The sequence below is a fragment of the Mesoplodon bidens genome (assembly GCF_964165515.1).
Source record: "Mesoplodon bidens genome assembly, chromosome: 8".
NCBI classification, from domain to species: Eukaryota; Metazoa; Chordata; class Mammalia; order Artiodactyla; family Ziphiidae; genus Mesoplodon; species Mesoplodon bidens.
In genome coordinates this window covers 24,684,518-24,949,772 of record NC_138165.1, presented here as the reverse complement: position 1 = coordinate 24,949,772, position 265,255 = coordinate 24,684,518, and the positions used below count along the sequence as shown (strand labels likewise).

At 41.3% G+C, this 265,255-nt stretch overlaps 2 protein-coding genes, 1 long non-coding RNA gene and 1 pseudogene across 9 annotated transcripts; 1 reads left to right on the top strand and 3 right to left on the bottom strand.

Moving 5' to 3' along the window:
* Positions 1 to 7,529: 7,529 nt before the first annotated feature.
* On the bottom strand, positions 7,530 to 50,501 carry GPR155 (G protein-coupled receptor 155). The gene is made up of 16 exons (XM_081242979.1): positions 50,294 to 50,501; positions 45,172 to 45,668; positions 36,963 to 37,362; positions 34,982 to 35,147; positions 33,931 to 34,086; positions 32,491 to 32,574; positions 31,441 to 31,558; positions 28,072 to 28,156; positions 27,867 to 27,957; positions 26,132 to 26,342; positions 21,813 to 21,917; positions 19,079 to 19,215; positions 17,469 to 17,564; positions 14,875 to 14,939; positions 13,542 to 13,679; positions 7,530 to 9,454 (listed from the first exon to the last, which is right to left on the bottom strand). The coding sequence occupies exons 2-16, from the start codon at positions 45,635 to 45,637 to the stop codon at positions 9,163 to 9,165; spliced, it is 2,610 nt and encodes an 869-aa protein (XP_081099105.1). The 5' UTR covers positions 45,638 to 45,668; positions 50,294 to 50,501; the 3' UTR covers positions 7,530 to 9,162.
* A 2,152-nt stretch (positions 50,502 to 52,653) lies between these two features.
* LOC308621679 lies at positions 52,654 to 55,938 on the top strand. The gene is made up of 3 exons (XR_014016496.1): positions 52,654 to 53,141; positions 54,417 to 54,540; positions 55,817 to 55,938. It is a non-coding gene; the product is annotated as an uncharacterized lncRNA (long non-coding RNA).
* A 69,914-nt stretch (positions 55,939 to 125,852) lies between these two features.
* LOC308621578 (MARCKS-related protein-like) lies at positions 125,853 to 126,627 on the bottom strand (annotated as a pseudogene). Its single transcript has one exon. The product of its transcript is annotated as an MARCKS-related protein-like (transcript).
* An 8,211-nt stretch (positions 126,628 to 134,838) lies between these two features.
* Positions 134,839 to 257,830, bottom strand: WIPF1 (WAS/WASL interacting protein family member 1). Of its 6 annotated transcripts, XM_081242988.1 has the most exons (10): positions 257,674 to 257,830; positions 163,522 to 163,680; positions 161,815 to 161,903; positions 157,261 to 157,390; positions 151,386 to 151,514; positions 147,391 to 148,179; positions 143,438 to 143,650; positions 142,587 to 142,700; positions 139,183 to 139,234; positions 136,198 to 138,839 (listed from the first exon to the last, which is right to left on the bottom strand). In XM_081242988.1, exons 3-10 carry the CDS (start codon positions 161,863 to 161,865, stop codon positions 138,827 to 138,829), a joined length of 1,491 nt encoding a protein of 496 aa, XP_081099114.1. In that variant the 5' UTR covers positions 161,866 to 161,903; positions 163,522 to 163,680; positions 257,674 to 257,830; the 3' UTR covers positions 136,198 to 138,826. The 6 variants fall into 6 exon arrangements, 5 of the variants coding, with proteins under 5 accessions (XP_081099114.1, XP_081099113.1, XP_081099116.1 ...); XR_014016551.1 differs by lacking the exons at positions 136,198 to 138,839; positions 163,522 to 163,680 and adding an exon at positions 134,839 to 135,076 and having other exon boundaries at positions 139,031 to 139,234; XM_081242987.1 differs by lacking the exon at positions 163,522 to 163,680.
* Between the last annotated feature and the right edge of the window lie 7,425 nt (positions 257,831 to 265,255).

The window sequence follows — 265,255 nt, the reverse complement described above, 5'->3', positions numbered from 1 at the left end:
GCTGTTGCAACATCACGCCAGCCTCTGCTGCTGCAGGCTCACCCCGCATTCCATACCCCTCCCTCCCCCTGGCCTGAGTGAGCCAGAGCCCCCTAATCAGCTGATACTTTAACCCCATCCTGTATGGGTGGGAACAGACGCCCTCAGGCGACCTACATGCAGAGATGGGGCCAAATCCAAAGCTGAACCCCAGGAGCTGTGCAAACAAAGAAGAGAAAGGGAAATCTCTCCCAGCAGCCTCAGGAGCAGCGGATTAAATCTCCACAATCAACTTGATGTATGCTGCATCTGTGGAATACCTGAATAGACAATGAATCATCCCAAAATTGAGGAGGTGGACTTTGGGAGCAACTGAAGTCTTGGGGTTTTCTTTCTGCATCTAATTTATTTCTGGTTTTATGTTTATCTTAGTTTAGTATTTAGACCTTATTATCATTGGTAGATTTGTTTACTGATTTGGTTACTCTCTTCTTTTTTTAAAAAAATATATTTTTTTCCTTTTTCTCTTTTTGTGAGTGTGTATGTGTATGCTTTTTGTGTGATTTTGTCTGTATACATTTGCTTTTACCATTTGTGCTAGAGTTCTGTCTGGTATTTTTTTGTTTTTTGGTTTTTTTTGGTATAGTTTTTAAGCACTTTTTATCATTGGTGGATTTGTTTTTAGGTTTGGTTGCTCTCTTCTTTCTTTTTTAATTACTTTTTAATAATTTTTTTTTATTTTAATAACTTGATTTTTATTTTACTTTTTTCTTTCTCTTCCTTCCTTCCTTTCTTTCTTTCTCTCTCTCTCTCTCTCTCTCTCTCTCTCTCTCTCTCTCTCTCTCTCTCTCTTTCTTTCTCTTTTTCTTCTCCCTTTTCTTCTGAGCCGTGTGGCTGACAGGGTTTTGGTGCTTCAGCCAGGTGTCAGGCCGGAGCCTCTGAGTCGGTAGAGAGACCTTCTGGCTCCAAGTAATATCAAATGGCGAAAGCTCTCCCAGAGATCTCCATCTCAACACTAAGACCCAGCTCCACTCAACGACCAGCCAAACAACTAGCAAGACAGGAACACAACCCCACTCATTAGCAGAGAGGCTGCCTAAAATCATAATAAGGTCACAGATACCCCCAAACACACCACCAGACGTGGTCCTGCCCACCAGAAAGACAAGTCCAGCCTCATCCACCAGAACACAGGCACCAGTCCCCTCCACCAGAGAGCCTGCACAACCCACTGAACCAACCTTACCCACTGGGGGCAGACACCAAAAACAATGGGAACTATGAACCTGCAACCTGCGAAAAGGAGACCCCAAACACAGTTAGTTAAGCAAAATGAGAAGACAGAAGTACACAGCAGACGAAGGAGCAAGGTAAAAACCCACCAGACCAAACAAATGAAGAGGAAATAGGCAGTCTACCTGAAAAAGAATTCAGAGTAATGATAGTAAAGATGACCCCAAATCTTGGAAATAGAATGGAGAAAATATAAGAAACGTTTAACAAGGACCTAGAAGAATTAAGAGCAAACAAACAATGATGAACAACACAATAAATGAAATTAAAAATTCTCTAGAAGGAATCAGTAGCAGAATAACTGAGGCGGAATAACGGATAAGTGACCTAGAAGATAAAATAGTGGAAATAACTACCACAGAGCAGAATAAAGAAAAAAGAATGAAAAGAATTGAGGACAGTCTCAGAGACCTCTGGGACAACATTAAATGCACCAACATTCAAATTATAGGGGTCCCAGAAGAAGAAGAGAAAAAGAAAGGGACTAAGAAAATATTTGAGATTGTAGTTGAAAACTTCCCTAATATGGGGAAGGAAATAGTCAATAAACTCCAGGAAGTTCAGAGAGTCCCACACAGGATAAATCCTAGGAGAAACACGCCAAGACACATATTAATCAAACTATCAAAAATTAAATACAAAGAAAAAATATTAAAAGCAGCAAGGGAAAAGCAACAAATAATATACAGGGAAATCCCCATAAGGTTAACAGCTGATCTTTCAGCAGAAACTCTGCAAGCCAGAAGAGAGTGGCAGGACATATTGAAAGTGATGAAAGGGAAAAACCTACAACCAAGATTACTCTGCCCAGCAAGAATGTCATTCGGATTTGATGGAGAAATTAAAACCTTTACAGACAAGCAAAAGCTAAGAGAATTCAGCACCACCAACCAGCTTTACAACAAATGCTAAAGAAACTTCTCTAGGCAGGAAACACAAGAGAAGGAAAAGACCTACAATAACAAAACCAAAACAATTAAGAAAATGGTAATAGGAACATACATATCAATAATTACCTTAAATGTAAATGGATTAAATGCTCCCACCAAAAGCATAGACTGGCTGAATGGATACAAAAACAAGACCTGTATATATGCTGTCTACAAAAGACCCACTTCAGACCTAGGGACACATACAGACTGAAAGTGAGGGGATGGGAAAAGATATTCCATGCGAATGGAAATCAAAGCTGGAGTAGCAATTCTCATATCAGACAAAGTAGACTTTAAAATAAAGACTATGACAAGAGACAAAGAAGGACACTACCTAATGATCAAAGGATGAATCCAAGAAGAAGATAAAACAATTGTAAATATTTATGCACCCAACATAGGAGCACCTCAGTACCTAAGGCAAATGCTAACAGCCATAAAAGGGGAAATCGACAGCAACACAATCATAGTAGGGGACTTTAACAACCCACTTTCACCAATAGACAGATCATCCAAAATGAAAGTAAATAAGGAAACACAAGCTTTAAATGATACATTAAACAAGATGGACTTAACTGATATTTATAGGACATTCCATCCAAAAACAACAGAATACACTTTCTTTTCAAGTGCTCATGGAACATTCTCCAGGACAGATCATATCTTGGGTCACAAACCAAGCCTTGGTAAATTTAAGAAAATTGAAATCATATCAAGCATCTTTTCCAACCACAGTGCTATGAGACTAGATGTCAATTACAGGAACAAAGTCTGAAAAAAATACAAACACATGCAGGCTAAATAATACAGTACGAAATAACCAAGAGATCACTGAAGAAATCAAAGAGGAAATCAAAAAACACATAGAAACAAATGACAGTGAAAACATGACAACCCAAAACCTGTGGGGTGCAACAAAAGTAGTTCTAAGAGGGAAGTTTATAGCAATACAGTCCTACCTCAAGAAACAAGAAACACCCCAAGGAAACAACTTAACCTTACACCTAGAGCAATTAGAGAAAGAAGAACAAAAAAAAAACCAAAGTTAGCAGAAGGAAAGAAATCACAAAGATTAAGTCAGAAATAAAAAGAAATGAAGGAAACGATAGGAAAGATCAATAAAACTAAAAGCTGGTTCTTTGAGAAGATAAACAAAATTGATAAACCATTAGCCAGAGTCATCAAGAAAAAACAGGAGAAGACCCAATAGAATTAGAAATGAAAAAGAAGTAACAACCGACACTGCAGAAATACAAAGGATCATGAGAGATTACTACAAGCAAACATATGACAATAAAATGGACAACCTGGAAGAAATGGACAAATTCTTAGAAAAGCACAACCTTCCAAGACTGAACCAGGAAGATACAGAAAATATAAACAGACCAATCACAAGCACTATTGAAACTGTGATTAAACATCTTCCAACAAACAAAAGACCAGGACCAGATGGCTTCACAGGCGAATTCTATCAAACATTTAGAGAAGAGCTAACACATATCCTCCTCAAACCCTTCCAAAATATAGCAGAGGGAAGAACACTCCCAAACTCATTCTATGAGGCCACCATCACCCTGATACCAACACCAAAGATGTCACAAAAAAAGAAAACTACAGGCCAATATCACTGATGAACATAGATGCAAATATCCTCGACAAAATACTAGCAAACAGAATCTAACAGCACGTTAAAAGGATCATACACCATGATCAAGTGGGGTTTATCCCAGGAATGCAAGGATTCTTCAATATACACAAATCAATGTGATACACCATATTAACAAATTGAAGGAGAAAAACCAAATGATAATCTCAAGAGATGCAAAAAAAAACTTTTGACAAAATTCAACACCGATTTATGATAAAAACCCTCCAGAAAGTAGGCACAGAGGGAACTTACCTCAACATAATAAAGGCCATACATGACAAACCCACAGCCAACATCATTCTCAATGGTGAAAAACTGAAACCATTTCCTCTAAGATCAGGAACAAGACAAGGTTGCCCACTCTCACCACTCTTATTCAACATAGTTTTGGAATTTTTAGCCATATCAATCAGAGAAGAAAAATAAATAAAAGGAATCCAAATCGGAAAAGAAGAAGTAAAACTGTCACTGTTTGCAGATGACATGATACTATACATAGAGTATCCTAAAGATGCTACCAGAAAACTACTAGAGCTAATCAATGAATTTGGTAAAGTTGCAGGATACAAAATTAATGCACAGAAATCTCTTGCATTCCTATACACTAATGGTGGAAAATCTTAAAGAGAAATTAAGGAAACACTCCCATTTACCACTGCAACAAAAAGAATAAAATACCTAGGAATAAACCTAAGGAGACAAAAGACCTGTATGCAGAAAACTATAAGACACTGATGAAAGAAATTAAAGATGATACAAACAGATGGAGAGATATACCATGTTCTTGGACTGTTAGAATCAACATTGTGAAAATGACTATACTACCCAAAGTAATCTACAGATTCAATGCAATCCCTATCAAACTACCAATGGCATTTTTCACAGAACTAGAACAAAAAATTGCACAATTTGTATGGAAACACAGAAGACCCCGAATAGCCAAAGCAATCTTGAGAAAGAAAAATGGAGCTGGAGGAATCAGGCTCCCAGACTTCAGACTATACTACAAAGCTATAGTAATCAAGACAATATGGTACTGGCACAAAAACAGAAATAAAGATCAATGGAGCAGGATAGAAAGCCCAGAGATAAACCCACGCACATATGGTCACCTTATCTTTGATAAAGGTGGCAAGAATATACAATGAAGAAAAGACAGCCTCTTCAATAAGTGGTGCTGGGAAAACTGGACAGCTACATGTAAAAGAATGAAATTAGAACACTTCCTAACACCATACACAAAAGTAAACTCAAAATGGATTCAAGACCCAAATGTAAGGCCAGAGGATACAAAACTCTTAGAGGAAAACATAGGCAGGACACTCTATGACATAAATCACAGCAAGATCCTTTTTGACCCACCTCCTAGAGAAATGGAAATAGAAACAAAAGTAAACAAATGGGACCTAATGAAACTTAAAAGCTTTTGCACAGCAAAGGAAACCATAAACAAGACAAAAGGACAACTGTCAGAATGGGAGAAAATATTTGCAAATGAAGCAACTGACAATGGATTAATCTCCAAAATTTACAAGCAGCTCATGCAGCTCAATATCAAAAACACAAACAACCCAATCCCAAAATGGGCAGGACACCTAAATAGACATTTCTCCAAAGAAGATATACAGATTGCCCACCAACACATGAAAGGATGGTCAATATCACTAATCATTAGAGAAATGCAAATCAAAACTACAATGAGTTATCACCTCACACCGGTCAGAATGGCCATCATCAAAAAATCTACAAACAGTAAGTGCTGGAGAGGGTGTGGAGAAAAGGGAACCCTCTTGCACTGTTGGTGGGAATGTAAATTGATACAGCCACTATGGAGAAGAGTATGGAGGTTCCTTTAAAACCTAAAAATAGAACTACCATACGACCCAGCAATCCCACTACTGGGCATATACCCTGAGAAGACCATAATTCAAAAAGAGTCATGTACCACAGTGTTCATTGCAGCTCTATTTACAATAGCCAGGACATGGAAGCAACCTAAGTGTCCATTGACAGATGAATGGATAAAGAAGATGTGGCACATATATACAATGGAATATTACTCAGCCATAATAAAAAGAAACAAAACTGAGTTATTTGTAGTGAGGTGGATGGACCTAGAGTGTGTCATAGAGAGTGAAGTAAGGCAGAAAGAGAAAAACAAATACTGTATGCTAACACATATATATGTAACCTAAAAAAAAAAAGTTCTGAAGAACCTAGGAGCAGGAGAGGAATAAAGACGCAGATGTAGAGAATGGACTTGAGGACACGGGGAGGGGGAATGGTAAGCTGGGATGAAGTGAGAGAGTGGCATGGACATATATACACTACCAAATGTAAAATAGACAGCTAGTGGGAAGCAGCTGCATAGCACTGGGAGTTCAGCTCAGTGCTTTGTGTCCACGTAGAAGGGTGGGATAGGGAGGGTGGGAGGGAGACACAAGAGGGAGGAGATATGGGGATATATGTATATGTACAGCTGATTCACTTTGTTATAAAGCAGAAACTAACACACCACTGTAGAGCAATTATACTCCAATAAAGATGTTAAAAATTATAATAACAGTTGATAAAATAAATATTAGAGTAACAGGAAAAGAGAGGTTTGGTCATAAAATGAGGTTAGCTAATATTTAATAAGCTCATGGTTCCCTAAGGTGTGCCAGGCTCTTTATGAAAGTTACTAGATTTAATAAAGGTGTTAAAACTATGGGAAAAAAAAGTAGCTGAAATTTAAGGGTTTTTTTAGTCAATCCTTAGATGATGTGGTTTATTACTTACCATTACATAATAAACCAAGGGAATAATCTAATAAACTGAGTGTTTTAGAGAAAGCTAGTTTGATCTTTTATGAAAACATCCATTTACATATTAATTTTCAATAAAAAAATTGCCCTAGAAATAATTATGCAGTCTAGAATTTTGGAAATCTAGTTCCTATTTGTAAAATTTGCTCCAAAATATGTTCAACAGGGTTAGTGTTTTTCTCTTTTTAATTGATTTTAGGCTTTTATCATAACAACTGTAGAAATTTATCATCCCATCTTTTCCTGAAAAATGGTGGTAACATTTCTGATCTGAACTGTTTCCAACCATAACTCATCACTTCACTACCTAGTTTAGTGATCTAAAGTAATTTAATATTTTACATGATATGAGGTATGATGGGACAAAAACTAAGAGCTGTATTCTAGTGCATAGCAAATGTAACATAATAGTTTCACATTATTTTTTGCTTTTAGAAGCTGACTGATCATTAATTGTTATTCCTAAAATGCCAAGCACAGTTTACCTTATTCTAAAAATACTGAAATTTAAATACAAGTTAGGCATGGAATTACTCATTGAGAACAAAGAAAAAGAACAATTGACCATGCTGAAGATTGGTGTAAAAGGGGTAGATTTTAATCAAAACAGTATTGGATAATTTTCTCATCTGTGACCCTGCATATTAAAAATTATGAAATATGTGAGGACTGTAACGTCATATTGACTCGTGAATAAAATGTGTTTACTGAGTGCATAATTGGGCAAGGCCTTGTGCACAAATCCCATAGGGTCATGAAGAATAGAACAATCTCAGGAGACCCATTTAAGGAAACATTGAAAACCTATACAAAAGATCTCTCTAATGGCTTCTGCATTATTCAGATTACTCAAAGAAAAGACGTTGGCAATGCAAGTTAAAATAGATATTTTATTGAGAAACCTGCTTTGTCAGTGAGTGAGTAAAAGTTACAAACACTTTTATTTAATAAAATTAGCATATCCTTAATTCTAAAAACATCTCTTAGAAACTTTCATTATCTGTAACTGCAGACCATTCTGAGTCAGGGTTTTCTTTTAGTGTCTTCCATGGAAAAAGATGCTGCCAATTCCTGTCATGCAAATAACAGAACATGTGTAGTATGACTTGTTCACAAGCAAAACAAATTCCCCACTTGAGTTTCAGTTTCTTGTATGCATATGAATTAATATCTTTATTGCTGTAACTATAAAATTCTCCTGGTACAGCAATGAGGCTTTATGCTTACTCCTGAAGATTCTAAGAGTTATAATAATGTGGTCATATATATTTTTTTAAGTTATGTAGCAGACAGTGCTGCTGAAAAACCCCATTCCCTAGTTATAACTTAAAATTGGTATAGGTTAATACTACACACTAATGTGCAATTTACTTGTTAAGTACACTAGGCTTCCATGCAGGTTTTTTTTTTTAATTACATTTTTGTTGCATTAAAAGGGCAATGATTTAACCCTATAAATTATCTTCTAAATGGCTTTTACATATAAGACACTAAAACTATGAGACAAATATTTGAAACAGTTTTAAATAAGTTAAACCAGTACTAACAGCTAATAATTAAGTAGAGGGCAACATTTAGTAATTTTCAAATTTATAAATTTTTATACATGGACACTTAAAAAAACTAAATTATAAATGTAAAAATAGGATGTTAGGCATAGAATTTTAAAATTTTGGCTTGAATTACATAGTTTTTTCTTCTCTTTAACTGCAGGGAATAAGGTAATAGGTAATAAGGTAATCTCTGTCCTGCACAGAGATGCTTTGTGCAAACACCAGAAATGATATATCACACAGCAATAATTTTGCTGATAAATTTAAATGGATCTGCTCAAATTATTACTTTTAGTACAAAAGCTAAAGGTTAGACTATACTTCTGTTGATGAATTTTAGAGATAATAATATTTATGGAGGTTCTTATTTCCCTCCTAATGGCACAGATTAGTACGTTGGATAGAAAAGCAAGAGGAGATGAAGCACTTATTTTTTAAAAAAGTGCTTCTAGTTTTTAATGAGTACTATTTTTCAAGGGAATGGAAAAATAGAATAAGAAGGCCTCTCATAAGAATCAATGAAATTTTTTTTAGGAAGTGCTATCAATAAGTGCAAACTGGTCATAATTTAAGGTCCATATCCTCCCAACAGCTGCCAAATTCGGCAATTTGAAAGAATAGTAAATTGGATATTGATTTTGAAATTACAGCACACAACTGCAGGAAGCAATGTTTTAAAATATTGGCATAGTTTATAGTAATTATTATATTCATTATCAGAACTTTAAATTTTGATTTGTTTCTCTTTTTTCTAAGTCAATTTCCTGTGTGTTTTACATACACATGAAATCACAGAATATTAAGCATGGGGTGGGAACATGTCTTGTCAAATTTTACAGAAGAGGCAACTGAGGCTCAGAGAGGTTGTGATTTGCCCAAGGTCCCCTAACTAATAAGTAACAGATCTGGGGCTAGAATATGACTCCATGTGGGCTTGTCTCCTTTATAACTTAGGTCTTAAGGGATGGGGATGAATGCTCAATTTCTTTGTATGTTTCCTGTTGGGGAATGTTTGCATTAATAGCAGGAGGACTCTGTTCAGGACTCTTTTGAAGAAATCTGTAAAACAAGTACTCATCCCGAAATTCATAATTGTTGGTGATATGTTGGATGACTCCCCCTTGCACCAGTTTATCTCCGTATATCACAGCTTCACCACGGTCGGAGGCAAGGCCAACTTCAATAAGCCAGTTCACCAGGTCACAGCCACAGAAGGTCCCAGCAGAAGTCTTTGCACCACACCTGTATGTCAAAGGAATGATTCACCCATATGCTCTGTAAATCTGGTATCAGCACTGCATGATGGAGGACAAGCAAGGAAAAATAGGAGACAGGGAAAGACAGCATGACAGTTAAAAGGTGGCAGGGATGGAACTATTCTGAATATAAAGGGTTTGTTAAATTACCTGAACCTAGAAAGACCCACCAGAGAAAAACAAAATAGGCCAATAATGCTTGTGAAAACAGAAACAGTTAAACAAAAAAAAATGACTTAGGTAATGTAAGTGCATCAACAAAGGAATATTCTTTTTATAGTAGATGGTCTTTTATGATCAGATGCATTCTGTAGATAGCAATTATATATTTTATAAATTATACTCAGTTAAAATAAATAATTTAATTGTCTCAGGAGCATTAAATAATATTTTTGCAAGCTCTTAAGAAGTGACAACTTTTACTAAATTACTGAAATCAAACATTTTATTTTCTGCTTATCACAATACCTTTCTTCATGCCCTGAGCAAGATAATCTTACTGATATGTTAGGAATTTGCTCCATTAAGAAGCAGGCAGGGCTTCCCTGGTGGCACAGTGGTTAAGAATCTGCCTGCCAATGCAGGGGACACGGGTTCCAGCCCTGGTCCGGGAAGATCCCACATGCCGTGGAGCAACTAAGCCCATGAGCCACAACTACTGAGCCTGTGCTCTAGAGCCCACGAGCCACAACTACTGAAGCTGCGTGCCACAGCTACTGAAGCCTGCGCGCCTAGAGCCCGTGCTCCGCAACAAGAGAAGCCACCGCAGTGAGAAGCCTGCACACTGCAATGAAGAGTAGCCCCTGCTCGCCGCAACTAGAGAAAACCCACGCTCAACAACAAAGACCCAACGCAGCCCAAAATAAAAAAAATTAAAAAAGAATGACTATTGGGGGCTTCCCTGGTGGCGCAGTGGTTGAGAGTCCGCCTGCCGATGCAGGGGACACGGGTTCGTGCCCCGGTCTGGGAAGATCCCACATGCCGCGGAGCGGCTGGGCCTGTGAGCCATGGCCGCCGAGCCTGCGCGTCAGGAGCCTGTGCTCCACAATGGGAGAGGCCACAACAGTGAGAGGCCTGCGTACTGCCAAAAAAAAAAAAAAAAAAAAAGAATGACTATTAAAAAAAAAAGAAGCAGGCAAAGGGTGAGATCTGTCTTGCTATAAATCTAAGATTTTTTTTTCACAGTTGTTGACTATATTCCCCACACTGTACATTTCACCCCTGTGATTCATCTGTTTTACAGCTGGAAGTCTGTACCTCTTAATCTCCATCACCTATTTCTTTCTTCCCCCCAACCTCCTCCCCTCTGGCAACCACTTGTTTGTTCTCTGTATCTATGACTCTGTTTCTGTTTTGTTATGTCTGTTCATTTGTTTTGTTTTTTTAGATTCCACATATAAGCGAAAGCATACACTGTTTGTCTTTCTCTGTCTGACTTATTTCACTTAGTATATTGCCCTCTAGGTCCATCCACCTTGTCGCAGATGGCAGGATTTCATTCTTTTTTGTGGCTGGGTGATATTCCATTGTATATATATACCCCATCTTCTTTATCCATTCATCTACTGAGGGACACTTAGGTTTCTTCTATATGTTGCCTATTGTAAATAATACTGCAGTGAACAAAGGGGAGCACATATCTTTTCTAATTAGTGTTTTTATTTTCTTTGGGTCAATACTCAGGAGTGGAATTGCTGGATCATATGGTACTATTTTTTAATTTTTTGAGGAATTTCCATAAGATTCCTCAGATTTTTTGTTTTTGTTTTTTTTGGCCATGCTGCATGGCTTGTGGGATCTTAGTTCCCAGACCAGGGGTTAAACCCACACCCCCTGCACTGGAAGTGCGGAGTCTTTTTTTTTAAATAAATTTATTTATTTTACTTATTTATTTTTGACGCATTGGGTCTTCATTGCTGCAGGCGGGCTTTCTCTAGTTGCGGCGAGTGGGGGCTACTCTACGTTGCAGTGCGCGGGCCTCTCATTGCAGGGGCTTCTCTTGTTGCGGAGCACAGGCTCTGGGCATGTGGGCTTCAGTAATTGTGGCACATGGGCTCAGTAGTTGTGGCTCACGGGCTCTAGAGCGCAGGCTCAGTAGTTGTGGCGCACAGGCTTAGTTGCTCCGTGGCATGTGGGATCTTCCCGGACCAGGGCTCAAACCCGTGTCCCCTGCATTGGCAGGCGGATTCTTAACCATTGCACCACCAGGGAAGCCCCAGTGTGGAGTCTTCATCACTGGACTGCCAGGGAAATTCCAGATTCCTCAGATTAAAAACTTTTGAAAATAAATCTGCTTCTTAATTATTTAAAATTTGTCTTCCTAATGCAAATGTGAGGGTGCCTCAGGTATGAACGAAAAAACAAGGGAAAAAGAAATGTAAACAAACTAAGTAGATTCTGTTCATTTTTATACAAGTATGCAATAGACAACATGAATCTGTTCACAAGCATTAGTTAAGCTGCAAAACCTAAAGTGCTTGACAATAGGAAACAGTGGATGAATATCAGGATGAAATGAGAAATAGGTGACAAAAATTTTAAAGCATTTAACCACAAATGAATGTACATTAGCGTTTCATATAAAAATTAGAAAAGAGGTTAATATACATGAAAAAATTTCTCAAGTACACAAAATCACAATATTGTAACATCAGTATTTTACTTAGTAATAGGATATCTTAATTTATGCTTTGCAACTACAAACATCACTTTAAACAAAAGCCTGAATGTTACACCCAGAGTCTGAGCCTTTTTCCTCCTTGTTGATTTTAAATTTATAGCCCTACACCTTCTAATCCAGACACCAACTGATTAATATTTGCTTCCTGATGACTGATCAGGCAGCTACAACCACAGCCCATGGAGTTGTGCAGAGTGGCAAAGGATTAGCCACTATGCAGGATGCAGAGCAGTACCATCACCAGCCTGTGCCCATTTGCCATCTGGGACGGAGGCAGCCTGACAGCGCTGCAAATGGCAAAGAGCTATGCCAGTCGGCAATCACAGTGGGCCTGGAGGAGGTAACACAGAGTTCCTTTTTTTTAAATTTTAAAAATCAATTTTAAATTGTTAAAACTATCCATAGATGGTACTTTGAAATAATTGTGTTTGGGCCTTTAAGGGTAGGAAACTACCTTTTTTCATAGCTTACCATTTCCAGAAACTGGGCTAGGCACGTCATATAGACTTTGTTATATAAGGCAAACAACCCCAAGAGCCAGGTATTTTAAAGAAGAGGAAAACTAAGGTTTGGAGACTGAAACTTGCCCAATGTCACAGAGCTAATAAGTGGCAGATCCAGTAACTGAGTTCTAGTATTAGTCCCCACCCAGTGAGTCCCCTTTCCACGAGCTATACCAGGCTATCTCCAGTTATAATGAAATATAGTGGCATAATATTTGTAAATATCCTGAATGGTAATTTTCATAAATTTTCAATTTTTCAGTTATAGACATAAAAGTATTCTTAATATCATGTTTTGGTTTTTTCTCTTTTTTTGACAACCAAACATATTGGCACTAAAACATGTGTTTATTCTTTTCCTGCTGTACACTCCATACAGGATTAGGAGAATAAATATGCTGTCACCTACTGAAGATTAGGACTTGAGGTGAAAAGTAAGCAGCAGAATTAATTCAGAGATAGAAATTTCATTTCATTTTCTTAACAATATCATTAGTAATGTGAAATAGCATATTACTAGCATACCCCTAGGAGATGGGGAATATAAAATCACTTCTAAATACAATGTATCTCAAAGGTTTTTGAGAGGTACTAATGGCCAACATGAAGTGAATGTTCATATTCTGCTACATTTTGGTTCATTCTAAAGTTTTCATGTTTTACATGGAAATCAGAAGTTATATGGCATTTAAAAATGTAAAGATCAAAGTGTTACGGCTCTTATATATGCTGTTTCTTAAACTATAAACTGACCCATAGCTATTTTAACTTTTATGTGTATATGTGTTATTGAAAATAACAATAATAAAGTTAGTCACAAGCACATTACTTAGCTTATTACAAACCAAAATTAATCATCTAAAATATAATTATCTAGAAGCTGTACTTACCTTCTTTCCTTCACAATTTTTTGGATACAGAGGTCACGGTGATAATGGATAAACTGTTGACAGGTCATTTTTATTTCCTCAGGAACAGAAGAATCCCTATTTTCTGCTGTTTCTTTATTGTTCCATAGGAATTCAAGTCTAAAAACCAAAATTTAAGGATGCAATTTTTAAGGAAAGAAAAGCCCTGAGAGAGAGCCCCTTCTTGCTTATCACCCCATCAACATGGCTGTTCCAAAACTGTCACTCACCACAGCTGTCATCTACAACACCCAGACATCCTTAGTCTCTGAAGCAGAAACATATTTAACCTGCATTTGGTGGCTGGGGTGGGGGACTTGAACATTTTATAAACCCTCCAGACATGTTGGACCCATTTCAGTAACTACCAAAAAATGAAGTTTCTCATTCTACATTCTACTGTTTTAAAACGCAAAAATAACGTACAGAGATCAAGCATATTATTTAATCATTTTCCAATTTCGCTACCAGAGAGACAAGCAGTGGGACCTGGAGTACAAAACAATTCTGTTTTGCCAGCCCAGACAATAGATCTGTTGACTCTTTTAACCAATCAACATTATAAAGCTAATAACTAAGTGCAGTGACTTTCCTATTACGCTTTTCTTCTTTCATGAAAGGACTGTGACCCTAGCAACTATATTTTAATGATGATGGAAAAAAGAGAAGGAGGAACAGGGACCATTTACTGGGCACTTTTTATATAGGCAGTAGGATAAATTCCACTAGCACTTCTAGTTTCTACTAATTTTGACTTTGAAAACAAACGAGGAAGTACGGATTCACCCCTCTACCTCCGCCACTTTCTCCCACCCCCAAGGTGAAGTGTTCTCATTTAATTATTTTTCATAAAGAAATCCCTGATCTGAATTCAAAGGAACTCCTCACCAAGTTAATTAAAAAAATTGAAATTTAGAAAGAAGAAAACTTGAGTTTTCTATAAATTGTCGGTTTGACAGAAAGAGAAATCCTGTTGTCAAACGAGAAAGACAACCAAATATAGACCTTTGGGGGCACATCACCTACTATTTCCATTTCTAAATACGTTTTCAAGTTTCATTTTACTTTATGTAGTTAATGGCATAGATAGAAGTCAGTATCCATCAATTCTTGTTAAAATACAAATTAAAATGTTGGATTAATGACAGCTCTTCTGTCATTTTCTCTGCAATTATTTACAACAAATATGTGAATCAACAGATAACCTTTCTGTGGTTTCCTAGTAGTTTCTAAAGGTTTAAAAATATAAGTATCTTAATAGAATGGCTTTGTCATCACCTTTACAGTTATAGCTTTATTTCGAAACTAAAAGTACCTTCTTTTGAAAGGTAGGATGATTAAATGTTTGTCCAATCCAAAGATGCCAAAGGAAATAAATCCCTATGGAAGAAAAAAGAGTTGTATTTTATGAGTTCTAAAATAAATTTTAAGACAGAGAAATGATGGAAGCCAATATATTTAGTGCTTGGGGAAGTAAACCTCTAGTGATTAGGGCAACATTTTAAATAGAACACACAGGTAGGCCCTCTAAAGTTCAGTGCCTGATGGCAGGTACAGTCAATCCTCTGTATCCACAGATTCCACATCCATGGATTTAACCTACCGTGGATTGAAAACATTTGGGAAAGAAATTCCAGAAAGTTCCAAAAAGCAAAACTTGAATTTGCCGCATACTGGCAATATTTACATAGCAATTAAGGTGATGTAACTAACCTAGAGATGATTTAAAATATACAGGAGGACATGCATAGGTCATATGCAAATACTGTGCCATTTTATATGAAGGACTTGAGTATCCATGGATTTTAGTACCTGAGGGGTGTCCTGGAACCAGTCCCCCTCGGATACTGAGGGATGATTGTATGGTCCTTGGCTACCTCTTCCCAATCATCTTTCCTACTAATTATAATGGGTGAAAAAAGTGAGTGCTGAACAACCACATTGGCAAGCTAGCTTACTGGAGAAAAATGAAAACATTTAAGGGCTATATGACTTTTTTCCCCTTTCTAAAAAGAAAATATCTCCCATTATGCTTAAGTACTTCTTTATTATTCTTCTGTTAAAACTTCAGAAATTATAGAGTTAACAAGTGCTATATGTTCTGATTATAATGAAGTAACTGAAAAAAATGTATGTGAAATGAAATTGGCTAGTGTTTAGGGAAAGGGTTTCAAGAATTTGGGAGTGATGAGGCAAACTAGCACCAGATATTAACCACGTATCAGGACAATCAGGACTGCCTTGGGGAGATGGGAGGCTGGGAACTGCCATCTGTCAGGCACAGTGGGGTAAGGATTTTAGAGCAGGTTGGTGTGGGTGGGATGGAAAATGCAATGACATGAAGGACCTACCTGTCTTCACCTCAAATTATAAACCACCTAAAGGGAATGATCTTACTACCACAACTCCCCAAGAGAAAAATGGAATGGGAGCAGGTTTTGTATCTGTCTCCCTCCTTTGAAGCACTTCAGCCATAAGCTGTGGGGACAATATTTCAAATGCAACATTCCTGGCATTAGCTTCTGTTTGTGAAGCTTTGTCAGTCCTAGTCCTGGGATGGCTCAGCTTGGAGTGGGCTTTCTGAATGCAAAATGCTGAGTAAGACTAAGATTTTCAACCTAGTATTTTATAGTTCTTGGGTACAAAATCAAATCTTGAACAGTATCACAGAGTGAAGTGGGCACCAAGTAGCCCTGGGATGCTCATGTCTGTCTATAATAAACTGATAGGTCACTTGTCTGTCTAAATATAGCCATTTTTGCTCCCATAATAAAGGCAAAGCAAACTGGAAATATTTCAAGAAATTAACGTTAGGCAAAAACTTGCAAGAGCGTCTACTGATATGTTAACTAACTCACATGGCCAATTATTTCAGGTTTGATAGGCAAGCGCAATGATTTCAAGTACTGTATTTTTTTCAACCTGATACTTAATCTTGGGACTAAAATTCTCTAATTAAAAAGTAAGGGATGTGGTTAAGACTTCGCCTTCCAACGTAGGGAGTGCACGCTTGATCCCTGGTCTGGGAGCTAGGATCCCACATGCTTCATGGCCAAGGGACCAAGACATGGAACAGAAGCAATATTGTAACAAATTCAATAAAGACTTTAAAAAAAATGGTGCACATCAAAAAAAAAAAAAGGGATTGAAGACAATAAAAATTTTTAATTTTCACATCAAAATATTTTCCCAATATCTAAAATATCATTTACCCTTAAATATCCATTTTAATAGTGACATAAACAAAGACAACAGCACCTATCATATTAGTTCTTCATGGAATTTTAATTTCTAATTTTTAAACTGGGGGTGACAAGTCTACTTTGCAGATATTCTTGTGATGTTTAAATGAAATAATTAATGTAAAATGCTTTAAAATGTTTGGCATATAGTAAACTCTCAAGGAATGGTATCTACTATCCCTGATCAAATTTTATTTATATACTGCATGATTTTTTTTAAAGGATTTAAGTACCTATAGTTCAAGAAACATCAAAATGTAAATGAAATGATGTGCATTAAAATAAGTTGCTAAAGTAAAGGCTCAGAGAAGTTAAGTCATTTTCCCAAAGTAACTTATTAAGGCCACAACAAAGTTTAAAAAGAACTTGGAACATCTTGTCCCTGCTAAATTATCATTCTTTATCTCAAAACCAAAGCAAAAAACTATTTGGTATTTCTGATTGAAACACTCAGTGTGCATTCTGATGACTTTAACCAATATAATAATTCATCTCTACTAGGAGATAGGCAGCAGCTGTCAGCTGTCACGCATACCAGCAGCTGGCAAACAAACTAAACCCTATTGATTTAAAAGAAAACAACAAAATCCGTACCATCCCCCACCACCACCACCATCAAACCATCCAGGAAAACAAAAACCCCTCAAAGTTCTCAGTAAATAAATACCTGGCCAAAGTTAAACACAGCACAGAAAAACTGTAACTCAACATATAGTCTCCCAGGCTCTTGGTTGAATAGCCACCATAAACAACTGGAAAGATTCTGTAAAGGAAGGAGAAAATAGTACTTTAAAATGAAACAAGCTGATCATTTCTGTCTATCCAGAACATAGCACAATAACTTATCTACTTAATAATTAGGAAGAAAAGGACTAAAGGGAAAAACACCAAGAGAATATAGACACTTTGTCTTTCAAACAAGAGGTTTCAACCTCTCTTCTTGACAGATGTCATTCAAGCAGCATCTATTCTGATCAGAGTTGAAGCAAGAAGACATGAGCCATAATACAGAAGCTTACATAATACATCAGGACTTCGACTAGCCGAAGACAGGTCTGATTTTAAAATTAGTTTTACAGTGAAAACAATCACATCACCGAGCAGCTATTCTTGGCTGCATTTCTTACTTTTTGATTTTTGTTCTTAAACAGCAGTTAAAATGGTGCTGGCTGATATGATTCTATGTAATGAGCATCCCAGTTTGGAAAGGGTAAGGGGGTTTCTTCATGGGTTATATGGTCCATCTCCCATCGCTAGGCAAGTTACACTTGAACTATCACGAAGAAGTATATAATAACTGGTAATTCACTAAAGAGGACATAGAACTAATTTTTAAAAAAACCCTTTAGTAATCAAAGAAATGCATTTAAAAAATGAAGTGCTATATTTCACTTATAAAATTATCAAATAAAAAATTTATAATATTCAATGTTGGTGAGAGTACTTTACAAACGTATACTACTCCTTTGGAAAACAACTTAGTAGAATGCATCCAAAGGCACAAAAATATTTATACTCTTTGATCCAGGCTTCCCAACTTTGAGAATCTATCATAAGGAAATATATTTCATGGAGATGTTTATTAGAGCATTCTGAAAAACTAGGAATGATCCATAGATCCATAAGGAAGTGGTTGAGTGAATTATAATGCTTCTCCTCTATGGTTTATTGAGGAGCCATTTAAAGTAATGGTTATGAACACTTTGCAGCAACATGAAAATGCTTGACATAAGTCACAAAGCAGGACATAAATCTGAATGTATTATTAGAACCATGAAAAATGTATTAAAAAAGAGAAGGCAGTAGTAGGATTGATATTTTTCCTCTTTTCTCTGTTTTGTAAGTATCCATTGTATGAAGTGGTTATGTTATTTTCATAATGTAAAATTATTTCTAAAAGTTTATTTATCTGAGGACTATCTTCTGAGAGACCATGTAGTCATTTATCCACAGAAGTCAGTCAAGGAATATGTTAGAGGTAAGTGGTTCTGTACACATCATGGAGATGCCTGGTTTTACCCCAAATTCTAGGTTCAAGGCATAGGATGAGTAAGTATTCTAAGCAAAATAAGCCATTGAAGCACTTAGGCAACAGAGTAATGTGAATTATTCATTCTCTTTTCCCCAAAAAAACATTTAGCTCAAGATTAGGATTCAGATGGTCGGAACTGCCACCCCCCTGTGAAGGAGCAACTAAGTTTCTCCAGATGCCTGAAAAAAACCTTTGCCAAACATTTAAAGAAATGGCCCCAAAACAAAATCAGAAGAAACATTTACAGCAAACAGGCCAATAATGAGAAGTAAACACAAAAACACATGTCGAGTCAGTTGCTGGTCTCCACTCTGTAGATACTGCTCCTCTTCCTGGACTAATATGCAGCTCTGGGAGTTACAGCGACTCACACAATGTTCATCTACAAAACAGTAAGTACAATAATTTGTAATCAGAGCTTTTTATCTGAATGCATTTTAAATTCATAATGACTTCCTAAACAAACCACCACATAGGCACATTCAGCTCAGAATCAGTATTTTATTTTAGTTGAAATCCAAGGAAGTCTCCTTCATGTTGTTTTAGGAGAGTTCTACTTGTAGAATCTTCTTATCCCCCAAAAATACAAGTAGTACGCAATAGTTCTCTTCTACATTATTTAACAATGTAACACACACACACACACTATTTTAAGGCTAAATTAATAACTCAAGTTTCACCTGTGATAAATCTACACCTTGGGGTAATATGGTAAAAATGTAAAACTCTACACCTTGGTGTAAACAGGTCACGAATACCCTATGTTGGCTAAGAGCAAAACAAACTTACTACCACCACTTGCCTTTCATTAAAGAGTTTAATATGTGCCTTAGAAAAGACCTTTAAGGAACCAAACAAAAAATATTATACACTTTGTTCTGTTCGCCTATGGAACCAAGTCCAAATCACAACATGACTCTTCTCTGGCCTAAAAGAGAAGTGAGGGGCCTTTCACAAGAAACCTTTATTCTCCCACCTCAGCTCCACTACCTCTAAGGCATCAAATGCAGGGGAAAACATGTTTACAAAATCGATGCTAGTCTAACATACAGTCTTATTACAAAAAGTCAGAGATGAAAAAACACAACTTTACAGCTCTTACCTTTAAGCGAACAAAAATTTATATCTCCTAAAGCCTCTTCTTAGAAAAGAACATATACAATCATTAAATATGGTCTGGCACAATAGCTAATGGCATAGGTGAATATTCACAATAAAAGTAGGTTAAAAGTAAAAAGTAAAAGGAAACTAGGCCGCCAAACAGTTTCTGTAGTATGATCCTATTTTATATCAATTATTTGGGTACATATTGGTGTAGAAAAATTCTAGCAGTATATATAATAAACCTGGTCTTAAAACATTATGTAGAAGTATTATAAAAATGGATAAAAATAAATTTTACTATCTTTTATTTGCCTTTTTTACACATTGCGATATTTATTTTGCCTTTGTGGTGTGTCAGTGTTTTGGCGACAAGGAATTAAACTCTAAAAATTGTTAAACTCTAAAAATTCTCATTTGTCCATGGTTTGATTTCCTTTAGACTTTATTTCAGGCTTAGGAATGGTACTAAATTATGTGGGCAGATGAAGTCCTTATATGATGGCTCTCATTCTATATAATTTTTGTAAAATATCACAAAATCTAAGAAGCCCCTATAATTAAAAAAATTTTTCAGGAATCAGCATTATTAATGGAGAAATGATAGATAAGCAAATTGTAAGGGGATTTTGGGGGGGGTAAAAAAAGTTGTTGAATCAAATCACATGTTGAGTTTGCTAACGGACTTTACTATTAGGTATATTGTATAGGGAAGAAAAAGCAAGGAGCAAACCCTTGGGAATTCTGATGTAAAGAATTTTAGAAAAGGGGCACACAAAACTTGAAACACATGTAACTGAGTGCCAAGAGGGGTTTCCTATTGAAAGCCAGTGAAGGCTCAATATCTGATGTATTTTTACTTCTTTCTGTGGAAATATGAATTCTACTATTTAAGATTCATTCCTAGCCAGCAGACAGCAGTCAAGTATAAATCCCACCTGAATAATAACAACAACTACTGCTGCTGCTACTATGTTTAATAAGCATTTAGTTTGTATACCACTCACTGTGCTAAGTGATTTGCACACATCATTTCTTATAATCCTCACAACATTTCTTATATAAAAACATAATGATAGCAAAACAGTTGACATACGCTCCATCATAAAGAGGACTTTTTAGGGTTTCCCTTTCTACTTTGATTAAAAATAAGCATGATCAACTGAAGGTACATTGCAATTTCACATAAATGTATTCAGTTGCCTTAAATAATTTGAAATTCAGACCATAAATGTGATTTAGTCTCTTAGTCTATATGCCAAAAGGTTATTACTTGTAAAGATTTTTCTTATTTTATAAGAAAGGGCATATTTTAAAGCACATGGATTCAAAATGTAATTAAGCACTAACTAATTAGTCCTGGCCCTGAGGGAATGGAGTGGGGGAAAAGTCTCAGCTTCTAAAACAAGAGCCCCCAAAAAATAATGGTCCTTAGGGAAAACTTCTTGGAATTATCACTTGGGTTAAATTTATTGGAAACTTTCCACACAAATTAAAAATCAGTACCCTATCTATGCACAATTATTATACTATTTGTACTTTCTTTGAGAATATTCTCAAACAGTAGCTTCTATAGAAATTCTATATAGAGTTCTTTTAAGGCATAAGAATAAGGAATCTTTTGTTCCTTAGGCCCATCCTCATAGCCCAGATGCACTTACTTTTCTTTCTTTCTTCTTTTTTATACATATTTTTATTATTTTTTATTGGAGTATAATTGCTTTACAATGATGTGTTAGTCTCTGCTGTACAATGAAGTGAATCAGCTATATGTATATATACATCCCCTCCCTCTTGGACCTCCCTCCTACCCACCCCATCCCACACATCTAGGTCGTCACAGAGCACCGAGCTGAGCTCCCTGCCAGAGGCACTTACTTTCCTCAAACGAGGGAGTCACATACCCACTGGTGCTTATGTTTGCTACTGGTTCTGTGGATGGGCAGCATAATTCACCATTTCCCATGGAGCAGGAGCAGCAACCTATATAGACAAAATAACATGTGAGGGGAGAGTCCAAGCACAACAGGAATGGACAACATGAAGAGATGCCAAGTAAAACAAACCAAACCTCCCAAAACAAAACAAAACAAAACCAAACTCATTCATACACACACACAAATTTTCCATACAGCCACATTGTATGGGTATCTATCAAAAAGTATTCAGGGGCTTCCCTGGTGGCGCAGTGGTTGAGAGTCCGCCTGCTGATGCGGGGGACGTGGGTTCGTGCCCAGTCCGGGAGGATCCCACATGCTGCGGAGCGGCTGGGCCTGTGAGCCACGGCCACTGAGCCTGCGCGTCCGGAGCCTGTGCTCCGCAACGGGAGAGGCCACAACAGTGAGAGGCCCGCGTACCGCAAAAAAAAAAAAAAAAAAAAAAAAAAAGTATTCAAATGTGCTTATACAGAAGCTAACATTTAAAGAGTGACAGACTAAGGATCAGTCTTTTACATATTGTCTCTTCTTTGTATGAGACAAGGAAAATGTTTTTGTTTGTTTGTTCTCCAGCTGATATCTTTTTTTGGACCGTCAGGGAATTCCCATAATTAATTAATTTTTTTTTAAGGAAAATGTTTTTATCCATGCTGTTTTATTAGTTTCCACTGTGCTTTTGGAAATAAGAATTTGACCACTTTCCTAAAATACAGCTTTGATTTCATCTCTCCTTGAAAACATGCACTAATGCTCTATTGCTAACTGCAGCTATTTCAAACTCCTTAGCCTGAATTTGAAAGCTCTCTAGGACTCCGCCCCCTCCCCCTATCCAACCACTCCCACTATTCAACAAAGGCCCTTCCCTTCTTTCAGGACAATTCTCTAGTTGTCCTCCACAAACTTCACGTTTGAGTCTCCCGGCCTAGTTTGACATAGATTTCATCCAAACCCTCTCCTCCTCTAAGTTTAGCTCAAAACTCACTTCTTTCAAGAACATGTTTCCTACTAGTTTAGACGATGCAGTAAAAGCAGTTGTATTCTTTTTTTATTTTTAGATATATACTGCTGAAAGTCTCTTGCTGGTTTATAGGTAAACTGGTTTACAGAAGTCATACTGAGACATCTGCTATAGAGCTGTAATTTTACCTCTATATAGTCAGAGAACTGCATGCAGTGTCCTTTAAAACATTTCTCACATATATGGACACGGTGCTCCTTGACATGGATTATAATAGAATAACTTCAGTGATAAACTGTATTAAAACTTAATGTACTAAAAAGGAATAATTCATAGGCTGAAGCTTTCATTGATAATGTGCTTTAATTTTTCTGTAGTGTTCTTAAAAACAAAACAAAAAAAGATTTCAAAGTATAAAAACTATAATCTATAACAAGCTATTACAAATGTCTTTCTAAATTTAAGATAACAATGCCACAGAATAATCGAAAAGAAAATACAGAAATCATCTGGCCCTGCCCTCTTACCTTCAGAAATTTGAAGGCTTAAATTCACTAAGATAAAATTGTTAAGAAAACAGATATAAAGCCAGCGCATTCCAATGACATATGTATAGGGAACACACACATATGGCAGTTTTTCCCTTCAAATGTAAGAAGGATATGTAAGTGCCCCATTAGCCTTCTCATTTGTGTATGTATGTTTGTATGTTGCTCAGTAATACACCATACTTATTTATTACTTTTTAATTTTACCCTTTGACCCCCTTCGCCCATTTCTCCTACCCTCTACTCCCTGCCTCTGGCAACCACGAATCTTGTTTTCAGAATCTATGAGCTTTTTTTTTTTTTAAGATTCCATATATAAGAGAGATGATATGGCCTTCTCTTTTATTAACTGAACCTTTGCTCTCATATTAAAATAGGTTAATTTTCCTTTCAATTATAATTCCACACTTAGAGTGTAAGCAAATCATGTGTCTCTGACAAATGTGTAGCGAGGAGCAGAAGGGAGTGAACTATTTTGGATTACTGAGATTTGGGGAGGCCAGGCTGGATCTAATGTGTTATGTGTTAATACTACTAGCAAAGCAGAAGAGAGCAGGCTTTAGGGAAGGAAGATAACCAGACAGGTTTAAAAACCTTTTTCCTAGGAACATGGGTGAATAGGCAAATAAACAAGTGCTTTGCCACAGGAGTTTTCAGGGTAGCTTCAGAAACTCATGGCACATCTTATCTACCCACGCATCTATCCATTCATTTAACACATATTACTAAACATGTAGAGGAAGCCTGATACCATGCTAGGTGCTGAGGCTATAATGATGGGCAAGTCAGTCACAGCACTTACACTCTTGTGGGTTATACTGAAAATTTAAAAAGCAATTATAAAGCAGTGAGATAAGAGGAGAGGGAAGTGTAAACACTGCAGAAGGTCTTCTATTGAGAAAAGCCAAAGCTGTCTTCTGGCTCTCCATTTATACAAAAGGTGCAAGCTAGTTTTCCTGCTAGAGATGACGATGACAGGATTTAAAGAACATCTATGGTACTGTTTATTTGCTATTTTTAAAGGACAGTAGAGATGTAGCAGCAGAAGTCTCCGGGCTTAAGACACTTAGTTTAGGACTCCCCACACATGTTTGCAGGCCTTTGGTGGCCAGTTCTAAAACACTCGCAGGAGAAGAAGATGTAGAGAGTGGTGGTCTTTACACCCTGTCTGAAAACATAAAGTAGATGGATTTATAGGATAAATGTGAGAGTACACAAAGAAAGCGAGGAAGGAAAGGATGCTGGGCATGATCAGAAAAGTACTCGAGACTTCAGAAAAGTGGCTTTTAAAATCTTAGTGAAAGCATACACATAATCCTTGAACTTCTGTTTTAAAAGGGAAAATAGTCAAGAGGACTCAAAAGAATGAAATTCTGATGATATAATCACAAAGGATCTGACAAAGAAATTAGTGAGCACCACCAATAAAATGAAGTAAAGGAGGCCTGATTGAAGCAGGGTTAATGTAAATCACTAGTTGGCAAACTACAGTCCTATGTAGTGGGACCCCGCAGTCCTATGTAGTAGGTATTAGCAGCATTAAATATGGAAACCAAGGCACAGAGAACTTGCCTAAGACCAAATAATAGTAAATTGTAGAGTCATATTTGAACCCAGGCAGACTGGCTCCAGAACCGTGTTTCTAACCCCTGTGCCATCTACTTCCAGTTTGGGATGAAGGACAGGAGAGAGGAAGGAAGGCAATGTAAGACAGTAAGATTTGTGGGATCTTCTTCCTTTTAAGTTAGTTAAAATGCTTTTTTAAGTCTCTTTTTAAAAAGAGATTTCTTTTTGCTCTTTCTTCTTTACTTATTGCTATTTACAACTAATAGTTTTAAGATTAGTCATCTCTCTACTCCACACACTCTCTAAGCAAAATAGGTACCATCATTTATACTTCCTAGCACAGTGGTCTATGTCTATGAAATCTCCACAAGCACCAGTGAATCCAAAATGCATACTCTATTGCTGAGTTCCCTTCACGAATTGAAGCAAACCCGATAACCATTAACACATTAACAAAGTCACTGGTTAGGGTCATATTTTCACTTATACCAAGGATTGCTGAACATTTTCTATAAAGGGCCAGATAATAAATATTTTAGGCTTTGCAGTCCATTGAATCTCTGTTGAACGACTCAACTCTACCAATATAGCGTGAAAGCATCCATAGGCAATATATAAATAAATGAGCATGGCTATGTTCCAATAACATGTGATGGACACTGAAATTTAAATTTCATATAACTTTCAAGTGTCATAAAATATTTCTCCTTTAAAATTTTTTCTTCAACTCTTTAAAAGTGTACAAGCTATTCTTAGCTCTTGAAACATGCGGGAACAGATGGCCCACTGTAGTTTGCCAACTCCCAACTTTCACCATTAACCCTGCTTCAATCAAGCCTCTTTAGTTCATTTTATTGATGGTGCTTACCTGATACAATGTTGTTAAATTAACAAACATAAGTGCTTAGTTTCCTAGAAAGGGCCTTCCTTCAGTTGTTACTCTTCTCTAAACTCTCAGGACCAAGGAAGTCTTAGGATTTAACAAAAGATTATCCTCACAAAAGATTTATAAACAAGAATCTAATAAATGAACTTGCAAGCTCTTTCTATTATTGACTATGATTCAAGTTCCTCATTTCATAAATACCTGTGATATTCAAGATAGTTCAAGGAAGTTTCCTTAAACAAAACATTTAGGATACAGGCTATACAGGCATGTAAGAGTTTCTTTATAATTAAGGATCATACTTGTTTTTGGGATAGAACTTGTAAAAGGTTCAGGTTCATTTATCGGCACTGGACTGTCCTCGAAAGCAGTGCTTCCAGGCTCTGCTGCTTTGTGGTCTTGAGACTGGTCGAAACCTTCATAGCGTCCTGCTTGGGAGGTGCGGTACATACACATGAGTGATATGCTGGCTATCACAATGCTGCAGAACAGGGTGACTGCCGTGATGATCATCTGTCAACGTTGCAAAGAGATGTTAGGCCACTTTTCACAGTCCCAGCTTGAAATCTTAGTAGATGAGGTCAAGGGCACTTTTTTGGTTGAAAATGCATTATCTCCATAGCTATAAATGCTCTACAACAGTAGTTCTTAAAAAAGAGGAAGAGTATGGAAGGAATGCAAGTTACTTGAAGAGAAATTAGGGTTTGCTTGTAATCAAATGAGATTTCCAGATGCTCCTTTCACTATGTATCATGTCCTTGGTTTCCTCTACAAGTAATCTAAATGATTACTTATAGACTTTTTCTTTACTTCAAAGATTTTGCCTGCTTTAGTACACAGTTCAACTGTATTTCAACTAGAAACTTTGTTATGGTGATAATACTAAAAATAAGTAATTATAGTTAATACTTATTGAGTACTAACTATATGCCAGCACTAGTCTAAGTCATTTACATGTATAATCTTATTTATTCTCACAACAATCCAATAAAATTCAAAATTACAAAACAGAAAAAAAAGGGTAAGAAATCAAAATCATTTTAGGAAGTTCTTAAAAAACACGTCTTTGGGAGGGGCAAGGTAGGGATGTGGAATTAAGAGATACAAACTACTGCGTATAAATAGATAAGCAACAAGGATATATTGTACAGCACAGGGAAATAGAGCCATTATTTTGTAATAACTTTAAATGGAGTATAATCTATAAAAATATTGAATCACTATGTTATATACTTGAAACTAATGTAATATTGTAGATCAAACTATACTTCAGGGCCTCCCTGGTGGCGCAATGGTTGGGAGTCCGCCTGCCGATGCAGGGGATACGGGTTCGTGCCCCGGTCTGGGAGGATCCCATATGCCGCGGAGCGGCTGGGCCCGTGAGCCATGGCCGCTGGGCCTGCGCGTCCGGAGCCTGTGCTCCGCAACGGGAGAGGCCACAGCAGTGAGAGGCCCACATACCGCAAAAAAAAAAAAAAAAAAAAAAAAAAAAAGAAAAAAAAAAAAAACTATACTTCAATTAAAAAAAAAACACACAAATCCTTGGGAAATTCTGATTCAGCAGGTCCCAGAAGCCTCCTACTCAATAGCTTTTCAAGCACACTTTTTCCCCAAATACTTTTTGTTCTGAAATTTATACGTATGATACAATTGGAGGTCAAGAACTTGGCTTTTATTATTACTGCTAACTTATTAAATGGCTTTAAATTAATCACCCTTTCCTCCAATAAAGGAGACATAATTCATAAGTATGCTTAAGAAGACCCAGTAAGTTTCAAATATTTGGAAATCCTTAGGTACAAACAGACTTAAACATGTGAAATCTTTTTTTTTCAATTTCATTTTCCTTCTTATAGACATGTAAAATCTCTACTGCATTTTGGTGTGAGTTAACAAAGTGACATAGGATCACCAGTGTGATAGGCAATAAACTGGAATAGACTTTCAAAATTAATTTTAATTTAAGTATAGCAAAACACATTAAGAAGCTAAAAAGAGACATTCTCAAGAACAGAACTGTCAATAAACTCTTCTCACCTGCTCTTTTCCATAAAAGAAGGCTGAGTCAATGGTGTCTCCATTATGTTTTCCAGTTATCAAAAGAATACCAACAAGGAGAGCAGGAATCCTATAATAGCAAGAGTTTAGAGGGAGAGAAAACAAGAGCGAGAGAAAAAAAGAGAGGATGAATAGTAACTGTGTATGTGGGAACATGTAAGCAAACAGAAAACTACCAACTTACCCCCAGCCAGATATTATGATGATTCCAACAGGAATTTGTACACTTTCTCTCTTTTTCAAAAGAAGCAAAGAAATCGCTAGAAGGCCTAAGAATAAAAAATAGAGATTGAAAGATAGGTGATTACTCTTAATGTTGATCAGACTTCATGGAACTTTAACCAAGCTTATTTCAATAGTAGTCTGTAGTTCTTGCCCTAGAATTCACTCCTTCTAAATAAATGCTTTTCCCAATATTTTGAAGCAAGTTTTCTTAATTCAGAATCATTCATGTTTTCTCTCCTACATTGCTTCTTTACTGAAATCTTCTTGTTTTATACATGAGGATTTTTTTCCAAAAGCCCAAATCATTTTGTTCTTTTGACTGATGTGTTTGGAATCGAAGTATACTTGGAAAAAAAATTTTTTAACTGGATACAGAACGATTCTAAAAATAAAAATATCCCCACTTTGCTGGTGCTAAGAAAGTACAGGCAATTCTTATACAGGTTTTGTTTTGGGAAAATTCACCAAGTCTAAATGATGGACCTTAATACGAATATAATATAAAGTTAATACAAAAACAAATGTTTTAAACAAATGTTTTAAAACAAATATTTCAAGAGCTTTCCTTATATCTTATACCCAATTATTTATAGAAGTAACATCTTATTTAATAAATTCTACATAGCTATAGAAGCTTAGAACTTTAGGGTTGGAAGGGACCAGTTTTAAATTAATGCCTTCTTCTTTTTTTTTTTTAATGCCTTCATTTTATAGATATGTAAACAAGGGTTTGCCCAAGCCACACAGCCAGCAGAGGGCAGAGCAAGACTAGAAACCCAGCCTTCTGCCAGAAGGTTAAGTCCTTCAACTCTGTCAGTGTTTCTAAAACTCAGATCTGTGGACCCATAGGGATCTGGAAATTTCTGTGAGAAATGTTAAGTCTTTTTGGTTTATTTGCAATGATAATCATCTGGATGACCATCTTACAACCAAAGTACAGTCTCATTATTTCAGGGCTTACATCTGGTTTTATCTGAAGTTTGAGCCAAGTGAAAGCCAAATAATATCACAACACATAGTCCAAATGAACATTCTGTGGTAGTTTGAAGAAGAGAAAAGCAGCAAGATAACCAGGTCATAAACCCACACATCAAAGTAAAGCCAGGCCAAACCAAAAAAACCCTACCCAGAGAAATGAGTTGCATTTTACACAGATTAGCAAAATAAGATCCTTTGTCATGTCAATTAATTTTGCTAATTAGAGTTACTGAGCTTATAGTTTTCTTTAAATCTAATCTATGAATTTGCTTTGGTTTTAAAATTGTGTATTAGCTGTATATAAGGAATTCATACCTAGATTTAAGATTATACAGATTAAGTAACACTGTGCTAGAAATAATACAAATCAACACTGAGATCCTTGAGAATTGTTTTTCTTTACAGAGGACCCACACAGTACTCAAGTTCAAGAGATACTGTAATACCAGTGCGCCTCCCAATGCATTTGCACACTCTATTGTTTCAGGTTTTTAAAGTGCCAGGGAAGCAAGTAACCAATCACAAAAGAGTGCCAACTGTTACAGTAGTGAGGGCACTCTTTAAAATTCCAATGTTTATCATTTCATTTGTGCCTTGTGAAAATATTGACATATGAAGAACAGGCTTAGTCTAGGCCTTGATGTCTCACTGATAAAGCTGTGAGAGTTCTTGCCTGAATCAGTTAAACTCTTTGGGCCTTATTTTCCTCCATTTGCAAAATGAAAGATTTAAACTAGACCAGTGTTTCCGAAAGTGCGGTGACTGTAGGTGGCACGGGGGCACATTTTTTGACTAATTATGTGTTTAACATGTGCTTGAAAAATTTTTAAATAACACATGAAACCTGGGATTTTACTGAGATAAGGCTAAATTTATTAAAGTAAAAAAAGTGAGTTAATTTTAAGGTGGAAAGAAAGGACAAGTGGTATGCAGATATGGCAAAATTCATGAGGATGGTTTACAAATGAGTAAATTGAAAATGGCTGAACAGGATGATTTAAAATGACCTTTTAGGTCTAAAATTCTGTTATATCACAATAATCTCAAGGTTATTCTTCATCAAGGTCAAGGAATTCAGAACAGCTTCTTTGGAGAGATTTTGGTATGCATGCTTGAAGAGGATATCAGAGAAACTTGGGGCTTTTTGACAGATTGATCTATATACTGCTCTCTTATTCTCATTATAAATTTAACCTTAATAAACCTAAGTATTAGAGATCAAGTTGGTTCATCTGTATTTGGAAATAAAGTATTCAGGCTCTTTTAACTTGGCAGCTCGTGAAAACTCTTACGCCTTGCAAGGTGTACTTGCCTTTAAAAAGCACAAACCTTCTCCTGTTTGCACTGAATTCATTTTGTAATTCCTCGCCACATTGTTGCTTCACTTCAAAAGGCTGTTGACTGAGATGGGTCCTACTTTGATCCTGAAGGCATGAAATCAAAGGCCTGTCCCTCTCCACCCCCCGCCCCGCCCCCAGCCACTTCCGGACACCTGCCTCCTAACAGGGTCTATAACCAGTGCTACCATTCTACAGTTTCCTTTTATGTGCCATTTTATAGGTTTGCATTTGTGGTATGAATACAAATCAGCCAGACTGAATGCTTCAAAAACATACCAGAATGTACACACCCAAATAAATGTTATACTTCAAAAGAGCAATGTGCTAAAACATTTTGAATATCCTTTATGGGGCCAGTTGAAATGAAAAATAGTTTTTCTTACTGGGTATTCTTCTCTTTCCATACCCTTTTGTTCACTTGTTTTCCTCCTTCTCATATTACTGCTCTTCCCTCTATTTAATAATATAGTTACATTTGTTGAGTGCCTACCATGTACCAGGCATAAACATCCATGTTTCATTTAATTCTCAAAATAACTCTGTAAGGTGTGATAATCCAGGCTTACAGATAAGGAAACTGAGACCGCAAAAGTTAAGTCATTTGCTTAAGGCAGAGCTAGAATTTTTCATTCAGTTCAGTTGGATTCTAATAGTGAGCTCTGCAACACAACTCACATGCCTCATCCCTCTCTGCCCATTCTTTCCTTTCCCTACCTGCTTCTAGTGCCTTTCGCCCTTGATGGCTCCAAAGGGGAGCTGTGCTGACTGTGGCCTAGAACCCAAGACCCTGAAGAAAAAGGACATGTGACTGGAAATCACCTGAGCCCAGGCAGAAACAGAGTGATTAGGGAAGAGAACTCAGCTTTGCAGACTGCCTATGTTAGTGGGTGTAACTGCCCAAGTGAATGCCTTAATCCTGTACTACTAGGCTTCAACTAGATCACTAGAAACTGGGGCCTCAAGTGATGGAGGAGAGGGGGACCTAAATTTATTTTCATGATCCAACTTACCTGTCCACAGGTAGGTGCTGTAGAGGGAGCTGTACAATAAAACAAACACCAGAATTTGTCCAACAAAATTTTTTTCTTTAACAAAATGCCATATCATCATTCCAGCGCAGACAATAGACTGAAGAAAAAATTATAAAAAAACAGTCAGTCATACTCATATGACTCATACTCATGTGTTTTATTCACAGCAACTATAATTATTCATTTAAAATGATTACTGAGTAATTAACTATTGCATTCTAGTTATACTAAAACTTCGAGTTTTATGATTAAAAAACTTTTTATACAGAGCCTTTAACAAGCCTTTCTATTTAATTGAAATAGATAATGACAACATTCTAAATATTAACCTTATATTTAGAAAAGGTTTACATAGAAAATGTAAACTTCTTTCCTTTATGATTTGAGACATGCAAAGATTTAACTAGAAAAGTAAAATTATGAGAGAGTTTAATTTGTAATGATTCAATTATTTCTATGAAAAAATGCAAAATTATCACTAAATGTCATTACAGTTGTCTTTCTGTATCCATGGAGGATTGGTTCTAGGACACCTCCTCACCCCACAACAGATACCCAAATCCAAGGATGCTCAAGTTCCTTATATAAAATTCTGTAGTATTTGCTTATAACCTATGCATATATTCCTGTATACTTTAAATCATCTCCAGATTACGTATAATACCAAATACACTGTTAATGCTATGTAAATAGCTGTCAGCATATGGCAAATCCAAGTTTTGCTTTTTGGAACTTTCTAGAATTTTTTTTCTGAATATTTTCGATCCATGTTTGGTTGAATCTGAGGATATGGAACCCATGGATATGGAGGGCCAACTGTATTAGCCTCAACTTTGTATAGTTCAAGACACACTGCAGTATTTAATAAATTAGGCATAAATTAGTTGTAATCAAATTGTAATTGATTGTATTTGGTAAAAAAATACTTTTGACTTTATACCTGAAAAAACCGAACAAAGTGATTTTTTCCTCTACAGTAATATAATCAATGAGAAAAACACAGCTTTAATTATCTGTAGGTTTACTAACCTGAGCGATGAGTAAATTAGTTGTAAGCATATGAGGAAGCTGTTTATACTTCTTGCTCAAAAGAAGGATAGCCAAAGACCAGATCTTAAACACAGAGGTTCAAAAGTTACTCAGGTTTCTTAATCTTTATAATCACTTATTAATTACTAACTTTTATTTTATAATTACTTTACTAATTACTTATTAGCCTCTTTAAAGAATTCTCTTATCCTGGTTCAAAAAGGAATTGCAATATTTTATTTACTTTAACTTGTGTAGCTCCCAAAAGGGCATTAAGGTAAACTAATATCCAAAGTAAAATAGAAAGCATGGAGAGATCCTACGGTAAATTAACTCCAAAAATGACAGAGTCTTTAAGAACTATTCCTTGAACAGGGAGGGCCACGTTCCAACTATCCCTACCTTTGGTGGCTGGGGTGGGACACAGGCTCACAGCCAACTCCTCAGAAAATGAGCTTTAGTGGGAGACGCAGTTATACTGCACTATCTTGAATTTTCCCTTTTTGATTCCACCACATTGGCTCGTGAAGTATCTAAATTCCAGGCTGTCTTACTTCAAACAACACATGTCATCCACCTTAAGATTAATTTTCCTGCATTCTTTATATTTAAAAGGATACACAGTAGTCAGCTACGTATGCTGGTTTGATTTCCTTCTTTCTTCTCACCTCACTGTCAATCAAAATTTATATTGTCTCTCCCCCTACGAAACTGCCCTCTTATCAATGGGCATCATTTTTAAGAAAATGTAACAGAAGCAAAATTTCTTAAAAATTACATTAATCACACATTTATTTGTTGCCAGTATACATATTCATCCTTATCTCCTTTCCTTTAACAGCAAAAGTTGTCTTTTTATTTTCAGCCAGAATATTGTTGGAATTCAACAGGCAACTCAATCTACAAGATACTCTAGTTGCCAAGTGTATAAGTATTTAATTTGAGCTAGATATGTCCAAAGGTTTCATTAACATTAAATGGGTGTTTGGTCTTAGTCCCAAAGATCCCTTCCAACAACATGATTCTACAATAGCTAGTATTTATATAGCAATTCACCATTTTCAGAATGCCTTTTACATATATTGTCTCATGTAATCCTTAAAACAAACCATGGACATAGGTAAAATTATTATCTGTATTTTATAGTTGAGAAAATTGAAGCTTAGAGAGGCTTAGGTAACTCCACAGAGAAATAACAGCTAGTTTGTCATAGGGCCAGGAGTCAAATCCAGGTATGACTAAATCTCATGCCTTGTCTGTTATACAACTCTAACTCCCAACTGGAAAGACAAAACTCAGAAGGCTGATACTATATTTTATGGGTAGGCTTTAGCTTTCTGTATTGCATAAGAAATTATATTTTTACTCCCTTTCTGTTACCAAGCTATTCTCAAATCCATTCTGTGATTCTCATTCATTTTTACACTGAAACATACTTACCAAGGAGACCAGACTGATAATACTTATATCAAAACTAACATTCTGGATGGCATATGCCAATGGCTTCGGGTCCATGCTGGGAAAAGTCAGTAACCAGGCAGAGACGTACATGATTGGCGCAGACACAAATGTGCTTATTACCATCCCTGAGGTTATCTGCAAAAAATGAAGTCAAATTGAGGAAGAGTCACAGACTCGAACAATTCCCGTAAATGTTAGCCACAGCGCACTAAGGCATTCTAAAATAAAAGCAGGAGTCAGTAAAGAGACATCACAGAATCCAGCATGTTATCTAATATCATACTCCCCTTTGCTTAGAGTTCTTCAAAGAAAACACAGTTAAGTTCCCTTGGCTTCTCTTCCAGTCTATGCTCAATTTATATTTGCATATAACAATGCTAGAAATCCCACATCTGATGTTTATCTCCTAGATTCTAGAAAGTAAATCATATTAATGATCTACTTAAACTGATGACCAGTTTCCTTCCATACTATTTCATAAAATATAGGGCAATAAAAGCAATTTCAAAAAGAGAAAAATTACCATGCAAACATTCTACCGATTAAATAATGGAACTAACCTCTGGTCAACAATTTAGTTCCTTCATGTTATATTTCAAAGACATGTGCTCTAATGCTGTAGATAACATGTATAGTATGCTTAGACACTAATTGATGTTAACTGATTTAGCTATTTATTGCAGTTGATTATGTGGTATTTTGCATCTGGTGGTTGGATTATCAATGAATAAAACAGATTTTTCCCCTCAAATTTTGAAAGTTACCCTTCTGTAAATAACCTTTAGGCTTAACTAAAATTACAGCATTAAAATACTTGAAACTAAAAAAGACTAATGAAAAAAGTCATGGCTGAATAAAGACCCCAGATTAAATAACTCATTTGTTACATGATGTTACATAATGTCTCTTTATTTATAATGAGGCAACTTACAGATATCAAATTCTCATAAAAGAATATAGATTTCTGTGTTTTAAAAATTCATTTTTCTACTAACCAAACAATCAAACTTAGAAAGTAATATATACATACAATCTCTACTTCCATGTTGAACTGTGTTGCAAAGATAGCCACTCCTGGTGCTACAGGAAAGACACCATACAAAAATGCATAATTCGATACACTTGCATGGTTCACTACACTGTTGCCCTTGTCCAAGAGTTCCACCATTTCTCGGCACAGAAGTGGCAGCACCAGGCTGAAGAAACAAGAAAGGCATCATTTGCTTGGTATCAAAGTATGCTGGTCCCCAAATAGTAAATTGCTCCAGTGAACTTGGCATTAGGTTATTCTTCTCCTGCCCAGAAGGTATCATTTTATTGAAAGAATAAAAAATTCAACTTGGAGCTACTTAAAGTAAAACAATATTCTAGAAATACTTCAAACATCAGGAATTAGGAGGAAAAAAACCTAATTTTTTTGTTCTATGAATAATTTTCTTGCAAAAAAATCTGTAAAAGTTGCAATTATAACTGTTGTTTCTTGCTTTCCCTATTAGTTCATTGAAATGTTAAAAGAAAAAAAGAAGACTGACAATCTGAGTAAACTTTTTCAAGAAAATTACTAAACTCATTCTTGGAAAAAAAAAAGTGGACCTTTATTATGATTAGAGGTTTAAATGGTTCAGGTAATGATAACAGTGCTACTCAGTTAGATTTCAAAAACCAGTAGAGAAACAGTTATCTTATAATTAGCTCTTTATCTTAATAAAGAAAAAAGGTTTAGCGAAGGGAACTGAAATAACTGAGGTAGAGCAAAAAACTAATGAAATCCAGATCTGGTGAAGAGTTAATTATTAAACAAATCCTCCAGGATTCCATAGAAAGACCATATCAACAGAAGCAAGTTAATGGAGCTTTCCTTTAGAAAAAAGAAAACCAAGGTTAATATTGTCACAGCAGCACCTACAGAGATGCTCTCAGATGGAGTAAAGAACTACTCTAATGTGTTTTTTTTTAATTAAAAGAAGACGAAATTATGTAATAGGGATCAAAGAACCAGAAAAAAGATTTTAGAAATGAGAATATTTAAATACTTATAAGTAATGGTTGGTATTACTATTATTGTTAGAACCATATTTATTGCTGTGAAAAACTAAATAAGGGACTTCCCTGGTGGTCCAGTGGTTAAGACTCCAGGCTTCCACTGCAGGGGGCATGGGTTTAATCCCTGGTCGGGGAACTAAGATTCTGCATGCCATGCAGTGCAGCCAAAAATTAAACAAAAAAACTAAATAATACTTTATTTCCAAGAGCATAACACCACTATAAATAATCTTCAGAATTTATATGCATTTTTATTATTTTGAAAATATAGATACTATTTCATATTGCACTGGTCTCAGGAATTTAATTGTCTATACAAGAGCTAAATTCAATAGTTAAATATGCCCCAAGTGCCTTGGGCTAATCTTGTAGTAAAATTATGTCACCTTTACCAGGAAGTATAACTCTACGTCTAAAGTATAACTCTACGTCTAAAGAGCTAAGGAGGCTGAAGGAACTATCAACTAAGGAGCTAAGAACTTTTCATTTACAGGATAGGATCAGATGGTTAATAATCATCATTCCTACTGACTTACCTATATTCAGCCACCCTCAGAATTTTAGAATATTTTTCCTCAAATTCATGAAATAGAAGTTTCTATTCAAAATTATTGTTTTCATCATGGCCAATAGGATTTTAATAAATTTAGAAAACTCAGAAATCCTGCAAAATTCCTTTAAAAATATGATCAAACTAGGACACTGGAAGATATTAAGTAAAATTATATAAAAGCTGAAGGGAAACCAATAGTCTTTATCCTCTGAGAGTAAAATGGAAGGAGTAAACTATACGGAAATGACTTTCCACAATATACCAACATCACATTTTCCTTTAAATTGTAACTACTCAATTAGGAGGAATACTACTATCAAAGTATTTAATGGAGAAAATAGAGACATATCCCAACGAACGGGCTAAATAAGGCTTTCACAAAGTACAATCCCCAAGTTAAATAAGTGAAACTTACAGTTTAGCTGTGATGAGAAGAATTAGTACAACAAATGCTGACTTCTTCAGTTTCTTTATTTTTCCTACCATTGTAAGACCAAGATAAAATAGAGCTGATCCAGAAAAAGAATTTGCAAGTCCATCAAGAAAATTTTCCATATATACGGGCACCTTTTGATCAAGAATAAAATTGAAAGCAATGCCAATGAAAACCATAAATACTATTGGGTTCTGTAACACACGCAGAAGTCCAAGTCCCACAATTTTCACTTTGCTTTGAGAAGCATTTTGAGTGTCTTTCCATCTCTGCAATTCACAGAAGATAAACCCTATAGGGTTTAACATCATAAGAGATATTGGCGCCACTAAGTAAATGTACTGGAGATACTCTGGGTATGTCGTTTGATATAAAGCTTCAACTGCAAAATACAAATTAAAATTGATTTTTAAATGGTTACCACAGAAATATATTAATAAATTATGAATATAATGTTTTCCATGCTTAATTATAACATATTGTAAATTAACCTAAATAGTGTAGAATGACCTCATTACCCTAGTTTGGAAAAATATGTTTTAGTAATAAAGCTGAAAAGGAAAAAAAACTCCACTATATTAAATGACATTTAGCTTATAAAATGATAATCAACTTTTAAAAAGTATTTTTAGTAAAACCCACTAATTGTTACTACTCAGAGGCTAAGACTAGTCTCAATAAAGGGGCAGAATTGTAGAATTCTTAAAACAATTCAAAGTAAAAATCTACTAACAAAATGTTTAGGTAGTCATAGCAACAAGGTAGTTGTTGGTTCTCTTGAGAGGGAAGTTTCATTGGAGTGGCAAGGCAGAAATCAGAGCACAGAGAATGCAGGAGAGAGGAGGAGATAACAGACTAAAAAATGAGCACTGAGGGACTTCCCTGCTGGCACAGTGGTTGAGAATCCTCCTGCCAATGCAGGGGACACAGGTTCGAGCCCTGGTCCGGGAAGATCCCACATGCCGCGGAGCAACTAAGCCCATGTGCCACAACTACTGAGCCCGCATGCCACAACTACTGAAGCCCGCGCACCTAGAGCCCGTGATCCACAAGACAGGCCACCGCAAGAAGCCTGTGCATTGCAAAGAAGAGGAGCTCCCGCTCACAGCAACTGGAGACAGCCCGCGTGCAGCAACGAAGACCCAACGCAGCCAAAAATAAATAAAATTAAATAAATTTATTTTTTAAATGTTTTTTAAAAAATGAGCACTGAGGCAATGGAGTCCAAGGTATATGGGGAAAGAAGTGAAGATGGGAGATGGCTAACAGATAGAGAGCAGAGCGGTTAGAGACTGGAGGTCCCTGTGAAGTTCAAGAAGTAGGTGTAGCTGGACGTTTAGGAGTTCACAGTAAGTCAGATAGTGAGCTATTGGATTTAATATTTCCCAGATGACTGGGTCCAGGATGTGGCCATGGGAGATGGTGGCTGAAGTCGAGTACAGGAAAACATCATTGGAGGTGAGGAGGTCAAGGAACTGAGAGAGCAGAGAATTTGGTGGGTAGTTCACATGGATGCTAAAGTTAAACAAGATAACAAGCAAAACTTGGGAGTAGAGAAGATGACAGTGGACCAGATATTAGTCTTCAATGAATGAGGAGGAATGACGAGTGAGGTCAGCAGATGACAGCAACGAGGATAAGCAGTTTAGCCAGGCAGCAGGAACCTCAAAGAAGCAGTTTTTACAGAAGAGAGAGAATAATGGCCTAGCAGTGGTACACAGTGGCTATGAGGATGCCAATCCTGCCTACCCACTGCTCACATGGTATGCAGGCAATGAGAAAATGAGCAGCCTCCATTGGAGAGGAATGAATGCCTTCAGGAAGGAAGACCAGTGAAGATGCTGAAGAATGAGAGATGGAAAGGTGGATCTAAGAAATGTTTGGGAGGGGAATACAGTAAAGTCATGTCAATGCACATTTAATGCAAATTCAACTACACTTTCTTAGGAAAACAAAGGCTTCATTTTTCTTTTTCATAAAACATGTTCCCCAGTGCAAACTAATTACTTGTTCATTGAAGAAGAGCAATGCTTGCAAAAGAATCTGGCTATTAGACTTATGAGAAATGGTACAATATACACAAACTACGTGTGCTGCATCTTGTGGGTGATTTGAGGGATTTTTCAAAGGTTCAACTGTATATGATGACTTTAGAACCTAACCATTGCATGAGATGAGTCTCCTTGGAAGGGGATGGGTTGGATCAGACTTCTAGCAGTTTCTTGGTTCATGTGAGGGCTGGTGGCCTGGTCTTGGCTTGATCAGGGCAACTTAGAGCCTTGCAGCATCAAATTGGTCTCAAGGCACATTTTTGGCAATGAATTCTGAAATTATTCAACCTAATATATGCAGAGCCTGATTCATAAATGATTTCAAGTTGAGAAAGACAGATAAAATAAGAACAGCCACAATCACTCACAATCACTTGCTTCACAAGAGAGGCAATCATGTGAAAAAATGTAAAAGATTAGGTTTCTCAATTTACATTAAGATAAAGTGACACAGGTAGGAAAATATATTTGTTTGCTTACTCAGGATACATAAATTCAGTTAATGTCAAGCACATGTCCCATTAGTTATGTAACTGGATTATATAACCTTTAGAATACCTTGTTCTCATTAGCTAAAAGCTACTTTTTATAAGATTCAATTCCCTTTTTTTCAACTAAGCACATACAGAGGTCTCTAATATCTTTGAAATGTTAAACAAAATATATTTGATTACATAAAATTTCACAAATTCTTTCCACTGATTTCCAAATTAGATATATAGCTCTATAACTCAGTGGTTCTCTTTCATGTTTCATAAGGTTTCATCCTTTAAGTAAAAAAAAAAAAAAAAAAGCAGCACTTTTGGTAACTATTTCTAGTTAGCTACACTTCTTCTGACTAGATATTTTAGCTCAAAGAGAAAGGTGTCTTACCCACCCCTCAATTTTTAAAATAGAGAGTATATTTTAGAAAAGCCTTGTGTTTTCAATCTGAGCCTAAGAATTTTCCCAAGTAGCCAAAGTAAAATGCATAAGGTATTTCCTTTGACAACTTACAGCACACAAAGCTTCTTAAATTAATGCCTTTTTACCAGAAATGTACTTTCCTGGTACAGTAGCACTTAATCACCATTACATAATGGACTTCGGGTTGTTTTAAATGCTCAATGCAAATTTGAACAAAAGTCTATATTTAGGCCTAGCCAATCACCAAGTCCTTTCTTCTTTTGCATGATCTTTTGTATTTGATTCCTACTTGGAATCTTGATTCCTGCTACTCCCACTAGTCAAAAATCTCAAAAGTGGGTTACCTACTCTGTTTACCAACGTATATTCTTCTGGTTTTTCTTGATCATCCCCCTTATCCATTTTACTTGCTACCAACAATATCACCTAAATCTTAACTTTCAAAAATTAAGGTTTTCCCACAGCTCTCCCTGCCCACAAGATCACAAATAAAATCTTTCTTGTGACATTCACAATCTAGTCGCCACAATTTGTTCCTTATTTATCCAGCTCACCTCTCACTATACCTTAGTGCAAAGCCTCTATCAGCCAGTTTATATCCCTGTAACGCTGGATAAACACCAGGTTCATAATTTCTAGTTCTACATGCTCATCATCATTCCCCAACTTCCTCATCCCCCAACTTCTTGAAATCTCTCCTTTCTTATCCAAATCTTGCCTACTATTTAAGGCCTGTCTCAGGTACCACTTCTTCCACCAAGTCTGCAGTCTACATCATGGATCTCTCCTTCCCTGGATGGCTCTGGTACTTTGTGTACTTTTTGTATCAGTGCCATCTCAACAAATTCTAAGTTCCTTGAAGGTATCATTTTATAACCCCCAGTCCCAGCTGAGTGCTAAGCAAAATCTGAAAATACTTGCTGAATGGAATTAACACATCAATGAATGTCAAAGGTTTCAGACAGACTAAAAATGTGTTTTGTAACATAGAATAAAAATGTGTTTTGTAACATAGCAATTTATAACTGTTATCCATGAACCCATTTCTTTTTATATCCAACTTTTTTTCTTTTTTCATCTTCTGAATATGTATAAAGCAGGCTACTATTGGGGTATTTTAAGTCAGTTGAACAGGTATACAAAGGCAAAAGAAGTATAGTCTAGTGGGAAAGCAAAAAATTGGGAATAAATACTTGTTTAATTACTAGAATAGGGTTCAGTATGGGAATTTCAGTTCATTCTGCCATTCATTTGCATAATTACTTAACATTCCATCTTTATCTATAAATAGGCAGCACTATTTTTTAAATTTATGTATTTTTTATACAGCAGGTTCTTATTAGTTATCTATTTTATACATATTAGTGTATATATGTCAATCCCAATCTCCCAATTCATCCTATCACCCTCCCTCCCCCGCAGCACTATTCTTTTGTTATCAATCTGAGTATAGTTTTTCAAATCTGAAAAACAATTGAAAGCAGTGACCCATATTAACAAATTAGATTTATAATCATTGTATCAACTATTAAGTTCTAATTAATACTTATAAATAAGGCTCTTGGGGGGAGGGGAGAATCCCACTCTGAGGAATTATTATATAGCTTTGAAGAACGAAGAGACAAAATTAGCCACCCACTGTGGCTCCTCTTTTGATTACTGCAGGGTTTCAATCCCTAGCAAATAACACAAAGACCCAGACAAGATCATTCTATTATTTAATGGCATATAGTTAAATGCTTCATTTCCTTTCTGTTTACAGCTCAAGCACTAGAGCATAATTATGATTAGTCAGGGTGCTTATGCTATCAGCATTGTTTAAGAATGAATTATAGCACTTAACTATGCCCTATTGTATCTTTTAATGACAGAGGCAGGGAACCATTCTGATTTGCTAAAAATCCACATTTCACCTCAGTAGAGTCTTGGTTTCTTCTCATACTCAGATTTCTTAAAGTATCTCTGAAAAGAATTGTTTTTAAAAATAGCAAGCTTATTTTTTTAGTCTGCAATAATGCAATGTAGTATTATGTCACTTGAGTATAGATAAATCATTGTAATGCAATGTCATAGACCATTATAATTATAGCATAGAGAAAAAGTAAAGACTGTCCTTTTTCTTTAATAACTAACGTCTCTTGAGTCACCTGTAAATTGGACCAATGTTGTAGAACAAATGCAGTCGTAAAAAGGACATTTCCTTTAAGCTACCATGCTTATCTGTGCACTAGAGAGTAGGAATTCTTGGGAGAGGCCCCATAAAAAACAGAAAGAATGGTCTTCTCTCTAGAGACATGGTCTTTTCTGTTTACCCTGAGCATAGCCAGAAGGCAGATGGCTATGAACAGCAGTAATAAATAACCTCATTGGAGCAGATAAATGGCCCTAGTTCTGTACCACAGCTTCCAATCTGCAGATATATGAAAAAGCACTTCTGTGTATACTGTTGGTTTCTGCTAAAGTTATTGTCTACAACCTAATGTCCCAAGAGCTCTTACATTATCTGTGATTTAAAAACAAACAAACAATTACAACTCAAAATCTGCAAGCATAATCATCAGGGGAACTGGGCTAGCACACTGCTGGGAACATGATTATTACCAGATTCATTGATTTAATGTGGGACATGAGAAAAGCAGCAATGAAAATGGCTGACTCTATTTTTTATTTGGAGATTCTGCCTTAATATGAAAATGGATAAACTCATCTAACAGGTCTCTTTCCACTGCTACTCATTTTATGAATTTTTTTGAATAATGTAAAGATTATGAAAAACCTTGATTCTCTCTGAAAATAATGTATTATAAGGGCTAGCTGGGTCTTCTGATGATCAAATTGGCATGTAATATAACTGTGTGGCATAAGAGAATGCCCAGGATTTAAATCTAGGTTTGGGTCTCAGTCACCTGTTAGCTGTGTGACCTGGGGTAAGACAATTAAATCTTTGTAAGTCTGCCTTCTTATTTGAAAATGAGGATAATAATATCTGCCCTACCTCAAATGAGATAAGTATATAAGAAAATACTCTTATAAAGTTACAAATGTTAGTTCTATTTAGTTATGGGCTTACTACTGTATGACAGCATGAAACTTACAGTTCATGTCCAAATTAAGATATAGCACTATTTATTAAATATTTAACACTATGATACTTAGCCACTTGTAAGGTCCTTATACCATCAATACCTTGACAAATGTACATTATTAATGCTCCTGAAGAGAGGGACAACACATTAACTCCTTGCTCTTTTATTTCCAAAGTCTTTATTTAAATGCTTGGCTCATCTTTTAATTTTAAAATTGATTAACCTTAAAGGAACACCTATCTAGTTTCTGACTATTCACAGCTCAGTTATCTAAGAGCCCGGATTCTCCTCTCTCATAAACCTCCTACTTTATTCATAGTTATATAATTTCTTGGGTATATCTCTATTTCTGGTAAGCAATATGGAGAAGAGAATGATGAAAAGTATAGTCCACTAGAATCCTTTTGGTGCCAGAGGTGTAATAATTTTTTTTGGGGGTGGGTAGTTAAAAGATAAGAAATTTGAAAGTTAATGGCAGATTTCAATTGTCCATTTCATTAAGTTTCATTGAGTCTCTGCTCAGAAGATATATCACCAGAGAGGCCTTCACTGACCCTGCTCCCCACCTCCAATGCCATCTCCTTGTAAAATAACACTACTTTGTTTTTATGGCCCTTGTCATTACCTGATATTATTTTTGTTTTTATTTTATTTTCCCATTAAAATGTAAATTCAGTATGTACAAGAACTTTGTTCACAAGTGTATTCCCAGCAGCTGGCACAGTCACTGGTACTAACACGTTCCTATGAATGAATGAAGGAATAAATGAATGACTATATCGGTAATATTCAGATCCCTACATTACGATACATGATCAAAGCAAAAAATAAACTTTAAAAATATTAAAAATTCAGAGAAAGTACATTGGTAGATGCCAGGGGCTGGGGGCTTGGAGGGGAGTGGGGAGGGGGAATGGGGAGTTAGTGTTTAAAGGGGACAGAGTTTCAGTTTAGGGAGGTGAAAAGTTTGGGAGATGGAAGATGGTGAGGGTTGCACAACAATGTGAATGTACTTAGTGCCACTGAACTGTACACTTAAGTATGGTTAAAATAGTATGTTTTATATTATGTGACTTTTACCACAATAAAAAACATTAAAAAAAAAGTACTTACTAAGTATACATTTTCTTGGTGGCAGAGAGTTCTGGAAAATAGAATATGTTTCTAAGATATCTCAACATCCCCAACTAGTATGTTTACTATTTCATCAGGAAAACATATACACATAGAAACATAAAATTAGGCTGTTTAAACAGTTGTAAAGTTAAAGAAGGAAAAGTTGGAAAGGTAAAAAAAAGTCCTCATTTTGTCCTTAAATAAGAAATTAACTTCGACCAAAGTACACTGATATTTTGAATAAAAAACTCAATAACAAGAATTAATGTAAAATAATATACACTCTAGATGGAAAGAAAAATAAGGGAAAAAGTCACTCATAGGGAGCTTCCCTGGTGGCGCAGTGGTTAAGAATCTGCCTGCCAGTGCAGGGGATGCAGGTTCGAGCCCTGGTCCAGGAAGATCCCACATGCCGCAGAGCAACTAAGCCCTTGAGCCACAGCTATTGAAGCCCGCATGCCTAGAGCCTGTGCTCCACAACAAGAGAAGCCACTGCAATGAGAAGCCCGTGCACCACAATGAAGAGTGGCCCCTGCTCGCCACAACTAGAGAAAGCCCGTGTGCAGCAATGGAGACCCATTGCAGCCAATAAATAAATAAATTTATATATAAAAAAAAGTCACTCATAAATTTCCACTGCCAACATTTAATAATGACGGTTTTTAAACAGGTGTATGCCTATGCTTTTTACATAATTTAAATCAGAATCTGATCTCTTCTGGAAATTATATTTCTTTCATATGTGATTATTGAGAAGAAAAAAAATACTATTAGAAAGATGACTCAAAGTTTATTTGGATATGACCATTTATTTCAGGTAGATGTTTGAAGGTGCCTCAAACTCTGAAAAAATATAATTCATCTAACTTAAGACATATTTAAGAAAAAAATATGAAAGATTTCTTAGATATAAGAATAAGTATAAATCACTAACAAATGCTTAGTTAAAAGATTCAAATTAAAGCCTTACATTTTGTTACGTTCTAAAAGACCTGAAATTTTTTAAAACTTAAAAAATAAAAAGTAACTTACCTATAGGATATCCCAATGCAAAGTCGTTACTTTGTGTAGCAAAAATAGGGAATAGTCCAGCTTTGCTAAATCGACTATCGGGACTGGCAACCAATAAGGTTAATACACATACAATGAAAAATACAGAAGCTTTGGCAATTAAGATACTATATAGAAAAGACCAATCCACATGGGAAAAATTAAGTACAACCATGTTTTTGAATAATAAAGCTGGAAGTGCAAACCTGGAGACAAAATTTCCCAGTCCTTTCGCCTGTGTTGATGTTATAACATTGGCCCTTCCTGCTATGTAGCCACAAAGGACTATGCCAAAGCATTCTAGTAAGGCTGGAAAAAGCCTTGTTATTGACATTGAAGGTGGGTCATTAGTGGAATTAAATCCATGTGTTACTGGTGAGGACAAAGTCTTGGTCATATTGACTGCAATGGTCAAGTTCTTGGCAGGTATATCAGAAAAAGAATTCATTTTCTTTCACCCTCCAACTCCAACCTGATTTCTGGAAAGAAAGAAGAAAGATTCAGTGTGAAATCAGTGAGAAGAATTCTAGTTGAAAGGATATACTGGCAAACACAGATTTATTAAATGGCCAAATAAATATACAAACTTTTTTCAACAACCATCAGAGAAAACTACAATGAAAAATAAAATGGGTGGAAGTGTCTGCTAACAACAGCCTCTTGACTCTCAAAGGTGGGTCAGCTCAAAATATTTATGTTGCTGTCCTATATTCAGTATCAGATATGTGTAAAATAAGATCCACAGATTTTACAGCTGTAATGATGCCCTGTGGTCCTCTCCAGTGCTCCACAGTCAAGCTCTGCCTAGTGGATGAGAGCATGGCACCCACAGAGTCTACTGAATGTCCACCTGCAGCCAAATTTTCCAGAAATTTCAGAAGTTCTCAGGGCTACATCTAAGAGTCACAATGGACAGGAAGGTCCTTTCCAGCCTGCGGAAGGACTTGACTATAGGATAGGAAGAAGAGTATAATAGAATATCACTGATCAACTTTGAACCAGTAACTTACTTTTCTGTACCTCCTTTTCCTCATCTGTGAAACGGCAATAATAGTACCTACCTCATAGGAACTTGATATTATTCAATATCAAGTCCTTACAAACACATCTGGCACAAATAAATCACTTAACAAAAGTTAAATATAACTTCTGGTGGCATATAAGAGAGAAAATGAAAGAAAAAATGATGGCATCCCACGAGCCTACTCTGTTGCTTTTACACCAGCCAGACATATTGGCTGTCTTGAATTCCCCATAGTCCTTTGTGCCACAGGGGCTTTGCCCAAGCAGTTCACACTAAAATATTCTCTTCCCTGCCCACCCACATAACAACTACCCATCCTCCGAATTATATCCAAATCAATTCAGGAGTCGTTGTATCAGGTAAGGCTCCTCTAACACCATAGCCAGGCCAGGAGTCTTTCTCAAATAGAATCATGTTCCTTAACTTTAGGACACTCTTCTCAGTTTATAATTATACTATGTATTAGAGTGACTGTGTGATTTATGTCTGTCTCCTTCACTAGACTTTAAGTGCCATAGAAGCAGGGACTATGCATGTTTTTGCTCACTTTTGTGTCCCTAATGCCTAGCACCGTGCCTGGAGCACACAGGAGATTTAGGAGACTAAAATAATTACCTGCTCTTAAATAAACTTTTCACCCTTTAGTGGATCAATGTTCTTTCTTAGGAACTATCTACTTCATGGACAGAACTTTGTTTTTTTGTTTTTTCCTGAATGTTAAGCATTCTAAGTTTTTCACCAAGACCACAGAATGTGTTCTGAAATGTTCCAAAGCTGTTCATAAAATGTTAAAGAACACAAAATGTCTTGTAAAATGTTCTAAAGATGTTCAGAAAATGAAGTAAGGAAAACTTTATGTTAATATGACAATACTTACCAGACTTTCCTCTTGCTGCCAGGGACACAATGAACATTAGGTTTGAACAACTCTGCAACTAACCAGCTTTTATTAGTAACTTGAAATTGACATAATGACAACTGCCAATTCCTAAGTGATTATTCTGGGTTAACCATCTAAAGTAGCCTTATATAAGGTAGAAAGTAAAAAAGCTTATGCTTCCTGAAATGTATAATGCCCAGGTTAAGTTCTCAAACACCCACATCACATTAAGGACTCAGATGGCAGGCCAAAGACCAACAGCTGATACAACTGGGGGTGTGGATGAGATAATTTTCTCGGTGCTACCCTGGCATAAACTGAGCCATTTAAAAACATTACATTTAATCTGGATCAGGACAAATATTTTCCTACTAGGATTAGATAGGAGTGGTCAATATACACAAAACCTGTAATACTCACATACTTGAAGTTTACCAAATAAGCATCAAATTATATCCTGAGAAGGCTACTGATTGGTACAGGTGCCCATAATTGAAGTAAGGAGCTGGTAAACAAGTGAACAAAGGTGTTTAACATTTGGAGCCCCTGAGAGATGTGGACTTGAAAAGGCAGTGCTAAAGATTAAGGTGATAAACTACTCCAGTCTTCTGTTATTTTTTTAAAGTTCCCTATATTTCTTTGCCTGGAGCATTATAACTTACACTGCTCCCTACCCCTTATTTGTACCACACTTGCATATCAATGTATTCCAATAATTTTTAAACCAACAGTTTTAACTAAACTTGCAGTTGTTCAGTGAAAAGAGTCAGATGGCCTGAACCCAATTTGGGGCCTATCACTTATCAACTCTTCGGGTAACTCAGCCTCTCTGTACCATAGCTTCTTCAACTGTAAAATGAGAGTAAAAACCTCCTTAGAGGGCTATTGTGAGGACTGGAGCTTTTTTTTTTTTTTTTTTTTTTTTTAATTAATTAATTTATTTATTTTTGGCTGTGTTGGGTCCTCGCTTCTGTGCGAGGGCTTCCTCCAGTTGTGGCAAGCGGGGGCCACTCTTCACTGCGGTGCGCGGGCCTCTCACTATCGCGGCCTCTCTTGTTGCGGAGCACAGACTCCAGACACGCAGGCTCAGTAATTGTGGCTCACGGGCCCAGTTGCTCCGCGGCATGTGGGATCCTCCCAGACCAGGGCTCGAACCCGTGTCCCCTGCATTGGCAGGCAGACTCCCAACCACTGCGCCACCAGGGAAGCCCAGGACTGGAGCTTTTATACACAGCTTATCACAAAGTAGGCCTTCAAGAAATGGTAGCAGTTGCTATTAGGAGTTGTGTGTCCTAATAATAAGAAGAATGGTAGTAAATTAAATATAATTCATTGTTCTATGCAGTTCTTCAAACATACTTGGTATTAAAGAGCCTCCAACTAAAACAGAGGGATGGGATGGGTTGTAAGGTCATCAGTTTTCATTTTATACCAAACAACTAAGAGGAGTTCAATTTGATTCAGTTTGATCTTAGTTGTTAGCAGGGAAGGGAGAGCTCTTTATTTCCCTCAAGGTGATGGTCAAATAGCTGTAGCAAGGCCCAGGTTTCACTTTCAGTTAGTCAAAAATTAAGAGAAAAACTTTGAAAAGTAATCTTCCCCTTCCCATGAAGTTTCTTTTAATGTTTCTTGATATTGTAGAAGCAATATCTGCTAATTGAGGGGCAGTCAAAATAACCAAAAAGGACTTACAAAGTTTTATCTCATCTTAAATTTTTTTCCAACAGGAAGAGAATATACTTTTTTAATATAAATTTATTTATTTTATTTTTGGCTACGTTGGGTCTTCGTTGCTGCGCGTGGGCTTTCTCTGGTTGCGGCGAGCGGGGGCTACTCTTCGTTGCGGTGCGCAGGCTTCTCCTTGTGGTGGCTTCTCTTGTTGAGGAGCAGGGGCTCTAGGCGTGCGGGCTTCAGTAGTTGTGGCTCATGGGCTTCAGGAGTTGTGGCTCGTGGGCTCTAAAGAGCAGGCTCAGTAGTTGTGGCGCACGGGCTTAGTTGCCCCGCGGCATGTGGATCTTTCCGGACCGGGGCTCGAACCCGTGTTCCCTGCATTGGTAGGCGGATTCTTAACCACTGTGCCACCAGGGAAGTCCCGAGAATATACTTCTTAAAGCATTCTTTTAAAATAAACAGGAGCCACAGCAATGGAAGTTTAAAAAAAAAATAGCATCCAGTCTTTTCATCTCATTAAAAACAAGGCTTGTTAAAGAACAAAAAAGTTCGCTTGTTACAGTAAAAGACCACTCACTGGGGCGGGAGCAGAGAAATGCTATACACCAGCCACTTCTGGCCACTCATATTTTGTTTAGATAACATGGAGGAACCATTAACATTGTAAACAACTGCTATTAAGTGAAAATGGGGAGGAGGGTTCTGACGGGTTTCAAAGAGAAAGCTTTAAACTCTTAAGCTATTTCTCAAACACCCAATAACCTTTAGCCGGTGGGAAAAGCATAACACAGTGTGGTCCTATTCAAGCACCCTTCAACACCAGCAGTCACACCATCCACCCACTCCCACCTACTTGCAGGGGACCAAACGTCTTCCCTAAAGACCCAGAGCGGGGAGGGAGTGCTGAGCACTGCCTCTTCTCTTGTCGGGAGGGACAGACTTTGGCCCTCTAAGATAAGGATGTAGAGAATCCGTAACCAAATAGGCCGCCTAAAGAACAGCTGCCACCCAATGCCTGGGCAGGCAGCAGTGGAAGTGTAAAGGCAGCCTGGGTTCTGTGCCTGGGATACAAAGTTGGTCGCTCAGCTTCCCCAGGGCATGGCAGTCACAAAGCATGGTAAGTGAAATGCTCCAAAAAGGAGTAAGGGAGAAAATTTGGTGCAATGCTCCAGGTACCTGGGCAGAAGCTCCCAGGATGGCATTCACTGAGGCCACCCCCCCGGAATAAAGGGAAGAGTCTGAGAATGGTTGGGTGGACGCACGTACAATGATGTGCTCCTCAAACTGAGGGATGGCAGCTCTGTCACCAAAGGGGACAAGCCGCCCCTTCCCCTACGTAAGTCTTTCCGAGTGGCCCCGCACGTCCTAAAGGCGGGCGCTACGGGGCAGAGGCGGGCAGGCGCAGGCAGCGGATTGCGGGCCTGGGCGCTGCCCACCTGCTCAGACTCGAGGGGCGAGAGCGGGGTCACCAGGGGCCCGCAAAGCCGAGCCGGGACCACGCAGGTCGGCGCCCCGGGGGCCCATCTCACCTGCTACGGCTGCATCCCCGGGGCCGCGGGAGAAGGGAGTCGATGTTCGAGGTGGGCCAAGTAGGGAGGAAATCACCGTCACCTCCCACCCCAGCCCTCCTAGCCGAGAGCTGCCGGCTGCCAGCGGCCGGCTATAGCAGCTCATTCACATTACGAAAAAGTGAGGCGCTCGTAAGCCGGGACCGGGTCAGCTCCTCCCTGCGCCGCCGCCCCGCCTCCAGGCCCCGCCCCCGGCCGGGGGAACCACAGAGCCGCGCCGTCCGAGGCCCCGCCTTCAGGCTCCGCCTCCCGCCGCGAGACTGTACGCCGCGCGGCCCCGGCCCCGCCCCCGCCCTCCGGCTCCGCCCCCGACCGCTGAGACGCGGAGGCCCAAGGTCCTCCGCTACCCAAGCCTCCAGCCGCTAGACGCCGGCGGCGGGACTTCCGGCCGCTCGGCTCCCGCAAAATGGCGGCCGCCGTGGGGGCTTTTCCGTGTTGTTTTCCTCTCCGTAAATTCAGGTGTAGAAGCCTCTTGTCTTTCCGCCTAACCCCAGCCTCATGTAGTCTGCCAAGTCCTCTCTTGATTAGCCTAGTCGTTTTTATAGCACAGTTTAAAGCAAGGTCTTTAATCGTGGGTCAGACTCCTGCCTTTCACCTTTCTCAAGGCAGTGTGACCTTGACCTTCCTAAATCAGAGACTGAAATGTCTGTAAAGCTTTAGCCCTGTGCTTGTTTTAGAATAAGCACCCAGACCCTGACTGCTTGTGTTTCTATTGTCGGAGGAACGACATCCATATCCCCTCAGTGTACTGAGCGGAAACTGTACTGGTGGAAAACTTGTAGAGCAGGAACTGAACATATAGAAAAGTCATGAATTCTGCTCCTGTTCTCCTCACTTCACCCTTGTTCTCTATCTTCTTAACTTTTAACAGCTTCCCTGTTTCCCTTGAACCTGGCTGCTTTTTTTTTTTTTTAATCTCCTGATTAGATCTCAAAGCTAAAAGGATTTGTGTTTAGAAAGTATGGAGATTAATTCAATTAAATAAATATTTATTCAGCTTTGACTTTTAGCGGAATACAGGAAGATAGGCCTGGAAAGGTAGTTAGGGTGAACCTCTAGGAAGTTCCTTAGGTTAGTCTTAGAGTTTGGACCTATCCTCTGACCACAGTAAAACCATCAAATTCTTTTTTCATGAGAACATGTCTTAGTGATCACACTATTTTCGGATATGCAATCTGGAAGCTTTCCCAGGATTAGCTGAAAGACTGAAAGCAGGAAAAACATGACTTTGGGAAAAACCAAGCCACGAGGAAATAAAGATGTACTCTGGGGTGGTGGTAATGAAAAGAATGAAAGAGGCTTGAGAGACATTACAAAAGGAGAACTGATAGAACTGGATTACTGATAGGGCAAGAAAAGGAAGGAGATAATGAAGGTATGTATTTGTTCATCCATTATACTAAATAAAAGGAATTGAGGTAGGGAGACTCTAACATCCTTATTAGTTCTAAAGTTCTACTGTTTCCTATCGTTCTATTATCTGAAGATGAAAGGAAGAAATGTTTCAAGTGAGGGAAGTGGTTACAAGAAGATAATGAATTTGGTTTTAGACCTAAAATCTAAAACCTCAAGAAACTTAGTTTAGTCTCCTCTCTTGAAGAAGTTATCATCATCTTTCTTTGAGGTCCTGGAGATTAAGTCATTGATCTAAGAACAGCCAGCAAGTGAATGAGAGTCTAAGTGCTCACTGTCCTGTGAACTAACTGCTCATGAAGTTATCAGCACATGTAAGTAGAGATTTCTAGTAGACACCTAAAGAGAAAACAAGCTCAAGAGAGAGAAAAAACAGAGCCAAAGATGTGGTTTGGAGATATCTGTATGGAGTGGACAAGTAAGAGCAGCTGGCAGGGGGGACAGTGACTCTAGGAACAAAGTGTTTACGGAGATGAAGGACTTCATCCAAAAGTCATTCTTAGATAAGCAATTACTGATGAATGCCATAAGGTAATAATTTAATTCCACTATCATGTCTGCCAGTCATTCTGTGAGATGCTGACCTATATATACTGTTAACTGAAAATAGGAAGTGAAAAGCACAACACCTAAGATAACTTCTGTTAACGTTTTACTATATATGTATCACTTTTTCCTATGCATATATAAATCAGTTAAGAAAAATTGGGTCATACAATACACATTATTTTTCATATAGATGATTTTTAGTAACCTTTTTCATTTAATATATAACATTTTTATTCAGAAATATAGATCTGTGTCATAATTTTCAATACCTATTTAATATTCTCTATCAAAATTTTGAGGATGATCTCCCTTGAAAAATTTGGACTCTGGGCCATCCATAGAGTCTACTCAAAGATGAGTAAAGAAGAGGAAGATAAAATAGTACAAGTGTTTAGAGTGACTTAAAATGTGTTGTTTGAATATGTCTAAAATGATTTCTAGTTTCTTTCAAACTGCCTGTCCCCTTCCTGTCAGTACCAGTTTCTCCTTAGAGATTCATATGATTCCAGAGAAGCTGATCTCACTCTGCCTTCAAAGGTGATGTAACTAACCTATGCTAACCAATCAGTATGTTCGTTGGACTCAATCATTGAGTCAGGATGGGCATTGGCACCAAGGTGGTTTTATAGAATGGCTCTTAGAACATTTGCTGAGAATGCTGACGTTCTTTCCTACTGCCAGGAAGTTACTGGCAGCCATCTAGGGACCATGAGAGGAACCAGTCTTAGAATGATGCAGACACCAAGGAAAGCACAGCAGAGGGAAGGAAATAAACGGGTCCTTGACATATTGAGTTGTAGGATCAAGCTTCACCTGAAGCCAGTCAGCCTGTGGACTTCTCATTCATGTGAGCCGATCAGTTTTCTTTATTGTTTAAACAAGTTTGAGTTGGGTTTTCTGTTACTTGAAATCAAATGTATAAAAAAATTCTAGAAGAATATGCCAATAGTAATTATCTTTGAGTGATAAAAATACACAACTTTTTTTTTCTGTGTAGAAAAGTTCCCAAAATTTATACCAAAAAATGTGTATGTATTTTATCAGGAAAAAGTCTGAAATAAGTCATAAAGTGTATATTTTGGCTATATGAAAATGTTGAACCATAATAGTAAATATTTTTCTAAAATTCACTGCTAAGTATTAAACCAGGTAGGTGTACCAAATCTACCTATAAAATAGAACAATTTAAGAACACTGATACAGTGCAATATATGAACTTACACAAGGCTAAGGCCTTGTTTTTGTTAATCTGTGTATCCCTAGCATTTATAATAGTGCTTTCCGTGACATACAGTAGCTGTTCCATAAATGGTTTTTGAATGACTGAATAAAACATAACTGCCTACCAGCTATCCAAGATACCTTCTTTCTATTCAATGGGAATGATGGGGCTTGGGGCAGGCCGTTCCCAAATAATGTCAGGGTGGCATATTGATTATTTTGATTTAAAGTTACTTGAGAAACAGCTCTTATAAGAACACTCTGACCCTCCTTTGTTCCCCTGAAAGCAGGAAACAAAGCTCCCATAGGAAGGTATCCTCCCTATGCCGTGAGGATGAAAGGCATTGAGATAGGGAATTTGAGTCCAGGAAAGGTGTATAAACAAACTTTGTTACTCCTTCATTAATTTGCTACCCCAAGCAAAAACCCCTTTGTTTTGTCAAATCTTCACAAATGTTTGATTCTTTTTCTAAAAAGGTATGTAAACAGCCTGCTTTGTTCTCTTCTTAGGTATGTATGAAGTTAAATTTGTTTGTTTTTCTCTTGTTAATCTTCCTTATGTTAATTTGATTGTTAGACCAGTCGAAGGAACCTAGAAGGGAAAGGAAAAATTTTCTTCCCCCACAAGAAGCTATTTGATACAAGCAATTGTGGTATAGCTCTTTTATAGTGGCTGGATTTCTTATTTTTTCCAGCTTTTCACTTGGCCCAGGTTTATAGCTTTATAGAAACATTCTCTGAAACTATGGCTTCTGTTTGTTATTTTAAATGCTATAATTAATTTAATTTCTGATCTGTCAAGATAAAACCCTGAAAATTATCTTTTAATTTAATATTGTGTTTTTGTAAATACATAATAACTTTTTCCCCTTTTCAATTTGCTATTAAAATATTCTTACAGGACTTCTGGGTTGGTGGGCACATGGAGGTACCTGGAGAGTGGCTCATCCAGAGAGGGCATGGAAGCTCCATACCCCTTCCCACATACTGTGCCCTATGCATCTCTTCCATCTGGATGTTCCTTTGTATCCTTCATCATATCCTTTTATAGTAAACTGGTAAAAATAAATATATATAGATTTTATATACACATGTAATATGTGTATTATATATGTATTCTTACAAAAGCAGTGAGGGAAAATAGAATCTAAACATCTCACCTTGTTATTGATCTTATTGACTTCAGGTAAGGCTCAAATGTAGTTACGTAGGCAAGGGCTTTTGTCTGGGCCAGCACTTAAGAAGTTTTAAGCCGGAAAAACAATGAAACCAGAATTAGATTATGAAACTGAAAGTTAAATCAATGATTTAGATAAGAAAGGGTGCAGAAACCATACAGTAGCAACATGATGACTTTGGAGCCCATCCCGTTTGTCTCAGGATTTAGCTTCTTGATACCTGTGGTTTTGTTTTGGTCTTTTTTTTTTGTAAAGGGGTTAGAGATCAGGTAAATGGGAATGAAAAACAAACAAACAAAAAATACTCCTGTTTTTACTGCTACTCTGTTCAGTTTAAAATGTGCTCACAAATTTATGTAATAGGCAGTCACTCAACAAAGCATCTTATAAATGTGCAGAACATTTTGTAATTTGAATGGTGTCTAAGATGAAACACCGTAGAACTAACAAATTTTGTATGATATAAAGAGGAAGTGGCAAAAGCCTCAGATTTAGTTTTGACTTTGGAGTAAGAAGTTCTTTAGTTGATTCTAGTTAAAACCTGGGTAGAACTTTTGAGTAAATAGCTAATTCAAAAAAAGGTTATCTATCATATCCTCAGCATAACAATTAAGCACAGACCTCAGAAGCACTCTTCCAGTAGAGTATGTGTTTCAGGAGTTCCACTGTCCTTCCTTCCTTGAAGGGGCAGGCACTCTATCTGTGTTGATTTTCCATAGTATCCTCAGTACCTGGAACAGTGCTTGGCCCATAGTAGGCACTTGGTAAATGTTTGTTAACCTACCAACTCTTGGAATGCCAGCTAAACACGTTTATGAAATTTCTGTATTTAGAGAACTTAGAACGGAAACACCTGCCCTTTCTTGTGCTGCTTCTTTGAACTATCAACAAAAGTAACTGAAGGAGGAGAAGTATCAGAACACAAGTCTCTGTGTAGCTGCAGAGGAACCAGATGGTTTTGTGACTGACAGTGGCTGGAAAAGCCAAATCATGAGGAATTATCATTGGCTGTGGCATAGCATAAATGTGATAACGTCCCAATAATCAATTCTACAAATATTTAAATGTCCCCAGAATTCCAAAAATTATTTAGACTTTCCTTTTACCTTAACTTCTATGCAAGCTTTCCCTGAGCCATTCCAAAAAGTTGAAACAGGAAAGAGAACTTAAGACTTCTGAACTACAAGAACATTACCCAGACTGGGTCAGAAAGAGGCCTGGGCACTAAGTTTGGAGACAGTTGTTCTTGGAGAATAAAACTGATAAAAGTAAGTTTCTCAGTGCAGTATTAATTGGCACCTAGGCTTCTATAGCCTATAGCTAATATCACTATTAACTATATCCTCAAGTCTGGCTTATTATTAGTTCTAACGGCCTAACTCAAGCCCTCTTCCATGGCTGTACATAAACATTTTGGAGACAAGATGTTTATAGTAATGCTAACATTTGATAAAATTCCTAGAAAAGTCTTAGAAATTTAATTTCAAATGTTGCCTCAGTAACTGGTCAAGGATTTTGTTTTTTAACATAATAGTTTTTGTCAAACGAAGAACTACTATTAAAAGTTTAAGCCCAGAGGTATACATTTTATAAAATGTTACAATGAAGCTCGTGACTGACATTTAAATGGTAGGAGTTTTAAGTATGCTATTGAAAATCTGTAAAGGACAGTTAAGAAAATTATCAGACTGTAAGAGAAACATGTGAGCTCACCAAACAAGAGTTTTAGTGTAGACTTTGTCTTATTTATTTATTTATTTATTTTTGGCTGCGTTGGGTCTTTGTTCCTACGCACAGGCTTTCTCTAGTTGCAGCGAGCAGGGGCTACTCTTTGTTGTGGTGCGCGGGCTTCTCATCGCGGTGGCTTCTCTTGTTGTGGAGCATGGGTTCTAGGTATGCGGGCTTCAGTAGTTGCAGCTGGTTGGCTCAGTCGTTGTGGCTCGCGGGCTCTAGAGTGCAGGCTCAGGAGTTGTGAGGCACGGGCTTAGTTGCTCCACGGCATGTAGGATTTTCCCGGACCAGGGCTCGAACCTGTGTCCCCTGAATTGGCAGGCGGATTCTTAACCACTGCACCACCAGGGAAGTCCCTAGACTTTGTCTTTATCAAATGAAGTTAAAGGAACAAGTCATAGTTAAAGTGTGAATGGAAGAGCCTTCCCTTGTTCCACATCCGGTTGTTGCTGTTTGCGTTCCTTTACTGAGGCTACATCTTCATAAGCTTTTTGGCAGGTATATGTTGAACACTTCTGTTTCATGGTCAAGACAGGATCAGAGGCCATGGATACTGACAACTGATTTGTCTGTTTTCTTCTGTCTTTTTCCATGACTCTATCTACTGCCTCATCTTGATTTACAGGCAAAACCTACAAAACCTACAAAAATAAGTGTTTTGTGGTTTATCTAGGAATAATACAAAAAATATTACTCTTCTTTTTGGTGAAGAAAATCAATTTTGTGTAGTTTATTTCAACCTAAATAAAATGTGAATTTCATTTAAAAAAATGTTTAAGCGCAATATTTTCCATAGTGAATGTAATTGTTTATTTTAGAGGCAAAAGGAGACTATCCCTGAGGGCAATTGAAACAGTTTTTAGAAATCTTCAAACCCAGGCAGTGATTCCAGAGAAATTCAGAAGCATCTCCCTGAATCTTTCTTCTCAGTCACTTTAATCTCACTCATCCAACCATGTGTGTCAGAAATTAGAGTATGAAGGAAATGACCATTTTTCTTGTTTGTCCAAAATTCCTCTGCTAACTTTGGAAGGTGGTAAGCAGGAAAGAAGCATGACCTCTGTTACAGGGAGTTTAGCCTGTGTGAAGAGGTTGGAGAGGAAAAAGCCTTCATGACTTTTCGTAGTGGCTAGTTCAAAAAATGTAGAGGGTTCATGAAAGTAATTACAGAGTAACCTGAAGAAGAGAAATTTGTCTCCTCCACTCTTGGAAAGGGAAATAAGAGAAGCTTTATGTAAGTCCCTCTGAGGGGAGGTGACCAATGGGAAGCTGTTGCTAAGGAGCCAGCTGGTGCAGGGATTATGCTCTAGGTAATGTTCTATAAAAGGATAGAGGGCGGAGGTTAGAGTTTAGACATTTCCTCCAATTTGACAAGAGCTGTTCCATTGTTTCCTCTTTTAATCCTCAGTCTTGATGTGCTTTCAAGCCCTCTATCATTCTTTCTCTTTCTCAGCATGTTCTCATCTTCTCATTTCACTATTATTACAGGCATAGTTTGGAGATATTGTGGGTTTGGTTCCAGGCCTCCACAATAAAGCGAATATTGCAATAAAGTAAGTCACATGAACTTCGGGGTTTCCTAGTGCCTATAAAAGTGATGTTTACACTATAGTCTGTTAAGTGTGCAATGCATACAAATGTACATTATGTCTAAAAAAACAATGTACATACCTTAATTAACAAATACTTTATTGCTAAAAAATGCTAACTGTCACCTGACAACGCAGGGTTTCCACAGACCTTCAATTTGTAAAAAGCACAGTTATCTGTGAAGTGCAATAAAGCCAAATGCGATAAAACGAGGTATGCCTGTACGTGCTAGCGATTTGGTGCTAGCAGGCTACCTGCTTGCTCCACACATTATTTGTTCAGTATGATTTTCGTGCATAGGTTACTGATCAAGGACCTAGGAGAGTCATGTGAACAAGCAGATGGAATAACATGGGGCAGGGATCATTCATAAGACTTGAGGTACAGAGGGGTAAAAAGTAGAATGATTAATCATAGTCAGGAGCCCAAAGGTCTGTCACAGTGCTCAATCAGCTTCACACTAGAGTCACTTGGGGAATAAATTTTTTTAAATTGAAGCATAATTGACCTACAACATTACATTAATTTTAGGTGTACAACATAATGATTTAACATTTGTGTGCATTGCAAAACGATCACTTGGGGAATATAATTTTTAAAAATATAGATGCCAGGGTCCCTGTTAGACTTACTAAATCAACATCACTGGGATTGGGTCCAAAACCCGTATTTTTTTTTTTAAGATTCTGCAGATGATTCTAGTGCAAATTTCTAAGTGAGAGCTACTCATTTAGGGAATAAACTAGAAATTATAAATCTGTTTCAAGGGCAGGCAGGAATATTTGTTTCAGAGGAGGGCAGAAAAAATTTCCAGAGTCTCGGTACTCTATGGGGAGAAATGTGTTCTTACTATACGAAAAAGGGCACATTGAGTCTGGTAACTTCCTTTGGAAATCCATCTCAATAGCGGTTTTCCTATCAGGACATATTTCTCACATGAGACCCATTTCTTTTTGGTTTGTGGATAAAAGCAAAACAAAATAAAACTGACCTTCGTCTTCGTTTCTCGTATATGTACACCATGTCCTCGCTGTAGTGCCATTATCAAATTCCAGTCAGAAAGTTCATGTTGGGGGTAAAACTGGGTCAGGTAATTTTCTGGCACATTCAGTAACTAAACCAATACATTTACTGTGTCGTGGATTATGTAGCAGAACCCCAGTGCAGTCATTTCACCATCTCTTAAAGCTTCAGTTTTTGAGAAACAATCATAATTCCTCTTATCTTTCTTCAGAGATGTTATTTTCTAAAATACGGCTTTTTACTAATCTTTTCTTTTATAGTTTGTGCATTTGGTGTCTTATTTAAGAAATCCTCACCTGCATCAAGGTCATAATGATATTCACCTACATTTTCTTCTAAAAGTTGTGTCTTTCAAAATTGTTATTCTTTGTACCATTTTCCAAATTCTTATATGCTATTAGAGCCCCACTGTAGATTCAAAGTGTAAAAGTTCCTGCCCAGCACAGAGAAGAATGCTTCCATAGCTCCTGCTACAGTCTAGATCCAAAAATCCTCAATGCAGAATAAAATAAAGCAGGAATGTATAGAGACAAAAATCTATCAAATGTGGTAAAAAGAAGATAGAGTAGTATCAGCTAACGGAAATATAAATTATCTTAAAGTCAATGTATATTTCCCCTAGAGATACTGAAGAGATGAGACCTTAAGCCTTGAGAAGAGTGAGCAAATGCAGGACGTGTGGACTAATGACTGGTAATCATACTGTGGTTACACTTATTGCATGTTTGTCAGATGTCTAGCAGGGGGATACTTATGTGTGTGCCCAATGTCTAGCAGGGATATACTTATGTTTGTGAAATGTCTAGCAGAGATATACTCATGTTTGTCAAATATCTAGCAGGGCCTTTAAGATGTCCTTGAGTTAAAAGTCACTGTACAGCTCCATGTCAGCTCTAATGAAAAACCAACTACTTTGAAGAAAGTAATCTTTTGATAAAATTCCTAGAAGATAACCCATATCTGAACCCCTGCTCTGGCATTCCATACCCAACTCCTTCAGGTTCTTGGCTCAGTTTTGGAACTGGCTGTTGGATTTGGGGCTCCAGCTCTTGCACTGCTTTATAAATGTCTGTTGTCTACTGTCTTCCACCTGCCTCCAGGATTGTGTCAGATATCCAGTTGGGCCCACCTGTGATTGACTTGGCTGTATCTAATCAGAGTCATAGGGCCTCTGTGTAGGATCCTTAATGTCATCTCAAGCTGATGAGAATAAGCTTCTGGCCCCCACTTTCCAACTGTTACGTAGTGGGGACTATGATTTGCATTAACAAAGCCAAACCTTTAGGATACTCTCCATATACTCAAATGCTCTAACTGACAATTGTCCCAACAAAGGAGGCATCTCTACTGATAAAAAAAATAGTCCATTTTCAAAGGTGTGACTTGTGTCAGGCTACCCTGTGCAGAATAGCACCACCCTTTGTGGGAGGGCCTGTTTCCCTCTCATCAAGTGAGTCTGATAGTTGGGTGGGCCCAAGGGGTGATTCTGCTGCTCACCAATAGCAGCTTTCCCTACTCTCCATGGTAAGAAGTGTCACTGCTGTCCCTGCAACCTTGCCTAGGATTGGATGGGCCTCTGGATGTGAGGGGGAACTGACAGGGTTGATTCAGTTGCCTTGGCCAGCTAGGCAGATGGCCCTTTCCTTCCTCACTGCTTTGTGTGCTTTCCCCCAGTCTGCCTCTCAGTAAAAAGGCACAGCCTGATATTTTTCCATTTCTGCCACTTCCAAATTCCCTCTGCCCTGGTGAGTCCAAAAATCTGAGGCCCTGTCATCTTGGATCCCCCCAGATACCCTTCTCTCCTACAGTCATGGCCTTTGGGCTCTTATCTGTGCCATGATGTGGAGCCCTGGTTAGCATTCGACACTGAAGCAGGCCACAAGGATCTTGTGTGTCTCCAAAGTCCCTGTAGCAGCCTAGGGCCCTGCTTAGCTTCACTTCAAGAATCGTAGGCCTGGGTTCCCTTGCACTTTCTTCACAGTCCCAGGTGCGCTATGACAATTCCCAGTGTCCCCTGTCTGCTGATAAACCTCAACCTGACCAACCCTTGAGTTACAGCATTTCTGTTAGCTCCACAAAGAATTCCGGTCAGTTAGAGTTTACAGCTCTGTCCTGGGCATGCGGACTACATCACTTAGGAGTGGCACCATCACGCTCTGGGTACATCCTCAGTAGTGTTCCCTGTCCTGTGCCAGGAGTCAGTATGTGCCCGTGGCCCAGGGGAAGCTTAGTGTGAGTGGACCTTCTGCCTCCCTTGCAGTCCCCAACTCTAATAGAGAGGCATTCAGTGAGGCTTCCTAGCTGATGTTCCTATTGTGAGGAAGCTGGCCTTTGTGTAGCCCTTAATGTGCGCTTCAGAACCACTGAACCTTTGTAGGCTTTTCGGGTCCTACTCCACCTGGGAAAATATGTGTATTATGTGTGTTGTATAAGTTTCCTATTGTTGCTGTAACAAATTAACCACAAACACAGTGGCTTAAAACAACACAGACTTATTACAGTTCTGGAGATCAGAAGTCCAGAATCCTCCTCACAGGGCTAAAGTCAAGGTTTCTTCCAGAGGCTCTAGGGAAGAATCTGTGTCCTTGCCTTTCCCAGCTCCTAGAGGCCACCTCGGCTTGTGAACCCCTTGCTCCATATTCAAAACCAGCAATGTTACATCTCCCTGACCCTCCTTCTGTAGTCACATCTCCTTCTGACCACAGTTTTAAGGACTCATATGATTAGATTGAGTCCACCTGCGTAATCCAGACTAATCTCCCCTTCTCAAGGTCCTTTACTTAATCACACATTTGCTTTGTGTAATTTTTCCAAGTCCCTTTGGTCGTGTAAGATAGCATGTTCACAGGGTCTGGGGATTAGGACAGGGACATCTCTGGAGGGCCACTTTCGGCTACCACACATATTTTCATAGGAACACCAACAAACCAGATTATTCACAAACTAAATTAATTCTATCCTGTAAGAGCCTAACTGCCCCTAGTGTATGTCTTCCTGACAGATTATAAACCCCTGTTTTTGGTTCCTAGCATTTAGCTCAGTTCCCTGAATACTGTAAGTACTCAGTGGAGCTTCGTTTATAAGAATAAGGATGCCCAGTCTTGGGGGAGGGGGCACAAGTCTGTCTCTGTGTGTGTTGGGGACAGTGGAGGTTCATGGTAGCAGACATGATAATATGAGCTGCAGTCAGCTGTCAGAGTTATCATTGAACAAACTGGTCTGATTGGGTGTGACGTCTGGTAGAGGATACAATGAACCAATGTGCCAAAATGCTGAGTGAGAGCAATTGTGCTGCTAAAGCCAACTTGTAGAGTGAGACTGCCACACTGGTCAAACTTCTAGTCATAGGGAGCTATTCTTTTCCTCAACGCAGTTTTCCTTCCCTAGCCACAACCATTGGTATTGTCATCTGAGGAAAAAAGCAAGCTCTCTTGCTGGAGCAGGATGTCAGCCTGTGTGCACAGGGCCTGGGTCCCTCCTCCACTTGATCATGCACCTGGGGTTGGACTACATGTCAAGATGTACTTGCATTTTTGTCTTATTTCCCCTCCCTCAACCATGCTTTTTTTTTGTTTGCTTTTAGTGATGTTGAAGGCTATAAGTATTTCTAGTAACACAGAGAATCCTGATCCACAAAGAATGTTTCATATAAACTGCTATTTGAGGTCAATAGGGACAAAATATCCAAAAATAGTGGAATGGCCAGACAGAGCAAAACATGACATTTTCTTTTTTCTTTTCCCCACAAATCACAACCTTTTCTTTTTCTTTTCTGATTATAATAACGGACAGTATGCGTGCACACTTTAAAAAATGTACCAACATGTATGTAGTAGAAAACAAGATGTATTCAGTAATGACAACAGAAATAATCTCAGTTAACATATGCAGAAACATGTATACATATATATATACACACTCAAAAGCACATATGTTTATTAAAATGCAAACATTTTATAACCTCTTTTTTTTAACTCAATATATTGAGAATATTTTTCCATTTCAACTCACACATCCGTTTTTTAAATTGGGTTATAGTATTCTATATATGTGTGTCATAGTTCATTTACTTAATTCTCTAATGGGAATTTCAGTAAATTTCATGAATATTTTCTTTATTTTTTTAGTAGTCACCATTAAATTATTAACACATGTATTTAAAGTTAACAAACAGGGCTTCCCTGGTGGCGCAGTGGTTGAGAGTCCGCCTGCCGATGCAGGGGACACGGGTTCATGCCCCGGTCCGGGAAGATCCCACATGCCGCGGAGCGGCTGGGCCCGTGAGCTATGGCCGCTGAGCCTGTGCGTCCGGAGCCTGTGCTCCGCAACGGGAGAGGCCACAACAGTGAGAGGCCCACGTACCGCAAAAAAAAAAAAAAAAAAATAGCTAGCCTTCTTTAAAGTTAACAAACAACCAAAAAAAAAAAAAAATACCCAAGGTCTGAAATTAATCTCTGGCCCCTTCCTAGACAAGAAAAGAAATTTAAAACACTTCACTACTGAACACAGCTCGCCTCCCCTATCACCCTACAATCTTCCTTATTAGTATTGCTCAGAATTTTAATTTTGCCTCTTTGAAAAACCACAGAATAATTCAATTCATTAAAGTTTAGAAAACATATCACCCATTCATTATTACTAATTTCTATGCTCACTAGTCTTTCCTGAATCTGACTCCTCCCCACCTGGGCTCTGGAAATGTCAGGGATTGCAGAAGCTCCAAAACCAGACTGCCTCCATCAGACCGTCAGTTCTGCCACTTGAAAGCTGTGTGGCTTTGGATAAGTGACTTAACTTTTCCATGCTTCAGTTTTCTCATCTATAAACTCAGGGTAATTATAGTAACTACCTCATCAAATTGCTGTGAGAATTAAATAAATTAATGCCTTTGAACAGTACCTTTGCACTAGTAAGTTGTCAATAAATATTTGCTACAATTATTATATTCCTATAGTAGGTTCTTTCCACTGAGGGTCTTTCAGTTACATATGTATGTTTTCATGTTACTAATTAGCATCCTTTCATTTCAGCTTGAAGAACTCCTTTCAGCATATCTTATAACACAGGTCTAATGGTGATGAACTCCCTCAGCTTTTGTTTGTTTGGGAAAGTCTATCTCTCCTTCATTCCTGAAAGACAACTTTGCTGGGTAAAGTATTCTTAGTTGGCAGATTTTCTAGTTCTTATACTCTGAATATATCGTCCCACTCTCTCCTGGCCTGCAGGTTTTCTGCTGAGAAATCTGTTGGTCATGGCCTTTTGCAGGTACCCTTTATATGTGAAGAAGTTTTTTCTCTTGCTGCTTTTAAAATTCTCTTTGTCTTTGATTTTATATAGTTTTATTATAATGTACCTTGGAGAAAATCATTTGGGGTTGAAATTTTGTGATGACCTATTAGCTTCATGAATTTGGACGTCCAGACATCTCCTCAGATTTGGGAAGTTCTCAGTCACTGTTTCTTTTTTTCTTTTTTTAACTTTTTAATTTTTAAAAAAATTTTGGGTGAGTTGTGTCTTCATTGCTTCATGCAGGCTTTCTTCTAGATGCGGCGAGCGGGGGCTACTCTTTGTTGTGGTGTGTGGGCTTCTCATTGCAGGGCCTTCTCTTGTTGTGGAGCATGGGCTCTAGGCACGCGGGCTTCAGTGGTTGTGGTGCATGGGCTCAGTAGTTGTGGCTCGTGGGCTCTAGAGCGCAGGCTCAGTAGTTGTGGTGCACGGGCCTAGTTGTTCCACGGCATGTGGGATCTTCCTGGACCAGGGCTCGAACCCATGTCCCCTGCATTAGCAGGGATATTCTTAACCACTGCACCACCATGGAAGCCCAGTCACTATTTCTTTAAATAAGCTTTCTGCTCCTTCCTCCCTTTCTCCTCATTTTGGGACTCCAGTTATGTATAGATTGTTTCTTTTAATGGTATCTCATAATTCACATAGACTGTCTTCCTTCTTTTCATTCTTTTTTCTTTTTGCTCCTCTGACTGGATGATTTCAAATGACCTGCCCTTTAGTTAACCAATTCTTTCTTTTGCTTGATTGAGTCTATTTCAACTCAGTTGAAACTGTTGAATTCTTCAGGCAGTGTATTCTTCAACTCTAAGATTTCTGTCTTTCTTTTCTTTATGGTTTCTATTTCTTTGTTGAACTCATTTTCTTCATGCATTATATTTCTAAATTCATTTAATTGTCTGTTTTCTTTTAGTTCACTAAATTTCTTTAAGAGGATTATTCTGAATTCTTTGTCAGACAGTTCATAGATCTCCACTTCTTTAAGGTCAGTCATTGGAATTTTAGTAGCTTCCTTTTGCGGAGTTGTGTTTCTTTGATTATTCATGATCCCTCTGGCCTTACGTTGGTACCTGTGCATTTGAGGAAGTAGTCACCTCTTCCAGTCTTAACAGGCTGACTTTGACAGGCAAAGCCTGTCAGCCTATCCAGAGATTGTTGGTGGATCGTCTGGTGTGGCTATGGGCAGGCTTGCTGCTGGATTCCTTGGGCAGGCGGGTGTGGTGCCTGGGTCAGTAGGTAGAAAGGCTTGGTGTTTGGGTAAGTGGGGATCAGCTTGGTGTCTGGGTCCATGGTGGCTCACTGGGGCAGGCCTGGTGCTTGAGTCTTGCACTGATGGGCCTGGGACCTGGGTCTGTATGGGCAGACCTGAATCTTGGGTCCACAGGAGCCAACCAGGTGCCAAGGACCAGTGGGTGGGCCCATCATCTGAATCTGTATGGGGCTTATCTGGTACTGGGATGGACTGGGAGCCTGATTTCATAGGAACTGGCCTGGAGGCTGGGGCCACAGGGCCAGCCTGGCACTAGGGCAAGCCTGGAGTCTGGGGCTATAGGAGGCATCCTGTCACCTGGGGCCTCAAGGGCCAGCCTAGAGGTTGTGTCTGTGGGTCCAGACTGGTTCTGGTGCGGACTGCAAGCCTGGATTCATGGGAGCCAGCCTTGAGGGTAGGGCCTCAGGGGCTGGCCTAGTGATGGGGTGGGCTAGGAGCCTGGGTCTGTAGCAGCCTATCTGGAGTCTATATCCACGGGGGCTAGCACAGCACTGAGGTGGGATGGGCGCCTGGGGTTATAGGAGCTGGCCTGGTGCTGGGTTGGGTCAAAAGCCTGGTGTTTGGTAGTCAACCTGGTGCTGGTCCCAGCCAGGAGCCTAGGTTGGTGGGAGCCCACTTGGAGCCTGGGTTTTTGGGGGGGTGGGGGAAGAAGGGAGGTGTTTTATAGTTCTATGATTAGGTCTCAGTCTTTTAGTGAGACTGTGCCTCTGGACTGTGAACTTCACATGTGCTTCTCAGTCCCCCACCGATACCCCGAGATGGAACAGGATGGCTAGAGGGGGCTTGAACTGGATATTTCCCTTCCCTAGGCCAGTTAGGCTCTGATAAAACCCCACCAGGTTAGGCTCTGGTTAAATAGTTTCTCCTGAAGGCAGACCTTGTTAAGAACTGAATGTTCTGGTTTATTTCAAAATAGTTCCTGCAGAATAGTTCTGCCAGAAGCATGGTGGGGAAGCAGGTTGTGGTGGGATTTTTCTACAGTGTTTACTGTGAGAACCTGGTGGAGATCCAGAAGGTAAAACTCACAAATATGTGGAAGCCCCCAATGACTGGGGCCCCCCTTGAGTTTTCAGAGTTCTCCACACTGAGCCTCCAGCAATTTGTAAATCATAGTTCAGGTTTCCCTACCTCGGTGCTGGTTCCCACAGAGGTTGCTGCTCCAGTGAGCTGTGATTCTCAGTATTTGCCTGTTGGTCTCTCCAATTTGGGGAGCAGCATTTTGCCCTGTGACTTCACTTCTCTTTTGGGTCTAAGAAGATGTGTTGATTTTTGCCTTTTACTTATCGTTAGGTTGGAGTGGCAACTTCCAAGCTTCTTATGTGCTGGACTAGAAACCCAAAGTCTCTTTTTACCTTTTCATCACTGAAATATGAAAAGGCTTAGTGATTTTATATGAATCATTGCTAGGCCTCTTTCTTCCAGCAGTTCTTATCTGTTTCCCTTGCTTACCTATTATTTTACTGAGGCTCCCAGAAGTTATATGTCAGTGGACTTCATGTTCTATTGACAGGATGTCCCCTGGCCAAAATATATGAAAAAGTGAATAACTGGAATGCCTTGATCAGTCCTACCCTTTCTAATAAGGTTTTCCCAATCTGTCATCCAGTAAGCCTACCCACTTCCTTTTGGTTCTTAATGACCCCTCTTACATTCCAAAAAATAACCCAACAGTTCTCACTAGTTTATCTTATTTTCACAGGTGTTTATTATTTTTTCTTTTTACTATACTTAATGGTTTTACACACTGCTTTATGGAACCTGGTTGTATGTTTTGTGATGAGTGGGTACTTTATATATTTTAAATATTTATGGCTTTACATCTTTTGTTGCTAGCAGATATCATCTGTTGGACTGTGATTGGGCTGAATCTTCAAATAAATGTCTCTTTCATCTTCAACCTTCCAGTTCTCTTATGTTTTACATCTGTTTCCTTGGGAGTGGGCTCAGACTTTCACTCCCTGTATTCCTTAAATTATTCCCCTTAGCCTTTTATTGAGTGTAAGAATTCTGATTGTATCGATATAGATTTGCCTCACACATCAATTCTCTCTTTCCAATGACTCTTCTCACTGCTGCCTTGTGCCTTATCACTGCAGACCTAGTCTCCCACCTGGTCTAACTCTTTTCAGTGTCTCCCCATTCCATATTATTTTTCTAAGACAGTGGAATACTTTTAATCTCAAGTACCTCAAAACTCAACTCAGACAATTTTTAGGCAATGAATGTAGTTTACTGGCTAATAGAACTAAAAAGTCCAAGGTAGGATAGGCTTCAAGGTTGGTTTGATTTAATAGTTCAACCACGTCCTCAAAGACCTGGATTCTTTACCTTTCTCTGCTCTGCCTTCAGTCTTGTCAGCCTCATTCCAAATGTGGCTTCTCTCCGAGTGGCAAAATGATTCCAGAAATTCAAATTTCATATCTATACATCACTCTGCCCAGAAAGGAAAGAAGTATCCCTTACGGTGGCTCTTCCAGAGAACTGAAAAAGCTTCTTTCCTAGAAGCCCATTACTGTAAAGGATACATTATGTGTTACTGGACAAAATTAGCCCAGACGCCCTTCCTGTACTGACACGTGTGCCTGAGAAATGGCATGCACTGTGTGGCTTAGCTGCGGCTTATATGATCCAGTCATTGTAGAAAGAGGAATGGTATGACCTAATGAATTTAGACCAATCTGAGACCACTCCTCTAGTGCTGGGAGTTCAGTCAGCTTCTTGATAAACAGGAGAGAGAAGCTGACATCTGACTGAAAGTCTGGAAATTCTGAGGAAGGCAAAATAGGGAAATGGATGTTGAGTAAGAAATGCCCGGAACCTTTACATGGTTACTTTAAAAATTGATAAAACACCAGTTTTATTTTATTGTTCTGCTGCTCTAGTCCAAGAACAAAATCTGTCCTGCCACCTGTTTTTGTAAGATTTTACTGAAACACAGCCACACTCATTTAAAAAGTATTGTCTATGGCTGCTTTCACACCACAATGGAGAGTTGAGTAGTTGTGACAGAGACCCTATGACCTGCAAAACCTAAAGCATTTATTATTTGGCCCTTCCAGAAAGTTTGCTGAGCCTTGGCCTGAGGGATTAAATCTAAACTCATCCTGGATTTCAAAGTGTTCTATCATCTATTATCACTCTACTGATCTTATTTAATTGGCATTATCCACTGTATACAACCTCTCTAATCCAATCAGATAAGTTTATTCACCTACCCCAAATAGTGCATGTTCATTCTTCACTTTTCTCTTTTCTTCCTGGCTTATCCAACTTGGAATGTTCTCCTTCAATCTTATGTATCATTGAAGGCCCATCTCAAGTTCATGAAGTTTTCTTTTTTAATGAAGTTTTCTTTTTTTAACTTTACCCACACTGGAGCCTTCTTTCCTACATTTATTGCCTCTATCACACTATGAAGCATTTTGAGTCTGTATATGTTTTATAAATATATCAGATAAATACACATCTGTTCAATTAAAAGCAAAACTCCTAGATATTAGAGTCTTGGTAAAATAATATTTTTTTTGTGTCTTTTATAGAAATTCAAGCAGTACTGGACCAAGAGAAGGCACTTAACTAATACATACTAGTCCTGTCAAACTCCGCCTCACACATACCCAGAATTAGTCCACTTCTCTGCGTCCCTCTCCCACCCTAATCTGAGCTCCACCTCTTCTCATCTGGCCTAATTCTACAGTCTCCCAAGTGCCCCCTGCTCCTTCTAGCCCGTACAGTCTTCTCCCCACATAGCAAACGGACTGACTGTAAATATTTAAATCAGATGATGTTATTCTCCTACTTAAAATCCTCCACTTCCATGACATATCTAGAAGAGAAGTTGTGATCTGTTTCTGCCTAGATCTGCCCTTTCATCTCCTTTCGCTTGTCAGTGGTCACTCAGCTCTAGGTTCTCTCAGTCCCTTCTGCCTGGAATACTCCCCTCCGCGTCATGAACATCTGGCTCTTCATAATTGAGGTCTCAGCTCTCTCCTCCTTGCCTGATCACCCAATCTGTACTGACCCCTCACATCCTGTATATCACTCTATATCACCGCATCCAGCTTCACTTTCTTCATTGTCCTGATCTTGACAAAATTTGTCTTGTTTACTTGTTTAAGTGTTTCCCCTATAAATGCAGCTCCATGAGCTTACCTAATTTGTTCACTGCTAATTTGTTCATGGCTATATTTCCAACCCCTAGAACAGTGCCTGGTGCATAAGAGGTATTCAGTAGGTCTTGTGGAAAAAATAAACAAAACGATTCGTAGATTTATTTTCTTTTGAAATAGGAAAAAAGGACTTTTGTTCACTCTCATTAAAATGCATTTACTAAGCACCTACTTTCATGGTGCTTAGTAAATGTATTTTACCACTTAGGGTTTTGCAAAAACTGTTCTTAGGGGTTATGTTAGTTTCCTAGGGATGCTGTAACAAATTACCACAAACTGAATGGCTTAATTAACTTCATTCTCTCGCCATTCAGGAGGCCAGAAGTGTTGGCAGGGTTCATTCCTTCTGGAGGCTCTGAGGGAGGATCCATCCCATGCCTCTTTCCTAGCTTCTGGTGGTTGCAGCAGTCCTTGGCATCCTGTGACTGGTAGGCACATCACTCCAATCTCTCCTTCCATCTTCGCATCACATTTTCTCTGTGTGTCTCTCTGTGTCCTCTTCTGTCTCTTATAAGGACACTCTCATTGGATTTAGGGCTCACTCTAATACAGTAAGATCTCATCTTGATCCTTAACTAATTATATCTGCAGTTGCCCTATTTCCAAGTAAGATCACATTCTGAGGTTCTGCATGGACTGAATTTGGAGGCAGGGGGACACTATTCAACCCATTACAGGGGTCTACAATATGACATAGAAATTAACAATCTACTCTTCCTGTGGTTTAGTGCACCTAGGTTGTTTTTTGAGTGGCTAGCAATCATCTCCCTTCCCAGGAACACCCCAATTTCTTATTGGGGAATTACTTCTCCCCTTTTGTGGACAATCTTGGTAGGGATGTAAATCAATATTTCTCATCCCAGTGTAACCAAGGAGCCACATGTGACCCAAGGGAAGGCAACTGGACCCCTGGGAATTTTATTTTTCCAAATTTATGTTTCTTTATACTTTGGCAACCTTTCAAGACAGAGCCTTTACTCCATACTAAATTTCCCATGATTGTAGCACTAGAAATCTGTGAATTCACAGAACACATTAAACAATCTAGACTCTTAGAACTTTTAACCTTGAGTTAGGGACATACAGGATAGGAAATAAAGTGTGAGTATACATTGGAGCAGCAGCACCTTGACAAGATCTGTAAGTTGTTTTTGCTGCCTGGACCCCAGGAGCCTGTCCTCATTCCTGTCTTGTGTCCAGGTCTGGCCCTCTAGCCCCCTGTCCATCCCATGAGTTCCTGGCTAGTACTCTGTTAAAGTCCCTTTTTGCTTGTTAGCCAGAATCCATTCCTATCATTTGCAACCAAAGAAACTCAACTGTTACACTGAAATCCAGATTTGTTCAGTACTGGTGCAGTTTTGCATATTTAGCTCTGAATTCTGACATGCTGAGTTTACTACTACATGAGATACTACCTTCAAAATGTCAATTTCATCTCAAACCTACAAATTAGTGCAATTACAAGACAGCATATTAGCATTATTATTAATTTATTTATAACCCGTCTTGTTCCAAAAGGATTGCATTGTGTTAAATTATCCTACAAAGCAAGGAAAAGTACATTTAAAATAAGAAATGAAAATGAGGCAAGGGAAGAATAGGATAGAAAAGTGAGATGGGGCCATGAGTGAACCTAATCCATAAAATGGTTACTGAGAAGACCTAGACAATGAGTAGAGAAAAGATGCAATAACATGAGAGGGTCTACAGGCTACTGTTTTTGCTATGGTATTGAGCAACAGTATTTTCTACTTGAAATAATACCTTCTCAACCCACATTTCTGTTAAAAAAACTTGAAATCTCTTTATAGTAAAGTGGGACCATGAGATAATTAAGCAACTTGCCAAATAGGAACTGCCAAATACCAGAAAAGACAATGAATTTGCTTAAAGTCATTATGTTATCTGTTTAAAGAAGGTAAAAAGAGAAAAGAAGTCCTAAAACATCAGCTTTAAATTTATCTTTTGGTTAATATTACTCAAAAAACCTTTAATCTGTAGTGCCTTATTTTAAATTGGTGATAATTTATTTTGCTTTACATAACAGATGGATCTTGGAAAACTTAATTTTATAATCTTTTGTTACAGATTAAAATATTTTAAATACAATAGAGAAACTGACTGTTTCAAAGAACACCTGTAGTCAATCTTTTTGCAAATCAAATATTACCCCCTTGTTTATTATTTTAGTGATTTGGGGTTTTCACGTACTATAGAAATGCTGGTTCCCTTCTTGCAGTTTTTATAAAGGAAGCAAAGCCCAGATTTTAAATGCAAGTGCTGCATAAAGATATTGCTCATACACAGTAACGCAGTAAACACAGTCATAAGATACTGATCTTCATTACTGTAATGAAGATTTTCCCATTTTAATATTTATTGCATTTTTTTTCCCTACCAAACCTTTTCCAAAAAGGATCTGAGGCAACTATTGAATACGTCACAAGTGCCACCTAGTGCTTTCTTTGAAAGTAACATTTTTATTTTATTTATTTATTTATTTATTTTAAAAATATTTATTTACTTATTTATTTGGTTGCACCAGATCTTGGTTGCGGCAGGCAGGGTCCTTAGTTGTGGCAGTCGAACTCTTAGTTGCGGCATGCATGTGGGATCTAGTTCCCTGACCAGGGAGCGAACCCGGGCCCCCTGCGTTGGGAGCACAGAGTCTTAACCCGTACGCCACCAGAGAAGTCCCAACATTTTTATTTTTTATAAATTTATTTATTTGTTTGTTTATTTTTGTCTGTGTTGGGTCTTTGTTGCTGTGCACGAGCTCTCTGTAGTTGCGGCGAGCGGGGGCTACTCTTCATTGCTGTACATGGGCTTCTCCTTGTCGTGGCTTCTCGTTGCAGAGCACGGGCTCTAGGTGCACGGGCTTCAGTAGTTGTGGCACACGGGTTCAGTAGTTGTGGCTTTCAGGCTCAGTAGGTGTGGTGCACGGGCTTAGTTGCTCCGCAGCGTGTGGGATCTTCCCCGGCCAGGGATCAAACCCATGTCCTCTGCATTGGCAGGCAGGTTCTTAACCACTGCACCACCAGGGAAGCCCGGAAAGTAACATTTTTTTTAATCTTCAGAAACAAGAACGAAACAAGGTGTGAAAGACCCATACTCCCAGGGCAGAGCCTGTTTAAATAGCTCTGCTTCCTAAAAAAGAGTCTGTTTTCAGTCAAAAAAGGATTTGAAAGAAGAATTTGGAAGTAAGTTTGACTGTAGTCAGATCTTCCAATACTGGTTGGTTTTATTTCTACATAAGTACAGGTTTCCCCTCTCTCTGAAAGTAGAGTGTTCCTGTGAAACCTTTTATAAGCCAAAATGACGTAAAGCAAAGAAGCAGTTACCTTAGGACACTTCTTGCTAAGGGATGCACAGAATAAATCGAGATAAAGCACAAGTGCTCATAGACACAGCTCAAAGCTATGGAGGCTTGATGCTGAGATGCTGAGTGTATGTAGTTACCGGGGAAGGAGGTTGGCAGTGCTACTCTACTGCTCAGGGTGCGTGCTGCCTCTGTAATGGCTCGCTGCAAAACAAGCACTGAACACTATTTTTGCTTTTTTGCCTTGTTTTGTATAAGTGAAAATCTTTTTCAGATTTCTTTTAATAAGTGAAAACAGGTACTAATGTAGGTCTTCCGTAAAAGCGAAGTGGCATAGAGCAAAGTTTGGAAAAGCAGGGGATCCCTGTATAGATGGAGTTAAGTAAAGGGTACTAAAGAAAGGAAAAATGAAGGTATTTCACTACAGAAGTAACAGCAATATTTTCAAAAGTACTTTCTTCGAACTCCCAATAGGAGCTGATATCTCTCAGAAGCTCTAATTCTACCATCATTATTTTATGCCCCAAGTCACTCCTCCTCCCCACTGTCTTTAAGGCACTGAAACATCATTGTTATCATCATCACCATCACCATCACCACCACCACCACCACCACCACCACCATCTACAGTCACACAATCACAAGCACCAGCCGAGTGACTCTTGTTGTAGGACCCAGTGCTGCTGTCAAGGAAACAAACCCAGGCTTTAGCCTCTACGATCAAAGGAGCTTAATGTCAACTTGGAGAGAGGAATAGAAGGAGGAGGAGGAGGAGAAGTATGAGCATAATAGTAAAACAGCAACACTAGATAAAAGCCATCACCGCTTTCCCAGTTCACAGACCAGAAATCACTGGAACTATCCCCAGCCTTTACCCACTCCTGGTACCAGAATCCTGTAGTCCTTGTCGGAAATGCCTTTCTGGTTGTTCTCTTTTCCTCCTCTATTGTCCATTTATTCCTCCACCTCATGCCTGGAAAATTGCAGCAGGCTTATCCTTTGGCTCTCTGCTTCTCCTCCTGCCAGCTAACATCACTGCAGTGCTGCCTTTAACTTTTCATTCTCTTCCTCAAGAACCAGTATGGCTCTCTGTGCTTATCAGACCGTGGACACAAATCTCTGAGTCCAGCTTTGAAAGCCTTCTATAATTTACATGGACTTTGTCCATTCAATTTGATGGGCCACTACACTCCCAACACTAAATTTTTATCCCCAAGGGGTAGTTCTCCCTTTACTTTGAAACCAAGAGCCACACTATGCTTTCATTTCCTTTTTTAAATTGTTTAGGGTGTTTTTTTCCCTGGTATTTCTACTTTTCTTTTTTGGGGGTCTTTTGTGCCGTTTGCTTAGTTTCAACTTTTTCCAATTATTTCATTATATTGTTATTCTATCACTTATTACCATTCTCCTCCCCACCGCTTTTTTTCCTACTGCCCAGCCTCCTGGGCATCACATTCTCCTCCAATCTCTTCTGGTTGCTCTTTCATCTTGCTCCACAGCAAATCATATGGGAACTTCCCTTTCCTGCTCTTTTGATTTATTTTGCTGTTTCCTGGGTCACTGGTCTTCCCCTTTTTTTCCTCCTTGTTGTGCTGCAAAATATTTTCAAGCAACTTCCCCAAAATGAGCATGTTAAGAAGTAAATGTTCCAAGTTGTTGCACGTCTGAAAATGTCTTCATTCTACTTTCACACTTAATTGTGTTTGTCTGGATACAATATTCTAGTTTATAATCATGTTACCAAAGAGCTTGGTATCTGTTTCCTCACCGTGTGTTAGTACCTGAGTTTCTGATAAGTTTGATGCCAGTCTGACTCTCGTTCTCTGTGGAAGGTGAATTCCTACTGTTTCACTACCATCAAGTCACATCCTAACAATCCATTTTTCCATTTTAAACCTGAGCCCCACAGGTCTCTGTTCTGCTTTAAATGCTAACTTATGATATTTCAGAGATGGGCTTTGAAAGTCTAGAAAAAAAGTCTAGTAAAGAGATGAAGAAACTGTTTCTTCTCTACTGCAGCTACAAAGGGAGAGGCATTCTTCCTCATCTTAAAACTTGGTCAAGGGATCTGATGAGGAAGGGTAAATGTGTACTCTCACAGGGACACCACTCTTGTTTCCTATGTGGTATGAAGTCTTGCACAAATATTCATAACTGTTACCAGCTCATTCTCTTCTCTCTAATATAAATCTATCATTGGAATTATTATCTGAGCAAAGGAGCCTTGTAGATGCTAGAGATTTTAAAAATTATTGCCATGTCATGTGAACATAGCCTTCAGTGACACCTGTTTTACTTGTTATGGTTTGTTAGGACAGTCTTATTTGTTGGCCTGGTGATAATGTTGTAGTTGACACCTATGTTCCCAAGTGGTATAAACATTATCAGAAGAGGATTCTTGGCTCTCTCCTCTTCCTATTTGCGTAATGGATAAATAAGTCTACTTTGCTAGAGTCCTTAGCATGAAAAAGAGTTTGAGTCTTGTCCATTTACCTTTCCACATGGTTGTATATTCAGTTGCTTCAGCTCCATGGAACACAGCGACAATTTCTCAAACCAAGAGTTAGTTTTTTTGTTTGGTTTGGTTTTTGTTTTTTTAATTTAATTTTATTTAATTAATTAATTTATTTATTTATTTTTGGCTGTGTTGGGTCTTTGCTGCTGTGCGCGGGCTTTCTCTAGTTGCGGTGAGCGGGGCTACTCTTCGCTCTGGTGCACGGGCTTCTCATTGCAGTGGCTTCTCTTATTGCAGAGCACGGGCTCTAGGCACCTGGGCTTCAGGAGTTGTGGCTTGCGGCCTCTAGAGCGCAGGCTCAGTAGTTGTGGCGCACGGGCTTAGTTGCTCCATGGCATGTGGGATCTTCCCGGACCAGGGCTCGAACCTGTGTCCCCTGCATTGGCAGATGGATTCTTAACCACTGTGCCACCAGGGAAGCCCCAAAAGTTAGTTTTATAAGATATTTTGCTTCTAATACCTGAGTACTATTCAAAACATGTCACCTACAGCAGAAACTAACACACCATTGTAAAGCAATTATACTCCAATAAAGATGTTAATAGAAAAAAAGTCACCTTTTCAGTGTTACTTGCAACATATTTGTATCATTTCAGTGTCCTGCAGGAACTTTGGGAGGGGAGAGGAGTATTGAACAACAATATAAAAATGCAAAGTGGCAGTACCTTTAATTTAAAAAAATGTTACCCCCTGCCTCCAGACACACAAATATTCTAGAATATTCTTCTAAATATGGTAAAAATCTTCCTACCAAAACCAAAATTATTCTCTGTATTACCATAACATTAAATCTTTACTAAATCTATTATTCTATAGAGTAATCAGTTCTAGGACATAGAACAATAGAAAAAATTATATTGTGGAAAAGGAACTTTCCTTAGATCCATATGAAGCTCCATATCATAATTGAAAGTGCTCAAATAGATCATAGATAAGCAGAACAGAATAGAGTCCAGAAATAGGCCTGCATATAGAAGATCACTTGATTTATCACAAAGGTGCCAATGAAATTCATGGGGGAAGGAGAGACTTTTTAATATATGGTACTGGTTCAAAGGATATTTGCATTTTAAAATTGGATAGATATTATCAAATTATTCACCAGAAAGCTAACACTAACTTATACTCACCAACATGGCTGAAGAGCACTTCATGGCCTAATCATATAAATATTCAAGGATGTTTGCAAAGAATGGATATTCTGTTTATTGAGCACAAAGTACTGTTTCTGTATAATGCAATTCATTCATTATTCAAGTGACAGGTATTTCCTAGATACCTCATATATTCTAGGTACTGCTCTAGGCCCTGGGGACTTGGCTGAAGGCCAAGTACCTGCTTTCTTGGAGCTTACATTCTTGGTGGGGCGGGAGGGGGGTGGGGAGAGATAACAAACAGATACAAAAAGTATAATTTTATAGGGTTCTAAGTTGTATGAGGGAAAAACCCAACAGGGCAAGGGGTTAGAGAGACTAGGGGTGAGGGGTCTAGTTCAGATAGGAGAGTCAGGGAAGACCTCTCTGCAGAGGTAAGAAGGAGGCAGCCAAGCAAAGTTAAAGGGGAAGGTGTGTGTCCAGGCAGAAGCTCAGCAAGTAGAAAGGCCCCAGGTCAGGAAAGTGCTTGGTGTGGGAGAGACTCCAAGAGAGACTAATGTGGCTGGAGAGTGTAGGAGAGATGCTCACAGAGGTAGGCAGGGGCTGGTTCGTGCTGACCTTGTTGGCCATAGCAAGACGTTTAGATTTTATTCCAGTGTAATAGGAAGCCGTTGAAGGGTCTTCAGCACTGATGTGGCATGATCTGATTAATATTTATAGAAGATAATTTTGATTGCTCTGGGAAAATGAATTGGAGGGGAAAGAAATTGGGCGAAAAGACCTTTAGTTGTGGCCAGAGGGACAGTAGTTTGGACTAGGTGGTAGCTGGGGAAGTGTTGAAATGTGGCCAAAATTGGGACATACCTGGATGTTGTAACAGTTAGGACTTGCTGACGGTTTGGCTCTCAGGCGTTGGGTGGGGCCGGGGGAAGAGGGGAGTCAAGGATGACTTCTAGGTTTGGGGCCTAAACAACTGGGTCAGTGGCAGTGCCGCCAACTGAGACAGAGATGATTGAGGGAGACAGTGGGGGGCACTGGAAGAAAAACCTTGGTGTGTATGAGTGGAACAACCCAATGCCCATCAATAGATGAAAGGATAAACAAAATGTACTATATCCATACAATGAAATATTATTCAGCTGTGAAAAGAAATGACATACTGATACCTGTTACAACATGGCTGAACCTTGAAAACATTATACTAAGTGAAAAGGAACCAGACAAAAAAGCCCACATATTGTATGACTCCATATATATGAAATATCCAGAATAAGCAAATCTATAGAGTCAGAAAATAGATTAGTGTTTGCCAGGGGCTCAGGGTGGGAGGAGGAACTGGAGAGTGACTGCTTAATGGAGGTTTCCATTTGGGGTGATGAGAAAGTTCTGAAGCTAGACAATAGAGGTGGCTGCACAACATTGTGAATATACTAAATGCTATGGAATTTTATACTTTAAAATGGCGACAGCGGTAAATGTTATTTGTATTTTACCACAGTAAAAAAATCTGAGACAACAACAAAAATTTTAGGATGTATGTAGGGAAACTCAAGAGTTTAGTTTGGGACATGTTAAATTTGAAATGCCTATTAGATATTCAAGTAGAGCTAGGTAAAGGAATCTGGAGCTCAGGGGAAAGTTCAGGACTGGAGAAATAAATCTGGGAGTCATTAGCATAGGGATGATATTTAAAGACTGAGAATTGGGTGAGAACTGCCATCTAGGAAGGCAGTGTAGGGAGAGAAGAAAGGAAAGACTGAGCCTGGACTGCCTTGATACTGGTCAGGAATAGGAGGAGGAGCCAGCAAAACAGGGTGGGCACACTGCTCCACAAAGAGTAGCAAGGTAGGAGAACGTGGCGTCTCTGGAGCTTGGGTAGAAAGCATTTTGGGGAGAGGCGCACCAAGTGTCAGTTACCGTTGAGAGATGGAGTAAAATGAAGACGGTTGGATTTTGTGCGATGGAAATCCCTGTGATCTTTACAAAGTTGTTTGTAGTTCCAAGTGGTTTTATGCATTACTCAAATATACTAGCTTAAAATATTTTCTTGGTCTGTTAATTTCTCCAATAGATATATTAAAGTTTTCCACCATCAATATAGATTGATCAGTTTTTATATCTCCTTGTTGAATTTTAAAATTCTGTATTAAGAGAATGTGTTCTTGACTCTCACGTCTTGTTAGTGAATTGTGATTTTTATCACTTGGAAATAGCCTTCTTTCCTTTTAATTGTAATGGCATATGTAGCTGGACTTTTTTTTTAATCCAAATTAAAACCTAGTTTTTTAATATGGGAACTTAACTCATTCACATTTTGTATTGTTAATATGTTTAAATACACTCATGTTATCTTGGCTTATGTTTTCTATTCAGGTGTTTTTGTTTTTGTTTTTGTTTTTTTCTGTTTCTTCTTGCTGTCTTTTGTTTGAGCAAGTTTTCTTCCATTTTCTTCAGGGGTTGGCAAAGTTATGAACTCAGTTTTGATTATTTAGATAGTTAACTTAAAATTTGAACTCTCATGGTTATACATGTTTTTTATCAGCATCTAGAATTAATCCACCTTCATGTCTTCCCATTAAACAAGAAATTTTTACTCTGACTTCCTCCTTTTGCCTCTATAGGTGTAAGCAATTTACCAGATCAGTTTTATTCTAGTTAAGTTTACTTTTTGTTTTGACTCAGTTTTTTCCTTTTACCCCATATTATCTTTTTCTTTGGGTTACCTTTTGTCATTGTTCTTTTGTTTGAGTGCATTTTTGAGAACCATAATTATTTTAGAGATAGTGTGATTGTGGCAAAACTCCTGAATCCTTGTATGTTAAGAATGTCTCCAATTTGCTCTCACAGTTGATTGTGCATTTCCCTTGGTATAGATTTCTAGGTACAAAATCATTTTTCTTTCAGAATTTGGAATGTATTATGCAGGTGTTTTTAGCACCCAACATTGCTGATGAGAAGTCTGATGCTAATCTGCCTCTTCTCTGATCATAAGTAACAGAAACTGGCTCTGGCTAATTTGTGCAGAAGAATAATTTGTTGGCAGGCTACTGGGTAGCTCACAGAATTACCTAGAGGCTGAAGATCAGGCTTGGAAAGCCAGCAGGAATCAAGGGGGCAACAACCAAGGATACTCTGTAGGAACAGTCTGGTAGGTCATTGCCACCAGTCTTTGTGGGTATCACTCCAGATTCAGGTCCTGGGTGGAACAGCTAATGCTCAAATTGCCAAACCTGAAAGCGGGGTTATTTGCCAGGCACCCAATAACTACATGTGGTAGGCAGAAAAATGGTCCCAAAGATGTCCATGGCCTAACACTTGGAACCTCTGAACATGTTCCTTTAAATGGCAAAGGGACTTTGCAGATGTGATTAAGTTAGTTTGAGAAAGGGTGACTAGCCTGGGTTATCCAGGTGGGCCCAATTACATGATTCCTTAAAAGTAGAGAAGCTCTCCCACCTGTGATCAGAGGGAGCTGTGACTCATACGGAAGGGTCAGAGAGATGCAACGGTTGCTGTCTCTGAGGATGGAGGAAGGGGGCCATGAGCTAAGATATGTGATGGCTGTTGGTAGCTGGAAAATGCAAAACACAAATTCTCCCCTAGTCTCCAGAAAGGAGTGCTGACACCTTGAGCTTAGCCCTGGACTTCTGATCTACAGAACGGTAAAGTAATAAATTTGTGCTGTTTTAAGCCACCGTTTGTGGAAAATCATTATGGCAGCAATAGAAAACCAATACACCACACATTTGTAGTATTTCTTTGTCGTGATACTAAAGCCAGGAAGACTTCACTCTGGCGGCAACCTGTGAGCATTTTGTTCCTTGCAGAGCTACCTTGTCGTCTAACACTTCCTCTTGGTTGCTCGCTTCCTATCCCCCTCTGTCCCTGTGAAAACACTCCTGATGGTTTCTTTCTGCTAGTTCAGGAGCAGGGGAAGGCTACTGGGCCCCATGTTCTGAATACAGTTCTTTTTTTTTCATATATTTATTTATTTATTTATTTTTGTCTGCGTTGGGTCTTCGTTACTGTGCACGGGCTTTTCTCTAGTTGTGGCGAGCGGGGGCTACTCTTCGTTGTGGTGCACTGGCTTCTCATTGCGGTGGCTTCTCTTGTTGCGGAGCATGGGCTCTAGGTGCTCGGGCTTCAATAGTTGTGGCTCGCGGGCTCAGTAGTTGTGGTGCATGGGCTTAGCTGCTCCACGGCATGTGGGATCTTCCCGGACCAGGGATCGAACCTGTGTCTGCATTGGCAGGAGGATTCTTAAGCACTGTGCCACCAGGGAAGCCCCTGAATACAGTTCTTTAATAAATTATCCTGATGGTTGATTCAGAGCCTTCTGTATTATTCTAAATGTCCCTCTGAGTATGGAAACTCTGGATTTGCTCTTTCCATTATTTTAATCATTTATTTGGTTTGTTTTCTGCAGCCAGTTTGGGGATGTGATTTTTTCTCACTCTTGTAAATGTTGATTAACTTTTATCTTTTAAGTATTTCAAAACTTTGATAATAGTGCCTTTTCCAGTTTATCAGTGCCATGTGAATTTCTTTGGGGCTTCCCTGGTGGTGCAGTGGTTAAGAACCTGCCTGCTAATGCAGGAGACCCGGGTTCGAGCCCTAGTCAGGGAAGATCCCACATGCCGTGGAGCGACTAAGCCTGTGCGCCACAGCTACTGAAGCCCGCACGCCTAGCGGCTGCGCTCCGCAACAAGAGAAGCCACAGCAATGAGAAGCCCACGCACCACAACAAAGAGTAGCCCCCGCTCGCTGCAGCTAGAGAAAGCCCTCGCACAGCAACGAGGATCCAAAGCAGCCAAAAATAAATAAATAAATAAACAGTAAATAAATTAATCCTTTAAAAACAAACAAACAAAAAACCAACATTTTGCACCTGTCATTGTAAGAAAATTTGGATGGAAGGGGACATGATCTTATGAGCTCATTTCACCATCTTGATCCAATTGTTGCCTATTACTTAGGCTGATTATTCTGAACCTGGGGCTCAGACAGAATCTGAAGGACTAGAAAGTTCCCTGAAGAGTGGGCCGTGTGGTCTAGTCTCAGCAGCATGGAGGCCCAGGAGGAAGCCAGTGGAACACAGGGGTTGGGAGGGCCCAGGTGGGGGTCAGGGAAGCCCTTTAACAGGAAAAGACAAAACAGACCTGAGTTCAAACCCTGATTTTGCCCCTTTCCAACTATGTAACCTTAAGCAAATTTAGCCTCTGTGAACTTCAGTTTCTTCACTTTAAAATGGTGATAACACCAGCTATCAGACAAGGTTGCTCTAAGAATTAAATGAGACAGTATTGGTAAAATGCTTATCCTAGGCTTGGCATTTAATAATATTGGGTATTTACTGAGTGCTTTTACATGGATTAATCTTGTTTAATCCTGATTTTTAAACCTATTACACAGATCAGGAAACTGAGGTGTAGAGAATTTAAGTAAGCTGCTTAAGGCTGTAATCATAAAGTGGCAGAGGAGGGATTTGAACCTGGGCAGTCTGGCTGACATCTCTGCACACACACATCATGCTACAGGTTACCCCCCTAGGCGAGGGCTGTTGGGCTGAGTGCTCCCCTTTGGTGTTTAAAGTTTCCTGTGTGGTTTTGGTGGAGGGAGCCAGATTAAGTTTAGGAATTAGGAAGGGATTGAGTCAGCAAGAGAGGATTAAGTGGCCCCAGTAATAGGCAAGCTGGAGCTGGTAGGTCCTTGTAGGTTACTGTTTAGTATCCAAGTTTGTTGGCTTATTTGCTTTTATTATGTACTTATTTTGTGGAGGTAACACATAATACATAACAGTAACGTGCACATATCTTAAAGGCACAGCTCAATGAATTTTCACACGTGTTTACACCTGTGTAATCACCATCCAGATCAAGCTATAGAATATTTCTAGCCCCCTAGAAGGCTCCCTTGTGCTCCCTCCCAGTCAATACCTGGCCAAAGGTAACTATAGTACTAACCTCTGTCATTATGGGTCAGTTTAATCTGTTTTGAACTTCATATAATCGAACATATGGTTTGTGTTCTCTCATATCTGGCTTCTTTCACTCATCCTGTTTATTTTGATAAAGAACCAGATGCTTTGAATCTGTGAGCAGATGACTACATTCCATGAGCAGGTAGCTAAGCTCCGAGCGTGACCCCAAGGGCTCTGTACACAAGTACAGCCTTTTGTGCATCTCAGTAGCCAGCTGTGGGAGATGGGAAAGAGAAGGAAAACTTGCCCAGGCAGGGCTGCCATTGGCTCCACACCTGAAGGCTCTCAGGACTCCCTGGGCTCAAGGGTAAATGTTCTAGGTACGTTATGGATATAAAGTAAATGTTAGTTCCTTTTCTCTTTCTGGGATTCCCCATGAGTCAGGTTTTGAGATGGGACAACTGCCTAAGTTTGGTTGAGGGTGGCACGTTCTTTGCCCTTTTGCAGCTATAGTGGTGCATTGGAAAACTCTGAATTGCTCTACACACTTGGATGCAAGTAATGTCCACACCTCTCTCCAGCCTCTGGGAACCCACCTTCTCAGGGTAGGGGCATAGCTGTCTTCCCTGTGAAACATTGCCTTCCATCTCCTCCCTTTATAGGGTAATTCCAGCTTCTTTTCTTGAAAACACAAGAATTCTCAAAGTCTGTAAATTTAAAAAGAAGACTTCCCTGGTGGTGCAGTGATTAAGACCCCGTGCTCCCAATGCAGGGGGCCCGGGTTCCATCCCTGGTTGGGGAACTAGATCCCACATGCATGCTGCAACTAAGAGTTCGAATGCCATGACTAAGGAGCCCTCAAGCCACAACTAAGACCTGGTGCAACCAAATAAATTAAAAAAAAATAAAGTAAGTCTGGCTTTTTCCAGTTCTTAACCACAAAGAAGCTCTTGAAGCTCTTACAACTGAGCATAAGAGGGTCCTGTGCCTCAGAACAAAAAGCCAGGTTTCCTTCCAGAGAAGAAAGGAAGGGGGAAATCACCTTTCCCTCTACCAAGTAAGTCTCCAACAGAAGTAAGAACAGGGCACAAATGACTACATCAGTAATCTCTCCGGTCCCACAGCACTGGGTTCCAAATCTGCCCTCTGAGACTAACCGTGGGGAAAACCTGGCAAAATCGCACTCTGATCATCTCAGCCCCAGTTTTTTCTGCTGCAAAATGGTGGCGATACCAACCTTGCAAAGTTGTTGTCATTGGTAAATTAGCTATTTGTAAAGCTCCATACTTAGTGTCCTAATGAGTGTATTTTCTTTTTTTCTACAGGAGGAATCACCTGCTTGTATGGAAGTAGGAACAGCTGAACTGGGTGGCCTGGATTACAGGGCTCCGAGAACAGAGAAGCGATGCACTTTGCCAGGTCGTTGGGAAGCAGGCTGGAGCTCAGAGACGCTTTTCTCCCTTTTCTTTATGGTTCCGAGCAGGTAAGTGGTATGACTTAGGAGGTACTGGGAGGTGGCCCTGTACTCTCAACACAGTGCCCAAACCTGACTGATCATTAGAATTTCATGGAGAGTTTAAAAACATTCCTACCCAGCCACTTACTTTCTCCCACTCTGGCTGAGAATCTGATTCAGGAAAAAAAAAAAAATCCCCAGGTGATTCTGCTGACTAGTAAGGTTTAGAGACCTGTTCTAAAATATATTCCTGCCTGAAAGTCCAATAGTTTATTTATTTATTTTTTCAGCTTTGAGGAAAGTCTTTAATATCATTGCCCCACACAGTGAATTTGGGTAAAAGAGGAAACAGATGGAACTTTAACAGGCAAGTCTGGAGGCTGAAGCTTCATGGGAGCCCCTGGCACCAAATAGAAGTGTAACAGGTCACCTGTACCCTGTCATGGCATTAAGAGCAGAAACACAGTGCATGGGTCTTGAATTTTAGGAAAGTCCAATAGTTTAAAACATTGCCCTATTGTCTCAGTGGGGGGCATAAAAAATAGGACTGGGGGAGTCATAAGTCACCTTGACTACCCCGAAGGAAAAAACTTTTGTGGAACTGTCTAGATTACATGAACCTTATCACATATATTGTAAAGCCTACGTCTTGATCTCTGTGACAAAATTTTCATCAGGGTAGAAGAACAAAGCTTACCAGTACCTTGTTCAAGTAATTGGTACGACCCTCATTTCCAAACACTAACTAAACTATACCTTTAATTGGGAATTTTTATTACATTAAAGTAAATTAGAATGATCAGGCATGTTTTTCTCTTCTCTGTAGCCCCTCCTTAGCTTGTTATTGAAGGCATATTAATAACTAACTCTCTGGGATGCAACCGCTGAGCATTCTGATGAGAGAGAACGTAAGGATGATAGGTCCTTAGGACTGTGAGCTGGCAGCTGAGAATGTCCATTAGAAGTAGTTAGAATCCTAACTGCTAGATTAGGTCAGCACACGGAGAGAATGGGAATTAGAATTCTGATGGAAGATGGCTTTGGGGGGAATCAAACAAATCTAAAATTCTAGTAGTGTTTTATTACATATTGCTGTGATTGAAACCTTAATTTCGGAATTTGTAATTGAATTTGGGAGCATTGAAAATTTAGAGAGAGGGCAGAAATGAGAAAGGCTCAGGGAAGCCAGAGGACGTGGGCACAGTACAAGCTCAGGTGGGAGATGAAGAGGGATGGAGTCAGAAAGTAAGAAGATTGTAGAAGGGAGAACACCACCAAAAATAACGATTATTTCCTTCAAGCCTTTATGGTCCTTGCTGGGCAATTCCCATCCCAATTTTTCCCTACCTCTTGTTATTATTTCATCCTGGTAAAAGGGAGAACCAAACTAGTTTCTTGAGGTAGTCTCAAGATGGTTTAAGTAGAGGTCTAGGAGATGCTTAGATATAGCCAGGAAAATGCCTACATGTATCAGATCACAGCTTTGCCCTGTATTGTTTAGATGCCTTATTGGGGGCGGTGCTCATGGAACTTTTGCAAACATCTGGAGTTTGGAGGGTGTCTTCATCACTCATAGTTTTGAGAATTTGAATCCTGTCTGTACTGTTCAGTGTATGTGTGTGTTGCATATGTTTTTTTGGATTTGAATTCCTATTGGAACAAAACTGGCTTATTGCTGTGAAGATGTTTGATTTTTGGTTTTGCTGTACTTATAGAAAGCAAATGGAGTCTAAAAATTAAGTTTCTTGGTTCTAAGTGCACCAGATTTATACCTTCTCAAAATGAACAGAGGCTTTACTGATAGTGAGTAAATGACTATAAATCTTCATAGCATGTCATTCCTCCCACTTTAACTTCCACCTATGCTCCCACTGGGTTATTTATTTATTTTTGGCTGCGTCGGGTCTTAGTTGTGGCACACAGGCTCCAGGGCACGTGGACTCTAGTTGAGGCTCTTGAGCTCAGTAGTTGTGGCGAACAGGCTTAGTTGCCCCATGGCATGTGAGATCTTAGTTCCCTGACCAGGGATGGAACCCGTGTCCCCTGCATTGCAAGGCGGATTCTTTATCACTGGACCACCAGGGAAGTCCCCCCACTGGGTTATTTTGAGGCATCTGAAGTAAATCTCAGATGTCATTTCATTTCTGCTGTAAGCATTTCAGCATGTGTCTCTAAAAGATATGGACTCTTTAAAAACATAACTGCATATTTGGATTAAGTGACTAGCAAAATAAAGAGGTGTGCTTGCAAAACAAAATATAACCACAATACCTTTATAACTCCCCCAAATATTGATAAAATTTCCTTAGTATCATCAAATATCTAATCAGGTTTAAATTTCCTGCATCATTTTTGGATTTTGCTGATTATTTCACTGAGATGTTGCTTAACGAATTCCTCTGTTTCCTGTACATCCTGTAAGCTGAGTGTTAGATCTGGAAATCTAATCTGACTTGGCTTGGTTCTTTTGGCAAGAACACTTCATATGTGGCATTATATAATTCCTTAGGAAGCATATGATGGTAACAGGCATTAATTATCATTGTCTAGTACATTTTTGACTGCCCTCAACTCAACCATCAAGCTATACACACCCTTAGACACACCTCACTTATAACCTCTCCTTTTTACTGTTTTTTTTTTTTTTTCTCATCTCTAAAAACACCATCGTCTATTAACCATCACTACAGATCCCTGCAGGTCAGGGTGTTCTGCCTGATACTCCACACTCTCTGTTAATTATGATAATTATGTATACTTTGCATCTGATGCTTACGTGTTGCCACTGGCCTCTGTTATCCTGAAATCTTACTCTTCCCATTGACATTAGGAAGATTAATTTTGTAAAAGCACCTATGATTGTTTTTTTGTTTTTATTTTATTGAAGTATAGTTTTTTAATTTATACATCTTTATTGGAGTATAATTGCTTCACAATGCTGTTATTTCTATTGTACAACAAAGTAAATCAGCCATGTGCATAGTTGATTTAAATGTTGTATTTTTTTCTCATTAGTTACCTATTTTATACATAGTATCAATAGTGTACTGTTTTAACTGATTAGAAAATCGTTACTTGATTGTAAACTCATCTCACAGACATAATCTCCTTGGAAAATAATCAGAAGGTTCCATTAACTTTCAATATATGTAAATAAACATTCTCTCAGTTCCCACCTATGGTGATATTGTTGGTTATCTATTCAGCTGCCGTCCCTCTCACCCTTTTTATGCACTGACAGAGAGCCCACTTCCCATTAAAGAGGCTGACCACTTTCCAAAGTGCCTGGTTTCTGGGAAACTCTTTCTTTCCCTCTATGAGCGTAGTGTCATCTTTGGTTCTTTACATGAGGTGTGAGGTTGTTATTTGGTGCTGCAATGACCATCCTCTGACCATAGGGAGCAGGCTAAAGGATTAACACCAATGTGCCCAGGATGATGGGATGGTATATTCAAATACACTTCTTTTGTGTTTCTGCTTACTATTTAAAGCCCTGATGTAGGGGAAAAAACCCTATAGACTTTGACCTTGAGTTTCCTATAAAATCAAAGTCTCTTTTAACCAGTCTAGTAGAACTAAAATGGTGATACACATAGCATAAATCATTGAATCATCAAAATAAACTTGTTTTGATGTCATTTTTAAAATAAAATCAGTTTTTTGATAAGATACAAGTTGAAAAAGCATACAGTAACTTAAAAGTGGAGATAGAGGCCTAAACGTTCTATGTTGGTGATAGGAATTAGAGTTGAAATATTTTCCAAGGCTCATTCTCAAAGCACATAACTAAGAGTTGACTTTGAGTGTTGGCAACAAAGGGAGACTTTTCTCCTGTTACATTATGCTGGACATAATACTTGTATTAAGTAGGAGAACTGGAATTTCTGAATCTTCTCTTTGCAACAAAACAATTCCCAAGTTTCAAATTGAATGCATAAGATTAGCAGGCAGAGTGATGAGGATTTAATTTTTAAAAAATAGTGTGATGTTTGAAATCTAAGAAGCAGCTATAGAACCAAAAAAGTAAAGGATAGCTGATGATCCGTCTGTGCTTGCTCCTGCTTGTTTTTTTTAAATTGAGATATAATTGACATATAACATTATGCTCCTGCTTGTATTTTGCATTCCCAGACTGTTATTTGGAAGCGAAGCTTCATTGATTTTTGGTCAGTAGATTGCACCTTTGTCCTTGCAGACAAGGTGATGACAGCAAGTGGTTCCATGAAACCCTTGGTAACAGACCTTCTTTGTGCTGTGTGAGGAAGCCCTGGCTCATAAGTGGATGACATCAACAGGCTTCCACCCACTCCTCTGGATCCCTCAGTGTACAGAGACTCATCGGTAATGACTTTCACTCTGAACAGCTGCCGGTCTCACTGGCTTCATTCACTGTGAAGATGGTGATCATACATCCCAGATTTCAAATAATCTGTCCTGTTTTCAGACCATGTGTCAGGCCATCTGCCCTTGTGTCTGATTAGGAAAATATGATCACCTTAATTATGGCATAACCCCTTCTAACTTCTCTGCCTGCTTGGAGGTTTTCCCAAAAGGTCTCGTTGTTTGGGATACCTCTCAGATGGTGTCCCTTCTCCTTCGCTAAATAAGCAAAATTACCCATGTGTTCAATGGAAATACCCTCCTTTAGGGATCCTGCCTAGAAGGGATTTCAATATAGCCAGTACTTAGACACAGTAAGGCAGGGCCTACCTCCCTATGAAAAGCTACCTGATCAGAATTCTGAGTGAGTTAAATGTCCATTAGCACAATAAAATTCAAAGCCTTTGAAAATGCATAAGGTGATACATTTAAGCAGGTGAGCATAGCTTATCTTGGAAAAGTCACTGAAAGGAAGAAGGCAGGGTTAGAATTCAGCTTTGGAGATGAGATAGGAGCAAAGGGTAACTTCAGAGCCCACTGGGGGCAGCCTTGCTGTCTATAGGTTGTGGGTCAGGCAGCAGGCTCACTGTTTACTCTGACACTGTGGCTTGGAGAACATACCAGAATCTCTGCTATCTTTGGTGTCCTTAATTCAGTGAGCCAGGTACACGAAACGTGCTCAGGAGATACTTGTTGAGCTGCATTGACAAGTAACTTTTTCTTTCATCACTGTGTTTGATACACGAGATAAATGCACTTGCAACCATCTTTCTTTTTTTTTTTATGTAACTTGCTTTTTTATTTAACAATAAAAATGCTTGGAGAGCTTTCCATAATAATACATAAAAATTTACCATAAAAAATACATTAAAAATATGCATAATATCCCATTGAATGGCTATACCATAATTTATTTAACTAGGCCCCTATCAATGAATACTTAGGTTTTTTTCCCATTGTAAAAATATCACAAAGATGGTTCCATGAGCAATTTTGTACATACATCTTATGCATATGTATTAGGATTTCTTTTTTTTTACATCTTTATTGGAGTATAATTGCTTTACAATGGTGTGTTACTTTCTGCTTTATAACAAAATGAATCAATTATACATATACATATGTTCCCATATCCCCTCCCTCTTGCGTCTCCCTCCCACCCTCCCTATCCCACCCCTCCAGGCGGTCACAAAGCATCGAGCTGATCTCCCTGTGCTATGCGGCTGCTTCCCACTAGCTATCTACCTTACGTTTGGTAGTGTATATATGTCCATGCCTCTCTTTCACTTTGTCACAGCTTACCCTTCCCCCTCCCCATATCCTCAAGTCCATTCTCTAGTAGGTCTGTGTCTTTATTCCTGTCTTACCCCTATGTTCTTCAGGACATTTTTTTTTCTTAAATTCCATATATATGTGTCAGCATACAGTATTTGTCTTTCTCTTTCTGACTTACTTCACTCTGTATGACAGACTCTAGGTCCATCCACCTCATTACAAATAGCTCAATTTCATTTCTTTTTATGGCTGAGTAATATTCCACTGTATATATGTGCCACATCTTCTTTATCCATTCATCCGATGATGGACACTTAGGTTGTTTCCATCTCCGGGCTATTGTAAATAGGGCTGCTATGAACATTTTGGTACATGACTCTTTTTGAATTATGGTTTTCTCAGGGTATATGCCCAGTAGTGGGATTGCTGGGTCATATGGTGGTTCTATTTGTAGTTTTTTAAGGAACCTCCATACTGTTCTCCATAGTGGCTGTACCAATTCACATTCCCACCAGCAGTGCAAGAGTGTTCCTTTTTTCCACACCCTCTCCAGCATTTATTGTTTCTAGATTTTTTGATGATGGCCATTCTGACTGGTGTGAGATGATATCTCATTGTAGTTTTGATTTGCATTTCTCTAATGATTAAAGATGTTGAGCATCCTTTCATGTGTTTGTTGGCAGTCTGTATATCTTCTGTGGAGAAATGTCTATTAGGTCTTCTGCCCATTTTTGGATTGGGTTGTTTGGTTTTTTGTTATTGAGCTGCATGAGCTGCTTATAAATTTTGGAGATGAATCCTTTGTCAGTTGCTTCATTTGCAAATATTTTCTCCCATTCTAAGGGTTGTCTTTTGGTCTTGTTTATGGTTTCCTTTGCTGTGCAAAAGCTTTTAAGTTTCATTAGGTCCCATGTGTTTATTTTTGTCTTTATTTCCATTTCTCTAGGAGGTGGGTCAGAAAGGATCTTGCTGTGATTTATGTCATAGAGTGTTCTGCCTATGTTTTCCTCTAAGAGTTTGATAGTGTCTGGCCTTACATTTAGGTCTTTAATCCATTTTGAGCTTATTTTTGTGTATGGTGTTAGGGAGTGATCAAATCTCATACTTTTACATGTCCCTGTCCAGTTTTCCCAGCACCACTTATTGAAGAGACTGTCCTTTCTCCACTGTACATTCCTGCCTCCTTTATCAAAGATAAGGTGACTATATGTGCGTGGGTTTATCTCTGGGCTTTCTATCCTGTTCCATTGATCTATCTTTCTGTTTTTGTGCCAGTACCATACTGTCTTGATTACTGTAGCTTTGTAGTATAGTCTGAAGTCAGGGAGCCTGATTCCTCCAGCTCCATTTTTCGTTCTCAAGATTGCTTTGGCTATTCGGGGTCTTTTGTGTTTCCATACAAATTGTGAAATTTTTTGTTCTAGTTCTGTGAAAAATGCCAGTGGTAGTTTGATAGGGATTGCATTGAATCTGTAGATTGCTTCGGGTAGTAGAGTCATTTTCACAATATTGATTCTTCCAATCCAAGAACATGGTATATCTCTCCATCTATTTGTATCATCTTTAATTTCTTTCATCAGTGTCTTATAGTTTTCTGCATACAGGTCTTTTGTCTCCTTAGGTAGGTTTATTCCTAGATATTTTATTCTTTTTGTTGCAGTGGTAAATGGGAGTGTTTCCTTGATTTCACTTTCACATTTTTCATCATTAGTATATAGGAATGCCAGAGATTTCTGTGCATTAATTTTGTAGCCTGCAACTTTACCAAATTCATTGATTAGCTCTAGTAGTTTTCTGGTAGCATCTTCAGGATTCTCTATGTATAGTATCATGTCATCTGCAAACAGTGACGGCTTTACTTCTTCTTTTCCAATTTGGATTCCTTTTATTTCCTTTTCTTCTCTGATTGCTGTGGCTAAAACTTCCAAAACTATGTTGAATAAGAGTGGTGAAAGTGGGCAGCCTTGTCTTGTTCCTGATCTTAGTGGAAATGGTTTCAGTTTTTCACCATTGAGGACGATGTTGGCTGTGGGTTTGTCATATATGGCCTTTTTTATGTTGAGGTAAGTTCCCTTTATGCCTACTTTCTACAGGGTTTTTATCATAAATGGGTGTTGAATTTTGTCAAAAGCTTTCTCTGCATCTATTGAGATGATCATATGGTTTTTCTCCTTCAACTTGTTAATATGGTGTATCACATTGATTGATTTGCATATATTGAAGAATCCTTGCATTCCTGGAATAAACCCCACTTGATCATGGTGTATGATCCTTTTAATGTGCTGTTGGATTCTGTTTGCTAGTATTTTGTTGAGGATTTTTGCATCTATGTTCATCAGTGATATTGGCCTGTAGTTTTCTTTCTTTGTGACATCCTTGTCTGGTTTTGCTATCAAGGTGATGGTGGCCTCGTAGAATGAGTTTGGGAGCGTTCCTCCCTCTGCTATATTTTGGAAGAGTTTGAGAAGGATAGGTGTTAGCTCTTCTCTCAATGTTTGATAGAATTCCCCTGTGAAGCCATCTGGTCCTGGGCTTCTGTTTGTTGGAAGATTTTTTATCACAGTTTCAATTTCAGTGCTTGTGATTGGTCTGTTCATATTTTCTGTTTCTTCCTGATTCAGTCTTGGCAGGTTGTGCATTTCTAAGAATTTGTCCATTTCTTCCACGTTGTCCATTTTATTGGCATAGAGTTGCTTGTAGTAATCTCTCATGATCTTTTGTATTTCTGCAGTGTCAGTTGTTACTTCTCCTTTTTCATTTCTAATTCTATTGATTTGAGTCTTCTCCCTCTTTTTCTTGATGAGTCTGGTTAATGGTTTATCAATTTTGTTTATCTTCTCAAAGAACCAGCTTTTAGTTTTATTGATCTTTGCTATCGTTTCCTTCATTTCTTTTTCATTTATTTCTGATCTGATTTTTATGATTTCTTTCCTTCTGCTAACTTTGGGGTGTTTTTGTTCTTCTTTCTCTAGTTGCTTTAGGTGCAGGGTCAGGTTGTTTACTCGAGATGTTTCCTGTTTCTTAAGGTGGGATTGTATTGCTATAAACTTCCCCCTTAGAACTGCTTTTGCTGCGTCCCATAGGTTTTGGGTCGTCGTGTCTCCATTGTCATTTGTTTCTAGGTATTTTTTTATTTCCTCTTTGATTTCTTTAGTGATCACTTCGTTATTGAGTAGTGTATTGTTTAGCCTCCATGTGTTTGTATTTTTTACAGATCTTTTCCTGTAATTGATGTCTAGTCTTATAGCATTGTGGTCGGAAAAGATACTTGATACAATTTCAATTTTCTTAAATTTACCAAGGCTTGATTTGTGCCCCAAGATATGATGTATCTTGGAGAATGTTCCATGAGCACTTGAGAAAAATGTGTATTCTGTTGCTTTTGGATGGAATGTCCTATAAATATCAATTAAGTCCATCTTGTTTAATGTATCATTTAAAGCTTGTGTTTCCTTATTTATTTTCATTTTGGATGATCTGTCCATTGGTGAAAGTGGGATGTTAAAGTCCCCAACTATGAATGTGTTACTGTCTATTTCCTCTTTTATGGCTGTTAGTATTTGCCTTATGTTATGAGGTGCTCCTATGTTGGGTGCATAAATATTTACAATTGTTTTATCTTCTTCTTGGATTCATCCTTTGATCATTAGGTAGTGTCCTTCTTTGTCTCTTTTTTTTTTTTTTTTTTTTTTTTTTTTAAGTTTATTTATTTATTTTTTTAATTAGTTTCTGCTTTATAACAAAGTGAATCAGTCATACATATACATCTGTTCCCACATCCCTTCCCTCATGCATCTCCCTCCCTCCCACCCTCCCCATCCCACCCCTCCAGGCGGTCACAAAGCACCGAGCTGATCTCCCTGTGCTCTGCGGCTGCTTCCCACTATCTATCTACCTGACGTTTGGTAGTGTATACACGTCCATGCCTCTCTTTCGCCTTGTCACAGCCCACCCTTCCCCCTCCCCATATCCTCAAGTCCATTCTCAAGTAGGTCTGCGTCTTCATTCCCGTTTTGCCCCTAGGTTCTTCATGACATTTTTTTTTTAAATTCCGTATATATGTGTTAGCATACGGTATTTGTCTTTCTCTTTCTGACTAACTTCACTCTGTATGACAGACTCTAGGTCTATCCACCTCATTACAAATAGCTCAGTTTCGTTTCTTTTTATGGCTGAGTAATATTCCATTGTATATATGTGCCACATCTTCTTTATCCATTCATCCGATGATGGACACTTAGGTTGTTTCCAGCTCCGGGCTATTGTGAATAGAGCTGCAATGAACATTTTGGTACATGTCTCTTTTGGAATTATGGTTTTCTCAGGGTATATGCCCAGTAGTGGGATTGCTGGGTCATATGGTAGTTCTATTTGTAGTTTTTTAAGGAACCTCCATACCGTTCTCCATAGTGGCTGTACCAATTCACATTCCCACCAGCAGTGCAAGAGTGTTCCCTTTTCTCCACACCCTCTCCAGCATTTATTGTTTCTAGATTTCTCTTTTTTTTTTTTTTAATTAGTTTCTGCTTTATAACAAAGTGAATCAGTCATACATATACATCTGTTCCCACATCCCTTCCCTCATGCATCTCCCTCCCTCCCACCCTTCCCATCCCACCCCTCCAGGCGGTCACAAAGCACCGAGCTGATCTCCCTGTGCTCTGCGGCTGCTTCCCACTATCTATCTACCTTACGTTTGGTAGTGTATATATGTCCATGCCTCTCTTTCGCTTTGTCACAGCTTACCCTTCCCCCTCCCCATATCCTCAAGTCCATTCTCAAGTAGGTCTGTGTCTTTATTCTCGTTTTGCCCCTAGGTTCTTCATGACATTTTTTTTTTAAATTCCGTATATATGTGTTAGCATACGGTATTTGTCTTTCTCTTTCTGACTAACTTCACTCTGTATGACAGACTCTAGGTCTATCCACCTCATTACAAATAGCTCAGTTTCGTTTCTTTTTATGGCTGAGTAATATTCCATTGTATATATGTGCCACATCTTCTTTATCCATTCATCCGATGATGGACACTTAGGTTGTTTCCAGCTCCGGGCTATTGTGAATAGAGCTGCAATGAACATTTTGGTACATGTCTCTTTTGGAATTATGGTTTTCTCAGGGTATATGCCCAGTAGTGGGATTGCTGGGTCATATGGTAGTTCTATTTGTAGTTTTTTAAGGAACCTCCATACCGTTCTCCATAGTGGCTGTACCAATTCACATTCCCACCAGCAGTGCAAGAGTGTTCCCTTTTCTCCACACCCTCTCCAGCATTTATTGTTTCTAGATTCCTTGATGATGGCCATTCTGACTGGTGTGAGATGATATCTCATTGTAGTTTTGATTTGCATTTCTCTAATGATTAATGATGTTGAGCATTCTTTCATGTGTTTGTTGGCAGTCTGTATATCTTCTTTGGAGAAATGCCTATTTAAGTCTTCTGCCCATTTTTGGATTGGGTTGTCTGTTTTTTTGCTATTGAGCTGCATGAGCTGTTTATAAATTTTGGAGATTAATCCTTTGTCAGTTGCTTCATTTGCAAATATTTTCTCCCATTCTGAGGGTTGTCTTTTGGTCTTCTTTATGGTTTCCTTTGCTGTGCAAAAGCTTTGAAGTTTCATTAGGTCCCATTTGTTTATCTTTGTTTTTATTTCCATTTCTCTAGGAGGTGGGTCCAAAAGGATCTTGCTGTGATTTATGTCATAGAGTGTTCTACCTATGTTTTCCTCTAAGAGTTTGATAGTTTCTGGCCTTACATTTAAGTCTTTAATCCATTTTGAGCTTATTTTTGTGTATGGTGCTAGGGAATGATCTAATCTCAAACTTTTACATGTCCCTGTCCAGTTTTCCCAGCACCACTTATTGAAGAGGCTGTCCTTTCTCCACTGTACATTCCTGCCTCCTTTATCAAAGATAAGTTGGCCATATGTGCGTGGGTTTATCTCTGGGCTTTCTATCCTGATCCACTGATCTATCTTTCTGTTTTTATGCCAGTACCAGACTGTCTTAATTACTGTAGCTTTGTAGTATAGTCTGAAGTCAGGGAGCCTGATTCCTCCAGCTCCGTTTTTCGTTCTCAAGATTGCTTTAGCTATTCGGGGCCTTTTGTTTTTCCAAACAAATTTTGAAATTTTTTGTTCTAGTTCTGTGAAAAATGCCATTGGTAGTTTGATAGGGATTGCATTGAATCTGTAGATTGCTTTCGGTAGTAGAGTCATTTTCACAATATTGATTCTTCCAATCCAGGAGCATGGTATATCTCTCCATCTATTTGTATCATCTTTAATTTCTTTCATCAGTGTCTTATAGTTTTCTGCATACAGGTCTTTTGTCTCCTTAGGTAGGTTTATTCCTAGATATTTTATTCTTTTTGTTGCAATGGTAAATGGGAGTGTTTTCTTGATTTCATTTTCAGATTTTTCATCATTAGTGTATAGGAATGCCAGAGATTTCTGTACATTAATTTTATATCCTGCTACTTTACCAAATTCATTGATTAGCTCTAGTAGTTTTTCGGTAGCATCTTTAGGATTCTCTATGTATAGTATCATGTCATCTGCAAACAGTGACAGCTTTACTTCTTCTTTTCCAATTTGGATTCCTTTTATTTCCTTTTCTTCTCTGATTGCTGTGGCTAAAACTTCCAAAACTATGTTGAATAAGAGTGGTGAGAGTGGGCAGCCTTGTCTTGTTCCTGATCTTAGTGGAAATGGTTTCAGTTTTTCACCATTGAGGACAATGTTGGCTGTGGGTTTGTCATATATGGCCTTTATTATGTTGAGGAAAGATCCCTCTATACCTACTTTCTGCAGGGTTTTTATCATAAATGGGTGTTGAATTTTGTCGAAAGCTTTCTCTGCATCTATTGAGATGATCATATGGTTTTTCTCCTTCAACTTGTTAATATGGTGTATTACATTGATTGATTTGCGTATATTGAAGAATCCTTGCATTCCTGGGATAAACCCCACTTGATCATGGTGTATGATCCTTTTAATGTGCTGTTGGATTCTGTTTGCTAGTATTTTGTTGAGGATTTTTGCATCTATGTTCATCAGTGATATTGGCCTGTAGTTTTCTTTCTTTGTGACATCCTTGCCTGGTTTTGGTATCAAGGTGATGTCGGCCTCGTAGAATGGGTTTGGGAGTGTTCCTCCCTCTGCTATATTTTGGAAGAGTTTGAGAAGGATAGGTGTTAGCTCTTCTCTAAATGTTTGATAGAATTCACCTGTGAAGCCATCTGGTCCTGGGCTTTTGTTTGATGGAAGATTTTTAATCACAGTTTCAATTTCAGTGCTTGTGATTGGTCTATTCATATTTTCTATTTCTTCCTGAGTCAGTCTTGGCAGGTTGTGCATTTCTAAGAATGTGTCCATTTCTTCCAGGTTGTCCATTTTATTGGAATAGAGTTGCTTATAGTAATCTCTCATAATCTTTTGTATTTCTGCAGTGTCAGTTGTTACTTCTCCTTTTTCATTTCTAATTCTATTGATTTGAGTCTTCTCCCTCTTTTTCTTGATGAGTCTGGTTAATGGTTTATCAATTTTGTTTATCTTCTCAAAGAACCAGCTTTTAGTTTTATTGATCTTTGCTATCGTTTCCTTCATTTCTTTTTCATTTATTTCTGATCTGATTTTTATGATTTCTTTCCTTCTGCTAACTTTGGGGTGTTTTTGTTCTTCTTTCTCTAGTTGCTTTAGGTGCAGGGTCAGGTTGTTTACTCGAGATGTTTCCTGTTTCTTAAGGTGGGATTGTATTGCTATAAACTTCCCCCTTAGAACTGCTTTTGCTGCGTCCCATAGGTTTTGGGTCGTCGTGTCTCCATTGTCATTTGTTTCTAGGTATTTTTTTATTTCCTCTTTGATTTCTTTAGTGATCACTTCGTTATTGAGTAGTGTATTGTTTAGCCTCCATGTGTTTGTATTTTTTACAGATCTTTTCCTGTAATTGATGTCTAGTCTTATAGCATTGTGGTCGGAAAAGATACTTGATACAATTTCAATTTTCTTAAATTTACCAAGGCTTGATTTGTGCCCCAAGATATGATGTATCTTGGAGAATGTTCCATGAGCACTTGAGAAAAATGTGTATTCTGTTGCTTTTGGATGGAATGTCCTATAAATATCAATTAAGTCCATCTTGTTTAATGTATCATTTAAAGCTTGTGTTTCCTTATTTATTTTCATTTTGGATGATCTGTCCATTGGTGAAAGTGGGATGTTAAAGTCCCCAACTATGAATGTGTTACTGTCTATTTCCTCTTTTATGGCTGTTAGTATTTGCCTTATGTTATGAGGTGCTCCTATGTTGGGTGCATAAATATTTACAATTGTTTTATCTTCTTCTTGGATTCATCCTTTGATCATTAGGTAGTGTCCTTCTTTGTCTCTTGTCATAGTCTTTATTTTAAAGTCTACTTTGTCTGATATGAGAATTGCTACTCCAGCTTTCTTTTGGTTTCCATTTGCATGGAATATCTTTTTCCATCCCCTTACTTTCAGTCTGTATGTGTCTCTAGGTCTGAAGTGGGTCTCTTGTAGACAGCATATATATGGGTCTTGTTTTTGTATCCATTCAGCCAATCTGTGTCTTTTTTTTTTTTTTTGCGGTATGCGGGCCTCTCACTGCCATGGCCTCTCCCGTTGCGGAGCACAGGCTCCGGACGCGCAGGCTCAGCGGCCATGGCTCACGGGCCCAGCCGCTCCGCGGCATGTGGGATCCTCCCAGACCGGGGCACGAACCCGCGTCCCCCGCATTGGCAGGTGGACTCGCAACCACTGCGCCACCAGGGAAGCCCCAATCTGTGTCTTTTGGTGGGAGCATTTAGTCCATTTACATTTAAGGTAATTATTGATATGTATGTTCCTATTCCCATTTTCTTAATTGTTTTGGGTTCATTATTGTAGGTCTTTTCCTTCTGTGTGTTTCTTGCCTAGAGAAGTTCCTTTAGCATTTGTTGTAAAGCTGGTTTGGTGGTGCTGAACTCTCTCAGCTTTTGCTTGTCTGTAAAGGTTTTAATTTCTCCATCAAATCTGCATGAGATCCTTGCTGGGTAGAGTAATCTTGGTTGCAGGTTTCTCTTCTTCATCACTTTAAATATGTCCTGCCAGTTCCTTCTGGCTTGCAGAGTTTCTGCTGAAAGATCAGCTGTTAACCTTATGGGGATTCCCTTGTGTGTTATTTGTTGTTTTTCCCTTGCTGCTTTTAATATATTTTCTTTGTATTTAATTTTTGACAGTTTGATTAATATGTGTCTTGGCGTATTTCTCGTTGGATTTATCCTGTATGGGACTCTCTGTGCCTCCTGGACTTGACTGACTATTTCCTTTCCCGTATTAAGGAAGTTTTCAACTATAATCTCTTCAAATATTTTCTCAGTCCCTTTCTTTTTCTCTTCTTCTTCTGGAACCCCTATAATTCGAATGTTGGTGCGTTTAATGTTGTCCCAGAGATCTCTGAGACCGTCCTCAGTTCTTTTCATTCTTTTTTTCTTTCTTCTGCTCTGCAGTAGTTATTTCCACTATTTTATCTTCCACGTCACTTATCTGTTCTTCTGCCTCAGTTATTCTGCTATTGATCCCTTCTAGAGTATTTTTCATTTCATTTATTGTGTTTTTAATCGTTGCTTGATTCATCTTTAGTTCTTCTAGGTCCTTGTTAACTGTTTCTTGCATTTTGTCTATTCTATTTCCAAGATTTTGGATCATCTTTACTATCATTATTCTGAATTCTTTTTCAGGTAGACTGCCTATTTCCTCTTCATTTGTTAGGTCTGGTGGGTTTTTATCTTGCTTCTTCTCCTGCTGTGTGTTTTTCTGTCTTTTCATTTTGCTTATCTTACTGTGTTTGGGGTCTCCTTTTTGCAGGCTGCAGGTTCGTAGTTCCCATTTTTTTAGGTGTCTGTCCCCAGTGGCTAAGGTTGGTTTAGTGGGTTGTGTAGGCTTCCTGGTGGAGGGGACTAGTGCCTGTGTTCTGGTGGATGAGGCTGGATCTTGTCTTTCTGGTGGGCAAGTCCACGTCTGGTGGTGTGTTTTGGGGTGTCTGTGGACTTTTTATGATTTTAGGCAGCCTCTCTGCTAGTGGGTGGCATTGTGTTCCTGTCTTGCTAGTTGTTTGGCATAGGGTGTCCAGCACTATAGCTTGCTGGTCGTTGAGTGAAGCTGGGTGCTGGTGTTGAGATGGAGATCTCTGGAAGATTTTCGCCATTTGATATTATGTGGATCTGGGAGGTGTCTTGTGGACCAGTGTCCTGAAGTTGGCTCTCCCACCTCAGAGGCACAGCACTGACTCCTGGCTCCTCAACTTGGGACGATTCATTGTCTATTCATGTATTCCACAGATGCAGGGTACATCAAGTTGATTGTGGAGCTTTAATCCGCTGCTTCTGAGGCTGCTGGGAGAGATTTCCCTTTCTCTTCTTTGTTCTCACAGCTCCCGGATCTCAGCTTTGGATTGGGCCCCGCCTCTGCGTGTAGGTCGCCGGACGGCGTCTGTTCTTCGCTCAGACAGGACAGGGTTAAAGGAGCAGCCGCTTCGGGGACTCTGGCTCACTCGGGCCGCAGGGGAGGGAGGGGCACGGAGTGTGGGGCAAGCCTGCAGCGGCAGAGGCCGGCGTGACGTTGCACCAGCCTGAGGCGCGCCGTGCGTTCTCCCAGGGAAGCTGTCCCTGGATCCCCGGACCCCGGCAGTGACGGGCTGCACAGGCTCCCCGGAAGGGGGGCGTGGACAGTTACTTGCTCTCACACACAGGCCTCGTGGCGGTGGCAGCCGCCCCAGCATCCCACGCCCGTCTCTGGGGTCCGCGCTTTCAGCCGCGGCTCGTGCCCGTCTCTGGAGCTCCTTTAAGCCGCACTCTTAATCCCCTCTCCTCGCGCACCAGGAAACAAAGAGGGAAGAAAAAGTCTCTTGCCTCTTCGGCAGGTCCAGACTTTTTCCCGGACTCCCTCCCGGCTGGCTGTGGCTCATTAGCCCCTTCAGGCTGTGTTCACGCTGCCAGCCCCAGTCCTCTCCCTGCGCTCTGACTGAAGCCCGAGCCTCAGCTCCCAGCGCTGCCCGCCCCGGCGGGCGAGCAGACAAGCCTCTCGGGCTGGTGAGTGCCGGTCGGCACCGATCCTCTGTGCGGGAATCTCTCCGCTTTGCCCTACCCAGGTATGTGGGGAGTTTCTTGCCTTTTGGGAGGTCTGAGGTCTTCTGCCAGCGTTCAGTAGGTGTTCTGTAGGAGTTGTTCCACGTGTAGCTGTATTTCTGGTGTATCTGTGGGGAGGAAGGTGATCTCCGCGTCTTATTCTTCCACCATCTTCCCCGGAAGTCTGCAACCATCTTTCTGGTTCAGAGTATCAAAGCTGGTCTGAAATGCCATAAAGAGTGTTTGTACTTAAGGATAGTTATGGAGGTAGGACTTTGAATTTCTGAAAAAAAATTTTTTTTTTTACCTATGTAGCCAGAATATTAGAAATAAACTTTAGGAGGGGACAGACAGTCCTTGGGTGTAAGGAGATTGGTAATGGCTTGGGACAGCTAAATAAATATATTTATCTGGTTCTGTGGGCCTTACCCCTTTCCACAACTACCAGGTGTTTTATAGACAGGTTTTTCTATGAAGTAGTCAAACTGTAAACACATTGAATCCTGACCGATAGTCATGTCTTTAAAAAAAAAAAAAAGAAAGAAGAAAAGAAAGGAAAGGGAAAAGAGAAGCACTACTGCCATTCTCCTAATGGAAATATCTTTTGTCTCTGGAAGCACAGGACCAAGGGTATGGACCATCACAGGGCCTTCACTCTACTTTCAACCCATCCTGATTATGGGCTTCCTGTAGGTCTGTCCCTCATATGTAACTGTGGTGCTCTGAGAGGAAACTCTGTACCCACTGCTCCCCAAGCCCAATCTCACATTTCTGTACAAAGAATGGTGGGTGCTCAGTAAATGTTTGTTGGGTGAAAAACATCCAATGTTTACAGTATTGGTGAACAGTGTAGCTTCTCCTTCATGTTCACAAGTTAAATCCCAGGGTTAAATCTTTCACATCCAGGTGTCTTAGTATACAGATGTACACAGTAAGCGTATATGTCTGAGTGAGCAGAGCAAGGGCCACATTCATGAATACCATGGGAGCCTGTGGTGTTAACCTTCCCCCCATATCACCAGCGCTGCCTGCTGAGCAACAGAGATGTTCTCCCTCTTCCTTTTTTTTTTTTTTTTTTCGGTATGCGGGCCTCTCACTGCTGTGGCCTCTCCCGTTGCGGAGCACAGGCTCCGGACGCACAGGCCCAGCGGCCATGGCTCACGGGCCCAGCCGCTCCGCGGCATATGGGATCCTCCCAGACCGGGGCACGAACCCGTATCCCCTGCATCGGCAGGCGGACTCTCAACCACTGCGCCACCAGGGAGGCCCTCCTTCTTCCTTTTTTTAAAAAATAAATTTTATTTATTTATTTTTGGCTGCACTGGGTCTTTGTTGCTGCACGCAGGTTTTCTCTAGTTGCGGTGAGCGGGGGCTAATCTCATTGCGGTAGCTTCTCTTGTTGTGGAGCATGGGCTCTAGACACGAGGGCTTCAGTAGTTGTGGCACATGGGCTCAGTAGTTGTGGCTCTAGAGCGCAGGCTCAGTAGTTGCGGCTCATGGGTTTAGTTGTTCCGCGGCATGTGGGATCTTCCCGGACCAGGGCTCGAACCCGTGTCCCCTGCGTTGGCAGGTGGATTCTTAACCACTGCACCACCACGGAAGTCCTCTCCCACTTCCTTTCAAGGTCTCACAGGTTCATTTAATACGTGGGAAAGGACCAGAGAGATTTTTAAGCCAAACTCTTCATTTTATAAGTGAAAAAAAATAGGTCTGGAGAGATGGAGCAACTTACCCAAGATCATATATAGCTCGTCTTTGGCAAAACCAAGAAAGAATCTGAGTCTCCTTGAGAGTCATTTTTCTTCCCGAAATATTTTAAAGTTTTATGTAAAAGATCTTCATTTCATGGCTATATATATGCCATCAAATAGTTGTTATAATCAATTACTCCTCAAGGAAACCCTAAAAACTTTTAGCTAATTATTTCCCATTTGACACATTTCAGGATGTCAAATAGGAAGTTCTTACTGAGACATCAAGATAAAATATGTGACAAGCCAAAGAGGAGAGCCATAAAAAGATAGATCATGGTCTTTCCATGATCTCTTGCTTTTCAAAGCACTCTCGCAGCAAATAGCACGCTAGTTAAACCTGTTGGTGAGTAAACTGAAGGAAATATGTTAAAGGACTCCATCCAGTCCTGCCCAAAGCCAGGCAGAGGAGGCCAACTTGAGTTCTCACCACCATCCCCCAACACCCTTTGTTGTTTGCTCAGAATAGTTTCCCCCTGTAAGACATGAGTGATTCCTAGGGCTTCTTTAAGAAGTTTCTTTATTATATGTGAAGTGATTGAAAACTGCCAATCATGAATCTGGCAATCCCCTCTCATGAGCTTCAAGGCTGTTCTGATTACAATAATTACATTTTTATGAATATCCTACCTAGAGAGTAACAATTTTACTATGTCAGACTACACCACACAAAGATGCATCAGTTTCATCTGCAATGAAAAATAGAGCCTAATAGCTCAGTTGTATATTTATGATAGTCAAATATCAAGATGCAATGTAAATACTTCAGCTGAAAGAATTCTGATCATTATTTAACCTTGAGATGATAAGGGTGAAAGCTTGTCAGCTTTCATGAATTATTTTTTTCATGATTTTTGCTATTTTGATTTCATTTTTAAAACTCCATAACTTAACACTTATTAACATTTGGATTCCACCCCACCCCTCATGATATGTAGATAAGGCACACCAACAAAAGATTAATAGATATGATTGATAGTCAAAAGGAGAGGATTAGGTAATTGTAAGACATAATTATGTTTCAGGTACAATAGTGCCAGTCCAACGAGTTTTCTTCTTGCCTAAGTTTCTTCACCCATGATGCAAATAATGGACACAGTGTTTAGGTTTGATGAATACATATTAGTTTGATGCAAAGAAAAACTGTTCCATTATTACAAATAGTGGTCAGTGCCAGTCGAAGTGTGCTCTGAGAACCCATAGCATCAGGCATCACCTGGAAGCCTGTTAAAGATGTAAATTCTCAGGTCCCCACCCCAGACTTGCTGAGTCAGAATCTTTGGCCGTGGAGTGCAGGACTCTGTCTTAACAAGCCCTCCAGGTGATCCTCTGAGGTTTGAGAACCACTGCTGTAGCATCTTGTAGCTATTCCCATTGGCTGCAGTGAAACGTTGCCAGGTGTGGACGCGGCAGTCCCAGCAACACTGTAGGTGTTCCCTGTTAACTGCAGCAGTGTGCGTTCCAGGGCCGCTTAAGTGAACAATCTCTTTTGGTCAAATTCCTGAGTGCAGAGGTTCCTCTTAAGTGGATTTTTTTTCTTCTCTTTAAATCCCCAGATGTCACAAGCCATAGTTTCTTCCCATTACCACTTGTAATTGTTAATTTATCCTCCCTGGTAGAGGGATGTTATGATATCCTTTCTAATGTCAAAAGATTTCCACCACCCTGAACCTCTGCTGATCCTTTCCCGTTGTTACAACCATTTCACTAAAGTCATCTTGAGTTGTTTAAAAAATTTTAACATCCAACATGACGCTCTTTATATTTCTTATGGCAGTACCATAAGAAATGCACTCTATCTTTTGATAGCACTGTAAGTGAAAATTATTTACCGTAACTCACCAGAAAATGGTATAGGGAATTGTCACACATTGCAAGCACACTTAATTCAAGAAAACATGGTAGAACATACTTAGTACAAATGCTGATGCTCACTAACCAGGACTGTGCGGTGCTGTCAGTGACACAGTTTTTCTTAGAGAGGTTAAGAAAGCTCTGGGTGTAAAGGAAATGTATCACAGAATTTGGTAATAGATGAAAAAGGGGGAGGGAGGGGAAGAAGGGAGTGAAGGAGGGAAAGAGGGAGATGGAGAGAGAATATTTTAATGAAACTATTTTAGAGACAAGTAGCATTTTACTGAATCAGCATGCGTGGGGCAGTGTTACATGGAGCAGAAGAGTGTGACAAAAGTGAATGCCACCTTATGACTGAACCTTCATGTCACTTCATACATTCTATATATAAAAGTATATTCTTATATATATATATATGAATATATTCTTTTAAAGACCCAAATGAGGGCTTCCCTGGTGGCGCAGTGGTTGAGAGTCCGCCTGCCAATGCAGGGGACACGGGTTCGTGCCCCGGTCCGGGAGGATCCCACATGCCGCAGAGCGGCTGGGCCTGTGAGCCACGGCCGCTGAGCCTGCGCGTCCGGAGCCTGTGTTCCGCAACGGGAGAGGCCACAACAGTTAGAGGCTCACGTACCGCAAAAAAATAAAAATAAAAAAATAAAAACCCAAATGCAAGGGTAAACAGTGATTCTCAATCCTGAATGTGCATCAGAATGACCTTGAAGCTTGTTAAAAATACAAATTCCCATGGTCATGGTTGCTTTGGCAACACATATACTGAAATTCAAGCAATACAGAGAAAATTAGCACGGTCCCTGTGCAAGGATAACATGAAAACTCATGAAGCATTCCATATTATTTTTTGAATTTTATTTTATTTAGTTTTTTATACAGTAGGTTCTTATTAGTTATCTACTTTTTTTTTTTTTTTTTTTTTTTTTTTTTTTTTTTTTTTTCTTTTTTTTTTTTTTTCTTTTTGCGGTATGCGGGCCTCTCACTGTTGTGGCCTCTCCCGTTGCGGAGCACAGGCTCCGGATGCGCAGGCCCAGCGGCCATGGCTCACGGGCCCAGCCGCTCCGCGGCATATGGGATCCTCCCAGACCGGGGCACGAACCCGTATCCCCTGCATCGGCAGGCGGACTCTCAACCACTGCGCCACCAGGGAGGCCCTAGTTATCTACTTTATACATATTAGTGTATATATGTCAATCCCAATCTCCCAGTTTATCCCACCTCCCCTCACTTTCCCACCTTGGTGTCCATACATTTGTTCTCTACATCTGTGTCTCTGTATTTGCCTTGCAAACCAGTTCATCTGCACCATTTTTCTGGATTCCACATATATGCGTTAATATACGATATTTGTTTTTCTCTTTTGACTTACTTCACTCTGTATGACAATCTCTAGTTCCGTTCACGTCTCTACAAATGACCCAATTTCGTTCTTTTCTATGGCTGAGTAATATTCCACTGTATGTATGTACCACATCTTCTTTATCCATTCATCTGTCGATGGGCATTTAGGTTGCTTCCATGACCTGGTAATTGTAAATAGTGCTGCAGTGAACATTGGGATGCATGTGTCTTTTTGAATTATGGTTTCTCTGGGTATATGCCCAGTAGTGGGATTGCTGGGTCATATGGTAGTTCTGTTTTTAGTTTTTTAAGGAACCTCCATCCTGTTCTCCATAGTGGCTGTATCAATTTATATTCCCACCAACAGTGCAAGAGGGTTCCCTTTTCTCCACACCCTCTCCAGCATTTATTTGTAGATTTTCTGATGATGCCCATTCTAACTGGTGTGAGATGATACCTTATTGTAGTTTTTATTTGCATTTCTCTAATAATTAGTGATGTTGAGCAGCTTTTCATGTGCCTCTTGGCCATCTGTATGTCTTCTTTGGAGAGATGTCTATTTAGGTCTTCTGCCTATTTTTTGATTTGGTTGTTTGTTTTTTTAATATTGAGCTACATGAGCTGTTTGTATATTTTGGAGATTAATCCTTTGTCCATTGATTTGTTTGCAAATATTTTCTCCCATTCTGAAGCTTGTCTTTTCATCTTGTTTATAGTTTCCTTTGCTGTGCAAAAGGTTTTAAGTTTCATTAGGTCCCATTTGTTTATTTTTGTTTTTATTTCCATTACTCTAGGAGGTGGGTCAAAAAAAGATCTTGCTGTGGTTTATATTGAAAAGTGTTCTTCCTGTGTTTTCCTCTAAGAGTTTTATAGTGTCCAGTCTTACATTTAGGTCTTGAATCCATTTTGAGTTTATTTTTGTGTATGGTGTAAGGGAGTGTTCTAATTTCATTCTTTTACATGTAGCTGTTCAGTTTTCCCAGCACCACTTATTGAAGAGACGGTCTTTTCTCCATTATGTATCCTTGCCTCCTTTGTCATAGATTAGTTGACCATAGGTGCATGGGTTTGTCTCTGGGCTTTCTATCCTGTTCCATTGATCTATCTTTCTGTTTTTGTGCCAGTACCATACTGTCTTGATTACTGTAGCTTTGTAGTATAGTCTGAAGTTAGGGAGTCTGATTACTCCAGCTCCGTTTTTTTCCCTCAGGTTTGCTTTGGCTATTCAGAGTCTTTTGTGGCTCCATACAAATTTAAGATTTTTTGTTCTAGTTCTGTAAAAAAAAAAAATGCCACTTACCAGTGGCATTTGATAGGGATTGCATTGAATCTGTAGATTGCTTTGGGTAGTATAGTTATTTTCACAATATTGATTCTTCCAATCCAAGAACATAGTATATCTCTCCATCTGTTTGTGTCACCTTTGATTTCTTTCACCAGTGTCTTCTGGTTTTCTGAATACAAGTCTTTATCTCCTTAGTTAAGTTTATTCCTAGGTATTTTATTCTTTTTGTTGCAGTGGTAAATGGGAGTGTTTCCTTAATTTATCTTTCTGATCTTTTGTTGTTAGTGTACGGGAATGCAAGAGAATTCTGTGCATTAATTTTATATCATGCACCTTTACCAGTTTCATTGATGAGCTCTCGTAGTTTTCTGGTGGCATCTTTAGGATTCTCTATGTATAGTATCATGTCATCTGCACACAGTGACAGTTGTACTTCTCCTTTTCCAATTTGTATTCCTTTTATTTCTTTTTCTTCTCTGACTCCTGTGGCTAGGACTTCCAAAACTATGTTGAATAATAGTGGTGAGAGTGGACATCCTTGTCTTGTTCCTGATCTTAGAGGAAATACTTTCAGTTTTTCACCATTGAGAATGATGTTTGCTGTGGGTTTGTCATATATGGCCTTTATTACGTTGAGGTCGGTTCCCTCTATGCCCACTTTCTGGAAAGTTTTTATCATAAAAGGGTGTTGAATTTTGTCAAAAGCTTTTTCTGCATCTATTGAGATGATCATATGGTTTTTATTCTTCAATTTGTTCATATGGTGTTCCACATTGATTAATTTGCGTATATTGAAGAATCCTTGCATCCCTGGGATACATCCCACTTGATCATGGTGTATGATCCTTTTAATGTGCTGTTGAATTCTGTTTGCTAGTATTTTTTTGAGGGTTTTTGCATCTATATACATCAGTGATATTGGTCTGTAATTTTCTTTTTTTGTAGTATCTCTGTCTCGTTTTGGTATCAGGGTGATGGTGGCCTCATAGAATGAGATTGACAGTGTTCCTTCCTTTGCAGTTTTTTGGAGGAGTTTGAGAAAGATGGGTGTTAGCTCTTCTCTAAATGTTTGATAGAATTCACGTGTGAAGCCATCTGGTCCTGGACTTTTGTTTGTTGGAAGATTTTTAATCGCGGTTTCAATTTTTTTTCTTGTGATTTGTCTCTTCACATTTTCTAATTCTTCCTGGTTCAGTCTTGAAAGGTTCTACCTTTCCAAGAATTTGTCCATTTCTTCCAGGTTGTCCATTTTATTGGCATAGTGTTGCTTTTAGTAGTCTTATGATGCTTTGTATTTCTGCGGTGTCTGCTGTAACTTCTCCTTTTTCATTTCTAATTTTATTGATTTGAGTCCTCTCCCTCTTTTTCTTGGTGAGTCTGGCTGAAAGTTTATCAATTTTGTTTATCTTCTCAAAGAAGCAGCTTTTAGTTTTATTGATCTTTGCTATTGTTTTCTTTGTTTCTCTTTCATTTATTTCTGCTCTGATCTTTATATTTCTTTCCTTCCACTAACTTTGGGTTTTGTTTGTTCTTCATTCTCTCGTTCCTTTAGGTGTAAGGTTAGATTGTTTATTTGAGATTTTTCTTGTTTCTTGAGGTAGGATTGTATTGCTATAAACTTCCCTCTTAAAACTGCTTTTGCTGCATCCCATAGGTTTTGGATTGTCGTGTTTTTTTTCTCATTTGTCTCTAGGTATTTTTTGATTTCCTCTTTGATTTCTTCAGTGATCTCTTGGTTATTTAGTAATGTATTGTTTAGCCTCCATGTGTTTGTGTCTTTTACGTTTTTTCCCCTGTAATTTTATTTCTAGTCTCATAGTGTTGGGGTCAGAAAAGGTGCTTGATATGATTTCAGTTTTCTCAAATTTACTGAGGCTTAATTTGTGGCAAAGATGTGATCTATCCTGGAGAATGTTCCACGTGCACTTGAGAAGAAAGTGTAATCTGCTGTTTTTGTATGGAATGTCCTATAAATATCCATTAAATCTATCTTGTGTATTGTGTCATTTAAAGCTTGTGTTTCCTTATTAATTTTCCGTCTGGATGATCTGTCCATTGGTGTACTTGATGTGTTAAAGCCCCACACCATTATTGTGTGACTGTCGATTTCCCCTTTTATAGCTGTTGGCGTTTGCCTTATGGATTGAGGTGCTCCTGTGTTGGGTGCATATATATTTATAATTGTTATATCTTCTTCTTGGGTTGATCCTTGACCATTATGTAGTGTCCTTCCTTGTCTCTTGTAACATTCTTTATTTTAAAGTCTCTTTTATCTGATATGAGGATTGCTACTCCAGCTTTCTTTTGATTTCCATTTTCATGAAATATCTTTTTCCATCCCCTCTCTTTCAGTTTGTATGTGTCCCTAGGTCTGAAGTGGGTCTCTTGTAGACAGCATATATATGGGTCTTGTTTTTGTATCCATTCAGCGAGCCTGTGTCTTTTGGTAGGAGCATTTAATCCATTCACATTTAAGGTGATTATCGATATGTATGTTCCTATTACCATCGTCTTAATTGTTATGGGTTTGTTTTCGTAGGTCCTTTTTTTCTCTTGTGTTTCCCACTTAAGTTCCTTAGCATTTGTTGTAGAGCTGGTTTGGTGGTGGTGAATTCTCTTAGCTTTTTCTTGTGTGTAAAACTTTTGATTTCTCTGTCAAATCTAAATGAGATCCTTGCCGGGTAGAGTAATCTTGGTTGTAGATTCTTCCCTTTGATCACTTTAAATATATTGTGCCACTCCCTTCTGGCTTGTAGAGTTTCTGTTGAGAAATAGCTGTTAACCTTATGGGAGTTCCCTTGTATGTTATTTGTCATTTTTCCCTTGTTGCTTTCAATAATTTTTCTTTGTCTTTAATTTTTGTCAATTTGCTTACTTTGTGTCTCGGCATGTTTCTCCTTGGGTTTATCCTGCATGGGACTCTCTGTGCTTCCTGGACTTGGGTGGCTATTTCCTTTCCCATGTTAGGGAAGTTTTCGACTATAATCTCTTCAAACATTTTCTCGGGTCCTTTCTCTCTCTCTTCTCCTTCTGGGACCTCTGTAATGTGAATGCGTTTAGAGGTGCATTTAATATTGTCCCAGAGGTCTCTTAGGCTGTTTTCATTTCTTTTCATTCTTTTTTCTTTATTCTGTTCTGTGGCAGTGAATTCCACCATCCTGTCTTCCAGGTCACTTATGTGTTCTTCTACCTCACTTATTCTGCTACTGATTCCTTCTAGTGTATTTTTCATTTCAGTTATTTGTATTGTTCATCTCTGTTTGTTTGTTCTTTAATTCTTCTAGGTCTTTGTTAAACATTTCTTGCATCTTCTCAGTCTTTGCCTCCATTCTTTTTCTGAGGTCCTGGGTCATCTTTGCTATCATTATTCTGAATTCTTTTTCTGGAAGGTTGCCTATCTCCACTTCATTTAATTGTTTTTCTGGGGTTTTATCTTGTTCCTTCATCTGGTACATAGCCCTCTGCCTTTTCATTTTGTCTATCTTTCTGTGAATGTGGATTTCATTCCGCAGGCTGCAGAACTGTAATTCTTGTTGCTTCTGCTGTCTACTGTCTGGTGGATGAGAAACTTGTGCAAGCTTCCTGATGGGAGGGACTGGTGATGGGTAGAGCTGGGTGTTGCTCAGGTGGGCAGAGCTCAGTAGAAGCTTAATCAGCTTGTCTGCTGATGGGTGGGGCTGGGTTCCCTCCCTGTTGGTTGTTTGGCCTGAAGCGACCCAGCACTGGAGCCTACCTGACTCTTTGGTGGGGCTAATGTCAGACTCTGGGAGGGCTCACGCCAAGGAGTACTTCCCAGAACTTCTGCTGCCAGTGTCCTTGTCCCCACAGTGAGCCACAGCCACCCCCTGCCTCTGCAGGAGACCCTCCAACACTAGCAGGTAGGTGTGGTTCAGTCTTCTATGGGGTCACTGCTCCTTTCCCTCGGTCCTGATGCACACACTACTTTGTGTGTGCCCTCCAATAGTGGAGTCTCTGTATCCCCCAGTCCTGTCAGAGTCGTGCAATCAAATCCCACTAGCCTTCAAAGTCTCATTCTCTGGGAATTCCTCCTCCTGTTGCCAGAGCCTCAGCTTGGGAAATCTGATATGGGGCTCAGAACCTTCACTCCAGTGGGTGGACTGCTGTGGTATAATTGTTCTCCAGTTTGTGAGTCACCCACCCAGCAGTTATGAGATTTGATTTTATTGTGATTGTGCCCCTCCTACCATCTCATTGTGGCTTGTCCTTTGTCTTTGGATGTGGGGTATCTTTTTTGGTGACTTTCAGTGTCTTCCTGTCGATGATTGTTCAGCAGTTAGTTGTGATTCCGGTGCTCTCGCAAGAGGGAATGAGTGCACGTCCTTCTACTCTGCCATCTTGAACCAATCTCTGAAGCATTCCATATTTTAAAAAATTTCCTGGGTTCCAAGACATATTTATTTTGGTAGGTCTGAGGTGGAGCCCAGGAATCTGTATGTAATAACCACTCCAGGTGATTCTGGTGCAGGTGATCCTTAACTTTCATTGTGAGAAACACTGCAAATCTCACTCAGAAAAAGCAGAGAAACACATGGAAATGTGAGGCAGTAAGGCTGAACCAATTGCACATGAGTTGTACCTTCTTTGGATCCCAGTGGTTCAATAAATAAAGCTTTTGAACAGCACGTGCATTCTGCCTAGTTCTAAATTTATTTGTGTACTTGCCTCCACCCCCAGAAGACTGTAAGCTCCCTGAAACACAGGAATTATGTGGAATACTGACATTTGTATCTTCAGCTAGACTCACCCCCTGCCTTCTTATTGAGAAGATGCTCAGTAATATCTGTTAAATGAATGAAGACAATAAGGGTAAAAATGTAATTCAAAGAGTGTGATTGAAACAGAGGGGTTTAGTCTTGCCCTCCTTTCACCCACCAGCTAGCTATGAGACCTTAGAGTCACTTTATCTCCTGATGTCTCAGCTCCGCATTTGTTACATGCAAGATCAGTTTCTTCCTCCTTCATAGGGCTGCTGTGGGGTAAAAATGATATAATGTATGTGAAAATTTCCTTGAAATTACAGAGCCACTTGTTACAAGTTTTTAGAGTGTGACTGTCTTTTTTTCTAACCTCATTTTTCCTGTGAATGAGTGCAAGGTTATATGACTGGGGCAAAGTACACAACATTCACTTCTGGCCATTATGGGGAAGCAAATTCTATTATTTGGAATTTAAAAGAACTACATGACTTTTCCAACTACAAAGAGAGTAAAAAATAAATTTGATACTAAAAATTTATAATGTAAATGGAATAACTGCCCCACAAATAATGGGCAGTACAAAGGAAGGGAGGTACACAGGAGCAAATTAACTATTCACATTGACGTTTGATTCTGAGATGGGGACTTTCAGATACCTGTGTTTCATGAAATGATCTCTGAATTTTAGTGGCTCCCCTAAGATCACCATAAAAGGTAACAGTTATCTAATAAGATGAGCTGAAAAGTACAAGTATATAACATACCTTTCAAAACCTCAAGGTAGAGATTATGATTACCCCTCAAGCTGTAAAGAACCAAAGAACCAAAAGAAACTAGGTCACTTACAAGAGGTGATGTGCCCTGGGTAGTAAATGCTGGTCCAGGACTGGAGCCAGTTTATATCCCAATGAGGAATATAAGGACAATGTAGTGAGTTTTCCATGAAGCTATATTTATTCAATTGAGCCTACTGTCTTTTATGTATGTATGTATTTCTTATTTTAGTAAGTTTAAAAAATTAAAGTATAGTTGATTTACAGTATTTTATTAGTTTCAGGTGTACAGCATAGTGATCCAGTATTTTTGCAGATTATAGTCCATTATAGGTTATTACAAGATAATGGCTATAAATCCCTGTGTTATAGAGTAAATTCTTATTACCTATTTTATACATAGTAGTTTGTGTTTGTTAACCCATGCCCCTAATTTGTCCCTCTCCCCTTACCTCTCCCCTTTGGTAACCACAAGTTTGTTTTCTATATCTGTGAGTCTGTTTCTGTTTTGCATATATATTCATTTGTATTAGGTTTTAGATTCCACATGTAAATGATATCAGACAGTATTTGTCTTTCTCTGACTTATTTCACTAAGCATAGTATTCTCTAGGTCCATCCACATTTCCATAAATGGCAAAATTTCATTCTTTTTTATGGCTGAGTAGTATTCCATTGTGTGTGTGTGTGTGTGTGTGTGTGTGTGTGTGTGTGTGTGTAGCACATTTTCTTAATCCAGTCATCTGTTGATGGGCTCTTGGGTTGCTTCTGTGTCTTGGCTATTGTAAATAGTATTGTTATGAACATTAGGGTGCATATATCTTTTTGAATTAGCGTTTTTGTTTTTTCTGGGTAAATGCCCAGAAGTGGAATTGCTGGATCATATGGTAGTTCCATTTTTAGTTTTTAAAATTTTTTTCAATAGATCTTTATTGGAGTATAATTGCTTCACAATAGTGTGTTAGTTTCTGTTGCCCAACAAAGCAAATCAACCATATGCATACATATGTCCCCACATCCCCTCCCTCTTGAGCCTCCCTCCCATCCTCCCTATTGCACCCCTCTAGGTCATCGCAAAGCGCTGAACCCATCTCCCTGTGCCATGCTGCTGCTTCCCACCAGCCAACTAGTTTACATTCGGTCGTGTATGTATGTCGATGCTACTCTCACTTCGCCCCAGCTTCGCCCTCCCACCCCATGTCCTCGAGTCCATTCTCTGTGTCTGCCTCTTTATTCCTACCCTGCAACTAGGTTCATCAGACCTTTTTTTTTTTAGATTCCATATATATGTGTTAGCATACGGTATTTGTTTTTTCTCTTTCTTACTTCACACTATATGACAGGCTGTAGGTACATCCACCTCACTACCAATGACTCAATTTTTTTTTTTTTTCTGTGGTACATGGGCCTCTCACTGTTGTGGCCTCTCCCATTGAGGAGCACAGGCTCCAGACACGCAGGCTTAGCGGCCATGGCTCACAGGCCCAGCCGCTCCGCGGCATGTGGTATCTTCCCAGACCGGGGCATGAACCCGTGTCCCCTGCATCGGCAGGCGGACTCTCAACCACTGCACCACCAGGGAAGCCCTCAGTTTTGTTTCTTTTTATGGCTGAGTAATATTCCATTATATATATGTGCCACATCTTCTTTATCCATTCATCTGTCGATGGACATTTAGGTTACTTCCATGTCCTGGCTCTTGTAAATAGAGCTGAAATGAACATTTTGGTACATGTCTCTTTTTGAATTATGGTTTTCTCAGGATATATGCCCAGTAGTGGGATTGCTGGGTCATATGGTAGTTCTATTTTTAGTTTTTTAAGGAACCTCCATACTGTTCTCCATAGTGGCTGTATCAATTTACATTCCCACCAACAGTGCAGGAGCATTCCCTTTTTACCACACCCTTTCCAGTATTTATTGTTTCTAGATTTTTTGATAATGGCCATTCTGACTGGCATGAGGTGGTACCTCATCGCAGTTTTGATTTGCATTTCTCTAATAATTAGTGATGCTGAGCATCTTTTCATGTGCCTCTTGGCCATCTGTATGTCTTCTTGGAGAGATGTCTATTTAGGTCTTCTGCCCATGTTTTAACTGGATTGTTTATTTTTTGATATTGAGCTCCATGAGCTTTTTGTGTATTTTGGAGATTAATCCTTTGTCTGTTGTTTCATTTGCAAATATTTTCTCCCATTCTGAGGGTTGTCTTTTTGTCTTGTCTTTGGTTTCCTTTGCTGTGCAAAAGCTTTCAAGTTTAATTAAGTCCCATTTGTTTATTTTTGTTTATATTTCTGTTACTCTAGGAGGTGGGTCAAAAAAGGTCTTGCTGTGGTTTATGTCAAAGAGTGTTTTTCCTATGTTTTCCTCTAAGAGTTTTATAGTGTCTGATGTTACATTTAAGTCTTTATTCCATTTGGAGTTTATTTTTGTGTATGGTGTTCGGTAGTGTTCTCATTTCATTCTTTTACATGGAACTGTCCAGTTTTCCCAGCACCACTTATTGAAGAGGCTGTCTTTTCTCCATTGTATGTTCTTGCCTCCTTTGTCATAAATTAGGTGACCATATGTGTGTGGGTTTATCTCTGGGCATTCTATCCTGTACCATTGATCTATATTCTGTTTTTGTGCCAGTACCATACTTTCTTGATTACTGTAGCTTTGTGGTATAGTTTGAAGTTGGCGAGCCTGATTCCTCCAGCTCCGTTTTTCTTTCTAAAGATTGCTTTGGCTATTTGGGGTCTTTCGTGTTTCCATACGAGTTGTAAGATTTTTTGTTCTAATTCTGTGAAGAATGCCATTGGTAATTTGATAGGGATTGCATTGAATCTGTAGATTGCTTTGGGTAGTATAGTCATTTTCACAATATTGATTCTTCCAATCCAAGAACATGGTATATTTCTCCATCTGTTTATGTCATCTTTGATTTCTTTCACCAGTTTTTTATAGTTTTCTGAGTACAAGTCTTTTGCCTCCTTAGGCAGGTTTATTCCTAGGTATTTTATTCTTTTTGTTGCAGTGGTAAATGGGAGTGTTTCCTTAATTTCTCTTTCTGATTTTTCATTGTTGGTGTATAGGAATGCCAGAGATTTCTGTGCATTAATTTTATATCATGCACCTTTACCAGTTTCATTGATGAGCTCTAGTAGTTTTCTGGTGGCATCTTTCGGATTCTCTATGTATAGTATCATGTCATCTGCAAACAGTGACAGTTTTACTCCTTTTCCAATTTGTATTGCTTTTATTTCTTTTTGTTCTCTGATTGCTGTGGCTAGGACTTCCAAAACTATGTTGAATAAGAGTGGTAATAGTCTTGTTCCTGATCTTAGTGGAAATGCTTTCAGTTTTTCACCATTGAGTGTGATGCTTGCTGTGGGTTTGTCATACATGGCCTTTATTATGTTGAGGTAGGTTCCCTCTGTGCCCATTTTCTGGAGAGTTTTTATCGTAAATGGGCGTTGAATTTTGTCAAAAGATTTTTCTGCATCTATTGAGATGATCATACGGTTTTTATTCTTCAATTTGTTAATATGGTCTGTCACATTGATCGATATGCATGTATTGAAGAATCCTTGCATCCCTGGGATATATCCCAGTTGATCATGGTGTATGATCCTTTTAATGTGCTGTTGGAATTTGTTTGCCTGTATTTTGTTGAGGATTTTTGCACCTATATACATCAGTGATATTGGTCTATAATTTTCTTTCTTTGTGATATCTTTTTCTGGTTTTGGTATCAGGGTGATGGTACCTTCGAAGAATGAATTTGGGAGTGTTCCTTCCTCTGCAATTTTTTGGAAGAGTTTGAGAAAGATCGGTGTTAGCTCTTCTCTGAATGTTTGATAGAATTCGCCTGTGAAGCCATCTGGTCGTGGACTTTTGTTTGTTGGAAGATTTTTAATTACACTTTCAATTTCATTACTTATGATAGGTCTGCTTATATTTTCTAATTCTTCCTGGTTCAATCTTGGAAAATTGTACCTTTCCAAGAGTTTGTCCATTTCTTCGTGGTTGTCCATTTTATTGGCATATAGTTGTGTGTGGTAGTCTCTTAAAGTCCTTTGTATTTCTGCAGTGTCAATTGTGATTTCTCCTTTTTCATTTCTAATTTTATTGATTTGAGTCCTCTCCCTTTTTTTCTTGATGAGTCTGGCTAAGGGTTTATCAATTTTGTTTATCTTCTCAAAGAACCAGCTTTTAGTTTTATTGATCTTCGCTTTTGTAGTCTTCTTTTCTGTTTTGTTTATTTCTGATCTTTGTGGTTTGTTTCCTTCTACTGACTTCGGGATTTCTTTGTTCTTCTTTCTCTAGTTGTTTTAAGTGTAGGGTTAGATTGTTTATTGGAGATTTTTCTTGTTTCTTGAGGTGAGATTGAATTGCTATAAACTTCCCTCTTAGAACTGCTTTTGCTGTGTCCCACACGTTTTGGGTTGTCGTGTTTTCATCGTCATTTGTTTCTGTGTATTTTTTAATTTCTTCTTTGATTTCTTCAGTGATCTCTTGGTTATTTAGTAGCACACTGTTTAGCCTCCATGTATTTGTGTTTTTTACAGTTTTTTTCCTGTAATTGATTTCCAATCTCATAGCGTTATGGTCAGAGAAGATGCTTGATATGATTTCAGTTTTCTTAAATTTTCTGAGGCTTGACTTGTGACCCAAGATGTGATCTATCTTGGAGAATGTTCCATGTGTACTTGAGAAGAGAGTGTATTCTGCCACTTTTGAGTGGAATGTTCTATAAATATCAATTAGATCTATCTGGTCTATTGTGTCATTTAAAGCTTGTGTTTCCTTATTTATTTTCTGTTTGGATGATCTGTCCGTTGGTGTAGGTGGGGTGTTAAAGTCCCCTACTATTATTGTGTTATTGTTAATTTCTCCTTCCATGGTCGTTAGCATTTGCCTTATGTACTGAGATGCTCCTATGTTGGGTGCATGAACATTTATTAATGTTACATCTTCTTCTTGGACTGATCCTTTGATCATTATGTAGTGTCCCTCCTTATCTCTTGTAACAGGCTTTATTTTAAAGTCTATTTTATCTGATATGAGTATTGCTACTCCTGCTTTCTTTTGATTTCCATTTGCATGGAATATCTTTTTCCATCCCTTCACTTTCAGTCTGTATGTGTCCCTAGGTCTGAAGTGGGTCTCTTGTAGACAGCATGTATAAGGGTTTTGTTTTTGTATCCATTCAGTGAGCCTGTGTCTTTTGGTGGGACATTTAATCCATTTACATTCGAGGTTATCATCTATATGTATGTTCCTATTACTACTTTCTTAATTTTTTGGTGTTTGTTTTTGTGGGTCTTTTTCTTCTCTTGTGTTTCCCACTTAGAGAAGTTTCTTTCGCATTTGTTGTAGAGCTGGTTTGGTGGTGGTGAATTCTCTTAGCTTTTGTTTGTCTGAAAAGCTTTTGACTTCTCCATTGAATCTGAATGAGATCCTTGCTGGGTAATGTTGGTTGTAGGTTTTTCTCTTTCATCACTTTAAGTATATCCTGCCACTCCCTTCTGGCCTGCAGAGTTTCCGCTGAAAAATCAGCTGATAACCTTATGGGAATTCCTTTGTGTGTTATTTTTTGTTTTTCCCTTGCTGTTTTTAATATTTTTTCTTTGAATTTCATTTTTGTTAGTTTGATTAATATGTGTGTTGGTGTGTTTTTCCTAGGTTTATCCTGTATGGGACTCTCTGTGCTTCCTGAACTTGGGTGACTATTTCCTTTCCCGTGTTAAGGAAGTTTTCAACTATAATCTCTTCAAATATTTTCTCAGACTGTTTCTTTTTCTCTTCTTCTTCTGGGACCCCTATAATTCAAATGTTGGTGCAATTAGTGTTGTCCCAGAGGTCTCTGAGATTATCTTCAATTATTTTCATTCTTTTTTCTTTATTCTGCTCCTCAGCAGTTATTTCCATCATTTTGTCTTCCAGCTCACTTATTTGTTCTTCTGCCTCAGTTTTTCTGTTATTGATTCCTTCTAGTGTATTTTTCATTTCAGTAATTGTGTTGGTCACCTGTGTTTGTTTGTTCTTTATTTCTTCTACATCTTTGTTAAACATTTCTTGTATTTTCTCAATCTGTGCTTCCATTCTATTTCCTAGATTCTGGATTATCTTTACTATCATTACTCTGAATCCTTTTTCAGGTAGGTTGCCTATTTCCTCTTCATTTATTTGGTCTTATAGGTTTTTACCTTGCTCCTTCATCTGTGACATTTTTTTGCCATCTAATTTTTTTTTTTAATGAGTGGGATTGTGTTCCTGTCTTACTGGTTGTTTAGCCTGAGGCTTCCAACACTGGAGTTTGTAGGCTATTGGGTAGAGCTGGATCTTGGTGCTGAGATGAGGAACTCCATGAGACCTCACTCTGATGAGTATTCCCTTGGGTCTGAGGTTCTCTGTTAGTCCAGTGGTTTGGACTCGGAGCTCCCACTGCCGGAGCTTTGGCCCAGCCGTGGGCTCGAGAACCAAGATCCTGCAAGCTGCGTGGGGAGGCAAAAAAAGAAACAATATCAGAGTAAAAAATAAAATTAGACTAGGAAACTATCAGATATGTTAGAAGGAATGTAAAAATAAAAATATAGATGAATCAACAACCGGAAGGTACATCAGTACCACAACAGGAAAAAAGAGGAGGAGGGAAAAGAAAAGAAAAAAAAAATGGGGGGGAAAGGCCTTGGCTGTGGAGGGCGGGGCCTAAGCAAGGTCAAGTTTTGGGCTGTGGGCAGGGCCAATGCTCAGGACCCACAGGGCTGCAAAAGGCCCTGGGGACTCTGGGGGTTTGGGCTTAGGCTCAAGGAACAGAAGGTGCCCAGGCGTGATCCCCAGCCCTGGTCTCAGAGCTCAGGGGACCTCACTTGGGGCCCAGTAGGCCTCCAGGGCTCAAGTGGGCAGGGCATAAGCCCTCCTCTCCTGCTCCTCTGGTCTGGGAGGGCCCCTCCCAGCTCCCAGCTCCCTCTCCTGATCTCCCGGGCCTCCCTCCTATGCCCCCAGGCCCAGTGCGACCAGGGGGGAGGGGGAGGGCTTGGAGGGCAGGGGACTGGCCTGGGATCTCAGCAGCCTCCCTGTGCCCAAGTGGGCAGGGCAGTTGCCCTCCCTTCTCTCCTGTTCCTCAGGATGGCTCTTCCTGCCTGCCTTTCCTGATCACCCTGACCTCCATCCGATGCCCTCAAGTACCCACATGGCCTGGAGGGGGCCTTGGAGAAGGATCTCGGGGATCGACCTGGGAACTCCACAGGCTCCCCGGGCCCGAATGGGCAGGGCAGTCACCTTCGCTCCTCTCCCACTCTTCCCGGAGAGTTCCTTCCACCTGCCTCTCCTGAGCTCCCTGGCCTCAGGGACGCCAATCCTGTCTGGCCTCCACTTTTCCTCCCCCCTCAGTCCCCCTACATCCTACTTGTTCACTTTGGGGTTCCTCCCACCTCCTTGGGCATCAGAGTCCCCCACCAGCGGCCGGCAGGTGCCCTAGTTGTGGGGAGACGCTAACTCTGTGTCTTCCCACACTGCCATCTTGACTCCGCCTCCATTTTTAGTTTTTTGAGGAACCTTAATACTGTTTTCCATAGTGGCTGCACCAATTTACATTCCTACCAGCAGTGTACAGGGGTTCCCTTTTCTCCACATACTTTCCAACATTTGTTGTTTGTAGACTTTTTGATGATAGCCATTCTGACAGGTGTGAGGTGATACCTCATTGTGGTTTTGATTTGCATTTCTCTAGTAATTAGTGGTGTTGAACATCTTTTCTTGTGCTGGTTAGCCATCTGTATGTCTTTTTTGGAAAAATATTCAGATCTTTCCATTTTTTGATTGGGTGTTTGTTTTTCTGATATTGAATTGTATTCACTGTTTACATATTTTGGATATTAATCCCTTGTCAGTCACATCATTTGCAAATATTTTCTCCCATTCCATAGGTTGTTTTTTTGTTGTGTCCTTTGCTGTGCAAAAGCTTTTAAATTTAATTAGGTCTCATTTGTTTTTGCTATAATTTATATGGCAAAGAGTGTTCTGCCTCTGTTCTCTTCTAGGAGTTTTATGGTTTTCATTCTTACATTTAGGTTTTTAAACCATTTTGAGTTTATTGTTTTATTTGGTGTGAGGGGATACTCTAATCTCATTGGTGGCTGTCCAGTTTTCCCAGCACCACTTGTTGAAGAGGTTGTCTTTTCTCCACTGTATATTCTTGCCTTCTTTGTTGTAGATTAGTTGGCCATAGGTGCATGGGTTTATTTCTGGGCTTTATACTGTTCCATTGATCCATGGGTCTGTTTTTGTGCCAGTACCATACTTTTTTGATTCCTGTAGCTATGTGGTATAGTCTGAAATCTGGGAGGGTTATGCCTCCTGCTTTGTTCTTTTTCCTCAAGATTGTTTTCGGCCATTGTGAAGCAATTATACTCCAATAAAGTTGTAAAAAAAGAAAAAAAAGGATTGTTTTCAGGGTCTTTTGTGGTTTCATACGAATTTTAGGATTATTTGTTATACTTCTGTGAAAGATGTCATGAGTATTTTGATAGGGATTGAATTAAATCTGTAGATTGCTTTGGGCAGAATGGCCATTTTAACAGTATTCTTCCAATCCAAGAGTATGGGATATCTTTCCTCTTTATATCATCTTTAATTTCCTCCATCAAAACTTTTCAAAGTATAGGTCTTTCACCTCCTTGGTTAAGTTTATTCCTTGGTTAAGTTTATTCCTAAGTATTTTATTCTTTTTGGTGAGATTTTAAATGGGATTTTTTTTTTTTTTTACTTTCTGATATTTTGTTATTAGTGTATAGAAATGTAACAGATTTTTGTACATTAATCTTGTATCCTGTGACCTTGCTGAATTCATTTATTCTAATGGTTTTTGGGTGGAAGCTTTAGGGTTTTCTATACAGAGTATCATGTCATCTGCAAATAGTGACAGCTTTACTTTTTTCCCTTCCAATTTGGAAACCTTTTATTTCTTTTTCATGTTTGATTGTTGTGGCTAGGACTTCCAATTCTATGTTAAAAAGAAGTGGTGAGAGTGGGCATCCTTGTGTTGTTCCTGAGTTTAGTGGGAAGGCTATCATCTTTTCATCATTGTGTATGATGTTGGTTGTGGCTTTGTTGTAAATAGCCTTTATTATTTTGAGATATGCTCCTGTTATACCCACTTTGATGAGAGTTTTTATCATGAATGGATGTTGGGTTTTGTCAAATGCTTTTTCTTGTCTATTGAGATGATCATGTGATTTTTGTCCTTCCTTTTGTTATTGTGGTACATCAGGTTGATTGATTTGGGAGAAATCTAAGTTGATCGTGGTGTATGATCCTTTTTACGTATTGTTGGATTCAGTTTGCTAATATTTAGTTGAGGATTTTTGCATCTATATTCATCAGAGATATTAGCCAGTAATTTTCTTTTTTTGTAGTGTGTTTGGTTTTGGTATCAGGGTAACAGTGGCCTCATGGAATGAATTTGGGTGTGCTCCATACTCTTCCATTTTTTTGGAATAGTTTGAGAAGGATAGGTGTTAGTTCTTCTTTATGTTTTGGTGGAATTACCTCTGATGCTGTCCCATCCTGGACTTTTGTTTGCTGGGAGTTTTTGAATTACAAATTCAATTTCACTTCTAGTGATCAGTATGTTCAAATTGTCTGTTTCTTCTTGATTCAGTCTTGGCAAGCCATACGTTTCTAGAAATATGTCCCTTTCTTCTAGGTTGTCCCATTTGTCGGCATGTAACTGTTCGTAGTATTCTGTTATGATTTTTTATATCTCTGTAGTATCGGTTGTAATTTCTCTTCTTATTCTGTTTGAGTCCTCTTTTCTTCCTGGTGAGCCTGGCTAAAGGTTTTTCGATTTTGTTTATCTTTTCAAAAACCCAGGTCTTGGTTTCACTGATCTTTTCTATTGTTTTCTATCTCTGTTTATTTATTTCCTCTCTGATCTTTATTATTTCCTTCCTTTTGCTGACTTTGGGCTTTGTTTTTTATTTTTCTAATTCTTTTAGGTGGTAGTTTAGGTTGATTATTTGAGATTTTTCCTGTTTATTTAGGAAGGCCTGTATTGCTATAAACTTTCCTCTTAGAACTGCTTTTGCTACATCTCATAGATTTTAAAAAGCTGTGTTTCCATTTTCATTTGTCTTGGGGTATTTTCTGATTTCCTCTTTGATTTCATTGACCCATTGGTTTTTTAGTAGCATGTAGTTTAGTCCCCACATGTTTATTCTTTTTCCATTTTTCTTTATGTAGTTGATTTCTAGTTTCATACCATTATAGTCAGAAAAAATGCTTGATATAATTTCTATCCTCTTAAATTTGTTGAGGCTTGTTTTGTGCCCTAGTATCCCAGTATGTTCTTCAGGGTAGTATGTGGTCTATCTTGGAGAACATTGCATGTGCAGTTGAAAAGATTGTGTATTCTGTGTTTGGGGATGAAATGTCTTCTAGATAAATCTGTTCAATCCAACTGGTCTATTTTTTTTTTTTATCGAATTGTTTTTATTTTGCTTAAGTACCCCTCCATTTTTTTTAACATCTTTATTGGAGTGTAATTGCTTTACAGTGGTGTGTTAGTTTCTGCTTTATAACAAAGTGATACAGTTACACATATACATATATCCCCATATCTCTTCCCTCTTGCGTCTCCCTCCCTCCCACCCTCCCTATCCCACCCCTCTAAGTGGTCACAAAGCACCGAGCTGATCTCCCTGCCAACTGGTCTGTTGTGCCATTTAAGCACTGTTGCGTTATTGATGTTCTGTCTGGATGATCTGTTCATTGGTGTAAGTGGACTGTTAAAGTCCCCTACTATTATTGTATTATTGTCAGTTTCTCCCTTTATGTCTGTTAATATTTGCTTTAGGTGCTCCTATATTGGGTGCATATATGTTAAGAAGTGTAATGTCCTCTTCTTGTATTGATCCCTTTATCATTATATAATGCTCTTCTTTGTCTTTTGTTATAGCCTTTGTTTTAAAGTCTATTTTGTCTGTTATGAGTATTGCTACCCCTGCTTTCTTGTCATTTCCATTCGTGTGAAATATCTTTTTCCATCCCCTCACTTTCAGTCTATGTGTGTCTTTAGCCCTGAAGTAAGTCTCTTGTAGGCAACATGTTGAAGGGTCTTTTTTTTTTTTTAATCCAGTCAGACATCATATGTATTTTTTTTTTTTTTTTTTTTTTTTTTGCGGTACGTGGGCCTCTCACTGTTGTGGCCTCTCCCATTGCAGAGCACAGGCTCCGGATGCACAGGCTCAGTGGCCATGGATCATGGGCCTAGCCACTCCGTGGCATGTGGGATCTTCTCAGACTGGGTCACGAACCCATGTCCCCTGCGTCGGCCGGCAGACTCTCAACCACTGTGCCACCAGGGAAGCCCACCATATGTCTTTTGATTGGAGCATTTAGTCTGTTGATATTTAAAGTAATTGTTGATAGGAATGTACTTATTGCCATTTTATTATTTGTTTTCCACTTGTTTTTATAGTTCTTTTCTGTTCATTTCTTCTTCTTTTTGTTTTTTCCCTTGTGGTTTGATGAATTTCTTCAGTAGTACGCTTCTGTTCCTTTCTTTTTGTTTTTTGTGTATCCCTTGTAGGTTTTTCATTTGTGGTTACCATGGGGTTCATATATGTTGACCCATAATTATATCTACTTGATTTAAACTTATGGTCATTTAAGTTCAAACACATTCTAAAACATCTACATTTTTTACTCTCCTCCCGCACATTTTGTTTTTTTTTTAATGTCATCTTCATGCTTATCCCTTTAACAGTTTGTTGTAGTTATAGTTGCTTTTACAATTTTTTGTGTTATAATCTACATACTGGCTTATTCAAGTAATCTTCAATTCTTGCTATATATCTGCCTTTCCTAATGGGATTTACCCTTTCCTCTAGATTCTTCTTTTCTATTTAGAGAAGATCCTTCAAGGTTTCTTTTAGGGTAGGTTTAGTATTGCTGAATTCTTTTAGTTTCTGCTTGTCTGAGAAGTTCTTTATCTCTCCTTCTATTCTAAAGGATAATCTTGCTGGGTAGAGTATGCTAGGTTGCAGGTTTTTCCCTTTCAGGAGTTTGAATATATCATGCCACTCCCTTCTGGCCTGCAAAGTGTCTGTAGAGAAATCAGCTGATAACCTTATGGAAATTCCCTTGTACGTGACTCTTTGGTTTTCTTTTGCTCCCTTTAGAATTCTCTTTATCTTTAATTTTTGCCATTTTAATTATGATATGTCTTGATGTGGGTCTATTTGGTATCATCTTGTTTGGGACCCTCTGTGTCTCCTGTAACTAGATATATGTTTCCTTCTTTAGTTTTAGGAAGTTTTCAGCCATAATGTCTTCAAATACATTTTCTATACCCTTCTCTCTCTTATTCTGGAACCCCTATAGTGTGAATGTTGGTGGGTTTAATATTATTCCAGAGATCTTATATGTTACTTTTGTTTCTTTTCTTCTTCATTTGTTTTTCTTTCTGCTATTCTGATTGGGTGATTTTCATTATTTTATCTTCCAAATCACTTATATGTTTTTCTGTGTCATTTAGTCTGACATTCATAGCTTCTAGAGTGTTTTTTATTTCATATATTGAATTATCTATTTTTGATTGGGTCTTTTATATTTTCTAGTTCCCTGTTAAAATGATCTATGTTTAGATCAATTCTCTTCCATAATTCGATTAGCATTTTTATTACTAATGTTTTGAACTTTTTTTTTTAAAGGGACGACATATATTCCTTTTCCAAACGTTACAGTAAAACCAGGTGGAAGAAAATGGTTTTAGCAGTTAGAAAAAAAAGAAGTACACATCTGGAGTTTGGCCATTAAAAGTCATTTACAACACTGGGAGGGGAAAAAAAAAGACAAGAAGTTCTTTCACATTACAGACCTCCCCACCACCCCAAAGCTTAATACGTGCTTACCAAGTCAAAAAAGAGACAGTTGATTCACAAGCTGGAGGTTTGAACTTGAGTAAGGCATTTATAAAAACCCAGACAGGGGCAGTGTCCTCCCCAGCCCAGGGGCCACTAGGCACAGCACAAGAGATTACAAACTCAGCAGGGGAAGGCTGGACACTCAGGGTTTGGGAGTGTAGGCACCCCCACCTCTGGCCTAGGGATTTGGGGAGTAAAAAAAAAACGCCTAGAAAAGAATTGGGGACGAAAACCAGCAATTGCCTTCTTCATGGATGGGGACAGGGAAGGAGGTAGGGCCAGGGGCAGGAGCATTTCACATCACTCACCTAACTTAGGAAACTGCAAGGGACCATCTTCAACTGGCCTTAAGAGGAAGACCAGATGGATGATGGGAGAATCCACAAGAGGGAGAGGAGGAGAGGGAATGTGGCTAGGGGGCAACAGCCCCTTCCCTTCTGGGCACAGGAAGGCAGCCAGGGCACCAGATCCAGGCAGTGACCACAAGGACAGCACAGTTTCTGCAGCTTAGAGATCTCCCACCTGCCCCCACCCAGCTACTCATTCTGCCTGCCCGCTGGTGTAGGGCCGCTCTCCGGCCCGAGCAGTGGATGGCTCTGTGCCTGGGGCCCTGCCTCTTCTGTGTCTCCTCCCTTGGAGGCAGCACCAGCCTCTGCCCCTTTGGCCTGGGGCTCCTGGCTCTCGGGTAGCAGCAGCCTTCCCTCCCTGGGCAGTGCCTTCCTCACTGCAGGCACTGACCCCACCCTGCTCCTGCCCTTCCTCTGTGGGTGACGAGGCAGACAGATCATCCCCTCCGGCTTCCGATTTCTCCTGAAGGCCAGGCCACTCACTTTGGAAGGCTTCTTGAGAGAGAATGTCTTCATCTTCTTGGGGGTCTCCTCCCCCTTGGCTACAGTGCCCTGGCCAGGGGGTGCTGGCTTGATGGCAATGCCAGTGGCCCCAGCTGCCCCCTCTGTTCCATTCATGGGGGAGGGGGCGACTCCCCTTCACCTTTGGGGGGTGTCTCCACTGCTTTTCACGCAGCCGTTCTCGTGGCCGTTCTCCTGTCCATTTACCTTTGCGGGGGAAGTGCCTGCTGCCTGCTTGGCGGTTACATTGCCCTGGGGAGCCTTGGAGCTCTGGCTGCCCATGGTGGGGTTCTGCTGGAGGGGCGCCTGGAGCCACCCTGGGTTTGTGCCACAGGAGATAGTTCGGTCAGGTGGGCCTCACCGACGGGGGCGGGGATGGGGTGGGACTCGTGGCTGAGGGAGGGGGCCCCACTCCATGCCCCCCGCCACTAGCTGTGCCGGCCGCACTCTGTGCCAGAATGCCACGCTGTTTTGAATTTTTTATCTGGTAAATTGTTTATTTCTGTTTCATTCTTTTTTCTGGGTTTTCTCTTGTTCCTTCAATTGAGAGTAGTTCCTCTTCCTTTTCATTTTACTTAACTTTCTCTGTCTACGAATTCAGGTAAACCGTTACCTGTTGTGGTCTTACAGAGGTGTCCTCACGTGGGAGCCTCCCTGTGTAGAGCGCATGTGCCCGGTGCCTTTGGTGGGAAGGCTGGAAGTTCTGTGGACGCCAGTCACGGCTTTCCCCAGGCAGCTGGCTGCTGTCACCTTGGTCGGGAGTGTGGCCGGTGGTGGAGGAGCTAGAGCCTGTGCACAGCTTGAGGTGGGACTTCCTCTCTGCTCGCTGGCTGTCCTCGTCCTCTCAGGGGCGGGGTCTGATCCCTAGTTGCTGGAGCAGGAGCCCTGAGGGTCAGGATTGCATTGGCTCCGTTCCCTTTAAGTGTGTATTTTTCCTTCTCCCGCACTGGGACCTCTGCCCCAGAGGAGGGGAGTGCTGAAGCAAGTGGGGCTTGTGCTGTTGTAGAGGACCAGTGTGTTGCCTGTGTAGAAGTCTGCAGCTCTGCTCGATGCAGCCCATGGTTGCATCTTTTCCCTGGTCTTCGCTGCCCCAGATCTAGTGCTGTGCTGCCGTGGAGTGAGAGGGACTGGAGCAGGGCCAGAGCATTGGCTCAGCTTGGGCTGGGGCATGCGGTGAGGCAGCTGTGGAAAATCTGGACAGCCACGTTGCTGTCAGAAGTTTGATCTGCTTCTGGAGTGCTGCTTTGACTGAGCACCAACAGTGGCTGCCACCGCCCCACCTGGACTATGTCCTGGGCTGCCTCTAAGTCTTTAACTCAAGTTTTTACCCAGGTCCTGACCACCCTAGATACAGTGCCACACTGTGGAGTGGAGTGAGGAGGGTCGAGGTGTTTGCTTGAGTCTGTCTTTTTTCTAAGATTAGGTCTTCCCTTGCTTTGGCTTATTAAACTGTCCTTGCTTCTCTGAAGTATAAGTATTTTTTAAAACTGGCAAAGAAAAAGTGGACAATGATATTATGTCTCCTCATTCAAACTTATTTACTCAGCCTTGAGTTTGACTTCTGGATCCATTCAAGATAAGTGGCTTGAGGTAAATTTCTAATTTTGATTTTACCACATGTAAAGTCACAGAGGTTCATAATAACATACGTAATATTTGCAAATAACATGTAATATTTGCAAAGACCTTAGCACGCTTTGTAGTACATAGTAGATGATCAATAATTTGTAGTAGTTATATGAAAAATAAAGACAATAGATAAGTGTCATCATCCAGATAAGTAAATTAAGAAGAGTGTCTTGATGGTATAAACTTACCATGTTTACACCACTGTGTTAGCTAAGTTTTTCCATTTTTCCACGGTGGCTTCATTGGGACCTATCCATGCTTTTGTCTCCAAGAGTACATCTAAACAGTAAGCATCAAGGGGGAATTTTCCTTTCATGCACACAGCCAACCAAACAGACCTGTGTTAGCTGTGAGGAGCATTCCAGAACCAGTGGTAGAATGAGGTTGTGCCTACTGGCTGAAGTTCTTGTTGGATCTAGATTTAAACTCACCTCTTTGGTTCTAGGACTAGTATTTCCTATTGTACGATGCAGATCTTTGTATTTCCAATGCTTATTAATAAATCATAGTTTAAAAAAAATTAATTTATTTTTGGCCACGTTGGATCTTCATTGCTGTGTGTGGGCTTTCTCTAGTTGAGGTGAGCGGGGGCTACTCTTTGTTGCGGTGCGCGGGCTTCTCATTGCGGTGGCTTCTCGTTGCAGAGCATGGGCTCTAGGCGTGCGGGTTTCAGTAGTTGCAGCACACAGGCTTCAGTAGTTGCAGCATGCAGGCTCAGTAGTTGTGGCTCACGGGCTGTAGAGCACAGGCTCGGTAGTTTTGGTGCACGTGGCATGTGGGATCTTCCCGGACCAGGGCTCAAACCCGTGTCCCCTGCATTGGCAGGCAGATTCTTAACCACTGCGCCACTAGGGAAGTCCAGTAAATCATAGTTTATCAGTGTTTGTTGATGATTTAAATGAATAAATGTGAAAATGCACTTAGGGGAATACAATAGTCCCATAAAGCATTAGGGTTTTCTCAATTATCTGCTGCTATTTGTTTCAGGGACCTATCTGAAACAGATAGCATTTTGACAGGTGACCTTTAACTTACTAACTTAAGAAAACAGAAAACAGGAAAAGCGTGGGAATTACTCTTGACTAAAACACATTTGTGTTAAGTCCATGATGGGTATTACAGGTATTCTGACAGGCATCTTCCTGGTCAAGATTTAAGTTAAATTTGAGCTTGATATCTAATAACATCCAGACTTGTTTCCCACGCACCTCAAAAGTCGAACATGGGGGCTTCCCTGATGGCGCAGTGGTTGGGAGTCCGCCTGCCGATGCGGGGGACGTGGGTTCGTGCCCCGGTCCAGGAGGATCCCACGTGCCGCAGAGCGGCTGGGCCCGTGGGCCATGGCCGCTGGGCCTGCGCGTCCAGGGCCTGTGCTCTGCAGCAGGAGAGGCCGCAGCAGTGAGAGGCCCGTGTACCGCAAAAAAAAAAAAAGTCAAACATGTTTTCCTGGATAGGTGACGTTGTGGGGCCTTTAACTGACTCTAATGCAATGTGGGCAGTGCAATGACTGAATGATTTTAGAAATATTGATATCTATAGGCTACTCTATGAGTAGAGAGGAGGCAAACACTTTTGCTGTCTCATATTTATCTGGGATTCTCATGTCACTCTTACGGAAAGCTGGTGGCTTAAAGTTTTTAAGACATCCACTTTGTTCAGGTTCTGCATCAGAAGCTACGGAGGGCCATAATGCAAGGACAGATCCAGGTTTTGTGAGGCCTGAAGCTTTAGACAATTTAGGGTGCTCTGTTGTTAAAAAAAAACCCCATACAATCATAAATTTAAATATTTGATATAAAAGTGAGTGACTAGAAGGGATCAGTCCTTGCAAGTAAAGGTCACAAAGCTGGTTTCATTAGCTTCCTGTAACTGTGCCTTTGTAATACTGGAAGCAACATTTTAAGACAAAGGGATTTGTGATAGAACGTTGACGGGTGGGGCATTTCCAAACATTTACCAGTAAGAGACACATGTATATGCTAAATGTAGCTCCAGAGATAGACATTAAGTGACAAGTGCTCAGAGTGGAGGGAAGCCGGGTTGTAGGGAAGACAGCAGAGAAGGGGCCACTGTAAATTATGCATCCAGGAAGCCTTCAGTTAATTGGAATGCTTAGGGAACTGGGAATCCTTGAGTTGACTTTTCAAATTAATCAAAAACAACAACAAAAAACCCCCATCATTTATTGGCCATCAAAACTTTAAAAAAATACAGTCCTTTTCTTTTTTCCAATTTTCCTGTAGGTTTAAGAATTAAAAGAAAAAATCAATCAATGTAATTTACCCACTGAGTTTAAGGAGAAAAGAAACCAAATAATTACTTAGAGGGGGAAAATAAAGTATTCACTTCCCGCCTTAATAGAAAGTCCTCTGTTGCTTGGGTGACTGAAGTAACACCCGTGCCTGGTGGGAACAGGAATGCTGGCCTCCTTAACTGTCTCTCAGAGACCATTTGACTGGTAGAATTATGGTGGGGACATTGGTTTGATTGTGGTGTAGCTGTAAGTGCTCAATAAAAATTTCTTGAATGGATGAATGAACCAAATGAATGGTTCCAGTTTGAACAGATAAGGACAGTTTTGAAAGCATTTTTTATTCCTAAGAATTCTGTAATTAAATTTTATCAGACTCTTTTGAATGCACTGAAAATTCCTTCCTGAATATGGCCTGGGTTTGACAGCAAAAAGATTAGGAAATGGAACTTTCACTGAGTGCCTGACATATGCCAGATATTTTGCTGATGTCTGTATATTTATTTAAGCCTTGTAACCATTTTGCAGTGGAGGAAAACTAGATCTCAGGACTAAAATAACTTGTCGGTGGCCTTCCAGGGAGCAAGCGGCAGAGCTAGGATTCAGATCCAAGTTTGTGTGTCCAGGGTTCATTCTCTGACTCTGTAACTTGTCATTTGACCTTTCTTTCCAGCAAATGTGAAAGACACATGAAACAGAGACTTTACCTAGAGGTAGGAAGGATTATAAAGAAGGGAGTGTGGTGTGGTGCAGAGTTATGCTGCTTAGCCATCGGTAGTATATAACTTGGGGTCTTAAATTACCCATCTGTAAGATCAGAGGACTGGAGTTGATGACCTCTGAGTGGGGTGACCACATGGCCCAGTTTGCCAAGGCAGCCCTGATTTATACCAGCTGTACCAAGGTGACTATGATTAGCATTCCCTTCCACTTTCAAAAGTGTTCCACTGTGGATCGTAAAGTCTAAGGCTGCCCTATATATGAGATTGATTCCAAGTCTTACCTTCTATGATTTCAAATTGAATCTAATAGTTTCTTTGATTACTGAAGCAATAGGAATGTTCATTTCCCAGGCCCATGAGGTGTGAGGGACTGACAGCACGTCAAGTGACCTCTGTCTAGAGTTTGCTTTACATTTCTGATACAGATATTTTTTCTGCTATTGCCCCTTTCCTTTAAAAGTACACTAGTTAGGGACTTCCCTGGTGGTGCAGTGGTTGAGAATCCGCCTGCCAATGCAGGGGACATGGGTTCGATCCCTGGTCCAGGAAGATCCCACATGCCGCGGAGCAACCAAGCCCGTGTGCCACAATGACTGAGCCCACGTGCCACAACTACTGAAACCCGTGTACCTGAGCCCTGCTCCACAACAAGAGAAGCCACTGCAATGAGAAGCCTGTGCTCTGCAACAAAGAGTAGCCCCTGCTCGCCGCAACTAGAGAAAGCCCACACGCAGCAACGAAGACCCAACTCAGCCAAAAATAAATAGTTATAAAAAAAATAGTACACTAGTTCATCCCCTTCTGGTCAGTTTGGTTCCAGTTAATTTGGGATCATTATATAAATATTTATTTCTACTAATAGTGGCCATCACTTATTGAGTGCTTAGAATAAATCATTATTCATTATCTCATTTAATGCACTTATTAATATAAGATAGTTTCTCACTTTCTAGATAAGGAAACTGAGGCTTAGAGCAATTAAGTGACTTGAAGGGAGAGGTGAAAGCAGGTATTCCTAATCTCTTAACCATTATACTATAGTAAGGTATGTATACAAACACAGAGCAGATAATTTAAAAAACTATCAGAGTTGGAGACACAATGGTGGGTAAAAGGACGTGAGCTCACCTCCTCTCATGAAAACACCAAAATCACAATTGACTGCTGAACAACCATTAACAAAAAAGACTCAAACCTATCAAAACAGATATTCTTTCCAAAGACAAAGAAGACGCCACAAGGAGACAGTAGGAGGGGTGCTTTCGCAATGTAATCAAAACCCATACCTCCTGGGTGGGTGACCCACAAACTGTAAAACAATTATATCACAGAGGTTCTCCCACAGGCATGAGAGTTCTGAGCCCCATGTCAGGCTCCCTAGCCTGGGGGTCTGGCATCAGGAGGAGGAGCCCCTAGAGCATTTGGCTTTGAAGGCTGGCAGGGTTTGAGTGCAGGAGCTCCACAGGACAGGGGGAAACAGAGATTCCACTCTTGGAGAGCACACACAAGGTTTTATGTGCACTGGGACCCAAGGCAAAGCCGTGATACCATAGGAGCCTGGGGCAGACCTACCTGCAAGTCTTCGAGGGTCTCCCGGGGAGGCGGGGGTCAAGTGTGGCTCACTAGGGGACAAGGACACTGGTGGCGGACACCCCAGGGAATACTCATTGGTGTGAGCTCTCCCAGAGGTTGCCATTTTGGCACTGAGACCTGGCCCCACCCAACAGCCTGCAGGCTCCAGTGCTGGGACACCTCAGGCCAAACAACCAGCAGGGTGGGAACACAGCCCCACCCATCAGCAGACAGGCTGCCTAAAGTCATCCTGAGTTAACAGCTGCCTGACATGGCTCTGCCCACCACAGCGACAAGACCCACCTCCACCCACCAGTGGGCAGGCACCACTCCCTCCCACCAGCAAGCCTGCACAAGCCCCTGGACCAACTTCAACCTCCAGGGGACAGACACGAGAACCAAGAAGAATTACAATCCTGCAGCCTGAGGAAGAGAGACCACAAACACAGAAAGTTAGACAAAATGAGATAGCAGAGAAATATGTTCCAGATGAAGGAACAAGATAAAACCCCAGAAGAACAACTAAGTGAAGTGGAGACAGGCAATCTACCTGAAAAGGAATTCAGAGTAATGATAGTAGACATGATCCAAGGTCTCAGAAAAAGAATGGAGGCACCAACTGAGAGGATACAAGACATGTTTCATAAAGAGCTAGAAGCTTTAAAGAACGAGCAAATAGAGATGAGCAGTACAGTAACTGAAATGAAAAACACACTAGAAGGAATCAAAGCAGAAAAATGAGGCAGAACAACAAATAAGTGAGTTGGAAGACAGATTGGTAGAAATCACTGCTGTGGAGCAGAATAAAGAAAAAAAGAATGAAAAGAAGTGAGAACAGTCCAAGAGAACTCTGGGACAACATTAAATGTACCAACATTCGCATTAGAGGGGTCCCAGAAGAAGACAGAGAGAGAGGGCCTGAGAAAATACTGAAGAGATAATAGCCAAAAACTTCACTAATATGGGAAAGGAAACACGCAAATCCAGGAAGCACAGAGAGGCCCATACAGGATAAACCCAAGGAGGAACACACCGAGACCCATATTAATCAAGTTGACAAAAATTAAACACAGAGAAAATACTAAAAGCAACAAGGGGAAAGCAACAAATAACATACAAGGGAATCCCTGTAAGGTTATCAGCTGATTTTTCAGCAGAAACTCCACAGGCCAGAAGGGAGTGGAAGAATATATTTAAAGTGATGAAAGGGAAAAACCTGCAACCAAGAATACTCTACCCAGCGAGGCTCTTGTTCAGATTTTATGGAGAAAATCAAAAGCTTTACAGACTAGCAAAAGCTAAGAGAATTCAGCACCACCAAACCAGCTTTACAAGAAATGCTAAAGAGGGACTTTCCTGGTGGCACAGTGGTTAAGAATCTGCCTGCCAATGCAGGGGACACGGGTTCGAGCCCTGGTCCGGGAAGATCCCGCATGCCACAGAGCAACTAAGCCTGTGCGCCACAACTGCTGAGCCTGCGTGCCACAACTACTAGAGCCCATGCTCTGCAACAAGAGAAGCCACTGCATTGAGAAGCCCATGCACCACAACGAAGAGTAGCCCCTGCTCACCACAACTAGAGAAAGCCCGCGTGCAGCAATGAAGACCTGACACAGCCAAAAATAAAAATAAATAAATAAATTTATAAAAAGAAAAAAAAAGAAATGCTAAAGAAACTTCTCTAAAAACCTTGCCGATAATCAAGTGTTCATAAAGACATGGAGCAAGAGGATGTCACATATGCTGCAGCACAGTAGAAATCACTGCATCACCTATTAAAGTTGACCCTTCAATTCCATTCCTACACACTTATAGACACTAGCAAAATTCTTGCACATGTATACCAGGAGACAAGTATACAATTATTTATAACAGCATTATTTGTAATAAATAGACTGAAAACAACCTGAAATTTCCATCAACAGTGAAATGAATAAATGTGATATAGTCATAGCATGGACTAACAAATAGCCGTGGACAGCAGCATGAAGTCTCAGTAATTTTTTTTTCTTTTTTAAATTTATTTTTGGCTGTGTTGGGTCTTTGTTGCTGCATGTGGGCTTTCTCTAGTTGCGGCAAGCAGGGGCTACTCTTCGTTGTGGTGCGTGGGCTTCTCACTGCAGTGGCTTCTCTTGTTGCAGAGCACAGGCTCTAGGCACGTGGGCTTCAGTAGCTGTGGGGCGTGGGCTCAGTAACTGTGGCTCGTGGGCTCTAGAGTGCAGGCTCAGTAGTTGTGGCACACGGGCTTATTTGCTCCGTGGCATGTGGGATCTTCCTGGACCAGGGATTGAACCTGTGTTCCCTGCATTGGCAGGTGGATTCTTTTTTTTTTTGCGGTACGCGGGCCTCTCACTGTTGTGGCCTCTCCCGTCGCTGAGCACAGGCTCCAGATGCACAGGCTCAGCGGCCATGGCTCACGGGCCTAGTCGCTCCACGGCATGTGGGATCTTCCTGGACCGGGGCACGAACCTGTGTCCCCTGTATCGGCAGGCAGACTCTCAACCACTGCGCCACGAGGGAAGTCCCTCAGTAATGTTGAGGTGGGTAAAGTAAGTCCCTGAAAAATATATTCAAGCAGTCAGCAAAAGATGAGATTTTGAAAACTGAGGAGTAAGTTAGACCAAGAGAAGAGAGGACATCATAGTCATAGAGACAAGGAACAGCAGATGCATACCACCTCCCCCATTGCATGTGTCCCTAATGTAGAATTCTGGTATACCTGAATTCACTTCTGGATACCTTTTTTTGAACCCTGAGAAATTCTCTAAGTGAATTAATTGCTTGTTGGGAATAGTTGCAGCAGAGTGAGGTTGGAAAGCCAATAAAAGAGATAAAGCAGTTAGGAAAGGAATAGAGATGTTTACAATTGATTCCTGTCTAGGAAGCCAGGTGGGGGAAATTATATCTTGTGCTTCTGCCTGCCCTCCAGTGGCGTCCCCAAGGAGGAAAGGGGCAAAAGTCAATGTCAGTTATGCGTCAGTGTCAAGATTACCAAGACTGAAGGAAGCTACACTAACCTGGAGATTGGAGAGGGATTTTAAAAGTCAAAGACAACTAACTTAAGGTTTTCTCTGTGCTTTTTCCATCTCAAGCACTTAAGTAGGTTACTGTGTCTCTGAGATCACAATGGGAATGATCAGTGGAGTTTTTAAACAAGAATTTTTGTGTCCAGAAAGAAAGGTTATTGTAGTAGAGCTTAGTACTGAATTTTTGAAGCTATAAATTAAGAATCTCAGTTTTTACAAATGTTTAAGTTCAGTTTGCAAATCTTTTTTTTTTTTTTTTTTTAGAAATACAGTAATTGTCCAAAAACCCCCCAAAAACAGAAAAACTATCAGGCCTCCTAAATTCCCATTGGCCTTTCCTTATTTATCAGTGTCAGTGATAATCTTTGTAATTACATCTTCCATTGCTTCCACCATCCATCATTTACTTCAGAGTAGAAGAAGCATTTGCCTCAAGTAAGCAGACTATAGATTTTGACTAAAATGCAAGTTCTCAGGAAATCAAGGGGATTAGAAGGTGGATGTGCTGAATATTTACTTACTTTGTGGACCTTCTTCTTCTTTTTTTTTTTGAGTTTGTCTTTCTTTACCAGAGTATAAAGCAGAAAACAGACACTTGCTTTTTCATTTATTTATATTTGCATAGAGAGTACTTAAAATAAAACCCACCAGATGACAGTCTTATCATTCTGCATTTATTTATTGTCTGGCTAACTTACAAAGACACAAATGTCTAGGGTAGGTCCTACCCCACCATATAAACTACCCTGATGACATAGGTACCAAAATGTGCATGTTCACATAATGCAGTGGTATGAAAAACATTTTCTTTCTTTACAGCCCCTGACTATAAATAGGGAAAAATTAATTTCATGCCAGAAAATTTTGGGCACTTTAACAGTCATCACATTTCTGCTACTAAAATAACAAAATTGGTATTACAAGTTAAACTATAAAGGCCTAACAGTTCTTACAAATATGCAAATAATCTGCTACTTAGACATAAAAAGTCAATTTTTTGCAAATCACCAAGTAAGGCACCACTGGATTAAACATTTTTCTTGGTTTTTACTAAATAAAATGCATATTGAAATAAATACTGAACACTGAATTTTAATACTGTAATACATTTCAATATAAAATATGTGAATATTAAGAAACTATTGCATCTTGAATACATTTATTTGGAAATTTTATGGGGAAAAAACATATGTAAGCTCTGGTTTCAGAGAAGTAACTATTAATTTTTGTGATCTGCCATAGTTGGCGATTTTAGCATAGAACTTATTCACACTTAGGGATGTGATTAGGTTTCTAACTTTCAAAGAAAGAGTGTACATGTATTAATGGAATATTCACTTAAAAAATACATTTTAAAACATCTCTATCCTGGATGAATAGCAACTTTGAGCTGTGATCCTGCTTCAAACTTAGGATGGTATCTGCAAAGTTGGGATATATAAGGAAATTGGCCATACTTACTACACTTTACAAAATTCAGACCCATTTTCTTTGGGTCAGACTTTTCTCTGCCATATTTGCTAGGAAGGCCCAACTCCATCTTTTCTGAAGTGGGTCAATAGGCTTTATCATAGGGATTTTTACCAACTATTGATATCTGATCAAAGAATTCAAAATAAAATGATGCTGCTATATTACAAAAATACTAGAGATTAAAAACTTTTTTTGAAAATACTTTGCCAAGCTTGTTACACTTTTATGTTTCTTGATTTTCTTTGGGTAAAGGCCCCCAAGTGAACGTATGAAAGACAAATTAATGGTGGTGGGCGGGGAACCAAAATTCTCTAATGTACTTAATAAGCCCAGGACTTTGGCAAGGAAAGTTATAAAAATACAACAGATTCAAATGGGCAACTTCATAAGTTATTAGACATCCCATTATTAGAACTCTAAGTTCTTTTGCTTTTATATAAATGAAACATTTATTCTATAAATAGGAATGCTTCTTTCAAATTTTTCTTTGGATTGATTTCTTGTTAGCATCTCCCAGTAATACAGGAACAATTCACTGAAACCATAATACAGAGTTTAGGTAGATATACATATACATATATAGCCGTGAACTTTAAAAAAATAAGTAATGGTAAATTTTAAATGTAATTAACCATATAAAACATCTAAATGGAAATCTTTTTTTCCAAGTGTATAGCTAGATTTAAAAGTCCCAGTAAAGTTTTGTAAACAAAACCATACAAAAAGGGCAAGGCTGGCTCATCCCTATGTCCTCTGGGGGAGCTTTATTTGCATAGATCCAAGGCAAATGATTCTCCCAGAAAGATTCAAAACAAGTTCCCTCCAATTTCCTGCAGCAGTCTCTTTCTCTCAACCCCATAATCATCAGATTTAGACTTTTAGAGTTTTGTCCATCAACTCAAAACTGTCCCCTTCTTCCACATTTCTGATTTGCTACCTTTCCCTGACTTTCCCCACAACTATGGAGCCTATGAGCCTCCTGCCCTAAGGAGCAAGCTGGGCTGGAGAGGAATGAAGCCACTTCCGATGCATAAGGCAGGAGGCCAACCGACAGATGAGCTCAAGGCAGCTGCTTCTAAGCCCTGGAGCCCCAACTGGCTTTCATTTTCTTTCCAATGGCTTTATTCCACATGACTGTAAACCCTATTATATCAATTTCTGACCTTGATACTGTGAAGCAACATCTGTATACAGATTTCCAGGGAAGAGGGAAAATAAGGGAGCAAAATCTAAGGAAAGCTGTTTGCCAAACAAGGTGTTGGGTCCTAACTTTATTTTTAGTTACCTCTTGAATTGATAAAGCTCATCTTGCTTTTTTTGTTTTTTAAACAAGAGGTTTTTGCACTAGCCTCTATCTTCTGGACCTGCGCTGTCCAACATGGTAGCCACCAACCATGTGTGGCTATTGACCATTTGCAGTGTGACAAGTCTGAATGGAGATGTGTTCTAAGTGTAAAATACATACCAGATTTTGAAGACTTAGTACCAAAAAAAGTATATAAAAGATCTCATTAAAATTGTTACATTGATTGCAGGCTGAAATGATATTTTGGATGTCGGTTAAATAAAATATATTAAAGTTAATTTCACCTATTTTCCTTTTTAATGTGGCTACTAGAAATTGTAAAATTGTATATGTGGCTCACATTATATTTCTATTGGACAGCTCTGTCCGAGACCGCCGAAGATTGGACAGCCTGTAACTGCAAACATTTCACATGAGCAAGTTGCTTAGGTGGTCTGTGGTTCATGGAAACAGGAGGCCAAACATGCAAAAAAGGCATGGAAGCAAACAGCTCTCAGGGACCTTAATATCGTGATCTGTAGCAAAAAAGCAGTGAATGTTTGAATTTCATTGGTTGAAAGCTGGGACACAATTCATTGCTGCCTACTTGCCACAAAAGCCTATATTGATCCCCAAAGCAGCCAACAGGCTATAGCTGAAGCAAGCAATAGCTTTAAGAATATACACAATATAAAAAGCGAGGTGCATTTCTTTACTGCATACCCACCCTGCACACACGCATTCCCACATCACCTCCCTTCTTCCCTATTGCCATCATGAAGGGGACAAGGGAAGACAAGAGAAGGAGGGTGTGCGACTTGGACAGCAACAGCAGAAGGAGCTCTTGGGCTTGCGTGGAGAAGAGCAGGCAAGGATCACCTCGGGGTAGGAGGAAGGGGTGGGGCACCCCTTTCTCTTCGGTTGGATCCACCTTGATGAAAAAATAGACAAAATATAAATTTTGGTTAGAAAGCTTATGTTCTCACTGTAAAACTTAAGAATGGTTGCAAAAGAACCCACTACCCGCCCCCCCATGATCAAGGCTGTAAATGACTTGCACATGTGCATGAGAAATGAAGGGAAGAAGCAAGTAAGGATCTGAACAAATTTTCCTAGAGAAGGATGACCTACCACTGCTACCAAGTACTTGTGCGAAGTTAAAGTTTTTAAAAAGTCACTTTTTTTCTCTTCACATAGTATGTGTGATTATACACTACATATAATATATATATTATAGATTGAGAAAATATGGATGAGAAAAACAAAAATTCACCAATGCTTTTACCACCCAGAGATAACCAATAACATTATGTGTATATTTTCCATATATAAACAGTTCCCTTTTTTCTTCCAAAAACAGGATCATATATAGTACATTTGAACCTTATTCAAAGTCATTACTCTTTACAAATATAATTGTTAATGACACATTGCATTCTATTATATAAGTATACTGTAGTTTATTTATCTAATCATTCCCCTTTTGTTGGGCATTTAGGTATCTTCTAATTTCTAAACAATGCTTTTTTGATAGCAGCCATCGTAATAGGTGTAAAGTGATAGTTTTATTTGTAGTTTTATTTGTGTTTTCCTAATGATTAGTGATGTTGAGGATCTTTTTATGTGCTTATTGGCAAGCTGTATATCTTATTTCAAGAAATATCTATGCAAGTATTCAACCATTTTAAAAATTGGGTTGTTTTGTTGTTGTTGAATTGTAGGAATTCTTTATGTATTCCAGATATTAACCTTTTATCAGATATATGATTTGCAAATATCCCATTTCATGGGTTTTCTCTTCACTCTATGGATAGTGTTCTTTTAAAAACTATGCATATTCATGGGCTGTCAGCATGCCATAACTAGGTTTAAAATCCATTCACAATTAAAAAATTCATTTGTCCCATGCACATTTTGTTTTGAGGATCTAACAGGTGTTAGGCATGAAGCCAGGTGCTCAGATGCTCTGAGTAGGTCTACCAGGGACTTGTGTCAATCGAGTAGGTCTGCTAAGGCCACAGTTCTGAGACTCAGGTGGACTGGCATTGATGGATTCCTCAGCAGGCCACCACTTCCCTGACAGCAACCAAAGTAGCCCACTTAGGGATTCTTGAGTTAGAACAAATCTCTGAGCAAGGGGAGGAGTTAGAGGAAAACAGTGGCAGTCCATTACCTTGCCTCTTCCTGTTTTTATCCCAACCAAGTCTTTTCTTGGGCAGGGACCTGAGGAAAGACTCATCTGGATGTAAATCAGCTATCTGTCATGGAGCCTTGATTGTCAGTTGACACACCACAAATGTTGAGCAAAACAAGGGCTGGCCTTGTGCAAAGCTGCAATTAGGAGGCACTGTTCAGGGCTGTCTGGGTGCCCCACCAGGCAGTGGGCCTGGAGGCTGAGGCAGGTACAGGAGCAGGATAAAACCACTCTGTAGTACTTTATTTGTGTTAGAAATGATCCATTATCATTATAAAATATTAAACATGCCCAATGCTAGAAATATTTTTTTAAACCTACAAAAACATTTTTGGAGGGCTGTGGAAATTAATTTACCGATCTAATAAATATTTTTAAATGCTGCTGTATTTCAAGCTCTGTGCCACTTTCAGAAGATGCAGTAGTGAGCAGGACCTAGCTCCAATCCTCAAGCTGCGGACAGTCATAAAGACAGGAAGTTGGGGGGAAGGAATGTGTTCAGCTATTAAAAATCTAGAGGGGCTGGGGAGGATGGCTCTGTTATTGACGTAAATATACAAATAGCACAGAGTGGGGTGGGGGGAGAGAACGCTTCCCACGTGAAGACTTTTCCACCAAATATTTCAACCACCAACTCTTGTATGATAATTTTATTACAGTTATGCCTCTTTTATTAGGCATCATCTAGAATGCAGTATTCCACATAAATAACTTTTTTTAGGAATTAAACTTGTCCTTTCAAGAAGCAATATTCTGTTTACTTCTGGCATTTTTTTCAGGGAAATTTTTCTAAAGTATTTTCTAATTCCTTGAATTCTTCAACAGAAGCACAAAGCACAATTTGTCTTGTTCTTAATAACCCAACAGAAACATCTGTATTGTACAGTGCTGTGATACCTAGCAGAGCTCTGTGTTCCTAGCTCCTCCTTTAACCCAAGACTGCCACCTATCTCTTCTCCCCGAAGTCAGTGATTTTGCTTCTAACCAACCTTGTCTTCAGCTGATATTAATCTGCTCTAAGGCTGGGAACCAACCAAGCAAAAATTAAGAACTGTGTGTTAAGAAAGAGTCAGTAGGCTCAGAGTACGTGAAGGAGCTCTGCTGGGCAGTGAGGACAAGGCTAGGGGCACGTGACAGTTCTTTGACATGCTCAAACACTTCTTCTCCACTCATTTCTGGCTTGGGAGTTTGGTTCTGAAGCTAAGGCTATTACAAGATGGGGCCTCATCAGTGATATATGTATATTTCATGCTAATTCTTCCTTAGTTCTATACATTTATTTTTGTGAAATATCAGTTTTTCTATTTCCTCCTCTTGTTCATGTATTTCTTTTCAGTAGGGGAAAACTGATTCACTTCTTTATGGTAGCATTACATCTGTAAGGAAAAAAAAAAATCTAAATGTCCAATAATGGTAAACTAAATTATTATATGCTGACTTGATGGAATTCTGTAGAATAAAACCCATGTGATAAAATAGAGAAGCGTTTACTCAGCAATGTTATATAAATCTCATCAGCAAAACCCATACTCTATAATTATTAAACTATATAAATTAATCAGAATTAGATGGATAAAAATTAGAAGACAACCTGGTAAAATGAAAATATCTGTTATGTTATGTGGAGAGATTATGGGTATACTTAAAATTTTCATGTAATGCTCTGTAAAGTTATGATTATATTTAAATGATCAAAGCAGTTACAGTGAGTTTTTGTTATAATTAGACATTCTGCCAGTCTCAAAACTGGTTGGAATAGAAGATGGCTCTAATTGTGCCATCTTAGGAAGATCAAAATGGGAAAAGAGTGTCCAAACAAGCAAAATAATAAAATTTAACCTACTAGCAAACTAAAGGTATTTTGAGCTTGTTAATCATTTCTCATATGCATTCTGGATGTCTCCATTTTCCTCAATGCGTGTGGAAGCAGAGTTTACTAGAATTTATATGGTTCCAAATCCAGGAGTGATTTCTCTGAAATCGCCCCACTCCAGGCAAGAGACCTGGATTTCCTATACAACCCTCAGTTGTGTATAACCCAGGCTCCTCAAGTATGAAGGCACCCAATTGCCCTTGTAGAAATACTCACTCCGGCTTTCATTTCTTGCCAATTTACTGGGATAACTTTTGGTAGTTGGTACATATGGCTCTGGAGGTGGCAAATCAGAAATCGGATGGAAGAAGAATCTGCTTTCCCACTCATCTGAGGGAGAGAAACAAACAGTATCTTCAGTAACAGACAATCTTCTCTGAAGACTTATGTAACGAAAGGCACAGAATGAAATACAGAGAGAATGGCAGAGATCGCTTCTGGTTTTATGTCTAGAAGTTTAGAGAAGAGCCGGAAGTGCTACAAATGTCACTGATTAGCACAGCGATAAAATATACTGGTCTGCATATCAAACCAAAGCCAGATCCAGGTGACTTTAACTAGAGTGACTAGGACCCAGCCAGTCCCTCTCAGGAGCTGGGGACTAAGGTTTGGGCTGCCTTTCTTAATTATTCCTTCACCAGCGGAAGGAGTAACTAGGACCCTCTGATAACAATGGCAGAGATAAGCTGTTCAGTATCTGCAGGCCATTGGGCCTCTTACCCACCATGAACTGTTCAGAAAGGTAGGTATAATAAGGTTAGCTACAAAAATGGTTCTTTTCAGAATTCTGGAATCTGGAAAGTTAACCAAAATGAGACTCAAACAAGGAACAGAGAAAAATGATCTGCCTTTTTGGGGAGTGGAGGAAGGGGGATTTACTATATTTCATCTGAAATCATGGTGGGCCCTAGAGTGCTTAGATTAGTGCTGTGCAGTATGATAACAATGAGGGTCACACAAACAAGAAATGTTAATGCAAACATACAAATAGACACAAACACACCTGCCATTCAACTGCTGCTCTACTATAGCTTGTACGTTTCCAAGGAGCCGGGACCACACCTCACCTTCACATGAAGAGTCTTGGAAGCCGTTTCTAATTGATGTCGATGGTGGAGGTGGGGGAGGCACCCCAGTGCCAGGCCTGTCGGGAGGAAGAGGAGGCCGGGGCCCACTTCTAGGACTGTCTGTTCCACTCCTGGATGGCACCTGAGGGGTGGCAGGCAGGGCCCGAGATGTGCTGCCGTTTCTGTTCATTGGAGGAGGTGGTGGGAGAGGGCCTGGAGCAAAAGAAAAATGACATTTAGTCCTATACCTTACACTGTACATTACTATTATCATGGTCATCAACATGCAATTATTGAGTGCCTGCTGGATGCCCTTTTACTAGGGAATGTGGAGAAATGGTGGAGAGTTCCTAGGAGGTTTAGCCAAGAAATGATTAGACGCATATAAGCACAGAAATGCACAAGTGTACACACATATGCGGAACAAGTGCACATTGAGAGCTAAATGGTCGTTTGGCTTTGAGTTAGTATTGAGATTGGAGGTGATGCAGTTGACAATGGTAATCAATCATCTGTTTATACTGACGACTGTATACTTTAAAAAACATTTAAAATTCCTTTTAAATAGCTGTTGAACTAATTACTGTGACATGTTACTTATTAAGTAAATGCTGTTTTAAAAATAAGATAGTTATGAACTTATTTTAGGTCTCCAGAGGGACTAAGTTCTTTAAATGCATGGTATTATTGCTAATTATACAAGCATGTTTCTGTGATGCATATGATCTATTTCCAGGCAGAAGTGGGATCAGGAAACCAAACATCAGTCATCCCAAGGACAGTTAGAGTTCCTTCTTGGTTCTTCCTCTTTGGGGTGTCAGATTAACAGAGGGAGTGACAATCAGCTAATCAATGTGCATGGCTATAAATGCTGGTGCAGTATCCTGACCCTGTGCAGGCTGGTTATCCTGTGGAACTTGATTTCCTGTCTACAAAAGAACACCTTTCTCACTGCACTGTTGCCAGAAATACGTAGTCAAAAAGCAAATAAAAAGTATTATATAGTATTTGAAACCATGTTTTAAAAATGCAGTGGTGTGGTATAATCAGAAAATTTTAAGTTCTTAGTAAATAATTCAAAGTAAATTCTTCTTTTTGATAGTACAAAGGAACATATCTTGCTTTTCCCATCCTCCAAATGCAGAGGCTGTTTGGGTCATGAGTAAATTTTTAAAAAGAAAAAAAGAACTTCAGCATCTCTCATGCAAATCAAAATGGCCTTAGTAATCATTCCTGACCTTCAGTGGTGTGTTCCACTAGCAACATGCTGACATCTTTCTGTAAACACAATGTCTTATGATGCTATAAATATAAATATGTCTTGTTAATTACAGATTCAGAATCCAACTAGAGGACCTTAAAGTGAATGACCCACCCATCAAAGATATTCCTGTCTGGAAGTCTTGGCTCAGATCTCTAATGGAGGTGGGAGGCACGCCCAGCCCTGGTTCATCTCTCAAGGAGTCTTCAGTGCCTAATCTGGTAGAGTTTATTTATTGCCCCATCTGCTTCTCACTGCTGGAGTCCCAGTTAGTATGAGTAGAATTATTGGGGGGAGAAGTGGCTCACACTCTGTGGGCTTAATGGCAGTGGTAGTACCACCACATAACTGTCACTGAACACAAACTAGACTTCCAATACTATGGGGCCTGGTACTACGTAACCTGATCAACTTGCTCTCTCTGTCTTTTAAAGTAACTGTTCATGTTCCTTTTACTCTCCAGCCTTCCAGCCCTCTGCTCCAAACCTAGGCAAGCATAACAGAAAACAGGTTTCTATTTCCTGTTGGCAGTATAATAATGAAAACGATCATTTGTTGAATGCTACTACATGCGGGGAAATGAGAGAACCACTATACACACTGGTCTCATTTAATTCTTACAACAGCCCCGAGGAGCGTCAGGACAGCAGGTGAGGCCTCAGAGGTGTTGGAAGGTTAAAGAGCCCAAATCAGTACACTAATGAGTGGAAGAATAGGATTTGACTCCATTCTGTCAAATTCTAAAACACTCCCCTAACAATGAAGCCAAGCCACCTCTCAAAATATAGATGGCCCTTGATGACTTCTCATAGGTTCCTTGTGGAAATGTAAATTGGTGGGAATTTTCTAGAGGCCAATTTGGCAATACCTATGAAATCCATAGTTTACTATGCACATCCATTGTCCTAGAAATTCCATTCCTAGGAATTCATCCAAAAGAAATACACAGAGATGTGCACAAATATTTAGCTACAAGAATGTATCCCTGCGTTATCTGCAACAGCAAAACTCTAGAGATGGCCTGTATGACCACGTGACTAATAAATAAGCCAAGGTACTTTTGTGGGATTTAATATTATGCAGCCATTAAAAGTCAGGTTGTAAAAGAAGAGTTAATCATATCAGAAAATGATAATGAGCTAAGTTAAATAAAAAGCAAATTAGCAAACAATATATGTAGTATGATACTAATTTTGCAAACATGTATATATATGCATTTAAAAAAGACTGAAAGGGTATATAAACAATGTTATATCTGGATGATGGTGGTGGCAGAATTATAGATGATTTTTATTTTCATTATACTTTTATGTATTTTGTATAATATACAGGTATGACTTAATGTAATTGAAAGAAACAACAAATATATATCACTGCCTATCCTATTTGGGGGAATATTTAATCTGTTGATTAAATCATTTGGTAGAACCAAGCAAACAGCTCCTCAACCATTTTGGGGGAAAATCCATACCTGTTGGATAAGAAGAAAATGATGCATTTCATTCATCTGACTACTTGTTCTTATTTGTTCATTGAAGCATACTTAATGAGATGCCACATTGTCTAGACTGAATAGACTACCAACTTTTCATATTTGTAGCTGACTCTCCCTGGCAAAGTGGCTTGAAGGAGTGGTTTTCACTTTGCTACACATTACAGTCACCGGGGAGCTTCCAAATATCCTGATGCCCAGTTTGTAACCCAGACCAATGAAACCAGAAACCCTGGGGTAGGAACCCAGGCATGGTGGTTTTTAAAGCTCCCAGGTGATTCCAGTATGTGGTCAAGTTTGAGGACTACTATTTTAAAAAAGTGTTTATTAGGTTCCTGAGGTCAGAGGGTCAAAGGTCAGTTAGCTTCTCACAGAGCAAAAAATGCCCCATTTCCAGACATCCTGTAGGTATGGTAAGGTTAGATTCCAAAACTAGATAGTTCTTCTGAATCCATCAATAACAAACAGAAAACAAACAACCACCTATGTAAGTAGGAGAGAGAATACAGACTGCTCACACTTCATTTCACACTGTGCAGGTTCTCCCCTTAGATCCATGTTTCTCAGCCCTGGGTGGGGACACAGATGGGCTTCAGCAGGTCCTTCAATCCATGAAACAGCAGGCAATTTTGAGTTTATGCTTATGAGCATTTTTATGGAGAGGCCTTATTATACCTTTATCTGATTCTCCAAGGGATCTATATGTCAGAGATGTGAACAGACAGCAAAATGGACTCTAGTACGTGTCAAAGCTTGACCGATGAAGAGAAGTACAGGGGAAGTCCATTCACTCTTAAATAAATAACTGCCCTCCTTGTTGGAATAATGGGCCCTCCTGCAGGAGATGGGAATTTAGTTCCCAGTTAAGACAGCAGAAATTCCCTTTCAGGAGATGTCAGGTAGAGTGGTGAGATGGAAGGTGAGTGAGTGGCCTATTCTTTATTAACTCGCTTGGGATCATTTCACTTCACTGGTTACTTAGTCTCCTCACTTCTGAAACGTGGACAGAAGTATGGGTCCCACTTTCTTCAGAGGTTACGTGAGGCCAAGAGGAAATCATATGGGTTATGTGTCACTTCCAAGGTCAAAGCAGCCTGAGAGTTCACTTAAGCTTTTGTTGGGCTCTCTTCATGTGCAGTTGGTAGTGACTTCTGGGCTGGCTGGGTCACAGGGGCACAACTCACCGCGCTCTGGCCATACCTGATCTGCCCGGTGGGTCCCTCACCGGAGGCGGGGGTCTCTCGTTGGGCGGGGGAGGAAGAGGGCCCGACCGCCCGGGTGAAGGTAAGGGAGGCGCAGATGACAACGACGACGAGGACGAGAGGGACAGGTTCCGCTGTGGGAGCCTCGGGATTTCGTCGCCGCCGCCGCCGCCACTGGACCCTGGGGGCACTGGGGGAGGGCCCGGCCGGCTGGGGGGCAGGGGCGGGGCCTGCGCGGAGGGGGAAGGCCGCGGGGTGGAGGGCACCGGGGGCTTGCTGTTCTGAGGGGGAGGCGGGGGGACGGCCTCCCTATGGATGGCGGGCCTGCTGCCCACTGGAGGGGGCGGAGGAGGGGGTTTGTCATCCAAGGCCCTGCTCGGGGTAGGGGGGAGGGGAGGCCGGTTGGAGAAGGGCGAGGAGGAGCCTGACGGGGTCTGGCGGGTGGAGCCTCCACCGAAAGCAGCCCCTCGGTTTCCGGGGAGAGGGGGAGGAGTCGGCCCGGGGCTGGGCTGCCTGGGGGCCCCGGACACTAGGGTGGACCCCCGGTTGTGCAGACTTGACTGAACGGGTCTTGGAGTATTAGGCACTGGAGGCGGAATATTATCAGGCTTCGCGCCCACATCGGGCCTCGGGGGAGGCATTCGGTTCCTCTGAGGTTCTGGAGGTCCGCTTCTGTGGCCTGAAGAAGGCACAGGGAACCTCCCTGGGCCACTTGGGGGCGAGAAAGGTTTGGCAGATGTGGGTCTTCCTCCTGGTGGCAAAATCGGGGGTCGGCTTCCTCCAGAATCTGAAGAACAGGAAAAAAAAAAAAAATCAGAAAGTTAGGAACCTTAAAGGAAATCAGAGAACTCGAGTAAATTGCCAGCTACTGGAAGCCCTTTCCTGGATGCTGTAAACGACAGGTAAATATTATTTATATAAACTAGGTTTTGTGTGTCCTTCCGGGAAGCAGAGGGACAGGTCACAGCTGTCTCTCTTCTGCTCCCAGATTCCACAACCCACCAGCTTTCAAAGGGACTCTGGAGAGCTCGCTTGGCATTATGGACGGACAAGAACCAGGATGAGGTTGGTAAGAGCTCTGGAGACATCCCTGTTCATTACAAGAGGTCAAGAACAGGATGGCACTGGTACATGGGATTTTTGCTCATGATTTTCTTTTCTCCCCATCACTATCCCTGTCCCCCCACGCTGTACCTCTCAGGTTTGAAAAATAATGTAGCCGTCTTAGATGAAGAAATTAGTTATCCCGATATAAGTTTCTGTATGGGAGGGCTTACCTAGAACCTTTAAAGGTAAATTTCTAAGAGAGAATGGAAAAACATAGTGGAAGAGTTATGATTGAAATAAGAAACTGTCAAAGTTTAATTAAAAGAGTTGACACCGGTGGATGGTCTTAATCTACAAACAAGTAGGCAATTATACAACGTTTTTCCCTACTAGGTCAACTTCCACTTTAATACTGACAGGACAGAACAACCCTACTATTAATACATAATTAATATTCAACTGCTTTGGTTCAACAAAGGGAAGAACTAAAGAGGAACCAAAGTTATGGAAAAACTCAAACCACCACCCCAGAGTCTCTTAGAACCCAAACTAATTCTCAAAAAATGCTTAGTCTGAAAAAACTTCACCCAGTTCAACTATGAGCTGATTAATGTACCAAATATTAACCTGCTATACTATATGCCATCCATTATTCTAGATGCTAGAGGCAGAGGAGTAAACAAAACAGAAAAGCTCTGGCTCTCTTGTAGTTTACGTTCTTCTGGGGGAGATAAACAAAAAACCAGTAAACATAAATATTTTCAGATAGTTATAAGGACTAAAAAGAAACTAAAATAGGCTGATGAGATGAAGAATGCCCAGAGAGGCCAGGATAGATGGGGGTGGCCCTTCTGAGGATGTGACATTTGAGCTAAGGCCCGCCATGGAGAGGAGGAAGAGAAGTGCTTCATTCAGGGCCAGCAGGTGCAAAGGCCCTGAGGTGGAAATGAGCTTCAAGTTAAAAAACCAAGGCTTTTATGTGCGTGAGGCACAGTGAGCATGGAGGAGAACCCTACAAAACGTAGCCTGAGTGGCCAGCAGGGGCTGGGTCATAAAGAGCCTTGTAGGCCAGAAGGCGTTCAGATTTTATCCAAGGCACGATGAGAGACATTTGGCTGGATTTATGAATAATGTGAACTCTAGAGAGAATTTTTTATTTTGACTTTAGCACTAGAAATGAGCTATATTTTCCTTGACTGTGTGGTATAGTTCTATGTCACCAACTTGTGATAAGTTTTACCTTCCAAATTTGGATTAAAGGTGCAGTTACTATCCACGTATATGTTATAGGGATGGGACCCATTATGCAGATAGTATACTATGCAAATACTATAGCATTTTGTGTACTAACTTAAATTCCATCTTCATTTCATTGTTTTACTTCCAGTTGTCTTTTGCCTGAATTTCTTCACCTACTGTTACAGTACTGAATGTATGCATTTGTCAGTTGCCTCAAGTCCTTTCAGTGGGTTTTAAATAAACAAATTTAAATGCAGGCCTGGCAAGATAGAATCTCTCATATTCTTCAGTCTCCTTCTAGATGTTGACAATCCAAAACTAAAATAGCCAGGTAACCCTGAGGATTCAGTGACTTTATCTTCATATGAATGTGACAATTTCACACTTTCCCAGTGGACATTTTAAAAGACCATAGAATTAGAAATAAAATTCTTCTAACACAGTAAACATTAAAAAGTAAAGTTTCATGGTGAAATTTCTTGAGCTTCTGTCATAGTCAGGGGAGAGCCTCACACACTCTGTAAGGTTTTTTATTTAGGCATGACCAGGTTTAACTTTTTTCTGTGCCATCGTGTTCACAGACAATCCTGTAGGACTCATTTCCATGGCTTCCTGCAGAGAATACTTAGAATCACTAGCTCTGAAATGCCAAATGTCAGGCAAAACACCTTTTTAGATTTTGTGAGATATGTAATTATATTTCATATGACATGCTCCATTGTGTGTTTGAAAAGAGACCCACAAGTATTTACTACACTCGACAGGTGGGTCAGACTACCTCACAAAGAAAGCTGAATCTGCCAGGTCACCAGGCAGAGTTTCCAGGGGTGGCAAGTCCCATTTCCTCCTTCCTTTTCTTCCCACTCTAGCTTACCCTTTAGAAAAGTACAAAAACGTACAAGTTACCCCAAGGACACTGGGCAAATATTTAACAGCTCGATGGAGCTGTCTGATCCTGATTTAAAAAGAAAAAGAAGGGCTTCCCTGGTGGCGCAGTGGTTGAGAGTCTGCCTGCCGATGCAGGGGACACGGGTTCGTGCCCCGGTCCGGGAAGATCCCACATGCCGCGGAGCGATTGGGCCCGTGAGCCATGGCTGCTGGGCCTGCGCGTCCGGAGCCTGTGCTCCGCAAGGGGAGAGGCCACAGCAGTGAGAGGCCCGCGTACCACAAAAAAAAAGAAAAAAAAAAGATGCTAAATAGAGTCCCTCTTTTTTAAAAAAAGTATTTTATTTCATTTACTTTTGGCTGCATTGGGTCTTTGTTGCTGTGCGCAGGCTTCCTCTAGTTGTGGTGAGCGGGGGCTACTCTTTGTTGCGGTGCGTGGGCTTCTCATTGCAGAGCGGCTTCTCTTGTGGAGCACGGGCTCTAGGTGCGCAGGCTTCAGTAATTGTGGCACGTGGGCTCAGTAGTTGTGGCTCACGGGCTCTAGAGCACAGGCTCAGTAGTTGTGGAGAACGGGCTTAGCTGCTCCGTGGCATGTGGATCTTCCTGGACCAGGGCTTAAACCCATGTCCCCTGTGTTGGCAGGCGGATTCTTAACCACTGCGCCACCAGGAAAGTCCCTTGAGTCCCTCTTATAAAACAGTGTTAACATTTCAAGAAATCTAAAATGTTTCACAGGGCACAGTGCCTTAGAGGGGATGCCAAGTCTCAAAACCGCCAGACTCAGCCTTGTCTTCAGTAACTAAGGAAGGAAACTCTCCTTACCACTCTCCCTGTTGGCTGTGGATCTCAGCCTTGGCATCCCAGCCTGGAACAGTCCTCCCAAACCGGGTGGTCCACCCCCTCCAAAACTCCCACTGCTGCCTCCGCCACCACCACCAGCTCCTTTAGGTTCTGCAGAAGGAAGAAAACACAGCTTTTACACATGTCTGAAGATACCACCAGAGAACTTCACCAGTCCTCGCCCAAGTAAACAGTCACGATACAACAGGGAGCTGGCAGAACCTAAGCCCGTGGTGGACACGTGGAATTTCATTAAAGGGTAGGGCTTTAAGGATTCACCCTGTCCCCCGTCAGAAAAGCAGAGGGTTCTTTCTACTCCAGGGCAGTCGCAAGCCCAGTGGTAGAAGAATCAGTAATAGATAATGACTTTCCCCTGCTTGGCTGGCTGCCACATGAGTTAATATCTATTGTGTATCATAGGATTTGGTAAATAAAAGTATCTTCAAAGAAAGAAAGTCTTAAGGGAGGAGGAGATGCAATAAAAGGTGAGAAGAAAGGAAACAGTAAAAGGAGAAGAAAATAAAATATCCCATAATTTTGCTTCATTGAAATACCCACTTTTTGGGTGTATTTTTCCCTGCCAGGTTTTGGTGGGTTTTTTTGTTTTGTTTTGCTTTTCATTTTACATGTTTTTTCTCATGACCAAATTCACTAGTTTTCAGCCTGCTTTTTTCAGTCAATACTTTATTGTTAGCATTACCCATGTCACTAAATATTTTTTGAAAACATGAGTTTAAAGGATTGCATTGTGTTTTAGAACACTGAATGTACTGTAATTTATTTATCCATTCTACCTATTTGATGGCCTTCCAGGTTGATTTCAATTTTTTAATATCATAAAACCCAACAGTAGACTTTAACATTTTTATAATTCTTTGCAACTTGAGACGATGCAAAGATTTTGTTTTATTTTGCATTTGTTGCCAAAAACTGTGAAAGATTTCAAAATAGGCAAACAAGAAAACAAGAAAAGAAAGGAAGAAGAAGGAAGAAGAAGAAAGAAAAAGATTACTAAGTATCCAGTCTAGGCTTCTGGGTTATTTCCCATTACCTTTGAGCTAGTCTGCAACTCTGTTAAATTGTACAAAACTGATAATAATGCAAATGATATTTGTCCATAGAAATGCATATTGGTTGTGTTTAGTGTAATGCAATTGATTGACCCATTTTGCACCTATTTGTAAATTCATTTCAACACTCACCTGCCTACATATATGTGGTACTTTGAATTCTCCTTTGAATTGATAACATTATGTTGGTTCCCTCATTAACTAATGAGCTAAATAAAATCTTTGATATATGTTTATTTTATATCTGTATTAGAGCCATGATTATACCCTCTTTAAAAAACTGTCTCTTAACAATTTATGTATGTATATGTTTTATGAGGTTAAGTACTGTTTAAAGTTCTACCCCTGGAAAACCTTGTTGAGTCTTTGGTAAGTATTACATGAGATCTACAAATTAATCTGGGAGAATTGACACTTTCATGATATTTAGACTTTATGGAAACATGGTATATTTTCCCATGTCTTCTGATTTATTCAGGAAAGTTTTATAATTTTCATGATGTGGGTCACCCATAGTTCTTTCAGGGTCACTTCAAATACATTTTTGTTTGTTGAAATTATGAAAGGAATGTTTTTCCTACTATATTTTGGATTTGGTTATTATTGGCATCAGGAAATTTCATTTAATATCTAATAAATCACTTTCCTGCATTTTCAATGAAAATTTATTTTTTACCTTGGATTTTCTAGTAGACAAATGCTCTGCAAATAATAATGGTGTATACCTTCTTTTCTAAGAGTTGTGTATCTTATTTCTGTTTTATATAAGAAATTACTTTGATGACTGAGCTTCCATAACAGTACAAGTTATTAATGTTTTATTAATTTAAAGACAATTTATTTTAAAATAGTTATAAAGAATAAATAGGGCTTCCCTGGTGGCGCAGCGGTTGAGAGTCCGCCTGCCGATGCAGGGGACGTGGGTTCGTGCCCCGGTCTGGGAGGATCCCACGTGCCAGGGAGCGGCTGGGCCCGTGAGCCATGGTCGCTGGGCCTGCGCATCCGGAGCCTGTGCTCCGCAACGGGAGAGGCCACAACAGTGAGAGGCCCGCATACCGCAAAAAAAAAAAAAAAAAAAAAAGAATGAATATACATTTCTATATTTATCTTAAAAATAAATTATTAATGTTATTAGTATTTTTAAAATAAAGGAAATCATGTTTTGATTTTAATGAGAATGCCTCTAATGTTTCAAAGTTACATTTAAAAAAATATATATTTATTTGTTTATTTTTGGCTGCATTGGGTCTTTGTTGCTGCGTATGGGCTTTCTCCAGTTCTGGCGAGCGGGGGCTACTCTTAGTTGTGGTGCACAGGCTTCTCATTGGGGTGGCTTCTCTTGTTGCGGAGCACAGGCTCTAGAGCACAGGCTCAATAGTTGTGGCGCACGGGCTTAGTTGTTCGGCGGCATGTGGGATCTTCCTGGATCAGGGCTCGAACTCGTGTCCCCTACATTGGCAGGTGGATTCTTAACCACTGCACCACCAGGGAAGCCCCCAAGTTACATACTGACTGTTGGTTTGAAATAACTTTTTTTTCTTTCTAAGTATTCGTGGTTAGCAAGGATCCTTTCACTCTGGGTTTTTTTTTGTTTTTTTTGCAGTACACGGGCCTCTCACTGTTGTGGCCTCTCCCGTTGCGGAGCACAGGCTCCGGACGCGCAGGCTCAGCGGCCATGGCTCACGGGCCCAGCCGCTCCGCGGCATGTGGGATCTTCCCGGACCGGGGCACGAACCCGTGTCCCCTGCATTGGCAGGTGGACTCTCAACCACTGTGCCACCAGGGAAGCCCCACTCTGGGTTTTTAAGACTTTCTTATGGCATGGAATTTTATCAAATGCCTATCCAGGATCTACTGAGATCAGTATATGGTTTTCCTTATTTGATATGATAGATATATAGACTTTCTAATATTAAAAATGAGACAAACTCTGGGTTTGGTGAATTATTTTTTTAATATACTATTGAATTAGAGTTTTTGGATTTTTAGTTAGTATCCTCTCGTCTGTGATCATAAGTGGTCTACAGTAGGGTTTCTTAGCCTTGGAACTACGGACATTTTGGGTCAGATAATTCTTTGTTGTGGGTGACCATCTTGTTCCCTGTAGAATGTTTACAGCATCCCTGGCCTCTACCCACTAGGTGTCAGTAGGAACCCTCCCTCAGCAAGTTGTGATAACTAAAAATGCCTCCAGGCATTGCCACGTGTCCCCTGAGACACTGATACACCAGCTTTCTTTCTGTATATATGCTGCCTTTGTCATGTTTTGATATTAAGATCATGCCAGTCTCATTATACCTAACAGATAGCTTTCCATGTCTTCCTACATTTAGGAATGATTTATATAGCATTTGAATTTGTTGTTTCTTAAAATCTGAAATAATTTTCTGATAAAATCATCTGGCTCTAAAGCTTTTTAGAGAAAAAGTAAGTTGATAAAGTTTTCAACTTTTTCCTTGCTCACTGAAGCTTCATGAATGATTTTTGGTAAATTTGTACTTTTCTTAAAAAGTTAAATTCTTTAAGATTTCAAAATGTTTTAGCATATAACTTCATTGTAGCATCCTTAATTTTAGAAAATCTGCTTTGAATCTTATTTAATCTGCTTTCTGAGCTCTATTTATTCATTTGTGTTTTCTTTTTTTCTGGATTAGATTGATCATAAGTCTATGTCAGCTCTGTATCTTTTCTAGGTGTGGAACTTTCTGGGATACTTATGGGAACTCTGCAGACAGAAGAAACAATCTGATACTGAACTCACAAGAATTACTTCGCCTAGTACGATATATCAAATTAGAATAACAATTTCTGGAAGTGTATGCAAAATTGCTTCCATATAAAATTTAAAAGTTTTACTAATTTTAATTATTGCCAATAATATTAATAATGCCCTTGTCATTAAAACGTTATTCGTTGATGAACAATACATTCTGGAATACTGCATTTCATAGGATACCTTTACCTGGTATTGAACATTCAAAGAGATCGATGAACTTGTTCTATCAGACATCGTCCACTAGTGTTCTTAACTTGCAACGGTTGTACAGCTTTCCGATAGAGAAGCTACACTAGTTGAACAATTAAATTGGAGGACAAAGCTGACCTCAAGAGTTATATCATGTATAACCATGGTCAACATTTTGACATAGAACCCAGGGAGGTTTCACCTGCAAACAAATACAAAACCATGGATGGACTTTGCCACTTGCAAAGAGCTTCTAACAACAGTGTTAGTGTCCAGTTAAGTTCATGGACAACAAGGGCATGCATTGGGTTGCATCTGGTGTCCACAAAGCAAAATGCATTCTTAAACATCACTGAGCAGATGGGAGGGAGAACTAACACTCTTTTCCATTTAACGAGAAAAGTGTATCTTGAAGAAGATAATGAACTTCCACTAGTGGATTCAGGACTAGGCCCCAGACTGTCCATTCTTCTTCAACATCTAGGGAATTCTCCAGAGCCTAGGCTCCCTCTCATAGTGGAGAGAACCACTGGGCTCTGGTCTAGAGGTTGGCAGTTTGTGGAGTTCCTCTGGCCCCATCCCAGGCACCATGATTCAATGGCTATTGGACCAAAGCTCCCCAGAAAGAAGCGACTGGGCTGGGCAACCCCAGGGAGAACCTTGTGACACAGATCAGGAAAACTAAGCAATTGATTATACAATAACCACACCATTTTGTGGGCATTCTGACCCAGAGGTAAGACTTCGTCAAAAGTCAAAGACCCTCTAGTTCCACTGAAGTGTGGTGCATTCCATCTGCACCACCTTGCCTGGTAACAGAGCAAAACTCAAAGGCCTTTGTCGTGGTCTTCCTCTTTTCCACCTTCCTCCCACACCAATGTTCTTCACCTAACGCTGATCTTTCTCTTCTACTCGTTAGGCACTTTTCCTAGAAATTCCTCCACTTGGCTAAAATCCTACATCGTTATTCACTTGTCTACAAAGCTCCCTCTGGTGAGTTTAGGACAGTCTAATTCCTGTTGAGTCCCAGTGGCATCTGTGGTCGAGGATGAATTCTGGGCACATCTGGCTGGCAGTGGAAATGTGTGAGGAGTGTGAGATGATAGTGTTGAGGCCTGATAATTAACTTCGGTAGATTCTAGCCATCTGTAATGTTTCACTCTGTTGTACATGTTAATAAGTAGCCCTGTATGGTGTGTACTTGTTTGTTTACACATACCCTGCCTTGTTCCAGAAAGTATCTCAGATTTACGATGGGTCAATAAGCAAAGCTGTGATCTCATTTCCTCTCTCTCCAACCCCCTAATAATCATAACTACATTTGAATTATACATTCCAGGCAACAAAACACTTTCAGAAGCATTGTCTCATTTGATGCTCACAACAAACTTGTGAGGGCAGTAGAACAGGTATTATTCTCCATTTTACAAATGAAGACAAAGGGTTGGAGATGGTCAGGGCTCGAACCTACATCCTTTGATTCCAAGACTAGGACTCTTTCCATATTTCATGCTGCCTTTTGCTCTGTGGTAAGATGAGCAAAGGGTTAATTTCCAGAAAGTGCTGTTAAGAGTTGTGAATAATTCAGAGAATTGCTGCTGTGTGTGTCTTGGACAAAGAATTATTATACTGGCTTCCTGCAGCATTACAGGGAACCCAAGCCAGAGCCATGGCCTACAATGAGTGATACAGTCCCTTATTCTGCTAGCTTTGCAGCTGTTGTTAACCAAAAAAAAAAAAAATTTTTTTTGGTGGGAAGAGTAGAGTTGATTGTTAGGTCATAAACCATTTATCTCCGTGGAAAATAACTTTTTTCACTTACTGTCCAGTATCGGTGCACTTCTGTCATTGGTGACTGCCTTCTTTAGTTTCTTCCCTTTGCTGATGTCAGAGAGAAGAGCATTTCTCCCAGCCTGCTCTGACTTACTCAAGGTAGGCTTTTCTGTATTGGCCTGAAAGGAAACAGGCAAACTCATATTCATCTTTTGGATTAAAATCATGTACTACAACACTCAGTGAGGACAGCTAGCACATTGGGAGCTTGTTATTAAGATTCTTGGCAATAGGCTGTAAATTCTCTACAAGTTTTAGACCCGATGTCACTCTTTTTTTTTTTTTTTTTTTTTTTTTTTGTGGTACACAGGCCTCTCACTGTTGGTGGCCTCTCCCTTTGCAGAGCACAGGCTCCAGACGCACAGGCTCAGCGGCCATAGCTCACGGGCCCAGCCGCTCCGCGGCATGTGGGATCATCCCGGACCGGGGCACGAACCTGTGTCCCCTGCATCGGCAGGCGGACCCTCAACCACTGCGCCACCAGGGAAGCCCCCGATGTCACTCTTTTTAAGACCCAGACATTTGGGAGCAGATGCAGCAATAAATTACATTCATTTTTAATGCAGGAAGAGTCACTCCCTGATAAAAGTCTCTGAAAATTCAGATCACAATCTGGCCGTAACCAACAGAGCAAGGGGTGGATGGCTAGAAACGAGTAGGGAATTTTAAGTCTGAGAGGAATTTGCAGGATACTATGAGGCTTCATCCTCTAGAATGTTCTCTGAAGAACATCCCTTTCTTGTCTTTTGGAACTAACCTGGTGCAAGAAGAAAATTGTCTTTATCAAAAAGGGTCAGCTGTATTTTTTTTAATCCACCAAAATTTTAGAAAATAATTCCCTCTGGTTACACTGACAAGAGATTTTTTTCTTTTTAATTTAAGGCAGATTGAAGGTATAATTTACAAATAGTAAAATCACCCTTTTAGTGTACAGTCCTGTGAATTCTGACAAACATATACAATCGTGTAGCCACTGCCACAATCAAGATATACAACATTTCCATGACCCCCCAAACTCCCTTCATGTTCCTCTGGCCTAAGGTGTTCCTGATGTTTAATCCCTTTAAAAAAATTTTTTATTTTTAAATTCTTTTTTCCATTATGGTTTATTACAGGATATTAAACATAGCTCCGTAATCCCTTTGAAAGCTTAGCCCACAGAGACTGCACAGCTGACAAAGATGCTGCTTTAAAACCTTTGGGGGGACTTCCCTGGCGGTCCAGTGGTCAAGACTCCATGCTTCCACTGCAGGGGTGTGGGGTTGATCCCTGGTCGGGGAACTAAGATCCCACAAGCTGCGATGAGCAGCCAAAAAATAAAAAATAAAAAAATAAATAAAACCTTTGGGTATTTTGTATAATTTCAGAATTCCTGGGAAAGATTCTTACTGTGAAATTGGGATTTTGTTTTTTTCAGGGTTCTTTCAGGGAGTGGGAACACTAAGAGGCCAGCAAATGGACTCGGAAGCAGGCGTGTACCTGTGTCTATCACACTTGGAAACTGGCTTGGTCTGGCCTGGTCCCGGAGAGAGTCGTCTTCCCCAAACCCAGTGGTACTTCTGGCAGCCATGAGAGTCCTTTGAGGCTCGCCCCAGCCCTTCTGAAAGGCTCTGATTTCACAGATGCCAGCAAGGGCCACAAGGAGTAAACCTGGGCAAGTTTAGCTTGATACCTGACCCAGCTATTTATTATAGTTAGAGGCAGAGGGAGAGCTAAGAAAAACCCTGAAGCAGGCTAAACATAATCTCTGTGTACGAAGCTGAAAGGCTCTTAATTAAATTATAAAGTAGTAGTTGCTCACGATAGTAACAGCTAACATTTATATAGCTTTTACTATGGGTCAGGCACCGTTTTTAGCATTTTATGCATATTAATTCATCAACCCTGTGAGTCATGACTTCCATTTTAGAGTCAAGGAAACTGAGGCACAGGGAAGTTAAATCATCAACCCGGTTACCCAGCTGGTAAGAGGAGGAGCTCGGATTCAAAGCCTGGCAGCCTGACTCCGGAGCCTTCCCTATAACCTGACAGAAGGATAACCGCGGGGTCTAGAATGCCCCTTCCTGGAAATGGGGAGGTGTCAAAGAGTACAAACTTGCAACTAAAACATGGATAAGTTCTGGAGGTCTAACGTACAGCACAGCGATTACAGTTAACAATGCTGTATTACATACTTCAAAGCTGTTAAGAGACCAGAACTTAAACGTTCTTTTTTTTTTTTTTTTTTTGCGGTACGCGGGCCTCTCACTGCTGTGGCCTCTCCCGCTGCGGAGCACAGGCTCCGGACACGCAGGCTCAGCGGCCATGGCTCACGGGCCCAGCCGCTCCGCGGCATATGGGATCCTCCCAGACCGGGGCACGAACCCGTGTCCCCTGCATCGGCAGGCGGACTCTGAACCACTGCGCCACCAGGGAGGCCCCTAAACGTTCTTGTCGCAAAGAAGAAATGATAATTATGTGATGTGATTGAGGCCTGAGCTAAAACTATGGTGATTATAATACATAAATGTGTCAAATCGACGTGCCGTCCACCTGAAACTTAATACAGTGTTATAGGTCAATTATATCCAGCTGAAAAAAAATTAATAAATACAATGCCCTTTCCCCACTGGCCTCCAACCCTCCTCTGAAGCAAGCCTATTAAGAGCTTCTTGGCAGTCAGTTCCAGAAAGGCTCTTTGCATATACAGTTCGCTTTTGCTAATGGGATCATCCTCTATTGCTCTGAAACTTGTTTTTATAACTTAACAACACGCCTTGGACATCTTAGAAAGAGCTTTTTGAATTACCTATTGTCTTCGTTTTAAGGATGAAAAAACCTGAGGCATCTAGAGGTTAAGTGCCATGTCCACGTTGGTTCTCTTCATGGTTTTGGATCAGCAACCCTCCCTGACCTCCTGTTCTGCCTCAAAATTTATTTTGACACCTGACCTCCTTGGGTGCTGACTTCTCTCTTGACTGTGCTGTTCCACTGGATGGTGTCCTATGATGGCCACCAGCCTTGCCCTTTTCCCATCTCTATATTCCTGTCTCTCTAGGATCTTGCTTTTAGTCAGGTAATAATGGATAGAAATGAGTGGATAGGATAAACCAGGGTGTCCCAAACTTCAACCATTCTGGTACAACTTTTGTGACTTTTGTCATCTTCTCATGCTACCTGTGTTATTATTTAATATTTTTCATTAAGTCAATTCACTATTTTATTTACTATACTATTGCTCACTGAACATTTCTTTTAAATTAACTCACTATTAAACCCTGGGTGTGCTAGTTATAACTTTTAGAATACATATTAAACACATGAGCATTAAAATTAAAAAAAAATCAAGGCACATACGACTCAGCGGTGGTGCAAAACCTATACTTTTGGGGAAATATAAACTAGTCCTTCTATGTTAACCAGATCACAGCTTTTCAAACTTATCTAAGGGAAGGACGAATTTTTAAGAAAAAAATTTCCAATCCGTCATGGACCAATATTTGGTAAAATAACAATGACTTATTAGAAAAATGAATCCGTTTAAAAAAGACACACAAAATACAATCTTAGAAATAATAGACATAACACCACTTCAGATTGCTATAAGTGTTTCTAAGCGCTTACTCTTAAATTTCTTATTTTTGGGGGACTCTAACCAGGAGTTGGAGGATCACACCTGGAATAGCAACGAGCTAATCAATGGTCTGTTCTTCCAACTAGGTTCCAGCCTTAGATGGGTTATAAAAAATATGTACCATGGAAGCCTAGGCAAGGGACTTTTCCTCTCTGAGCTCCAGTTTCCCCAAGTGAAAAGTGAAGGGCCCATCACTGGGAGGCTCCTTAGCAGCGAAGGCTTCACATACTGGGGGGTGCGTCTGGGAGACCTTCCGTATCACTGCGGGGAGGGCTGCCGGCTTCCTGGAAACGGGTGCACTAACTTCTGAGGACGGGTCCATCAGGGGGTCAGGATGAGCCCAGAGAAGAAATTCCTTAGGAAAGTACACATGGAACTGCGAGGATGGATTTAAAGGGCGAAGTAAGTGTGTGGGGGAGGGGGGAGTGGAAGATGGGGGTTATTTGTCAAAAACAGAGTGGGAAGAAAGATAGCGAAAGGCAGAGAAAAAGTAAGTGAGTCTGGAGGACACTTTAATGGATGCATTTTCAGACAGGCAGACTGGGTCTCTGGACTATCTGCCCAGATGTTAAAGGCTAGAAGCTGAAAACAGTTCAGGCTGGGCAGAACCGCTCCTGCCAACTGTCTTGGGCCAGCGTGTTCAAATGAACAGGACGTGTCTCCTTGATGGATGAGGCAGAGGAAACCTAACTAATCCACATTCCACGCGTGTCCTACGCATCACATGAGACCTTAGACTACAAAACATTTTCGTATGGTTATCTGCTGCATCTCAGGCTCTGGCTTATTTACTCCAGCACCTGGAAGGCTTACCATATCATTCATATTTAAGCCAGAATGTGAATACACTGAAAACAAATACATGTGTGCCAGGTTCAAGTTTGTTTAGCTTGCTTCATGCATGGGCCATGGATGGGGAGAATCACTCACCAGAGAAAACGTGGGCGGTGGTGGGGGTGCTGGAGGGGGCGGTACGGGCATCCTGGACAGTTACACTTTCAGCAGTCTGGCTGACAAATCTGTAAAAACAAAAAGAAACAAAGCACCATCATGTATTAGACTTCTTAGTAATACTCCATCCTAATCTTCCTTCCCGCTGTCCCGTCAAAGTGGCAGCTATTCACGAAGCCCAACTTTTATAAGAGGTGCAATTCCTTTACGGCATGGCTAGGATGTTACTATTCTGGAAGGTGGTTAACAGGGAAGGCTTCTCAGCCAAAGTGCCTGGAGATACTGGAAGCAAAATCCAGTGCCTCATGCTGCTCAATCCCACCACCACCAAAGCAGGTTGGGGGAAGGACCCTGGCCTGCTGCCCGAGTAAGCTGGGAGGCTATCAGGAAACTGCTAGAAATGTATCCTGGCCAAGTCCAATGTTCAAGTGGCTCCACTTCACTTATCTCCATGGCGCAGTCCTCTCCACTTCTCCCGCCCCCACCCACTCCGTGCCCTCTCTTTTCTTCTCCAACATTCTTCTCCACTCTGCTGCTTTTCTTCTCTGAGATTCCTGACATCTGTCTAGGTCTGGGTAGCACCCAGGAATGCAAAGATGAATCTATATTTCTATACTTGCCCTCAAAGTTCTTACAGTCCTCCGGGGAAAGGAGATGGGAATATGGGAAGATAAGACGGGCAAGGAGGCTGGATTCCTACCTCTATGCTACTTGGCGTTTCCTTACAGGATCCAAGTGGAAAAAAAGAGGGGAAAAAAGAGAGGAGGAATCAAACCTCTGATTCTGGGCTGTTTACTACAAATAGGCTTCCTTAGAAAGGCTTTCTGCAGAGTCTGATTGCTATGGGGACAAAGGGAAGGCCAGACTCCGTGGGGTTGAGACAGCGCAGGGAAGCCCTGGTGGGTAGCAGCGGCGAAGAGGGCAGCCTGGCAAACATCAGGGCCTGAAGAAACAATGGCGAGGACGTGCCCCCAGAGTTGTGCCAGCAATGAACCCTGTCTCCCTTTTCCCCAGTCCTCGGAGTCCCATCCCTGGGTCTAAGCAGAAGCCCCAGGCCGCAGCCCTCACCCACGTACTCACCCCTCAGTATCCCAGCTTCTCCCACCCAGATCTTGCTACTCCTGGATCAGCAGCGCTCCCAGATTGGCAGCGGGGCATCACCCAGAGCTTTTAGAAACATCAAATCTCAGTCCCTCTGCCTGCACTGCATTTGTTTCAGCATTTTAACAAGATCGCTGGGTGATTCATATGCATTTGAGAAGCCTGGTGGTAGAGGCTTAAACCAAGTGAGCAGCCTGGAACACTGACCACCTGAATAACATTGTTTCTGTGGAACATGTGTCCTGAATTTCAAACCTCAGAATTATCTTTTATTTTCAATAGTCTCTTAATTGCAGAAAACAACCTCTTAGAATTTAAAGTATTAGGGAATTCCCTGGCGGTCCAGTGGTTAGGGCTCTGCACTTCCACTGCCAGGGGCCCAGGTTCGATCCCTGGTTGGGAAACCAAGACCCCACAAGCCACGTGGCACGGCCAAAAGAAAAAACAATTTAAAGTATTAACTTAGTTCAACCACTGAAAGTTAACGTGGAAAACTTATACCTTGAAACAAATACAGATGACCCTTGAACAACGGGTCCACTTAGATGTGGATTGTTTTCAATAGTAAACATTATAGTACTACACCATCCGTGGGTAGTTGAATCCGAGGATGCAGAATCCGGGTGCCGAGGACCCGTGGATAGGGAGGGCTGACTGCGTGCAGAGGGTCGGTGCCCCTAACCCCCGCATCGTTCAGGGGTCAGCTGTTACTTTCTATAGAAGTTTTGCTGGATGGCTTGCTTTCTGTGACAGAAACGGAATGGAAAAGCTAAGAGGACACGGCCAAACTTGTCAAAGCTACTGGAAGACAGGAATCAAGAGAGCTTCTGACAGTTCTGTTCTGAGTGCCATCTAGAAAATGAAATTTAAAAAACTCTAGAGCAGCAAGAGCTGCTTTCATCTATTAACAGTCAATTGGATGATAAAGGGCACTTTATTTCTGTCGTCTTGAATACTTATGACCACACTGCAAACTAGCATAATTCCACTCATTTTACAGAGGAGGACGCTGGGACTCAGAGGAATTAATAACTCGCTAAAAGACCCGTAGGGCCTCCCTGGTGGCGCAGTGGTTGAGAGTCCGCCTGCCGATGCAGGGGATACGGGTTCGTGCCCCGGTCTGGGAGGATCCCATATGCCGCGGAGCGGCTGGGCCCGTGAGCCATGGCCGCTGGGCCTGCGCATCCGGAGCCTGTGCTCCGCAACGGGAGAGGCCACAACAGTGAGAGGCCCGCATACCGCAAAAAGAAAAAAAAAAAAAGACCCGCAAAACTCATTCACATCAAGTCCTTTTGATCCCTGCTCTTCTTAGATAAGCATTTTTAGGCAGGTAAAGGGCTAACTAGTACTGCAGCTCACCTGTAAACCCGGTCAGAATCCGGTTTTCAATAAGAGCCTGTCTCAGACAGCGGTTCTTTTAAAATCTATTCCTTACATTGGTCTTTTCTGGGTGACACCAATCGGTCCCCCGTGGGGCTACACAGGCAGTGTAATAAGGAGGGCTGGGGGGCCTGTGTTTGGAGGCCTATGAAGGGGGTGCTCCAGCTGCAGGGGCACCTCTGGAAGCCTTAGGGTTGTGTCCTAGGACCAGGAGGAAGGACGGGGATCTGAAATGGGATTCAGGCCCAACTAACTGTCAGAGCTGCTATGACCAAAGCAATGGTCTGAACAGCTGAGGAGGCAGCTAACCAAGGAAGGGGTGGCCGGGTCCACCCAGAGGGCCTGAGAGACGGGCTCCATGGGACAGACCGTCCACACGCTCAGTGGATGAAAGGCCCCTCAACACTCCATTGTGTCAGGTTCTACGCTCACCAGCTAACCTGCCATCCTGTTAATCCTAATACTGAGGAAGAGGTGGATTCTGATCAGCTACCGGGAACCTCTTACGGGTTTGGTTCTCATAAGCCAGTCTCTGGTTGCAAAGATCAAATTGAACTTCTGTACGCCTTAGGGGCCAGATGACGGAACAGGGACACTCTCAGGGGACTGCCACCCTGTAAGGCCTCTTTAATCTAAGTATTTTACAGTTTTCTGTCGTTGCTGTTATGGCTCTCTCTGTGCATTAACTGACTTATAAATAAACCTCCGGAGCACAGAGGCTGCGCCTGCCCCTGCCCCGCCCCCTCCGATAAACAACGGGGAGAGGATCTGCGGGTGGGCGCTCTCACCTTTCCCAGGCTGAGCTCTCCTTCCTCTCACTGCTGCTGCTCCCCCTGCCCCCAACCCTCACTCTCCTCCAGACAAACTACTCCCACGCCCACCTCCACACTGAAAGGTGATTCCAGAGGCCTCCATGGTCTCTTGGCTTCTTGCTAGCTGAACAGCAGCTGGTCTGGACTTGTCCAGGCTGGGCCTTGAGGGAAGTTTGTGAGAAACCCCAGACTCCAATCCTGCCACCCCAGCACACGGGTCAAAGAAGACCAACCTCATGCCCCCCACGCCGCGCCCCCAGCAGGCCCCCTTCTCGGCTGTCTTACCACCAGACGGTGAACTCCATCCGGTCTTCCCAATACATGGCACAAAGCAGGGTTCTCACTAAATATGTGGGACTGGAAGAGCCAGGTATCACACAAACAAGCCATGTGCTGGTCTCTGGAACAGCTCCCAGCATCAGCCCATGTGCATCCCAAGGCCTGGGCAAAGAACCAGTCCAATGGCAGAGGGGCTGGCTAGCTTGAAGGCTGGGTGCTTGCTTTCCTGACTTCATCAGGGCAGTAGAGCCCAAGGCCTTGGGAGAGCAGGGACTTCCCTGGTCTCCTGGAGTTGAGAGCCCATGTCAGAAGCAAGACTGGGCCTGACTGTAGGGCCTCAACAGCAGCCTAGATCCTAACGGACAGGCCTTCCTAGCCTGGATCTTCACATCCACACGGTCTGTGGACAGAATTCAGGGGTTCATGAACTTGGATGAAAAAAAGGACATATTTATTTCCCCTAAACTCTAACTACAATGTAGCACTTCCTTCAATTATGAATACAGGCCACAAACCACACCTGAAACCTTTTCACCAACAGCTTTTCCCATGATATTTTCACATCACATTCTCACACCATATTAAAATTGTTGCAGATCTCTTTTGAAGTTGTGGCCATGATCTGCCGCTAGGTCTTGTATCTATTTCACTGTAACTAGTTGCCTCGGTAATCCTCTGTATTTTGTTTTATGCATTTAACAACAGTCAGAAAGGCAGTCTGACTTTTTTGGGCTTTACCAGACACTAGCATGGCCTATGAATGAAAAAGTTTAGAATCCCTGTGAGAACATGAGTCCTGGGTCAGGAGAACATGATTTTGAAACTCTGCTCTGCTGCTAATAACCTGGGATAAGACTAAGCTCTCTGAGCCTCCCCTTCCCATCTGTTAAATGGGGGTACGAGGCAGATGAAATGAAACAGTACAGCAGGCCCGGGTAGAGTAAGCCATCAACAGACGGGTCCAGAGCTGTAGTCCCTGAGGTGAGCATGCGCCCTGCTGGTGTGAGTACCGCTCGAGCACCTGGCGAGGACGACCTGGCCTGGTGACTGAGCTGAGGCCCTGGCTTTGCCCAGAGTCCTGTGTGGGCAGGGCTGCCCCCTGGGAATGAGGCAGCCTGAAGGCTTGGCCTCCCACATTTGGTTCTTCCCTTGGGAGATGGTAGCGCGGCAGGAAAGGCATCTCTGTACCCAGGTGGGAGGGGCCCTAGAAGAAGGGAATCAGTGACTAGGGCAGGGGCTCGCAAGTGTCGGCCATCATCTCTTGCAGGGGAACCAGGCTCCCTGAAGTTGGAGGATCACGGCCCTACCCATCTGCTGATCCTTGCCCTCCTACCCTCCCCTGACCCCAGGCACAGAACTTCTAACAGTACACACTTTTGAGAATTAATTGCTTTTAGAGAATCATTTCACTGTTTAAATACTTTCATCACAGAGAGAAAGGTCAGACTTTTCTAAAATGTTCACCTTGTGTGCTGAATTTTATGTGCACAAGGAAAACCACATGGATAGAAATGGGTTTTTTGTTTTCACACACAGTGTTGTGGACTGAATTTATATGTTGACGCTCTAACCCCTAGTACCTCAGAATGTGACTGTATTTGGAGAGATGGCCTTTAAAGAGGTGATTAAGTTAGAATGAGGCCATTAGGGTGGGCCCTAATCCAATATGACCGGGGTCCTTAGAAGAGGAAGAAACACCAGGGATGTGTGAGCACAGAGAAAAGGCCATGTCAGGTCACGGGGAGAAGGTGGTCATCTGCAAGCCAAGAAGAGAGGCCTTGGGAGAAACCAAACCTGCTGACACCTTGATCTTTGACTTCCAACCTCCAGAAATGTGAGATAACAAAATTCTGCTGTTCGAGCCACCCAGTCTGTGGTACTTTGATATGGCAGCCCTAGCAAATGATAAACACAGTTTTAACAATACATGTTATCTATCATGTCTGCTATCCACAGTGAAAATTATAAGATAATAGCTTTTGAATAAAATCCATCAACTGATTTCTCACCCAAACTATCTCTGGATTGTCTGTCATACATTAAAGAAATTAAAAGTCAACCTGAGGGGGGACTTCCCTGGTGGTCCAGTGGTAAAGAACCTGCCTTCCAATGCAGGGGACGCGGGTTCGATCCCTGGTAGGGGAACTAAGATCTCACATGCCGTGGGCCAACTAAGCCCGCACGCCACAACTACTGAGCTTCCATGCCGCAGCTGGAGCTTGCATGCCACAAACTACAGAACCCACATGCCCTGGAGCCTGCACGCCACAACTAGAGAAGAGAAAATCCACGCGCCACAACATACAGCCCACATGCCTCAACTAAGACCTGACACAGCCTAAATAAATAGATGAACAAACAAACAAATAAATAAATAAAATATATATTTAAAAAAATCAACCTGAACCCTAGGGAACGTGAGTGATTACCAAAGTTTTATTTAATAACTGAATCCCTAAAAACATCAACAAGTTTTAGATGGAAACTATTGAGATGAGGGGAGGGATCTACCAATAAACCTTTCAGAAAGGAACTGATTCTTTGGGTTGAGAGAACAGAGTACAATATTTTACATAAATGACTTCAAAAATCCACTAATTGGCTCTTCTTTGTCACCTACACACACGTAGATATATACACACAATATACATCAATATTTAGAAATTCTGGAATTTCCTAGTTCTGTGAGAGACATGGATGGTTTTGTTGGTTTTACTACACTTCTAGTAGGTCAGCATCATGGTTTAATGATGCTGGACAGTGGACAGCATCACACACTGACCCTAGATCAACCAGGGCAGCTGGTGGCCCTGAGCCATCTGCTAAATGTGTAATACTGGTTATGGGGAACACCTTGTGAGAAAGAGTGAATTGCTCCCCACCCTACAGCGATGTATTCCCCCAACAGCATGGACAACTAGACACTCAATCAGAGCCCAGAGTTCAGTCCAGAGTTGCCCCAGGAAACTTATGCTTTCTTCTTCAATATGCTCATCTAAGAAAGCAGAATTATCTCTGAATGTAAAATGATCAAGAAAACTGGCAAGTTATTCAAATAAACTGTTTCTTAGTTTCTTCCAACCAATGTCAAATTCATTCTAGATTATGCCATGTGAGGCCCACACTATAGAATGACAGGAAGAGGGGAGAGATTTCCAGCACTGTCCAGTGAAATAATCCTCAGAAGGCCGGCCTCTAATCCTGAAGACGTGGGTGTGAATCAGCCAAGTTCTAGCAGAGAAGATAAGAAGCAGGTTTATCCAGTTATGTTTTATCACGATTTTGGACCATTCAAAAATATAAAGCATTTTGCTATGCAAATCTTGCCAAAAGTCACCCTTAAATACTATTGTACCTAAAATGAATGGGAGAAAAGTAAACTTTTTGTTTAGAAAAGGTTGAATTCATCACTCTGTGTGTGTGTGTGTGTGTGTGTGTGTGTGGCGGGGCGGGGGTGGGTACAGGGAAAGGACATAATAGAAATAATACAATTGAAAAGATCCTAACGTCCAATGTTCTCTTGCCCTCATTACTTTCTATTCTCTATCTTATTTTTATTTATATTCCTTGATATTTTACTTTATATATAATGCTCTTAACTCATTTTCATGTATATATTTCTTGTGTGCGTCTTCAGGTTAGATTTTTGAGAATTTTTTTCTGCTTCCAAAAGTAGCATATATTCATTTAGAAAATGATAAACAATATAAAAATGAAAAGATGAAAATAAAACACAACAGTTGTATTTAACCATTGAAGGAAGCATTTGATAATAATTAAATATTAGGTGAAAAAGGGTTGGGGTTGATAATACCCAGAGATAATTCTTGTTAACCTTTTGATGTATATTTTTCCAGCTTTTATACACAAACACACACATACCTCTTTGTATCTATACAAATACACACATGCACAACTGTTTGACCAATAAATATTAACAGAAGGAAATTTATAATACATACAACTCGACAGTGTTGTAATAAGGAAAGGCCCTTATATTCATATCGAGTTATTGCAGCCATAAAAAAAATGATTGCAAAGGCATTCATTATAAAGGTAATGAATCTACTCCAAGTTATACCGTTAAAATAAAATCATTTAGCAAAAACTCAAACTGCTGCTAACATTGGTAGTTTGGGGATTCCTACTCATGATTATTTTGGGTTCTATTCTTTAGAAACTCCTCCATGAGACAAACTTAGTTGGATGTGTTTAAGATCTGCAAACCATCAGAACTAATTAAGATGAAGTTGGCTTTGTTCTTCAACTTCCTGTAAAAATGCTCAACAGGAAAATTGATGCTCACAGCAAACCACAGCCATCCTGTTTCTTTAGCAGTCTTTTCACAGCTGCAGTTGCCCGTAGTTTCTATTTTCTGATACCAGGCCCAGTGCAACAGCTCAGTGCCCCACCCCCAAGCCCGGCATGTCGTTTTGGCCATTTTAGCAACTTTTAATACGTTTGCATAAAGTTTGTTTCTATTATTGTGACTCTTCCTCTCCTCAGACCAAGCTCCGGAGGGCTGAAGGCAATGAGGCAATCAATGCAAGAGAAGAAGCAGAAAAGGCTGCTCAACCCAAGAAGAAGCCAAAGGTAGAGAAGAGAAACAAGCTTTCCTTTATAAGCAAAGCAACTGCCTCACCTAGTTCACAATCATTGTTCTTCTCAATCTGAGCTGAATGTGGTACGCGCGCTTGCTGTACACGGGACCCCTCATTTCTCAAAATGTACTTGCTCTTCTCTCCGTTGATCATCATTTAAGGCAATAGCTTAAGTGAATTCTGCTTATGGGCTGTCTTCTCAATGGTAAGGGTTTGTGTCTCTGCTGTATTTGGAGGGTCCTTGGCTATTTCAGAAACACTTCTTTTAGATAAAGAGTTGGATAATTTGGGGAGTAGGGGGAATTTTTCAGAGAAGACATTTTGAAGCATCTACAATGTCATGACGATCAGAGGGGAGCTTGGACACAAACCCACAATTTTATTGTAAGAGTAACTGCTGGGGATATAAAGGTTGCTGTGAAGTAAAATTATTTTTTTAATACACTGTCCTACATGTTTAATTGAAAAATTAGTGCAAATTCATAGACAGCTAAACCCTCTCAAAAATGAGAAAATGAAGGTACACCTACTTGTCCTTGTTTAACTATGGGAAAGGGAAGAGAAATCTTTTCTACTTTATCCACTTATCTAAAAAGTACCAATTTGCCTCCCACAACTTCCCATCTCTAACAAGTACTGGTTGTTTTTTTTGTTTGTTTGTTTGTTTTTTGCGGTACGCGGGCCTCTCACTGTTGTGGCCTCTCCCGTTGAGGAGCACAGGCTCCGGACGTGCAGGCTCAGCGGCCATGGCTCACGGGCCCAGCCGCTCCGCGGCATGTGGGATCTTCCAGGACCGGGGCACGAACCCGTGTCCCCTGCATCGGCAGGCGGACTCTCAACCACTGCGCCACCAGGGAAGCCCTGTTGGTTTTTTTTAGTACTCTCTTTAAGGGCCTCAAATCTCAAAACTACATTTCCCTAAATCCTCAGCACCACATTTAGTTTTACCAGAGGATTAAGATCTGCCCCTCCCTGTTCTCCTCTACACACACACACACACACACACACACACACACACGCACCCCACACACTCATGCACACATACTCACAGCATACAGGTCAACAAACTCAACATATTTTATTCATTTAACCATTGAAAGTGTAGCCTTATAATATAAGCAGAAGAGTCACCACATTTACTTCTGAAAAGATCAGAAGACTTAGAAAGGACATGGTCTTACCTGAGATTATTCACTTAAAGATATTTACTGTGGCTGTGACATTTAAAACAAAGCATTTGTACAATCCCAGATTCTCAGGATTAGGAAAGGACATCTTGTGGCCTCCTAACTGTACTTACGAAAAAAGCGCTTGAAATTACAGTTAGTTGTTAGTGGCCTTGGGCAAACTGCTTAGCTTAAGTCCAGTTCCCACAATAAAATGGCGAGAAGGGTACTGACTCAACAGGACTATTCAAGAGTTAAATGACATTTTTTTTCTTAAATTCCATATATATGTGTTAGCATACGGTATTTGTCTTTCTCTTTCTGACTTACTTCATAGCACAGGGAGATCGGCTCGGTGCTTTGTGACCGCCTGGAGGGGTGGGATGGGGAGGGTGGGAGGGAGGGAGACGCAGGAGGGAAGGGATGTGGGAACAGATGTATATGTATGACTGATTCACTTTGTTATAAAGCAGAAACTAATTTAAAAAAAAGAAGAAAAAAGAGTTAAATGAGGCAAGTGCTAAATAAGTATTAGCATTTAAAAAAAATAAAGTAAGCAGAAGTCAAGAGCCTAACATACAGTGAGCGCTCAATAAACATTGTCTTTTCCTTTTTTTAACCATGAGAAAGAGAAACCACGAGCTGATGATGTAGCCCACATGTGCACACCCATGCAAACTTCTGCATTACAAATGAATGGCAAAGGGAGGTGCATATAAAGTGCATTTTAAATTTCTCAGAAAAGCACACTAATTAAGGCATTACTTATTCTAGTATTCTTTTCTTCAGTTTTAATTTTCAGGACTCAGGGTTACAAAATACAGACAGAGGTATTTGATAGTCCGGGGGAAATGCTCTTTTCAACAATAAGTAAATGTATGACAATTTGGAAAAACAAAAATGAGTCAAACCTTAAAGCAGGAACGAATCACAATTTAAATAGCCAGAAACTCCCAATGAAAATGATGTGTTCATGAAGTGTTAAGCAGACTTCAAAAGTGCATAAAACTTGAAAGGTCCAGGAATTGGGTAGCTCACTTCCTCTTACATTTTAGCACAGGTTGGGGAACTTCCAGCCTATAGGGCAGATCTAGAATTTGATTTTGTCAGCGATCAGAGTGAAATTGCTGCTGGACCCCAGGGAAAATTCTTCACCATGGGAAGGTCTCTGAATACTGCAGTTCATTCAGAGTATGTGTAATCCTCAAAAGTTTAGATATTAGAGTAACTGAAGAGCTGTGAGCAATTAACCAACAGGTGAACTTTTCAAAGAGCATCAGAAAACAACCTAGGATTTTAGATAAATCATTTAACCTCTTTAGACTATAAAAGGAGAATTTTGACTAAATGATGTTCCAGTTCAGAAGCAACATAACTTTATGAAGTTAACGCATAATGTTAAACCCACAGCCCAAGTGACTAGTAAGGGTATGGTTTCCACACTAATGGACCTCAAAATCTTTTTCAGGCTTCTCCTCTTCCTCTCTCACTATCCTGTCTTATTCTTTATCCTGCTTTCCCACTATCTTTCTCTCTACCAAGCTGTCCTACTTTTCTTAATTAGAATCCTCCTACAGTCTTTTCTTCGTTTTACCACTTGTCTATTTTCTGATGTATACACTAGTTATGCCACTGAATTATTTAAAAGAACTTATACTTATTGACCAAAGTTGTACGTGCCCTCTTAACTTTTTTAAGTTTTATTTTATATTTCTCCATAGGGTAAAAGGAATATAAGTCAAGTTGCTTTTTCATATATGCCCCAAAGAAAAAAAAAAGCATTTTTTTGATACAAAAAAGTTTCCTTAATCCTGCTCTGTAGATCTCTGGGTACACCGTTTGAAATACGAAAATTACAATATTTTATGTCAAAATATTAATCATATTAAATGTAACTAGTTACAATGAATGCTGCAGAATTTGATTAGCAATAGTAATTGTGCACCGCACTGTTAGGATGTTGAACAGAATGATTCTAAAAGACAAACTGTCCTAAAAGACTCTGCTTAGAAATGATTTGGGATTTGAACTTAAGTAACAGGTTTGTAGCAACAGACTGGCAAGAGCTTAGCTCCACGGTACTTTCCTTTGGAGCTTCCAGTGGCTCCTTTTGCTTTAAAAGCACTTACTGTTGCTGGCCAAAGTGAGAATTCAAAGGCAGTCATGTGGACAATTGCACCATCCACCGAAAGGATACAGTTACTGACATAAACCCCCATTTTAATGGCAGAAAAAATTCCTGTGGATCCAAACTTGCCCAGTGGTCAGGAAAAATTCTCCTGAAAATCTCACTTACATTTTGGTTCAAAACACAAGATCTAAATTGCCCACAATCACTATAGCAGTGAAACTAGTCCTGTGTGCAACAGGACTCGACCACATGGTACTCTACTGAAAAATTAAACAACTTTACCTCAACATACTATGGTCCATCAAAAGCCATCGAGTCCTTCCCTCTAACTGAATAAAGGAAATACATTTAGTTTGAATATAATCTTTCTTACCGTTAAAGGATACTGCAGGAAGGCATGATCAGGGACGCAGGCAGACAGGGAGGAAGCAAGATACGAGAGAGAAAACCGTCCCTGAGAAAGGCATCATCTTCTAACGCAAACGTGGGGTCGTTTTTGGACAGCCATTTTGGACAAGCTCTGGCCTCTCGTTAAATGTGACACACTGAGTCAGAGGCAGACATCCTTCTGTGGTTATTCACTTCCTGTCTGATTAATTTGTTGCTTGTTCCTTCCTCCTTTTATGCAGAAAAAAAGGCTAGATGGGTTTTACTTCAGAAGCAAGCAAGAAAAACCCCCTAAATTTGGAAAATTAAATGTTTCTCCTTCCCACCAGGTGTAACATACCTTTTGGTACAAGAGGAGACACGAGGAGATGAGCACCTCCATCTGGTCAACAGTCCAACTATTTCTAGACACCTCCACAGAAACAACTGCTCACGGAACGTGAGATGCCTTCAAGAAATTCCATTTTAAAGCACCACTCTCGATATTGATGATAACATTCAGGAATAAGGGAAAGAGTCGCTCAAGAACTAAAAGCTCTAAGCAGCACTAATAAATAACGTAAGTGATCCTTCCTCATCTACAGAGCAGGGTAGGGAGTCAGTTACAAACGCAGGTGAACAGAGCTAGTCAGGTGTATGAAGGCAAATGAGTTCTGAAACGTAATTTTGGTGCCCAAGTCAGGATAAATGATATACAGGCACAACTCATTTTATTGTGCTTTGCTTTATTGTGCTTTGCAGATATTACATTTTATTATTTTTTTAACAAATTGAAGGTCTGTGGCAACTCTGAGTCAAGCAAGTCTATTGGCGCCATTTTTCCAAAAGTATTTGCTCACCTTGTGCCTCATTTTGATAATTCAATCAATATTTCAAACTTCTTCATTACTATTATATTGGTTATGGTGATCTGTGATTACTGATCTTTGATGTTACTACCACGACACGACTACCACAGACGATGATTATCACTTGAATGAAGTGTTTTTAAATTGAGGTATAGTTGATTTACAATAGCAATAAAGTAGTTTTTAATTAAGGTATGTACATTTTTTTTAGACATGATGCTACTGCACACTTAATAGCCTACAGTAGAGTGTAAGCATAACGTACATGCACTGGGAAACCAAAAAAATTGGTGTGACTTGCTTTATTGCGGTATTCGCTTTATTGCACCTGGAATGGAATCTTCAGTATCTCCGAAGTAAGCCTGTACAGCTCAAGTCAGCTGAAGATCAGAGCTTTCTAAGCCAAAAGGTTTTGTTTCCGTCCGCCACACTTAATGGGGTGACAATAACTCTCCCAGAGGATGCTTGACAGAAGCACAGAGATGATGAGTACGTAAGGAGGAAACTCAGATTCCTCACTCTCAAAGGACTCTAAGAGGTGGGCAGGCGATGGAATACAGGCAAAAAATATTATACCGAAACCTTGAGAAGTGTATAAAAATCTGAAAATGCTCAGAATTTTTTCTCAGTCCACCTGAAAGGTTCAGACTTATATTTGTGACACACACCGTGTACCTGTGAGAAAACGGTATCAGCTGAAAGAATGAAAAACAGAGGCACATTCTGGAGAAGTACTGGGATAGCTGACGTCCAAGGTTCTTTTAACTCTCAATTCTTTGAGATATGAATCTAGCCTCACAAGGAGTTTCATGATGCCAAGCCACGGCAGAATTCCTAGAAGCGGAGCTTCCAAGGATTAGTGACCTAGAGTCTTCGACTTTGCCTGGTGCCACTTGATGGTACAGACTTTATTCTTCTCAACTAACGTAGGGCCTGGAGTCCAAGGGACACTCAATACATGAATAAATACATGCAGGCCTGAGGCTGGACAGAGGTGGAGGCCTGCAGCTATTATCTCCTTCGCCCTCCACTAACCTCGGGAAAACAAGAGAACTTGATCACCTACCAGGTAAATGCCTGAGTGACTCTTTGGGGAAGTCTAACTATAGTTGGGTCTAAAAAGAGAACATGAGCAATAGGGTGATTTCTCTATGTATTTACAGAATTACTTAGAAGTTCTCTAATAAGTAATGTGACACACACACACACACACACACACACACACACACACACACACACACACACACACACACACACACACACACACACACACACACACACACACACGACACTACAGTTCATGACTATTCTCACCCATTAGGAAAAACTCAACTAGAAGGGGGTATGTCACTTAGAAGTCTGGAGCCTGTGAGACACACAAGGGAGTAGTTGTCTAGGGTTTGCGTCTATTTCATCTTTAATGAGAACTTGTAAGCACAGTCAACTTTGGACACATTTATGAGGTGTCCACTATGCACCACAGACATAAATCAAATAATGTTCCTCCCTGTTTAAAACCCTCCAACGGTCTCTCATTTCACTTTAAAAATCCAAGCTCTGCCTAGGCCCACAAGGACCCACAAGATCTGCGCCCCCCCATACACCCAGCTCTCTGACCTCATCTCAAGTAAACTCCCTCTTGCTAATTTCCTTCATCTTTCTGTTCCTTAAATGCACAAACTCATTTGCATCCTGGCCCTGACACTTGTAAGCCCTCTCACCTGGTACACTCACCTCCCTGGTTCCTTTTCATTCTCCAGTTGTCAGCAAAAATGCCCCCTCTCGGGGCTTCCCTGGTGGCGCAGTGGTTGAGAGTCTGCCTGCTAATGCAGGGGACACGGGTTCGAGCCCTGGTCTGGGAGGATCCCACATGCTGTGGAGCAACTAGGCCCGTGAGCCACAACTACTGAGCCTGCGCGTCTGGAGCCTGTGCTCTGCAACAAGAGAGGCCGCGATAGTGAGAGGCCCGTGCACTGCGATGAAGAGTGGCCCCCGCTTGCCACAACTAGAGAAAGCCCTCGCACAGAAACGAAGACACAACACAGCAAAAAAAATTAATTAATAAACTCCTATCCCCAACATCTTAAAAAAATAAAAATAGAAATAAAAATAAAAATACATGCCCCCTCTCATGTCCCATCTCTACTCCCATTTTCTTTTTTACATGGCACATGTCGCCACCTGGCATTCTTTCCTTTAATTGTTTAGTTCCTTGTGCATCCCTCCCCACTAGTACTCGAGCTCCATAGGACCTTGTTTCCTGCAGTCGCCTCAGCATCTAGAACAGCATCTGACTCCTGGTAGGTGCTCAACAAATATTATTTGTTGAATGAAAAAGAAAATCAATCTCTCTTAAAAGTTCTACCAGAACATAACATTCGTTTAAGAGCCTAAGGCTGTTCCCCCTAAAGCAATGACTAAGGAATGCCAAGGCTAGACTTGCACTTTCTTCTTGGGAATCTGCCAGGGAAAGGACACTGGAGATGAGCAGTAAACCCTTTAGCCAACCGGGGGGCTTGGCAATGTGTGCAGAGTCTCATGCAGTGCAGGTGGTTCATGTCACTGGGCAGTGGGGAAGAGAAAAATAGGTTAGGAAAGTGAAAAACAAATAAATCATCCAATCGGAAAGGAAGGGGAAGAAATTACAAGATCAAGGAAATAAGGCAGGAAAAGATGGAGACAAAGGAGCGATCACATGGTGGGCGGGGGGCGGTTCCAACTGCATCACTGACAAAGCGGCCTTGGAGGCCACCCTCTGCAGTGGGTGTAGGTGTTGGGTGTGAAAGCGCTTTCTGCCCTTCCTCTGTGCCCCGGTGTTCCCAGATCCGCGTCAGTTTCTCAGAATAAGGAATTTTAAGGCCGAATGAGCCTGCAGAGATCAGAGTCCACACCATCACTTACAGAAGAGGAAACGGGGGTCCAGAGAGGTTAAGTGACCTGCCTCTGTCACACAGCAGGCAGCAGCAGAGCTGGTGCCAGAAGCCCGGTCTCTCTCTCTCTCCATGGTCCAGTGTCATTATGGCCTTAAGCCTCATTTTAAGTTCAGAGGAGGATTTCACTTAATTCCTCTCTATAAGCATAAGCAGAGGTGGAAGGAAGAGGGGTAGAGAGAAGGCTGTGATGTGGAGGGAAGCAGGTGAGGGTAGGGTTTGTATTGCTGTTGGGGATGTTATTATAATCAAAGGCCGAAGAAAAGTGGATTGAGACCCCGAGGCGAGTAAAGATAATCACAATTCTGGACTTCAAAGAGAATTTTAAATGCGTATATCACCCTATTCAATACATAGACCAGTCCCAGCCTAATGACAGAGTAAAACAATAATCAACAGTCTCCGGACCAATCAGATGAAGAATCCTCCATGTTATCTACAGAAACAGAAAACGAAGGACGGACAGAGATTATAATACAACACGGTAGTTCTCACCAGTCTGGGTAAAGCCGTAAAGAATCACAGCCAACGACCCTCCTACGGTGACCCCAAATCAACAGAGACTGAGTAAGGGCAACAGTGACATGTATAAAACACAAGAACAATTGTTTTTTATAATTCTGGTTTTTCAAGTTGTGTTTCCATGACTACCTGTTATACTTCAGTATTTCCCTGGTAGTAGAAACATATTTTAGAATACTGTATTCCTTCCATTCTAAAACACCACCTTCATCAATAGCAAAATACCCCCCTTATAGCTTTTTCGGGGGAAAAGGAAACAGTACCAAATTAAATGTATGCATTTATTGTAACAGAAATTCTACTTGCAACTTGTTAAAATATGGGAATTATGTGATTTAAAAGAGCAGAAACAAAGGAATTACCTTCTTCCCCATAAACTTATCAGTACAGTTACATAGAGGGCTGATCATTTAAAAATAATCTCAGAAACAGAGAAATTAAAAACAAATTTTGTACTATTCTATGTCCTGCTAATATAAATTGGTATAATCTTACTTGGGGAAATATTTGCAATATATTTCCTTATGTTTTGGCAGCTCAGCATCCACTGACCCTACTTACAATGATGTCCTTCAGTTTTCTTTTTTTTTTTTTTTTTTTTGTGGTACGCGGGCCTCTCACTGTTGTGGCCTCTCCCGTTGTGGAGCACAGGCTCCGGACGCACAGTCTCAGCGGCCATGGCTCACGGGCCCAGCCACTCCGCGGCATGTGGGATCCTCCCAGACCGGGGCATGAACCCGCGTCCCCTGCATCGGCAGGCGGACTCCCAACCACTGCGCCACCAGGGAAGCCCTGTCCTTCAGTTTTCGTTTGGAGATGCATCCGTCCGTCCCTCCCTCCCTCCCTCCTTCCCAGACCCTGTGGGTCCAGAGGAATTCACTCCCATTCCAGATACACGAAGAGCTGGCTCATGGGATCCTTGCATTCACGTGGCCCCGGAGACTTTTTTGGTGATGGCCTATGACCTCATCAGAACCAAGGGAATTTGTGGCCGGAGGAGAGGACTCTTCCTGAGGGACGAGACTGGAGTTGGATCTGTGAAGATGGAGGGGCTGGAATTGGCTCACTCATCCTCTCACCCACATGGGGTTTGAAAATGAGACCAACGAAGTGGGGAGCTGGGGATGGAGAAAACCCAGCTGCTGACGTTGTTGGCTGAATCCATCTATACCTGAAGCTAGTTCTATTTTGGACTTTTAACTTATACTAGCAAATAAATTCTCTATTTTGTTTAAGCTGGTGTAATCAGGTTTTCTATCACTGGCAATACAAACACTCTTACATGATACAGAAATCAGTACTAGAAGTGAATATTGAATGTGACTAACCCTAAAATGTGCAACTGGCTGACTTAAGGTTGGATGACAGCTAGTGCAGGCTTCCTGCATTAGGAGGTTGACCATCCTGGCTATGTGATGGCAACACTGCTGGTTATGGTGCCACCTATTGAATCCTGGGTCTAAGACCACAAGCCTCCTGAAGGTGCACCATTAAAGGATTCGGAGATGAAATTTAGAAGGTTGGAGTGTGTTGGCTACTTGCAGCCTTCAGTGAGAGCCACAGGAAAGAGATAAACTTAGGATGAAACTGATTGGAAGCCCAGAGGCAGGGAAAAAGGGCTTTGTTAATAGAGGCCTTTTTTTTTTCCTGTGAGGTGCAACCAAGATGGTTGAAGAGTCAAATAATCTGGAGCTCTGTGGGTTTAAAAACCCAAATTCTCAACACTATGCTAACATTAGATAGAGCAAGGCCAGACAGTAAGCACAATATCAGGAAAGAAGTTTGAAACCTAGGAGAAGCCCGATTCCCCATCGTCTCTCCAAAGACACTGTGGTCTCTCATCTGAGCAGAAGGCCCATTACATTCATTGTGATACACTGGTTTCCATCTCAGGAGCAAGGAGTAAATAATTAGTGGCTTCACCACCTCAGGCCACTGTTTCAAACTGTACCTAATCAGAGGCCACTAAATTTGGGAGTGGAGGATGGTTCATTTGCTGGGAGACAGAAATGCCCAGGCTTGGCTTCACATTCAAAGAGTACGACTCAACACAATCCTGAGTTTTGTTCACTAGTCCATGGAGTTCAGGCATTAGAGAATCCTACCATGTTTTTAAGTCCTAGAGGATAAAGCCCCAGAATGGTCGAAAACAGTTTATAATTGCTCAAATCCTAAGGCAATCCCTAGATCCCTGAAGCCAGGAGAACAGGGTGTAGGTCGTGGAACAGGTGCAACCCTGCTCTTAGAGACGGCTCTGAAGGCAATAGATAAGGAAGGCCCACCCAGAGAGCAGAAGGAGGTTAAGCCACTGGATGACCAAAGTTCTCATTCTGTTGCCACACAGCTAGAGTCTGTTCAGTAGGTTATAAAATATGCTAGACACAGGAGACCAATGTCTCCGCTCCTTTCCCAAATGGAAGTTTAATTGTGAAATTCTTCTACTGCTCTCCCTCCACCATTGTATACTGGGTGTTAAATTTATAATTTAGCACTGGACCGTGAGATACTACATTCAGTACTGACGGACAAGACTGTGGAAAGTATGCACTCGGCGCTGGACTTGGACTTGGATTGGCCACCTATTTTGGGGAGGAGGGTGAGTGTGATTTATTATGTGGGAGCATTTTTGAAACTGTATGTGTGGGAAGATGTGTGTGTGTGTGTGTGTGTGTGTGTGTGTGTGTGTGTTGGACAGGTAAATAGAGTATACATTGGTTGCTGTGGGGCTGTCCAGCATCCATTCTTCTGAATTACAGTAGAGCCTCAGATCTGGGGAGAGAGACATGCACTGTTCTCCACTCCTGCTCTTCTGGCTTCAGTTGGGCTAACTCTACCTGGGCTCCAGGAATGGAAAGTGACCAGCCCTGGCCAGTTAGAGCCTGCGGTTCCCTGGCTGCAGTGATTGGTTCAGAGATGAGCATGTGACTACTTCACACCAAGGAGATGCAATGAGACTTTTTCTAAGATGTGTGGGGCTGGGACTGGTGGTATGACAGCCACACTGTACACACATGGAGACTGAGAATGAAGCCCGTGCAGTGAACAAGCTGTGAGAGGAGCCTGAGACTAAGGGATAAATAGGAGTTTGGGATTAACAGATACACACTACTATATCCCACTCCTGGGCATATATCTGGAGAAAACTCTAATTCAAAAAGATACATGCACCCCAATGTTCACAGCAGCACTATTTACAATAGTCAAGACGTGGAAGCAACCTAAGTGTCCAGTGACAGAGGAATGGATAAAGAAGATGTGGTATGTATACACAATGGAATACTACTCAGCCATAAAAAAGAATGAAATGATGCCATTTGTAGCAACTTGGATGGACCTAGAGATTAGCATACTAAGTGAATTAAGTCAGAGAAAGACAAATATCATATCACTTATGTGTGGAATCTTTAAAAAATGACACAAATGAACTTATTTACACAACAGAAACAGACTCACAGACATAGAAAACAAACTTATGGTTACCCAAGGGGGAAGAGGGTTGGGGAGGCATAATCAGGAGTTTGGGATCAGCAGATACAAACTATTATATATAAAATAAACAACAAGGTCCTATCTTATAGTACAGGGAACTATATTCGATATCCTGTAATAAACCAAAATGGAAAAGAATATGAAAAAGAATATGTACATAGATATATAAAACTGAATCACTTTGCTGTACACCTGAAATTAACATAAAATTGTAAATTACTGTACTTCATTAAAATAAATAAAAATATGAGGCAATTGGAAATTTGAATATTGATTGACATTTAATAATATTAAGATTATTGCAAATTTTTAAGCATGATAATGTTATTGAGGTTATGTTGTTTTTTACAAAGAGTCCTTAAATTTTTCGAGATACATACTGAAATATTTGTGGATGGAAAGGTATGATGTCTAGGTTTGCCCTGAAGTGAAAAAGGGGGAAAATAGCTAGAGGTTTAAGAAAACAAAATTGGCCAGAGATAATCATTCTTGAAGCTGCGTGAGGCATACGTGGCAGTTTGTTATAATGTTCTGACTACTTTTCATATACATTTGAAATGTTTCTATAATAAAAAGTTCAAACAATAAAATAAAAGTGACTCGAGGCTCACTCCCTTCTTCATCCACTAGAGGCTGTTAAAGGGGTTTGCTCACTCTGTTATAATCATGCTCAGACCTGGGAGTTACAGAAGTTACCTTTTTCTCCTCAATAATGATCTCTTTGGTTGATAAATGAAATGGGACAGAGACTGAGGGCTCCCTTATACTGATTCAGAACCCAAGTAGCTCTTCCTAGAAAAGCATTCAACTCTCAAAATTGGAGACCCTCTTAATGGTAACAAAAAAGCAAAAATCTAAATTCCAACCAACCAACCAAAGAACAAAAGAAAGCAACGCTCCTCCTAGATCAGCACTGTCCAGTAGAAATAATTTGAGCTATATGTGCAGTTCTATATTTTCTACTAGCTACATTAAAAAGAAAAAGTTAAATACTAATAACATATTTTATTTAACACCCTATTTCAAAAATATTATCATTACAACATGTACTCAATAAAAAACCTATTAATTAGGCATCTTGCACTCTTTTTTCCTATTAAGTCTTCAAAAACAGGTGTGTATTTTACTATGGGTGACATTTCAAATGCTCAAGAACCGCTACCACACTGGATAACACGTCTCTAGATGGTGAGGGCCTGGTGGGAAGGAGCCCCGTCTTATCCTAAATGATTTAATTAAAATGCAAACATTTCCCAGGTGGTCACCAACATTCAATACAAGTGGCCCCCAGGGGAAAAAACCACATGAGATATAGAAAAATGTTTCTTACAACTCAAGGGGCCAATGGGTGGAAAGCCCTGTTTTCATATCCTGCCATGTATCTGTTTGCGCACACACCCAGGGAGAAGCTGCTGGAATATGGATAGCTGTGTGTTCCTTCTGGCTGCTAATCTGGTTGCTAATCATTAGGTATGAAGCCCAGGATGGGGTCTCTACAATGATTTCTGGGGTGGGGACAACAGCCGTATTGTTCCCTGTTCAGTCTTCTCTCCAGCCATATGGCTGGTGACTCAGTGTCTCCTGCTGGAGAATAGAACCATGTGGACAAGCCCTTCCCTGGGCTCCTCAGGAAAAAAGGCTCTATCCAGCCCTGCACCTTTGGGCCTGATGACACTCATCTGAAGCCTGAAGGAAGGGCTCACTGACCCGAGACTCCCCCTGGGGCCCCCTGACTCCAAAGAAGCAGCGCCAGGCTAGTGCAGCTGCTACGTGGAGAAGCAGACCCAGATCCTCTGCACGGGGACAGGAAATGGGGGTGTTTGTGGGTGTCACAACAACGGGGAGGGCCTGTCTGGGATTCAGACCAAGGATGCTAGACAACCTGCAATGTACCAGACTGTCTCACTCAATAAAGAACTGACCCGCATGACCTACAGAGGTCCTGTTGGACACTGATGTAGGTGAAAAAGCTGTTTAGTTATCTGAGCCGAGAACTTAACTCCATTTTACATACAATTCAAAGTAATTATTGCACTGCTGTATTAGTCCCTGAATTTTCCAGTAATGCAACTGTCATGTAAATGAAATACTATGTTTTGCTCAGCTTTTTACCCAGAGTTGCTCATCTCTGCTGGAAAATGTGTCCCAAGGTATCGCCACTTGCGGTACCTAAGTCTCTCTTACCCAAATTAGCCTGCAGCTGCAGCTGTCCCACTCACAGTGATTATCAGTGTAGCTGCAAACCCCTGACCACTCCATTTTCTTTGCTAATCAGTTGTACCCGATCACTTACAAATCGAAGTTATTTTATAATAAATTACATTCCTTTCATTTCTCTTTTTAATTACAGATAAAGATTACATGGATCTGGGGGGACATGATGTGTGAGGTCAGATTATTTCCCTGGTGAAGGTTCACTGAAGCTTGTGAAGGGGGCATTAGAAAATACTGTTATTCAAAGTGAGCCCAGGGTCAGACAGGGCTGCAAGCCACTGCTTCTGTGCATACCCCTGACTGAGCTCCTTTAAAGTCAGGCACAGCAGTTTGATGGCTCTGCTTGTCCAGCCTGGGAAATAAAGAGAGGAAGCCATGGGGCCCGTCACAGCTGCTCACCTATAATCCTGGGAGGGAATCTCACACTTTGTTTCCCAACGGTCACAGCTGCATGCCGTGCTTCTTGCCCCTGTTTCTCAGCAGGGCTGCTTCTCTCAGTGGCTTGGCTGAAACAATTTGTTCTACTCGAATGACCCCAGATTCCATCTGATTTTGCCACTTCAAGAACTTTCCACCTCCCATTTGGCTGCTCTGGAATCTCCAAATGACTGACTGGGAAAAAAGACTGTTGGAAAAACACTTCCAGGTTGTCTCTAAAGGGATGGCCGCCCTATCAGACAACGGAAATGCCTCCCGCTGGACCAAATGCACGTACGTGTTCCCTCAACTCCAAACATAGGTCCAGGGACAAGAGACCAGAAGAGGTGCGACCACAAGGTGATATGCTCTACCATTTTGTGTGTGTGTTTTGCTCGTTTTGGTTTATTGGGTTTTTTTGTTTTTGCTCAGTGCTGACTAAATGACTCTTCCCCTGCTGCACGGAAGCTGCTTAATTCAGTCTTGGATCATTTCATCCTGTTTGAGAACCATTCCAACGGAATGGACAGAGTGATGGTTTACGTAAAAGCAACTCCAGGACTACGTTTAAATATTGACTAGTCTGAGAAGAGCAAACCACAAAGCCTTGAGGTGTAAAAACCACAGGTGGTTTATGTTTTGTAGGACACCCTCAGGAAGGTAAATGGACATAGTTAAAAAAAATCAAACTGGTTTCTCCCTGCCTCACCCTTACCTACCACCATTAAGGAATAAAAAACAAAATAAGACTAAACGGCAATTAAACAGAACCCAATCTGGGTGTCACTCTTGGCCTTGCGGTGGCAGCTCTGTCGAGCAAGGCAAATATGTAGCTGTCTGGGTTCCATGGCTAAGGTCAAGCATAATGGCCGCCGAGGCCACAGCTCCTCCCAGCCCGGCCACCGCCCCTCTCGGTCACCACAGCTGCTTCCTTCCAGATTCGCTTCTCCAACTCCAGCTCTTCTGGCCCCATGCTCAACCTCCTGGCCAGTCTTCTCCAGCCAGAAAAACAAACGCACAAAGAAGACTATTTCCTAGGAATCAAATCTTCGATGATCTTTTATCTGCTCTCCCCATGTACCTGTCTCTGACCTCACGGCTGACTGGGGAGCCGGAACGCTGCGAGGGCTCCCAGGCAGTCACTCAACACTCAGTATCCACTGTGTGCCAAGTGCTGTTTTAGGTGTTGCGGATGCCACAGGGATCAGACAGGTGAGATCACACAGTGATCTCCACGCTCACAGAGCTCACGTTCATATCTGAGTTGATGATGTGATGGAAGGAAAACAATTTACCCCCCACCCCGTTCCGTGCCGCACAGGTGTTACAGAGTACCCAGGTCACTGCCAGAGGAAGGGCTAATTCAGGCAGACTCTAGTGTAAACGTATAGTGCACCAAAGTCCTGGGGTCATCATTTCGATTTGAGAACCATTTCCATACAAACATACTTGAGGGCACGCTGCCAGGCCAGCCCACAAAAGTCTACTTAATTCACAACATGACTAAACTAAAACTTTAGCTCCAATTCCTCAAGGGAGAGGACTCAGAAGTGATGGACGGGAGAGGGCTCAGAAGTGATGGACGGGAGAGGGCTCAGAAGTGATGGACGGGAGAGGGCTCAGAAGTGATGGACGGGAGAGGGCTCAGAAGTGATGGACGGGAGAGGACTCAGAAGTGATGGACGGGAGAGGGCTTCATGATTCTCTGCTGCGCCAGCCTCAGCCTCTGCCCCATTCCCAAGCCGGCCCTACACTTTGCCTTGACTGCACTCAGGACATAAGGGGCTCCTGTCCCTAAGTACTTCTTACCCAGAAGTCATAATTCCCCTCCACAGGGTAAGATGACCTCATCAAGATGTCAGGAGGAAATCGACTTGTTGCCTTTTATCTTTAAAGACAGAGGAGTTGTTAACCCAAACGACATTGAATTTAGTGGACGTTTTGTTGAGAGAAAGGAAGCCGTTTGGTTGGAGGGAGATGCTGTACAGTACAGTCACACTGTCTAGGGTAAACTTTCTTAAGTTCCTCCTACTTTTTATAGTTTTCTTCCTTCACTTAAATATATATATTTTTTCTTATGAAAAAGTCATACATGAAAAGTTTAGAAAATAGGAATAATATAATTTTTAAAGTGACCCATTAGTACTCAGAGAAAACCAGTTACCATTTTGGAATTTCCTTCCAGTCTTTTTTCCTCTCTGTGCGTGCATCTGAAATGGAATCATACTGTATATATATAGTTTTATACTCTTCTTTCTCACACTTCCCTGTGTTATTAAATATTATCCTAACACAATTTTAATAGTTGCATATTTCATTTTTATAGATGTTCCATTACTATGTAAATACTCTTCGTTGTTAGATATTTAAACTGCATCCAATTTATTATTACAAATCCTATTATGATTAATACACTTGTATCTAAATGTTTGTGGTCCTTTCAGATTATTTCCTTAGGATAAATTTATTAGAGTACAATTACTAGAATGGAAGATATGAAGTTTTTCCTTTTTCCTCTTGATACATGTTGTTATACTGTTTTCTTAGTTTTAGCATTCATATTCTCACTAGCACCCATTTCATTTCTTTTCAACATGTGCTTTTATCACTTTTCAAAATGTGCCAGCTTGATAGACAAAAAAATTGTATGTATGAGAGATTTTCATTTCTTTGATTATTAATGAGGTTAACAGTGTTTTATATATATTTATTGTCTTCTCCATTATTAGTATATCTTTCTCCATTAGTTATCTGTTATCTGGATTTTTTTTTTTAATCACAGGGTTTTAATCTTTTCCCTTATTTCTTCCACTTTTGAATTTAAAGACCACCTAAAAGCTCCATGACTTTTCATAGACAAAATAAAATGTTCTGACCACTGGGGGACTGGGTGGATAGCAGTGACCATTTCTGTGTGTTTATAAATAAGATTTCATAAATCCAGAATCGCCCCTACTCCCAACAGATATACATTTACAAAAGAATTCCCTGAGATTGCAACTGTGGATAATTTTGTGCAGCCTCTGAGAATGTTCAACGTCTAAGAAATGTTTCCATCCCATACCGGGAGGAAGGAGCAGGACATCCGGGCACATCTGACCACGGTTCTTCCTGTCTCAGAGGCAGAAGTAGGAATGCCCTGATTTATGTTACACACGTGCAGACATGTGTAAACCTCTAAAGTCTGAGTACAGAAAACCACCATTATGACCCTGAGTCACCTTATTCCATTTTTCACAAGACCAAAATTCCCAGGAACTAAGGAGTAATTTAGGCTGACCTAATGAGCATCCAAGCTTCTGTTATGTTTGTCATCTTCCTTAGTAATTCTGCAAATATTCTGGAAAAACTAAAATCTAACTTAGAATTTTTTTGATTGAAAACTTGGTGATAAAAACCTTTCTGAGCCTAAGTTATTCAAAGTAACTACAGTTATCTATTTGATGATTCACCGGAGGACCTGGGCTGGAATGACATTCTCCCGTCTCCTTTCCACCTGTGTCTTACCAAGTCAAGAGCTATTCCTTACTTAGTACAGTTTTCTCTCCTGGACTTAGAAGATGCTCAATATGTCTAAATGAGAAAGGTAGACAGTTTGGGGTAAAGTGACTGGCACAACGCTAAACACTCAGCAACATCAGCTATCATTACTATTGTTAAGTGAGCTAAACTTCTCCCCAGTTAGTGCTTCTTGGTAAAAGAGGGAACACAGCAGATGAAGTGGCTCTTCTTGTTTATAGAGGGATAATTCAATGTAATTTAAGAATAAAGAATTTACTCTATGTCATAGTTGAGAAAACCTGGGTACTCGTAATTTCAGAGTCTCCATTTTATATTGGTTCTACAGCTCATTTTCAAGTCTACTTAGGCCTATTTCAAAAAGATGGCATTGATCTACACAATTCTCTTTTACGAATGCCTCTGCTTTTTCGTGCAATTTCAAAAAAGACTTAATGAACACAAATTCAGAAAAAAATGCCCCAGAAACGTCCTAAAAATACCATTTCTCCTAAAAGTTAAGGAGAAATAGGGATTCATAAATTGAGTTTATGAGTTTATGTTCACTGCCTTGTTTTCATTTGAGCTGGAGAGGCTCCCTGTCAACTGCAGGTTAGAGCTCCAGGAGGAGGATGGGGACCCCAAATCCTCCACTTCAGAGAGCAGGCTTATCTTCAGTGCACTAAGAAAATGTCCCAAAGCCCTTGGGGACTGTCTCACCCAACTGGGAAATGGAAGAAAGAACTTCTTTTCAAGTCTGCTTTATTCTAGTGGTTGAGGAGTGCAGAAAGAACAGTAATGGTCTGTGAATGTTTTCAGAGGTGGCACATAATGAACTGAAAGAAAGCAGGCCTTGAGACAAGATCTGGGGTCTCTGAGCAAGTGAGAAAACAAAATGATTCCTATCATTATGCCCAGGTTCAGCCACCACAAGATGGGGGACTCAGACGGGAAACACAGTTGTGCCCAGAGTCAAGTAAAGCTTCAGCAGAACCGAATACCACACAGAAAACGCTTTGCGGATCCAACTCTTGTTGGCAGGGAATTCACGGAAAACCAATATGAAGGTCACCGGTGTGAAATTTTATTTTCCAAAGTACAAAGGCTTCTGAACACAGAACTTTCTAGTCATCCTAGGTTTACTCCTACCTCGTGCAAAATACTCTGTAGGGGCACATTTCTAATACTCTTCATCAGCAGTGCCTACTGAATTCTCTTCAGCCTCTAATGCACAAATGTGGAGATTAGGTTTTCTTCCCTTGCTTTCCGCCCTCTCCCTATATCTTGCAAATACAGATGAGAGTTTCTCAGAAACGCTGAGAGATACACAAAGTTGAGGTATCTCAAAGTCTTCATAGGCATAAAGACGCACAAGGTTGAACAATGGAGAACAACAACACATATTATACCCTGGATTCACTAACAATTACTTAAAAACAGTGTAAAAGGCAGTGTACAATATATATTACTTAGGAAGTAACTGGGACCTGTTATTGCTTTCCTAGCATTTGGGCTTTTACAAAAATAAAGTCCACGGAAGGACTGGGTCAACTCAGTGGATATTTTCCTTGAGTGTAACCCCTCCCACTCCCTCCCACACACAAGCAAGCAAGTACATTTTAAAAAATATAAAATCAGAACTGGATGAAAGTCAAATCAGTTTTTTTTTAATCCATAAATCTGGGAATATAAAATCACTATAAGTTTATTATGGTTATATATTTAAAATCTCTAGTTCTGTTTTCCTCAGCATAAGTATAAAAGTACTGAAAGGTTTAGAATTTACTTGTAAGATAATGTAAAATATTACTATCTTCGTAACAAAAGAAATTCATGAATTTATGGAAAAGGGAATAATATTTATAAAACATGTTAGTAAAGGACTTGCATATGTTTGCATATCAACATTTCAAAGTATTCAAAGGTCATTTATTTTAAAATATTTAGGACTTCCTTGGTGGTCCAGTGGTTAAGACTCCAGGCTTCCACTGCAGGGGGCGTGGGTTTGATCCCTGGTCAGGGAACTAAGATCTTGCATGCCATGTGGCGTAGCCAAAAAAAAAAAAAAAATTAAAGTGTAATATTTAAAGTATAATTAAAGGAAAGTTAAGAATTGCTTTACTCAGACTTGCAGTTTCTAAAAATTTATCAGAACCAGAGAGCCTGGACGTATCAAAGATTAAGTAGAAATCCACATTCAAGAGAGTCCCATGGAATTCTCAGAGAGAGCAGGCAAAGGGTCATCTGAGGACATTATTTTAGCCTAAACTCTGAATATCATTCAAACAGGGGAGCCAATGCCTGATATTAACAAAATGCAGTTTTCTACTGGTAAGGTCAGATGACAGCCCACCCTGTCTGCCAAAATTAGTGGATGAGGAATCATTTCATGAAGTCATGCACAAACATGAAATAGACTGTAAAGGTTTGCTGCCATCCCTCAATCATCGCTTTGCTTGGCTAGGCTGACTGCCGGCAGGAATATCTCCCGCTGCAAAACTGTTTCAAAGTAATGACTTGGAGGAAGTGGTGTGCTGATACCATGAAAAAAAAGAATCCCTCAAACACAAAGATAGTTCAAAAAGCATCTGTATATGGCTCAGAGGAAACAAAGAGCTCAGCTAATTTTCAACTCAAAATAAACCCAAGAGATCAGTTTACCTTGGCTATAACCACACACACACACACACACATGCACGCACGCGCGCACGCGCGCGCGCGAAAACTGAGGGTCAGCAATTATCCAGTGATTTTGTTCTGTGCCAAAGGGGATGAAAGGGGAAGATTATCCATCCTGGGGCCAGGATGGAATAAGAGAAAATACCCCACCCCACATGGCTTCCCACACATATTCACATGTATGTAAAGGGACTTCACACCGTTCTCTCCATGAGACCGGTGGGCCCTAGAATCTGACGTCCCTCCCTGAAGCCAGCAGTAGATCAGAAGCCATTCTGAGACTCTAACATATGGTCTCTCCATCACTGAAGCCTTTCCATGGGTTTTCCTTCCACAATGCTGTCCTTACAGAGCTAAGGAAGGAGCAGGGCACCTACAACCTTTTTTGTTTTGGGTCAACATTAGGCTGAAATACATCTACAATCTTTTTAAATGAACAATATTGAATTTTTAACTTTTGAGCATTTAAAAATATTCTTCAAATTAAGCCAACACATCAACAACAAATATCACATTTATATTTGGTTTTGAAAACCATTTGGAATTTTCTGTAAAAGCAGCTACTTTTCTGACAGAATAGGTGGAGATTGCTATCAAAATCTTAAAAAGATCCTTATTTTTATTTTCAAATAATTTTCATTTGAGAAGATCATTAGATATGTCAGCAAAAGTCTTTAAATTGTTTTTTCAATCCTGGTTTTGTATCACTACTTTGACGTCTTTCTTGCTGATAGGGTGAAGGAAGTTCCAAAAGCCCTTCAGTTCTGATCAGTTGAGGAAATTCATCTCACAGCTGAAGGCTTATTTATTTTATTTTATTTTATTTTCATTTTTGTGAGAGGAAGACAGGAAAAAGTGATTGAATTTTAATATCAGAAACATGTGTCATTGACTGTCAACTGGGTAGTAAGATTTTTAGTTTAAAACTTTTAGTACCCAGGTAATGTGGGGACAATGGAAGTATTTTAAAGGATGTTTTCCCTTCCCCTTCACAATGTTCAGGCTGTGCGCAGGAAGCAGAGATTTTGTCTCAGCTCAGGAGCCCACCCACAAGAGCAGCTCCATGCTACAGTTTTCCACATTTGTCTTTCTAGGTGGAACACCAGTCAGCAATCCTCTGAAGCTCATAAAACCCAACATAACCTTTTGGGCTTCTCTGGTAAAAACACATTGAGTAATAAAGGATAGAATGCTTTCTGTTCAATGTTTCCAGTGCTATTCTCTGGCCAGAAGAAATACCAAATCACAGGCATCTGGAAAAGAGAGATGGCCCAGAAAGAACAGTGGTCTTCTTACACAGTCTGTGAGCAGTGACCCCCTAAAGGTTCGTCTGCTGTCTGCTGCCTGTGGAACTACAAGCATTGGAGCAAAGAGCCATTTCTATCAGACTTGACTCAAGTGATAGGGGGACTTAAAGGGCAGTGGTCAACTTCTAGGGAGTGAAATGTTGTCTGATCACCTTGAGGATACAGGGAGCGGTGAAAAGATGCGGGTCCATGGCAGTGACAGTGAGAGAAGGAAGTGTGCTCCATGAGATTGCACACCATGTGATGTTAGTATCTTCCCTAGGAGCTTTCCCAAAGGCATCATTCAGCTTTAGAAAACAATTAAAAGGCCCATCAACATCTCTATGTGTAGTTTACACATCCTACGATGCTTTCTTGGCTGGTCCATGGGCACAGAAAGAATTGAATAAGATACCAGAAAGTGGACGAGCTACACTGTGAACTGATGCAGAGGTGGAAAGGGCATGACTTAGGAGGGCAAGGATTCAAGAAAGGTCTCTGAGGTTTCCTTTCCACAGTTCTTAGTCACATAAGTTCCTTTCTGGATCTAAACAGTGACTAATGGGCCTCAGAAAAGGAATCGGGGTACTAGATGGAAAATGCCAGAAGTCAACGGCTCTCTTCAACAGTGTTAAGTTTTTTTTTAACCCTTTTATTCTAAAGTCCCCTTTTCAGAATAATTTAAAATTCCATAATTACAAGTGCTTCTTTTGTGCCTACATTCCCCTTCTGAGACCAACTGCAGCTAGACCCACCCTAGCCATGGCCAGCTAGACGAGAGCAGGTCCCTGGCCGGGAGTGGCCAGTCTTCAGGCTGGATAGCACACTGAGCTGGCCGGCCATGAAAAACTCTACTCACATAGGGCAGTCAGGTTCCTCCCAGTCTCAGAAGGATGAACTGGGAATCATGGAGAGGGAGGGGCAGTCAGCTGATGGCACCAGACAAGAGACAGAAAGCTTAGCTGAGCCAGCTAAGCAGCGGACATGAAGAGAGAGGAGATGATCCAACTCCTGGCACATCATGGTTTCTCAGGTCCCTAAACTGCATCCTCGTCTTCAACGATTTTAACAGTACTAATAGTAACAAGAACAACAATACTAGCTAACATTCACTGCACGCTCACTATATGTTAAGGAGCATTACAGGCCCTTTTACAAATATTAATCCAGTCATTTTCACAATAATTTTATGAAGTAGATGATGATGATGATGTTGGCACTGAAGCACAGAGAATTAAGTAACTTGACCAAGGCTACACAGCTTTTAAGTGGTAGAGACACAACCTGAACTCAAATGGCCTGGCCCCAGAGTCCATGCTTCTAATCAACATGTGTCTCCCTGTGGGGCTAGTCCTGGGTGCCCTGTTTCCTTATTGACCTCCCTGCAATAAAGTCCCTCTATTAGGGAGGCCTGACAGAGTGTCTATTTCTTGCTCCCCTATTGTCTCAAAATTAGCATTTTTCTTGGTGCCACTCATGAATCTCAGTAACTTAAGTATATATTTATTAATTCAAGAACCGTTTAATGCTTACTATGTGCCAGGAACTGCTATGAGCTCTGGAAGCTGTTCCAGCTCTCGGGAACCTTATCTTTGGTAGAAAGAGAGTTGGTCTGCAAACCCCACCCCATTAGAATGTGCTTCCAGTGTCTACTCTGTAAGGTCACACTTCCATATATAACATGCATGTATCACTTATGCATGATATGTATACTATGATATCCTATCTTTGTACATATTGTGTCTTATTTTTGCATAATACTATATTGTATCCTGAGCTCATTGATAAAATAATGTCTAAAAAAAGCACATTTAAAAAATCACCAATCCTTAAAAAACTAAAAATAGAGTTACCATATAATCTTGCAATCCCACTCCTGGGCGTATATCTGGGGAAAACTCTAATTTGAAAAGATACATGCACCCCAATGTTCACAGCAGCACTATTTACAATAGCCAAGACTTGGAAGCAACCTAAGTGTCCATTGACATATGAATGGAAAGAAGATGTGGTACATATATACAATGGAATATTACTCGGCCATAAAAAAGAATGAAATAATGCCATCTGCAGCAACATGGATGGACCCAGAGGTTATCATACCGTATTAAGTAAAGTCAGACAGAGAAAGACATATATCATATGATATCACTTATATGTGGAATCTAAAAAAATGACACAAATGAACTTATTTACAAAACAGAAATAGACTCACAGAAGCAGAAAACAAACTTATGGTTACCAAAGGGGATCGGGGAGCGGGGGTGGGGGAGAGATAAATTAGGAGTTTGGGATTAACATATACAAACTACTATATATAAAATAGATACCAACAAGGACCTACTGTATAGCACGGGGAAAATATCTTGTAATAACCTATAAGGGAAAAGAATCTGAAAAAGTATATACACACATGTATATGTACAACTGAATCACTTTGCTGTACACTTGAAACTAACATAATATTGTAAATCAACTATACTTCAACAAACAAATGAAAAATAAATCACCAGAACAAAAACAGACATGTTGAAGATGGCTTCCCTCTTAGGATTTCTAACATCCTTCCTAAGTTTCAGAGGTCTTCCCTTCCTAGGATTCCGGGTCAGAGCGAGGCTGTGGGGAAGGCAACAGTTATGCTCATGGTGGCTGGGACTTGCTCGGAAAGAGTACGTCCCTGTAGGTGGGGCTGCCATGTTCCCTCAGACACTGCAGAGCAGCGGTGGTTCTAGCAGGGCATCTCAGGAGTACGAACCACAGCCTTTTCTCCGTCCTACCGAAGCTCAGGGTCAGCCACTTGCTCGTGGTACGGGCCCCATCGCCGCTAAACGATGTTCATATTATGTCTGTAGCACTTGCAAGATGGGTGCTCCCAGACACCGGGTGTCACACTGTCTCATCTGTCGACCCCTACAGCAACCACAACCCTGCTCTGCATTGACAGGCCTTTAATACATTTTAAGTAATTGTCTTCCCCAAATTCCAAAGTCTACCGTGCAAACTGGTGAACATAAATAAGTTTAAAGAAGATCAATTACCTATAATCCTACTGGGTAGAAATATACATTTGTTAACTTTTCGGATTATTTCCTTCTGGTCTTTATACATACATGAAATGTTTTAAAATTAGGATTGTGATGTATGTAAGTTTGGAATCCAATTTTTGATTTTTAATGACTGCATGATATCCTACATCAAAATTTATTTAACATTCTATTGCTGGTCATCTAGTTATCTCTTACTTTCCTTTTATAAGTGTGTCAATATCAATATCATTATATACAGATTCTTGTGCTCAGCTAGGATTATGCAATGGAATAAATTATAGAAACAGAAGTATCGGATCAAACAGTTTGAACAATTTTTTTTTTTTTTTTTTTTTTTTGTGGTACGTGGGCCTCTCACTGCTGTGGCCTCTCCCGCTGCGGAGCACAGGCTCCGGACGCGCAGGCTCAGCGGCCATGGCTCATGGGCCCAGCCGCTCCGCGGCATGCGGGATCCTCCCGGACCAGGGCACGAACCCGTGTCTCCTGCATCGGCAGGCAGACCTCCAACCACTGCGCCACCAGGGAAGCCCCAGTTTGAACAATTTAAACTCTCTTGATACACGGTGCGTACACACACTGGGAAGGCTCACATTTCCTCTGGCATCATAAAGGAATGCCCCATTCACCGTACTCTTCCCAGCACTGAATATTACAGTTTTAGAAAAGCTATATCTTAATTTGGTTTCTTCAATGGGTCAGAACAGAGTATATATTGAAACTCTATGCTCCAAAGTAAATTTCAGAAGAGCCACTTACGAACAGGAGTAAAATAAGCCTATGATCATCAGTCCCCAACTTCAAGCCCCTGGAGCCTTAAAATGCTGTAGAATTTTATAAATGGAAATTACTTTAGGGATCACTGAATAAACTGTTTTGGTTTATAAATAAGGTAACCGAAGCTCAGAGAGGTTAGGGACCTGGGCAATGTATTCGAGTTAGAACTAGAATCTAGTTGTCTTGCCCCATGAGTCATTTCTTTAGAATAGGTTGACAACCTAACAGAAGCAACACAGTGAAAGTATAAAGGAAAAAAACAGCATACAATATTTGAAAAGGAAACCATTATTCATCTAAATTCTATTTTATCTTTGACATCAAGTCAGAATAACTTGTTTTATGGACAAAAGTAAAAGCTCACATCTAAGTACTACTCTGTTCTTAAGATCCTGTTTAAATCTATAATAAGATTTTTCCCCCGCAAGCATTAAAGTATTCAGCATTGATCTATTACCTTCTCATCTGACCAACGTTCACTAAGAAGATACTGTGGCCAGGGGCTGTGCTAGGTGCTGGGGTAGCAGCGGGGAAGTGTCCCAAGGTAAGAAACGAGGGATTCATTCTTGGGGGGAGGTGGGCAGGAAGACGTGAGCAAACAATCATAATCCACGTGGCTGGGTGGTGACAGGAGTGCACGGGTGCTGTGGTGGTTGGTGGCAGAGCGATGGATGTGGAAGGCTTCACACAGGAGCTGGCCAGGAGCTGTGCCTGTCCTTGAAAGCAGTCTACTGAGCAGAGGAGAGGAGCCTCCCAGGCAGTGAGAGAGTAAGGCTGCCGGTCAGATGCGGCGGAAACATGGCGGCCTGGGGAGATGAGGCTGGAAAGGTATTCTGGGGACAGGCAGTGTTCAGGAATTTGGACTCCCAAACGGGAGGTGCCTGGCCCATGAAAGACGTTTAAGCAGTGGTGCCATGGTCAAAGTTGTGCTTTATCAGCTCACTCTGATGGCAGCGAGGGGAAGGGCTGGAGTCTTTGAAGGCAGGAGACCGTATCTGCACTGGTCCAGCCCACAGGCTTTGAAGGTATAATTCAGGGAAGAGGCGGAGGAAACATAAAAGAGGACATGGATTCGCGTAGTGCTGAATGTTGTTTGAGAAATAACATGACATAGAGATGGATTAGACGGGGGTGCCATTCCTGAGGTGGGGAAGGCAGAAGGGAGGTCCAGGTTCTAGAGGGAAGGCATTTGCTCGCTTTGAGCTTGAGATCTGCTGAGATATCAGGGATACCCAGAAAGCAGATGGAAATACAATCTGGAGGTCAGGGAGGGACCAGCACAGGTCACAGGTCAGCATAAGCAGCACAGGGCTAACCACCCCTCCCACTCCAACATCCCCCCACGTACACCTGCGTGCTTCCTGTCGCCTGCAGGCAGCACTGCCCGTTAGAAATATGCCAGCCGTATACACAATTTACAGTTTTCTAATAGACACATGATAAACACAGGTGACAGGTGAAATTAACTTTAAGAATATGTTTTATTTAACCCCGTATATCTAAAATATCATTTCAACATGAATCAATAGAAAGATTACTAATGAGATATTTTACAGTCATCTTTTCATACTAAATCTTCACATCCTAATGTATCCTTTACACCTACAGCCCAGACTATATCAATTCCTATCAGCGACACTTCAAGGGGACTATGCACTGGACTATGCAGGACTAGATGGTGAACCGCAAGGGTGATTTAGGCACCAACATGACGTTTCTCTAGGCCTTGGAATTTGTGGAATTAAATTAAACAGAACTTAATTTTACAGATGAGAGAACAACGAGGAACCTGCTGAGCCCCCCAAATCACTACCCACCACCCCCTTCTCATGCTCTGAGAGGCAGTGGCAAAGCGGCAGCGTCACATGTGACTGGAAGTTTGAAAAGGCTGAAGGGTAGGGACCACCCTCTAAACCTTACTTATTAGGTTATCAAACATCCTGGAAGCAATCTGATGGAACTCAGATCCTCTTGAACTTGAACTGGCTATCTCTTAATCTGTATATGTGTCTGGTCTCCCAATAAGTTTCCTAAGGCAGTGGTTCCCAAATGTCAAACATTTGCAAACCGACTTCATAATTCTGGGATGGCTGCATACCACCCAAATGATATCATTTACTCAATGTTTTCATTTAATTCAACTAACCTTAGAAAAATCTGAATACATAATTCAGTGTCATCCTAAATGACTAGATCCATGAAACCATGGATTTCACGTGTTGTTAGATATTTTTTCTAGCATACATGATAACTAGGGGAGAACCCGCTTGCAAGCTCATTCACATGTTGGCAGGACTCAGTTTCTCGCTGGCTATTGGTCAAAGCCTCCCTGCATTCTGTGCCGTGTGTGGCTATTGGTCAAAGCCTCCCTCCATTCTGTGCCGTGTGTGGCTATTGGTCAAAGCCTCCCTGCATTCTGTGCCGTGTGGGTCTATGGGGTGGTTCAGAACATGGTAGTTGGCTTCCCTCACAGTAAGCAACAGAGGGACAGAAACCCCCAAGATGGAAACCATAGTCTTTTACAATTAAATCTCAGAAGTGATATCCCATCCTCTCTGCTGCATCTTGTTCACTATAAATGAATCACTAAATCTAGCCCACATGAAGGGGAGGGATTTAAATAAGGGTGTGAATTCCAGGAGGTGGGGATCCTTGGGGGCTGTCTTAGAAGCTGCCTACCAGGTAATGATGTAAAATATCCATGACCTCTATTGGTGAGGATGTCACAAGTGCTGCTAAAACTACTGCAGTTTGTTGGCTACATTCATACTTGCAGGACATGCAAATTTTCAGTGAGAGGTTAGTGAAAATAAAGGTGTATTATGTTCACAGACTTCAGCTTAAACCCCCTTGTGTTAAAGAACTCAGCATACCTCGCACCACCTAAAAATCAGTCTGATGCTTTGTGGATGGGCACAACGACGCCTCACATACCCCTGGAACCACCATGTGTGGGCATTTACCATGTTTGTGAAAGAATCCTTTTTTTTTTTTTTTCTTAACCTTGTGGTACTGCTAGTCCAACTTAGAAATAAATCGACTTTGAAAACTGTTCCCACAGCTGCAAAAAGCAAGTGTTTGGCACTAATAAATCCAGATCAGTGGAGCTTGGCTTATAATGAACTTTCACCTCCTCTAGGCAGGAGGAGAAACTGATCTACAGGGACATACAAGTCATGTTTCAAAGGGATAACCATTTTTCTAATGACAGGTAGCATCGGAGTAGAAAGCAAATAGAGGAGAGATGTATTCCTAAAAAATCCTATCTTCTTAAACTTGGGGCCCTCTGAAAACATGAATCAAAATTATATTTCTAAGGGCCCTGATTGACCTCTGCTTATTACCTTTCCAGGCACAGCCACTGCAGGTATTTTCCTTCTAGATGGTGAAGAATAGCCTGGGATGCTAACGACAGGCCCAGAGCAGAGAACCAGTGATCTCTGTACACAATTATAGTTTAAATTTTGCCCTCCTGGACCCCAATCAAAACTCGTCATCGCCTGCTCACAGAAATGCCTAGGTGTTCCATTGTATTGGGGGTGAGACAGGAGTTATATTCAAAATATTTAACAACCAATAAGGCACAGGCAATAACCGATCCAAACAATGTCTGATGCTAGAGCAGGGTCCTGGGGCACCCCTTGCTGTGCCAGGCATTAATCCTTAGTTTCTGAAGTATGAGAGAGGTCTTAGGGGTGCTTGGGGTGTACTCGGGTAACTGAGGTTGGTGATGAGTCACCAACGGGTTTTGAAGCATCTCAGTATTTTAGTAACCAGCGTGGCTGCACCAGTGCTAACAGTCTGAATATCATCTGCTGCAGTGGGGGGCTGCTCCTCCCAAGGGTCCCCATGGAAGGTTCTAGTGTGGGAGCTGACCCTATTGCCCTTCGGCACTCTGTCTGGCTTGTACTGTGGGGACAGAGCCCAGCCCTTCTTTCTGTGCCTGGAGCTGAGGTCAGTGCCTCTAGGTCCTGGACCACTTCCAAGGCTCTCAGAACCCCCTGCTCATGTCTTCTCAGGGCTGGCTGGCTGCAGTCTCCCAGCTCCCAGGCACCTTCTAGGAGCAGCCTGCACAGCTGCTGCCAGCCGGCACCAATGGACTTCTACGCAAGAGAGGGCTGGGTGTTTCCTGTAAGTCTGATGGAGAGGCACGTTCTTAGTCCACAGGCATCACACCACCCAAGCAGCCCCACCACCAGATGGGGCAGAGATGAAAAAAGAGACTTTTTTCGTGTACCCTCTCATTTCAAGGACTGGTTTAGCAACTACTTGAAATTCCTGAATGGAGCTCATGTTTTACTTTTTCATAAAGGAGGTCATTCTGCAGTGCCTCTTGGTCTATATTATTTTACTAAAATGCTCTGGTTGGTTTACTTTGCTCTTGCTTCTGGTAAACAGAGTAGGGGAGGCTTTGGCTACAGGTAGCCCTGGGTCTGAATTCTGGCTCAGGGGACTGCAGCCCAGTCACTTCCTCTCTGAGGCAATGTAAAAACTTCTGTAAATGGGGCTCACACAGAGCCTGCCTTGTAGGCTGGTCAAAGGTCTAATGAGACAAAGACAAAATTGACAGATACTCTTATAAACTGAGCACAAGATTGAGAATAAAAACTTTTAGTCTCTGTTTGGGGTAGGAACTTCCAGTGTTACTCCAGTGTACCAATTTAAGTATTTCTTAAATAGATCTTTTTTGTTCACTCAAGCTGACTAAAAAGCAGACAAAGGGCGAATTTAGAGGTCAAATGTATTCAATAGGTTTTGCACAGACTTAGATCCAACCTATAAGAACTCAGCATGGGCTTCCCTGGTGGCGCAGTGGTTGAGAGTCCGCCTGCCGATGCAGGGGACACGGGTTCGTGCCCCTATCCCGGAAGATCCCACATGCCGCGGAGCGGCTGGGCCCGCGAGCCATGGCCGCGGAGCCTGTGTGTCCGGAGCCTGTGCTCCGCAACGGGAGAGGCCACAGCAGTGAGAGGCCCGCGTACAGCAAAAAAAAAAAAAAAAAAAAAAAAAAAAAAAAAAAAAAAAGAACTCAGCGTTCTCCCGACTGAATGAAGTTAACATACCTCCTTTTTTCCAGGAACATAGCTAACATACATTAATTCATTAATATTTGTATAACTAGCTAACATTTGTGGCAATCACAATAAATGCAATTTCAAATCAAGATAATATAAACATAAACATTAAAAGATGAAAACAACCTCATAATATTTTCTTCAATTGCCTTGACATATACGCAAAGAAAAGCATGATTTCTTTAGGTATTGAGCATCTGAAAAAAAAAAAAAACTTTGCTTTTGCCTACGTTGCTAAAAATTTTTTTCTTAAAAATAAGAATTATGGGGACTTCCCTGGTAATCCAGTGGTTAAGACTCCACGCTTCTACTGCAGGGGGCGCAGGTTTGATCCCTGGTTGGGGAACTAAGATCTCACGAGATGCGGCCAAAAAAAAAAAAAAAAAAAGTACACTTTCTTCTCAAGTGCTCATGGAACATTCTCCAGTATAGACTATATCTTGGGTCACAAATCAAGCCTTGGTAAATTTAAGAAAACTGAAATCATATCAAGTATCTTTTCCAACCACAACACCATGAGACTACATATCAATTACAGGAAAAAAACTGTAAAAAATACAAACACATGGAGGCTAAACAATACACTACTAAATAACCAAGAGATCAATAAAGAAATCAAAGAGGAAATCAAAAACTACCTAGAAACAAATGACAATGAAAACACGACAACTCAAAACCTATGGGATGCAGCAAAAGCAGTTCTAAGAGAGATTATAGCAATACAATCCTACCTCAAGAAACAAGAAACATCTCAAATAAACAACCTAACCTTACACCTAGAGCAATTAAAGAAAGGAGATAAAAAAAACTCCAAAGTTAGCAGAAGGAAAGAAATCATAAAGATCAGATCAGAAATAAATGAAAAAGAAATGAAGGAAACAACAGCAAAGATCAATAAAACTAAAAGCTGGTTCTCTGAGAAAATAAACAAACCATTAGCCAGACTCATCAAGAAAAAAAGGGAGAAGACTCAAATCAATAGAATTAGAAATGAAAAAGGAGAATTAACAACTGACACTGCAGAAATACAGAGGATCATGAGAGGTTACTACAAGCAAATATATGCCAATAAAATGGACAACCTGGAAGAAATGGACAAATTCTTAGAAAAGCACAACCTTCTGAGACTGAGCCAGGAAGAAATAGAAAATATGAACAGGTCAATCACAAGCACTGAAATTGAAACTGTGATTAAAAATCTTCCAACAAACAAAAGCCCAGGACCAGATGGCTTCACAGGCGAATTCTATCAAACATTTAGAGAAGAGCTAACACTGATCCTTCTCAAACTCATCCAAAATATAGCAGAGGAGGAACACTTCCAAACTCATTCTACGAGGCCACCATCACCCTGATACCAAAACCAGACAAAGATGCCACAAAAAAAGAAAACTACAGGCCAATATCTCTGATGAACATAGACGCAAAAATCCTCAACAAAATACTAGCAAACAGAATCCAACAGCGCATTGAAAGGATCATACACCATGATTAGGTGGGGCTTATCCCAGGAATGCAAGGATTCTTCAATATATGCAAAACAATCAATGTGATACACCATATTAACCAATTGAAGGATAAAAACTATATGATCATCTCAATAGATGCAGAAAAAGCTTTTGACAAAATTCAACACCCATTTATGATAAAAACTCTCCAGAAAGTAGGCATTTGAAGGAATCTTCCTCAACATAATAAAGGCCATATATGACAAACCCACAGCCAACATCATTCTCAGTGGTGAAAAACTGAAACCATTTCTTCTAAGATCAGGAAGAAGACAAGGTTGCCCACTCACACCGCTATTATTCAACATAGTTTTGGAAGTTTTAGCCACAGCAATCAGAGAATGAAAAGAAATAAAAGGAATCCAAATCAGAAAAGAAGAAGTAAAACTGTCACTGTTTGCAGATGACATGATACTATACATAGAGAATCCTAAAGAGGCTACCAGAAAACTACTAGAAATAATCAATGAATTTGGTAGAGCAGGAGGATACAAAATTAATGCACAGAAATCTCTTGCATTCCTATACACTAATGATGAAAAATCTGAAAGGGAAATTAAGGAAACACTCCCATTTACCACTGCAACAAAAAGAATAAAATACCTAAGAATAAACCTACCTAAGGAGACAAAAGACCTGTACGCAGAAAACTATAAAACACTGATGACAGAAATTACAGATGATACAAACAGATGGAGAGATATACCATGTTCTTGGACTGGAAGAATTAACATTGTGAAAATGGCTACACTACCTAAAGCAATCTGCAGATTCAGTGCAATCCCTATCAAACTACCACTGGCATTTTTCACAGAATTAGAACAAAATATTTCACAATTTATATGGAAACACAAAAGACCCCGAATAGCCAAAGCAATCTTGAGAAAGAAAAATGGAGCTGGAGGAATCAGACTCCCTGACTTCAGACTATACTACAAAGCTATGGTAATCAAGACAGTGTGGTGCTGGCACAAAAACAGAAATATACATCAATGGAACAGGATAGAAAGCCCAGAGATAAACCCACGCACAGTCACCTTATCTTTGACAAAGGAGGCAAGAATATACAATGGAGAAAAGACAGCCTCTTCAGTAAGTGGTGCTGGGAAAACTGGACAGCTCCATGTAAAAGAATGAAATTAGAACACTCCCTAACACCATACACACAAATAAACTCAAAATGGATTCAAGACCTAAATGTAAGGCCAGAGGATACAAAACTCTTAGAGGAAAACATAGGCAAAACACTCTGACATAAATCACAGCAAGATCCTTTTTGAACCACCTCCTAGAGAAACGGAAATAAAAACAAAAATAAACAAATGGGACCTAATGAAACTTAAAAGCTTTTGCACAGCAAAGGAAACCCTAAAGAAGATGAAAAGACAACCCTCAGAATGGGAGAAAACATTTGCAAATGAAGCAACTGACAAAGGATTAATCTCCAAAATATACAGCAGCTCATGCAGCTCAATATCAAGAAAACAAACAACCCAATCCAAAAATGGGCAGAAGACCTAAACAGACATTTCTCCACAGAAGATATACAGACTGCCAACAAACACATGAAAGGATGCTCAACATCACTAATCATCAGAGAAATGCAAATCAAAACTACAATGACGTATCACCTCACACTGGTCAGAATGGCCATCATCAATAAATCTACAAACAATAAATGCTGGAGAGGGTGTGGAGAAAAGGGAACCTCTTGCACTGTTTGTGGGAATGTAAATTGACACAGCTACTATGGAGAACAGTATGGAGGTTCCTTAAAAAACTAAAAATAGAACTACCATATGACCCAGCAATCCCATTACTGGGCATATACCCTGAGAAAACCGTAATTCAAAAAGAGTCATGTACCACAACGTTCACTGCAGCACTATTTACAACAGCCAGAACATGGAAGCAACCTAAGTGTCCATCGACAGATGAATGGATAAAGAAGATGTGGCACGTATATACAATGGAATATTACTCAGCCATAAAAATAAACAAAATTGAGTTATTTGTAGTGAGGTGGATGGACCCAGATACTGTCATACAGTGTGAAGTAAGTCAGAAAGAGAAAAACAAATACCGTATGCTAACATGTATATGTGGATCTAAAAAAAAAAATGGTTCTGATGAACCTAGGGGCAGGACAGGAATAAAGACATAGACATAGAGAACGGACTTGAGGACACGGGGAGGGGGAAGGGTAAGCTGGGACGAAGTGAGAGAGTGGCACTGACATAAGATAGCCAGTGGGAAGCAGCTGCATAGTACAGCGATGTCAGCTTGATGCTTTGCAACCACCTAGAGAGGTGGGATAAGGAGGGTGGGAGGGAGATGTAAGAGGGAGGGGATATGGGGATATATGTATGCATACCGCTGATTCACTTTGTTATACAGCAGAAACTAACACAACACTGTAAAGCAATTATACTCCAATAAAGATGTTAAAAAAAAAAAAGAAGAAGAATTACGGAACCCTTGAGGCTTAAACGGTAAAAGGCAAGGCCTAAAACAAAAACCCTGATCCTTCCACTCTCATTTACTTAAGTAAACATTCTCTCTCTGATTTCAGTCCCAGAAATCAATCAATGAGTAAGTCCTTATGCAGAGTTCCATTTCATCTTTTTTTATAGGAGTTTTAGAAGCTACAGGTGCATTGAGGAGTAATATTCAACCATTAAGACCATTATGGAAGATTAATTTCTTCTAGGATTCTATCTCCTATGTGTAGACACATATCCAAGCCTACTCAACATCTCCATGCAATGTCTGTCTAACAGACCTCTCATGCTCATCACATCCCAAACTAAACTCCATAGATCTCCCTCCCCTGCCACCCCCTTGCTCCACTTACAGCCTTCCCCATCTCAGTCTGATGGCACTTCCATTCTTCCTATGCTTGGGGTAAAATCCTTGAGGTCTTCCTTGACTCCTCTCTTCCACTTATCATCGTTCAATCCAACAGTTAATCTTGTTCTACCTTCAAAATAACCAGGCTCTGCACTATTCACAATACTCAAGACATGGAAGCAACTTAAATGTCCATTGATAGATGAATGGATAAAGAAGATGTGGTATATATACAATGGAATACTACTCAGCCCTAAAGAATGAAATAATGCCATTTGCAGCAACATGGATGGACCTAGAGATTATCATACTAACTGAAGTAAGTCAGAGAGAGAAGGACAAATACCACATGCTATCACTTATATGTGAAATCTAAAATACAACACAAATGAACATATCTACAAAACAGACTCACAGACACAGAGAACAGACTTGTGGTTGCCAAGCGGGGAGGGGCAGGGGAGGGTTGGATGGGGAGTTTGGTACTAGCAGGTGCAAACTATTATATATAAAATGGGTAAACAACAAGGTGCTATCTTACAGCACAGGTAACTATATTCAGTATCCTGTAATACACCATAAAGGAAAAGAACATGAACTTTGCTGTACACCCAAAACTAACACAACACTGTAGATCAATGAAACTTCAATTAAAAAAAAAAAACAGACTCTGATTACACCTCACCGTCACCTCTAGTGCTGCCACCCTGGTCCAAGGCACCCTCATCTCTCACCAGAGTACTGGAATAGTCTCTCTCTTCAACTCTTACTCTCCTGTATGGTACTCTCAATACAGTAGCCAGAGGCATCCTTTAAAGAACAAAGCCAGATCATCGTCTCTCCATGGCTCAAAGTGATCCCAAAGCTCCCTTCACTCTTGATTGAAAGCCAGAGTCCTACAAGGGCCTACAAGGCCCTCCAGGACTTCCCCCTACTTCCCTCCTCCTCACTTACTCTGCCTGGTCACACCAGCTCCTCCTTATTCCTTGAATATGCCAGGCTTGCTCCTGCCTCAACGTCCCTTTGCCTTTTCCCCAGTAACTGCAAGGCAAATTCTCTCACCTCTTCCAAGTCTTCACTCAAATGCCACCTTTTCCGTGACAATCATCCTACCTGCCCCACTTAAATCCATACACCCACCCCTGCCTTGCCGCCCTTCCTACCCTGCTGCACTTCTTCCACAGTCCTCGCTACTTTTAACCTGGGACTGTACCACGTGACATACTATTTTATTAGGGTTATTGTTATGGTCCACATCCCCCACCTAGAATTTAAGATCTACATGGAAGGTGCTCGGTAAATATTTCTGAATTAAGGGAAAATGCCCCCCAAAGGGCAGAAAAAAGACCCCATAAAATATCAAGAGTCCAAAAAAGGGCTTATAATGTCCAATTGCAGGACCCATATATTATATTTCATTTTCTTCTTTTTATAATGCTTGTGGTATTTTAAAGAGGAGTGACAAAGAAGCAGGACTGACACTGAGGAGAGGATGCTGTGGAGGAAAGACCCCGTGGAGTGGCATTCCCGGGGAGGGGCAGATCAGCACACTCCCAGCACAGGGACTTCACCATAGAGGTCCCCAAGTCTCCTTTTTACCTGGGAGTCAGAGGGATCAGCCTCAGAATGACCGACCCATCTTACAAATTCACGAGAGGCTCCCCGGCACACCAGAATTCACAAATGATGGCATTTCTTTCCAGTGACCATGGCCATTGTCCAGAATATACTCTTCTGAGATAGTGGTAGCAAGGAAGCTGATTTAATGTTCAGAAGGTGGTTCAGGGATCTTGGAATCAGGGCTAAGGATGGGTACGCCTCTTGAAGGCTGTTTAATCTGGGCCACGGTCACTGGAAAGGCTACTTAATCTGGGCCTGATCTTCAGCCACACTGCTCAGTGGACAACCCCTCTCAATCCACAGTCATGTCCACAAGATTGAGGGTCTCTCTTACTGGCCAATCCTGGGCAATCCTCTTCTTCACTCCAAGGGGACCATCACCGTTCACTGCACACAAACTTTCTCCAGGTAGGATGGATTCGGTGTCTACTGATAAGGTTACACCCATACTGCTGTGCCACCTTCCAGAAATGGAGGTCACTTGGCTGGAGTTTTGTGAGCTCATAAGCTCCTCAGTCGCCTGGCCTGCCCCTCTTAGGCATGGGTCTGGCTTCTGTAGATCCCAGAGGGGTAGAACATACAGAGTCCAAGTCCTTGGGAGCTCTCAACATTGCAGCCCGTGCTGGAGCCAGGAGCCAGGAGCCGTGATTGATGTTCACCACTCTCACCAATTAGCTCTTTTGGCCAAGACAAATCACCTAACCTTTCGGGGCCTCAGTTTCCAAATCTAAAAATAAGAGGAGGGCCTCCCTGGTGGCGCAGTGGTTAAGAATCCACCTGCCAATGCAGGGGACACGGGTTCAAGCCCTGGTCCGGGAAGATCCCACATGCCACAGGACAACTAAGCCCGTGAGCCACAACTACTGAGCCTGCACTCTAGAGCCCGTGAGCCACAACTACTGAAGCCCACACGCCTAGAACCCATGCTCCGCAACAAGAAAAGCCACCGCAGTGAGAAGCTCCTGCACTGCAACGAAGAGTAGCCTCCGCTTGCCGCAACTAGAGAAAGCCCACGTGCAGCAACGAAGACCCAACACAGCCAAAAAAAAAAAACTAATTAAAAAAATAAAAATAAAAAAAGTAAAAATGAGGGGGTTGAACCCTTGAAGGTCCCTTCTATTTCTAAAAACCCAGAGCTCTATTTTTTACCTACCTCTTTAAGTTTTAAATAATGACAACAGCATCTGAAACCCTGTTTCCGAAACTTTTCCCAAGACCAGATGTTCCTGGCACCGAAGTAGGAGAAAAAAATAGTTTCTGAATAACCTAACTTTTTTGTCTTTTAGAGCAAATTATCCTCTGGCCTTTTCAATTCCCCTTCTCCTACTGCTACCTCCTTATGAATCCTTTAAAAAAGCTTTAAAAAGGTAAACTATCCACCCTTCCATATTCATCAGGATCTATCTCATAATAACATTATTCCCCCCACCCTCCCCCCCATTTATTTTTCCTATGAAAAACCACTCAAACACTTTCATTCTGGCAACTATGCTCATCAGCCTTGATTTGGCCCTGTTTTGCAGGGGAGGGTATTCAATGCTCTGAGGAAGTGGAACGTAAAGATTAGAGGCGGGGCTGGGGGAGGAAGCAAGCTGTCCTTGCAGGTGAGTTCTGGTCTCAGTTTTCACGAGGTGATGGGCAAGAAGGGGGAACGCAAAGGGAAGGAGAGGAAGAGTGAAGGCACATGTTGTTTGCTTTGAAAGAGGTTTTAGGCGAAGCCCTGGTGGCAGCCCATCAAGAATGTTCAGTTGGTTAAATGACTTCTGGAACTGGGACTTTCCTAAGAAGTCACACCACAGCGAGAGGGCGGAGCTGGAACACCAATTCCTGTCCTTTAGCAGCTCTCTGCCCATCTGTCTGCGTAGCAAGCTGGTGAGGTATTGGGCAGCCCCTCTACTGGTCCCACACCCAGTTTCCAGGAGCCAGGATCATTCTACAGGTCTCTAAAGCCTTTAAGGAAGACCAAATCTTTCCGTAGCCAGCCTGGAAATCAAAGATGCTCCAAACCACCATTTAATAAGTCAGTGATTTATTGAAAGAAGAGCAATTCACTAGCAGACCCTCCAAACGAATCTATAGGTATAATACATGAATAACCGCCTAGCCTGAAGTTAGCAGCATATTCTAAATAATTGTAGGTGCCAAGATATCATCTAATGACTTTTAACTGAGGAAGCATATGCCCTAAAGAATTTTTAGGAGGGGTGGGTACATGCATGTGTGCAAACATGTATCCTACTATAAAAAAAAAGTCTCTGTTTTTAAGTCACACTAGGATTACAAACCAATACAATGAGTGAACCTAAAATATGACATATTATTTAAACGCAGGCACAAACAAAAGCAGAAAGCTAGCCTAATTCATACCAGAAAGTATCAAAAACAGACATTCTGGTAAGTATCTATCTAGTCTGACAGTCTCAAAGCAGTAACTTCGAATTAGTATGGAGAAATTACAATGTTGGTGGTGTATGAATACCTCCGGGTGGAACTGGCACAGGATGTCATGTACACTAGGAAGAGGTGCCTCTGAAGTTTGTCAGTTTGTCGCATCATAACAGGGTTCCACCTCCAGGACTCATATTTTCCCAGTTTGTTCTGTTATTCTTTTCAAGACAAAGCTTTCTCTGTCCTTTCATCAACACACAAATAAATGCTACTGTTCTTGTCATTTCCTGATAGCTTGCTTCTTGGGGGGGGTGTGGGAGAGGAGAGGAGGGACACTAAGGCTTTTTTTGGTGGGGGGGAAACAGCACCAACTTTCTAACTGATGAAGAAGTGGAGGGAAATTGAAACGGTAGAGTGAAGAATCAGTCGGGCACACAGGCAATCCCTTCCCTAACCACAAAGATACTCCATTTAGAAGTAGCACCTCCAGCAAAAGCAGCCCTACACAGCACTGTGCCCGCCTGCCCATCACATCTACCCTACCAGTTCCTTCCTGAAAATCTGAAATCTACACAAACCCCCTGGCCACAGCTCCAGAAGAGTCCCGCTGTTCTTGCTCCTTTTCCTGGGACAGCAGACCAAGTCCTCTTTGGGTCCTTACTACTCAGAAGCAAAATACATTTTGCTTGAGGCATTCATGAAGGAAAATGATAATGGTTTCGTAATCTGAGATGAATTCAAGTCTGTGGGTTTGGAGGGAGGGTGGTATAAGAAGACATAATTACTGGATGATTCTCAGAAAGTATATTTATTCTTGCACAGAGTCTAGTTTTAGTCAACAGAATTGAGGATAAGGCTTTTTCCTGACATTTACATAGCTGAAAAAGTATACATTATGGAAGGAACAAAAAGCATTACCCCAAGCTCTTCCCTTTCTTTTCCTTCTCTTCACCTTTGTCAGTTCTCAAAAACCAAACTGCTTATAAGCTGAAAATGACTGAGATTTTGTATAGCACTCCAGAGTTAGGATAAAAATCATACTGTTGGAAAAAAAAACCATATTATTGAAACTCATGCTCTTTCCCAAGGGTGTAGATCATAGGAGGCAGCTGGTTCCTAGCAGATAATGTGAATATTAGAACCTGCACATACAATACTTAAAAAATCTACAGTTCCCTAAATATTTAGAATAAAGAACCCTTAAAACTCAACAACAAAAAACCAAATAACCTCATTAAAAAATGGGCAAGGGACTTGAACTGACATTTCTCCAAAGAAGATAGATATACAAACAACAGCAAGCATATAAAAAGATGCTCAATATCACTAATTGTTAGAAAAATGCAAATCAAAACTATATCATCTTACATCCATCAGGATGGCTGCTATTAAAAAAAAAAACAGAAAACAACAAGTTATTAGCTCGGTTGTGGAGAAAATGAAACCCTTGGGCAGTGTTGGTGGGAATGTAAAAGGGTGTAGCTGCTATGGAAAACAGTATGGCAATTCCTCAAAAAATTTAAAATAGAACTACCATATGATCTACCAATACCGCTTTTGGATAGATATACAAAAGAATAAAAGCAGGGTCTCAAAGAGGTATTCGGACACCCATGTTCACAGCAGCATTAGTGACAAAAGCCAAAGGTGGAAGCAATCCAAATGTCATCCACAGATGAATGGATAAAGAAAATGTGGTCTATACATATAATGGACTATTATTCAGCCTCAAAAAGGAAGGAAATTCTGACACACGCTATACCATGGATGAACCCTGAGGAAATTATGCAAAGTGAAATAAAGCAGCCACAAGAAGACAAATACTGTATGCTTCCACTTATATGAAGTACCTAGTCAATCTCATAGAAACAGAAAGTAGAATGTGGTTGCCAGGGGCTGGGGGAGGGGAAATGGAGAGTTGTTGTTTCATGGCTATAGAGTTTCCATTTCACAAAATGAAAAAGTTCTGGAGATGAGTTGTACAACAACGTGAATATATTTAACGTTACTGAACTACACATTTAATAGTTAAGGTGGTAAATTTTACCACAGTTGAAAAAACCAAATCTATGGCTCCCAGTATGCTAGTGATGATAACAGTAATACCTCAGACACACCCAGGAACTTCTCTCTGAGAGGCCCAGAGAGCTGGCCTACAGACTTGCTGATGCCAACTCAAAAAGACGGCCGAGGATAAATTCAACTATATGGTTGCACTCATCAGAGCTTTATTTTTTATTTTCTTTTTCTCCACTAACATGAATATTTTGAATATCTCACCATGTCACTCCTCTGAAGCTCAGGCCACCCAAACATCTGTGGATGCTGATTCTGAAGTGCTACTCTGTATTATCTGGGATTCTGGGGAAAAGAGGCCTGCCTAAATGTCAGGGTCCAGGAGAGGAGGGATATGTGAAGTCAACCCCCTTCCTCTTCTTATTTAGAGAATTCAATAACATGCCCATGCAGCCCCTCCCCATAAAATTCAGCATCTTTTCTCCAGATAAAAGATGACCACTTCTCTCTTTCTACTTTTGACCTTCACACTGAACTGGCAGTACTTCCTGTCTAAGAATTACACGTGAGATTAATATTCCAGGTGTTCACCACCATCCAACACGATCTACCACCTTCTGCCATTCTGAGTCCTCTTCTTTTTGTCTTTTTTTTTTTTTTTTTCCCAGAACCACTTCCAGATTTGGGGATCAAAGGCACTGCATAATAATGACACTTTATAAACCTTCTCTTGCATCTCAAACACAAAGGAGCACAGTGAAGGTAGAAAGCTGGAGAAATGGCTGGGGAGAGAACAGATTCCCCCAGGAGAAAGGGAAACAGCTTTTGGAAGGATGCACTCCAAGAAAAAAGATGGCAGGTCCATCTGGAAAGTATTTAACAAAATAAAAAGCCCTTTTCTGCTACGAGCAGCAGATTAGCAGAATACAAAACTCCCTGAACAACAAACCTCTAGGACCAATTAAAAATCAAAACCAAACCAAAAGAAGAGCTCCTTCTAGGGATGTCGAGCCACGGCTAAGTTGTAAGCCTCTTTCTGGTGCTCAGGAGAGCTCCATGGTGCCATGTGCAAGAGACCTTTCCACTGCGGTGCTCCTCCATGTGTCTCCTCCAGGCATTTATTTGTGCAAAGGGCTCCAAACATTAAATAAAGTCCAATCTCCCCTCCAGCTCCGACCCCCGGTGGAAACGTGGGCTGCCTCAGTCAGAGCTAATGCAGGGTTTCTGAAACCACTTGGGCTGAGAACTCCAACTCAGAATCCTCCCATAGTCCGTCAGCTTCCTCTCCATCTTCTTGCATAACATGGTAGCAAAACATGAAGCAAATGTGGCAATCTGAGGACATCATCAACAATGATTTTTTTCCTCTTGCCTCACAGTTTTGGTTATTTTGCAGTACTGGGACATAAACAACACATGGGTCCGCTAACCCCTCACCCCACTGTCCTTCTGTTTTTCAGCACAGACACTTTGTAGTCCACTTTGGAATGAAGAGAAGGAAACAAGAAGCTCCCAAACCTGGGCTCTTCTCTGCCTTTCTCTCCCTGCCTCTGTTAACACGTGAACAGCCACAGAAGAAGGCTAGTTCGTTTTCAAATGGCCCAGAAAAAAGCTCAGCAACCTCTCTGGCTAACCTGCTTTAGTGCTTAATGACAGTCCAGGAAGGTGGTAACTTCCTTCCTCTCACTCAGATTTGAGACATTTTCCTTTGTCATACAGGTCTGAAAGCGGCAGGCCGTTGTGTAAGAGCCTTTTACTGAACTTCTTTATTAAACTGTCCCTCAAGGACCACAGGATGAATAATCTTGGGCCCTTTAGCTGTTTCTGGGCTCTAATTTCCAATGCTTTAACCATCTCTTGGGCTCTTCTCTAGACTCCTCAAATCTTCCTTTCTAGAGGAAGAACAAGCTGAAGACACAAAGCTCTAGTGACAGACCTCATGGCTTCTATACACCCTGCACATGACAGCCCCAGGCTGTGCTCTGAAACCCTGGGGCAGGGGGAGGCAGGGGACGTCCTCATCCCACATTCAAACTGCCCACACCCCTCTACACCCATTTTCTGTTAATAAAAGAAGGAAAATTGCAAAAAAAAAAAAAAAAAAATGAACACAGAAAGGAAGAGGGCAGAAAAAATATATAAAAGAAAAGGGAACTCAAGAATCTATAAAGATACAAGAAATTATTTTAACAAGAAATACAAGCCAAAAGATTCGTTCTGCCAGGCAAAAAGTGCATAAAAACAACAAACTTTTGCATGCAGCCTTGCAGCGAGTTTGTCCACACACGATTGCTGCATTTTCTACCACCCTTTGAACACCCAGCGTCTGCCTGCAAACACAAAATGATGCGTCCCAATTTATGCTAATAGGTAAACTCGAGGAGAGGCTTAGCTAGATTCCATGAAATAAGTAATTTAATGACCATCTGAAGGTTTGTTTTTTAGGGTACAGAAGTTCTGAATAGGGAAGCAGGAGGTTCTGAGAATTTCATTTTCATAATAATGGCTTGCTGCTTGTTCCTCTAATAACGTGTGGCTACCAGCTACGCCCTGGCTCTTACATCCAAAGCCGGAGCAATTTCTTCGCATTGCAAAGAGTTAAAGATGGTTTAAGGAAAGAGAACCAGTTAGGTATTTTAGAATGGCTATGAAAGATTTTTCAGGGGGAGAAAAAAAAGGCACTAACCTGTGTTGTTTTAATCCGCTGAAATGACCCAGGTTCTCAAGTTCCCCCTCTGTCTTCTGGCCAGCTTCCTGTAAGTGTGGCATGTGACATTCTACTTCCTCACTGCACCTTCTCTGACTCCTTCAAGGAGTGGTCAGAGGCATGTGATAAGACCATCTCCCTGCCTGCTTCACGCTGGGGTAATCCTGTGTCTGGAGAAATGCTGTGTCCTCACAGGGGTCCCCAGCTGGCTTCAGGCATCCCTAGGGCTCAGGTAAAGAGGAGAGAAGCAAAGGGGGTGGGGGGGCAGGGGACAGTAGTATCTGGGCTCCTGGCTCTTCTGACTCCACAAGGAGGGGGGGGGGGAGAAAAGGAGGGACAGAGACTCTTGGGCCCCAGGCTGCCCATCTTGGGGTAGGGGCGTCCGAGCTCACTGGGGCTTAGGCACTGTCCTATCACCAGGACAGGCCCTGGGAACTGCTGAGGAAGGGCGGCCGTGGTGCTGCACCCAGGGTGTCCCCAGGATCCTCTCTGGCGGGCACCAGCCCGGAGGAGCACACCCAGGGCCTGGCTCGTGGTTCTGCACCCTGCAGCGACAGGGGCCACTCACCCTGAGTTTCCAGGGGCAGTCTCAAGTTCACATCCAGTCTAGCTAGTCCTGCTGACGGACTGTGTGCCCTAACTCTGGGCTCAGCAAACAAAGCCCCAGTACTCCCCGCCTCCCAGGGCTAACTAACTGGCACACACTTCCCCCCTGCTGGTCTCCAAAATATGCCAGCCTTTTGGTTTCCCCTGAAAGGGCTGACTTTGTCTTCCTGTGGGATGGTGGGGGGTTCCTGGCGGCACGTGAGCCCTGGCCATGGGGGACCCTGATGCTGTCCTGGCAAGAGCACCTGGGAGAGGCCTGGAGCGGGGAGGCCTGGAGCGAAGCTGAGGCAGGAGCAAGCAGGAAGCCCATGGCTGCCGTTCTAGCTTACTTGTTCCTGTGGTCAGTACCCGCCTCTTTCCTTTTATAATTCCTCTAGCTCTCTGGAGGTCCAACACACTGGAATTTGTGGATGTAGGAAGTGGTGTGTGGGAGTAAAACGATGTCCTGGACAGAGGGGAATATTCTGCAATTTGTGCAACTTGACTCAGTGCAGAAACCCCAAAGTTGCTTCTATTTGGCTACGCTGGCGCAATTCTTTTTTTAAAAAATGCTTTTAAAGGCATTTTTTAGTTGTTTTTTAGGAAGGTAACCGTAGACAAGCTCACTGTTCCAAGTCTTGAAAATATTACCCTATAATTCCTTCAAAGAAGTTTTCCATGTGAGAATACCGAGTAAGGGAACAAACCCTGGGAGTCAGAACTTTGGAGAACACTAAAACCCTGAAGTCTCACCACATAATTACATTTCTGGCTTTGAAAGCATGCATAACTGTTTTTACCATTTTGACAGTTGATGGCTGGTTTTCTGATTGAACTGTACAGTTAGATTAGCCAGTTGAGTGAGTCAAGATGGCTGAAAGCACGACATTCGCTTTAAAATAAGAATAATGGTAAAACTTTGCCATCTTGGAAAAACAAAATACTCCATCGATGATAAATAATAATGAGTCCATTTAAATTTATTTGGAAGTGTCACATTCTGGGCTAGGCTGCCAGTTCCATTTTTTTCAACTAAGCAGTTACATATGTTCTGCTTCAGCCATGCTGTGTGTGGAATTTTTAAAGGTCTCAACAAAGTGCCTTATAACTTCCTTTTAAACTCTAGAATCTGGCCTCCTGTCCATGAATTTTTTTTTCTGTTTAGGCATTAAAAGAATTTTAATGGACTTTATCATTTAGAACAGTTGTAGTTATAGAAAAATCAAGAAGATAGTAGGGTTCCCACACATTCTGTATCCAATCTCCCCATTATTAAAATCTTACATTTAATATGATAGATAAATAATTAAGAAACCCAATATTGACACATTATTATCAACTAAAGGCCACAGGTTATTTAGATTTCCTTAATTTTTCCCCCAATGTCCTTCATCTGTTCCAGGACCCCATCCAGGACACCATATTACGTTTAGTCATCAAGTCTCCTTAGAGTCCTCTTGACTGTGACAGTTTCTCAGACTTTCCCTGGTTTTGATGACCTTGACACTTCCGAGTACTGGTTAGGTATTTTGTAGAATGTCCCACAATTGGGACCTGTCTGTTGCCTTTCTCATGATACTGGGTTGATGGGTTGTTTGGAGGAAGACCACAGAAGTAAGCTGCCATTTTAATCACATCAGGTCAAGCACATATACTATCAACATAATTTAATACTGTTGATGTTGGCCTTGATCACCCGAGGTAGTGTTTGTCAGGTTTCTCCACTGGAAGGTTGCTCCTTACCCCCTTCCATACCATACACTTTGGAGGGAAAAGCTTGAGGGTGGAGTATCTATATAAAATATTTTGAATTCTTCTTCACGGAAGATTTATCTCTTCTCCCCATTCAACAATTTTTTCAATCATTTATTTATATCAGTATGGCCTCATAGGTATTCATTTTATACTCTGGGTTATAATTCAACACTATTTTACTAATTTTGTTGCTCAAATTGTTCTACCTTTGACTAGTGAGACCTCTTTCAGTTGGCTCCTGTGCTCCTTTGACATTCTCCCACCAGTATTTTGTTTCTTGGTTTTTGTTTTTGAGCATTTCATTATTTTCTGGCACTAAAATATGCTCCACACTTATCACGTATAGTACCGCCCCAACTGTCCATGACTTATTTTGTCTTGACAAGAGAATAAAAGAAAATAAATCTATGGGCCTGAGAAAGCTTAAATTTACCTTCAGTTGTCATTAGTTCTGCCCCATGTATTAGTAAACATTTTAAAAATTGTTTTTATAAAATTAGTCCTATCCTCTACCAGCAAGAAAACACCAAAACATCAACTGAGTGAAATTCTGCATTTCCTTAATTCCAAGATGCATGTTTGTGTTGATAGTGCTTTTTTCCTTCATATTCTAACATTCCTGGAACCAAAGTATACATTTAATACCATGTCCTTGCCCCCGCCTCCTCACCTGTCATAAATTTGATGGTACACCTTACAGCTGATGGTGTCTTGGGAATGGAGGAAGGAGAGCAGTCGATTAGTTCTTGTTTGGACCGTAGACATCACTTAACTACTTTCACTGATATTTTTCCCCCACTGAACAAATATTTTGACTAAAGTGGTTTGATGTGTAGCATCTACAGATTTTTACCTACTCCCAGAAACATTCTAACTTTACCTCAAACCACATATTCTCATCAAGCATTAAATTCTTTTCAATTTTTTATGGGTTTACTATCTGATTCCTTTTATGTCTACCATGTCACTTTTTCAAGATCTCAGAATCCATCATCATGCCAGAGGAGCCTAATGCTGACACTAAATGGTTGCAAGAATGATGTCTCACTCTTACAGAGGAGGCCTAAAAGTGCTTACTGGTCAGAAGCAGATCAGGAAGGACTCCTTGGTCCCCCCCTTTCCTACTTGGGGAAGCCATCTGATTACATAATGGCAAAACTGGTCATTTCTTTCTCTGTGGCCAGGAACTCATGAACTGCCGCTGCTTTGGGAGTGTCATGCTTTATAGATTTTTTTCTTTTAATGGACAGGGACTCGTTTACCTAATCACCACGGGCATATTTCAAGACAGTCACAGATAAAATGCCCAGTCTTTTCACCCAGGCAGATAGAACTTGGGTACTCTAAACGTTATTATGTGTCCTACTCCTGTGTAAAATATACTAAGATATTGACTGTGCCCTAACCATCTCACCAGCATCCAGAAGGGATTGGAAGAGATGCCACACTGACTTTTTTGGCAGTCCTTACCACATGCACGGAGCTGTCCCTTGGTATCTGCAGGGGATTGGTACCAGGACGCCCCCCCACACACACACCAAAATCCACGGATGCTCAAGTCCCTTACAGTCAGCCCTGTGTATCCGAGGTTCCACTTCGGTGGATAGAGACGGCCCAGTGTACTTTAATTCTCACAGCAATCCTTTGAGGTAGGTACTGTGATCCCCACTTCACAGATAAGTAGCCAAGTTAGAGGAGCTAAATAACCACCCAGAGGCCCTTGATAAGTTTGAAGCCAGAGACTCAGAGCCTAATGCTTCTCTTTGCTATAGACGGTTTACCATCTATAACTCACAAACGGGCACTTTATTGAATACAGTCTTGTTCTCTAATTATTTTTTGCACATGCTTTTCACCTCAGCCAAACCTAAGTGACAGTGAGGACAGGGACAGTGTCTTTTAGCCCATTAACTCAGCTTTCCAGCCTCATTCCAGCAGCTTTCCTGTTAAGTCTGAACTTTTGCCTAACTGCCAATCAAATTTTTTTTCTTATTGGAAAAAATTCACAATTTTTCTCATAAAGGTAAATAATTTAACATCATAATTTCCCTCCCCCTACTTTGTTGTTTAATTTTGTTTTTCATTTATTAGCTTCTTAAATTTTAAGCTTATTTTCTTTTCAGTCCTTTAAATAAAAGGCTTAACTTTTTATCTAACTATATTTTTAGTACAATCCCCATAATTCAGTGCACTGTATTTTCATTGTTAATTTTAAAATAGTCTATAGTTGCAGTAGTGATTTCCTTTTTGATCCAAGAATTATTTAAAAGGACCATATCTTAGTTTCCAAGTGCTTGGATGGAGGTAGGGGCAGGAGCCATCTTGTGTAACTTTCATTGCTATGTTATTGTTATATGCCTACTTTTTGGTTAGTTTAAGTTTCTTTGTGGTGTAGTATTTCATCAATTTTGGAAAATGATCCATGGTCTTTTAAAAAAACTGTGTATACTTCCTATTTGTTGGGTTAGGTTAATAATAATAACTATGTTATTCAAATCTTCTGTTCCTACTTAATTTTATTTACTTGATAAAATTCTGAAAGTATTTTGTTAAAGTCTCCCACTTTGATTATGGAAAAGTTTATTTACACTTTAATTTTTTTAATTTATTTATATTTTTATTTGCATTATTTTGCTTGTATTTTTAACAAATTTTACTTAATTCAGTGCTAAATGTTCAGTACATAAAGTTTCATTGTTATTGAATCTTGTTTGATTTATATCTATTCTTTTATGTCTCGTTCAATATTTCTTTTTATATTGAATCCCACACTTTTTAGAATTAATATTACTATCCCTATTTTTGTTTTGTTAGTTAGAATTCACCAACCTATCCCTTTATTTTCTGCCTTTCTGTGTAATTTTGGTACACAAAGACTCCTAAAGACAGCATTTAGCTGGATTGTCTTTTTAATCAATCTGAGAGTCACTGATTTTAATATAGGAATTTAACCCAGTCACATTTATTGTTATATGTTTATCTTATGCTTGCTATTTTATCATATGGTTTTCTTCTTACTTTTTTTCCCTCTTTTCTTGACCTTTGCTGATAAGACTATGGTTTTTATTATTGTAGCACCCCTAGCTCTGTGTGTGTGTTTTAATATCTAATGGTTTAGAAATCCTACCTATACTTTTTTCTAAAGATCAAATACATGTGACCTTTCTTGGTGAACATCAGAGAACTGCATAGTAGGACCCTGTTAATTGGTAAGGTCAGTCCATTGCTTTGGGAAATTTAATGGTAGACTCATGTTAATAGCAATAATAGATTTTGTGTATATATGGGAATGACACTACATAGGTATTAGAAAGCCTTCTAAAAGAGTATGTGACCAGGTCTCCATTCACTTCCCTTCCCCCTTCCTACAACAAGGACTGGCTACTACAGCTTTCACAAATCTTGTGGATGAGTGTGGGGTAGAGGGGCAGTCAAGAACCTAGTGGTTGGGATACAGCCAGGAACATCTTAAGGAATGCTTCTGCAAATTCTGGACCCTGAGACATACAAGCACTTTGGAGATCTGTAGAAGTATCTGTCGAAGGGAGGCTGTCAGGGTGAGTTTCCTGCTACTTCACTTCCAGTCACTAGAAGTCATCATCAGCTGAGAAATCTAATCTAGAATTAGGTAAGAGTGCAACAGTAAGATCACAAGAATGTAAACATACCCTCTAAAGAAGTGAAGAATCCAAATGAGAAAATAAATGTTGCTAGACCTGCTTAGGAGGCTAGAATTCTGAGTTTCTTAATGTCTAGTTAAGAAAGCTCAGTAATCAACAAGAATCCACCTTTTTTTTTCCCCTAAAAAAGGAGGTGGTTTCCACTTTTTTAAAACTTTGATATAGGTGCAGGGGTGGAGAAAATTCTGGCCATAAAATACCTAAGCAGGTATTCTTTGTATGTGTTTCTATAAGTGCATGTGTTTGAATAAAGGTTAACATTAAAATTCCATATTTAATTTTTCATGGAGAATCCCAGTGGGAGGGAGGGAATAGGGATAAAGGTGAAGCAACTGTTTGAAGACCTGCCATTAACTCTCAATTTACTGGACTGAGACCTTGGTTTGGATCACAAAGAAGAAGTGATTAAATACCTTAAAAGAGTGTTTCTGTTCTAACATATTTTAAAAATTAATTTAGCCACATAAAATTTTATGAAGTAAATCTTTTTTTAAGCATTCTCATAATACAAAAGGGGAGACTAAGGGATTCCAAGAGTTGAAGAGATTTGTTTAAACAAGTAAATAAGTGATAGAACTGGGATTTAAACCCAAAGCTTCTAACTACAAGTCCAGTGTCATTTCCAACATACACCAAAACTTCTGTTTCAGAGAAAGCTAAACCCATGCACACCACATGCATATTGTGCAGAGAGAAATTGCAGCAAGGCACACCCTTGGCAGTCAGTGCTTCACAATGTAGGTCAAACAGTCCAGCCGGACCCCAGAGCAATTGTTTCTACACTGACTCTCAGGGGTTTGGGGAGCATTATGTCATACCAAAGGCTTTCCTCATTAGCAACCATGCAAAAAGACACCATGCACCACATTTCTGAGCACTTGGAACAGCTAAAAAGAAGATGAAAGGTCAAGAAAGTTCTCTTGATGATGCACTGCACTCTGGTACATTTGATTATGCCATTGTAATGTAATCTAAGCCAGAATCATCAAGCACTCTGGCCAGCTGTCTTTAAAGCCAGAGCCCTACCTGACAAGAGTCATTCTTTGGCATACTACGGGACCTGAGGCCAACAACCAAACTGGCCGTTTCCAATTTCACGCAGCTTAATTCCAAATAACTAGGCCCCTCACTCATCTTTGTTGTTGTTCAAAACATTGAAAGGATATGGCAAATTCCCTTGTTCAAAAAAAGACTGGCTAGGGGCACACAGAAAGCCTTGACATTCACCCAGGATGAGTTTTAAGAAGCCTCATAAACACAGAACTCCAGAGGTTGTAGACAGTATTGAGAACCAAGACCCTCTCACATATTTCTTGCTCCTTTCTTTTAGGCTGAATAGAGAAAAGAAGAATGTAAGGCAATCTTACAATTCAGAAGTGAACCAAGGTTATTGGGAGAGATCATGAGTGGGTATTATGCAGATCTGTAGCCTTGATTCAGGATTTGTGTTTTTCTCACACATATACATAACATGGGGCCAAGAAAACATGCCTGTTTTCACAATCTTCCTACTCAGATGCATCCCTCCCTTCCACATTTAAGAGCACATAGAATACGGTAGAATGGGTAAACAAGCTCATGTCATTCCTAAAAGGAAGGAATCTGGAATCAAACTACCTGGGTTCAATCCCAGATCCATCACTTACTAGTTTCAGTGAATTACTTTATTCTTTGGGTCCCAGTTTACTCATCTGTAATATGCAGATAACCTTCTGAGTATTGAGTGTGATGCTGCATTCAAAGAGCTTAGCCAGTGCAGTGCATAAATGGTGGCTCCTGTTACTGATAGTAGGTGGAAATTTTATTAGGAAATTCTACATTAGAATTTCTTACAAGAAATGCAATCAGGGACTTCCCTGGTGGTACAGTGGTTAAGAATCCACCTACCAGTGCAGGGGACACGGGCTCGAGCCCTGATCCGGGAAGATCCCACGTGCCACGGAGCAACTAAGCCCGCGTGCCACAACTACTGAAGCCTGCACGCCTAGAGCCCGTGCTCCGCAACAAGAGAAGCCACCGCGATGAGACGCCCATGCACCGCAACGAAGAGTAGCCTCTGCTCGCAGCAACTAGAGAAAGCCTGCACGCCGCAACGAAGACCCAATGCAGCCAAAAATAAATAAATAAATAAACAAATAAATAAATTTATTAAAAAAGAAAAAGAAATGCAATCAGAGTCAAGCAATGGGCTTTATTTCTGAGGGTGCTGGGTAAACAGGAAATAAAAGATATTCAGAAATCAGAGGCAGTGGAGCTACAGGTCCTCCAGTCATTCTAGAGAGGCACAGTCCATCCAGGAAGTAGAACAGGAAATCCATATGCATACTCTTAACTTTGGAAGTGGTGTAGCATTTATGCTTCTAAATTTGGAAGAGATGGATATTATTTGTCTGATCAAAAAATTAGGAGGAAAACGGTTTGTGAATTATATCTCCATTAATTTTTTTTGAATGATGAAGGGTTTCATAGCCAGTGAAAAACTATGTGGATGAGAAAGACAGAGAGGTTTAGCAGTGGCCATGAGTGTAGGGAGAGGAACAGATGGCTACACAGAATTTTGGAGAAATTGTTTATGTGGTGTGAACTGTAACACCTTTAAGCCATGCCTTTTAGAAAACCTTACATGAAAGAGATACATTACTCTTCAAGGCTTTCTGGCTTTCTGATGTTTTCTTTGAATGAGACTCCAAGCAGGATCTGGACCATGTGGGGTCTCTAGATTTATTCAGGTTACAACTAGAGTGTGGGTCATATCCAGCTGAGCAACATCAAACCCAACCACATGTGTTTATCACATATTTTCTGGATTATGATTTGGATTTTGAAGTGGCTGCAGACAGGCTGAATTATATGATTCTATAAATGAGGTAAACTTCCAAAAGATAAACATCTCTCAAGATTTTATTAATTACTCACAGTCATTCTGAATGAGTAACAATACATTTTATATATAATTACCTATTATTTTCTTTGCCTAGAAATAAAGTTGGTGCTCTGAGAGGTACCTAAAATAAAACAAGGTGCTATTTGCTAAATTACTGTTGCATATCTCTCAATGATATACTTACTGTACTGAAAGCAACATAGCAGCTACTAACTAACTTCCAAGGACAAACGTATATACAAAAATGATCAAACATCTCTGCATCTAATAACATAAGTGTACTTATGAAATATGTTTCCTGAACATTTTATATAAACTGCATTTTAACCTTAGGGGCACTGTGGATCCTTAATAACACTGTTGGAAGTGTAGGCAGAATAGGAGTTAATGGAATATTATGATGAACTGCTTATGGTTTTTGTTTTAATAAATTATACTTCCCTTTTTACTGGAAAATGACCACCATGAACTGTAATATTCATCAAAATATGTAGACATTTTTTTTTTTTTTTTTTTAAATAAATTTATTTATTTATTTATTTTTGGCTGTGTTGGGTCTTCGTTTCTGTGCGAGGGCTTTCTCTAGTTGTGGCAAGTGGGGGCCACTCTTCATCGCAGTGCGCGGGCCTCTCACTGTCATGGCCTCTCTTGTTGCGGAGCACAGGCTCCAGATGCGCAGGCTCAGTAGTTGTGGCTCACGGGCCCAGCCGCTCTGCGGCATGTGGGATCTTCCCAGACCAGGGCCCGAACCCGTGTCCCCTGCATTGGCAGGCAGATTCTCAACCACTGCGCCACCAGGGAAGCCCTGTAGACATTTTTAGTAACTAGACTTCATAGGTGTAAAGCCTTCCTAAGCAGTAAGGAATATACAAGGGGAAGATAAGTTGTAACAAGTAGTGTGTTACTAAATGTACAACTAAATGTATAAGTTCAGGTTAAAAAATAATTCATTTAGCTTGATTAAAGACAAGGATTTAGGGTTACAAAAACAAAAACAAATAAAGCAAAGCAACACCAACACAACCCTGGGTTGTCATTAATGATAAACTGTCTTGCAATCCAATTTGCTATCCAAATTGTAAAGAAAAAACCTCTAGGAACCCACGACCAAACTGTGCTAACGGTGCACAGACAGATCTTAGGATTATGTTTCTCATTTGCGCAGTTGCAATAACAGGCATATTTTACTTATAGAAATCCAACTCTTTATGCTTGAAGGAAAAAGAGAGAAAAAACAATTTACACAGTGACAGCCATTTCACTCACCATTCCGTGCAATGAGGGCGCCCCGAGTCTCCTGAGATAAGGGATGTGAATCTGTGGTTGTCACGGGCATGGAACACTGGGTATAATACCAGTCTTCAAAAACACATATTTTTCACATGCTAGGGCTCATAAATGGCAACCAGCCAGTTCATGCGGAGGTCAACCAAGGAAACAGTTGTCAAGAATAATTCTGAATAGAGGAAACTGCTACCTTAGCCACAACTGTAAACGTCACTGAACTGCACTGGACCAGATACTTCTTTATCTCAACGTGGTTCCCCATCCTGACAACGGCAGCTCAGAAACTCTGCTGTTGCAGTGACTCCAAGGCTCAGTTATAAACCTCCATTCCTTCTGGACAGTCCCTCCCTCACGTTCTCCTTATGCCAAATTGATGAAGGAAAGATTTGAGACGGATTTTAAAAAACCAACAACAACCTTTTACTGTTGTCCTGTACCTGTGATAGTTTCATGTCTCTCGAAAGGAGACCGGAAGTTTGGAACATTACTGGCCCTTTTAAAGGAAAAGAGGAGGCATACCCAGAGGTGAGTGACTATCCTAACACAGGAGAATGTGCTAATGACATGCTCCCCACCGCAGTCTGCTTTATCATCCCTTACAAAAAATCTGGAACAATATGTAGCGAAACAAAGAAATTACTTTCCATCTCTCAGTACATCTCTGAAGTAAAGAGTGAAACTTAAGGCAATAAGCACCTCAAGAGAGAGGTGTTCTGTCTCCTGTGATGCCAATCTTGGCCTTGGTCAAAGGTCACCCCTTCCTCCCTCCCTCCCTCCCTTCCTTCCTTCTTCCTCTCAACCCTCCCAGTAGAGTCTCACCCCCTCACTCCACTGCACCAGTCATCCCCCAGACCACTCCTTACCTGGAGGTTAGGGGAAAGAAAGGGGCTTGGCACCTTGCAGGTGTTTATTGAATGAATGAACCATCACTGCCTCCCCAAAACAAAGAACAGAGGAGTTCCTCATTCTCAAATCCACAGTCCAGTTTACCAGTTTTATAAACGGTCCACTCTGCGTATGCACAAAGTATAAAAGCTTGAAAATGAAAAATGCTGATTCCAATTCTAAGTTAACCTGCCTAGTAAGTTATAGATCTTAAGGTGAAACTGGATATAAAATTCCCTTTGTCCCTCCTTCTACAATCTCCTGTACTAGTGTTTCTTGGACCTTCTACTTTCACTGAATCATAATACCATCTCGACTGCTCTCCTTAGCAGTCAAAAAAAAAAAAAAAATGAAATCTCCTAGCTTTTCAGTTTTCTTTCTAGGATTAAACATAAACAGTACACCTCCTGACAATATTTTTAACAGAGTGGCGTCCAAACAAGATAGAAAGTCTTTGACAAATAGAAAGCAACCAATCTATCTTCAGTCATACCTGTGCTAGTGATCTTTGTTCTGGTTCAAGGTGCCCATGGGCTCTCTTCAGAAGGATGGGCAGTGAGAAATGGCCAAGCAGGTGCCTGCCATGAGGACTCACGTGTGATGGCCACACAAGCACACTTGAGACTAGCACTATGGTGAACTTAACGTGTCTAGAGACAGCCTGGTTTACTGGCATTGCATGTGCTGTGAATTTGCTACACCTGATCTAGGAATATGCGTTTTGACCCACAAGGAGCTGGCTTTCTCTGTTGCTGGCTGGGCTGAAAAGGCAGCAATTAGAAAAAATAAAGATTTCTCCACACAGCCTCTCAGAAGGGATCTGCCCTGTGATCTGCCATACCCTGATTTTCAAAATTCAGACTGAATTCAGACTCTTCTTAAAAAGACCACTAAACTAATTCCAAATGTAAGTACTAAGACTGTTACTTACAGTTCAGCTGCTTCTGAAGCACATGCTACCTCAGGCCCTAATAGCCTAATTTTCCTGTATATGCTCAGATTGCTTTGTGAATGCTCTTAATAGCACAAACTATTAGCATTATCCATTAACCTAAAATAATTATGATATTAAGTGTTTATATGTATTAACAATGCTTTCTTTAAAAAAAACCAAAAAACAAACACTAAGTGCTTTTTAATGCATTGCCTAATTCATCATCATTGAAGAAAGCTGTTATTTCTACTTTAGAGATGGTGACACGGACTTACTGCTAAATGAAAAACAACAACAGGGCCTCCCTGGTGGCGCAGTGGTTGAGAGTCCGCCTGCCGATGCAGGGGATACGGGTTCGTGCCCCGGTCTGGGAGGATCCCATATGCCGCGGAGCGGCTGGGCCCGTGAGCCATGGCCGCTGGGCCTGCGCATCCGGAGCCTGTGCTCCGCAACGGGAGAGGCCACAACAGTGAGAGGCCCGCATACCGCAAAAAGAAAAAAAAAAAAAAAAAAAAAACAACAACAACATACTCCTCTGAGCAAGCTCTAAAATTGCAGAAGAGCTTGGTGTGTCACCTATTACTGGGTCTCAGTTCAATACATATCTATTAACTGATTAGCTCACTCTCCCATGCTTATCTTGTATGGAAAAAACCTAGCAATAATATGGTACATTTTGATGGGACCAGGTGGTTCTTACAGTCAAGATCTTATAAACACAATGACGTGATACTGTAACTACCCCAGCTATACAGCCAGCCCACCATGGTGGGTGAGTGCTCTAGTTGTCTACTGCTGTGTAACAAATGAGCCCAAAACTCAGCTTTGTAAAACCACCATTTCATTATCCTCATGGATTCTGTGGGTCAGGAATTTAGAAAGGTCATGATGGAGACAACTCATCTCTGTTGTATATTACCTGTGGTCTTAGCTGGGATCATTGATAACTTGGGGGCGAGAAGGCTAGGGCTGGAGAATCCACTTCCTTGATGGTTTCTTCATTTATGTCTGATGCAAGGCTGGGAAGGCTAAAGGATGGGCTCACCAAGACTGTCCACCACAGCACGGACATCTAGTTAGACTTCTTACTTGGTGGCTCAAGTCTCCGTGTTCCCAGTGAACAAGGCAGAAGTATGGACTTTTATGACCTAGCCTTGAAAGTCACATGGGGCCACTTCTGTCTTACTCTCTTAGTAAAAGAAGTACAATCCCCTTCCCCCACCAGAGTCAAAGGAAGGGGACACAGGCCCACCTCTCAATGGGAGAAGTGTCAACATATTTGCAGCCATGATTTCAAATACCTAGAGTGAGCCTTCAGTTTCCCGTTGTCTGGTGCACCAACATTTGGAACTTGAACTTTTATTGAGCAGCATTTGTGTTTTCAGAATATCAACCATAAATGCCTGCAATTAGATTTCTGGATAATCAGATTCTGAATTGCCATGGAGGCAATAAAATGCCTACATGGATGTTAGGAAAATATTAATTTGGAAGAACAACAAAGTATACAACTGGCAGATTTGTTGGCCTGTTTTGCCTTTAATTTTATCAAAATTATTCCTTTGGGAAAAAAAAATTTTCCCTATTTCCACTAAGGCTATAGAGCAATCAGATGCCCCAAGCTAAATTAAAACACTTAAGGAAACTTAGGGAAAACCAATTTAACTTTATAGAACTAACTCTTCAGCATGAGGTGGCAAATTCAAACTTCTATCAGAGCTGGGCAGGTAGAGAAGTAAAAGCCAATGGAAATACTGCGGACTGGGGTTAACTGGAGCACATGTGTCCTTTGCCTTAAGGTATCTGAATTTGATTTTTAAAAATACTGCATTTTCCAGAAATGGCTCTTAGACCACAGCTTACGATCTTTGACTGAGATTACATGGTGGATATTTCTTAGGTTTACAGTTTTTTGTCCTGGTTCTATTGGTCTATTTTGCACTCCTCTGAGACCAGAAAATAAACCCTCACTATATAATTATGTAGTTAATAAACATGTATTGAGCATTTACTATGTTCCAGACACTGAGCTAAGCTACTGACATTTGTTCCTTATTTAATGCTCAACAGTCCTTTGGGGGTATTACTGAACCCATTTTACAAATAAGGAAATGGCGCTTCAAGGAGGTTAATTAACCTGACAAAGGTGATAAAGCTCCTGAGTGGTACACAGTGGTTCACACCCAGACAGGTTTGACCCCGATACTTGTGCTCTTAGCCACTGCATGTTATAATATGGTGCTTTTGATGAACGTGGCTCCCCTAAACCACAGGTGAGTGGTGTCCAAGAAGGGGGCAAGCCTTGGTCAACACTTCTTTGGTTATAACCCATCCAGTTACTCTAATTTTGGGATAGAAATGGAAGTTTACCTGAGGCACTGAATATGCAGAGACAGTCCCTCCTACACAGAATACTGGAAGTTTAAGACTGTACAAGGTCACTGTACTCCAGCACCCAGACCACATCTCTCTGGACACGGAGAAAGGGATCTGGAGTCTCAGCCTTCTAGAAGATGGGCAGTGCCTCCACCATTGATCACCTGATAGAACCCCATCCACTAGCAAGGCACAACTCACGTATTTATCAAAACGAGCACAAGATACAGGATCATGGAAATTGGAGTTTCTGTGCTCAACACCCTCCCTCGGCAGACCATCACATGATTTTCCCTTTAAAAAATCTATTTTGAAAAATCCCCTTTAAAAAAAGAAATCCTCCTCTATTTCCTTGAAAAGTCAAATAGAGTTCTCATACATCAAACATATGACAGAGGCAGTTTTTAATCATTTAAATTATTTATCCTTCATTGTTTAATGCTTTATACCACTCCTCAATGCATAATTTATACCATTTACGTTTATTAAGAATTGATCACAGGGACATGCTCTCTCCCCATCTTCTCAGGCAACAGATATTTTTCTGTCAGATCACTTGAGAATAGACAACAATTTTTTAAAAATTGACTTTAACTGTTTGTATGCATGTCCCTTTCTTAGGGTTCCTTTTCTTCCACAAAAGGACCAGAGGTTACCTTAGTGTATTAACTGCTCATTTCCCTTTTTCATATATTACAAGAAAGCTTATCTGAAGGCCCACTGAGGCTTTCAGGAAAAAGGCTTATTTTACTTTTCTAACTTTTAGAATGTGGATGGATGTGAAAAGGAGGCATGAAAGAACAAGATTCTAGAGTCTTCCATGACAGAGGTCATAGCTGTGGGGCTGCCTCTTTCTCTTTGCTTTTTCTATTCTGTTCAGTATTTCCTCCTCAGATGATTCATTTTCCTTGCCTTAACTGGCATGGTTTTTTTTTTTTTTCTCTTCTCCTTTTTCCAATTTTGTCCTAAATCCCCTCGCCTTTGTACTTCTCAACCCTGTGACCTGAGTTGCTCTCTGTAAGCTGCCAACCTCAAATCCTATAACTCTCCATCATCAGTGTTTCCAACCCACTGCCCTCAAAGTGAAAGGTTCAAGAAGGTGCCATCCTTGGACACTCCTGCCTCAGACCTGGTCATTCTACTCTTCCCCATGGGAAGACAGGAGAGAAGCAGAAAGCAACACAGTGGGTGAGAAAGGTGGGGGAGGGAAGCAGAAGCAGGTTCTAATAAGGTTCTCACAACATGTTAGTCTGAAGAAGGTTTGCAGTGGACTAAAACCCAAAGGAATCAAACTTGGTGCATTCTACTTGGCTCTCCTTGCTACTTCCAGCCCACCTCGATGGGATCCAACCCTGCCTCTCTTCCAGGGCTCCCTACTGGAGCGGATGAGACTATCACTGGCCGCCCAAGCCAAAAACCTGAAGGTAACCCTCGCCTCTTCCCTCTCACTCACTCCTATAACTGATCAACCAATTACCAAGACTTGCAGATTCTACTTCCTAGTATCTCTGGACTCATCCCCTGAGCCATCCACCACTCTCCCCTGCCCGGCCCCAGAACAGTTTCTTGGGGTCTCCAGGCCCAGGTCCTTCCATTCTCAGCATGATGTAGCTAGCTATGATCTCTCTGAAAGGCAAATCTGCTTAAAATTCTCTTCCTATCACAACTGAAATCAAGTCTAGTCCAAACATGGCTTACCAGGCTCTCAGTAAGTGAGGAGGCTCCTGCTTAGTTCTTGGGCCTTCTGTTTGAACCCAAGGTGTGACTCCGCCCCTCCCCCCACCGAACATACCCACACAGCTCTACTGTCCACACTCCACTTGCTAGCCACACCAAACTTCTTCAGCTCCACGCAAGAGCCATATTTTCTCTTGTCTCTTGGTCAGGGAGCATGCTGTTCTTTTCCCAGCAGCCCTCTCAGCCATCTCCACAGGATGCCTCCCCTGTCTTTCCATGAAGTCCAGGTGTGCTCCCAGGGCCCCTAGCACTCCTCCCATCCCAGCACTCATTGCTGACATGGTAATTTTCTGATTCCTCATTTCCTGTGCTCCCCACAGACTAATAAACTCCGTAAGGGCAGGGACAAGGCTTTGCTTGTTCACCATTGTATGCTCACTGCCTGGTGCATGACATGCACTTGATAAGTATCATTTGATTGAAGAATGACTGTGGGGTAGTGTTTTCCACTGCTGGCCTCCAATGAAGCATGCCTGGTATTCACACCTTGTGTAGTCCCCTCCCCTTGAACTGGGCTGTACCTGTGACTTGATTTTTAAAAAAAGAAAGTGAAGAACCTGCTAGTTCTGGGCCTGAGCCTTAAGAAGGCCTGGCAGCTTCTGCTTTTCTGATTCTAACTACCATGTAAAAAGTCCAGCTATCCTGCTGAAGAGACCATACGGCAAGACCACTTGGAGAGGCCACTTGGAAAGTGAAAGGTCCTGACATTTCCTGGAGAAAAAGAGAAGCCCAGCTGAGCCCAGCCCAGATTGCAGAATTGTAAGCAATTAAATGATTGTGGTTTTAAGCCACTAAGTTTTGGGGTGGTTTGTTACATACCAACACATAACTATAATAAATTCAATATATAAATAAAAGGGAATACAAAAATCACGGAATAAATTTTATGCAAAGACAAGTCAAAGTTTCTAAAAGGCAGATCTAAGAAAAGAGCAAGAGCATTAAAAGGATATAGAGGAACTCATACCACCAGCTTCCATTTAAAATACATCACAATTTTCCTCTGTCATTTTCTTTGGTTTTAAGATATTTTCCAATGAAAAGATTTCCCTACTTTTTTTTTTTAAAGGATTCCTGGTCTGACATTAAAAATTAAGGAGTCCAACCAAGGATGCAATGTGAACATTAAGACACTAATGGAAACTAGCAGGTGACCAGCCCATCCTGCTGTTCCACTTCCTCTTACTTACCAGTAGGGTAGATCCAAAGCTGTGGATAAGGGCATGGGGGCTGCTGTGTTCAGGGCAGACTGGAACATTGTAGGGGCTCCTGGCTTAGCTGGACTGAGCATCAGATGTTCAGTTCAGTGTGAAAAGTCACCCAAAGAACAAAACGGCCAATTTTGACTAGAAACTAAAATGATCAGTAGAAGTAAAACAGACAGCTACCCATGACTTTAGCCCAGGCATCCAATCACTTACACAAACACATACACACACACACTATACTGACATCCCATGGAGACAGCTGAGGCACTATTACATAATCCAGGATATGGCTAGATTCTGTTTAAAAACCCACGTAGATAGGCAGAATGAAAAGTGCTAAATTTACAGTGGTTTGGTGGAACTTTGGATTGATGCTTCTCATAATTACTGCTCTTTCAGAAAGAAAAAGGATCACCGTAAAAGAAATAGGGTCTAAGCTAAGTATCTGTCTTTCACAAAAACCAAAAAACAGAATGCCAAAAATATTTTCTAACAGTTCATACTGGACTAATGCTTTGACGTTTCTGAATGATCTCAGGTCAGGAAGGTAAAATTAACAACGCTTTTTTTTTTTTTTTTTTTTTGCGGTACACGTGCCTCTCACTGCTGTGGCCTCTCCCGTTGCGGAGCACAGGCTCCGGACGCGCAGGCTCAGCGGCCATGGCTCACGGGCCCAGCCGCTCCGCGGCATGGGGGATCTTCCTGGACCGGGGCACGAACCCGTGCCCCCTGCATGGGCAGGCGGATTCCCAACCACTGCGCCACCAGGGAAGCCCTATCAACGTATTTTTGAGAATATATCATGTCTTCTATTTTATTATTATCATTATTTTTGGCTGTGTTGGGTCTTCGTTGCTGCACGCGGGCTTTCTCTAGTTGTGGCAAGCAGGGGCTACTCTTTGTTGCGGTGTGTGGGCTTCTCACTGTGGTGGCTTCTCTTGTTGTGGAGCACGGGCTCTAGGCGCGCGGGCTTCAGTAGTCGTGGCTCACGGGCTCTAGGCGCGCGGGCTTCAGTAGTCGTGGCTCACGGGCTCTAGAGCGCAGGCTCAGTAGTCGTGGCTCATGGGCTCTAGAGCGCAGGCTCAGTAGTCGTGGCTCACGGGCTCCAGAGCGCAGGCTCAGTAGTTGTGGCGCACGGGCTTAGCTGCTCTGCCGCCTATGGGATCTTCCCGGATCAGGGCTCGAACCCGTGTCCCCTGCATTGGCAGGCGGATTCTTAACCACCGTACTACCAGGGAAGTCCTATCATGTCTTTTAAAACTGTCTCCAATTAATAAATCTTATCTGGTGGAGACTGAAGAAGTAGATTTAAGAAAAATCTGGCAGCATGTATGCTGCATGTTTAGAAAGAGAAGGATCAGTTCCCAGTGTGTGCAAAGCTCCAGGCTCTCAACAAGAGTAACAGAACCTTAAGCAAAAACATAAACCTTCAGCATTTATTACATGTCCTGTCAGTTGGTGAGACTGAGCATTTAAACGCTGCTGAGAGAGAGCAAAATCTAGACTTAAAAAATGGGAACTATTTCCCACTCTTTTTTTTCTCCTAGATAGGGGGGCTCTGTGAATAGATGCCACTTGGCTGCTCCCTGCAATCCAGCAACCTCAGAGAATGGAAAGCTTGTTCTCTACATTTTCCTCTTTTGGGGGGTAACTTCTGGTGGAGGCACAGACTTGGGCTTTGACTGTGGGGAGAGGACAGGATACGCCAGCAGTGAAAATAAGCCAAGCACCCCATTTTCACCTTCGAGGGAAGAGAATAGGCTGGCATAACAGCAATAGCATTTCTCAAGAGACGGGACCTGGGAGATTGTCATGGGGAAGCCAGTCATCTCAGATACAAGGAAATAAAGGGGTACCAAGCTTTGTGGTAGGGATGGGAACTCATTTTCCTTATGTGCCAGTTGCTAGGCTGGGCCTTTTCACATGATTTTATTTAGTACGTATTTAATGTGTTGATGGGGTGGGTGGATGAATGACGAAGGCAGGCAAGTCCTATCCGGAAAGGCCACAGGAGTCTGTGAATGGTACAGGTGGGACTGGGATTCCGCAGAGCAAGGTGGAAAAACAGGGTGGAGAGGTTTATAACTGAGCCTTGGGGATTAGGGGAGGGAGGTGGGAAGGAGGGAGTCAAACCTCCTAGCAAAGACCATGTCCATGCAGCTGACACAAGCCCCCAGATGTTTGACCAGGTGACCGAGAATCACGGTGAAGCTTAGTAAATGCAACAAGTTCATGTATAGTGAAACTGTGCCGAATCCCACAAGCACTCTATACCCTAGAAAAGGGCAAAACAGTGTGAGGCACCTTGGAAAAGTGCAGGGCTGTTCAAGCCATGCTCTGTGCGGGTTGCGGGGACCCCCTCACAGAGCACCACGGAAGGCACATACACTTGACTTTACCCAGAAAAGCTTCCCTTCTGCTTGAAAAAAAAAGAGTTCTCTGCTAGAAAACTCAAACAAAGTGAGAACTACTGGTGCAGCACAGAAACTCTTAGATAAGGATCCTGCAGCCGTGAATCTGAGTTGCAGCCCTACCACTACCGAGCCTTGCGCCCTCAGAGCAGCCATTTCGTCTCCTTGATCCTCCGTTTCAATATCCGGACAACAAAGATGACACCTATCTTACACGGCCATTTTGAGGATCTAATGTGATAAATTATGTGAAAACACTTTGAAATTATTGTAGAGGTACAGGTTTTAGAGAACATAAAAGGCTTTCTTTCTTTTTTTAAAATAAAGAAATTTCTCAGTAAGTCAACAGGCACTTTCCTTGGAGGCCATTTTCTATCTCCTGTATTTGTACCGACAAAATCCATGGCTGTCTCGGAGGAAAAGCATTACTTAAAGAAGATAATTAGTGCTCAGCACAGTTTCACTGACACCCCCAGAGTAGACAAGATAAGGGGATCTTACTCTCAAAATCTACCTCTGGGGTTTGGCAAATAAACTGGTAGAAGAGCTGCTAAACTGACAGAAAATGGGTTAAAACCTCCAAGTTCCATGTTCATGGCTTCAAAGCAAGAACTCAGACCTTTGCTTGTGTTGGGAAGGCTGACATGGGATCTGAGATTTAGAACTAGAAGGGACACTCCCGGATAATCAACCTCTATTTTAGAGACAAGAAAACAGTGGGCGTGGATGGGAGGTGACTCATCCAAGTTCACAGTGGCAACTGTGGGACTTGACCTTACATCCAGCACTTTTCCACTGCAAGAAGTCTGACTAATGGCAGACTCCTGAAACCTGATTTCCCATCAGTAATGTATCTGGGTAAAGTTAGCTCAGCTTCCCCATAATCCACTTGAGCAGAGTGCTCAGAAGGCATGCCAAGTGGTGGCATTTCTGCTGTGGCCTGGGGGTAGGGCGAACCACTTCCTGGTTTGCCCAGGACAGTCCACATTGATGCCTGTTGTCCCAGCGTAATTATGAATTGTGCTCCCTCGCCTCTCACAAGTATCTGGATTTGGATGGAGAATTACAAAGTACTCTTTGTGATTTTCTGGGAGAAAGAAAGGGACTCAGGGTAGAACTGCTCCCTGAGAGCTTGGTGTGGCGGTTTGGAACATAGTTGTCTTCAAACACCGACAGGTCTTATGTTAATAAAATCAGACCATCCTGGGCTTCCCTGGTGGCGCAGTGGCTGAGAGTCCGCCTGCCGACGCAGGGGCCGTGAGTTCGTGCCCCGGTCCGGGAAGATCCCACACGCCGCGGAGCGGCTGGGCCCGTGAGCCATGGCCGCTGGGCCTGCGCGTCCGGAGCCTGTGCTCCGCAACGGGAGAGGCCACAGCAGTGAGAGGCCCGCGTACCGCAAAAAAAAATAAAAAATAAAAAAATAATAATAAATAAGAATTGTACTCTAAAGGGTCTCCAGAGCCAACCTGCCTGGGTTCAAATCCTGGTTCTGCCATTTACTAGCTCTGTGACCTTAAGCAGGTTGTGCTTTAGTTTCTCCATCGGTAAAATAAGAATTCCACAGGGAGCGCTCTGTAATCACTTGCTCCTATTACTATTCCTGACTGTTACTTGGCAGGTAGTGGATGTGCCCAGAGTGGGGTTTTCACAGGTGGACCAGGAAAGGGCTGCTGGACTCCTCCTGGAGAGGACAGTCAGCACTGGCTCGGCTGATGTTGGAGATGCCACCCTAACTCGGTGAACTCAACGGGTCTGCTGACTGCTTGAGGCTGAGTGTGTCAGCAGGGGGCATCTGGTGTCCCCAGTGAGGGCAGCACTCTGGGTTGAGCACTCTGGAAAAGGACCTCGTTCAGGACTGTCGGGCGGCTGGGAAGGAACAGCCATCCCCACTGCATGTGGCAGTGGAATGTAGTGATTTAGAACATGGGGCTATCAGACCGTCTGCTTTGAATCCTGGCTCAACCACATGCTAGCTGGGGACTCTGGAAAAGTTACTTAACCTCTCTGTGCCTCAGTTTCCTCCACGGCAGAATGGGGATGACAACAGTGCCAGTCTCAGAGGAGTGAGTGTGATACAAGTACAGCCCAGCACAGAGCAAGCGCCTGATGAATACCGTTACTGGGACGGTGGCACCGGCCGCTGCAGCTTACAGCAGGAGAGCACCTGAAAGGAGCGGGCACTGAAGTCAGGAGGGACGAGGAGCCTGTCCAAGGCCTCCAGTAAGCACCTCGCTCTCTTCTCTGCCCAGCACTCAGTCCAGCTCAGGGAAGACTGACTCACCCAACCTCTGAATCCCCAGGCACGGTTGGTCAGTTGGTGCTGGGGCTGCAGAAGTGACGGGCCTGAACTCGGGCAGCAGGCATGGGAGAGCCAGAGCCGGGCCAGCGCGCGGTGGGCAGAGCTGGGGGCACCCTAACCAACAAGCAGGGGTGAGTCAGGGTGTGAGTCCACGAGCTCAGAGCTGGGTGGAGATGGGATGGAGGCAACAGGGATTTTATTGAAACACAGCAGGTGGCATCACTCCATGGGCTAAAACCCTATTAGATTACAGTATGGTCCTTGCAGAGTACCTGGCCAGGCCTGCCTCTCTGACTTCGTCCTCCCGCCTCTCCTCACAGCCCTCCTTCTTTCCCTGGGACCTGTCCAGCTTGTTCTCACCTCAGGGCCTTTGCACTCGCCATTCCCTCTGCCTGATGCACACTTCTCCCCAGATATTCACATCTGGCTCCTTGTCATTCATACCTCAACTCTCATAAACTTCCCTTAACAGCTGTACCTCAAGTAGCATCCCTACCATTCCATCCCATCATCCTGTCAGCCTTGTTTCATAGCCCTTATCACTACTAATCTACCTAAGTAATTAACTAAGCGCTAATTATTGAAGCATTCATTAATTTGTCTGAGTTACTTGTTTGCTGTTTCTCTCTCCTAGAACATACATTCCACAGAGACAGGGAGCCTGCCTTCAGCAAGCTCCAATAGTGAGCACTGAGCAAATGTTTGGTGAGTGAAGAGATGAAGCAAAAACAGGCTGCAGAAGAGTAAGGAGGTTTGGGGGTGACCGACCTGGAGAGGTGGGTTCAACTGTTTTGGTCAGTGGGAGCCTGGGATCCGGGTGGGTGTGTCTGTGGCTGCGTTAGAGACAAGAGGCTGCCCGGGAAGCGGAAGGAATCCCTGGAGGGAACGGACAGATGAACTGAATGGTCTTCACCTTCTCAGCAGAGCAGGGAGGGGCATCACTCTGGCTGGCACAGGCACCTAACCTGGCCCCGAGTTAATACTGCACCTGTGTGTGGCAGGAACAGGCCTGCACTCAGTAACTCTTCTCCTGGAGTGTGGTTTCAGGCCCTAAGCACCTAGCAGACAAGAGGCAGGTCGGCTGACGTTTTCTGAATAGTGCTGAGGAGAATCTAGCACAGAGTCCCGCAGAGATGGGGCTTAAAAAAAACATTCCTGGGCCTCCCTGGTGGCGCAGTGGTTGAGAGTCCGCCTGCCGATGCAGGGGATACGGGTTCGTGCCCCGGTCTGGGAGGATCCCATATGCCGCGGAGCGGCTGGGCCCGTGAGCCATGGCCGCTGGGCCTGCGCGTCCGGAGCCTGTGCTCCGCAACAGGAGAGGCCACAGCAGTGAGAGGCCCACATACCGCAAAAAGAAAAAAAAAAAAAAAAACATTCCTGATTATGGTTCTATAGAGCAGCAAAGTTTAGCTGCTTTAAAACAAGCGAGAATCCCACGGGGGAAAATCTATGTGTGGAATTACCACCCTATTGACAGCCAAGCAGAGCTAATCTGAGCGTCCTGAAACAGGGCCGCCAGGCATGTGAGGTTCCCGTAAGTGTTTCTATCTTCACGTCATGTTTGATTTCTGGCCCTCCAGAGCAGCAATCCCAGATGAAGCAAACCAGAGCCGTCAACATGCTCTCCGAAGGGAAGAAGAGGGCTGCTTTGACCAGAAGGCTCTACGCTGGAGACCCAGCAAGAACAATAAAAAAGAATGTGGTTCCCGCTAAGAGTCTTTTGGCATTCATCAGCCCACTGTCTTGATTTTGAGAGTTTTTTCCAGAAAGTTATCTGGAGGTGGTACCCTGGATCATTATGAGAACATTGATGCAACAGTTTTAACAAGCGTTGGTAAATGTTTATAGAGCTCTAATTACTCGAATTTCATATCTAGGAAGAATATCACTGCTTTACAGATTAATTTTTAAATTTTAACGTTGGTGGGGAATTAGGCAGTAAAGAAGTTAGAGACAAAATGAAAGGGGAACAAAAAGCACTTCTCTATAAACACGTCCTTTTCAGTAATCTTTCCCAGGAATTAAGGTCAAGGGTGAGAGAGAGGAGGAGGAAATAAGGGTCTTAGGAACATTTATGGGGACCAGGACCACAGAGGAGACTTTCTGAGTAAGTTCGTGCCCTAGAAAGAGTCACTCTCCTGACCTAAATTCAGGAGCAAATGCCCCGTGCCTCTGGTTTACAAGCGAAAGAGCTACCATTCAACCACTACCAAAACCCCTGAGGAGTTCAGAAGAGGAAGGTAAGTAAAGGGTTGGGCAGAGAAGGAACTAATAAAACATTTTCCCCTTCAAAGCACTTGGCTAATGTTTCCCAATTCAACTTCACAGAGAACCTTGAAAGCAGCCATTAATAGTCCTTATTAACAAAACTCTGGAATTTGCACTCCTCCCCAGCCTCCGGCCATAAGCTTCCAGAGGGGAAAGGCAGAGGCCTTCGGCTTCAGGGGAGAAGCAGTGAGCTCAACCCTCATTTGGTTTTGATTTTATCTGTGGAATGCCCCAAACCCACTGGCACACCCCTAAGATAGCACGGGTAGGCAAACTGCATGGGGGATTCCAGATGTGAAAGTGTAGTAGGTAAGGGAACGCACACGGGTTTTTTCCTCTTTTTCCACTTTCCACTGCCGAGCTCCTCTGTTTTGGTTGAGCTCAGCGGCACAAGTGCCTTGGATAATCTAGAAATTGCTTCCATATGTGGGCACAGGAAAGCATGTACTCATGGGCTGCCGGAGAAGGAAGCTCCGGCAGCCTCTCTCCTGCCAGAAAACGTGTCTCGGGCTGCAGAGAGCCACAGGGTGTTTGAGCTGAGGGAGATCTGGGGAAGCCATCTCCAAGTCCCCACTCCCCCACAATTTACCCATGAGGACTCTGGGGCCCAGTGTCACACAGACAGGGACAGAGCTGGAGCTAGAACCTGGGGCGCCGGGACTGCCTTTCTTATTCTGAATCCTCTTTTGCATTTAGATTTGGTTTTATCCAAGAACGTTTTTTATCTTAGATAGGTGTAAATAACTAGGCAAATTATTAAACACAGACAGAGTGTGCTAGGTGTACCTGCCATCCTGTGAAGCCCCTCACGCATCCAAGGTCCCAAGCCCGTATTCAAGCTCCAGAGCCAAAGGGCTACCTAGTTCCCGGTCATCCCTAACTATTCTCTCTGGGGTCGGGCCCTGTAAAACTTGAACGAATGTCTGAAATGGACAGCAGTCACCCTGAGGTTAAATTTGTCTACTTTTAGGGGTGTCTCCTTAGTCCAAGCTCTTCAAGTGAGGTGACCTCATTGGGACGGAAACCATCCTTACTCAAGTATTTTTCTCAGGTCACATGTCGTCCTTCCCTCTCCTCTCCTCACACCCCTGCTTCCCTGCCTACTCCCCACTCCCCCACCCTTCGCCCCACAATTGCTTGAAAGAAGGACCTGTAGCTAATTCAGTGTAGCAGCAGGATGGCAGGTTGGGGTCTGGACCAACAGGTCCAGCTAGATACTGAAGGCTGGCCCTAGGGGCTGGACCCTTACAGGAAGCTCAGCTCAGAGGGCGCCAGGGAGCTCCTCCCACTGTGCAGTGGCACCCACACCAGGGTCTCCACGGCTCCTGACCACTTCAGAGCCTTAATGCCCGGTTAGTGCTGGGTTGGTCCAGGACTTCAAACAAAGACTCCATTTAGGACCCGACAGAGAGTGGTCTGCAAGCACCTTCCTCTCTCCAGAAACCTACCACCCAGAACCTTGGGTGATTTAGACCTGCATCACATCATCTCGAACTGCTTGACCCGAGTGGGTAGACGCAGCCGTTTCAGAGGCGCAGGGGTGGAAAGTCCAGAAGGCACTCGTGCCTGGGTCCCCTGCTTGGCCAGGGGCAACTTGCACCTCACCACTTTGACTTCTCACCTCCAAGCAAAGAGCCAGAGCAACTTGTCCCAAGACCCACCAATGAGTCGCCCACACCTACAAGTCAGGGCAGAGACAAACCTCAACTTTTTAAAGGCTTGCGATGCGGAGGACCCGAAGCCTGGGTGGGGTTTAGCAGTTCTGCTCTTTAAGCTCAACTTTTTGGGGTCTTTTTAAACTGTCCTGTCCCTTCTTACGCTCCATTATGAATCAAGTGTGTTCAAGTGCCCTTCAAAAATGTTTTCTTAATATTACCATAGGTAATTAGGATTATTACTGGCCTCATTGCAAGTAGTCATTAGATAACGTGGTCTTTCAATAAATATTCATTGAATACTTATATGTGAGACACAGAACTAGGGATGTAACACTGAATACACCCTTCCCTGTAACATGGCTCCTCCATCTAGGGAACTCGGAACGAAGGGGCTTCAGCTGCCCCGTATCATCCTGTTTATGCTTCCATTTCACTATAAACCGTGTAGGATGGGGATGAGTGTACACTTATTCAACTGTGAGCACCCTTGCAGGACAAGCAGGGTCTGTCTTATTTGCGCCAGGACAAGGCATCAGGGACACTCAGTGTTCTCTGTATGAGCAGAATTAAAACTCGGCTTCGTCTCCTCCCTTCCTTGGTCCTCCATCTCCATCACCATCTCACCAACTTCCAGCGATCGGAAGCGCGAGGAAACCGTCTTCAAGGGCTACAAAGCCTGTGTTACTGGATCTCCTTCTGCAGAGATCTGCCAGGGTTACAACGAGAATTGGTTTCTACATGCCTGATACATTTCTGTTTAAATCAGTATTTTTGAAACTGCAAATTGCTGCCTGTTCTCTGGCTGTCAAATCGATTTAATGGGTTGCAACCAGCTGTTGCTTCTTTTACAAAAAATAATAAAATTGTACTGCACATGGTAAGGATGGGAATTGTTTTATAAAGCTTTTGTTTCTATTATCGATCTATCTATCTACACTGGATCTCAAAGAAGAATACATTTCTTACCGTGGGTCATGGTCAAAAAAGGTTTTGAAACGCTCGTCTAGATAATGCTTCTTTATATGGAGTACTCACTGTTCACAGAGAGATTCCTTTTCAAATACTGCCCAGATGCCACCTGCCATCTGCCATTGTGATCTGTCACGTCTGACATTCAAGGAATAAGGCACTCTAAGCATGCTTCTTTTTGCTGTTTTTTTAAAACTCTAAACCACGTGTAGTCTCTTAAATTCCCAGACCCCAGAATCTTCACAGTACAAGGTTCCTGCCTGTGGCCTCTGTACTAGGACCAAGTTTATTCGTGCAGCTCTTGTGCCTTGGGCCCTTCTGAGGTACCTCATGGGGGGAAAAAGGAGGAACTCCCTGGGCTGACTTACTGAACAGGGTCAGTTAAAGCACACGCTGCCCTCTAGCTCCTCCTGGCAAGCAGGCCACTGCTGGTTTCATGAGAGTTCATCAGTTTACACTGGAGCTGGGATGGTAAGATCCGGAGAAGGTGGGCCCCACCTGCACCCACCAGGGCTGGCCCACAGCAGTCCCCTCTGTACCCCGCGACCACGCAGAGGGAGGGCCGGAAGCCACCTTCCCACTCCGCACACCATCCAGGCTTGAGGAGGGGGAGAAGCAGCAACGAGGCAGGACGGGGGTGGCGGCTGCTCGCACAGCACAGCTCACCGAAACCGTCCTTCTGGGCCTCCCTGGTGGCGCAGGGGTTGAGAGTCCGCCTGCCGATGCGGGGGACACGGGTTCGTGCCCCGGTCCGGGAGGATCCCACGCGCCGCAGAGCGGCTGGGCCCGTGAGCCATGGCCACTGAGCCTGCGCGCCCGGAGCCTGTGCTCCGCAACGGGAGAGGCCACAACAGTGAGAGGCCCGCGTACCGCAAAAACAAAACAAAACAAAACAAAAAACTGTCGTTCTAACCAAGCCACCAAGGCACGGAGACCAGAGACCCGGGCAGCACAACCTTCTAAGTTTGAATCCTGGCTCTGCCTCTGGTTTCTTCCTTAATCCTGTAACAGAAGGGTTCCGGGTCACATCAGAAAAACACAAAGATCCTGTTACCCTCTGACCAAGAGCAGTGACCTGTGGATTTGAGGCTGGAAAGGCCCCTTGGGGCTCAGAGCAGCACACCTCCCTGAAAACCTTCCCACATCGGACAGGGCTCGAGAATGGAGTGGGTTTTGTTTTACCTCCTGCTCTCTGGAGAGCTCTTCTATTCTGTCCTTCCCTGGGCTTGAAGAGATGGCCAGATAAGCTGCCAGCGGGGCCTGAAGGAGTAAAGCAGCCCTGCCCCTTGGGGAGGGGACCTTTAGGGACTGCTGGTCCAGGTCTCTGCAGGCACTGCGGAGAATGCCCCTCGATTCCCCCCAAATGCTTTTGCTGAGGGTGGGATCACAGTGACCAGGGCTGAAATCAGCCCTGACAATGTTACCTTACAGCCCACGTTGGGCTCATTTGGAGGCAGTACAGCCCAGAGGTGGGGAAAACAGCTCTGGAGGCCCTTCCAGGCCTGGGTTTCTGTCTTTATGTGACTTCCTCTCCATTCGTGCCTGTGGGGATCCCTGGGTCATTGCTCTGCAGGTACGAAGGCGACCTGTAGTGGTCCCTGTCTGCAGAAATGGCTGTCGAGCCCTGTGGTTCTGGCTGCAGACAGGGGCAGGGCTGCCCAGAGCCCCCTGGGCAGGCCTCCGCAGGCTGCCTGAGCCTCTTCCAGGAAGGGCTCGATGATCTCCATCCCAGCAGTGGAGCAAGAGCCCTGTAGCGGGCAGGCCTCTCGGGGCCCAAGGCCAATATGGCCAGAGCTTGGCTAAGGCCTGGCTGCCTGACAGCAGCAGGGTTTTGAGAAACATTTTTCTTTATGGATAGGAAGCGGCCATTTCCTCTTCTCCCTCACGTCCCTCACTGAACTCTGCTATAAGCCGAGTCAGTTTGATTCCCTAACCTCCAAAAGAGACTTGAGCAGAGGGTACCAGGGACTTTCTAGAAGGCAGAGGCTCAGTATTGCAAACTCCCTGGGAGCAGCTGCCACTGGAACCCTGCCTTGCCTTTTCCTCACCTGGGCTTACTGCGTCCTGTACCTGAAGCAGGTGTCCAGCTGCATCCTTTACATCTTTAAGTCAGTGTTAACCTTGGCCCTGCCCAGCAAAGAAACAGACCATTCTATGTTTCATCTGTAATTTAATAAGAAAATCACTTACAGAATGTTTTATACAGTCTCAGGCAGGGGAAAGAGAACTGGACTGGAACTCAGCAGGCCTGTTAACTAACTAGCCATTGGCCTTGGGAAAGTCACATAACTTCTCTGGGGTTCTCCTTCTACCGAGAGGTTAGGCAAAATGGTCTTCATCTTCACTTGGCTTCCTATGTCCAACATTCTGGGATTTTATGAAAGATTCTACATTTTATAGTTGAATATTATACTCCTTCCCCACAGGTTGAATGTCATTCATTTATTCTTTTTTTTTTAATTTTAATTAATTAATTAATTTTTAATTTTTTGGGCTGTGTTGGGTCTTCATTGCTGCACACGGGCTTTCTCTAGTTGTGGCGAGTGGGGGCTACCCTTCGTTGTGGTGTGCGGGCTTCTCACTGCGGTGGCTTCCCTTGTAGTGGAGCATGGGCTCTAGGCACACGGGCTTCAGTAGTTGCAGCACTTGGGCTCAGTAGTTGTAACACTTGGGCTCAGTAGTTGTGGTGCACAGGCTTAGTTGCTCCGTGGCATGTGGGATCTTCCCGGAACAGGGACTGAACCCGTGTCCCTTGCATTGGCAGGTGGATTCTTTTTTTTTTTTTTTTGCGGTACGCGGGCCTCTCACTGTTGTGGCCTCTCCCGTTGTGGAGCACAGGCTCCGGACGCGCAGGCTCAGCGGCCATGGATCACGGGCCCAGCCACTCCGCGGCACGTGGGATCCTCCCGGACCGGGGCACGAACCCGCGTCCCCCGCATTGGCAGGCGGACTCTCAACCACTACGCCACCAGGGAAGCCCGGCAGGTGGATTCTTAACCACTGCACCACCAGGGAAGCCCCCATTCATTTATTCTTGAGAACATCATGTGTCACTAGTCAATGATACTAGGCAGCATTTGTGACACTCTAGGAAGATTTTCTTCCTCATTAGAGACTGCTGAAGTCTTAGGGGTCATTTAGAATGTATGGCTGTGACGGGTGTCAGGTGTTAAAGTGGGTGATTCAGAGTAAAGCTAATGTGCTACTCCAAACACCATGAAAAGAGCAGGCCCTTCTGCTGACAGGTCAGCTGTTGGTCTTAATTTTTTCTGGCTGTCCTTTTTGCAATGCGTTGGTGACACTAACCCAGAGGTATGCAGAGAAACAGGAAGTCCAGGTTACTTCCCCAGAACAATGGATCAGTGGTCAACCATCTACATGAAGAAAGCTGAGGCCACCTAGGTCCTTTACCACTGAATGTCCCTTACTGAAGGGGCAGGTGGGCCCTGTGGTTCAGAGCAGGCTCTGAAGCCACACGGACTGGACTGAATCTTACCTCTGCCAAGTTAGCCATGTGAACGTGGACAAGCTGACTATCCTCAAATTCCTCATCTGTAAAATGAAGATAATAGTGTCTGCCTCATAGGGTTGCTATATGGATTCAGTGAGTTAATTCAGAGCACTGAGAACATTACCTGGCACATACTAAGCAATATCTATGTTATTAGATGCTATTATTATTACTATTTGTCCAAACATCATTACTAGAAATCTGAAGAGGAAATATTCATTCCTGACTTCTGTGAGTAAGCGAGAGAAGGCAGGCACCCTCTTGCTTCTGTTTCCTGATGACTTCTTAGTAAGGGCAGCCACAGCTTAGTGCAGCTCACCACTTTTCCCTGCACTTCCAGGGCCCCCACCCAGCAACCTCCTTAGGTCAGGAAGCTTCTTACCCTGCAGAGGACGCTTAGGATCCGAGTCCCTTCACTCCCACTGCTGAGGCGTCTCCCCGTAGCTCAGGACCACCAGATTCTTTCCCTGTTGTCACTGCTGACCTCTGTACTCTCTCCACCACCAGGAACTTCCTCCCTTTTCCTTCCTCCCTCTGTGTTGCTGGGGCCAGAGCTGAAGGGAACAAAGGGGAAGTTTCTACTAGGCCTCCATCCTTCCATGGGCATCTGGGTTGGAACTCAGAAAGCATCTTCTCCTAGTCACAACCTTATCTACAAATGGTGGTTGGGCTCCCTCGGGCACCAGTCCTAAGGTTCAGCTTCCTGGGGTGGGCAAGTTTGTCTAACCTCTCTGTAAAGCAAAGAGTCCACAGGGGTACCATTTACCAGTGTGTTGGTCCAGGATCTTTCTATGCACAACTGGAGACCCTGTAATGTTAGCACCAATCTCAAGAAGCAGTGTGCAGTTTCTTGGATGCCATCCAAGATGGTCTGCCTCTGAGCCAAAACGTCAATGTGCTGCTCCTCAGACCAGGATTAAGAAACAGAAACAAGACACTCAACCAGCAATGGTCACAACCACCAATCAATGGTCACTGCAGAACTCCCAAGGCAAAGCCCCAAGTGGGTATTTTTCTCCACCCCCGGGAATTCCCACCATCGTAGTGAACATCCTCCAAAGCACACACTTACAGTCACCTGCATATGGTGTTTGGTCTGAGGCTGTACAAAGGGCACATTAGTCAGCAATGACCTCTGCTTTCTAAGACACTGCAAAGGCAGATGTGTACAAAACTCAGCCATCCATGTGCTTGCCCAGCAACACTTAGAACTGGTACTTCCTGGCTCTATCTGAAGTGTTCTTTAAAAGGGGTAAGCCAATGACATGTGTGTGCACGTGTGTATGTGTATGTGTGTGTGTGTGTGTGTACACATGCACCCGTGGGCGGTAGATGATGAGGACACATGGTTTCAGGGTTGGGACCATGTGTGCACTAATACAGAATAAAAGTGAGTATAATGGATGTGTGTAGGTACACATGAGCTAGTGTGATTTTCATTGGATGTAAATAAAACAAGATCTGCCAGGCATACCTGGACTCACCTGGCTCACATCTCACTCCCACAAATAACATTACAAGAAAATCTTGGGATAATAGCTAATGGTCTTTTTTCAAGAATACAATAAGATTCAAGTATTAATGAAGAACCCTATGAGTTCCATGTAATACAGCCACACTATTTTAGCTAAATGAGGAATGCGATAAACATCTATTTCTCTCCCTTATTTACCAAATACTTAGTCAAAAACAGGTAAAGTAACATTTCAGACTTATCAAATTTCTGACTGATAAGTTACACTGTTAACAACAGCGCCTTATCTGGAGATGTTGGGTCTGTCCCAACACAGGCATCACAGACATCCTAGCCTCAGTCTTCTTCCCATTCTTACAAATTCCCCTACTATTCTTGCACAGTGTTTTATTGTTGTCAAGGTCACGTGACCACTAGGCAACAAAGCTGGGATTATAAAACAATGGTAAACTCCTAGTCTACTGCTCTTTTGCACTTTTCACTTTACCACTCTACCTTTAGCAGAGGATTCAGTGCAAAAGGAATTAAGTACATAAGCTGGTTGATATCTGGTCTTAACCTGAAAGTGACCTGACTTTCAAGAGTCTATTTCTGAGGATTGATGGACATCCAAAACCAGGGGCAGAGTGCAAGTGGAGGCAGGGCAGAGGGAACATATGCCCTCAGGCAACAGCATATGAGGGCCCCAAGAAGCTGAGTGTTTGCAAGTCCCAATGCCAAAACTATGGTCTGTGCCCAGTTCCCCCCGGGCACCACTTTCCCTCACTGCCACTCTGTGGCTAAAACCTAATACAGCTACCTACCAAGGCCAACCAGGTACCCAGAACCCAGTCCAGACTCAGGACGCTGGCTAGTTGAGGGCCAGTGGATTTCTGGCCTTGAGAATGACCTGTTTTTTTGAGTGGTGGAGAGTTCAGTCCTGCAGGACTGGGCCACCCATGGAGACTCAGGGTCTAGAGATTTTCCTGTTCTCATCAGACCTCCCATCTTACTGCACTGAAGCCTCCATTAAGACTGACTGTGAGAGGCATACGGACAAGGCTGCATTCTGTGAACTCACTCAGCTCCCGTGGACCTTAGGGTTCTGCACAAGAACATACATTCTGAGGAATTCCTCTGGCTCCATTATGCCAGGACTTCAGCCTCAGTCTCGCCTGGAACCTTGTTCTTCTCCCTGCTTTAGCCTGGCTCCCTCCAGGCAGACACGTCAGTGTGTCCGTCTAGTCTGTGGCCTTTTCCCAGCAGGAGGCCCTTGGCTTGTCGCAGCCCCGACAGTTTGGCAGGATGTACAAACTGATCTTTCCGGGGACACTGATCTGGACAATTCAGCCTCGTTCAGGAGATCCAGCTCTCAGAGGGTCCAACTCTGATGTGTTCTTTCTTAAACAGGACATCCCTTTATGAAGCTTCTTAGCCTTTAAAACACTCACATTAAAAACAGAGCAACATTTTATTATGGCAGATATCAAGGACTCACAGGGCTTCTTAATTTTCAGTTCCAACGTCTGCTGCCCAGACACAATCTTTTTGCCATCTGTGTCAGGTTAGTTACAAAGCACTGTTATTATTCTGGGCTACACAATGTTGGCCCGACCTACCCAGATACAAGAAATTTTGCAGATTGATTTAGTTATTCTGTTCATATAAATGAATCCAGTTGTACAGCTGTTTCTGATTAACCAATGTACTGCTGGAGTTATATACAAATAATTTTATAGTGAACTCAGCAACTGCAAGGACAGGAGCAGTGGAATCTAGTCTCACCTCCCAGAAAAACAAGCAGAAGCAACAAGGGCAGGGGCTTTCAACCACACTCCAGGTTTAAATTCCTATCTGCTATGATTCACTTTTTCCTCTTGATGTAATTCAGCATAACTTATAACTAATGCTCTCAAAGAATGTTTGTCTTCAGACTTTAAGATTCAAGAGGGAAACCCAGTTAGCTGTGCAAGCTTAAAACTCCTTTAAAATTTCCCATCTTTGCGTTTTATAAGTTTCCATTTTTCCTGGTAAGACATTTATATTTCCTGAGACAATTTCTTACATAATATATTTCAGAAGGAGAAAATTGGAATCAAAAGGTCTGTATTTACTTTGTTATATGTAGATATCAAGTGTTTTGTTTCATTTCAACACAGAACAATTAAGCTCAGTGAGCTTAGGCTCAAGTTTCTCTTCTCCAGGTCTAGAAGACAAACCATATGCACATTAGAAAATTAAGGAAAAGACAGGGCATGAATAATTCAAATGAATGGAATTAAAAAAGAAAAAAGGTAAAGAGAGTGACAAGTGCTCCCTAAAGAAATCATCTGAAACAAAACAGGAAAAAGAGATTAGAAAGTTTATACTTCTAAAATGAATTACACTGGCAAGGATGTGGGGAAACAGATATTTTCAAATAGTTTTAGTAGGACTATGAATTACTACAACTTTTAGAAAGCAATACCACTTTAGGGACTGTGACAGAAATCAAAGCTTCTGTATGCCAGTATTTTCTGAACACACGGATATTCGGGGAAGAACTGTAGTAGCACAAAACTTGAAATAATATGAATGGTTAAATTACAGAATATCAATCAGCCATAATCTAAATGAGTTTTTAATTTGGAGAGAATGGCTATAATGTTTTGTTATGTTAAAAAAAAAAAATCTTGTGACTTCCCTCGTGGCACAGTGGTTAAAAATCCGCCTGCCAATGTAGGGGACATGGGTTCAATCCCTGGTCCAGGAAGATCCCACAAGCAGCGGAGCAATTAAGCCCGTGAGCCACAACTACTGAGCCTGCGCTCTGCAGCCCGCGAGCCACAACCTCTGAGCCTGCATGCCACATCTACTGAAGTCCATGTGTCCTAGAGCCCATGCGCCACAACTACTGAAGCCCACGCACTCTAGGGCCCGCATGCCACAACTACTGAGCCCGCATGCCACAACTACTGAGCCCGCATGCTTGCAACTACTGAAGCCCGCGTGCCTAGAGCCCATGCTCCGCAACAAGAGAAGCCACTGCAATGAGAAGCCCACGCACCGGAACGAAGAGTAGCCCCCGCTCACCACACTACAGAAAGCCCACGCGCAGCAATGAAGACCCAACGCAGCCAAAAGTAAATAAATAAAATAAATAAAAAATAAATCTTGTGGATATCAAAAAAGATATCTTCACCCCCATGTTTATGGTAGCATTATTTACAATAGCCAAGATAAGGAAACAACCTAAGTGTTCATCAATGGATGAATGGATACAGAAAATATCTCACACACACGAATATTATTCAGCCAAGAAAAAGAAGGAAATCCTTCCATTTCTGACAACATGGATGGATCTTGAAGGTATCATGCTATGTGAAATAAGTCAGAAAAAGACAAATACTGTATGATCTCACTTAAATGTAGAATCTAAAAAAGCCGAACTTGTAGAAACAGAGATTAGAATGGTGGTTACCAAGGCCGAGGTAGGGGGTGGGAGGTAGGAGAATTGGGAAAATGTTGGTCAAAAGGTACAAACTTGCAGTTAGAAGATGAATAAGTTCTAGGGATCTAATGTACAGTATTGTGATTATAATTAACAATACTGTTTTAAATACTTGAAAGTTGCTAAGAGACTGGATCTTAACTGTTCTCATCACTAAAAAGAAATGATAATTATGTGACATGTTGAAGGTTAGCCAACCTATGGTGGTAATATATTACAATATATGAGTGTATCAAATCAACTAGTTGTATACTTTAAACTTATACAATGTTTTGTGTCAATTATGTCGCAATTAAAAATCATGTAGCCTTATGTGTGTAAGGTTTCCATTTTTAAAAGAAAAACTATATATGTGCATATATATTTGTACATAGTTTTATAAGAAAAGAAGGGCACACCCCAAACTGGTAATATTGATTACCTCGAGTGGTTAGATTTGAGAGACATAGGAGAAAAATTAACTTTTTCTTTGTATACGTCTTTCTCTTTTGCTTTATTTATATCAAGCACATAATACTTTTGTAATCTCAACAAGGTAAAAACTATAATTTAATTTTTTTAAGTGATAAGAGTCACATTTTCAGCAAAAACAAGGAAGCAAAGACTGAATTACAAAGACTGAGCACCTGGCTTGGTGGTTGACAAAAGGGACATGTTTCATCACAGCCAAGTAGAGATGTTGTATGCAGAAATTCTGTACAGAAAGGAATGTTATGGTTAAAGTAATACCATAATACCCCATGCACAGTCCTTTAACCAACTGAGAATTGTTTTCTCTTTTTCTTCTGCCAGTTCCTCATCAAAGGGAGAAGATTAAGGGGGGGGGGAGGTTTACAATGTTTAATTAATAAGGTTCTAGCTCCAACATCTTTGTAAAGTACCACGTAAAGTAATCCCTAATTTTAACAATGACCTAATTTTTTATTTTGTCTCAAACAACACGTGAGGCTTTTTTTTAAAACAGTGCTAAAACTCTAGGGAAAAGAATAATGTGGAATTTTACTCACAAAACCTGGGATTAGTTAAACTGATGCTTTGGGTTAAATTTTAAACCATGCGCGGCAATCAAATTCTAGCTCTAAGAGACAAGAATAGGCACTGCTAAAGTAAATGACTACTTTTTAAAGATTTTTAAAAAGACTTCAACTACTTTGCCTTTTTCTAGGCCCTCAAAAATTGAATTAGATCTGAAAACTTGTCTTAGTGTCCCCCAGCCTGCCTTCTGGGGCCTGGGGAAGAGAACTGGTTTCGTCTTGTTTTACTCTCCCTGCCCCCACCCTCTTCTCTCAATCCGTCACCCTGGTCCTTCCTGAAAGTCCCTCCCTCAGCACATACATGTGCTCCTTACATTACATGAGCCTGCTCAAGAATACCCATTTCTTCCCCTTTTATCTCTGGCTGATCTGTCTCCACTATTTAAATATCCATCCCCATAACACAAGTCTATTGTGGTGAAGACACTGATCTCACTGTTTACATTTTTTTAAAAAAATAGCTAGGGTACATGTTTTCTCAAGATCTTCTCCAAGGTCTAAAGGTTCTCTGCTTTCAAAATCTATCCTACCTAGGGCAGAAAATAGTCTCAGAGTTTCCTGAAATATTATTTGATAACATGTTCAACCCTTCAAAATTGCATCAAAGATGTGGCCAGATTTCTATCTTGGTCCCTCCCAGGCTAAATTCTTCAGTCAACAGACCTAATCTCCTGCATACAGCTATAGAAAAATGCTTGGGAACTCTCAGAAACGGGCTGGGTGACATACAAGTGGTTGAAAAGCGAGAAGTTCAACCAACTGCCCATTTGGTCCGTGTAAAAGCCAACGAAATGATTATAGTGGTGCTGTCATTGAACTGGTTGGTTGTCTGACTTGACTCAACGGACTAGCTGTCTGGGCATCATTAGCAAGAGCTAACAGATGAGAAGATGCTCATTGAACAGGAAAATATATCCAACCCGACAGCAGAATGCCATGCAACTATTAAGAACATAATAGCAATCTGTCCAAGAAATGCTAAAACTATCAGGCAAGCAAAATGCAAATAACCCAGTCTCAAACATGTGGGGTGGAGGAGGGAGAATAGGAGGAATGTAATCAAACTGTGTTTAGCTGTTACAATGAGGTAAGGTGTACACATTACATATTCAGTATTTAAAGTAACCAAGTATTGCCTATGAGAAAAAATATATTTAAATAATGTAAATGTGTGTGTATATATATATATATAAACATATATAGATGTGTATTGCCTATGTAAGAAAAATAGAACATATGTAAAATTAACTTTTATTTTAAATCGTAATTGACTCCTCTAGCCAAGGAAACTATTTGGCCCTCAATTTTCCATTTTATTCACCATTTCCTTCCTCCTGCAGACACCTCTTACCTAAGAGGACTATTTATCCTCCAAATACAAAGGAGTCTGTGACAGTCTGGGGAGAGGCTAGTGTCCTTCAATTTTGCTTAAACTCCTTTCTCAAGTTGTACATCACCTCTTAGCTCAAAGAAAAAGATGGAAAATCCGTGGGTGGGAGGGCCTGAACACTCACTAATGTGGAAGTGAACCACATACAGGTATTAGATCAGGAAATGTTACATCTTAGGTTCTACAATAATAATTTCCACATTCCCCACAAGAACACAAAATCGCATTCCTTTATTATTAGGATCACTGTTATTTTTCAATTTGGAAGAAATAAAGATAAACAGCATTTAAAGATAATTATGTATGTGATGAAAAGTAATGTATTATACATATCAGTCATGGTGAAGGATGAAATCACTCTTAGGATGAAACTTGTTTCCCAGCATCTTCAGAAGCCAGCATCAAAATCTACTTTGCCTTCGTAAAAAATTCACTCACCTCAAACCTTACAACCAGAGTGGTGGAAATAAACTGCCATTCAACAAGCATTAATTGAGAACCTACTATACAAGAACCTACTGTTTCTGAGAGAATGTAAAAAAAAAAATTAAGTTATTTCCTTCAAAGAGTTTACAATCTAATGAGGGAGAAAAAAACACATGCAAGTGACTCCAATATGGAATAGAGTGGATTCCAAGCCACAGGTGAGGCCCAAACAGACAGCAATGAGAATTTACTAAGAAGAGGGATGAATCGGCTCCAGAAGAAGATGGCGTTTCGACTTTTCTTAAGAAGCATGTTTTTACAATGTGAACCATGTTCATTGAAGCCACTGAACTAACAAAATTTGTAGGTGATTGTGTCTCCTGTTTATTTTAGCTGTATTCTTCTCTTATTGAGTATTAACAAAGTGTGCTATTTTTCTTCTCAACAAGTACTTGTGGCCAATATGAAGAATCTATAGGATTCAACATACAAGTGAGGAAAAGGGCAGTGTCAAGAGAAGAAATGGCAAAGCAGAGGCATACAGATGGGAATGGAAAAGAATCTTTGGCTGGAGTCCCCAGCATGAAAAGTGGTGTATAATAGAGCAGAAAGTGAAGTTAAGGGTTAAAAGTGCAGAGCTTGGAATCAAACTGCCCCAGGCTTGAATACTAGTTCTGTCACTAGCTGTGTGACCTTGGGCAAGTTACCGAACTTCTCTCAGTCTCAGGCTCCACATACATGTATAGAATCTACCTCACGGGGCTGTGTGACTGTTGAGAATGATTCAATTAAATGACACACAGTAAGTAGTAATGTTAAAGAAAGGAAAGGAAAGGAAAGAGGGAGGAAGGGAGGGAGGAAGGAAGGAAGGAAGGAAAGGAAGGAGAGATTTTGTAAAGCTTGGGCCAGATCACAGAAAGCTTTGAAAATCTGATTCACTTAAATTAATATAACTAAGCAATAAAATGAAATTAAAAGGAAGACACTGAGTTACAATGGAAAGATGGCTTATTAGAAGAAAAACAATATATCCCTAGTAGGCAATGCTAAAATGTTATAGTCAGCCCTCCACATCTGCAGATTTTGGTATCCACAGGGGGTCCTGGGCCAATGCCCCTCGGACACCAAGGGATGACTACTTGTATAACATCACAGCAACATGGTTTTACAATATGAACCATGTTTCTGAAGCTTCTAAACTAATGAAAATTGTAGGTGATTGTTTTGCCTGTTTATTTTAGCTACGTTCTTCTTTTATTGAGTATTAGCAAAGTCAATTATTTTTGACTTCTCACTAAGTATGGATGCCTGACCTGAAGCCTGCAATGCTGAGCAGGCTCCCCAGGAATCAGTCAACGTTTCTTGACTCCTGGCCGCCAGAGAACACGAGAGCAGTGCTGCTCCCATCCGGTGGGCATGGGTGCTATACCTGTGACCAAAGCAGCTTGGCCTGGGACAGGCAGTCCCCCTGGTCACCCCACACGGATGAGGGCCACTGTGTGACTACCACAACATGTTACCCCAGCACTTCCTGGTGCCAAAGGGACAGGAAGGTAGCGCATCTTTCTTCCCCTGGCCCTTTATCTGCCCTGGTCATCTCAACAGAGTAGCTTGACTGGCTAAGCAGATACCACAGGCTGGTAGCCCTCCCCTCACCCCCCATACTGATGTTCCCCTCTGTGACATCCCTCCTCCTCAGCTGTTAAGAGAATACATGAGGTGATCAGTGTGAAATGCTCAATAAACGACACACAGCTGAGGGATTATTATGTGTTCATTTATATGCAAAGCAGTTCCTAAGTTTAGGCTCTTTTTAAATTTCCATATGGAAAGAAGAATACCTACACAGTGTTTTGTGCAAATTAACACTGATAACAACAATGACCCACAGTCTCGGCCTTGGCGCCATCTTCCAAGAAACCGCCGCGCCATGAGAGTGAAGGTGAGCATCCCTGCCAGTGAGCTGAGGCTGTAAGAACTGGTGATTGTGGGAACAGACGTGGCAAGGGAAGGCCGCCATCGTTCTGGACCACTGGGTTCTCAAGGGTGCCCAAGGGCTGTTGGGAGAGGAAGGATAGTTTGGGGAGAAGCAGAGGAGGTGGTGCTGGAGGAAGAAGCAAAGGTGCAGGCTGAAGCGCAAAAGAAGAAAGATGGGGCGGAGGTCCGAGTAAACTCGTACACCCATGGAAGCCACGGGAGCAGAAACAAGGGAAGCCAGAGGCCAGGCACGCTGGAACAAGTCGTCGGACCGCATGCCAACTGTCTAGAACTTGTCTCAATGGATCCAGAACATTTATGGCCATTCTGATCCCCTCGACCACCTCTGAGAGACCCATCTTGCTGGTATCAAAATGGTCCCTTTCAGTCCTTTGCCCTGGACTTGTGACATTCTGGACTAGTTCTGTTCTCAGCTGTGGCTGAATGTAACGTGCACAATAAATCATCTCTTTTGCTGTCTTAGCTGAAGAAAAATAATAATAATAATGGCCCACAAATACCTAGCAGCAGCACTGTCCTGGATAATCTGCCAAGTGATTCATATCCATGACTTCATCAGACCCTCAGAACAACCCAGTAGGTACAGGTGGTTACAGTACTCTGATTTTAAAGATAAAGAAACAGAAGTCGCAGACCATGTGGAAGACAGAGCTGGGAATGGAAGATCTGCCTGACCTCCTGGCTCACGGTTTTACCTTTAGGGACTCTGCAGGTGGTAGTACGTCAGTACCACCTGGGGGGGGCTTTCAAAAATAGATTCCTGGGCCTAACCCCAGCGTTACAGAATCAAGCCTTTTTAAGTCACACCCATGACTAAGGACCAGCATACTTCAATACTGGTTAAAGCGTGTTAGGTAGATAGCGTTACTCAACTAATTGAAGGTATTCTGGGGAACACGGTGAGCCTCAGAGTTTGTATTACTTCAAAGTATAAAAGGCAGAGTTAATTATTTTAACCTGACCATAATCCCTACAAGATGAGAACAACTGATAAATGTTGGGCTGGGCGATGAGGCCCGTCAAGGAAGTATTCGTTTCTCCCAAGGAGGAGGAAACTGAACTGTTCCTCAATTGGAGCAGGGAAGATGGAGCACCATGTACATGTGCCTATGAATCTTCCCATGCCTGGCACGTGGAAGACACTTAGTAAATACTCGTTAGATAGACAAATGAGGGAAGACTGACTCCCTCCAGCTGGAAGTAATTTCACTCTCCTCTAAATTCCCTGTATTTGCTCTGTACCTTTTTTTCATCTTATTTACCACATTCTACCCTGCATTCCTGATGTTCAAAACCATGTCTCATCTCTACCAGCAGGTAAGCATTCAGGGACCAAACCCCATCTCCTTCTGAGCTAGGTCTCCCCTTCTACCCTGGCACACGGCACAACAGTGACCCCTAAAAGGGACTGTCAATGCCAAATGAGCATGTTGCTCGATTTCAACTGTGAGCCGATTCACATACGTGGGTCCTGGCTACTCACAAGGCCTACCAAACCGTCCAGCACTGCAACATAATTGTGGATTGCTGGGTCACAGTGACAGAGAAACCTCTGTATGAAAATCATTAGGAATTTGGTAGACCTCACGGGAGGGCAGACTTCCGGAAGATGACGGCTCTGGGAGACACAATCCCAAATAACAGATGCTTAAAACTGAAGGGGTTACAGCAACAACAACAAAAGGCACTTTTCTTTAATTCTGTTCTCCTGATGTGCACTGTAAAAAACATGTATGTTCCTAAAATTAAAACCGTAGTGAGGAACACCCTGAAATATCTAAGACAGCGACACAGACCCAGTAACAAATACTTCCCACAAAAGCGGGTTCATCCCTGGCCAGAGCAACTAAGACAGTGCGTTTAAAAAGTAAAGGCATCCCACCTCCTCACTGCCCCTGTCCCACCACTTTAGCCCTTTATTGCTCTTGTGTCTGTGTGGCCCTCCAATGCCTTGTGCTGTGCTGCTTTTTGCTGTTTCACACGCCATTATCCCACCTGATTCTCACACGATGAGATGGAGGAAGAGCAAAGGTTATCAACCCCATTTCTTGGATGAGATAAGTGAGGCTCAAGGTACACAATATGCATGATATGCCTAAGGGGCCAGAAAGTGGTTGAACACACAGTAGACACTTAATTGCTGAAATGAACAAACAAATGAAAGAAGGCATGAATCTCTCCACCTGGAAGTAATCTCATTGTCTCTAAATGTACCAGAATCTGATTTTACCTTGCTTACAAATCTCTCTGTTCTACATCACACAAACCTAAGAGTTTATGTGCTGCTCAGGGAGCCAAAATTATGGCAGAGGTTGGGTAGGTCCCAAGGAAGAAGATGATATTAAAATGTTTTAATAACATCTGCAGAGTCTAGTCTGCACAATTCCACTCAACAGGTAATGGGCTCCTACAGGTGGCGGCGGATTTGATCCCTGAGAAACTCAACCTTCTGGGGATGTCAGGCAGGTAAAGATACACAGCAAGAGTGAAGGCAGGGTTGTAAGCACTGTAAAGAGGGATTAAGATGTAAATATTGATGGCCTATGCAGGATCTCTCACCTCCGGAAGTCAAAAAGTATTTTATACAAACTGAAAAGGAAAATTCTTCGGAGTTATTTTATCTGCTAGAGAAAAAGGCATTTTTTTTGAGGAGGTAAAAATATGCCAATGACTCAAAATGAAGCTGCAGTATTGTTTTGGAATTGCCTTGGGAAACTGGCAAAAGAAAACCCACCTAGGGCGGGACTCTGTCCAGGGGCTCCGCGGCTGCACCGCCTAAAGCCTGGGACTACCCACGGCCAGCGACTGGGGGTGGGGTCCAGTGACCATGCAGGGGACAATAGTGACACGCAATTTTCAGAAAAAGGTACCAAGTCCATCCAGTCACTGCTGACAACCTGAGAGGCTTCCCAGAGAACTGAGATAAAGTCAGAAGCCCGTGGCCCAAGAAGGAATATGTATTCCTCCGGGATTGAGCAGGACCAGAGGACCTGGCCAGGCTGGGCCCCTCGCAGACGCACCCTTTGTTAATCTCAAAGAGTTCAAAGTCTAACCACGAGTTGAAGATTTGGGTCCCCCTGACTGGGTCAGCTGGTTTCTCTTACCCTTGCAACTTTCTTTAACTGTTCTTTTTTTAAAAGAAAATGTAGAGGGAATGAGACTGCACTGAAGCTGTCCGGAAAGTTCGGGAGAGGCCCCGGGAGAAAAGCGCTGACGGGGATTATAAATCCTCTAAGGTCACTGCACACATCGAACGCGCGCGTCTACACCGCCCACTGCGCGAGCAGCAGCCTGGGGCACCCGGCGGGAGGCGAGTTTGGGAAGCCGAGTTGCGGGATGGGTACGATTCCCCAGCGAAGAAAGCGAAGCGGCTCCAGAGCAGGAACTGGCCCCGGGGATGCCCGAAAGCCCCCATCCACCGGCGCTGGGGATGGGGAGCAAGGGGGAAGACGCGCCCCAGCGCATCCCCGCGAAGCCCCTGCCGCGGGTACCCACAGCGCGAACGGGGCCGAGCCCCCCGGGCGGCCCCAGACTCGGCGGAGCCAAACAGCGCGCCCAGCCCCAGAGGCGCCCGCGTCCGGAGCCCATCGGTCCGCGGCCCCTTCTTCCCCCGCCCGCCGGCCAGCCGGCAGGACGCTCGAGCCGCCGGGCCCGAGTCGAGCCCCCCAGGAGACCGCGCGCCCGCCCCCCCGCCCGCAGCGGACGCAGCCCCGACGTCCCCGCGGCCCCCGCCCGTGCCCACCCGGCGCAGAGCCGCGCCGCGCCGCCCAGCCCCTCCCCAGGGTCCCCGGCGGCTGCCAGGGTCTCCACGGGCGTTGCCCTGAGTCCCCGGAACCCGGTCGCGCCCTCGGTGGCGGCGGCGGCGCGTCCCTTACCGCGCAGCGGCTCCGTAGGGCTCTAGGGCCTCGCGGCGCGCCGGGCATTTTTTTCTGGGAAACTTCTCCCCAGTCCGTAGGGCTGAGCAGCCGGGCAGGAAAAGTGCTCAGCGCCGGGAGGCTGCGACCATCCGGGAACTTCGCTGGGATGTAAACCCTCCCCCTCGGCTCCCGGTCCCCACCCCCCTGCGGCCCTGCCACATGTGGACGCGCGGCGAGGCAGCCGTCGGCCCTTCGCCCTCCTGTCTGCGCGCCGCGCCCGCGCTGCCTGGTGCCGAGGTTCTGCGCCCCGCGGCCTCGGGACCCTGGAGGAGCGTGGCAGTAGTGGGGCGGTTAGGAGTCTGGGGCTCCTGTGTCGCTCCGTCTCCCTCCCCTGTGTTTGCAGAGGAGCGGGAACTGGAAGGGGTGTCCAGCCAAGGGCCCTTTCCCACAAGGACTGCAAGCTCTCCAGCTTACCGCTGCCGGGGTTACCCCCCAACCCCGAGGGAAAGCCTTTTCTCCTCTGTTCTCAAAAGAAGGGGCCTGCTTTGAGACATCTTAAATAGAAATTCATCTTAAAAATGAATTTTAAAATGCAGTGGCGCCCACAGAGGCCCAGGGTCCATCCACATCTGTCTTCCTGAACACTGCGTGGGGACAGCACTGCTACTCCTCTCGTGTAAAGATGCCCGCCCCTCCCCCTCCCCCTACCACCAGCACCAAGAATCGGCTGGGATTGAATGGTTTTGCTCCTAGTGGGGATGGATTTGTCATCAGCCACCCACATCCTCAAATACGGTGGCATCAACAGCAAACATTTGGAGAAAGCTGAGGCTCTACTCTGTTGCCGGAGCTGTTACTGACCGGCTCTGAAAGCCGCCATCTCCAGGCTCCAAAGAAAATTTAATACTCACTAAGACAACACAGATGTTAGAACGTGTGCGTTTGAAAAGAACAAGTTACGATCGATATAATAACCATTTAATCATATTGTTAAAATATCAAGGCTGTGTATCCCCTTAAATAAAATCAGGAAAGGTGGGAACATAGGCACTTCAGAACTGATGTCCTAGGCTGAAAAGGTGATTCATCCTTGACTTTAGGCTGTCTGCTCTTATGCCAGTTTCCATGTGCACACTTGTACCTTGACATGCTCTTAACAGATACAATAATTCTTCTGGGAAAGAGGTTGGTAACATGGATAAACTTCCCAGTGACAAAATTTGTCCCTAAGTGTACCCATCTTTTAAAGGTTCATTATGTATTTCATCATTAGAAGCTTTTCTTTTTCAACCATTTCTATAGTGATATGCATATGCTTGCTGTGTTTTATATAAAATGAAGACCATTGATTTCATTTATCAGTAGATTGTTCCAGACTTGAAAAAAAAAGTCAGTAGCACTTACCACTGTGTATCATGGAAGTTAAGTCCAGGAGCTGGCTCCTATCAGCCCTCTAAGCCTCAATTTTTGCTTCAGTCAAATAGGGATAACAATAGCTCTTACCTCTTAGGATTGTTGTAAGGATTAAATGTGACAATCCCTCTAAAGATTAGCAGAGTAGCCGCACACAAGAGGAACAGGAATTTTTACTTATCTTTAATTCCCCAAAGCCCAGTAGAGCTCCTGGCAACTTTTAAGGAATTGATTAAATATTGGTTGGGATAAGAACTCTCTTGAGTGTGTGTCTTTCAAGAATCCATATAAATTTTGCATTCGTACACAAAAAAGAAAATTAGGAAGATAAAATATATGTCCATTCCCATTATTTCATCATTGAAAGCCAAAAATAAATGGTATTCTGAATTGTCTACTGTTTTAAGTCGCCCATAAAGTCAGTGATCAGTTGTCCAGAGTGCCCTGGCTCTCTCTCCTCAGACAGCATTTCTCTCAGTAAGGTCAAAACCTGAATAGTATTTTATCACTGGTAATTTTCTAGTTTCTGTGAATGGGCTATGGTTATGTTAGATGTTAACATTTAGGAAAGCTGAGTGAAGGGTATGTAGAAACATTTTTTACTATTTTCACAACTTAGTTGTAAGTTTCAAATAATTTCAAGTTGAAAAAGTTAAATTTTCGTCTTAAAAAGATCAAAACCTAAAAATCTACAACAGATACCTTCTTCCCTTGCGTGATGTTAAATTATACCTTAAAATTAAGATACTGAGGAAATTCCCTGGTGGTCCAGTGGTTAAGACTCTGTGCTTTCACTGCGGAGGGCTGGGGTTCCAGCCCTGGTCGGGGAACTAAGATCCCACAAGCCACAAAGCTTGGCCAAAGGGGGAAAAAAAAAAGATACAAAATGATGAATGAAGTTAGGGGACTTCCCTGGTGACACAGTGGTTAAGAATCCACCTGCCAATTCAGGGGACACGGGTTCGAGCCCTGGTCCGGGAAGATCCCACATGCCACAGAGCAACTAAGCCCGTGTGCCACAACTACTGAGCCTGCACTCTAGAGCCTGTGAGCCACAACTATTGAGCCCGCACTCCTAGAGCCCATGCTCGGCAACAAGAGAAGCCACGGCAATGAGAAGCCCGCACACCACAATGAAGAGTAGCCCCCACTTGCCACAACTAGAGAAAGCCCGTGTGCAACAATGAAGACCCAATGCAGCCAAAAATAAAAATAAATAAATTTATTTAAAAAAAAAAAGAATGAAGTTAGTACCAGGCACTAGGTAAAGGTATTATGCTAAACCTCTGCAGTCATGGGCACTTTGAAATGAATGAAGAAAAAATGACTTCTTGAATGCTGCTTGAAGGCAAAGTTAGGCTAGAAATATTATAATGATCTTGGGAAAGAAGGAAAAGGGAGGGAGATAGAAGGACATTGAGATTGGCAAAATTAAGACAAATTTACCAGAACCCAATATTATTAATGACATATATGTGCTTATCATTTCAGAGCTATCATTTGGGGACTCACCCTAACCTCTAAACTAGGCCTGTGGTGTTTTAGAACTTCCCCTCTTATAACAATTACTTGTTTATTGCAATTACTTTTTAAATGCCTGTCTCCTCACCCCTCCCCCAAGACAGTAGTCCCCTTTTGGGGGAGGGGCATGTGAAGGCAACTGAGTCACCACAGTACTCCCAACACCTGGCACATTTCTAGTACTCATGACCACTGGATGAATGAATATACCAAGCATTAAGCTAGGTCCTTTTACATATAGTATCTCATTTAATTCTCAAGGCAAATTAACTGAATAGATATTTGTCGCCATTTTACAGATGAGGAAACTGTGACTTAAAGAACTTAGGCAACCTGCCCAAGATCGCTCAACTTGTGAACATCAGAATCCAGATTATTTTGACAGCAAAGCCCTGATTCTAACTACTATGCATACTGTCTCTTGACGCTACTTCTTGTGTTTGTTCCACCTTTGAGGTTCTGCTGGTGCGAATGACCTGAATTGACTAGCATCCAGATTCCTTGGTGCCAAATAGCAAAAGAAGAAAACTTATTGATCTTTGAACAGACTTATTGGGGTTCAGGTATATCTGGTTAAAGGCTCTATACTGACAAGTGATTTGGGTTCTCTCTTCTGACTTAATGCAGGGAGAACATACAATGTTATGTGGGACAAGAGCACCAGGCTAGGTCAAGGGATGCTGCAGAGAATCAGGGTGTACTTAGTACCATACCTTATTCCAAAAAAACTTAAGACAGTAAGAATTGAATGTGATGAATTTAAACCTTAGTCCAAGATAGCAAATTTAATCATCTTCTTTCCTTATTAAAAATATATTCTCATTCTAAATAATTCAGGTATTCCATAAGCATAGGTATAGAAGGCTAAAGACTCCTGCAATCCCATTCTCCAGAGATAACCACTGTAATAGTAGGATATATTATTCTTCTCCATATTTTTTCCTATATATCCTTAATTTAAAAAAAAAAATCAACAAATATTTATGAAAAGCCAAATAAATGGGGCCATACTACACATTTTCTTCTGTAATTTGCCTTTCTTTTCCCACTAAATAATCTATTGCATTGTTTTTCTCTTGCTATATAACAAACTTCCATAAATTTAGCAGCTTAAAACAACAACCATTTATTATTTCATGGTTCTGTAGGTTAGAAGTCTGGACATGGCATGACTGGGTTCTCTGTTCAAGGCATCACAGCCTGAAATCAAGGTTTCAGCTGAGTACTTCTCTGCAGGCTTTGGGGAAAATCCACCTCCAAGCTCATTGAAATCATTATTAGCAGAATTAAGTTCCTTATGGTAATAGGACTAGGGAACCCACTTACTTACTGGCTGTCACCAAGTGGCTGCTCTCATCTCCTAGAGGCCACCTGCATTCTAGCTTCCTCCATCTTCAAAGCCAACGATGGAGAATTCCCTCACATTGAATCCCTCTCACACTTTCAGTGTCTTTTACGAGGGAAAGCTCAATCCTTTTTAAAAGCTCAGCTGATTACATTAGGTCCATTGAGCACAATCTCCCTATCTTAGACTCAACTAATTTAGGGCCTTAAGTACATCTACAAAATCCCTTTACAGCAGCATCTATATTAGTGCTAGATTGAACAACTTGGAGAAAATATGTGTGTACCCGGGAGTAGAAATCTTGGGGCCATCCTAGAATCCTACCTACTGTAGATACATAGGTTTATCTTTCCATTTCCCTAAATATAAATCTACTTCATTCTTTTTAATAGCTATGTAGTCTTTCACTGTATGATGAATCATAATCCAACCAAATCCCCTATTAGCAGACATTTATGTTGCTTCCAGTTATTTGCCTTTTAGAAATACGCAATAAAGATTCATGCTCTTAAGTGCCGATACACCTGTCCTTCTGTAAATTAGCATCCTAGAAGTGGAGGTGCAGGGTGGAAGCGTTTGCAACTTTTGATATAACCTGCCAACTTGCTGTCCAAAACGTGATACCAATTTATACTTTGAATGACAACACTGAAGAATGGAAATAGCTAATTCTTATAAACAATTAAATTCCCTTCATAGACTGTTTCCTCAGGAGGCCATAAGTGTAATGGTTAAGTGCACGGACTTTCTGTCAGGTTTTTTGTCTTGACTCTTTGATTTCCTAATTGCATGAGCTGGAGCAGGTGGCTAAGCATTAGTTCCTGTATCTCTAAAGAGAGGATAAAAATGGCATCCCTTTGTATTAGTTATCAGTTGCCGTGCAACAAATTACCTCAAAACTTAATGACTTAAAACAACACACACTTATTATCTCATAATTTCTAGAGGTTAGAAATCTGGGTGCAGCTTAGCTGGGTGTTTTGGGTTAGGGTCTCTTGCAAGGATGCAGTCATCTCAAGGCTTGATTGGAGGAGGATTCACTTTTAAGTTCACTCACTGGCCGTTGGCTAAAGACATTAGTTCGTTGCCACATGGGTGTCTCCACAGGTCAGCCCACATCATGGCAACTGTTTTCCCTCATAGTAAGTGAGCAATGGGCAGCACCCAAGATGGAAACCACAGTCTTTTTGTAATCTTGAAAGGGACATCTCATTGCTCTGCCGTATTCTAGCCATTAGAAGCAAGTCACTAAATCCAGCCTACACTTGGGGTGAAGGTGTGGTACAAGGGTGTGAATATTAGCAGTCAGGGGTCATTGGAGTCATTAGAGGCTGCCTACCACTCTCCTCATGAAAGTGTTGTGAGGTTCAAATGATTTCATGCATGTAAAAGAATACACATGGTGTCTGATTCTTAGCAAGCACTCAAGAAAAGTTCATTATTATTGCTATCATCATCATCCTTGTTCATTACTCACACCCATTTTCCTATTTGACCCAGCATCACATCAAGAACAAAAGAATGGCATTTACACCACAGCTGCTGTTTGGACAGTACAGCAGGCAGTTTCCATCAGGAAACAGAAATCTTCTCAAATGAGGTAATATAGGAAAGCTTAATCAAGGAATTGTTTACAAAGGTGTTTAGGAAAAGGAACAAGGGACGCTGCCGTTACTGTCCCCAGGCCTGAAGGGGACAGAATGTGAGAGGGTAGCTTCAGCTCTGGGAGGGGGCTGCTGGCAGGAGTTGTGACCTTCAGATGAAGAATGGTGTCAAGCCGCGGTGACCCTGGGGTGGGACTGGAGGTATAAATACCCTGACTTGTCTCCTGCCAGTGTCACCACCACGTGAACCCAGTCAGGAGCCAGAGGACAAGGAAACCTGCCATGCTGTCCGCACAGGTCAGCCCCCCCAGGACTGGAGGGAGGAATGGAAAATGGCCAGCACAGGCAGGCACAGCTGTTCACTAACCGATGTTTCCCCGGGGACCTGACATCATGTCCCTTCACATAAAAGAGGAACTGAAAGGCAGTTAATCCTCAGTGTCCAGTATAGGGGGCAAGAAAGGGTGGTGGCAGGGAGCACAAGTCCAGAGGAGTTTGATCCAACTGCTGGTTTCTGGTGCCCCTACAGGAGCAGTGAGGAAGGTACAAGGATTGAAACTCATAACTGGCAGGCAGGTCCCAAGTAAGTGTCTCAGGAAGATCATGTGGGCTGTAGGTTTTATTTATGCGGGGAATGGACTTAATGGCACGAAAGGCGTTTGTGCTGATGACTCTGATGGACGATTAAGCCTTGCTTCATTGGTCAGGTGCCAGGGCAGGTACCTGCGAAGACCTCAGGGGCTTCCAAAGGCATAAGGGTTTTCCAAATGTCCTCCTCCTGTAACAAGGATCCAGGTGCCTAACTTCAGTGAGATGAGGCGGCACAGCTGGAGGACCAGGGAGAAGTGGACCCTTAATACCATAACCAGGAAGTGGGGTGACCCCCAGGACTCAGAGTGGGACTTTTTCTTCCCAGTCTCAGCATTCACAGGGAGTCCCTGTGGAAGTGTAGCCGTGCTGGGATGGTTATTCCATGCTTATACACCTGCAGAAGTGGACGATGCTGGAAGGGGGCAGGGAAGGCTGAATTTGTTTACTTTATTTATTGTGGCAAATTGATATTCACTTTAAAAAAACACTTTATGAAGATGCTGTTAAAAGATGATTGATCTGGAAGACAACTCTTTAAAAGGTGAGGAGGGCACTTGCTAAAATATCCCAAGGGTATTTTGAAGAATGATAATGTGTCACAGACCCAGGCAAGTGATGAACTCAACCTTCTGCAGTAGGTTTTAAAAATTACAAAAGTTAAATATATGTAAAAATATAAAACATATCAAAATAGTGTTAATAAAATTAAACAGTAGAATCTATGAGATGGGGTTGACTGAAAATCTGTAATTTGAGAAGACATTATCTGTGTGAAAGTACTTAAAGATGTTACTAAACCTAAAACGTTTTGAAACTTCAAGTGTGTGTATTCCTTTTTTTTCAAAAAAGGCAAGTGTTCTAAATTTGCTCTTCTTTTCTGTGATGATAAATGGTCGTTAGCAGTGTGCTACCTATTTAATAGTTTAGAAAAAAATAAGTTATCTTAATCTATCCCTTTAATGTAAAGTGACATTTTAATGATGTGAGAGAAACAGCCTTTGAAAAGAAATTTGTATTCTAGAAAGTATTTTTGAAAAGAGGTATTTAGAAGTATTTCCATCATCCTATGGTTTTGTTTTTTTAAAAAATCAAGTTTATTATCTATAAAAACCCTTATATCTACTTA

Excerpts from the sequence above, each read along its gene's own strand:
- GPR155 (XM_081242979.1), bottom strand. The coding sequence starts at position 45,637 with ATGAATTCTTTTTCTGATATACCTGCCAAGAACTTGACCATTGCAGTC. Across the intron at positions 37,363-45,171 it reads TGCATTGGGATATCCTATAG|TTGAAGCTTTATATCAAACG; the intron begins GTAAGTTACTTT and ends TGTATTTTGCAG. Across the intron at positions 21,918-26,131 it reads AAGTTCTATCCCAAAAACAA|GTTGCTGCTCCTGCTCCATG; the intron begins GTATGATCCTTA and ends TTGTCTATATAG.
- WIPF1 (XM_081242988.1), bottom strand. The coding sequence starts at position 161,865 with ATGCCCGTACCGCCCCCTCCAGCACCCCCACCACCGCCCACGTTTTCT. Across the intron at positions 151,515-157,260 it reads AAGTGCACCGATACTGGACA|AACCTAAAGGAGCTGGTGGT; the intron begins GTAAGTGAAAAA and ends TTCCTTCTGCAG. Across the intron at positions 142,701-143,437 it reads CCAAGACTCTTCATGTGAAG|ATGAGTGGGAAAGCAGATTC; the intron begins GTGAGGTGTGGT and ends TCTCTCCCTCAG.